A 234,345-nucleotide genomic window follows, 5' to 3' on the forward strand; every position below is an offset into this window, starting at 1 on the left:
TAGAGGGACTATCGGCTGCTGTTGTTGTAGGGTGTCTGGGGATGCGAAGCCCTATGGGATTGTAGTATAGTGGCCAGTACCCTGACTCCTCCTTGCGAGGGAGTTGTGGCCGATGCCACGGTTGGTCAGAGGCCTTATCAACGCGGACTCTGCGGCCTCGAACCTGTTTTGGAGTATGTGTGAGCTTCCGTTCAGTGCTACTGAATCTCCAAGGTGGAAACTTACTCTTGGCCACCCACTGGGGTGGGTTGTGGTGAGGCTTCGTGCGGCGGTGTCCCAGAACTACTGGCTGCTGCTGCTGCTGTGTGCTAGCGACGACCTCCTTGAGAGAGAAAGAAGAAGATATGAAAGCTTGTGGCGGTGGTGCTCACATCTTGGTTGTTGTTTGGAACTGTAAGGGTGACCTTGTTAGGGAGAAGGAAGATGGATGAGAGAAAGGAAAGAGGGGAGGGGAAGGAAAATATTTGTGGGAGAACGCGGTGGGAGTAAATATGAATACAAAACAGTCTGCCCCGCCAGTGGCAGACTGGAAGCACGGACTTTGTATTTTTTGAAATCAGCAGAGACCTACTTTGGTATTGCCCAGTGACCACGTGGGAAGTGTACTTACGAGTCTGGCAGACGCGCACTGAGGGGGGTTCAGCATTGAAATGGGAGTACTTGCCTCTACTTGAGTGTTAGAATCCATGCCGCCGACCGGTGACTCGATGAATGATGTCACTTGAAGACGACGAAAACAAACAGGAAGACAATACCGAGTACACGTACCTGAGCTGGCTTTTTAGGTATGGAAGGCAAGAGTGTCTAGGCCTTCTCCTGTAGTGACCATGCCCATGAACGCCTGTTCCCGAGTATCAACATCGTTAAGGCACTCGACTCCTCATTATCTGAGGCCAAGGCATATCCCTCCGTTATGCCAAATTCCGCACTTGGCGAGATTACTGCATCTGACACAATATCACCATCCGCGCAGGAAAGATACCCGTAATTCTGAAGCCACCCAGCTGGCCTATCGCATCCTAAACTTTGTTGACCCCCCCCCCCCTCTATGCCCTCTGCTTACTTTTCCTTGGGCAGGCGGGTCCTTGAGCTCAACTATACCGCCTTCGTCCAGTAGATGAGGTAGATTGGTTGTCTGGCCAATTCTTCTGACCGACCAGTCCCTCGATCCTTCACCAAATCTCCATCTTGCCGGACGAAAATAACAAGAAATGTGTGCCTTCCTCTCTAGATACCTGTCAAGTAAGCTCGTGAAGATACCTGTACAGACGCAGTAACAGAATGTGAAAAGGAGGTTCAATATGCCAGTCCAAGCGTGGAAAGCTGCAAAAGATGTACATTGGTCCACAGTCAAGTCACTAAGCGTTATGGATAGGAGTACATCTTGGGGAGGAGAGTTTTAAGAAAAGGAGCAAGCCATACCTGTATGATATCTCGGATGAACGTGGTCGTCTCTGTCGATCCAGTTGTGGCATCTCGCAGGATGATTTGGAAGCGCAATTTCAACTTCATCTCAACCGTCCTCTTGCCTTCACCCAGCAGAGCAAGACCAGAACCTCTCTTCTTCCCCGGACAGATGAGACGAAGGTTGTCGTAGATGTTGTTTGTAGCAAGACAAACCTCACGATATCTCAGCTCTCGCTCCTCTGCTCCGATCCTCAGCTACTTGTAGAGCCAGTCAACCACAGGAAAGGCGAGTACCGCAGGACGAGCCTCAAATCGTCTGGACTTTGGTCTTCCAGCCTCGTAACCGTCCGTCCCAAGTGAAGCGAGTAAACTTGCTCAACAGAATTCCAGCCCAGTGTCGTCCGATCTCTCGGTCCAGGTCGGCACCCCCAAAGGACCAGTGACCGTGCTCCACCCATCCAGTTGCCCTCCCGCGCCGTGCTTTCCCCCGTCCCTGCTGAGTCTTGAAATCTTCGAGCCCGCACTTGACCGAACTCTTTCTTCTTCTCAACACCATCAGCAAAAGCTACCACCCGCGTCGAGTAAGTACCTTGTGCCCACTTCACCATCATCAATCCTGCCCTTCCCCAAGAAGACTTCAGTAGTTTTCAAAGGTGTTATCGACCGTTGCGTTCCCTGCTTCCCCTTTGCCCTTTGCACATCTTCAGCTCACCCTTCACTCCTCGTCGCCAAGGCAACTCAGCCAGGTAAACCCATCCTTCACCTTCACCAACATCTTCACTTGAGAGTCCCACAATGCGAGAGAGTCAGGCGACTCGATTGCAAAGGACTTCAAAGGCTTGAGCTCAACATCAGAAGCTTCAAGCGCGAGGTTGTCAATCCTCACTTCGTGAACTTCGATATCCCTTGATTTTTACCCCTCCACATCACAACAAAACTCAACTTGGACACTTGCCCAAATCGTCATGACAAAAGGCGATCTCGCGCTCCAAGAAAGCAGGTCCTATTCTCCTATGCTGGAACTATCCTGATCACTTGGAGATAACTTCGCTGTCGCGCTTCCAAGCACATCCTGACTCCAGATCCTCACTCGAGAATCACGACTCCAACCTGGAACTAAATCAAACCTGAAGCAAGACTACGAGCTAACCATATCATCTTCACATAGTTAACAAAGCCAAAGATATTCTTCTGTTGCCCGTTGCCGCCCGCCCGCTTTCAAGCAACCGTTAACCGTACGTGCTTCTCGTCCCTCAAAGCTTATCTCCATCCACTTCAGTTCATATTCTCGCCCTCTCCGGCCCCGCATCCTGCCTCCTGGACCTCCCCTTCCCTGTCAAGATCTGGGCATGTTGATTTCGTCATACTGCTCCTTCACGGGCAGTTCTGGCATTGCGATCTTCGTCTTCGCTCTTGGTTGGGTGCTGTGCAAGGAATCTGTTCCAACCATGGCTCCAGCTTTGAAGCAGACCCGAACCAAAGACCTTAAGCTAACCGCCACGCTTCTTTTGCAGAGAACATACCAAAGCCCAAGCTTCTTTTTTTTTCGTCGCGTAAGTTGAATCCGACATCACTTGGCGTTTTGATCCTGGAGCCCAAACTTGTTCCAAATCTTCCACTTGGGATTCACTTGAATCTTGAATCAAGCAGACCGGCCCGATCATCATCAGCTTCAGCTTCTCACAGTCTCTGTCTTCTCTCTGCCTCATTTCCAGCGACTAACTCCCCTTCTCTTGTCTAGACCAACCCCCATCACCACTACCAATCTCTCCTCGCTTTTGCGTAAGTTATACCTCTTCTTTTGTCTTTTTTTCTTTTACTTCCGTTCTCTTGCTTTCTATTTAGCGTGGCGTTGGATCACCAGCAGCTGCACCGGCACTGGTACACTCGAACCAATTGAAGCACTCCACTCCAGACATTCTACTTCCCTCCTGGTGTCCTGCCTCTTCCAAGTCCTCGCTAACAGATACCAAACCAGCAGCCACCAACAAAGATGTCTTCCTCCGGGCCCTCCTGCTCTTCTTCTTCCTCCGGCGCCTCTCGTCTCCCCGCCGGCGCCTCCTCCTCTGGTGCCCCCTCCTCCGGCCCCGCCTCTTGCCTCCCCTCTTCTTCCTCTGGCCCCGGCCCCCCCGGCCCCCCCGGCTCCTCCTCTCGCCTCTCCTCCGGCCCCGGCCACCCCTCGCACCTCCCCCTCGCCTTGCGCGCCCGCTCCCCGGCCCCGGCCCCGACCCCGACGCCCGACGACGGCACCCCCGGCCACCTCACCCGCAGCCGCATCCCGGTACCCGTCCACCCTTGCGTCGGTGGTCTTCCTGTCGTCGCCGCCGCCGCTCCCAGTGCCCTTCGCGCAGGCACCACCAGACCTGGACTGGTCTCCTCGTCGTTGTTGGCGTCCGCGCTGCCTTCGGGTGGCGGTCAGGGCAACTTCGGCTTGGAGTCAGTGCCGGAAGAGCCTCTCGATGATGGTGAGAGCATCGTCGAGGGTGCTGGTAGCTCGTCGTATTATGGATTGTAAGTACCTACTTCTCGAGTATGAGTTCGAGTGGATTCTTGTTTGCCCTTCATCTCTTTTTTCCCCTTCGGTCATGTTCCCCTTCTTTGTTCTCGTTGTATCCTTGTCCTTTCTTTTTCGTCATGTCCTTTGTTTCTGGTGTAAGGTTCGCTGCCATCCAGCCCGGTCAGGCCAGGAGCTCTAGCTAGGCTAGGACAGACTTCCATTTAACTGGACCTGGATGAAGAGTGTGGCGAGTTACCTGCTTTACAGAAAGGATACGGACGGAAGGACAGGCCATGCCCTTGATATATCCGCCCTTGACGAGAAGTATGAGTTCGCGTCTCTTGGTAGAGCGGGATGATATCTCTTTGGAATGGGGTGGGTTGTAACTTGGATCGTATCGCGTCTGTGGCCATGTTTTCTGTGGTACCATAGCTCATAGGGGATATGGGGGTTGGGAGTTGGGACTTGGGACGAGACTGTCTTTGTTTGCTTTCAAGCTGGCAAAGCAACAACGTTGCCCTTCAAGCGAGCACCAGATTCTTCGAGCGAAGCACCAAACATCTGCCCTTCAAGCGAAGCACCAAACATTTTCGAGTCATGAGAACAAAACAGCTAACCATTTCCTTTCTTTCCCAAAAACAGACACGAGACAACCAACGAAGAACTCGAGTTCTTCTTGGGGGAGACGACAGGTGATGATGAAGAAGAAGAAGAAGCTTTGTCCCCTTCTTCTCATTCCTCTCTCATCCAGGAGGTCGTCGCTAGCACACAGCAGCAGCAGCAGCCCTCTCCCTGGGGTATGCAGCACATTCTGGGACACCGCCGCACAGCGGCGGTTTCGACTATCCCCCTCGTGGTCGTGGCGGCGGTCCCGGCCCCCCCTCTCCGAGTGGGCGGAGATGAGGGCTTCTTTGTTGAGGCCTTCTTCAATGCCGAGGAGGAGCAGGGTCGTCCGTCGGGGGTGATGTTGATGATGGCCCGGAATGATGATGTTGATGCTGCTGTTCGCGTTCCTGCCGTTGCCGCTGCCGTTGTCGACGAAGAACCCGTGTCTTTTTTAGCCGAGGAAGTTGAGGAGGAAGGAGCGGATGACAACGTTTCTTCTCCCTCTTGTTCCGTAGACAGCCCGCGGGAGACATCGATTATGACAGCAGCAGCTCCTGCTGCGACGGTCGAGGTGTCTTGTGAAAACAGGACGAAGACTCACCCCACCGGTGGATTCGATGTTGCAGTTGCTAGCGAGAGGGAGAAGTCGGCGACTACGATCGCGTCAGACGATGAACCCGAGGAGCAGCAGCAGCAACATCGATCGGTTTCCTCTGTTTCTGCTACCACTACCTTGCCAGTTACCCAGCTGGATGGTGGCGTGCCCGGTCCGGCTGGTATTCGTACTAATACGGCGGGCGGACAGAATTTCCTTGGGGCGGACGCTGCGGTTGGCACCCGCGGCCGAAGCACGACAACAACAGCAGCAACCACAACGCCTGTGGCTCCTGGCGAAATCAGAGCGCGGCCCTCCTCGTCTAGAGAGAGGGGGGAGGTTGAGGGACCTCCCAATTCGTCCAGTCCACAGGTTGTTGATATTGTTTTTGTTTCCCCTCCTGTTCCTCCCAGGAATCCGGCGCGCCTCTTGGATATCTCCTTGAGTGGAAAGCGCAGAATCAAGCAGCAGCAGCAGCAGCAGCGGGAAAGCTGTTCCCAACCCCCTCGTTCGACTCCGGTTTTCCCGCCCCCGCTCAACTTGCCGGCGGTCTCTGGCTTGAGTGGCGGTCCCGGTTTCGAGGACATTCCGCCTGTCCCTCCGCTCCGCATTAACCGCTCCCCTTCGGTGGTCCTAGCTGCCGACCGTCCTGGTTTCCCACCGCCGCCCAACAGGCCGCTTCCGCCCATCCCGGGGCAAAGCGTTGTGCCATTGGGTGGCACCCAGGTACAATTGGGAGAGTGCGTTGGTGTGGAAGACGTGGAGTACGAGGGAGACGTGGAGGAGAGTAACTACGAGGACTCTGACAGCAGGGAGTCGCTAGTGCAAGTGCAACAAGGTCATGGTGGTGGTCGTCCGCGTCTTTACGCTCCGAGCCTTTCCACAATCAGGGATAGCTCGCCGGCACCACCTCTTGTTGCTGCTTCTTCTCCTGTGCTTGTCGCCTCGGCTACGTCCTCTTCTTCACTGGTTGGAACACCTAACCTGCGCAGGTCCTTTACCGCCTCGGACGAGTATGGTGCCGCCGACCAGCGCGCCCACGCAGAGGAGTCACCTACCCGCCATCGGGGTAGTGATGCCACGGCTCTCGGGGTAGCATACGGCGAAACCAGCTTTGTTCAAGGCGACCGACGACGCTGGGGGATGGTTCCCCATATGTTGGGTGGAGAGGCCTGGTCTCGGCTGGCTTCTTCTTCCCCGACGCCATCCTCCTCAGCAAACTCGGAAAGGACCGCTCGGCCGGCCCGCACTACAGGCGAGGAACAGGAGGAGGTTCTCCTTCCTCCTGCCGACACCAACGACGATCTGGTTCAGCACGACGTCGCCATGATGGACCGAAGCAGTATTCCCTTGGCCTAGTTAGCCGAGGAGGCTGGCTTCGCCATCGATAACAGCGCCATCCTCCAAGACTTTGGCGAAGGTGTGCCCTCACGGGAGGAGGGTCCTGCTATGGACCGTCTCGTGGAAGACCCGGTGCACGGGTCGACCACCACACTGGAGCCAATGACTGCGGAAGTTGCGCCGCTACGTCTTCGTCGTGCGCCAGCCATGAGACGAGGCTCGACAGCCGTCACCAGTACCAGTTCACCACGCCCCCAGCCGCAACCGCAACCAGAACGCCAACGCCCTAACCTTTATACCTTCCCTCGTCCGCCGTATGGTTTACGTCCTGATGGTGGTTCAAGCACGCGAAGCCCGAGGCCTGGTGGTACAGCTTCTGCTTCTGCGTCTGGTGATGGTGGCCTCGTTTCGTCCGTTACCGTTGGTGTCACACCCACAACAACAACTCGCCCTCCTTATGCGTCAGGAGCTGGCGTCGAGTTTCCAGTGTCTTCGGGTGCACACGATGCGATCATTCCTCCCATTGATGAGGCAAGCACTTCTGGTCCGATATCCCCTGGCGTTCTTGAATCCGGTTCTGGTTCTGGTTCAGGACTCAGCCGTGGTCTTACACGGTCGGCGACCCATGCCATTGTCCCGCCGCCCATGCCACTTAGTTCGCCTCCGCCGATACCTGGTGGTTTTGCCCGTTCGGCCACTCAGGCCCTTCCTCGACCTGGACTGCCTATGTCGACTACTTTCGGTGGTGCTATCGGCGGCAACAACTCCTCTCGTTTTGGGACTGGCATGCGATCAGTGTCCGCGCCTAGGCCGATGGGTGCCCCGACTGAAGGTGAAGATGAGTTTCACGCCGGCATTCGGACATACATTGGCCGCACTCAAGACAGGTACGAGGAGCAGCGAGCGGCCTTGCGCCCAGGACATGGACTTCGTTCGAGGACGCAGACTCTAGGCACTTTCCCCCCGTCCACTATCACTTCTCCGCCAACGAGCTCTGGGAGGGGTAGCGGCAGCGGCTCCCACCAACTCAGCGGTTCCTCGATGGCAACCTTGTTCCTTGGCTCTCCAACCTCGCCGGGAATGATGGGTTCACCAACCCCACCGACGCCAGGCTTCACCAGTCCTTCCTTTCCTTCTGGCTCAAGTAGTCGTGGTCGTGGCCGTGGCCGTAGTTCGCGCGGTTCGCGTGGATCCCGTGGTTCGGCGTCAAGTGTGCCTCAAGTTCAACCGCAACCGCGACCTGAAATCCGAGTGGAGATGCGCGAGAGAGGTCCTGCCATGGTGACGGTCAGAGACCCCAACCAGCCCGAGAGACCAAGGAGTGAACCAGCAGAAGAGCCCAGGTCATACTGGAGCTCAGACACCGAGGAAGAGCCTTCGGCCATAGAAAGGGTGCGAACCGTTTTCAGCAGGCTGAGAACCAGATCTCGCGGCAACCTTCGGCGGGAAGCCTCGTCTTCCTTTTCCACCACCAATAGCTTGAGCCCAGTCACCACCAGAGACGGTGGTCCCCCTCGTCACCCCGATATTCCCCCCGTTCCGCCGCTCCCCACGTTTACGTCTGGGACATCTCCAATTCCCTCCATTCCGATACCTCCCATCCCTACTAACGAGGACAATGACAACCACGACGATGATGCAGCAGTGAATCAAGCAGGCGGTGGATCTCAAAGACAGAAGCAGCTGAAGAAGAAAAAGTCGCTGGCGAACTTGTTTGGAAAGAAAAGGGAAGAGTAAGGGGACGCAACCAAAGACGTTCCGAGGCATACATAAGACCTCTACATATGCAGGCTATGCATTTCTGGGTTTCAATGAGAGCCCGTGTCCGAGTATCAATGCCTTTTCATTTTCATATTTTACCTTGCTCTTTTGCTGATGGAAAGACAACATGAAGACAACATGAAGACAACATGAAGACAACATGAAGACAACATGAAGACAGCATGACGGGGAAGATGGCGTGCGTGAAAGAATTGATAAGAAAAAAAACGTAAAAACACAAAACACAGAGAAAAAATTCGCTTCGTTTGGTGCACTTGGTGAACTCGGTTACTCAGGCGGGAGCTTGAGGTTGTTGCTTTGCTTGGTAGCCTGGTTGTTTTCTTGGTTGGAGTTGTTGACATTGACATTGTCGTTCAAGTTGGATTGTGGAGTCGTGGCCAGGATGTCGTCGAGTCCGGGTGGACTCAGGGCCTATGGCGTTAGCACTTAGCTCGCTACTTTATTCGCTTAGGTCAGGGGTCTGCCTGCCGGATGGTGTCGGGACTTGCCGACTTGGTGCCAATGCCAATTGTCTGGTGGCTCGTGCACTCTCTCCTCCCCCGCAATCTCCAATTCACTGGACCTTTTTGGAGGTGGGCCTTTTTTCACAAAAGAACGCGGCGCGTTTGAACGGCAACGAAAAACGCACATCACCAATTCTCCGTCACCTACCCTTGACGTGTGCATCAAGTACCACCAATTCCCCATACAACACCGGGAGGTCATCCTCTGTTTCTCGCCGCCACTTTTCTTGCTCGACATCAATCGGCGCATACCAGCATGTCAACATCAATCTGAGCACACATTGTCTCTCCGACTAGCGCATCAATCCTGAAGCAATAAAAAAGATGGGCAGTCAACAAAGTGTGCCGGAAGGCGAAGATGGCGACGTCAGAAGCAGATCAGCCTCGCCCTTGGTCCAGGGTGACAACAACAACAACAACAACAACAACAACCACCACTGGGGCAAATACGAAAATAACGAGAGCTACGATGCCATTCCCGACGTCCCCTACGGCCAGCGGTTCGATAACGACGAGCAACCACAATCACCTGTCGCGCCTCCCTCTGGCGAGCGCAAGAAAAAGAAGAAAAAGAAGAAGAGCAAGGACCGACGCTCGTCCTCCCCTTCTGCTGCTGAGCCCGAGCTGAACGGCGATTCTCACCACCACCGAGACTCGACAATCGCAGACCCCGAACTCGCCACGATCGAGGAACAGGAGCCTCAAACAGAGGAGCCCAAGAAGAAGAAAAAGAAAAAGAGAAAGTCCAAGCCTGAACCTGAACCCCAGCTCGAAGAGGAAGAACAACAACAAGCCGAGCCCGACCACGAGTCACCCCACCTCAAGTTCGAACGCCCTGAAGTCGCCGAACCCGAACCACATGCACAGGGATCTGCCAAGTTCAAGAAGAAGAGCCGCAAGTCCAAGAAGGTCACTGTCGACATCTCAGGTGACCTCATTAGCGATGGCGAGGACAGTGTCGAGCGAACCACAAAGATTCACAGAGGCGAGGCTCCCAGTTCCGAGCACCATGTCAAGAGGCGAAGACTGTCACCCGAACCTGTTGCCGAAGAGGACGACGAGTACGACCATGGGGAGGCTGATGCTTCGTTCGTCAAGAGAGAACCCGGAGCCGACGAGCATGAGCCAAGCATGGTTGGTGGTCATGAACACACATCACCCCTTGTGGCCCGTGAGCGACGAAGGGCTCGCTCTGCTTCGCAACATCCTGTCGAGGTCGCTTCAAGCGCTTCTCTCGTACCACAATTTGCTACCCAGCAGTCATTAAGCTTCTACGATGAAAGCTTCAACAGCACCCGCATTCCTGCTTCGGTCATTCGGCCAATGGACTTGGGCGACGAGATCGATGGCCTTCCCAACACCCAGGGTTTCGCCGATGGTTTGCCCCCAAGCTCTCAAGGGCAGTTCGAGGGCTTTGCTCACAGCTCCCAGCGACCTCGTACCGACGGCCTCCCAGCTGTCAACAGCAGGATGTGGGAAGTCAACATGCGCGATGGTGTCATGGACGATGACGAGCCAGAGTATGGTCATGCCAACGAGGCATACATGCCTGATGCGGACGAGAACGAGGCGGATAAAGCTGACGGGGAGACTGCTTCTTCTGCTGGAGATCCTGAACCTGACAACCACTCTGATCACGAAATGGATATCGACCAACCAGTGGCCAACAACGAAGAACCAAGTATGGAAGTCGATGCCGCTGCCGAGGTCGAAGACGCCCAAGAGTCTGCCCCTGAGGTATCGGTCACCCAGACTCCTGCTCCCAAGGCTCGCAAGTCTCGCACCAAGAAAGCACCAGCTCAACCCCACGCCGAGCCTGAACAAGTCGAGCAAACCGAGGCAGCCACTCCTGCGCCGACATCTACAACCAAGACGCCGCGCTCCAAGGGCTCGAAGCGAAAGGTGAAGGTCCCGTACTTTGAACGTGAGGAGGTTGTCGAAACACGCGATAACGCCGAGAAGTCTGCTGAGCCTTCCGTCAAGGAAGTTGCTGCCACCCAAAAGGAGCAAAAGCGGGAGAAGAAGCGTAAAGCACCGGCTGAGGACGAACAGGGCACTGCCAACGTCGAGCCAGCGCCTAAGAAGGCCAAGGTCAGCACAAAGAAGAAGCAGCCAGCTAAGAAAGCCGATTCCGAAGAAGACAACTCTGAGATGGAGGAAGCTGGCGATAACTCCAAGACGGCCAAGGCACAGGGTCGCATGACGAAGACCGAACATGCTCGCATAAAGTCGGTTATCGACTCTTTCAGAGAGGCCAATGGACTCACCAAGCATGCGGTCAACGAGATGATTCACCAAGATCCACGAAAGGAGGCGAAGAACCGCGAGCTTTGGGGTCTCATTGCTGATGCTTGCCCCGACCGGCCACGAAGAAAGGTGGTTAACTACTGCAGGCAGCAATTCCACAACTTCCCTGCCCGCGGTTCATGGACCAAGGAGCAGGACGAGCAGCTGGAGAGCATGCTCAAGATCCACGGCCAAAAGTGGACGTTGATCGGTGGTCTCATCAATCGCTTCGCGGACGATGTTCGTGATCGGTACAGAAACTATCTGGCTTGCGGGGGCAAGAACAGAAAAGACTACTGGTCCGAAGACGAGGAGGAAAAATTCCTCAAGGTGGTTGCCGAGGCCATTGACAAGATCAAAGCCAGCCAGGCCAAGGACAAGAAAAGGTCCGACGACGAATCGCCAGAGAGCCTCATCAACTGGCAGCAGATCAGCACGGCCATGAACCACACCCGGACTCGTCTTCAGTGTCTCCAAAAGTGGAAGACGCTGCGCAAGAACGAGGCTTTGCCCGATAGCATCATGGTCAAACTTCCCGATGGTGAATCCTCTCGCCTGGACAAGGCTCGCAAGGACTTGCGCAAGATCACACCCGAAGACAAGGCCCTTCTGGCGCGTGCCATCCGCGATTCTGGTGTCGACCGCGAGAATAAGATCAAGTGGAAGGAAATCCAGAAGGACGTTTTCGACAAGCAGTACGCCAAGACTGCGCTGACAGTCACCTGGGGTCGTCTGAGACAAGCCGTGCCGCAATGGGAATCCAGATCCACCCAAGAGTGCGCCAAATATCTCTGCGACATGTACGAGCGCGACGCCGACTGGAAGGGCGACGAGGGAGTCGGCGGTGGTGACGATGATGCGGAAGATGATGCCGATGCCGATGCCAGATCTACCGTCAGCAGACCTGCTTCCGTGGTGGTCTCGTCTACGCAGCAGACCAAGATCTACCGCACGCCCAGAGTCGGCCTGTGGGAAACCCCAAAGGAAACCAAGTCCAATCCCAGCCATGTGTTTGCCGAATCTTCAGACAATGAGATGCGTGGCCGGACTTCTCAGCGGGCGAGACAGCGCGCAAAGCGGTTGAAGGAGTCGGAGAAGGCGTCTTCCAAGTCAAAGAAGTCACACCTTTCGGAGGCTATTGTCCAAGACGAGGATTCCGATGAGGATGAGGTCGAAGAGAGCATCAATGGAGACATCCCCGCCGTCGACGGCAATGGCAACCAAGACTTTGACATGGACGACGCTCCCGATGTTGATGACGAGGAAGATGAGCCAGCACCATCAGCGCCCGTCGTTCGCAGTCGAGCTGCTAGCGTCGACCTCGGTGAATCCTCCTTCATCTCAAGCCCGCAACTTCCCACCTCCGCCCAGAAACGTCAAGACTACTCCGACGACGAAGACGACGAGGATATCATCGCCACCACATCCAAAGCCGCCGCCCTCAAGGCATCCAAAAAGGCCGCAGTCCGCACCTACGGCAAATCTTCCAAGTCCACCAAATCCAAGCGCAAAGAAAAGGATCTCGACCTAGACGTCCCTCTCGTCCTCGGCGCTGCCGTCCCGATTCCCTCCCTCCCGCCGCCGACATCTACTTCTCTCTCCACAGCAAGTCATAACCATCCCCAGCTGAGCCCCAAACGTCCCGCCTCCGCCCGCCATCCATCTGTCACCATCAACGAGAACGACGAATCTGACCACTCCGATGCCCCTACCGCTAGTCAAAGTCAACATAACAGAAAACGTCGCATCCTCACGCGCCAGCCATCTGTGAGAACGACAGAGACGATCATCAAGACTACCGCTTCTGTGGCTAAGGCTAGTAAGCGGCGCAAGCCGACTCCTCTCGGGAATGGAGAAGCAGATTCTTCGGAGTTAGCAGTTGGAGTCGCATCGGCAGTACCAAATCACTTACTCCATGAGCTTGACTCAGAGCTGGTAGAGCTGGACGGTAACCTAGCCGACGACAGTCTGGTTTCCCTCGACAGACCGGGTGATGTCGTTGGAGGCGTAGGTAGGGAGAAGAAGGTGGCTAGTAAGGCGAAGGAGGTGCGCAAGAAGCTGGCTGCGGCTTCTGCTTCTGCTTCTGCGGCTGTTAGTGTTGCGGGAACGCCGAGGCCGCTGGTTAAGACTAGGGCTCCTTTTGTGGATGTGGATGTGAGTCAGGTGGCGGAAAAGGTTGATAAGGCGCAGGACAAGCTGAATAGGGAAAAGGACTGGAAGGTGCAGCAAGACATGGACACTGGTTCGAGAAGTTACAGTGTTATTAGCAGTGATATGGATGATATGGAGGATATCCCGGCTGTGTTGCCTGTTTTGGGAGGTACGCAGACGCAAGGTACGCAGCAGGGCTAGATGCCTTGGACGGGTCATGGGTTATGGATGGAGGAGTGAGTTAAATGGACCAAACGTGTTGTCTTGTTGATTTGGTTGGAGTTGGACTTGAAGATGGACTTGAAGAAGGATGACGAAGAAAGCATGAAGGAAAGCTTGAAGTGGAACTGGTCAAAATGTCACCAGGAGTTATGGTTATATCATTGCATTTCAAGATTCAAGAAGTTATAGGTCTATGGACTGATAGAGGCTTGGTCCTCAGGGACTGGCTTAAAAGATGCTCAAAAGATGCTCAAAAGATGCTTAAAGAAGATGCGTTTGGGTGCGGTTGTTTCATTCATGCGCGGGTATTATTGCATTCATTCACAGGCAGGGCATCATGTTTTTTCATTAGGAGTAAATCGGAAGTGCATGTCGAGAAGTTGAAGTTGAAGTTGAGAAGTTGAAACGCAAGTTGAAGCGCAAAGAGGTGTGACCAGGTCCAGCTAGCTAACAGTACCTGCCTCTATCGATCTATCATGGATTCATAGTCATCCAAGAAGATGATTAAGGACTGGATGGGAAGTAACCGCTAGCCAGGTTATGGACCATGATGAATTATTAATTGCTCTCGCGCAAACTACCGTTTTTTCGTCTTGATGATATCATGAGGATGCTTTGTTTTGTGACGAACCGTTACAAGCACAGGAGTATATCGCTGGGATAGAACAATAGAGTAACGGAGTAGTAGCCGAAAGGTACTGGTAGATTGTGATAGCTATTGCTTGCTGAAGAACCATAATAACAAAGGCCGGGAGGCCTTCTTATATACTTGTGACGGCGCGGCTCAACCGCTGGTCAGCATTGCTCCTATGGCTGCATGGTTCTTGGCAGTGCACAGTATATCCTTTGCGCCGCAGCCATCCTTTGTATTCTAGTTCTTCTTTTTCCTCATCTTTCGATCTTCATTCAATAGTAGGGTCATTGTCGCTTTGCCGCATTCCTTCCCTCTATTCGCCGTGACAATACTGGTCTTCAGCCCCGTCCCGTAGTCCCGTAAACTCGGGACCCCGGGTCCTATCTGATTGGTCAATTCTATCTAGATACATGAGGCTCAACGATTGGATCGTAATTTGTTTCCTCTTTTCTCGTCTTTGTCGCGTCTGCTGTTTCGTGATGCTGTTTCCTGATCTTCCCAAGATCAAAACCGAACCAACATGTCATTAAGATTTATTTACCCTACCTTGTGCTCCCACACAATTACCTAGGTACCTACATAATCGGCTTTCCGAATGTCTGTCTGATTGCGAAAACTCTGAACGCTGTTCAATGACGCTGTTCAAGGTAACTCCACAAATGAAAGGAGATGAAATGAAACGAAATGAAGTGTGTAGATGTACCTATGTAGCATCTCATCGAGAAAGCTCTGTATAGACTGGTGTAAATAAGTCCTTCTTGATTTGCAACTTGACGACTGTGTAGGGTACATAGGAAACATAAATCTTAGGTGGATACCTGAGGTAAGTACTTAATCCTTTTTCTCTACATATATTGTACCAGTTACATGCACGCCAAAGATGTGACCTTGTGGTCCGCAATCTATTATTAATGCTCGAGTCCGAATTTTGTAAGTGTGAACCACTCTATTTTTTTGAATCCCCAATTTTTCGTGTTTCCCACTCGGTACCTCGCTTCGGACTCCCAGCTTTAAGCTGTTTCTACCTTTCTAATCTTTTAAGTCTAACCCACGACGCGTAATCCTACATTTAGGCACCACTCAAACCTCAGCAGCATCTGGTCCAGCCGCGGATTCCTTCTACAGCCGGCTCCTGCGAGACTAATACCGAGACCATTTGCGAAACCATCTGCAAAGATACATCAGATCAGATCCTACCACCACCATCACCACCACCAGCAACCATCTGCGGCCAAACAGGTCTCAACCCACCATCTACACACTCCCAATACTCGCGATTGACCGCGTACTTCACCGCCATCTCGATATTGTTACTATGGCAGAAGGCCGTGATAGCATTGATCTCTCTGGTCTTTTGGGTGCGACTTCTTGAAACCATGTCTACGGCGCTGAGGGAGTAGAACTTGGCTGTTTTTGCTGTTGTTGATGAGGTGTAGCGGGTTTTGCCGGTGTCAGAGAGGGTGTTGGTGTTGGGGGTGGTCATGCTCCGGGGGATACCACCGGTGCTGGTGCCGGTGGGAGGAGGGATGTTGGGGATGTTGGTTGAGTTGATAGTGAGGTTTGTGGTACTCCTGTGTTACGATCCAATCATGGAGATTAGACTAGCCGACCAATCAGATCGGACCCGAAGGGAGGACCCGAAGCCCCGGGTCCAGTATATCGGGTCCATGAAGACCGGTATAAAAGAAGGCCTTCCCCGGCCTCTTGTTACCGGTTCTTCAGCAAGCAATAGCTATCACAACCTACCAGTACCTTTTGGCTACTACTCCGTTACTCTATTGTTCTATCCCAGCGATAATACTCCTGTGCTTGTAACGGTTCGTCACACGTTGCTTGCTCATCAATCTGCACACCAGTATTCTGGGATTTGCTGCTGCACCCGAAGTTTCCTCAAAATTATCAAGTTTCCTCAACCACCTTGACTCATCGTCACCATGTCCGGAAAACAACCTGCTGGAAGTTCCGCCAGAGGACTCGCTGGTGCTGGTCACCCGAGCACCGATTTCAAAGACCTTGAAACTGGCACCGACACCATGACAGGCATTGTTGACGACAATGGCGATCCCGTCAAGGCCGCCGACCTTCTCGCTAGAGAAGAAGCTCGCACTCGCAGGGCTACCCTCGTCCCTGCCATCACCAAAGACACCGGCGACGTCGAACTGCGCAACATCATCAACATGCTCCGCAACAAGATCAACGACCTCGAGGCCATCACTCCGACGGCCACGGTCGTTCCCAAGAGCACCATCAAGCTCAACGCCCCGCCCAAGTTCGACGGCACTAAGAAAGAGGACCTCCAAGGCTTCCTCACCCAGATCCGCGCCCACCTTCGCTTCACCAATACCGTGGACTCTGTCCAGCAGGTCTTGTACGCCTCCTCATTCCTCACCGGCAAAGCCCTCGAGTGGTTCCAACCCACTCAAGCGGACTACCTCAACAACCCCTGGAACGAGATGCACATCGAGACCCAGAAGACATTCACCGACTTCGAGTACTTCGAGAGTTCCATCAACCAGGTCTTTGGACTCGCCGACAAGGTTCGCCAGGCCGAGACCAAACTGAACGAGCTCCGCCAGACCAAGTCAGCCGCATCCTATTCCGCCGAGTTCAGACAGCTCGCCTTCCGCGTTGACTGGAACGACGAAGGCCTCAAGTACCAGTTTTACCGCGGCTTGAAGAGTGACGTCAAGGACGAGCTCATCAAAATCGACCGCAAGACCAAGAGCCTCGACGAATATATGAACGAGGCCATCGTCATCGATAACCGCCTTTTCGAGCGAAAGAGAGAGAAAGGCGCTGGAGACAGTCGCCCTCGCGCACCCGCTAACACAGGGTACAAGTACCAGCGTGGAGGCAACAGCTACAACAACAGATCACGTAGCACCGCGTATGGCACTCACCCTGGTCCCATGGACGTTGACGCAATCGACAACCGCGACAACAATCGCAGAGGAGGTCCCAGCAAGGACAAGAAGTGCTTCAAATGCGACAAGCCAGGACACTTCGCCCGCGATTGCCGCAGCGGAGGCAACAAGCGTCAAGGAGGATGGAAACCAGTTCCCACTCACTCGACCAACTCCATCAGCAAGAGCAAAGGAAAGGGCAGGGAGGTCGACAACATCGAGATCGACCACGACTTCGCTAACGCCCTCGCCGCACTTGTGGACGACGAACCTTCTCGCACTATTTGCATGATCGACTTCGAGAACGAACCAACTGACGACTACATGTCGATCGAAGAATACGATCAGTACGAACAGTATGAGCGCGGCCAATTCGATCCCGATCAAAGCGAAAGTGACCACGAAGACTACATTCATGGCACTGACATCCATCAGCTCGATTTCAACAAAGAGAATAAGCAACACCGCGGCCAAAACCCAGTCCGACGCAGCCAGTCCGTGCCGCCTGCGCCGCGTATGCTCTTGTCAGACGTCGACGAACGCGACGAATGGCCACTCGCCACTATTATCCGCGACGAGCCAGAAGTCCATACGGATCTATCGGATGTTATGAGAGATTCAGACACGGACACCGACGACCAGATGGATCGCAACGAGCAACTCCAGTCCGAGCTGGACCGACTTAACCAACTCGTTGACATCGAACGCGCAAGGGTCACCGAGCTCAAGATCCAGCAGCTTGCCTACAATCACACCCGACGACAGCTCCATCGCGAAGACTGTCAACGATACGAGGATACATTCGTCGGTTCCACCAAGCACCCGGAGGAACTTATCTCCCTCATCCAGTCTTCGTTGCAAGGACTCAAGAAGAAGGTCGCACAAGAAGATCGCAAGAGAAGAACCTTCAACTTGGACGAGAAGTACGATCGACAACTGGACAGCGAATACTACGCTGGACCAATTGATAGCGACGACTCCTTCATTGAGACCTATCCGCCTAGACCCATGCTACAGTCGATCGGAGTGTCGGCCTTCGAGGCGAACGTCCACACTGTATGTGACCATCCTTGGTCTCCTCATGTAGGGGATCACCCTCAAGTCCATCCAGGACACCCGTCTCACAAGAAAATCGCCTGGATCAATTGTCTCTACGACGCTTGCCCCTGGCACCTGTCCTACAAGATGGAAAACGATCATTCCCCACAACGGATCGTGGAAAACGGGGATTTCGCCCCTGTTCGAGCGACCTATCACAAGGAATCCATCAACATGTGGGACGTGGGTCGATCACGCGATCGTGAAGGAGGAGGAAAGCTACTGAAGCTACCCCTCAAGGATGGATACGGAAGAGACTGCATGTCTTCTCCCTACTCTCGCTATCAAGAATGCTGCCGAACCAACTGTGCAGTCCATATGGCCGACAAAGCACGACAATGGCACGCTAGGCAAACATTGCAAGAAGAGAAGAACAAGCAGGGCCTCCGCAAGGAACAAGACAAGGAAACTGCAGCAGCATCGTCTTCAGACACCAGCACGGTCTGTGGACCCCCGACAAGGTCAGGGTCCCAGAGGAAACGCCGTGGTGGCCGCAGAAGACAGGGAAATGGCGTCAGCTCCTCGCGAGAGGACCGCGAGTAGCTGCACCGCCACAGATCCTCGAAGTAAGTCGAGATGAGGACTCGATTTACGAGGTCCAGATGACCTGGACACAGCCATTCCAAGGAAAAGCAATGGCCATGATCGACTCAGGATCGTCGATCAACCTCATTACACCACAGACGGTGAATGATTGGAAGATCCCATGGGTACTCAAGAAGAGACCCTACAGAGTGTACACATTCGAAGGGAAAAGTCCTAGCTATGAAGAAGGACAGGTACTACGAGAAACAGTACCAATGAAGGTTGTCATCAACGGGGATCTACAAGAAATCGTCTTCGACATCACCCCAATTGGGAAACACGACGCCATCTTGGGTAGACCCTGGCTGAGGAAATACAACCCGGATATCGACTGGAGCAATAAAACCATCAAACGACGAACACCCAGCGCTCCAGCGACAGAAGAAGTCTCAGTCACTGACCGAAAGGGTTGGCATCCTTCGTCACACGAGACTACGCCACCACTAGAACCATCAAGAATGGTCATGTTCATCAACAATTACCCCGAGGAGGGACCACCTCCTGAACCACCACCCAAGTCTACCGATGAGCGACTCAAAGACGTCCCAGTCCAATACCGAGGATACAAGATCTTCCGGTCGTCTTCTGAGTGCACATTGCCAGCACACGGTCCATGGGACCACGAGATACCCTTGAAGGAAGGTGCCAAACCCAAATACCAGAAGATCTACCAGCTTAACGCTGCACAGATGAAGGCACTCAAGGAGTACATCGACGAGAGGCTCAAACTGGGACATATCCGAGAATCCCAGTCACCATGGGGCTCCCCTATTCTCTTTGTACCAAAGAAAGACGGAGATCTTCGCCTCGTCATTGACTACAGACATCTCAACAGCGACACGATCAAGAATAGATACCCACTACCGCTGATCCAAGAGACGAGAGATCGACTCGGCAAAGCGACAATATTTTCCAAGTTCGATCTTACCTCGGCTTTCTCACAGATTCGCATGAAGAAGGGCGAAGAAATCAAGACGGCATTCAGAACCCCATTGGGACATTACGAATACCGCATTATGCCACAAGGCCTCACGAACGCACCAGCCTCGTTCCAAGCTCGAATCGATGCTGTGCTCAAACAATTCGCAGGAGAATTCGTGATGGCCTACATTGACGACATCATCGTGTTTTCTGAAAATGAAGAACAACATCAGAAACACGTCCACAAGGTGTTGGCCGCCCTCGAAAAGGCAGGCCTGTCCGTCAACCCCAAGAAGAGCGAGTTCCACAAGGAACAAGTAGACTTCCTGGGCTACCGCATCTCCCCGGGTCAGATTCGCATGGACCCTACCAAGATCAAGGACGTCGCCGAATGGCCAGCACCCACTACGGTAACAGGAGTACGAGGATTTTTGGGGTTCGTCAACTCCTATCGTCGCTTCATCAAAGGATTTGGAGGCATCGCCAAACCATTGAACGATCTCACCAAGAAAGACGTCGGATTCAACTGGACCAAGGAATGCGACGACGCCTTCAACAAACTGAAGCAAATGATATTGGACGATCCGATTCTCATGTTACCAAACCCCGACAAGGAATTTGAAGTCGAGACTGACGCTTCTGACTGGGCTATGGGCGGACAACTAGGTCAACGAGACGACCAGAACCGTCTACACCCAATCGCATTTTTCTCAAAGGCATTCCGTGGACCAGAGCTCAACTACCCGATTCACGACAAAGAGCTCATGTCCATCATATGGGCCTTCAAGGAATGGAGACCATGGCTCAGCGGAACTAGAGAAACCGTCAAAGTATACTCAGACCACAAGAATCTGACGTACTTCACCTCGACAAAGGAACTTAACCAACGACAGACACGATGATCTTAAGGTCTACAACATCTCAAAGGGAGAACCTGACGACTGGATCCAACGAATCACAGACGCACAACACGAAGTAGATGACGAAGAAATCAGGACGCACCTATCATCCACAACCGAACCATGGCTACACAGAGGAAAGCTATGGGTCCCGCCAACACTTCAGAAAGAACTCGTAAAGGACATCCACGAGTCTCCGGAAGAAGGCGGCCATGCTGGCATTGCACGCACAATTGCAAGGGTACAAGAGACATTCGGATTCGCCGGCATGAAAGGCGTCATCACAGAAGTCCTACATGAATGTGAGATTTGTCACAAGACAAAAGCGAACCGACACAAACCCTATGGACTGCTAGAACCCCTGCCAGTATCCGAAGGACCCTGGCAATGCGTTACTATGGACTTCATCACAAAGCTGCCCGTATCAAGAGACCCAGCCACCGGCATTGAATACGACAGCATCTTAGTGGTCGTTGACCGCTTTACCAAGTTCGCCTACTTCCTACCATTCAGAGAAGACACTGGCGCAGAACAACTTGGCCACATCTTCATACGACACATCACCTCCAATCACGGATGGCCAAAGGAACTCGTGACTGACCGAGACAAACTATTCTCATCACGATTCTGGCAAGCCTTCATGAACAAATTAGGTGTCAAACACAAGATGTCAACAGCGTACCACGCAAGGACCGACGGTCAGACGGAAAGAATGAACCAAGTCTTGGAAGCTTACCTACGAGCATACGTCAACTACGAACAAGACAACTGGTCAGAACTTCTTCCGACAGCGCAAATGTCCTACAATAGCTCGAAGACGGAGACAACGAAGGTAACACCCTTCTTTGCCAACTTCGGCTACGAAATGAGCTCCCGTAGGGGATGGGACTCAGAATCACTCGTGCCCAGAGCACACATCCGCGCAGAAAGGCTCATTGAAATGCACGAAACACTGCGCGACGAACTCACATTCGTCCGCGACAGAATGAGCAGATATTACGACCGCACTAGATCGACGGCGCCGATCTTCAAGAGGGGAGACAAAGTTTACCTCCTTCGTCGTAATATCAAAACAAAACGACCTAGTGACAAGCTTGACTACAAGAAACTGGGACCCTTCAAGGTTCTCGAGAAAGTCAGCACTAGCAACTACCGTCTTGAACTACCCAAAGGCATGCGACAATGGCCTACTTTCCACATCTCACTACTGGAACCAGCGCCCAAGAACGCCAGACTCGACAAGAAGGTCGAAACCTGGAACGAGGGTGACGAGTTCATGGCAGAAGACATATTGGACTCCACGATCGAAGACGGTAATATCAAGTACCTTGTCAAATGGGAAGGTTACGGACACGAAAGCAATACATGGGAACCCTCAGAATACCTCCGCAACTTTAAGAAAGAGATTGAGGATTGGCATCGCCAGAATCCTGACCGGCCACAACCGCCGCCCCGAATTCAGGCATCTCCAACCCATTCTCCCGAGCCCACTGGTCAAAATCCAACCCCTCCCCGGTCAAATCGACGGGGACAGGGTCGTCGGAAGAATTAGCAGGCTCCCCCAGAGGATTGCCGACACCCAGAGGATTATTGTCACCAAGCTCCTCCGCCAAATCAGCCATCCCGCGATCAAACATTTCCTTCTGACGTTTCTGAAGATGACGTTTCTGCTCCCGCACACGCAACAACCGAGACTGAATTTCCACCGAGCTACGCAACAACTTATCTTCCTCCTCCTCAAGACGCTTCGCATCCTTCATGGATTGATACACTGAAACGATCAATACAATGAAAGCAAGAGCTGGAAGAGAACACTCACAACGACGAGTAACGTCCTGGCCGTCACAAGAAGTTTTGCGACGAACACACTCGCTACACGAGTTCGACTTCAAAGGATCAACAACACATGTACGCCCATGACGATGACAGCTGCTGCACGGCATTTCGGATGGTTCGCCAGCGCTCTCAATCAAAACTGCCAAAGCTTTAGTGGCAGCCCCCTTTTGAGCGGACCTGCGAGGACGAGAGACACGAGAAGGATTCATAATGAAGGTTGTTAATGGAGAACTTACCAGGAACAAAAGGGACAGGGTGACACAGGATTGTTAAAGAAGAACGATGGTCGGGAAGGGAGAGAACTGGGGCACGGCAGGCAATAAGGTAGCGACTAACAAAAACTCGTTGGCACCCAAGCAACGGAAGCGGATAAGTATTATTATTTAGGGTACATTGTGGCGTTGAGGACAAAGCCACAGAGAGGGGGGCATCGTGTTACGATCCAATCATGGAGATTAGACTAGCCGACCAATCAGATCGGACCCGAAGGGAGGACCCGAAGCCCCGGGTCCTAAGCCCGGGTCCCGGGGACCCGAGACGAAGGTTCGGGTCCACGGGTCCAGTATATCGGGTCCATGAAGACCGGTATAAAAGAAGGCCTTCCCCGGCCTCTTGTTACCGGTTCTTCAGCAAGCAATAGCTATCACAACCTACCAGTACCTTTTGGCTACTACTCCGTTACTCTATTGTTCTATCCCAGCGATAATACTCCTGTGCTTGTAACGGTTCGTCACATCCTGTTGGTATGCTTGTTTTGGTTGTTGTGAGCTGTGTTGGAAGAGGCAAAGGCAGAGGTGGAAGGGCGTTCAGCCTGTGTCTGATCTTGACCACCAACACCAGGATTGCGAGATTTGGATGGGCGTTTTGGGCCTCTCGTAATCAACTGGCGGAACCAAGACGTTCGTCTCTGGTGTGCCTGGGAGATATCTTTGCCACTGCCAGCATCTGCCTCACCGGCTTCACGAGCCTTCGTCGGGTCCTGCTCCTGACAATCCTGTACCTGCTCAGGCTTATCATCGCAGGTTTCGCGCACATCATAACCCAGCTGCTGCACCCTCTTCTCCACCTTATAGACGTCGCTCATCAACAGTCTCCTGCACCGTTTTGCGGGAATGACATCCACGCCAAGAGATGCCAAATACCGTTGAAACGACAAATCAGGGTCAGGGTCTGAGCAAGGGAAATGTTTGCCCTTGCTGCAGATGCCACCGCCACCTCTGGCACCGTTCAAGTCGTGGAACAAACGTGAGGGCTGCTCGGCCGAGTCAACGACGTAGAGTGTCTCCAGACGGAGTGTCTGGCGCAAGTGCACCGGAAGGTTGGCTCTCGCCCAGATGGTTGACTGAGCTCGTTGACGACCGATTTCGAGAACCTGAAGGGCGCAAGTCAAGGGGTCGATGAGGTAGTAAGGGAGTTTGGATCTGTCGGAGAGATTGGGATTGGTGGCTCGCCAATGATTGGTAACATCGCGGATCCAGTCCGATGTGGTACGTGACACAGTCAGTTTGAATTGCCGTTTGGACGGAACAGACTCGGTGGTCGAGGTCGAGGAAGCCTTTGAAAAGATAGTCGAGGTAGTGGTAGCCAGGGTCTCAAGACTGGACTCCGAAGGGGACGTTGAAAATGTCGGGAAAGGGGTAACCGATGAGGTCGACGAGGAAGAGGATGCAAGACTACCACGTCTAAGCTCTCCCGGCTTCTGAACGGTGTAGAGCTTAGGTGCTTCTTCTCCCCGTGATTGACACAGCTTGCTGACGACGCGGACATCTCTGTCCCACGTTTTTGTGGATGGCGGCGAGAAGAAGATGATTGAAGTAATGCGAGTGACTGGAGACTCGAAGTCTTTCTTTGAACTTGTGCTGCTCGTAGGGCTGACAGAAACATATGCCACGGTCCGCTCTCTATGCTTGACCGGGATGTACTGGCCCTGGAACGAATCGGGTGTCGAAGGGTTTGTTAATGTCGGTGACTCCGTATGATCATCTGCGTTCGCTTCATCTTTCTCTTCCTTGACCCCAACCTGCTTCTCTGACACCGTGCCGTCATCATCTGTGCTTTCCTCGTCAATCTTATCCTCCGAGGAAAAGCAAAGACTCTCGACGACCTTCATGTCATCAAACGGGCAGCTCAGCCTGTTCCTCAAGCTCAGAAGCGGCTTCTGCAGATGTCCCTGGGTTTGGTCCTGCTTTGGGCTCGGGTCCTGCTCCTTTTGCTGTGCCTTCTGCGTCTTCTCTTCCTCTTTCTTCACGTCCTTCTCCTTCGCACTATCCCCCTCTTTCTTCTCCTCTTTTTTCTCAGTCACCTCCATCCTCTTCCACATCCTCTCCACCTCCTCCGAGCTCACCACCCTCTCCGGCTGAAACCTCAACATCCTGGCCATCTCCCTGCACCTCTCCTCATTCTCACCAACTACCAACGTCCCCGTCACCTCTTCCATCTTCTCATCCTTCTTACCACCTTCGCCATATTTCCTGTCCTTCCCATCTTTGGCGGATTGCTGTTGACCCTGATCCTGGACAGCAACACTCCTCGACAAAGTCCACCTACCAACAACCTTCATCGGACAAATCGGCACCTTCAACCCAAGTACCCTGGTAATGGTCGCGGCTACCTCTTCTTCAGACGTGAACTCGTTATCGAATCCATCTTCGTCTCCATATCCACTCTCCTCTCCGCATACCCCAGCCCCAGCCCCGCCCACTCCATCCTCACTCCTCAGACCAGAAGCAGATGACGACCCAGAAGGAGAAGGTTCCCAAACAATAACAAACGGTATCCCAACCGCTTGCAACCTCGCAATAGTCTCACCCGCCGATGGCCGTGGTAGGAGAGGATGTAGCAGCTTTACTGAGTGCTGGTGGAAGGGGTTTGGGTGGAAGTTTCCCTGTCCTGATTTCATGTTGGACTTACTAATGGGGTCGAGGTTGATCTTGATGTTTTTGTTTTTGTTACGGTTCGAAGTGGATGATGAATCAGAGGCGGAGCCAAAGCGGGAGTTGGAACCGGAGCCGGAGCTGGCTGAGTTAGAGCTGGTATACCCCCTTTCAGAGATGGAAGCGCTGTCGGAGACGGAGATGGGGAACCAAGTTGCGTCGCTGTTGCTGTTGTAGGTGCTGATGCTAGGTGGGCTTCCTGTGCTCCTTGGACGATAGATGAGGGTAGAGACGTGGAATATGAATGCTATTGTTGTTTGTGGATGTTTCTGTTTCTGGGATTGTGGTTGGGGTTGTGTCTGGGTATAAGCCTGCGTCTGAGGTTGTGCTTGTGTCTGTGTCGGAGGTCCTGCCTGTGTCTCGGGTCGAGGTCGTGTCTGATGTCGTGAAGTAGGCATAGGCAGAGGTTTGTTGGTGGCGTTCATCGTCGTCGGCGAGTTGTGACTGTGATTTTGGACGCCAGAGATCGTGATGATGGGATTTGGACCGGCCATGATCGTGACTTTAGTTGTGATCGCGGACCTGCCGTCTGCGAGCCTGGCCCGTAGCCCCGTGGAGTTGGTAGTGAGGGAGTTGAGGTGGTCGATTCGGGATCTGGGGGACTGACGGGCGAAGACAGACCGACGAGCAATAAGTTGAGGCGGACTGGCTGCGATACTTGGAGGACCCCGTCCTGCTTCCACTGCAGTGCTGCTGAAAGAAAAAAAAGCCGGGACGCGAATGTCTTACTAGAGGTAGGTATAAGTAATCGCTTCTTGATCCAATCAGCGTCGCAATATTATCATCGAACAATTGCAGATTCGAATTGCTCAGGCAGGGCCGCAATATTGTCGAAAAGTTTGGGAGTGTCTCTCCCGGGCCCAGTGTGGGAAACTAAGAGGCTGAAACCTGCAACACAGTCAGGTCAGGTCGGTCCTGACCGCCGCATACAAACTAACTGCGCAGGCACAACCCATCGCAACTTCCTTTCCACGTGGAAACAGTGCGTCATACCATTCACTCGAGCCCAGAAAGCGGTCGGGGACGAGACGAGACGGAACATTTCAGATGAAAAAGACGGGACGAACAACCAAACCACTGAAACTTCACTTGCTGCAGTGCGGTCACGCCGGGGTTAACGAAAAATAAACATGAAACTTGCACAATCCAGTAACAAACATATACCACATACATTGCAGGGTGTATCCGCAAACAACCAAAATGATTACCTACCTAATCATACATGCCACAACCCAATTACCCAAACACTTAATACCCATTAGCCTTCAACCAGCTCTTAACACCCTCGGCATCCCTAAGCTTGTACGACGCCCGTCCCCTAATCTTATCCTTGACCTGCTCCAGCGTCCTGTCGAAGCCCTTGGTGCTGACCTTGGTGAAGAAGTCCTCGATCTCCTTGAGCGTCTCGAGATCCGCAAACTTGGGCAAGCTGACCTGGATCATGCGGTCGACAAGAATGGGGTTGCCGCCGAGCTTGCCGTTGAACTTGTCCCAGTTGTCGCGGATGTAGGCCCAGAGAAGAGGACGAGCGATGCGGTTACCGGCCAAGTTGCCAGAGAGAATGTGCATGTCGGCGCCGGGAACAGAGTCTCTGGGGTGGGCGGGAGGCGCAGCGTCGAAGAGGAAGGGGAGGAGGACGTCCTTGACGAGGGCCTCGTCGGTGACCTGGCCGAGAGCCTGGAGGCAAACCTCCTTGCCGTCGATTGCGGGGGTGGTGAACCACTCGTGCTTGATAGCGGCAACGGCGTTGGCGGCGTCCCTCTTAATGGCAGCACGGTAGACGGGGAGACGGAGATCCGCAGGAATGGGAGCACCGGTAGGGTCGGCGCGCCAGGCGTTCCAGCGCTTGAAAGCCTCATCAATAACCTCCTCGTGCGAGTTGGCGACAGCAGTGAGGAGAAGACGCTTGCGGAGGAGAGGGATGTTGTAGTTCTCGCCGTGCTTGGGTTCCCAGCCAACCTCCTTGAGAGCCTTGTCAACAAGCTCCAGAGTGAACTTCTCGAGGCCCTTCTTGACCTCCTCATCATCGCCGAAGATGGACTTGAGGGTGTTGACCGAGTCCAAAGCTTGGCTAAGAACACGGTAGTGGGTCTCGTTCTTCAGGCCCTGGACGAAAGACAACAGAGCGGCAGTGGTGGAGTTGCCAGCAAATGCAAGATCGGCCGCGGAACCGGTGATGAAGATCTTGTCCTCGGTAGTAAGATGAGCGAGCTGAGTGCCCAGAGTCTTGAGACGAGACTCGGGGTAGTTGACGCGGTAGAAGCCGGTGGCGTTGGCATTGAGCTGGTAAAAGTCTTGGCTGACGCCGTCGATGGTGGTCTCCTTGGTCTGGAAAGACAAAGGCTCAATATCCTGGGAGCCAACCTTGCCCTTGAGGGACAGGGGAATCCACCAGGTGGTCTTGTCATCCTCAGGCTTGACATCGCCGGTAGAGAGGAAGCGGGCCTGCTTAACTGAAAGAGTCTGATCCTGACCCTCGGTAACGCTGACAACAGGGAAACCGAGTTCCTCAATCCAGGGGCGCATAATGGTCTTGACATCGACACCAGAAGCCTCGCTCAAGGCGTTCCAGAGAGCCTCGGTCTTGGCATTGCCGTAAGCGTGGCGCTGGAGGTAGAGGGCAATACCCTTGAGGAAAGTTTTGATACCAAGGTGGGAGGCCAACATGCGAATCATGGAACAACCCTTGAGGTAGCTGATCTTGTCGAAAATCTGGTTCACATCAAGAGCGTCGCGAACCTCGACCTGAATGGGGTGCGAAGCGCGGACAGAGTCGAGGAGGAAAGCCTGGTCCATACCCTCGTTAATGAACTGCGGCCACACCTCCCAGTCAGGGTGGAGGTGATCGGTCGCGAGCCAACCAGCCCAGGTAGCGAAACCCTCGTTAAGCCAAAGCTCATCCCACCAGTCCATGGTCACAAGGTTACCGAACCACTGATGGGCAAGTTCGTGGGCAACGACGTAAGCAATACGGTTGCGGAATCTGGCCTCGGAAAGCTTCTCGTCGAACAGAATAGCGGTCATGCGGTAAGTGACAAGACCCCAGTTCTCCATGGCGCCGTGGGTGAACTCGTGGACAGCCAGGATATCGCTCTTGGGGAGAGGGTAGTCAATCTCAAACTGCTCCGAGAAGTAGTCGATGATCTTGGGGGCGTGCTCAAGAGCCCACATGCCCTGCTCCTTGAGGCCGCGGGTGGTGTAGACACGGACGGGGAGCTTCTTGCCATTGTACTCGCGGTCGGTGAAGGCCTCGACGTACTCAAAGTCGCCAACAGCCCAGGCCAGGAGGTAGGTGCTCATGACAGGGCTGCGCTCGAAAGAGACAATCTTCTTGTTGGGACCGGAGGACTTGGTTTCCTTGACGGGCATGTTGGAGAGGGCGACCTGGTCCTCGGGGATCTCAATGGCGAAATCAAAGGTGGCCTTGAGGTTGGGCTCGTCGAAGCAGGGGAAGGCGCGGCGAGCATCGCACGACTCGAACTGGGTGCTGAGCATGTAGTGGAACTCGTCGTCCCGGGGAACGCTGGCGGCGGCAGGGGCAGCGGGCTTGTACTGGGAGCGGTAGAAACCGGCCATGTCGTGGTTGAGCTCACCGGTGAACTCGAGGGTCAGGGAGACATTGTCGGCGACGGGAAGGTCCTCGGGGAAGGAGATGGTGGAGCGCTGGGCCTTGGTGTCCTCGGCGAAGGTGGTCGACTCCCATGATTTTTGGCCAGCCGTCAACTTGGCATTGAGGAGCTTGATTTCGAGGGTGTTGAGGACAATGTCCTTGGTGGGCTTGACGAGGTTACCGTCGATCCTGGATGTTGTCGCAAGTCAGATTTGCGCCTGAGAGATAAAGAGCCCAGGAAGTTGGAAAGCTAAAGCTTACCTTACGGTGCCCTTGTAGGACCACGAGTTGAAGTCGAGATCGCGGATCTCGAGATCATAGTGGGTGGGCTTGAAGTTGTCGGGGAGGATGTCGCGGTCCGTCATGTTTTCTCGGCGTTTGGCTCTGGCGTGGGCAGAGCAGTAGCGGGATCCAAGGACAAGAAAAGGGGGAGGAGCAGCAGCAGAAGTCTGGAGCTTGGGGCGATGGCGAGTAGTTGTAGTAGATCTTGGAAAAGTCCTGGGCGAAGAAGAAGAAAGAAGAGAAGAGGGGACCGACGACGAGATAGAGTGGAACCGGGAGACAGAAGATGGACGAATGACGAAAGAAGAAGCCGGCGTAGACCGTCTAGATGAGGAGGAGGGCGCTAACAACGGGCGGGAAGCTGCATGGATGTGACGAGTGCGGGGTGACTTGAGGTTTGTTGTTGTCGATGTTGATATAGTCCTCGTCAACCTCAGAGTCTTCCACCTGCCAATGGCAACTGCATTGGTCTTTGTCCTCACCGCTGCCAAATGCATTTTGTCTCTCTTTCACTAATGATCACCGATACCGTCCTTAAGACTGATGCTTCCAATTGCTGTCTGCCAGTCCAACAGGGGCACGGCACGGCACTGTGGTCAGAGTGATCTCGAAGCTCAACCCTGGTATGGAAGGACCAATTCCTGACAAACTAACAGCTTCCACTTCCCTTCCACTTCAGTTATTTTTTCTCTTTATTATCTCATATAACCCCACTGCAAGGGCCAATGTAGAGAGGCAATTGGATAACAGGAGTGACAAGGTGGGATCAGACCGTGTGAAACAGTAAGAAGTGAGTAAAAAGCTGCTGTCAAATGTGCGGTTTGCGTCGGGATGCGCCGAAGGAGGGTACCGAATAATATCTGGTGGATGCTTTGACTTCCACTTTCTCTCGCAACGAACAATGTCGATTTCGTCGGGATCCGGTCCAAAGACTCGTCGGGAAGCAAAAGATGGAGTAATGAAGATAGAAATAAGAAAAAGTCAAAAGGCAACTGCCAATTCAGGAACCTCAGGCTTCGGGCAACACGACAAGAAGGGAAGGCGGGAAAGAATGTCGAGCAGTCGAGCTTCCCCTGCTTCCCCTCCTCGCCGCGCGTGGAAGGTGGGTCCCTTCAAAGTTCTGACTTCTGACTTTTGACGGGGTCCCGCTTTTAGTGCGTTAGGCGGGGTCCGTCAGCTTGAGCCGCGGATCTAGAATGCCGAGAGAAGAGCTTCAATTGAAGTTCGATTTGATGATTCGGACATTGAGTAAGTTTCATTCTCATAATGATCCAAATTTGAGATGTTGAGGTTTCATGAATTGACTGTTTCGAACATCTCTTTGGCGACAAACACAGCCATGTTATGGATGATGTAATACTGTGGACTTTTTCGAGCTAAGCTTCAGTCGCGATAATGATGGTGACCCTAACCCTGGCTGTGTACCTTTACTTAAACCCAATAAGCGATTGGTGATGACCTTCATCGTCGGGACTGGACCATGGGATCTCAGCCCCAGTTCGACATCCCTATAAAAGAACGTCTGTGGTTTGTATAGGTACTTCTTTCCCGTTGAGACCCGTTGACAACAGATTTCTTCCATGTGAAAGCAGATCCGATTTGATAGCATCAAGCTCTTTCAACCAAGCCAAGGAACCAATGATTGGTACCAACCTTACCCACAATCCCTTCTACCGTTCCGTACCGTGTATCCGTTACCGGTGATCCCTAGAGTTTGTACCTCTTTGCTCATACCTAGTAATATCAACCTCGATGGCTACCCACATACCCATAGTTCAAAGAAAGAGAAAGAAAATCAAGCGGAAAGGCAAGACGCATCAATGGCAGAGCTTCAGAAGCAACACTCTCAAACCGAGACACGCTCTCTCAGGAACTTACCTGCCCGCTTCCCATATCCCCCTCACTACCAGCGAGAGAAAGTCTCCTACGCAGTTTTCCGCCTCTCAAACATTCTTCCAATCGTGGCCAGTCACATTATCCTTCAACATTCTTTCCGCTGTCTCCCTCGGATCTGCTTCACCCGTCGGCGGCGTAATCGGTAACGACGCATCCATCGGCCTCAGCTGAAACTCCGAATAAGTCCGGCTGTGCTGCTGCTGCTGCTGTTGCTGATGATGTTGATACTGCTGGAACGGATACGGATTATGCTGCTGCTGATTCGACCTCGGTCTCTCCTCGCGGTTTTGATGACGGCCAGCCGAGGTAGGCGAATAATTCTGCGGAAGCGGCAAGGGGCCGGTAGCCGTGGTATCGACAAAGTCCTCGTCCATCGGCGGAAACTGGCTCCGGAAGCGGGCAAGAGAAGCAGTAGCAGCCGAGTTGTGATCGCCGTCAAAGGCGACGCCATCAACCATTCTGGCATCACGGCGCTCATTAGACACCGTCGCCGACTGGCTGCTGGCGGGCATGGAGTCGTTACCACCACTACCGCCGCTGTATTCGCGGTCCTGGAGCATACCCCCTTCGCGACGGATGATGTCGCGGATCACGTCCCTTCCGCCGCCACTGACTCCTCCTCTGCCAACGCTGCCACTGCTCGTGGGAGGCGGACCGCCGCCGCCGGCAAGCATGTCGGACAATCCGGAACTGCTTCTCTCCAGTCCCCATCCCGAAGGACCACCGGAAATCTGTCCCGGCAACGGACGTCGGTGGTATATCGGTCCACTAACCGTACTGCCCGCACCCTCTCCGAAGCCCACCAAGCTCTCCCGGCCATCATCGTAGTCGCTCATCCTGTCATCAAAGGTGCCCACACTCCTAGTAGCGAGTCTCTCCTCGTCATCATCCATCATGGTGTCGGGGCCCGTGGCGTACCCACTGGCCGGAGGACTAGTCGTCGGCATGCCCATGTCTGTATCGTTATCACGGGGATCGAGGTTCATGGTCATGCTCTGGTCATCGCCGCCATCGAGGTCGGGGGCAGTCTCGGTGTTGGTTCCGGCCTGCGAGGTAGCCGAAAGCGATGCGGTGGTGGTGCCCTCGTATGCCGAGTCGGTGGCCGAGGCGGAGCCGACCGTGGACATTTTGGTGGCAGCTCTGGGCTGGCCTGCGGCGTCAAAGTAGGCTGGTGTTACCGGGACATTGGGGTTGTTCTGTTGGCTCTGTTGTTGTTGCTGGTAATATAAAGACTGGCCATATGAGAGGTTGTTCATGGCTGATTGAGGAGTGCCGGCAGAGCCGGGAGACTGTACACCGCGGAGGGCGGACATCATGCCCGGGAGACGGCTTATGCGATCGTTGCGCTCGGCTTCAGGATTGGAAGGCGGGTTTCGGGTGTAGTCGCCGCTGAAGCGGTTGCTTGTATGTGGTCCGCTACCATGATGGACATGGCCGCGGTGGCCGTCCTTGATGGCGGTTGTGGACAGGGTGGAAAGTGAGGTGGTGGTGCTGGTCGGGGTGCCACTGGAGATGATATGATGGTAAGCCTATCGTGAAACTAGGGTTTGGGAAAGGAAGTACAGAAGCACCGGACACGGGCGCAAACAAAATGACGGTAGGTCTTGATCGAAAAGTCGAGTAAACTCACGGCGTCTCAGACGGAGTGTCCGGATTGGAGGGCGGTTGAGGCAGGTTCGCCAATGTACCCGTAGGATGCGATTGTTGCGACATGATTGTTTAATCTGATCTCGTTTATTGTCGTCAATCACGAGAAAGAGGGGCGATTCGAATGGTCGTCTTGGTCGTCGCGTCTTGCGAGATCCGAATAGTATCCTGGGAATCGTACGGCGAGGTCCGTGAACAATAAACACGACCCGCAAATGTCGCGATGGTGGATAGTCACGTAACTGAGGAATTGGGAATGGCAGAAAAGAAACCCTTTGCTACACAAGCGCTGATCGACGTCGAATGTGTTAGGATGTGCGGTGCCGCGTGCGTGTCAGGTGGTTCTTTGTTGTTGAAAGGAGCATGGAATCCAGTGCGACAACGGCTTCCTTCCTCCAAAAAGAGAAGAAGAAGGTGGAGGGAAATGACGTCGGGGTAAGCACTACGACGCGGCAGTAGCAGTCCCCTGAACTTGTCACGAGCACTACCAATGGCACGATTGCTAAACAGACCATGCAAGCGAGAACCTTGATGCCCGGCACGTGTGGGGCTCAGCCTCCCTAAGCCGCTGCTAGTGCATGTACCTCTACCGCTGTAGCTGCTGACTTAGCAGTTGATATGTATGTGCGGGGCTGAGATGTGCTTTCGGCTTTGCTAAATACACTATGCCATAACGCTGCCAATCAACGTCCCCTCCTCACTCCAAACCAAAACATCCCCGGATTAAGCACCTCGGTCATCGACAGAACTCCTGATGATCACCATCTCTCCTATTCATCTTCATTCAGCCTTATTTCTTCGCCTTGTTGTTGAAGCTTCATACACCAACAACCATCACAAGACATCAAGCCTCAAAACCCTCCCGGCGGTCATCACTCATTCAACCTTCCAATCTTCCGCTCTGCTAGTTCTACACCGTCAAAATCAGAGCCTCATCCAGGACTTCCTCCACCAGTGATCAAACCCAAACGATCAAAACTCTCCCGGACTAAACTCAACAACCTGCCTCCCCTCCACGATTCCCTCAATGCTCTCCACAAACTCCCGAAAGGCCGGGTCCTCCTCCAAGTAAAACTTGCGGTCTTCGGGCGTGTCGAATTCGGAGACGAAGACGTGGGAGATGCGGCCCTATTTGCTTCTTTGTCAGTATCAAAATCCATCATGCCAGATCCATCATGTCGTATTCCGTTACGTTCAGTTATGAAACATCCGTCGTGGTCTGGTCTGTGAAAGGGAAGGGGAAGGAGATGAAGCGGTACATATAAAACGTGAAAGGGTGCAGAGTGTGAAAGATGAAAGGGAACAACGCAGTGAGGTAAGTAAAAAAACCAACATTCATCCTGCCCTCAGGACAAACATTCGTCCTGCCCTCAGGACAAACATTCGCACCCCCTATCGCCGTCTTGAGATACGGCATGTGCGTTTTCGGATGGGTGCAGCGGTCTTTGAGGGACATCATTCTGTCGCAGACCTTTTTTTTTTAAGTGAAAGTCAGCCTTGGTGTTCTTTACTTCCCTTGTTCTTCAGTTAGGAGCACATGGCTCGGTTGTTGATGGTGTGTTTTGCCGCCGTGAGTCGTGAGTCCGGGTCGGAGGAGGGAGAGAGAAAGAAAGAAAGAAAGAAAGAGGGGAGAAATGGGGCAGAACCCACATCTTGAACTTCCTCCTGTGTTGCCAGGGGTTTGAACTCGAATAGTTCGACGTGGACGATACCCATGTTTTCTTCTACAGGAAAGTAAGGTGGGTACAGTAGGTAGGGTGAGTAAGGTAAGTGTATCTCGATTCAGTCCTCTGGCAAGTCAAATTGATGGGCGGTTTGAGGCGAGAGATGTGGTCTTATATATCACGTCGAGATACTTGGGAAGTATGAAGACGATAGGGTGTGCAGTGGCCGTTGATGGAAAGGCCAGTCAAGTGTGCCTCAAAAGTTGGTCCCTTTTGGTCCGTTTGTCTAGAGTTGCTCACTCTGATTACATCACATCAACATCATATCAACAGAAGCTCCGTGCACCATCGGATGTGGTGCTTTGTTGTCTTGATGTGAACAACACGGTTTCCTGGGCAACTATCGTTGATCGCAACCTAAGGTACCCTCAGCCCCTTTCAGTTTTGCAATTATTTTCACTTCAAGCACGAGGGTGAACTCTATTGGTTGATTATAATTTCATTGCCGCTAATCTCATAGCTCATTCATGTTTGACTAACTTAGCCAAGGTACCATAACTGATGATCGCTTAGCTCTTCAAAGGCACTATGGTATCTACAACGACGAAAAAAAGCCCGATGTTCGAATACCACCATACGCCATGCCATGTTTGATCAGTGAGTACTGAAGAATGGATGGGGTTTCCTTCCCAAAGCGAAAATAAAAGCGAAAATCCGGTAATGCTGTGGTCGATGCCTTCGTTTGAAGTCATATCATGCAACGCTAGGGCTGTTGGACTTTTGGGTTCCCCTTTTCCGGTCTTCCATGGCATCCAAATGTGGTTCCCGTCAAATCTAGTCCAGTCCTTGTTGATCGGCTTCCCTAATGAAGCCCAGTTGGCTTTCTTGTGGTCGGATGTACCAACTCTCCCGTGCCAGTATACGGTTGAGTAAGTTGTATGTGTGGGTAGGTAGGTTTACCCTTCATATACTCTTACAATGTTGTCAAGGGGCTCCTGACGGATGCTTTTCAGAGAGAAGATATGCACAGCCAGTAGGTAGCCCTGGTGATCCGCAGTCGTAAGCTGCCGAATGGCACTAAACCACAGATCGGTCGGTGAAGGCAATCTCCAGTGTACTGAGCTGCTCCATCCACCTCTGAGTAGCTCCGCCCAAGTGAGTCTGAAGCCAAGTCAATATCTTAACCCCCTCCTCCTCCTCCTGACAAGCCCAAGCCAGCTACCTTAAGCGGGCATCCCAGCCGCAGCCCTACTCAACCTGCGCAACGTAAGCGGCATAACACCATTGATGAGCGTCTCAATAACCTCATCAATGATCTCGCCGTCGCCCACGTTCTGCGCCCTGGTGCGACGCAGCCAGTACTCGAACGGGCCGCGGTTCTTGGCCAGCGCGTACCCCAGCTCTGAACAGCGCTCGGCCGGACTGTGCTCCGTGTGCATCTCCGTAAAATGCGTAATCATCTTGGAAATGTCTTTGAGCGGCCACTTGCAGGGGGCGGCGGGCGAGCGGCCGGTTCCGGCCAGCAAGTACTTGGGCGCCGAGCACAGGCGACACTTCCAGTAACCTAGGCGCTGGAGAGCCGTGTTTTGCTGGTTCTCCTCATCCACGTATGGCTGCGGGGAGTTGGCGGCGTTGCCGTTTTGGTGATGTTGGTGTGGGTAGGATGGGTGCACGGGAATGTTAAACTCCCAGGTTCCGGGGGTGCCGTAGGGAAGCCGATGGGGTGAATTACCGGACGAGTTGTTGCCGTTGGGACTACCGCCTCCGTCTGCCTCTCTAGAGCCCGTGGCCATCATCTCGTCGCCGTCGGCGTCCAGCAACTGTGGCTCATCGGGCGTCAGCTTCGCTTTCTTGGCTGATCCCCCCGTGGTCTTACCGCCATTGTCGTCCTCATCATCATCTGACGGACCCCTCACGCGCTTCATGCCCGCTACCTGGCCCGATCCGGCAAGCAGGGAAGCTGTGTACGCCCGTCCTCCACTCGATGCGCCGTAGTTGGTGAAAGGAATTCCCTGGCGGCGCAACTGAACCTGGAGGTTCTCGATCCTGTGCTGGCAGTGGCGGATCTGGTGGCCGAGATCGAGCTGGCGGAGCTGGAAAGTGCGGGTTTCCTGGGGGGTGAGGTCGGGAAGGTCAAGAGTGGCGGTGCAGTAGGCTAGGTCGTGCTGGTAGGCGTCGATGTCCTCTTGGAACTGGCGGAGCTGGATCTCCTCGAGATTGTTGATGTTCTCGTATCCAGTGCCGATGACGCGTGACGCCGCTGTGTAGGCATTGCCTCTGGCCAAGGCTGTGTCGTTGTTCTTGCTCTTCCTGCCGTCCATCTCACTGTCGCCGTTGCCGGCGACTACCATGGCAGTCTCGGCGTTCTTCTTTGGCGTGCCATTTCCAGTGGGTTTACTGTCATGGGTATTGGTGATGGTGGTCTTGGAGGTCGTGGTGCCGTTGGTCGTGACGTCCATGGCATTAGATGTGCTGGAGCCGTCGGGCTCTTGTGCAGTGGTATTTGCAGCAGTCTCCGGATGTGTTTGACCCTTGCTCTTCTTAGAGGCACTGGCGGATGTACGAGGCGCGGCCATGCTGGCGGTTTTAGCCGTCTCAGGACTGCGAGGGTCGGCAGAGGCAGCTAGACCACCGACAGACACGGTGATGGAACCGTTGGGGGTGTTCGCCGACTCTTGGGCAGCAGCAGCAGCAGAAGTAGAAGCAGCAGCCTAATGTCGCCGAATTAGTATGAGGTGCTCAGCAGTAGTAACTTGAGATGCACGTATGAGACTGGTGATCATCATGAAGAGAACGAGACAGTGTTGTTGAGTAAATGATATGGGAGAAACCGGCTTGATCCCAATGGTTGATTATATGTCTACTTCTTCTTCACATTCATGTCGTTTTCGTTCATGTCGTATATGCCTGGCGGTATCGGTGCGGGATATGCGCAAAAAGTCAAACTGCAATGCCATGTTGACATCTTTCTTTTTTGTCTCTCACTTTGCGGTCGCAATCACTCAAACAATCAAAGATACAAATCAATGATTCGCAAGTTTGTCTTACCTTTCCCTTTGAGACTGCAGCACTGCGCTCTGCCTCCCTCTGCGCGTTTGACGGACGACCTCTCTTGGGCGGCATTGTTGCCGTTTTCAAGCGGGCGCAACGAGAAGGATGGTGCTGGTGATGTTGTCTGGTGGTGGTGGTGGTGTGTGGCCAAGGTTCCAGCTTGATTGCAGTCGCGAGTTGTTGTCGTCGGGCGAGAGTTGTCTTTTTTGAAAAAGAAGAAAAAGAAACAAGCAATAAAAAGATTGCGTGGAGATGCAACTTATTGAATACTCCTGCCTGCCTGATGTGGAGATGTTGTTGATGAGATGATTGCAAAATGAAAGGTTGTTGCTTGCAAACGTGGGAGTGGCGGTGGTGTGGTTGTGTGAAGTGGAGGGAGATGATGAGAGGAAAGAAAAAAAAGAAAGTGGGCAAACAGAGAAAGAAAGAGAAACGGCAGAAAAAAATAAAAACTGGAGGAGGGAATGCGACAGGATGGAATGGCCAATATGGGGCAGTAAAAAAAAGGCGGGGTGTGTACGGAAAGTGAAGGGACCTTGGATGTAGTTTGTACCTTTTTGACGACTCCAGGTTCTGGTTCCAGTTCTTTTTACTGGTTGGCTCCAAGGTTCATTCACTGACTGGCTCAAGCTTTCGTTGTTGTTGGTGGGTATGGTTTGACAGATGAAAGCGAGACAAACTGGAGAGGGGGAATTATGGAGTGCTTATTTAGGAAAACAAGAGACCCCTTTCTTTCTCTCCTTTTCCCTCCAGCTCTCCCTTTGTTCCTTTCTTTCTTTTTTCTTTCTCGTTTCCCGCTGTTCTTTTTTCCTCTCCCTGCTGGTCTGTTCTCTTCGCGACCCCAAAAAAAAGCCTTGGCGTCTTCCCCTGCCGACACCCCCTTTCTTCCGTCACTTCTCCCCACTATTTTGACGCGTTGCGAATTCGGATTGGCCAGATCGATGGTCTGAACATTGAAATCGGGAATTTGGGAGTTTGGAGACGCACGGGGCAACATCGACATTGACACTGACGGGGAAACGGTAGACGAAGCTTGGCGTGGGTTGGTTGTAGGTAACTTGTACACTGCGTGTTGGTTGCTTGTGAATAGGAAGATGATGACGGCTGTTTTTTGTTTCCTTTGCCATTTTGTCTGCATGTCAGGGATGAAACCGTTTTCGTTATTCTTTTGGCTGACTTTTGCCTACCTGTATCCAGCTTTTTCTCGGCTTTCCTCATCCGTGTCTCTCCCTCTCACAGGCCACAGCTTGGGTGGGTTTCAACTTCTTTCTTTCTAGAAAACGAAAGACGAACAGCAAAAAAAAAAAAGTGGACAGCATCTCAGGCTGACACCGTCTATCCAACTATTATTGTTGTTTTCAATTTCAGTTTTCAACGTACATAACACTTGGGTCCATGCGAACAACATCAACTTCGGATGAAAGGGAATGAGATTGGCAACCTCCAACATCTGCCTAGACCTAACCAAGACGTGAATCAGACAAAAGAAATAGAAGACCCTATTGTTCTTTCATTGTGCCGATCTTGACTAGCATCGTTCCAACAACTCAAATGACAGTTAATGGAATACTAAAAAGATCAATGTCAGTCAAGATCATACCTGAGCACGCAGATGAAAACACTTATGGAATTCTATACAGAAGCATCAGAGGAAGCAATCATGTATCACAATCATGCCCGGAAGGGATAAGCACACCTGACATTGCAGACGTACATATCAGTCCTCAAAGGTATGTTAGTGCGGTTTTTGTCATAAATGGCAGCAAAAGTTCACCAAAAAAACAACGGGATGACCAAAATCAAACCAAAGAATTGGAGAGAGTATGTGAGGCATGGGAAGACACATCGGGCTGATACTTACTTCTCATACAAATTTTGGTGGAATATTGGTTGAGTTGCGAAGAGCACGTTGCGAAGTCCCACGCTAACAGACTTTCCAGGACTGATATGTACAACCATACACTAATCCAGGATCCATTCCTTCCTCCGAGTTTTATGGTCTATGATCCGGTAGGAAACCACGTACCTGGATGAACTCAAGCAACCTAACCACCTGAACTAACACATCAGAAAGTCGTGGGAGACACATCATGACAGTTCACCGCAGAAGAACAAAAAGATACTCACCTAACACACACGTACATACGTACACACACATCTCTTCCAATTATAGCCGAGACCGATCTTAAATACCTAGGTGTCTGCAACTACTTCAACTGCCTGATGAAAAAAAAAAGAAGAAAAAAAAAAGAGGAGAATGCCCCAATATGAAAACATGAAGATAGAAACAACAAGGAAAAAACGACAAAAAGAGAAGATGTTGTTGAACATCGGGAATTGAGCCCGACGTGGGGGTCGAACCCACAACCTTGAGATTAAGAGTCTCACGCTCTACCGATTGAGCTAGCCGGGCAGCTATTGCAAGCAAAGCTGCCATGTCATTGGTTGTTTCTTTTGGTCAGATAAGTCCTTATAGAGTTATTCTCCTTACTGCTCCTACACTTTCGAAAAAAGGAAAACTTTGTAGACAACGTCTTTCTTTCTTCTCACTCATTTTCACTGTTAATCCCACTTCCTTTCCTGTCCTTTTTACAGTCCTTTTTCTTTCCGTATCGAACAGTAATCATTCTGTCCCATGGGAGAGATATAATAACGGATAAGAAAATAAAATACGTGCAATGTCATCGGTTATTCGAAGCATCTCAGAGTTGTTCCTCATAAGTCATTGCCATTGGTATTACAACATTACAGAAAAAAAAAAACCTTGATAACAATACCTTCTCCCTTCCCTTCCACTCCCACTACCACTGCCACTTCCTTTTCGTCCTCGACCATAAAGTAAAATGCCTTCTAAATAACACACCGAGGAATATGAATAAACATAAACGCGTGTTAGCACGAACCGTGAAACAAAAATAAAAAAATCTACCAAGCCTCCCACCTCTGCCCTCCCATAGCCACCAAGCGATTAAACAGCTCATCCCTCAACGGCACCGCAGTAATTTTGAAAGTCTTGCCCTCCGTCGTGATAATCTCCAATCCATCCTTGACCTCCCTCTCCATGCTCCAATCCACAACAATCTTGGCCTTCCATCCATACCCGCCCACCTTCTTCAGCTCAACAATATCCGCCACGGCAACCGTCCACACGGGCTTGATGTCTTCCCTCTCCTTGCCCGCAATGACCGTCGTACCTTCATCATCCTTACCCGTAGCAAAGGCAATAGAAGGGATGGTAGCTGTCGTGCTAACGTAGCAGTGACCCTTCTTGCCGTCAAAGCGGCAATCGAACTTGACGGGACCGGAGACGGGGACTTCGTCCTTGGGGGGTACGATATCCAGTCTCTCCTTGGCGTGGTGCGAGCCGAGCTTGGCACGAACGTGATCGGTTGCTCCCCCGGTGTGGACCAGGCCGGCAGTCACGTTCTTGACCCATCCCAATACCTTGTTGGATTTCTTAGTCTGCTTGTTCTTGGAGTGGGAATCAACGTCAAAGCCGGCCTCGCGTAGGCCGTCTTTGGGGTCTACGTGCGCTGCTTCGTCCAACTCCGAAGGAGAAGCGTTCATGGGGTAAGCGGCGCCCTCGAGGCGCATTTGAGCCTCGGAGTCGAGGGTTGGCGGGTGGTTGGCTGGGTCCTGAACAGGTTGCTCGACGACGCGCGGGGGAGGAGGGAGAGGGGCCTTGTTGGCTTCGCCGATGCGCAGGAGGGTGAGGGTGAGCTGGGCGTTGGTGGGGACGCCCTTGAGCAGAGTGTTGCGCAGCTCGAGGAGCTTCTGCCAGTCGGGGATGACGCGGTTGAGGTAATCCATGCCGTGCTGGATGATGGGGTCGCCGAACATGCCGAAGCCGAAGCCGAAGGTGAGGGACTTGACGAACATATAGGAGGTGACGAAAAGGGAGGCGCCGAAGAGGGGAATAACTAGGGTTGCCAGGCGCAGACGGTGAGTGTCCTTTGGAAAGGGAGGGGTGGGGGAGAGAGCGCTGGAAGATGGTTAGTGATTCAACGGTTATACATAACAGGTGCCGGTGAGGAAACATAAAAGACAGAAAAACGTACTTTGCAAGTCGCTCGCAGTTATCACCGATGTTACCGACTACCTGCATGAAGGGTCGAAGCTTGGCCCACATGGCCAGCTCCATGGGCTTCTTGGTCTTGTCATGGACTGCATTCCCCATGTTAACAGATGCCGGGGAGAAAAGAGGAACAAGGGGTTGCGAGACTCACCATCTCCAGCGGGATGTTTACCGGCCGCACTGCTCACAGCGAGCTCGGCAAGTCCGTTGACCAAGTTATCAGCTTCCTGCTCGACCGCTTCACCCTTGTGATTCTCAGGGGCACCCGTAGCACTATCCTTGCTACCGAGGGTACCCGCCCACGGCTTTTGCACGCCACCAGTGTTGGTGTCAACAAGGGCGATGGGTGCTGGAGGGAACATCAGCTCGCGTGTGGGAGGATGGACAATGAGCGCAATGATCACGCCGGTGATGAGGGGCATGACAAAGTCAAACAACCAGGCAGTAAAGTAGACTCCGGCAAACCAGGCCGTTCGCTCCTTCTCACGCCAGGACCGAAGACGGGCAATGTGCTTAACGGCAGCGAGAATGCCAACAACAACGGACATGTAGAAGCGTTCGATGTTAGCGCGCATCTTGTCGGGGGAGAATTCCTCCTCCTCGGCCGTGTTGAGGTCCAGACCACCGGGCACGGGAGTAACCACTGCCTTGGTGTGGATAATTTGCTGTCACGGTGTTAGAAGGGCGTTCAGCTTCCAGATGATAGAAACTGGTCACTTGCCTTGTTGAAGCGGCGAACGAGCAGCCATAGCTCCTCATTGTCGATGCCGCCAACCAGAGGGGCAGCAATCTCCTGCTTGGGTTCGTTCCAGCCCAGGTTGCGAACCTCCTTTTCGCTCTCAAGCTGGGCGGCGCCCTTCAGCTTATGGTCCTCGGTGGCGAGGGCATGGGAGAGGGTGTGGCCATCTTCGAGACTGCCGGCCGCCTTGTCGAAGGCTTTTTTGGATTGGAAGATGTCTTGGGCATTTTCAGCGGGAAGAGGCAGGAGATCCTTGAGTCCCGTACCGGGACCTGTTTCGCCCGTGATGGGGTTCTCTTCCTTCTCCCCGGTGAGGGGATCTTGTCTCTTTTCAGTCAAGTTTTCGTCGAGCATGTTGGCGGATTTTGTTACCACATCAAGGGTTTGTTGGGGTGTAGTGGTTATGGAAAGGGCTGAGGTTATACCCGCAAGCTTAATATAGTAGGGGTCACGATGTGAACTACGGAACCGGGTCTGATCAATGGAAAGAGGGAGGGGGTTTAGTTGAGAATCCTAAGAGTGGGAGTGAGTGGTTTGATGTCCGGGTTGCATGGAAGCTTAAGTCTTCTTGTGTGGTACTTTGATGGAAAAATCCAGACACATGGGGTCCAAGCCGGATGAGATGCAAGTAGTGGGCGAGGCATCGAGAAAGAGATGAGGTGCCATGACGACGGAAGTCTGGAAGCAGTGCTACAAGAACGACGGGACTCCCGTCCGAACGGGGAAAGGGTCGACTGGGGAGGGACTTATGACATCAATGGCGCCAAGAAAGGGGACTTGCTGGGGCGGGGGGGGGAGCCACTGAACACTGAAACCATCCATTGGGGACCTGCCCTGCCACTGTGACGACGCTGCTGGGCTGGGCTGTGTTGTTAGTGCAAAGCAGGCAGATTCCAGGGTTCCGGATCTGCAAATGCCAACTTCGATCAAGCCTCGTATCGCAACGGCTTCTCCATCGAACCCGATTTCTTGTTTTCTGGCCCTTCTCTCCACGTGGAATTGCCTTTAAAGCCATCTGGACCCTCATAAGGGCTGTCCTTCTGTTTTGTTTGTCGTCTCTCCTTGCCTGCCCCGTGCAGAGTCATTAGGCAAACAGGCGTCGGCTGTACTAACACTTATACGTCATGTCAAGCCCCTGCAACAAGTGCCCGCCAGCTGCAAGGAACCATCCGTCAACAAAGCACCAGACCGCCTTAACCAAAAAAAACAACAATGACAACAGCCTGCAAAGGATGCTTCTCGTTATAAACCAACATGGACGACCTTGATTTGAGAATTGATCTTTGAAAATGAAGTGCATGGAGCGCGGAAGGACTCGTTTTCACACTTATAGATGTGATGAACGCCATGCCGAGCCTACATGGGTACAATTCGTCTGATAATGGCTGGCACATAATTGTTAAGGACTGCCCCACTCACAGTTAGGCCACTGGCAGAAGTGGTGACGACATTGACATTGGTCTTTTGCCCATTAACAACACCACACATCCCCGTCGTCGGAGACTTTCCTTCGATATACCCATTGAAGACAGCAACTATTGCATTCTCACAGCTTGACTTCTCCAATCCAACTCAAACTGCCACTCTCGCCAATACACACACCTCCCAGACCATTACCGACAGACACCATGACCGTCACCACTCCCGAACGCGTTTTCCAGCTCACAGGCTCCTGCAACAACTACCCTTGGGGCAAAAAGGGAAAGGAGTCTCTCGCCGCTCAACTATGCGTAAAGACGGACAAAAGCTTCCAGATCAAAGATGACGAGTTCTACTCGGAAATGTGGTTCGGCGATTATCCCGACTTTCCAGCAAAGAAGTTGGAGACTGGAGAGCCCCTGAAAGACATCCTCGACAAGAACAAGGAGACACTACTGGGGAAGAAGGTTATTGAGAATCTCGACGGCCAGCTCCCGTTCTTGCCAAAGGTATGGGTACAATAAGCTACTCGGATTGTAAACGTACCCACGGCTCAAGTCGCTCGTGCTAACTTCTGCCCTCTCCAGATCCTTTCCATTGCCAAAGCCCTTCCCCTCCAAATTCACCCCAACAAGGAGCTCGCAACAAAGCTCCATAAGAAGGACCCCGAGAACTTTACCGATCCCAACCATAAACCCGAGATCGCCGTAGCTCTGTCCAAGTTCGAAGTCTTTGCTGGATGGAAGCCACTCTCCGACATTGTGCCTCTCTTCCAGCTTCCCTTCCTCAAGCAATTCGTCCCTCCCGGAACCACCGACACCTGGACCGACGCCACCCTCCGTGAGATTACCCGAAGTCTGCTCAAGGCCGAAGAGGGCTCCGTCGAGAGCATTGCCCAGTCCCTCCTCAAGACCCCAAAGGAAGACCTCGGGCCCAAGAACGACTACATCCCCGACCTGATCCCTCGTCTACAGGAGCAGTACGGCCCCAAGGATCCTGGAACTCTCGTCGCCCTTCTCTGCATGAACTTCATGGTCCTGCAACCCGGTGACTCCATCTATATCCCCGCCGACGGTATTCACGCTTACCTGTCGGGTGACATTGTCGAGTGCATGGCCCGCAGCAACAACGTGCTCAACGCTGGGTTCTGTCCTCCTGCCGACCGCAACAGCTACGACTTGTTTGCCGAGACGCTAACGTTCCAAGGTCATACTGCGGCGGACATGCTGCTGCCGAGCAAGAAGAGCGAGAAGAGCAAGGCGGGGCACACAGTGGTGTACAAGCCGCCCATGAGCGAGTTCGATATGCTCAAGGCCGACCTGGGGGCTGGGGAGAGCGACGAGATTGCGCCGAGCGATGGGCCTGGCGTGTTGATTGTTACCAGTGGCGAGGGTACCATGTTGACCGAGGGCAAGACATTCGACTTGAAGGAGGGATCCATCTTCTTCGTGGCGCCGGAGACCGCGGTTGTCTGGAAGTCCGACAAGGGAATGCAGATCCACATGGCGGTTGTATGAGGGGCTTAATGATCTTCCTACGGTAAAATTTTCTTCTTTTTTCCCGGCCTGTTAAGCCCAAATACTTTTATGTTTATACGATTAGCACCCAAGTAAAACCTTTTCTTACTAGATATTCACCTTTGCTCCGAGAAAATGCGATTATTTCATGTCACTGCCTCTGTTCTCCCTTTTCTGCCTGTTCCACAAACAGCAAATACTACTTTCACATCCCCAGGCATAGTACGGTAGCTCACCAGTGTACTACGTGCAAAGCGCACTTTCCCGCGTCCACATTTTGTTTCTATGAATCTTCCGGGCGTGCTCACTACATGGTCGCATTGTTAGAAGTCATGATGTGTTTTTAAACAAAGGAAGGAGCTGCTACATACAAGTCAAGTGTCACCAAGCAACTGGGTGGGTTATGCGATGATATACCTCTCACTCATGCCCCCATCTCTCCCCTCGCCTTCCGTTTGAAGTCACATCATCTAACCAGTATGGCAGTAGACACCGTCCAAGACGACCTGATGCTAATAATGGAAGGGAAGAACTTGCTCAGGACGTGAATCCAAGGGATCTGCTCCTGTCATGCGCGGCATATAAACCGAGGCAATGTTACAGGTTCCGTTCCCAATTGACTTCTCAACATCATTCTTCCCAGACTCTTCATTTTCATTAGCAGGCCATATCACACACCGTAGGTTTACTACAGAGCATTTTCATACCTATCTTTCCCACGCGATATGTCTCAGCATCCAAACCATGGCCTAGCAGGGTCTTAGCCCGGCCAGCAGCAGCAAGCGAATGGAGACGAGCAGAGCGTACCGCCATTGCAGAACGCGCCACCAGTATTCGAAAACCAGAACTACCAAAATCAGTACTTCCAAGATCAGTACTTGCAAGCGTACTTCCAAAATCAGTACTTCCAAAATCAGGACTTCCAAGATCTGGATGTACGCCTTAGCCAATCCTCAGCAACTGCTTTTGATGACTCAACAGATTTATATCCCACAGGACCACAGCAATATTTTGGCCCCCCAGCCAACGCAGCTTCTCAGTATCCGAACCATAACCCGGCGGGGTCTTTTTCTGGCCAGCAGCAAGGGGATATGGATGGGCAGAACGTGCCGCCGTTATTCGCAAACTTCGACTACCAAGATCCGAACTTCGCAGGCCTTTTCCAACAGCCCCTAACGGGCACTTTTGACGGCCTGACCGCTTCGAGTTTTGATCCCTCTGGTTGGCCAAGTCAATCAGGCGACCAGCTGCAACAAACAGGCAATACTCCTGCGACTATTCCGACTCAGTACAATCCCGATATGTTATTCAATGGCATGGCGATGGGCAACCTGGATACTACTTCTCCCAGCAACAACAGATTTGTCAACCACTCCCATCCCGGCCAGTTACCACAACAGGGGCAGCTAGGACCTCAAACCCAGGCACAGCAGCAACAGCAACAGCCGTACCAGATCCAGCAACAAGCTGAAGCAATGCAGCGAATGCAACAACACCAACAGCAACAACACCAACAGCAACAACACCAACAGCAACAACACCAACAGCAACAACACCAACAGCAACAGGCCGCCCGAAGACACGCGCAACAGCAAAGGGGTCAAGTCCAACAAGGCCAGAGACCCGTTCACGACGGCCAAAGAGGTTCTCAAGGCATGCCGCAAGGACAGCCGGGTCAGGGCGGTGCCGGTAGTCGTGGTGGCGGTATGGGCGGAAAGAATGCCAACAGCTTTTTGCCCATGAATGGCACTTCCCAGGTAACTCGCCAGCCGGTAGTTCAACCAGATTTCGGATCCGGCATTCATCCAGTATCTGGAGGAGCAATGGGTGCTGGACAAAGCGCAGGGAACGATCAGGACGCATACTATCATCATCAGCAGTTACCGCCTGGCAGGAATTTTGGATTCGGGAACACCCACCACCCTGTGGCTGGAGAAGGAATGGGCATTAGACAAGTTTCAGGGCGTGACTAGAACACACACTCTCAGTCCTTTCATCTACAGTCACCGCCTGGGAATTACGTCCCCAAGTCACAGCCGCTGTATTCCAGCCAAATCCCACCTCCTGCCACATCCATAGGACAACAGCACACTGGCCTCAAACACAATTCCAGCGCGAGATATAAGCAGTCGTCGGGAGAAACGGGCCCATTACCAGGAAAGCAAAAATTTGATGCCTCTGAAGGCAACGGCAATCTCTATTCTCTGGAACCAGGGCAAAACAACGCCCAAACAAGGCACATGGCAAAGAGTGACGGTCATGACCAGGTACGAAAGGAGAGGGGCCAGGAAGGACCACCCATTGTTCAAAGCAATGTGGTAACTTCTCAAGATAGCCTAATTATCGGCGAGCCATCTGCGGAGGCATTCAACGTGGAAGGCCAACATGACGACGAGACTTTCAGGTCTGTAGAAACAGCCGAAGCAGCGGAGCAGGATGCCCAAGAACACGCAACCGCAGACAGAAATGTCGGCTCTCTCGCTGACACTGCTAAACGCTGGAAATGTGTAACTTGCGAGAAAGAGTTTAAAACATGGCAGGACCTATCGGCACATAGGACATATTTTATGGGGTACTGTCTAAAACCCCCCCATCAATTGTTTGTTTGCTGCTGGTGCGGAAAAGTTTGTGCTAGAAGGCAGGGCCTACAAATCCACAACAGATCTCACTTCGTCTTTGTCCAGAATGACATGCCTTGGTGGGCATGGGCATGTCCGGAAGAGGGTTGTACGATGTGTCTACCAGGAGGTGATCAACCATATGCAACCAGGGATCAAGTCGAAGCGCACATGCTGCGGACGCACGAATCCGTACAACCCTGGGATTGTCAGGCTTTACTCATATTAGGAAAGGACTTTCCGTGCTTATTCAAAGGTTGCCGAGAGCCACAGCACACGCTGGAGAAGCTAAAGAGGCACATGAAGAGCCATGTGAAAAGGATACCTTAACCTCCACTCTACCACCAGCAGGTCCACAACCGGCAGTGGCTTCCGACTGGAGTCACAGCCCAACAAGAAGATAGCCGCCTCTCCCTGGTTCAAGTGCCCAGCCTATGCCGCACTGTTTCCTACAATTGAACGACGATCTTTGCATATAGTACGGGCACGTGAGTGCGCGGTCCTTGCATATCCTTTTGTGGATTGTTTCGAGATTTGCTTAGGAAGACCAGCAATGGAGTTGCACGTTACCCAGACACATACTACGCCGCAATGGGTGATGCATGTATGTGCCTGTTCTTCCTTCAGCGGGTGCTCGTATGTCGCTCCCAGCGCTGACGGTTTGGAGTAACACGTTGTCAATGTTCACAACATAAAGTCCTCAGTAACTCTCTGTGCTTCATGTCGGAGATGCAGCCCCTGCTTTGTTGTGAAGCGGGCGTGAAAAAAAAAAAAAAAAAAAAAAAAAAAAAAAAAAAGACTTTGCCTTACTGATTGATGGTGGGAGTATGCGTAATGGTGGAGGATGATGAGGTACATCTGATCTCTGGTCTCTCGTCTAATATATGACATGACATAAAAGATGGATACGGACGGGAGTGCGTTTACGAGGCTAGGGGCAAAAAGAAAAGAGAGGCAGTGGTTGATAGTACATGTAGTACATGATGTCTACGTACCTCTACTCAACGACGCCAAGATATGGTGTGTTTTTCTTCTTCTTTATACCTAGGTATGGAGCGCCAATGAACCTAGACCTGCCCGTCAAAGTCGTGACACTCTTTACAACTGCCACTGGGGTTGTGAAATGTTTCTGTTTTCTTGGATTCCATGGTGTTTGATGTTTTGGTCTCTGGTCTCATGGTGGGAGGTAAGGAGATAGGACGGCTGTGGGCACTGGGTTATCTCTATCTATCGGTACTCTCTCGCAACCCGTGACATATACCTTACCTAAGGTAGACAGCGTACAGTCCAATACGGATTTTTTCATTTATTCGAGATCTTGGGCCAATCGCCCTGGGAAGTATTATGTCAAACTGGTTCCTTTCGTTCAGGAACCAAGGCATATTTGATTCTTGCCTTGAGCATGCTGTTTGAGAAGTTCCATGTGGCAGATTGCATCTTGTTGATGTCTGTCCAATTTGCATCTGGCTATTACGAGTTTTCATTGTGAGGTCGGGGGCAGTCCGATCGAGAATCAAGACAGGGTTGTCTAATACACGAGACGTACCTATTAAGCTCATAAAGAAAGCGAGCGAACGATTCTGTCCCACGAGTTTCGGCTTTTCGTACATACACTATAGGAGACAGAAAGAGTTGAGTTGGCGACGCCCAGAAGCAAATCTATCAAAGTTAAACACCATAGACACTATGATCTCGGTAGCGCTTAGGCCGGGGCATTTGATCAGGTTGCATGTGTCTGAGATTCTGAGGTGTACAACTTGAAGGAGAAGGGGTCAGGAGGATGAAGTAACCATGATACTTTCCCTTTTAGGTCATTTGGTACAGCTCTCGACCAATCATATGACAGAATACTGACTAGGCTCCACAGCCAGCATTTTGCCTGCCGCTGTTTGCGACCCGACTCTAGCTCCACCTGTGTTCCATCCCGTCTTCTCCAACTGAAGATGCCAACTCCCGTCCTTTTTCCAGTCTCCAACCTCGACATCCACTCGCCTTTGTTGAACTTTTTCATTTTTGTCCACCAAGAATGAAATAAAGAATGGCCTCAAAGTCCCCTCGACCATTTTGTTCCACACTTCCATTGTTCGTACCCGACGACACGTCCAGCCACCAACATGCCAAATCCGGAAGAGGGCCGAGTGCCACCCATTGAACAGCAGCAACCTTCACGAGACACGACCACTGCCATCCCAAGGCTACAAGGCTCAGCGGCACTGTCAAAGACAGTAGATTCGATCTTTGTTTGTCACCGAGTTATTCGAACAACGGAATTCTATTCACCTGAAAGATGGGGTAGTGAACAATGAGAGGGGAGCCGTCGCTTGCTTCAGTCGACTCCCAGTACTCGTACTTATGAACAGCACATCGCGACCAGCCAGCGCGCTCGGTGAACAGTCTGATTGATTTGGGCTTCCTTTCCCAACTTTCTTTTCTTCGAATCGCAGTAATAATACGCACGATCAATCTAACCAAGCGCGATCCGAATCATGCCGCCAAAACAGGCCGCCGAAGAGTCGCAGGCCGGCTCCGGCTCCGGCTCCGGCGCGGGCACGCCCACATCTGCCACCTCCCAGGCCCCCAGTTACACCCAAGAGGAAAAGATAGAGAAATTGTGGTACCAAAAGAGAAATGCAAGACATCGCGAAATAATCACCGACCTCATCTATTACGACGAACTCAAAACGATCAGGCGCAAGGAACCGATCCTCAATCCGGAAGATGCTGCTGCCCCTGTTGTGACGGTCAAAATATGGGAGCGTCCTGAGGCTGTTATGGACCCGAAAATCGGTATCATCGGCGACGACGATGATCAGGAGGGATTTAAAGTCCGGCCGCTTCCATTCAAGAAGACCGCCGTTGTTTCCGGGGTCGACGATAAGACGGAGGCCTCGATCACGCCAGGGTCCAAGAGGAAGGCATCCGTTCTTGATGCTGAACCGGTCAGACTTATATCACACCATAACTTTACAGGTATCAGAAAGGAGCTGGGATACAGACGGTCCATCGATTATCACTTTCGATTGTACAAGCTTGCTGCAACTACGAATTTCGTTGACCGCTACCGCAAGGGGGATCCTCCGGTTCCAATCGCCGACCCAGACCTGGCGACTATGCTCGGAGACTGGGATTGGTCGAGATATTTCAAAAACCACAGGCGAGAGTATAGAAATGCTGAAACCCCTCCCGCCGTGCTTTACAAGGGTTTCCCCATGGTCGAAAAGGTTGTCTTTGTGATGCATCCAAACAAGTGGGAAGATGATTACAACCACGGCAAAACAATGGACGAGGGGCACTGTTACTGGGCTTCTATCGCGCTACTGATCTACGGCAGTGCCAGCTTCTGGTTACTCGTCAAGGCCGAACACCTTTGGTATCTCGAGACCACCCTCAACAACCGTTATCATCCTCGCCACGATTTCTATAAGAGAATGATGAAAACGAAATTCAAGTCCAAGGCATTCGGACCAAAAGAGGGTGGCGTAATGATGCAAGGAGAGTTCAACCTTTGGGAGGCACTGCACATTCCAGGCCTCTGGATGAACCACGACCCGTGCTATTTGACTGCTGATCTCTACCAAGTTTTTCTCGTGCTTTATAAGTACGGTTCGGAAAAAGCAAAGTGGTTTAACAAGGTCTACGACATGAAGACTTTTGGGGCCTACAACAGTCGACACATATTTCTTTGCTATGCGGTACGTCCCCTTAGACCTCCATAGAGTAATGACAGCTGACAATACTGTGATTATAATAGTATGAAAATCATTACCGACCCATGCTTCCGAACAATTATCTTTCCTACGAGTTCCGCCTTCCACGCCTCACGCTGGAGTCCACGAAAATGTACAAGCTCCTTACAGCAGAGCACAACAGGCCAGATGACGGCGTATCCCACCACTGGAGGGCGCCGTTGAACTCCCTCCCATCTTCGCTGTCGCTGCCTAGAAATAGCTACCATGGGGTTACGGAAAGTCATATCTACAGAGTGGTTGGATATGAAGACCCCCTCCGACCAGTTATCAATATCGACGATGACCCCATTGTTATCCATGTCGACGATGACAACCATGTCTCAAATCCGCCAAGTACCAAGCGTGCAAAGGTTGATAAAACAACGAGTAAGACGGAGGTTGCGGAGGCGACGAAGCCTGTGACATCAACTCCAGCTCCAGCACCAGCACCCAAGCCAACTACTCCGACGCCGGCACCCAAGCCCACCACCCCCGTAAACTACACTACTCGGTATGTCTCCCTATCCAGTCCTACCACGAATGCGACTACAACTGATAACACTGTTTTGCCAGGAAGGATCTTAAAAAGACTCCCGAGCCTAAACGTCCCTCGTCCAATTCAGCCCCCGATTCCCAATTGCCCAGTTGTCATTCCCCCAGTCGGCAGGGCCTTTGAGGCGTTGTGTGGCGAGCTGGATGAAGCAGAAAGCCAGACAAACTCGACGGCTCTAATCACTCGAGGACCATTTGGCCTCACAGCCTTCTTCTCCCGACCACCGCCCGACCTTACGAAGCTAGACACATACTTTCCCCACTACAACCGCCAACTGCTCGACAGCTTCTACGTCTGGCTCATCCAGCCCGAGAACATCGTGAAACCCCTGCCCCAACTCCTAGATGCCCTCGAGGTAGGCAACCAGAAACACGAACAAGCCAAGAATCCCGCTCTCGCTATCCGTAGCCTCCTCGGTCTAACAGCCGACATCGCCGCTGTTGTGACCTTACTCACCCGCTACGACTTCCGGCTTCTCCTCGAGTTTTACGCCTACGAGATGAAGATCGAAAACAAGATGGGTAAAAGCTCCGCTCAGCTGCTCGACGAGCTGGAGGATGGCCACAAGAGGTGGACCAATGATATCACTGCACCCAGGCACAGCGGTGTCCATCCGGGAATTATTTACACACTCGAGATGATGCTCGGTCGGTATGACCCTGTCTTGCTAGCGGATATGCAGGAATGGGCGAAGTTGGCCATGTCGGCATCTGCACAAGAAGGTCAGGCCCAGGATCTGGGTCCGGGTAAGGAGATGGAGTGGAGTAACGCCCGGCTGGTGCAGTTGTTGGAGGAGGAATATCAGAGGAGAGAAGAGATGAAGAGGGCTGAGCTGGAAAAGAAGGAAGCTGAACGAAGACTAAAGGACCAGTTGGAGCAGCAGGATAGAGAGTTGGCCTACCATAGGGCGTTGGAAGACAGGTACTTCAGGGAGCAGTTTTGGTCCAAGATGGATACTATGGAGGTGGAGATGACGGGAGAGCCGAGACGTCTCAGTCTGAATGCGATGGATTTGGATGAGCCTGACAACCCGTTTGGTGCTCCCAGATCACCGGTGGAAGGGACTGTTCCGATGGATATGGGGCCTGAAATTGACATGGATGATATGGACATGGGAGCAGATTCGGAGACGGACGAACGACGGGCACGTGAAAAATACATGGACGAAGCGAAGCTGAAGGTGAAGGACGTGACAAAGAAGGAGAACTACGCCGACCTGTTTATCAGTTCAAGGAAGCCCAAAGTGAGCGGCCTTGCAGAGGATGAGAAAAATGACTTTGATCTTGACAAGATGAAGGCGGAAAGAAGGGCGCAGCAGGCGGAGAAGAAGCGGCGCGAACATGAGAGGCTTAGAAGAGAACAGGGCAAGACCGCGGAACAGGCTAAGGCGCCGGTGGGAGAAACCGCCAATCAGAAGGCGGCTAGGCAGCTAGAGGAGATATGGCGAGCCAGAAAGGAGAACGAGGAAAGAGAGAGACGCAAAGCTGCTGAAATAGAGAGACAGGGACGAGGAAGATCCCGTGCAGGTTCTGCGTCATCGGGCTCTCATCAACGCGCTGGCTCTTCTTCTCGTACTCGTGCGCCTTCAACTACCGGACGACCGCGTCGTTCATCTACATCGAGAACCCAAGCTCCTAGTACTCCGAGCCGGAAGGGCGACGAAAAGAAACTAGGTATGGAAAACATTGTCGATGAGAATCCCATGGCTCTGGTACTTGCTAGACCTAAACCCCCTACGCTCAAACTGCGACCTGCTACGCCTCCAAATTCTGCTACCGGTACTACAGCGGGTGGTGATGACCCTTTTGGACCTGCAGCTCCTAAGGACTCGGCTAAGCTCGATCCAAAGCGGACTGGTTCTTCTTCTTTTAGTTTCGCTGGTCGTAATATTCCCACCACGGCAGAAAACCAGCCGGTAAAACCTATGCAGAGATTCGATCCCAACACCGCTACAAGGCACAGCAATTTTAACCCCAACGTCAGTACATCCAACGCCGCCGCCGCCGTGCCCAAGGGTAACACGTTCAACCCAAGCTTTAATCCAAACCCACGCGGTCCTTCTCGTCCTTCTCAGCCTAGCCATAGCCCAGGTTCAGGCGCTAGGTCTGCATCTAGCGGTCGCCCACGCGCCGGTTCTGGTTCTGGTTCAGGAGCTGGTGCCCGCCTCGGCCGTTCCCGAGCTAATTCCGGATCCGGATCCGGATCACCGACAAGAGTAGGAAGGAAGAGAGGAAACTCTAACCCAAGAATGGGCATGGGTATGCCGGTTGTCACCAAAGAGACGATAAAGAAAGGGTTCGAGCATAAGAACGTGAATCTCAACCCCATGACTTTGCCAATAGGACAGGGACAAAGTCAGGGGTGGGGAGGGTTCGGGAACCTTGGGACTAGTCCTGGAGCTGGAACAAACGCCATGGATATCAGTCCCGGAGACAGAACCACATCCATGTCACCGGAAAAACAGCGACAGAAACCTCCTTCGGTTTCTTCAAGGGGTAGGGTTGACAAGAGCGCTATGAGTGGGATGGGGAGACAGAAGGTGGCGAGAGCGCCGTGGTTGTCGGATGTGCAGGAGGTTACGGAGGAGGGGTTATATGACGATATTGAGGGAGAGCAGGGAAAGAAGATAAAGGTGGAGGTGCAAGGGCAGGGAGAAAAGGATGTGATTGATGGGAGCTTAAGGATTGAGGAGTTGGGGGATGATGATGAGGATTTTTATGTTGATGCATAAGTGGTGAGGATTTATGACATGCGGAGAGATCGGGTAGGTAGAGGTGTGTTTTGATAAGATAAGAGAAGAGGCGTTTGGAGTTTGCTACTTTTTATAATTCAGTCGTTATTTTGCAATGTGGTTCTGGCCTACATGTTCCTGCTTGCGGATGGGATGGCTTGATGGCTGGGGACGTTTCCTGGATTAGGGGTGCGTTGTTTTGGGTTACTTGGCGTGAGAAAGGCTCCCCCGTCACTTACCGTACGAAACCCAGGCTATAGCATCCACAAACATAACACCATTTCATCCACAAGATCACTGTCAAAGTCCTTCATCATCAGCGATTGGCACACAACACATGGCATGAACACGTGAAATCTATTTTCATCTCCCGTCTTTTACTTGCGTGTGGTATCTTCAATCCTTCTCTCCCGTCATCTAGCACTTTCCAACCCTTTCCTTCCATCCTTCCCTTCCTAAACCAAAGCTAAACAACCCTATCGGTCATTTACTCAAGCTCAATAGTACCAGGAGGCTTGCTAGTGATATCATAAGTGACTCTGCAAACGCCATTAACCTCGTTAACGATCCTGTTCATGACGCGCTGCAGGAACTCCCAAGGGAAGTTGAAGGCCTCGGCCGTCATGAAATCGGTAGTGGTGACCGCGCGCAGGATGATAATATAGCCATACACGCGCTTGTCGCCCATGACACCGACGGCGCGGCTGGGGTCCACGGCGGCGTACGCCTGCGAAATCTGGTCGTACAGGCCGGCCTTGCGGATCTCGGAAATGAAAATGTGGTCGGCCTGGCGCGCGATGCGCACCTTCTCCTCCGTGACCTCGCCGAGGATGCGCACAGCAATACCCGGGCCGGGGAAGGGGTGGCGCATGACCAGCTCCTCGTGGATGCCGAGGGTGCGGCCCAGCTCGCGGACTTCGTCCTTGTACAGCGAGCGGAGCGGCTCGATCAGCTGTAGACCCTGGCCGTTGGTCATGCGCTCGGGCAGGCCGCCGACGTTGTGGTGGGTCTTGATGGTGGCGGAGGGGCCCTTGAAGGACAGCGACTCGATGACGTCCGGGTAGAGTGTGCCTTGGAGGAAGAAGCCGATCTTGGTGCCCTTGCCGGACTTCTCGGCGGCCTCCTCGATCTTGGCGGCCTCGGCCTCGAACACGTCGATGAACTTGCCGCCGATGAACTTGCGCTTCTGCTCAGGGTCGTGGAGACCCTTGAGACCCTCGAGGAAGTCCTTGGAAGCGTCGATGACGGTCAGGTTGATGCCCAGGTGCTGCTTCAGGTCGCGCTCCACCTGCTCGCACTCGTCAAGGCGCATGACGCCGTTGTTCACGAGGACGGCCCAGAAGCGGTCGCCGATGGCCTCCTTCATCAGCTTGGCGGCCACGGTGGAGTCGACGCCGCCGGAGACGGCACCGAGGACCTGGCCCTCGGGGCCGACGAGGTCGCGGATGCGGGCGATCTCCTGATCCAAAAAGCGCGCCATGGTCCAGTTCTGGGCGCACTCGCAGATGCCGACGGCGAAGTTCTTGAGCAGCTGGGTGCCATTCTGGGAGTGGGTGACCTCGGGGTGGAACTGGAGACCGTAGATGGGCTTGGTCTTGTGAGCGATGGCGGCGTACTCGGAGTTGTCGGAGACGGCAACGGTGTGGAAACCCTCGGGCAGGGCGCCGAGCTTGTCGCCGTGGGACATCCACACGCGCATCGAGTCCTCGAGGCCGTCGAAGAGGCGGTCGACATGGGCATCGTCGCCCTTGAGGGCCTTCAGGTTGGAGTGGCCGTACTCGCGGTGGACGCCAGCGATGACGTTCTCGGGGCTGGCGCGCCAGGCGATCTCCTGCATGCCATCTGTTGGATGTGTCAATATGGGTGAGATCTTGAGATGAGAGTGGTGATGATCATGAGTGATCACGTACAGCAGATGCCAAGAATGGGGACACCTAGACGGAAGAGTTAGCAAGGATACAAGCAGTGTTCCATGGGAAAGGTGATCCATACCAAGCTCAAACACGGCAGGGTCGACGTGGGGAGCACCGTCCTCATAGACAGAGTAGGGGCCGCCGGAGAGAATGACACCCTTGGGCTTGTAGTCAAGATCGGCAATCTTGGTGGTGCATGGCAGCATCTCAGAGAGGATATTGAGCTCTCTCAGACGACGGGTGATCCTATGGGTAAGGGTCAGTATGTCTGTTGTTTACATTGGGGATGCAGGGGGGGTGGTTGAGAGGTGAAGGCAGTCCAGGGGTCATGAGTGCACAAAAAGGCAACCATGAATGGCTGAATTTGTTGTAATTACGGAACCAGGAGCAAATAGTGTGCTGCAACTCATCTTTCATATGAGTGAGTGTGAAAAGAAGTGACTTACAAATGAGTGTACTGCGATCTATTACGAGAGGGAAGAACGACATGTTAGCACAAGATGAACATTCACATGTATCAACACACACAAAGCTGCATATTGTAGTAACAATATCAGTATATTGGAAGGAACGACGCACCCGAAATCCAAAGTCAGGATGGTATCGAAGGCCTTGGTAGGCACCTCTCCGAGGGTAGCGGCAGCCATTGTGTTGGTTGGGTATTTGGGACGGGAGGTTATCGACAACCAAAGATTGCGAATGCGCGACTTCGAATTTTGGATGCCGGATCTCAAAACGAAGACGGAAAAGAGAGAGGGATTCGATTTTTTTTCAGGGCCCTGCAACCACCCAGCTACAGGCGGCTCGGGTGGGGGAGGAGTCAGTGTGAACTTTTTGAAATGTTGGATGACTCAGCTGCCGATAAGCTGATAAGAAAGCTCTGCAGCCAATCATGAACCCCAAAATCACAGTCACCAAACGGCACTCCACCCACCCCGCTGGAGTCCCGCCCCATCTGTCACTGGCTGCTCCACGGACCGGTCCAGGCTGTGCGCTATGAAATGGGACTGACATCACTGGAATTGGCAGGTGTTCAACTTTAATTCCACTTCATTATCATCTGTTTTCCCAGACAAGTGAACATCAAGCATGTTTTCGTCACATTCAACATGTCGCAATTGGCTTCTTACCGGCTCGGATACTCTTCCGCGGGACAATGGCTCTGTTGCTGTTTCTTTCAGCCCTTTCCTCGCTCAAGTCTTTGTTTGACTTTCTCTTCCGTGAACTCGTCTCAACTTCGTCGTCCAGTCCAGAGCTTGTCTACAGAAGAAACATCTTGTTCATGGTTCCAGAAATGAAGCAATTTGGGCATAAATAGACGACGATTTCCATCGTAACCATGTTGTTTCATCCACATCATCAACTCAAACTAGCAGCCTCAACCTTGCTACCACGACCACATCAACATACTGACTCACCAGAAAACGACTCATACCATCGCCATCACTCATCCACATTCATCAACATGGGTAGGTTCAGTACTCGCGCTCCCAATCCTGTACTCGAGAGTTTGCTCACCAAGCCTCTTAGCGAATATACGGACCTCGATTACGTACCGATCCAGGATGTGGAACCTTATGTCAACAGGTCCGTCGAGATCAGAATCAAGGAGTTAGGCATCAACAAGCCGAAGCGACCATGCAACCACTTCGTCCTTTACTCGATGGCCTGTATTCCACGGGCCGAAGAATGGCGCGAGAGACATTGCTCCGACTTACCAAAGGGATCCAGGTCTTTGGCAGCCATCATCTCCATCAGCTGGGCTCTTGAATCTCCCTCGGTCAAAGCCAAGTATAAAGTTTTTTGCCAGATGGAACTTGAGGGCCACGGTAAGGCTTTTCCTACCTACAAGTTCGTACGCCAGCCACCTAGAAATAAGCGTAAAAACACACGGCTTCAAATCGCTGCGCTTGCCGCACTTCCTAACGTCCAGCAGATTGAGAAGAATGCCGCTATTGTGCAACAGCCTCTGCCCACTAACGACACACAGGACCCCTCCCCGTATTCGAGTAACCAACAGCTTCTCACCAAGCAGAGGGAGATCACGGCGGCTGTTGCCCAGTCTCTCCCCTCTCCCAGAATCCAGGACCCCGTCCCCTTCACCCCGTTGACTCTACAGTTTCCCGCAACCGTCCAGTCTCACCCAAAGGAGCTCTCACCACTCGTCTATCAGCGTCTGGCCACACTCAGCGGCCGCTGCCGTGACCTCGAAGATTTCTTGAAGCTCTGCCAGAAATCCGAGCTCATGCGTGGCGCCTTCTATCCCACCGACAAGGGCCTCGACTATCAGCTTGCTGTTCTCGAGTATAACTCGTTCATCGCCTCGGTTCACGACATTCTCAAGCACCACGTCCGCGACCTTAAGCCCTACGTTCCGAGGGTCTTTGACCTCCTTTGGGAGTTCGATGAGACATTCGGTATGTTCAAGGTGTCTCGATCCACCTGGCCCAACATGGATTTCTCTATGGACTTCTCCATGCCGGTAAGTGTCAGTAACCCTACGCCCATGCCTATGAATATCGACGACTTCCAGTTGCCCTTGGGTGGTTGTGAGGACGCCCTCAGTGCTGACGTTGGCGCAGCTCCCTCCATGGATCTCGACCAAGAGTTGTTTGGTTTTGAGGACAACCTTGCTGCTAATCCTGTCTTAGACCTCGACCTCCTCGACCTCCCTGTCGAATTCTCTGATGAAGATCTCGAAAAGGCCCTCCAAGAGTGTACTTCTGCTAGTGCGAAAACCGCTGACAGCGAGCCTGCCGTTACGAAGCCTGCTGTCGTTAACGAACCCGCCCAGGAAGAGCCAGTGCCTCTACCTGACTTTACCACTATTGGGGCTCTCAACGAGAATGACCTGCTCTTGGACCAAGCGCTCTCAGAGGCGGTCGATCAAGAGGTGGACATAATGGACTTTCTCAACTTCGACGAGAGCAAGTTGCCTCTTTGAATGATGGCTTGATTTTGGGTAGTGCCGGACATTGGCTTTGTATTGTTTCTTGTTCCCCTTCTTTGTTCTCTCATTGTTTGTCTTTGTCCAACTTCAAGTGTCTTTTGGACATCTCCCAGTTTAGTTTTGCTTTGTCCTGTAGATATTGCTACAGGGTTAACAATAGAATATTGCATCTTTGTTTAACATCAAGATTCCTTGTGCTCCTCGTGAAGTGACCTTTGCACGTGAAATGACTTTAATCCTGCCTTTCCACTCACCCTGTCCCCTCGCGAATTAGTGTGCCTCTGCTACCATATACAAACGATGTTCTTTTCCCTAACCCCAGCCTAACGAGACGCTGTCAAGCCACATCTAATCCACATCCTACCTGTCTCAGCCATCGTTTCGAATTCCACCTTCACATTCCCCCCTCCCGATGAAGCATCCGACAACCACCATCATGAACCACACCCCATATCCCGTCGAACGTTACCGCCAGCCCGTTAGCAGAGTTGCTAAATGATGGTAGAGTGGCCGACATCATGCTACCAAACAAGCGGCTATATAAACAGCGGTTCGCATCGTAAAGATGAAGTCCAAACCCGGACCCAGTGCAGTCGGTCCACGGAGTCATCGCGGCCGCATCATGCATCCATCGGTTTAACTTAGTGAGTGGACTGGACAGAAGAAGGATGCTGGAAGCCGAATACGCAGTTGCTAGGTTAGGTATGGAGTCTGCATGTGCGTGACTGACTGACTGACTGACTGACTGACCGTATGTAAGTGGGCTGAAGATGATATTCGGCAGTTTGGAAGTCTTCTTTATTCACCGAGTTCTAGGTAAGGATCTCTTATGATACTAGAGTATCCCCGTATCCATAATAGGTAGGTACTAAAGTATTCTCCATCTTCATGAAGACAAAGAGATACCACACCACCACAAAGCGACCATCGAACCAGCCCGGGTAACATCCTTTGTAGTTTCACGGCGCGAGTAAATAGTGTACCTTGGGTGCCATAGCCAAGTCATTTTGATCTCTCCCGTCAAGTCTTCACACTCGACTGGAGTCTACCATTCAATGTCCTCATGTAAAACACTACATAGTAGGTAGGTAGGGTAGTCTGCTACCTCCTACCTAGTTTATGCACATTACCTTAAGTTTTGCAAGTGTTTCAAACACCAACTGGCGATTGCCAAGGGGTTTGATCTCGAACAGATGAACGAAAGGAAATAATACCTTAACAACTTGAGTACAATCAGGCAAACATAAATATGCTTCAAACCAAGTAACACGAATATATAGGTAGGGGTAGGATACCTCACTGTAGGTAAAGTAAACTACCTGTACGGTACTGCGGCTCCAGTCTTCCAATCACTATGAGTTCGTATAATGAACCGGAAGAGCGAGGAGGGGGACACACAAATAATGATAAAAAAAAGGGGGGTATGACTAAGGTAAGGTAAGATATGGGGGGGTATGATGAGTCGCGTCTATCGATCGCTCCATGCACGCACAACGCACGCACAACGCACGCACTTTGACTTTCCACTTTCCATCCTCCATCCGCTCGCTGCCTGGTTTAGCTCTCCCATGTACAGAATTTCAACGACCAAAAAACCAAAAAGATAGGTATCCAAACAAAAAACTCTCACGTCCCCTACGTGTATCTCAAGCACTGCTGCTGCTGCTGCTATCTTTTCTCCCCTTCTCCTGCTCCTGCTTCACCTGAACCGGCACCGTCACCGGCACCGTGACCTCCTTGCTTACAATGGTGATTGGCGATTTTTCTTTCCTCTTCCCCTTGTCGTTCTCCTTCTCCTCGTCGTTCACATCCGCCGACGACCTCTTCCTCTTCGTCGCCGTCGTCGAGGCCCGCCTAGTGCCCATATAGAAATCATAGCGATCAGGAAACAAGATGATATTCGCCATCCTCGCGACTTCCGCCTCAGCCCTGCTAACGGGCGTGTTTGACACACCACCAATCATTTCCGTTGAGCTTGGGCTGCCGGGCTTATCGGATGTAGTGGCCTTGGTAGTGGTACCCTCCATTTCAACATCCTCGTCTGCATCTGCTTCGCCATCATTGCTCGAGTTGCTCGTCGGCGTGGGCGCAATATCAAACGGCGCCAGACCCATGGCCTGCAAGCCCGCGGGCCCGCCGACCTCGGCAATCTCCGTCTCGCCCGGCCTGCCAGAGTGCGACGCCTCGCTGCCTAGACCGCTTCCCGTAGAATCAAAGTCAGGACCGGGGTGTCCGCGCTGGAAGGTCTTGCGCTGGCGAGCCAGGTACAGCGCGTTAGTCTGGGTGAGCGGGGCGGCGGGGACGTAGACGAGGATCGACACGGGTTTTGATACTGGTGACTCTGAGTCGTCATCGTCGCCATTTGCCCCAGGAGGTGGTGGTGTGGGTGCGCGGCTCGCCATGGTGTTGGGGTTGGAGGTGATGTGGTAGGCCAGATCCGGGTGCCAGACGATGTAATCGCCTGTTTGCAGGGTGGGCAGGGTGGTGAGGGTGCGGCGGAGGTGCAGGTGCGGATGCCAGAGCTCGGTGAGACGCTGGGCGTGGCCGGGGACGGCGCCGTGGATAATGGTGCTTTGCTCGGCGTCGAGAGACCAGTTGGATGCGTCAAGGAAGGCGTCCCACTCGGGACCTTCGCGGCGCTCGGGAGGCGGGTTCTTGGGCGAGAAGAAGGGGCGGAGGAGGAAGTAGGCGGTGGCGAGCTTGGGGCTGGGGAGAAGCCGTACCATGCCCGGGTCGATGGTGCTGAGAGCCACGATGCCCTGGTACATGCGGAAGATGCTGCAGGCACCGTAGCCGTTGTAGAGATCCGGGGTTGCGGTCACGCGGTAGGTGGGATCCCACGGGTCGTACTTCTCCCACTCGCCCTTGAAGACGGCGTCGTAGGTGCCTCCGCGACCGTACCCGTCTGACTCCCACCGCTCGAGACTGCCGTTGTCGACCTGGGCGATGACGGTAGAGGATGCGAAGTCGCCGAGGAGCTCCATTGCAGCCTTTTGGGCCTCTGCGGCGGCAGGGTCCTCGCTTGCCTTCTTCTCGGCAGCATCGGGGCCCACTCCGCCGATGTTGGCGCCGTGAATGCGCAGACGATCGGCATATGCAATGGGGAAGCGGGTTGCCATGCGGTCGTCGGCATCATTGTCCCAGAGCGACATGGCGAAGCGCTGTGCTTGCAGCACCTTGGGGTGGGCGCGGGTGCGCACTTGGGCAGGGCTCCAGAAGAAGTCGAAGCATGTCGGATCTTGGGGGGTGGGATCCTTGAAGTCGTGCTTGGTCTCGAGGTACTTGACGGTCTCATCTATGGCCTTTTGCGCATCGGCATGGGGCACGACGCCGCGGATGACGCCAAGACCATAGCGCTTGAGGTCGCGGGCGAAGTCTGACTTTTTGGACGGGTTGGAGATGTTGGTGAAGTCGATGCTGGGAGTGATTGACGACCCGCGCGAGGCAATGTTGTCGACCTCATCGCGTAGTGCAGCTATCAGACGGGCCCACGAAGCCTCAAGCTCCTTTTCGTGGCCGGCGACGAGACTGCGCTTGATCTGGGCAAAGCGGCTGGGAAGGGGGACGGGCTCGGTGCCGTAAAAGGAGAGCACGGGCGGTTCCATGTCGTCGCCGGCAGGGGAAGTTTGTTCTTGCTGGGTGGTGGCTTGGGTGACAGGAGAACCGCTGCTTCGGGGGCGGCCAATGTTATTGTTGCTGAGGGAGCCGGCATTCTTAAGGTCCGCCAGTGTGGCAGTCAGGGAGCGGTGCTTGAGCTTCGAGATCCTGCGGGGTCGTTGGAGATGGTTGTGTGCCGCTGAGGAGGTCCCTGTTAATGGTCCTTGTAGCGCGGCGGCGCTGTGGCTTCCGTTTCCGCTTCCGCTTCTGCTTCCACTTCCACTTGCACTTGCAACTGACGAGGACAGGATAAACTCGGGCTCGCGCTGCTGCTGAGAGGAATGTGACTGGCTGTTGTACCCCAGGTTATGGTGGGTGCATAGCGTGTGCCGCTGGCCCCCAGGGCATTGGTCGCACCGCCGGCGTGGCTCTTGGTATCCATTCAGAGAGAGTCCAGACACCACCCCTGTCCCCTTGTCCATACTACCACCACCCGGACTAAGGAAATTCGACTCTCGTGATGATCTCGTTATCCTCGTGGTAGCCGGCGTCTGAGGTGTTGTTGACACCAGCACGGCACCACCAGTTGTTGGAGTTGCCATTGTGTTGTTTCCGTGGTACTACCTGACCATCGAGGTTCCTCTCTGTTGGGTTGCGTGTAACACTTGGTGAAGATGCTGATGTCGTCTGCTGGGTATATGCTGTGTTTGTTGTCGTTGTTGTATTGTATGCTTGTATAGCATCGAGTATGGTGTGCGTGTGAGTATGAGTGTGAATATGTATGAGTACGAGTAATGAGTACTTGAAGGTGAAGAGAGAGTGGTGTGCGGGAGAGACGGGCTTCTTGTCTTGTTTCCCTTGTCGGAGACTTCTCACACAACGTTGCGTGGTCCCAGTGGTGTGGATAACAGTCTTCGGGCTCCAGTCGTTCCCCAGAAAGAGTCTCCAGTTTCTCCAGGTCTCCAAATAGGTTGACGGGCTTACCCCAGGAGGGTTGAGTGGCCAGCTAAAGAGCCAGGTTAGACCAGATGGGAGAACCTCGGCCGAATGGGGTATCGTAATCCACAATCCACCTCAGTTGCTGACAGGGACCTCGACCGACTCTTTTCAACAGTTATCATCCACCAATTTTTTTTTGAGCTGATTTTGTTCCGAGTGCCGAAGGAGATGTGTTGACCAAAGGGTAAATAAAAAAGGCGATCCAGGTGACTCTTGTGACTTTTGAAAGGGAGGGCACACGCCGTATTGGGGTGCTTGGTACTGTTTTATATGGGATCGGATATGATGGGGATCGGTATGCGTGTGGGATATGGTATGGTATGGTGGCATGCCTATGGATAAGGGAACGTGGTGGTGGCAGTAGGGAGCGTGGGCCGGGATGGCGCTGGGTTCTGGATGGATCCAATCCGGGAGCTGGGGACCATGATCCCGTTAACACACTCGTGCAGTGTATGGTAGGGAGTTGCCGGACAGGCGAGCGGTAGCAATATAAGGAAGGGGGCAGATGGTAGTGTAGATGTCGCTTTTTAGGCAAATATTGTTTCCCGAAGTCTCGCCAAACAAACGGGCCAAACAGCAAACAATGTCTCTCACTCTATCTCTCACACCAAGGTAGAAGCTATTCTCAAGCGACAACAGAACCCAAAAAGCCTAGACGCCAGTGAAGCACTCGGCGCATGTCTCTCCGTATTAGTGTAGTCCCGTTGCAAAGGTTAAGTTACCATTTCGCATGTCTTGGTGCACATTATGATCCGGTTGGCCGGGGCCCACGCCTTGCCTTGCCTTATCTCGGGAGTTAATAATGTTTCTCTTTTCTAAATTCCGACACCTCGTCGAGTGGTGATGCACTGTCTGTTGCTACAGGCACAACAGCACGATTGTGTAAGTGGATGCCATCAGACTGTCAAACCTAGAACGGTTATTTTCAGACTCTAGAGCCAAGGGGTCATTTCCAGTTTGGCCGAGATCAGAGCTCCATTTCTCGTTTCTCGTTTCTTTCCCCTTGCCAAACTCGGGACGAGACCCCGTCTCAGCAAGCATCGTGAGGTTCATGGAAAGAATGCCTGGGAGAAGAACCGACTTTTCCTATCGGCCAGATTCGGGAGGCGAGAAATGTCGGTATTGCGGTTGGACGGGGCCGCCTCTAGTAATACACGTACACCTGTACCAGTGGTGGTGGTATGTAAGACAACAAGGTAAGGTTTGTTCGATTCAATTTGCCCTGATCCAGGTCAACGGGACTGGCCCGGACACAAGATCCATCCATTCATCTTTTCAGCCACACCCACACCCACTGGCCACTGCACTCACTCACCGCACGGTTGGTTGTATTGTACTTGGTGACGGGAAGGAGGCACTTGCCCGTACTACTGTAGCAGAGATTTTCATCAGTTGGGAGCCTCGCCCGTATGGCAGTTGCAGTTGGATGTGGTCGTCGCCAATCCGCCAATGGGAAGCGACGCGGGACAGAGTTTGACAAGTCCAGCTCTTTCCTTTCGGGCCAGCCAAGCGCGAGGGCTAGCAGGAAGGAAGGGCTGCTGCTGCGCGCGAGGGGTTGTGACTTTGCGCTTTTCGATTGGCAAAGACGGATTGGAGATTGGGGGGCTGCTGGGGTTGAGGGACAACCGGGAGAGAGTGTGGGGTTCAGCTTTCCTTCCCGGGGTAATTCGTGCTCGGCGGGCTTCGCGGGCCACCTGAGTTCCGAAGTTTTGCCCATTGGCTGCGCAGAGTGGATTTTGTCGGAATCACGGCTCCGCATCGCCTGAAGAAAGTGGCACCGCCGCACGCCGGGCCGCTGTTCCAAGTCTCGGACGGATCCGAGTGAGAGATCGAGTGGCAACTCCACCAAAACTCCCAGTCCACAACACGCCATTGGTCACTGGCCGGCCCTGCAAGCCACGCCCAAGATTTCCATTTGCACCAAAAGATTCGGGTACGTACCTGCGCCAGGCACCCTTCTTTCCCCTTTTCCGCCAGGATTCGATTTGGCTTCGAACTGAATGCGCAACGTCCTTCCATTCAACCCTCCAAGGGAACCGTCACCCACCAATTTCACTGTACCACGTTCTGGCCACTGGCATTTGGGAAATCACATCCGCCGAAGAGAGAGTCTCGAGTCAATTTCTATGCTGATCAGCATTGTCTTTTTGTTCTCTTCTCGGAATCAGCTCCGCCATTGCGGGCTATGAACCTCCTTTCCAACCATCATGAGCCTCATTTCCGTACCATGGCCAGTCCCCGGCAGGCCAGTATTCTGTCGGCTGTTTTCAACTTTGTTCCCGCTTCACCTCAGCCGTTAACTTGTCAAAAGAAGCATTCTACACCCACGGAGCATCCCCCCTCCATTCCCACTTGTCCCTGCCTGTCATTGGCCAGTTAATGCTCCTTCGGCAGAGAAACCGCTTCACATCTCAGCCTCGCACCTGACACTCGACATTATCCCCGTCTCACTTTCCTCTCCTCCTCCTACTTTGGCTTGGGTCCTTCTGAGGGTCCTACATATCTGCCAGCCGAAGAGCTGGTTAAGCTGCCATAACCCCCCATCTTTACGTTATCACCACCCACCACGGCCATCTCTTCGGTTTCCAGATATGCACTTACTACACAGTCTTGTCCGCGATTTCCGCCAGTTGGATCATCTTCACTGCCGTTACATGCCGTGTCCTATCACTTACCGGCACCCGTCATTGCGCATTAATCCGTCATAAAAACCTGGTCGTGATCACAAACACCCCAGGGTTGCGGAGTTATGTGACGAGACAGGACACTCACTCCGCCAGTCTCACTCATCATCATCATCTTCATCATCAATTCGGATATGAACAGGTCATATCCAAGTGGACATATGCATCTTGCTACTACGAGGCAATCTTCGCTTGTTTCAACATATCATTTTATAAAGCTCTTTCAACGAGACCTGGACGTTGTTAAAAAGGTCCTCCGGGCCTCACAAAACCTCCGTTCTGAAAGCGTCACGGCATTCGGAAACACTCACGCGACGGGACAGCTTCCCGTAGCCATAATCTTGGTACCGAAGGTATTTTCCGCTGAAACAAGACATCGTGAGCCTCGGGATGAAACACTTGGAGACCTTGGTTCTCTCTTCTTCGACACGTGCTAGGTGCGTGCGTTGGATACGAAAACGATGGAGTTTGTTGGTTGAAGCATCACGCATACGGTGGTCCTGCATAACCGCTTCAGCCTTCGACTCGCACCATGAGACATGCCACACACTGGCTAGATGGTTTGGTTCACTAGCTTTTTATTTACCTTGCCTCGCCTCACCTTTCCATTAGTAGCTATCAAGCGTGACGAAACCACTCGTGGGAAAAGAGTAGCGTGCGAGTGTCTTCAAACTTCCCGATCCCATCTGGGCCCCATCAGGTCATCACCACCTTCACTTGATATCCGAAAAGGGTAACATTGACAAGGCATGGGACGCTCCGAGCTCCCGGATATCTACAAGTGCGGTGGACCGGGATACGTAGGTCATGAGCTCCTGGTAATTCGTCCATCGGTTTGCAGTAAGGTAGGTAACAATACCCCAATCTCCAAGCCGATCGCACAGTAGCGTCACTGGCAAGACTCGATAGAATCCACGCTTCCACGAGGGAAACGACTCAATGTCAAAGCTTTTTGACCCAAAGACCCAGCCAACAGACCATCCTCCCACTCTCCGACTGGTGGAACCACTGGCCAACCTTGGCTACATAACAACTCCCCCGTCCCTACTTCACCTTCACACTCCCAGCAGCGGCCTGGCCTTTTTTCTCCACGGTCCACTCTTGACCCCCGTCCCTCCGCATTATCCTCTCGTGGAATCCTTTCTTGCTAGCCTGTCACAAGAACCTGGTGAGGTGAATCCCGATACTACCCTTCATGAAACTGTTTGACATTCATATTCCAATCCCCCCACGAGTAGTCAGTGGCGGTCACATACCTACCCTACCCAAAGACGTGGATATCAGCTACGTATTTGCTACCTATCTACCTACCTACATACCTTCACAATATCAAAGACAAAATCCTTGGTGTAACCAAACCCGGAAACCTTATCATCGCCTTACTTCCCCAAACATTGCATCATCGACTTTATAAATTGTCGCATATCTGCCCTAGCTGTATCTGCTACCTAAAAGACAACGTGGGTGGTGCTAGACTAGTGGATCGACTCATCGACTAACGAGATATGAACCACCGCTCGGGACCATGCATCATTCCAGGTTCCCGGTTAGCCCAGGTGACACACTCCTAGGACTGGGCAGGACAACGTTTCGGCGGAATGTGGGAGGAGATATGTAGGAGCTAGGGCGGCGATGGACAGATGGCAGGGACTGAACCAGGGACATGAAGGTTCGGCGACCTGAACCTAAACCTGAACCTGAACCTGAACCTGAACCTGAGCCTGAACCTGGGCCCAGACCTGGACCTGGTCGATGCGGAGGTACAAAGTGGATTTTCAAGTATGAGGGGACTCGCTTCAGCCTGCCTGTCTGCCCCCAAAAATAGTACGTAAGGATAAGGTGACTTGCATTTGGCGGAGACGGATCTCTTTACCTTCCCTTTTCGGGCCGGGGAAGCTTGACTGGCCAAGGTCCCAAAGAAGATGATGCCGAGGATGTTCATATGTAAGTGGGTATGTGCTGAAGTATGAGGTTTTGATCGATAAACAGAGGTACGTAAGTACGGGTATGTAGGTATATGCGGACGATGAATGTTGATAAGCAGTGATAGGGAGGTAGACGTTTGGGTTGGGGTTTATGTTATTCCTTGCCGGGACGGGCAGTAGGGCTCGTTGTCTGCCTCTCCCCTAGTAGGTAGGTATGGTATTGTCCTTGCTAGGGAAGACACCAATGGTGTTGGTATAGACCACTCACCCCAAGCCATTGCTATTTCTCTAAAACCATGATTCTGAGACGCAAGATCATCTTGATAATAAGTCGCAGAACTTACCAACTTCCATAGTACCAGTTGTGGAATATCTGAGGTCTGGCATCTAATGCCCTTCACTTTGGAAGTTCACAGGCTGATTGAAATTGAACAAGAACTTATGGCCGATACTTTGTATCGTTGAAGACGCTAGAGGTGCTCTGATTATCCAACGGTCATAGGAAGTTCCTTTGCGTGCTCCGGAATGCCTTAACAGCTTGGAAGACCGCGTCAAAGGTCCGTTACATAGTGGGGCCAGATGTCAGAGTACAAGTAGAAGCTCATGTGCAGAACCGATTGAGACCTTACGGTGGCAAGCGTGGTGGACTTGAAGTGTCCCAAAACGAGTCTCAACTGCGTCTACTGGATACCAGTGCTGTACCTAGGTAGTTAGTTTTCGATTAATAGGCTCGAAAATAGTTATCGTAAGCCAACTTGGGTCAACACTCCTATAATATGGAAGGGAAAGTGGAACGGATTGAAGCGTTGAATGAAGGATAAGTGGAAGGAGTTTAAGTAAGCAACTTCCACGTGATGTGAACAAAAAGAACATGCAGCACTGACACAATCAGCGTACATCGGCCGTACTTATTAAGTTGAAAGTTGAAATTTGGATGATGGACGGTGGGTGATGGGTTTACAGGGCAGGGAGCATCCTTCCTTCCGTTCTTCCTTTTTTTTTTTTGCTTTCTTCCTTACTGCCTTCCTTCTTTCCACCTCATCCTCAACAAATCTCAATCTGCTACTGCAGTCCCATACCCTTCATTTATTTACGCAGGGGCACTCGTCCTTTTGTGTGAGAATGAAATTGTTGAGGGGCAGATTGGCTGTCAGCCTCTTGGTCCTCTTTTAGATTTTCCAATGGCAGTCTGACAATTCCTCTCTGGCCATGATGGTTCCCGGACATCATCTCAGGGCGACAGAATGGTGAGTGAGGTCAACCTCTCCCATCCATGGCTTCGGTATCTGGTCATCTGGTGATCTGGCTCCGCTGGCAAGGATGCAAAATAAGCCAGTCCAAGTTGGCCCAGTCCTTCCTCTAGATAGATCCCGGAGACGCTCGCTGCACATGCATAGTTTACTCGCCCGTGGAGCGGCACTGGGAGCTGCTTGTTCAATGGAAGATGTTGTTGGGTACCGTACCTACCTACCTCTAGGCAGCTCGAGACCAGTTCAGTCTCTCTGGGCATTTGAACTACATATATCACCTGCCACTCGTCCGAATTACCTTGTACCTCATCAAAGACCAAGATATCAAGTTACCTAGGTTTCCCGGAATTCATCAGCTTTTACTCCTCTCCTTGAGGCTTAGAAGCACAAACGAGCCGGCCAGCTGGCCAGCGCACCAAAGAGTTGGCGTCAAGAGTTGACAGCCAGGGCGCTGCTTAACCACGACCCAGATACCAGAGACAAAGAACCAGAGACCAGAACGTTGGAGCGGTACTATATCGACCCTTTCCGCCCCCTGGATACCTTAGGTATTTCTTCTCTCCCCCTTGGGTGAATAACCCAGCAACAGCCGCATAGCAACTAGGGGCAACCAGGGAAGCAGAACTGGCCCTCAACATCCTACGAGACGGTACGATGAAGCCATCTGGAGCTATATTTGGCCCCAGCCTGTGCTGAACACAAACATAAATAAACTCATGGCGCAAGATCCCCACTTCCCAAAGGACGGGATGCCACTGGACTGTAGTCTATGGGCAGATGAGAAACTATAAGTGATGAGGGGAGTTCGGTGGGTGGCGATCCAAAGTCTTAGTAACGAGGCCACTCAAAAGCAATTAGATGGAAGATATGGCCATTGCCGACGAGCAACAGCGTATAAAGTGCGGCAAGGAGTGCGCATCACCAGTGCCAGTATAGATTGGCAAGAGCAACGGCAGCACTCGTTAATGTGCCCGATATCGATGTGCCCAATATCGATGGACTAGTGGTGACTGGTGAGCAGGGCGTCCATATACCTTATGCTTACCTAAATTTGAATCCAGTTCGGAATCCCTTCCGCAGTCCACAGACAGCACAGAGGCATCACAGACACTCAACAACAACACCTCCATCCTCTCACCGCCATCAAGATCAAAACCAAATAGGCAATGAACACATCCATTAGAAGAACTACTTCCATCTCCTCCTTCAACTCCTCCGTATCTAGTACCAGGGTATCATTCCATGTCCTCCTATAACACCAACGCCGAAATGCCAATCCTTCCGCAAAGCAAAAAATCACTGGACTGTTTAAACCGTCGAGAAGCTCATCTTCTCCTTCCCCTTCTCCTTCTCCTTCTCCTTCTCCTTCTCCGAACAGATGCTGACCCGCTGGAGTACCCGTGCCGAAATGCACATTCTGACCCAAGGTTGCACGCACAGCAGAGCCTCCTGTCCCCATTTCACCCTCCAGAATTACTCGTCGAATTCGATTCCAAAGTCGAACTCCATTTCGAACGCGTCGCGAAGCCTCTTCACGGCGTCGAGAAGCATTTCCAGGGCATCGACAAGCTTTTTCAGGGCGTCGACAAGCCTTTCCAGGGCGCCGATAAGTGCCTGCTCGTAGTGCAGCGGGAGGGGCAGGAGGAAGGGAAGCGCGAGGGTGATGGAGAGGTTATGCTAGAGTAAAAGAAGGTTTGGTTAGTAACAGTTTCTCTCAGGTTCAGATAAAGATCACTTTCAGTCGAGTATTCAATATCCAATGTCCGGTCTTCAATCTGTGGTGTCCAGCATAAAATAGAAGCTCTGCGCAAACAGGGTCGAGATGAAAATGGAGAACCTTTGAGGGCGCGTCGCATGGGTAAGGTAGGATAGATGAAAGTTGAAATCAAACTCACATAAAGACGAACAATATGTTCGCCAGCGTAGCGGTACCTGCTGGCCGCGCGCAGGGTGCTCTCGCGAGCGAGCAAGAAACAGCGAACAAGCCCAAAGGCATACGAAGACAGAGCGCCAGGACGAGGAAGACGAAGGAGCGGTTGCCAGGTTGAGGCCAGGCCAACGAGGTAGCGAATCTGGAGGTACCATCTCCACAAGCTCGCGTTTGCGAGGACGGCGCGGGCAAAACGAGCCGGAAAGCCAGCACCAGCGACCGAGCACGACTGGTAAAGAGCCCCGATGATGGGCGCGCGGGAGGGGAGAGGGGCCTGTCGAAGGAGGTAGGGCAGGAGGAGAACGAGGAGGCGCAAGCTTCTGGTCATGGTGTTCATTTTTCTGTTGCTGTTGCTTGGTTGAAGATTCGTAAATAGTGAGGAGAAATATGTGTGATGAAGTATGTCGTTCTCAAAAGTGAGATGTGGATGAGAGTATGAGAAGAGGGGGAGAAAAAAAAAGGAAGGAAGGAAATAGAAGCTACGGGAAGAGCAAGACGCGTTCGAGTAAACAAGAGGGTCACAATACCATGCGGTGAGGGGCACGAAGGATTAAGAATAGGAAAGTAAAAGAACGAAAAGTGCAAAAAAAACAACAACTACCCTCGGGAACGACCCGACACTTGTCTGAGTCGAACGCGGAACCCTAAACCAACACTTGTGGTCCTACACTTGTAGTTTGTAGGGCCTCTGCACCGCTGGTTGAGCCAACGGCGAGGGGATCTGTTGTTGGAAGTAGGGACTAAACCGTTAGCTTAAAAGGGGACTCGTTCTGCGGGCTGCCTGGTTGGCCGGGGAGAAAGGGCGGCTCAGATTTCCAAGGCTCGTTCGTCCGATGTTCGAGGTGACTGGTATGTGGTCTGGGCCCCGAACTTTTAGGACGGTCGACGGCGTCCAAATGGAAAGTACGTGAGCCAGGTGGTTTGGACGAAAGTGTCGCAACCTAGGCCCTTGCAGACCTTCCAGTCTCGGTCTTCTCCTACGAGGAAGTGAATAATCGCCGTGATTGTCTTCTGGTGGCAGTACTTTTTCATCCTGGCCCTCTTGGGGAGGCAATTTCCATGACTGTGGGAGCTCCCGAAGGAGAGGTAGCTTTGTAAGCTCCTTGATGCATGGGTCGTCGGGGATAGTAATGGGCTCTGGCGTGAGACTGTTGAGCTCCGTTCAGATGTCAGAGCTATGCTGGCCTTGAAGCTGACGTTGTAAATGTAGTTGTCCGGGAAATTGTTTCTCGTTGTCCTTGTTTTTCTGTTGAGCAATATCCTCTTTCTTGATGTCCTCGCTCTTGCTAAAGTTGCCGTTATATTCCTGTCTGTCGGCGGTGCTGTGAGAGCTGTCTTCGTCGGAATCGTCGTCTTCCACTTATTCGCCATTCTCCTGGCCATTTGGTTCATCTGACTGATCAGCGCAAACGGTGTTAGACGTGGACATACGAAGCGGCTGTGGTGTGGAAGGCTCAACGAGCTACATGAATCCGACCATGTTTGTCTAGAAGGTAGGGCGTTGCCTGTCGGAGCAAAAGACAAGCGATATTGCATTCTGAGGGCTGGACCATCGAGACAGGGGTTAAACAATGTCAAAACAACTGTTAAAATTTCAGAGCTTAACTTGGACGCTGGCCCGTCTTGGAAAAAGTGGTGCTGCTGCCGTGCTGGGCACTCTAGTCACTGACTGCGTTGTAGCGCAAACCTCGACTCCCAAATATTTTTTCCTTTTTTCTTCGGGATACTTCAAGAGAAGAGAGAGACCACTTTACACAGACTTGTCAACCTTAGCGGCACTGCCACTGTTGAAGATACGGAACCGGTATTGTTCATTTTCAAGACGGAGGGTACAGCAAGATCAAAGTCCTATGTGGTGCCAGGGTGCAAAGTGTTAGACAATGGAACTTTGGACGATGAGGACGATCAGGAAGACAAGGAGGAGGATTAAGATCAAGATTAAGACGCGAAGAGGCACATGGGATACTTGGAGTGATGGTCGAGAAGTTGGGAAGACAGTGATGTGTAAACGCACTAGTATAAGTGGCTGGGCGATGAGTAATGGCAAAGGCACGAATTGCCGTGGCATGTGAGGTTGGAAAGAAACCCTGACGAGATATCGAAGGGAACTGACTGCAGAGGTCTTGTCAGGAAGAGCTGGAAGTTTCTGGGAAAGACTCAAGTAAGATATATGTAGGCGAACGTGTGGGTCTGTCAAGAATCAGCAACGCTTGCTCTTTTGCCAAAACAAGCAATGCAATCATCAGGGGCATAAAAGGTGTTTGGTGATTGGAAACTCTGCGCAATAAGCAACGATAGATGAGTCCCTCAGTGGGAGATAACTGAGACAGATGATAACAGTCTTTCGAAGACGAGCTCGCGCTCGTCGGACGAGCCACGGTTTCTAGTACGTCGATAAGCCCTGCTATCTCCTGTAGAGTAAATGAGATAGCGGGTTGGGAGAGGGGAGGACAGACATAGGATGGTGTTGCGATGGAAAGCGCGTAAGATGAGACTTGCCGTCTACCAGGCGGTAGTAACTGAAGCCTGCCACCACGGCGATGGATGTGCAACATAATGTCACGAAGGCAGTGACTGATGTCCAGTCTTTCTTCATTTCCAGGAGATAACAGCGGGCTTCTCTGCTCCGCACCTGGCAGAGGTTTTCGTGTTCTGCAATTGGCATGGTCGTACCGAATTGGTTTACGTTACCCCCCCTCCTCCACCACTCCCCCCTGCAGTACTGCAGCGCGAGGAAGGGTATGGGGACGTGGAGGAGGGAGTAGCCGAATCAATTCCTTCTATAATGAAGAAGTATTAGAAATGTAATGGATATAAGGCTTATGTTTATATATGTACCTGCCTTTACATCTCGCACGATGTGGGCACTGCACACGAGCCCTGGGCAGACACTCGCGCATTCCCCCGGCAAGCAAGTTGTATCTGATTCCCTACAGGAGGAAGGCGCCAGTGTCTGACACCCGTCCTACCATCACAAACTCTCGATAATCAGGAAAGTTTGGAATTGCTTGATGTGATGTGATGTGAACTGATGCTTCATTAAAATTCCAAATGTACCATGGGTAACTGAACTTCATCAAGCCGCCAGTACCGGTTGACATCAACAGTCCGGCGACATCCATGATCCCTTCTTCCCCATCTCATTACCATCCATACTAATACAAGTTGTACACTCCTCCTTTATATCCCATTGCAGTCCAGTCCAGTCCGGTTCCTCACCATCTCCTGTATGACCATTGCGAAATCACCCCGTCCAAAAACTCCTCATCCAATCCTCATTCCTCCTAGCCCATCCCCTCAATTCCTCAACAGAGTCAAGTCAGACCTTATTCCCGCCATAATCCTTGCTATCCTTTCTCCCCGCGCCCGTCGTGTGTCCCTCGGGCGCCGTGCCCGTCTTCTCGGGGTTACGCTTCGAGTGCGCCGCGGGCGAATGGCCGACGACGCGCGTGTCCTTGGGATCCTCCTCGAGCGGGCCCTTGCGCGCGTAGGTGCCGCCTGTGCCGCCAATGTTCTGCAGGTGCTCGCTGATGGTGGCGTTGCCCGTGTCGTTGGCCGCGTACTTCTCCGACACGCCGCGGGGCTGGTTCTTGCCGCCGCGCGTCTGCCACCAGAAGATGCCGCCGAGGCCGCCGGCGATGCCGAGCGGGACGGCGCGGGAGCGGAGGAGGTTGGCTGTGGTTGCCATTTTTGTGTTATGTGTGATGTTGTGGTGTGTGGTGGTTAAGTTTTGGTGTGGATGTGAGTGTTGTTGGTGTTGGTTTGTTGTGACCAAGCTAGGTGCGAGAGATTGCTTGTGCTTGATGTGGGAGGATTCTTGATTCTATTCGCTTTTGTGTTCGAAGACGATGACACGAATTCGAGCAGTAATTGGTAGATAGATGTGATGTTTGATTTGTGATGTTGTAGGATTGATAACGGACGTTCTATCCGGGAGGTCGTTTGGTTAAATAATGAGAGGGGGTTTGGAAGTGGGATGACGTGTTGTAATGATGATCTCACCCGCCGGTACGGTACAACTACTGATGGAATGCAGTGGGGCTAGACCTTTGCAAGTATCCTTTGCAGTGAAGGGCAGTGACTCCCTTCGTAACAATGTTCACAAAGAGAGCCTCGAACATGGGAATCGAATTCCGATGGGTCCGGGTTGCACACTCGATAGAGATCCTCAACTTCCAAGATGTTTGGGATCTGGACCAGGAACAGCACCGAAATGTAAGTGGAGCTTTCCAACTGAGCATAAGTTGAGGCTTAACTACCCCAGAGATCAACCCATTGAAGCCGATAATGGATGTCTCTGGTGGTGTTGTTCACTGACAGTTGACGTCAAACGCTTGCGTGACATCATGACTTTGTCCAGCACGGTCCCACTGTTAGGGGGTGACCCCTTTAGTCTTAACCCATTGCGCCGCAAGTCCACTGATAGACGGCAATAATCATGTGAGCATTGCCGGCTTGAACGGATGATACAATTCGGTTGGTTTCAAGTGTATGACCGTCAAGATTTAGGCTTTCGAACAGACAAAATTGACGTCGGTGCCAATGCTGTGCAGTCGCCCTCTTGGTGCTGTCCAGGTCCAGCACTAGCAACAACAGACCCCTTATCTTATCGGGGGCGAGACCTCTCGTCTCCTTTCGGCCGACTCCTTCAAGACACCATGGACCCATCCCGAATGCCCAATTTACACATCTTGCTACTGCTTGAAAATATTCATTATGATGATGATGAGCTGAGTGAGTTTGTGGAAGTCACGAAAATATGGTCGTCTAATCCTTTTTCTCACCCCCTTCAACACTAACCGGTTCCATCACCGGCGTCGGAGCCTTCAACGACCCAGAACACCTCGGCGGCGAGCGCCCATGCAGAACGCAGTCATTCGTGTATAATCCCTCCTCATCCACGTCCTCCAAATACTTGAGATCCAGTCCCCTAATCTCCGAATCCTCGCTCGCGCGCAAGTGCAAGCCAGGGATCCTGTTGATGATGAAGAGCAAGATGCACGAAACCACAAAAGACCAGGCTGCGGCTGTGGTGGCGCCGGCGAACTGAAGTCCAAGCTGGCGGAAGTTGCGGTTCCACCAGCCTCCGGCATATGAGCTGCCGGATACGCCGTCAAGAGCAGGGATAAAGTTATCGGCGAAGATGCCTGTCAAGAGATCACCGACGTAGCCGCCAACACCGTGGAGAGCAAAGATGTCGAGGCCGTCGTCGACCGAGAGAAGATGCTTGTATTTGACGGCATAGTAACAGCATGTGGCGGTAAGAAAGCCGATGAGGGAGGCGACGTAGACGGGGACTGCCAAAGGCTGGAGTCAGTCAAACCATCATTGTAGGTAGCCCGAGGAACAAGAAAGGGAGAACGCACCATAACCCGCTGCAGGGGTGATTCCCACCAAGCCCGCAATAATACCCGAGCAGAAGCCAACCAAACTAAACTTTCTCTTGTAGAGATAGTCGATCAAGACCCAACCGACACCACCTCCGCACCCTGCAAGGTTGGTGTTGACGACGACATAGATGGACCGCAGGCTGAGGTTGGCTGTACTAGCGCCATTGAAGGCGAACCAGCCGAACCAAATGAAGGCGGTACCGAGACACATCAACAACGGGCTATGCGGCTTGTGGTGAGCGAACTTCTTACGGCCATCGGCATCGGCATCGATGACACGAGGACCAAGCATCATGGACCACGCAAGGGCCCCAAAGCCGCTGGCGATGTGAACGGGACCAGAACCGGCAAAATCGTAAACCCCGAGTTTGTATAACCATCCGCTGGGATTCCACTCCCAATATGCGAGGCTGGAGAAAGAGAAAAGTCAGTGGATGTCTGTTAGGTTGGGTTGTTGGCGATGGAACTCACAAGTAGTAGACAAAAGTTGTCCAGCAGAGAAGGAAAAGCATGCTAGGCAACAGTCTGCCGCGCTCCAGCATGGCTCCGGCCAAGATCATGGCAGTGCAGGAAACGAATGTGAAGCCAAAGGCAGCGTCTGAGATAATGGTTAGTCCAAGAGGTCCTCCATGAAGTAGGACACAGAGAAGGGGCCATACAGAGAATGTCGGGAATATCTGGGTTCGCCAGTGATGGCTGGGCAAGGACATTGCGGAACACGGCCAGCGACAAGTCTCCGAGGATGGGGTTTGTTGTTCGTGCCTGATACAGCGAGTAACCGTATAGCCAGAACTGGATTCCGCAAGCGCAAGCACAGAAGAGACTTTGCAGGACCATAGTTAGAGCTGCCTTCCTTCGGTGCATTCCAGCATAGAGGAAGCCGATGGCCGGGGTGATTTGCCAGCACAGGGCAGTGCATACGAGAATCCAACACAGATCGCCCTAGATGGTGTGATACTCCCGGTTAGTTGCTTGTTTCTTTCCTCCATTTGATCTTGCCAGTACTCAAGATCGTCAGCTAACCTTGTCATAGGGCGCATTTAGGTCTTGGGTGAAGGGATCGCCTCCATTGGGATTGGCATGCCAGTCCGGCCACTCGGTGACGGGCGTAATTTCTGGCTCGGCCATCTTGTACCACCCGTATGTATGGTGTAGGGGGAGGTGTGGTTATCGTCCTTTTGTGGTTTGTATGTTGTGTTCTTATCCGAGACTTCGAGGACTGTCTTCAAGGTGTCTGGTTGACCAACCTCAAAAAGTGCAGATGCCAGTTGCAAGGAGGCGCACAGGCTGCCATGGCCTATAAGTATTCCTTTGCTCCATCATCTTCACATGGGCGCCGTTGCGCTGGATCGTGTATCATGCAGCAAAAGAGATACGCAAAGCAGAGTGCGTGGCACTCGGGCGAGACCATTCTTGGAAAGGTGGACGGTTCGATCGTCGTCGACAGCAGATAAGGACTCGAAAGACACACACCCTTTGGGATGCCAAGCTGTAGCTGAACGGCGAGGAGGATAAGGAGGCTCGCAATCCCCCAATCCCATAGCCAGATGGTCGGCGTTATCAATGGCTACCTATCAACACAGACTCGTCAGCAGAGAACGTCGAGCGAGGTCGCATTATCAGCCCCCACGAGGACGGCCAGGCATTGCCAAGGGAAGACAAGAGTCGACAAGCCGAGACAAGCACCAACTAACCTTCTGGGGGATCTCCCGCTTGGCGAAAACCGGCAAGACCTCCCGCAACGGGGAGCCTGGGAATGGAACGTCGACACGCACTCCAACGCCTTGAATGGTCGGCCACAGGGACAGACCCTGAATGTGTGTTGGGATGGTTTGGGTGGTGAGAAACAGTTGCCGGTCTCTTGCACCAAATTCGGTTTAGGCCAATGGCTTCCGCTCCAATGTGGAAGTGGTTGCAGATATGCAGGAGCTGGACTGGACCACTGCCCGTGGTGGCTGCCGAGCGATAAGACAAGACGACATGCTGATAAGCACCTTGTAACGGGCTGGAAGTGCCGCCATGAGGCTTTCCAACCTACCAATGACACTCCAATCTTACTCACAAGGAACCAGACACTCTCCAATCTGCTTTTGACGTCACTCTGGTTCCCAACTCGTCCAAAATGTCCTTGAGGTTTCCTTGACGACAACTGAACCGACAAACAACAGGCAGCGGCGTCGCAACTCGCAACACCCAACCCACATGCCATGTTCTCCCTCGCTCAGTGCCTGTTTCTTACAAGTATCTGCGGCTGAGTAGTCGACCAATAAGTTTTCTTTCAACCATAGAGGTACTCGACCCCCCGAGACCGTCAGGCACAGCGATCCATCCACCAAAGAAAGAGCATAAAAGAGAGTGCTGACCTCGTTGGAGATCCAATGATTCCCGCAATCAGGAACACCTAGTTTGATATCGCATCCTGTGGCTCAGGCTGATGATGGATGGTGCTCATCGGAAGACTGTCCGCACCGAGACAGTCGGGCTACACCATCTCGCCCAAACCTCCAATAAACGTCCAATGATACTGACCCCTCCAGCTTCCTTCACATCTTCGGGAGCCATCTTCACACCCTTCCAGGTCCTTGTGGCGCAATCCCGAAGCAATGTGGCTGTTTCGGTAACCAATTATCGCTGATGGCGTTTTGTCCAAGATCCCACCATGCCGCCTCTTGCAAGTCCGATCCCTCCTTTTCTTCTTCTTCCATCCACGGTAGTATATGTAGGACAGACAATATTTCAAGCCACTCAGCCGCTGCTCACAGTGCCCCGCGCTTGCGTTGCCTTCATCCGAATGGTCGTTGAAAAAGTCCCTGCTTATAGGTAACAATGATCCCAGCTTTGGGCCCTCCAATCTCCATGTATGGCGCAGATGCTGACCGTGGTAATATAACGCGGGAGTTTGGTTTCATGCCAATCTTTTTGAGTTGAGCGGGAGCCTTCCACCAACTCGAGATCAGTCCACTAAGACTGTGCAATAAAGGCTTCCCTGTCCGCTTATTGCATGCTTGACAAACTCAGGCCAACCATTCCATCAACAAGACCATGATTCTCGTTCCACGGAAGCTCCGATGCCCTCTGTGGTCCCACAAAGGGAGGCCTGTAACCAACACAGAACTCGATGGTCCGGATACTTCCTGCGGCAAATCAGCTACCCTTTCCCAGAAAATATGCGAGTCCAACACGGGCAAGAATTGCAAAACCCAGTCAGAGTGGCACACTTACATATTGTTTGCACAACGGTGAGCAGCATCTGTCGAAGGCCTCAAAACTATCGGCTTCCGGGTTCTCAAAAGGTTATCGAGTGGATACCCTCGGGCAAATAGCATGGACTCCAGTAGAATGCCATTTTTGTCCTGTGCCCGGCCTCTCAGGATACAAAGTGGACGATGTTCCAGCTTCCGTCTTCCATAAGTCAGAGTTTTTGACTGTGACTTTTCACAATCTCTGAACCGTTTCAACCCGTTTGCAGGGCGTCGCGGCACTCCCATTTTGCTGACCGAGTGGCAACATGTGATAGCCAGCTCCTTGCCAACCTCCCAACTTTCCGATGATGATGGACAACTTTACGAAGCCGGAGAATAGACATGGGGAGAGCGTAGACGGATCTCATGCTTGCGAACATGGCTGTGAAAGATATAAGAATAAAAGACTCCGAGGGTACGAAGACAAGAAATGGTGCGTTGCTAGTGCAGCCAACTGCCCGTGTCGGAACCGTTGTCAGAATTGGCTTTCAGGGGGTGTTGCGGAACACTTTCCCAGTGTGCTGTAAAGCCCCGAGCGGGGTTAACCGCATCGCAGGGGTAGTCGGCGTTCTTCCTTGCAGTATGCACCGCGGCCCCGTGCTGGGTTCCGGCTACCGCAACCAATCTGGTCACTGTCAGCAAGCGATGAAAAACTGGCCATCAAAAGCATGCATTTCGCGAAGTTCATGATGGGCAGACAATTGGGTTCAAACGGTTTTGCTTCTCACTGGTCAGATAGCGCCGGGTCTCAGCATAGTGCTGCAACCCTGCTGGCATCTTATGCACGCTGAGTGGATTTTGGTGTAGGTGGCCGGCCTTTAGTGAGTCGAGATAACTCCGAAAGGGCACAGGACCCTTGCACATAGCGAGAAGGATAATAACAAATGGCCCAGGGATAAATGGGCTGTCCCTAAGGCAAGAAGGGGGATGGTACAGTCGCTCTTCTGTCAACTATAGGGGGGACAAAGCTGGCATCTGTTTTGTCACCTTGATGAAGCTTCAATGTTTGGGCGTTTAGCAGCTTGGCTCAGTGGTCAGAATGTATCTGACAACTCCCTTAAACTGCGCGGCTCTCGCACCTGATGTGCCACTCAGTTGCATCATCTTCTCACTCAGACACTTTCCGAAGAGGACACTGCGTATCCGACCATGAGTTCTCCAACGGGAGAAGGAAACTCACCTACTCCTGGCCCTGCGTCCTCGACCCCTCAGACGGAGGGTCTTCTGCCTGGAGCTCACTGGGGTCATCGAGTTTGTTCTGCTTCATAACTTATCTTGTGACTTTTGGTCAATTCAATGAGCTGGTTGCTAACACACGTACTCTCCCTGTGTTAGCAACTTCCCGATAACAACACAGATTCAACCCTAGGGAGTGATGTTGAAAGCTCGACTGCCTCGATTAGTTCGAGTATTCTCAAATACCGCACCATTGAGGGTCGGACCTACCACAGCGATAGCGTGACAGATGGAGAATACTGGGCACCTAACGACGACAAGGCTAATGAAATGTTGGACATCTTGTAAGTTGACTATATATTCTTCCATTTGTATAAAACGTCCGCTTACTCTTCCTCTCAACAGTCACCATTTGGCGAACCTTCTCTTCGATGGCGAGCTTTATACGGCTCCCATTACAGATGAGCCCAAGAATGCCATTGACATTGGCACGGGAACGGGGTTATGGGCGATCGACTTTGCCGATAAGTTCCCCGAGTGCAACGTGATCAGCACCGATATTTCGCCCATCCAGCCTAGTTGGGTTCCCCCTAACGTCCGCTTTGAGATCGACGATTTCAACAAAGAATGGACCTTCAGGGAAGACAACCACTTCGACTATATCCATCTTCGGTAGCTCAGCGGTGCTGCGAAGGACTGGCCAGAGATCTATAGGCAGGCTTACCGATACTGCAAGCCGGGTGGCTGGATTGAGCATATCGACACTTCAACTGTTTGCTATTCGGACGACGGCAGTGTGAACGAGAAACATGCTATGGCTCAGTGGAGTAAGGTCTGGCAGGAAGCTGCAAGACTGACTGGTTACCCGGTTGACCTCATTGAGAAAAATCGGATGGAGGAAGGCATGAAGGCAGCGGGATTTACAAATATCGTGTCGAAGGACTATCCCGTAAGTCATCCCAACTTTCATTCTGCTGTGACTATGAGCCTTCTACACAAGCGAAAATGTGTATTCCACCCAGCACAGTGAACATGCAGATCTTCGTAACAAACACTATGTCCCAACATCAAGCTGACTACCTACCTACGGGATATTCACAGATCCCTTTGTCACCATGGCCCAAGGACCCAAAGCAGAAGGAACGCGGCCTCTTCTTCCACGCTCTTTGGGCGCCAGATCTCGAGGGCTATGTTCAGCACACGTTTGGAAACGTCATGGGTTGGACGAAGGAGGAGATGAAGATTTACATTCAACACTTGCGAGCCGAGCTCAGGAACCCCGACCTCCACGGGCAAATAATCTTCCGCTCGGTGTACGCTCAGAAGCCGCTGGATGCTTGAGGTGCTGCGGCTAGGCCGATGGAAGCGCCAAAAGTATAGGGGGGTTACCTCTAACGTTCTGGACTCTTGTATGCCAAAGGAAGGCCACGTGTAAAGTTTGAAGGCGAACATTTCATGCCCTGTTGGTGGCCAGTGTTTGATTCAAGCGGCGTTTCTAGCCCAGACGAGTACTTCAAGAAGCGCTTTTCCACTGAGCCAGGGCACTTGGCTGTTTTTCGAGAGTCTGGAGGGGGTGGAGTGGCTGGTTCTTTCTGTGGACAAAAAGGGAAGTGCGATGTCTAGGAAAGAAAGGAAGGTAGGTAGAGGAGGGTAGGGCTTTCCACTTGAGACTCGGGTTGACAAGTTTCAAATTTCAGAGCCAACCCAGCTGCAAGACCCAGGCCAGTAACTAGGCAAGATATTTGATCCTGGTCTGGCCCGCCGTTCTTCCTTGTCAACCAAGCCGCCAATCAACCGTTTCTCAATCATCGCTCCTGTGGTTTTTGGGAGCTTGTGACGTGGAAAGAGCACTCCGAGTCCAACTTGAATCTCCATGTCTAGTGGACCTGGATTGGCAACATGTGCCTTTGTTTTCTTCCAGCCACCAATCATGCATTTTCCCCATTATTGCTTCCTATCGTCTCAGATGAACGGATTGGCAGTACCAACGTCCGCCCTAGAGACTATCGAAGCGGTTGACTGCTCCATGAGGGGTAGCATGCACCCGCTGTCACATTGACACGGCAGCATTCCGTGCAGAAGTTCTAGTTTTTTTTGTGGAATACGAGCAACGGTCCGAGCCGGGTATTGTTCGTCACCCTGATGGTTTCCGGTGGTTTGGGCCAGTGAGAGTTCCGGAATCCTGTGTTTCTCCGCTGTCGAAAGAGGTCGTAGTGTAGGATCCACGCTAACAAACAAACCAGGGTTGAACCAGGAGCCGAGTGATCTGGCACTGGTAGAGGTAGCCTTCCATAAAAGCTAATGGCTCTGGCATCCGAGTTGCATATTGACCGTTCCATCTTCACCCATTCTCAGTTTCCAGATTGAAGACATCGCGAATTTGATCATGAGTTCCCCGGCGCAAAAGGCTCAGTCGCCGACACCTGATCCTGCATCTCCGGTCACGGCAAAATCCTCTACACCTGGTCCCGCATCTCCAGGTACTGCAGTGCCTGGCCTTCTGTCTGGAGCCCATTGGGCTGATGTGGTACGTATCTTGACCGGTCCAGCGGTCAATAGTCAAGTTGTTTCAACGTTTTCCTAACGCAATTGTCCTACGTCTTACAGGGACTTCCGGAGGAGGATCCAGAAAATGACTGGGACTCAACTCTGGGGAGCGATGTCGAGAGTTCTACTGCATCGATCAGTTCGAGCATCCTGAAGTATCGGATGATTAATGGCCGTACCTATCACAGTGACCGTGTGACAGACGGAGAGTATTGGTGAGTCTTGCTGAGAACATGTTGATGAAAACCAAGCTCCCGCCACATTGAAATTTCATGGAGTTAATGCGCCTCTTGTCATGCAGGGTTCCCAATGATGAGAAGGCAAATGAGACATTGGATATCTTGTGAGTTCACCATAATTCCCGCCATTATTAAACACCGCACATTGTATAGATGTACTCATGCTTCTGCTTTATCGTCAGCCATCACATGATCACTCTTCTCTTGGACGGCGAGCTTTACTCGGCTCCTATTACGGAAGACCCAAAGAACATCCTCGATATTGGCACAGGCACCGGTAAGTTCCCTTGATGTAGGCCGTGTTCGTTCCGGCAGTAATGCAGAGCGAAGCTCCCCTATCCCCGACCTAAAGCTTTCATTTTCTGCCACCCCAAAGAGGCTTCTGTTACTGCACAGGCACCAAAGACAGAACAGATACGCTCATAGTTGCTATAATCTTCCAGCAATATTTTCTAGTGGGTGTATGATGCTAATTCAAGTATAGGATTGTGGGCCATTGACATGGCCGACAAGTTTCCCAACTGCAGTGTAACTGGTACAGACATTTCGCCTATTCAACCCAGCTGGGTGCCCCCTAACCTCCGCTTCGAAATCGATGACGCTTCTAAGGAATGGACCTATAAGGACAACCATTTCGATTTCGTCCATATTCGCTGGCTTACTGGTTCTGTTAAAGACTGGACTGCGGTGTATAAGGAGGCTTATCGGTGCCTGAAACCAGGTGGCTGGATTGAACACGTTGACTCTTCTGGCGACATCTTTTCCGAAGACAATTCCGTTACCGAGGACAGTGCCATGAGCCAGTGGGGTAAAATTTGGCAAGAAGCTGGAAGGCGTGGTGGAAACCCGGTCGACCTTATTCCAGCTAATTTGCAGGAAAACGGGATGAAGGAGGCTGGTTTCGTAAATATTACGAAGAAGGAGTTGCCCGTAAGTTATCCCAATCCCTATTACAAGACTCTTCCAACCTGGGTCCGGAAACATGAAAGCTGACCAGTTATTCTTCCAGATCCCGGTCTCATCTTGGTCCAGTGACAAGAAGATGAAGGAAGTTGGTCTTTATTTCCACGCAACCTGGACGACAGACCTTGAGGGCTTGAGCCAGTTCATGTTCAGTAATGTAATGGGCTGGGCGAAGGAGGAGATTTCCACCTACATTGCTCATTTGAAGTCCGAACTGAAGGATCCGAGCAATCACGGGTATATGGCCTTCCGCTCGGTGTACTCGCAGAAGCCGTTGGATAGTTAAGATTAAGGTGCGGTTGGATTCATGTCGGAGCAAGCTTCATCCCTTTTCCCTGTCATAGGTTTATATACGTGGTCTTGTTGAAACCCCTTTTTTTCTTTTCATCACTGAGACCCTCCTCCCCTCCTAACTCACAATGAAACTCGGGATGTTGATGTTACACCAATTAGACCCCCAGGTGTGCCACATGTGATGGAAGCGACTCCAGTCGGGTACTGCGTGGCTAAAAGCCCTCTTACCGGGAGGGAAGTGGAAATGAACGCTGACGAATCAGTAGTAACGTCTTTCGGAAGCGGTTGACATAAAGTAGCCGGCTCTGCCACCCGAATCATACATGCGCGTTCCATCAGTTTCACAAATACCTGCCTTAGCTCCCGTGAGGAGACTTCGCAAACGGTATTCAACCATGATTTCTCCGCCGGAATCCGAGGCAGCTTCTTCGCTAACGGGAACAGGGACATCACCTACGCCTGGTCTTGCTTCCCCTGCTACAGCGAGAGGCTCAACGGTGGCACCCAAATCACCCACACCTGGCCCTGGTCCTTCTTCCCCAGCCGCTGCTGTGAGGGAATCATTGGCTGCACCAAGATCACCCACGCCTGCCCCTGACGCGACTGGCCTCCTCCCTGGCGCCCACTGGACTGGTCAGGTAAGTCTTTCCTTCAGAGCATTTGTTTGAGATTGGGACGCCTTCGGGTAGGCAGGTATGCGGGGTGCTAAAAAGCACGTCAGGTATCTATTTAGGTAGGCAGGCACGACGCAGATGTGCCAAAAGCACGTATCTGCCAGACGGTGGACATTTGATTGGCACAGCAAATGATCAACACCTTGAGCCCTTTCGTGCGTCATGCCTGCCTTGGTATCTGAATCGTTGGTCAACTTGATGTTCCAAGAGACTTTGCTGCACCTCCCAGTCAAGTGTCGCGCCAGAGTTGCTAATGCACAAGATTTTATCTGCTCTACAGAATCTACTAGAAGAGGATGACGCGGACAACGACTGGGATTCGACATTGGGAAATGATACCGCGAGCTCGACTGCTTCGATTAGCTCGAGTATCCTCGAGTATCGCACCATCAACGGCCGAACTTACCACAGTGATTCCGTGACCGATACATCGTACTGGTGAGTGATACCTTGGAAATTTGAAGAAGACATTGAAAACCAACGACCGCTGTGATCCAGGGGCCCCAATGATCAGAAGCAGAACGAGTTGCTGGATATCTTATGAGTGAGACAAGGCTTGAAAAGTGCTAGTGATCGACCCTTGGCTTACTTTTTCTCTTTTCTAGTCATCATACGATGATCATTGCCTTGGATGGCGATCTCTTCAAGGCGTCCATTACGGAGGATCCCAAGAATGCTCTTAAATTTGGCACAGGCACAGGTAAGCCAGCTTGCTCCATTACCTTGGAGGAAATCAATTCAAAAAATTGGAAACGTCGGAACTGGTGCGGCGTGAAGGGTTATGGGCAATCGATTTTGCCGATAAATATCCGGATTGCAGTGTGGTTGGCACCGACATATCCCTGATTCAACCCACCTGGGTGCCTCCCAACTTACGGTCCGAAGTCAACGATTATAACAAGGAATGGACATACAAAGCTAATTTTTTCGACTTCGTCCATATTCGCTAGCTCACCGGTACGGTTAAGGACTGACATACTCTATACAAGGAGGCCTACCGCTGTTGCAAACCGGGCGGTTGGATTGAGCATATAGATGCATCTGGTACTGTTTTATCAGACGACGGTACAGTAGAGAAGGATATGGCTATGGGCCAATGGGGTAAGATCTGGCAGGAAGCTGGAAGACGGCTGGGGACTCCGCTCGATGTTTTCGACCAGAATATTCAGGAAGAGGGTTTGAAGGAGGTCGGCTTCGTGAATATTTCGAAAAAGACCTACCCGGTGAGTGTTGCGTTCCATGACAGATTCAGCAAAACAGGCACCTATGGTCACCCGCCCGAACATGCATTTAAAGATGTGGCATGAGACTGATCAAACAAAACAAAATACCCAGGTTCCTCTGTCGCCATGGCCTAAAGACAAGAAGTTGAGAGATGTCGGTCTCTACTTTTACGGTGTCTTGAATCAAGATCTCGAGGACGCCACCCAGTTCATCTTCGGCAATGTTTTGGGTTGGACTAAGGAGGAGATTTCCACCTACTGTTCTCACCTCAAGGCCGAGATCAAGAACCTGAATATACATGGGTACTTCCCGTACCGCATGGTGTACGCGCAGAAGCCGTACGATGCTTGAGCTTTGAGCTCCGACTGAGCAAGATGACCAACCGGAGCTGGTTGTTCTTCAAAAATGGGCGGTTGGAATGGAACATGATTCATCATGCGCTTCGGATGAAATGGATGACATATTTCTATTCAGAAACTTATGGGATAGATGGCTGGACGTGGATGAGATCTGTCTGGCACCGCCATGTCAACATGCGTGATAGTTGAATCCTCGGGGGACCCTCGCAGTTGTGTAGCAGGGCAGATCCCAGACTATGGGGATGCCTTCAGCCTTACCCGGCCCTGCCAAGATTCCATTGAACGTGATTAAGCTCAAGGATGTCTGAAAGTGTCTCTCCGGCCAAAACAGAGGGCAGGAGATGAGAGCGGTTTCTGGAGGATTTTGCACAATGTTCGTTACGGCAAAGTTTGGCAGTCGCGGACACGATTGTTTCTATCATTGGTCAACTTCAGTTCACACAGTCAATTTAGCCGGCAAAGTCACACATCGGCCCCATTATCCTCTTTTTGGTTAGCCGCCGCCGTTATATCATACACTGTGCAGAAGACGTCCTTCCTTTTTCTAGTACTACACTATTGCAGTTGCGCGGTGAGGGGTAGGTTGGTGGTTTCGTCTGTCACATTTGACAGCACGGGTACCTCATCCTATAAATCGGACGACGCTGGCACATCCACATCACTTCATGTTCTCGGCCATTTCCTCTTTTTCACCCAAACCCAAAATTCAGGAAAGAAAATACCTTAAGGTATCCACGATTCCACCATGAATTCTCCGGCGAAGAAGGCCCAGACGCCGGCACCGAAGTCACCTACGCCTGCACCAACTTCACCCACTTCTGGTCCTGCATCTCCTGGTGCTGGAGTGGCTGATCCTCTTTCTGGAGTTCACTGGGCTGAACAGGTACGGCCCTATCACATTTCCAGTCACTTGGTCAGAATCATATTTGGAAGTGACTGCTGACATAGATGCGCATTACTTCCTTTGCAACACAGGGGCCTCTGCAAGATGACGGAGATGACGTGGACTCAAACATCGGAAGTGATGCCGCGAGCTCAACTGCCTCGATTAGTTCGAGTATCCTCCATTACCGGAGATTGAATGGCCGAACATATCATAGCGATAGCGTAACCGATGGAGAGTATTGGTAAGATTTCTCTTTCTTCCCCCATCGTTATGCTGGATCCTGCTCCTCAAGCGACCCAAGCCCAACCTATGCGTCGATTTCGGCACCCTTGGCGGTTGCTTCATCATGGTCGAGAGTCTTCTTTCCAGACCGGCGCCGAGGACCCCGCCGCTGAGGAGATAGTCCGCTATGACAAGCTCTTCGTAGACCCAACGCCGCCATTAAGAGCAAACACGAGGAAGCACTGCACATGTGAGAGGAAACAGCCAACGCTAACGAGCTTGCGTGCAGGGGCCCTAACGACGATAAGCAGAATGAAATGCTGGATATCTTGTGAGTGAAATTTCCTTTGCACAATGAACGATTTCACAGCTGACCAAGTGTAATCCGCCTAGCCATCATGCAATGACTATTTGTCTGGATGGCACACTTTATAATGCCCCTCTTCCAGAAAAGATTGAGAATGCCATTGATCTTGGCACAGGTACAGGTACGCCAACTCTCTGCACTGTCTTGGTGACTGTTCCCTCAAATACTAATTCCCATCGACATTCAGGACTGTGGGCCATCGATTTTGCCGATAAATTCCCTAACTGTACCGTTATGGGTACCGATATCTCGCCTATCCAACCCGGTTGGGTTCCTCCCAATATCCGTTTCGAAATTGACGATTACAACAAGGAATGGACCTACAAGTCCGGTTTTTTTGACTACGTCCACCTCCGTTGGCTAACCTGTACCGTCAAGGATTGGCCTGCCTTTTATAGGGAGGCTTACCGCGTTTGTAAGCCGGGCGGTTACATTGAACATATGGATCTCAACGGAGTGACCGAATGCGACGATAATTCCCTAGATGGCGCTGTTCGTGCTATGCACCAATGGGGGCCTATGTGGCACGCGGCTGGAAGGAAGGTTGGGTATGAAGTTGATATGCTTAGCAACAACTTCATAGAGAACGGGATGAAGGAGGCCGGTTTCGTGAACACAGTAGTGAAGGATTATAAGGTAAGTCTTCCGCTTCCCACAACGTCTGTTTACGCCAGACACTCTAACAATGGGGCACGTGCAGGTCCCTCTTTCCCCCTGGTCCACGGACCCCAAGTTGAAGGAGCTTGGTCTCTTCTTCCGTGCTGCCATTTTTCAGGATCTTGAAGGATCTCTCCAGTTTATGTGGGGTAAGATGATGGGGTGGACTCCAGAGATGATCAGAAGCTATGCCCAGCATTTTACGAGTGAGTTGAGGAACATGGACCTTCATCCGTACTTCGTCTTCCGCGTGGTGTACGGCCAGAAGCCATTGGATGCTTAGTGCACGGCTGGGCAATAACACCGACTGGGGCTAGTCGATCTCTCACATTTAAAGGCCAGATATATGATAACGAGTCTCTCTTTCTTTTTCTGTAAATAGTCCACAATGTATGGAGCTGACACTTCGGATGACGGTCGCAATGTTTGACAGGGTTGACCTCAGACCGGGCGTGTGCATTCAGCCCTACCCGGCCTCCACCCCGTTGCTCCGCGATACGAAAATGCTCGTAGCGTCTCGGACCATCCTTGTACATAACTGCGTTCACGTACGTGCTTAGTTGTCGACAAAGCAAGCGTGGGAATGATGTGACACCGGCAGGAGGATGCCTTTAGAGTACGTCTACAGAGAATCAATTACTGAAGGGACCTTGCCGAAAGCATGCCGATTAACCCGAACCCGGTACCGGGTCCGGGGACCCGGGGACACAAAGCACCTAGGTACAACGTGGCACGGATAAGGCGGAAGCAACAGCGATGAGCCCTGTTCGTTAAACGGGGTCGAGGAGATAGAATACAAGGGGATCCATAGTTCAAGGACAGTTCCCAATGACGACATAGGAATTATAATAAGAACAAGTGATATTCGGTTCATTATTTGCATGAGAGACCTGAGACTGGCCACAATGATAACCAAAACATGGGCATCCAAATCTGCAACGTCAAACTGGCCTTTAATGTTGCGTCGGTTGTCCACCCTTAAGCGTCCAGCGGCTTTTGTCCCCTCACCACGCGCCACTTGGAGTTAGAATGGATCTTGCATTCTCTGAACTCCTTGCGCATAATGGAGGCGTAGTTATGGATCTCCTGCGGGGTCCAGTTCTCGTAGTTGTGCAAGAGGTAGGTAAGGAAGCCATCGATGTCGTGTGTTACCGTTGCAGACAGGTAGAGGCCTACCTGCTTCATCTTCGGGTCATCAGACCAGGGCGAGAGGGGAACCTAGATCCTCGGGGGTTAGCTTAAGCTCATCCAGTCTCAGGCCAGGCGCTTGCGGACGGCGGAAAGTCTTACATAGATTACCTCAGTGGTAATGTTGGTAAACCCAGCTTCCTTTAATCCTTCCACCATGACGTCCGAAGAAGCGATATCGAACTCAGTCCCGATGTGCTTTCCAAGCTTCTTCCAAATCGGACCCCATTGGCCCATGGCAGAATCTTCAGGCATCGTTCCATCAAGGCAGTACCATGTACCGTCGGCATCGAGATGTTCGATCCAGCCACCGGGCGCCGTACATTTATACGCCTCTTTATAGAGGGCAGGCCAATCCGCAATGGTGCCAGTGAGCCAGCGAATGTGAATGTAGTCAAAGTAGTTCGGTTGAAAGGTCCATGTCTTCCTTGCGTCTTCGATGTCAAAGCGGGCGTTGGGAGGTACCCAGCTAGGTTGAATCGGGGAGATATCGGTGCCAGTTACAGTGCAATTAGGATGTTCGTCCGCAAAATCACTGTGATGAAGGGAAAGGATGTTAGCAATCGAATATCGACCCAGAAATCATGTCTGAAAAGTTCGGCTTACATGGCCCAGACTCCTGCATGTAAAAATGGTCAGTAAAGTGCAGTAATGGGGAAAGAGCAAGGGCCGTCAAAGTTCATCAGCTTACCAGTGCCGGTACCGATGTCAAGAGCTGTCCGAATTTTATCCTTGTCGAGCGGGGCCGTGTACAGCTTCCCATCGAACAACCTAGTCATGGTCTCGTGGAAGATGTCCAACAATTCATTTGCCTTCTCATCATTAGGTCCCCTGAGTGGCGCACATGGATCAGTAGTTGGTTCATGTCTGGAATATCAACGAGTACGGCACTCGTCCTGCTAAAAGCATTCGAATATAGACGTACCAATACTCCCCATCAGTCACAGAATCGCTGTGATAGGTTCGTCCTAGTGTAGTTCGGTACTGCATGATGCTGGAAGAGATCGATGCGGTCGAACTTTCAGCGTCACTTCCCAGGGTCGAGTCATTGTCATCATCCACCTCCTATACGTGTATAAGACATCTTGTTAGCATCCGCCCATTATCAGAATGATAGATGGAAACGCGGTGGTTATGTTGAGAGCGTCTCATTCGATGGTGATCCGTCTCAATCACTAGCTAAGGAAAGAGGAAAGAGAGTTGTCGGACGCAGATGCCGCCACTGCCTGCCGCATAGATAGAACATGCGCAGCTGCAAGACTTTGAGGCTCTCCTGCATCACAAATGCCTCCATGTTGCGAAAACCAAAAAGACGGGATGAAGATGAAACGAACCTGTTGGCCCCAATGGGCACCGGACAAAAGGCCTGTAGGCTCCGAAGACTCATCGCCCACTGGGGACGCCGGGCCAGTTGTGGGCGACTTCTCCTTCATGGGAGGGGAACTCATTGTCAAGGATGGATATCAAAAATAATGAAATAGGTTCTGTGAACTGGATAAGCTGGCGGAGTCGATGCTTCTTTGGTATTTTGTGTGCCAGCGGTCCGGTATATATGTTTTTCAGGCCAGCTACCCTTCCTCGAAAACGAGTCTTTCAAGGGTGCACTTGTATGGAGCGGTCGAGAGAGAGAATGCAACCTCCTTCCTTTCGAACTGCGTGCTTTGGTCACCTCTTTCCTTGTGACTATGTTCTTTGGTGAGACATTCTGGTACCTCCTGCACTAACAGAAAACAAACTAATAGGCGGCTAGAGCTGGGATGCTCTGTTAGTCATAGACTATATTCAAGTACCCTGACGATCGGTGGCCGCGAAATAGGACGGCCATTGGTGGCATACCACCTCAGGTGCCGAGGTGGTGGAGAAACACAGTGAACAGGCTAGTTGCCAGACGTTGCAATCTGCACGCTCCCACAGGAGGTTGGAATCCTGGAGAACAATAGTTTTTGTGCTAGACTTGGCTTGGTATTCCGACTCAGGGCCAGCTACCCGGATTGACAAGATGATGCATGAATAAGAAAAGATGCTCCCAGTAAGACAGGCGCGGCCATGTCTGGGATCCAAAAGAAGAAAAGCATCACCTTATCTTATCTGCTATCTTGGGGGGGGGGGCATTCTTCGTGTTGTTTGCCAGTGTCGAGCTTGTTGTTGCTTCGCGGGAGGAGAGATAGGCTGGGCGATGCGTTGGCTCCAAGGGCAGTTGAGAGGGCCAGGGTCAAGACTGGGAAGCTTTTCGGACAGGACCGAAGGGACCTTGACTCCTCGGCCGAAATTGTTACCACGCTAAAAGTCAACGAGGAGGATTAGCGGTACTCAAGATAAGCGTGCATCTTATTCATGAAACAATCATCTCGAATCCGATAGAGCCATCTAACCTTTTCTTACCCAACTCCATCCAGGACGAATTGACGTAGAATCTAGAGCACGATGCCAATGGGAATCGAATTTCGCGGGATGTAAACGGCCCACACGAGCATTGGGCACTATGAATGACCATGGGGCCGAATGAAAGGAGTAGGAAAGTAAAAAGAGAAATAAAAGAAGTAGAGGTAATGAGAGGAATGAAACCCGTTTTGGCGTTGTTGAAGTTAGGACTAGGGGAAACGTTAGTTAATCCAAGTACCATCTGCAGTTAGGGGCAGCCTCTCGCCGATTAGAAAAAAAGGTCTTGTTAGGAAAAGGGCAGCATATGCTGTTGCTTCCACATACCTTCGGTGAAACTTGCTTATACTAGTTTGATAGTTCGCGGCTTACACCTGGCAATTAGTTCCAGTGACCGCCTATGATGGAGCATTCCAATCCCTACTCGAGTATAGCCATCTTCGGGGCCCGTTCCCTCTCTGAGCAGAAGACCGTAAACATGGAAACAGGTTACGAGCCGTAGAAAATAGTGTCTACGCTTGCTCAGCAACTGGAAGACATCCGGTGCATCGAGGTAGATACTCCCAACTACAACGCCGTCCCTTTTCAGGCCAACAACCAGGTCACCAAATGGGCCTGCTTGTATAGTCTGATCGTCAACGTCAACCTTAACCAGCAGAGCACCGCTAAGAACAAGGGCCCCATATTCAAGCGCACCATATAGGTCCTGGTACTTGGGGGATTCCTACCATCTTCTCGACCTTGAGATGTTGAGCAATCGTCCCTCCAGAGGAGAAAGTGAGATCCACCGCTAATTTGACTGATGCCCGGACCAAACTGAAGTCCACCGGTGATCTGACTGATGCCCACGACCAGCTCGGGGCTATATAGGCAGACTCAGTAGCAGTTTCAGACGCGGGCTTAGCGTCTGACCGTTGCGGTACAGTCTTCCAAAGGAGGACTTTGGGAATAAGCGAGCTCCATAAACCGCCAACATAGGTGGCGCCTTGATAGAACTCCTGGGTAGCTTGTGCTATTCCAGATAGCGCAATCAACTTGTCGGTTTGCTTTGTCAATGATCGAGCACAATAATCCTCCACGATATCGTCCCAGGATGTGTTGCTCTTAAACAGTCCCTTTGTGAACGCCGTCTCTGCAGACAACAGTGTGATATATCTGTCGATATTTTCCCATGGCCGTTGGGAAGGTGTGCGGAGCTCGCCACACTCCCAAAATAGCCCTTGGCTGGAAAATGAGATAACTCTTCTCGAAAGCTCTCTCTCCTGTAAGGTCCACGCGCGGCTGTTAAGGTGCTCGGCTTCGATGGATCCGTCGTCAAAGAAGGGGAATTCAAAGAACCGAAGTCGTTGATGATGGAAACTCGATTCGTCTTTTCCCAGTCCGTAGAAGTCTGAATATCCGCAACCATATTACAACCTGCAGAGCTGTCTTTGGAGTCAAGAGCTGCAAGGGTAAAGTACGAATGGCTATAAACAGAAGCCATCAAGGCGGCTTCCTTGGCCCAGTCTCCTTCATCATCCTGGATGATACAAAGGGAATCGATCCACAGAAATCTCTGCCTCAGGGAGCGACTTGTTCTTACAGAGTCTTGAAACGTCCGTGGGAGCGTTTCGAGAGGCCTCGGTAGTTGACATGGATGTAGCCAATGGCATGCCTTCTGCAGTGGAACCCCACAGTTGTGGTAACACGACATTACTAGCTCCGATACTCCGCTACTGCAGCATGGCTGGAAATTTGCTGTTAGTCAAAACGTACCGAAAAGGGGCAATCACGAGTGTAACCCAAGAACACAGTTCGACAGGAAAGAGGGTGGCCTTCAACCTTGACCGCTCGAGAGGCGGGGTAGCGGACCCGAAATACTTATAGACCGCTGGCACGCGAAAGGACCAATTCCTGTCTGCAGACTCGTCTTTCAAACCTTCAAGATATCCACCCATCAACAATGAGTTCTCCGGCAAAACAAGCTCAGTCGCCAACACCCGAGGCACAGTCGCCAAAGGGAAAGGGAAAGGGCAAGTCACCCACTCCTGGACCCGCGTCCCCAGTGGGAAAGAAGTCGCCCACGCCTGCTCCCGTGTCTCCAGCGGCCGATGACTCTTCAGAGCCCGTTGGCCTTTTGTCCGGTTCCCATTGGGGCGAGCAGGTTCGTTTCAGCTCAATTTTATTTTCCGTTTCAACGTTTTCATGCGGGAGATCAATATCCGACATGTTAGGCAGTGGTAGCACGTGCGTCTGACAAACGCAAGTCCACTGTCCTACATGCACGGTTATCTCGGACTTCATCGGACGACACATCTCTCCCAGCCCGTCAGCTATCGCGCAATGAAATATCCATCGCCACGCCTTTCCCCCTCCATCGGTTTGGAAATTACGGATGCTAACATGAAACATTCTACACCTACAGGATGTGGATGATGACAATGATTCCACCCTGGGCAGCGATGTTGAAAGCTCGACCGCCTCGATCTCTTCCAGCATTTTGCAGTACCGCACACTTCATGGACGAACGTTCCACAGCGATTCAGTGACCGATGGAGAGTACTGGTATGTCTGCATCGGAAAGCATCAGCAAGACAGCCTTGTGCTGTGCCCTTTGTCACTTCAGAGCTGAACTAACCACTTGTATTGATACACCACTCAGGGGTCCTAACGATGCGAAGGCAAACGAGTTGTTGGACATCTTCCACCATACCATGACTATGGCCCTTGATGGGAAGCTATACACGGCCCCGCTCAAGGAGGATATCAAGACAGCTCTCGATGTCGGTACTGGCAGCGGTAAGCTAATCTACTTGGACCGTGGCCCTCCTTTTACTCAACTGTACTGACCATATCTCTACCTCCAGGAGTCTGGGCCATGTAAGATATCAACGTCGAACTCCGAGTGGATCTTCCCATTGCTAACAGCCTCTCCTTTCTCTTACAGTGACTTCGGGGATGAATTTCCCAGATGCAACGTAATTGGCACTGATATTTCTCCTTCTCAACCTAGTTGGGTGCCTCCCAACGTCCGCTTCGAAGTCGACGACGCATCTAAGGAATGGACCTTCCAAGAGAACTTTTTCGACTACGTTCACATTCGCTGGCTTACCGGCACTATCCGGGATTGGCCTGCCTTGTATAAGGAGGCCTTCAAGTGTACGAAGCCCGGTGGCTGGATTGAACACGTCGACGCTGATGCTAGGATCCATTGCCATGATGGAACTATGCCTGACGATTCCGCTTTTGGCCAGTGGGGTCCAATCTGGAAGGCAGTTGGGGGGCATATCGGGACCGAATTTGACCTGCCTTCCTCGGGCATCATGGAAAGGGGATTGGAGGAGGCTGGGTTCACCAATATCGAGTGCGAGGATCTTGTCGTAAGTCTTTCCCAGCCCGCGCGATTCTCAGATACCTAGAGACTGACCCCGAGATCTAGATTCCCCTCTCGCCCTGGGCCGAAGACCCTAAGATGAAGCAGCTGGGTCTTTACAACCTCGCGGCGATGACCCATGACATCGAGGGCTTCCTGTCGTACTTGATGCCTACTTATTTGGGGTGGGAGGCCAAGGACATTGCGAACTACGCCGCCACTGCCCGTCGCGAGTACAAAGAAGGCATGATCCACGCTAACATTAGATGGCGTATTGTCAAGGCGCAGAAGCCGCTGGATGCTTGAGGTGGATCACCAATGGAAAGCAATGCCAACACCGCTGGGTGTTGCGAACGTGAATTCTCATGGGGAAGGGTAAATTGATGAGACAAACCATGGGGAAGGTACATATATGGCTAGTTTCTTACGTAAATTGTGATTTGGATATGAGCTCTTATCATCATCTAGGTACCTACCTTATTGACTTTTGGACAACTGTGCTTGAGCATCATGGATCCCCTTGCAATCCGTCATCTTCCCCGCTCCCCGCTCCATCCGACGAACAAGGCTCACCGCTGTTCCATCAGCCTTACCCGTGCCACGTTCCTGTCTGGGTTTGTCTCCCCGAGTCCCCGGACCCGGTACCGAATTGATCGACATGCTTTCGGCAAGCCTAAAGTCCAAAGTTCCCTACTCGTCGTGTCGGCACACAGTTGACGTGATACATGCCACGGTCCCCTAAAGATGACTTTCCTTTTCTATCAGACAGTACATATGATCCCCATTGATACAACGTAGAAAAAGGAAAGAAAAAGGAAAGAAAAAGGAAAGAAAAAGGAAAGCAAAAGAAACAATTCACACTTGTCAGACTGAACGAAGTTATCAGATGATACGACACTCCAAATGCTACCTCTACGTATTTGTTGAGGCTCACACTCTTGCGTTCTAAGACACCCGTAGGATAGGAGTTGTCTGGATTCCGGTTGACGAACTGTTGGATCTGTTACTACGTAGGAAAATCGTTAGTTCATTTCGCAGGCCAACCGGGATTGTGAAGGTGGGCTGGACATCTAATGGGTAGTATGTATGCTGTTATTCTCACGTACCTTTGATGAGGTCTGCCTATATCAGTTTAATGGTGCGTGGCTTGGAGTCAGACAGTATGTCCGTGAACCGCTTGTATATCATTCCAACCCCACTCGAGTATACTCATCGTCGGGGTTCGTTCCCTCTCTGAGAACAAGACCGTGAGAATCGACGACGGTATCAGTCCATAGAAAAGAGACTTTGGTGGGGTTAAGGATATGAGAAACATCGGGTGAATCGAGGGTGACTTCCCCGATTGAAACACCATCCTTCATCATCATTTGTTTATCTGTGGGGCCATGTGAGCCTGTAATCTGATCGCCGATATCAGCTTCAAACAGTTGAGCCCCGCTAAGAACAAGGGCTCCATATTGAAGCGCACCATATGGGTCCTGATATTTGGGGATTCCCACCATCTCCTCAATTTTGAGTTGAGTACGAACAACCCCTGGAGTACAGGCACCGAATATGACCGGTGGCCTGACTGATACCCAGGACCAGCTGGGGGCTATATAGACAGATTCGGTCGCAGTTCGATACGGGGGCTCAGGTTTTGACCGTCGTTTCCGAGCAATCATCCAACGGAGGGCTCTAAGGAGAGCCGGAGATGCGCTCCACATCCCGCCAACATATGTGGCACCTGGAAAGGAATCCTGCGCAGCGCGCGCCAAACCGGACAGCGCAATCAACTTGTCGCTTTGTTTTGTCAGTGACCGCGCGGAATAATCTTCCACGATATCCTCCCAGGATTGGTTCTTATTAAACAGTCCGTTGCTGGCACCTCCCCATTTTTTCGACGTGTGCCCATGGCCGTTGGGAAGTTGCGCGGAGTTCGGCACACTCCCAAAGAAGCCCTCTCTTGGAGAATGAAATCACTCTTCTCGACAGCTCCCTCTCCTGTAAGGTCCAGGCGCGGTCGTTGAGGGGCCCGTCATCGACAGAATTGTGAATCTCATCAATCTCAACAGGAGCTAGCTTCAAATATCCGAGCTCGCTGACGAGGGGACCACGTTGTGTCGTTGGCTGGCCCATGATCGTAGAAGTCAATATCAACAAAGCGGTTAGAGTAAGAACTTTGAACATCGGTGACCATCTTGCAGCCTTCAGTATCATCCCTTGAGCTGAGAGCCGCGAGTGTAAAGTAGCTGTGGCTGTAAACCAAAGCCATCAGGGCGGCTTCACTTGCCCAATCATCCTCATCGTCCTGAATGATACAAAGGGAATCGATCCACAGAAATCTCTGCTTCAGGGAGCGAGATATCTTGACAGAGTCTTGGAACGTCTGAGAAAGCGCTGTGAAAGGAATTCGCATCATACGTTCGCGTAAGGTTGCCTTTGTCGTAGTAATCGAGTGCTTTGAAGGTGGACCCCAGCAGTGACTCAATGTGACATATTTTGGTGGTGGCCCATCAAAATCGAGTTCTTCTGCATTCACCAGGCGGATGTCGTCGCAATCGGAGAATGCTTGAAGGTCTAGAAGTCTGGTAGGAAAAAAGCCCCCGGTGCTACTAGAGCATCGAGCATGGTTGTCTCGACAATTTTCCAACCAAACTTCTATGAGTGGAAGATTTTCCACATGTTCCTCCATTTGGATGGGCTTTAACCTGGCTAGAGAAGGAAATCCGCCAGTAGGGTACGAAACCTTCCACTTCCTATTATAAATGGGATAGATGGTGATGTAATCACGGCCAAATTGACGAAGGTAGACACGCGACTTACACCATGGGTATGGGACTAGAGAGAAACCGAAATGCATCGGATAGAATTCGGCTCTGAAAGGAACAGTATCGTGGGTATCCCTAAGAAATGTAAGTACGGAAGGGAACCTTTTCACCCCAAACGGGTCATAACGAGGAGGGCGCCTCATCTTGAGGACTTCGTGATCCCCTAGTTGACCATCTGCTTCTCGACCGGGTCCCAGCTGCAGAATATTGCATAGCTGGCATCCTCTTTCCGCTTCAAGCCGCATCGAGCCCAATGGCTAAAGTTTAAGGTGTACGTTACTGGATTTACCGGACCAGAACGACGCCGGGATTGACGAACAGATCTTGCAAAGTTGGTTGCATAGGCGTTCTACACTCCCCTGAGAAGACGGAAAGTCAGGGATGTCCATTTTAGTGTCTCGATGCTGGAAGAAGAACTTCGATCAGACGAAGTAGCCCCCGTGAGTGGTTTCCTGTACCATGTCAGAGACTGAACTAATTACTGTGGAATGATGAGAGTGATGATGATATTGATAGATCAGCTATCTGAAGTTGGGAGATATCGTCAACTTATATAAAGCTAGCGATACAAAGAGAGAGAGAGAAGGTTTGCGAAGGAGGGGATTCTAGAAGCTAGACCGCTAAGGAAGGTTGTAGCGTGCAGGGCAAAGCACCTACACGTGTACAGCACAAAGGACTGGCGGTCTGTGCTGCAAACGCCCAGAATCGTCTCACAATTACTTGTATGGAGCTCAGCAGATTCAACCAGCCATGAGGAAAAGGCGCAACTTACGGCGTGGACCGAGTTTTCCGACAAGATGATACAGCAAAGCAAAGGCCGGCAGCTTCCTGACGGGAGCGATATTGAAAGTAAAAGGCAACAGCAATTAGCATGAAAAGAAGGAAATTGTTTCCTGGCCCATGAATACCTATTGTCTGCCTTGAAACCCCACTTCTCGCCTACCAGCCAGTCTATATTAAGCACGCCCCTCAAGCATCGCACCCACGGTGATACTATCCCCTGTTCGGTCAGTGGCCGGCGGCACCAAGGCCCAATGTGAAACCCGCGTCAACATGAATACTACCGCATCTATTCGTTGGGGATTGGAAGCCAGTTCCTCTCAGTTTCCCCAACTCTGCTATGTAACAATTCATTGGGAAGACCTGCCACAGACCCCGATTGGACTGTTCAAGATGTCACGTCTAACCTTTCACGAGCGTTGTTAATATGGTCCGAAACTCGTCATGAAATGCAAGAACCCAAGGAGGGAGTTTCGAGTGACGTGGAGACGTATAACGCAAAATGAAATCATATCTGCCTTGAGTGAATTACAGAAAGGATCTTGTAAGGTGTTTATGAATGAAGAGGATGAAGGTTGGTGAGTTCAACGACAGCATGCCGATCCTGAAAACCGGTCGTAGTATGAAGGCCACAGGGAATATGTTACCAAACGCCTCAAGAAAAAGAACTCATTCGCATATATCATTGTTGGCAAAGGAGGAATAGAGCGAGTGAAGGAGGGAGCCGCAGGATTCTTCAATGGGGTGTTGGCAATCGTGATGGATGCCGTGAATCGTAACTGCATGATGGTCTGGCTTGAGTCTTGCTTTCACCAAACCCACCCAATGGCCAACAACGCGTCGGAAATGGCGTCATTTGGAAGAGACAAGAAAATGAAGGAATGAAGGCGGGAAGGAGGAAGGAAGGAAGGAAGGAGGAAGGAAAGACGGAAAGGAAGGAAGCCACATTTGAAACGATGCGGCTCACGGCGTGCATCCGCATGGCGGTGTTTGTGACGGTAATCGGGCAGGAATATGCGCTGCGCACATACCACCCGGCTGTTGAGACGCCCACTGGGCGATTCGATTTTAAGTGTTGGGCCGCGTTTACGCTATGGGCAACACATGATTTATACTGGCAATAGGCCTCGGTTTGCCCTCGGATTAATGGTTTTGGTGGACAGTTGGGGCATTGCTCTTAATTTTGTATGCTAGACTCACCGGTGCGGCACGTCTCATGCCCTACGGGAGGCGGAAGTAGACGTTAAAAATAACAACAACAACAACAACAACACCCGGCTGTTGAGGGCTGTGAGGGTACCGAAAAACGTGCACTGGCTGTTCATCACCTATATTTCTAGGGATTCTGCTAGTGACTGTTAGCGCAATCCGTCGAAAGGGCTGGATGCCATTTTCTCGACCTTCACCCACACCGTCCGCAGTGTTTCCATTCGCAACATCCCTTCCTGCAACAACATAACTCACGGCATTAGGTTCGAGCGCGATCCGAATGGCCAACCAACCGCGCCTAAGAATGTTCTCAATCAGACCGCGCTTTGCGGATGAAGAAAAATAATGCAAAATTAGGCCTTTGCACGATGCCGACGCTCAGAACTAATTCACGTCTAGCCCCAACCAAACCTCGACGGTCTCGTCACTTCCGAATCAGGTCGTGTAATTTCATTGTTGGTCCGGATCTGGTAGGCCGGGCCGGGCCCGTCCTCTCGGCTTGGAGAATCGCGTCTAAATCAGACCCCGAAATATTAACTTGACAACGGTGAGTCTCGAGATACGAAACCGAGTTGAAGGCCATGTGCCTGTCTACCCCCTCCGAGTCCTGGATCGAGGGCACCGGCTCGGGCGGCAGCGCCCCGCGGGGCTCCTGCGCCGCCGTGCGCGACTACTTCGATATCACACCAGAACAATTTTCCGAATGGAACCCGTCGCTCTCTCTCGACTGCGAGCCCTGGCTCGAGCCCGTGTCATATTGCATCGTCACGATCTCGCGGTTGAACGCGGCCAGCCCGCTGATCCTTATCCCGGGGTTCATTTCGTGTTTCGAGGAAGGCAGTCTCGAGATGAAGGTGACGACAACGACGGACCTGACGATCGAGAAATGCATCAAGACGTGCAAGAGCGAACAGTGGCGGTTTGCAGGCATGCACAACGGGGATGAGTGCTGGTGTGGGGATTACGCGGGGAAGCAGAGCGAGGGAGGATACAGTGGTATTCCTAATATGAACCCAGAGAGCTGGAAGAGGAACAAGACCGAGTGCAACGTCCCTTGCTCGGGTGACAAGAGCAAGTTCTGCGGTGGGAAGGACTTGCTTGCTATTTTTGACACGAAAGATCATGAGCCTTATGCCTTTTTGTCCACTATGGCGGTTAACACCGTGGTCAGTACCAAGACTGCTGTTGGCACCACGACCACGACCAGCACCGGCACCGGCACCGGCATTGTCACTAGCACCGCAGCTGTTGAAGAAGCTCCCGGTGCTAGCGAGACTCGTGCGAGTTCCGGGGCCATGAGGAACATGGCCGTGGCGTGGAGCTCTCTTTTGGTGTTCTCTATGGCGTTGTTTTCATAGACAAGAGATAGTAGGTAAAGCAGGGCGCATGCTTGTAAGGCCGCATTACGTAGATACCTGGTCAGCGGGTTGTATAATCCCAACAATAATGATAATGATATTCAAAAATGCATCAAGGCGCTAGGAAGACACCCTACTGGTGAACTGCAGAAAACAAAGGGGGGGGGAATCTTGAACCAGTTGCGCCGTAGAGGTACCGCTTCATGAACAGTCCCAGGAAAACATCATTTGGTAGTGGTGGGAAAAGCCAACAACCGAAGTTCACCGGCGAGAAGCAATATCAATACCGTCAGCTGTCAGCTGTCACATCATGTAAGATTGAGGGTAAAGTACACTGGAAGACCTGATGAAAGTAACAAGCAATGCCATACAAAGAAGAAGGAGCGGATGAAGAGGAAGCTACCTCAACTCTAACCCAGCTACATTTGATTGATGGGCAAGAGTAGCTAGACTTAACACCGGACGCAAATCATTATTCGGAATGAAGGAATTCTTATATTGGATGACATATATATACTAGCGATGGAAAAGTCGGACAAAGACTACATGGCGACACAACGGCACCGGAAGGTATTGAAAAGTGCCTTCGTGTCAGCTTGGAATCAGCGATGTTGTCAACAGGTCGAAGACTTGTAGAACCTCAATGATTAAAATTGTGAAAACACCAGGCGTTCTGGGAACATCAAGACTGAAGAGAGAAACATGCGGCGACATGCGAAGATACATTGTCGCCGTTATCAAGATCAGAAACAAGTACCTAGGTCCTTGCCAAAGTCTTTCACTCACACTCTATCCAACTATAACACCGCTAAATGCACCGAGTTAAAAATTACAGCCACCTCACTTCTCCTCGCTCTTGTCATCTTTGCTCTTGTCGTCCTCGCTCTTGTCGTCCTCGCTCTTGTCATCCTCGCTCTTGTCATCCGGGGACTTCTTGCTGTCAGGGTTGACGTTCTTGTCACCATCCTTCTTGCTGTCCACGTCATTGTTGTTTTCCGACTTTTCCTTAATGTCGGAGCTGCCCTTGGCCTTGTGCTTGTTGACCTTTTCCTCCTGATTCTTCTTGGCCTCCTCTTCCTTCTTCTTCCTCTCCGCCTCCTGCTTCTCCTTCTTGATTCTCTTCCTCTCCTCGGCCTCCTCCTTTTCCCAATCGTGGTAAGGCTTGTCAGCTCCAGTCTTGTAGCTCACGAGATCGGTCAACTCTTCGGTACTAAGGCGAGCGTGGGTTTCGCCGATCTTGAGACGACCAAGGATGCTGATAAAGAGAGCGATACCAACGATACCGGTCAGGACGAAACGGTAGGTGGCATACCAGGCGGGCGCCCAACCCTTGACGGTCGCGCGGGAATCGGCATAGTAGAGACCGGTAAAGGCCAGGAATTGCGAGGTCAACGCCCACTGGATAGGCATCAATGCGCTGGGCCAAGCAACGATAGGTGCCAACAGACCCAGGCCGTAGCGGAAGCGGGTGCGGGCAGGCGAAGGAGTCTTCTCGGCAAATTCCATACCCCAATGAATGGCACCAAGGAAGGAGATGAGAACCGCACCATAGCCCACTTGGATGGGTTCAATGATGTCTAGCAGGTCTCGGACCGTCTCATGCCTGAACAGAATGGTATTGAGGAGGTCGGACTCGGAAGGGTACCGCTGGTTGAGGTTCCAGGAGAGGTAGACGGTCGAGAGAGAAGTAGCTAGGTAAGGAATAGTGCCGGCAAAACCGAGGGCGTATGCCTCTCGAGGTACAGTCTTGAGCGCCAGAGTGTCCTTGACAAGACCCTAGAGGAAGAAAAAGTCAGACTGGTCGAGCTGTTAAGATATCTGTCCTGTGGACTTACCAAGTCATCTTTGAGACTTTTGCTGGTATCCTTTGCCTGGACTCCTGAAGGTGGAGCTTGGTCCTGCTCAAAGAAAGGACGGACGGAGGAGTCTTCGGAGACGTGCTCAGGGTCTGCCTTGAGCTTTTGCTGGGCCAATTCCTTTTCAAACTGCGTATCGATTTGGTTGGGCTGAAGCGGTGGCTTGGATGAGAAGGCTGATCGCAAAACCAACGGGGAGCCGGTAGACTTTTGTAGTTCCGCTTTGCGGGATACGAATGTCGCAACAGGGGTGTTGAAGGACTTGGTATGGGTAGAGCGCATCAAGAGGGGCAGCCTTTGCGCAGTGCCCATGAGAGCGCGCGATGTTCGGAGCATCATGGCTTCGTATGCTTGGTGTTTTGGGGGTTTCCAGAAAAGTGTTCAGACCACCGAGTCGAGGGGTAAAAAACAGTGATCAAGACCTTCAAAAGCTGTGTGGTAGGACGCACCAATTTGTATTATTGAAATCAAATTATTCGATAATAGACGTCGAAGCTGGGCCGAAAGAAAGGTGTAGAGACACTGAACGGAGGAGATGAGATGGAAGGAACCGTAGGATTGAAATTATCTACAGAAAATAAAAAGAACGAAGGGATTGAAGAGGGAAGGGGTCATAATCAGCTGAACGCCACAAGGAAAACAAACCGGTTACAATGATTCGGTCCCATCCATTGTGTCAGACTGGATCTTGGTGCTCTTGTCAGTCGGCATCAAACACCGGGAAATGCCCGGTCTTGGCTGGGGATTGCGCCTTCATTCTTGAATCTTAATGCTGTGTACAGGGCATTGTGTTGCCGATGAAGGAGCTGGCAAGAAGGATGGGCAGGGACGATGGCAGGAAGTGCAACTGTCTATCCTTCGGTTTGGTGTTTGGAGACAGGAGCAATGACGTAATTGCCCGAGATAAAGCCTCCAACAAAAAACATGGGGAGGAGCTTGGACCACTTGCCGTGTTGCCGTCCAAACAGTGAGTCCTTCCCGTCCCGTCCCCCACGCGGCCAACACCGCGAGCGGTTCGCGACTTGGTATGCTCTCATCTCGAACAGTACTCTAACTCGAAGAGAATAAAACCCCGGAGTACAGATACTGGTGTCGATGGAAAACAACTTGATGGAAGTGACATGAATCTCGATTGCAGTGAGTGAGGAACGTGACTTCCACTTCAATTCAGTTCCATTTTGGCCAAAAAGCTGGGACCCCGCTCGAGACTGTTACTGACAGACCCGCTTATCTGGCCGAATGTCCAATCAAAATGAACAACTGGTAGGCACCAAGTGTTCCCCACAGCTTCCAAGCGGGCCTGAAGCCGTGGAATGAACGCACCTCACGGCACGGGCAAGAAGGGAAAGCACGTCTGCAGTGCTGGCGCCCAACATCAATCCAACAGTTTGCAGAACGCAAGTGCGGGAGGTGCTTCAAGTCGGGTTCTTTCTTTTCTGCTGACGAACTCTTTCAACCTTACCGCGTGTGCTCCCATCCAGTTCATTGAGTTGAGTGCGCTTTTCCAAGTTGGCGCCGGAGTCAGGTTTTGTTCTGGCCGGTTGATCATCGTCATCAGCACTAGCAGTAGTAGCATTTTCTCGGTATTCTTTCTCCAGCAGTACCATACCTATTCCCCTTCTTTACCTTGACATCAACAGAGTGCGTCAGGTCCATTGTACCCCCTACGTTCTCGACATATGTGAGTTCCGGTTTATACGCATCTTCATCATTTTCATCTGATGGTCGGCTACAATCCTTGAATTGGAGGCAGTCAAAGTCAGCAATGTTCTAGAGCTGACAACTTGCTCCACCAAACAGACCAGACCCAAGAAACCCAACCCCGCTTTGCACGACCGAGAAGTTGCAAGACGTGGGTTCCCTTTGCTGCCAGCCTCCCTCAGCTCGATACACAAAACACCAAAAATAACAACAGTCCGTCACTACCTACAGACACCACCATCAGTACCTATATCAATACAATACGCACACTCAAGTACCGACACGGACACACAACGCGACCTGCTGCTGCATGACGTCCGTGTAAAGCACCCTTCTGGCATGATTTGCGCCAACCGTTCCCGACGACATTAGATACAACACATCCAAGTTGCGAACGAACGAACGAGACGGCCGACGGCCCCAGATGAAGCCTCGACACTGTCCCCGATAGACACCTCCGATCCCATTTTCGATCGATATCCCCGGCCCGGGTAACGGTACCCCACACGCGCCATGCTTGAAGGTCTCGTTGCCGGGTTGCTTAACCGCTTCCTGGGCATGTACGTCAAGAACTTCGATCCTACACAGCTCAAGGTTGGCATCTGGTCCGGCGACGTCAAGCTGCGCAACCTCGAATTACGCCGCGAAGCCCTCGATCAGCTCAAGCTGCCCATCAACGTTGTCGAAGGTCACCTCGGCGAGCTTACTCTGACAATTCCCTGGTCCAATTTGCGCGGCGCCCCCGTCAAGGTCTACATCCAGGATGTCTACCTGCTTGCTTCGCCCAAGGAGGAGGCTGAGTATAACGAGGAGGAAGAGGAACGCCGCAAGCAGCGCATCAAGATGGAAAAGCTGGACTCTGCCGAACTGCTCAAGGAGAGGAATCAGGAAGGTCTCAGCCCCGAAGAACAAAAGCGCAGCCAGAGCTTTGCCTCGAGCCTCGTCACCAAGATTGTCGACAACCTGCAGGTGACCGTCAAGAACATTCACGTCCGCTACGAGGATGCCATCTCGGCCCCGGGCCACCCCTTCGCCCTCGGTCTCACTCTCGAGGAGTTCAGCGCCGTCAGCACCGATGGAGAGTGGCAGCCTACCTTCATCCAGGACTCCACCAAGACCACCCACAAGCTAGCTACCTTGGGCGCCTTGGCTGTCTACTGGGATACGGACGCAACACTTCTGGGTCCGGGACGCGAAGCTGTTACGCCGGGTTATCAACCAAAACCCCATGACGAAATCCTCGCCGGCTTCAGGTCTATGATCGCCAAGACAGATGGCGACCTCCCCGAGAACCATCAGTTCATACTGAAACCCGTCTCCGGCCAGGCCAAGCTCGAGCTCGATAAAACAGGCGACTCCACCGTTCCAAAATTCAAGGCAAACCTCCTCTTTGACGAAATCGGTGTCGTGCTGGACGATTATCAGTACCGAGATGCTCTCATGATGGTCGACTTATTCCACTACTTCATTCGACACCAAGAATACAAAAAATACCAACCAAAGGGCGTTCGGCCGAAAGAAGATCCCCGTGCTTGGCTCCAGTTTGCCGGTAATGCTGTCCTGAGCAAGATCCACGACCGAAACCGGAGGTGGTCCTGGGACTATTTCCGCGAGCGACGAGACGACCGCAAACGATACATTGAGCTCTTCAAGAAACGCAAGCAAGGCCAGCAACTGTCTCCTGAGGAGAACGATGATTTGACGAAACTCGAGTGGAAACTCGACTATGAAGACCTGCGGTTCTGGAGATCCTTGGCACGCAATCAGCTCAAGAGAGAAAACGCAGAAGCCCTCAGGAACCGCCCTCCCCCACCGGCTCAACCTCAACAGCAGGGCTGGATTGCTTGGGCCCTTGGCTCCAAGCCTAAGCAACAGCAACAACAGGAAAAGCAGCAGGAGGACGAGAATACCCAAATCACAGAAGAACAGCGCAAGGAGCTGTACGAAGTCATCGACTGGGACGAAAAGACGGCTCTTGCCGCTGAGGTCGATGTGCCAAGAGACACTGTTCAGATGCAGCTCGAAGCATCTCTCAGCACTGGCAGTTTTACTCTCAAGCAGAACCCACATGGTGATTCAAGAGATCTCATCAGTCTTCATTTCGATGTCTTCAAAGCCAAGGGCCTCAAACGCCCTGACTCTTTCCTTGCTGACGTTAGCCTGGGTGGTCTGCGTGTCAATGATGGCACCACACCCAATAGTCTGTTCAAGGAAATTGTCCGCGTCAAGGATGCTCCTGATAACCAGATAGCGCATCGCATGTCCATTGCCGAGCTTGAACAGAACAGCGACGAAGCTTTCTTCCAGTTCCAGGTTGAACAAAATCCTCTGGATGGCCAGGGAGATATTGCAGTTACAGCTAAGCTGAAGCCGCTCGAGATTGTCTGGAACCCCAATGTTGTCGTTGGCGTTGTTGACTTTTTCCGTCCTCCCGAGAGACACATGGATTCCATCAACGCGCTCATGGAGACTGCTGGCGCCACGGTCGAGGGTTTGCGCGCGCAGACCAGAGCTGGCCTTGAGTTTGCTCTCGAGGAGCACAAGACGCTGAACGCAAAGCTCGATCTTCAGGCTCCTCTCATTATTATCCCCGAGAGCATCACCAGCAAGATGTCCACCTGCCTCATCCTGGATGCAGGTCACATTAGCGTCAACAGTGAACTGGTGGACAAGGATACGATGAAGGAGGTGCAATCGAAACAAAAACAGACATTCACAGACGAGGACTTGAAGACGCTCGAGTCGCTCATGTATGACCGCTTCCTCGTCAAACTTTCCTCCACGCAGGTTTTGATCGGACCGTCCATTGAGGAGACCAAGAAGCAATTGGTCGACAAGGATGACAAGATGCTGCATATTGTCGACAAGATCACCGTGGATTTTGTGGTGGAGACATCAATCCTTCCCAAGGCGCCGAACTTGACAAAGCTCAAAGTGTCTGGTCACTTGCCCGTCTTGCATGCCAGTGTATCTGATGCCAAGTACAAGAGTTTGATGCGTATCATTGACGTTGCGATACCGAAACTCGCTGGAGCTGACGCCCCGTCGCAACCAACAGGTCAGCCTGGTCCGCGTCCCCGTTTGGCGAGCAACGCTTCAACGGCATCACATAGGTTGTTGGAGCATAGACCGTCGACCCAACTGCTACCCTTCAGTACCAGTCATCAGCAAGCCATCATTCTGGATGACGATGACCTCGACGAGGACGAAGATGCTTTTGAAGACGCCAAGGATGGTTCAGCAACTGATCAGCTAAAGCTTCAACAACGCAATTTCGAGTTCAAGTTCGCAGTAGATGAGTTGAAGGGATCGCTCTACCGTAGTGATCCAGATGGAAAGGCACCTGACCAGCTGCTTGTCGATTTGGTGGCTCAGCGCTTTGACCTCCAGTTCTACATTCGCCCCTTCGACATGTCTGCTGAGGTTTCTCTCGGATCGGTCACCGTGGATGACTTCGTTGATAACCCGCCAGCCGAGTTCAAGGCTATCGTATCGTCTGGCGATGTTGAAGAAAGTGGAGAGATACAGGACTTGGTCCGCGTCAAATTCGTCAAAGTCAGGAAGGATTCGCCCGAGTTCATGCCTGTGTATGATGGCGTTGAGACAAACCTGGATGTGGCAATTTCCACCATCAATCTTGTCGTAACACGCAAGACGCTGCTCACACTTCTTGACTTCGTTCTCGTCACTTTCACCAACACTGCCAATCCGAATCCTCCTCCTCAAAACGCGATTACTGATGATGGCTCGGAGACCAGCATCGAGGTTGAGCCTCCAGCCTCACCGCAACAGACTACCGACGGTGCAATTCGGGTCAAGGTTGATCTTAAGAGTATCAGGTTGATTCTGAATAATGATGGCATCCGTCTAGCTACTCTGTCGTTCAACCATGCCGACGTTGGTGTGTTTATTCTCGGAAAGACCATGCGTGTTGCTGCAAGACTGGGCGATTTGAACCTTGTTGACGATGTCAATCTTGGTGTCTCCGAGGATTCAAGCATACGCCAGTTGGTAGCCATCCAGGGAGAAGAGCTTGCCGATTTCCGTTACGAGACGTTCGACGCTGGTCGCCCCGAATCGTATCCTGGATATGACTCCTCGATTTTCCTGCGGGCTGGGTCTGTCAAGATCAACTTCTTGGAGGAGCCTTTTCGCAAGATTGTCGAATTCCTTGTCAAGTTCGGCAAGATGCAGGCTATCTACAACGCCGCTCGTCAAGCTGCTGCTAATCAAGCCAACCAGTTCCAGCAAAGCCCGAGCAAGGTCAAGTTCGATGTTGTCGTCAAAACTCCCATTGTCGTGTTCCCCAGAGATGTCCGCCCCGACCGGCCCAAGCGTGATCTCATCACGGCTTATCTTGGTGAGATCTACGCACAGAACAAGTTTGTACCACTCGACGACTCGGAGAATGCCGATATCGCCATGAAGTTAACTGCAGGAATTCGCAACATCAGACTCACTTCCAACTTCCATTACACTGATGGCCAGGAGGAAGAACTCGAACTCATCGACAAGGTTGACCTTGGCTTCCAGATCACCTATGCTGAACACAAGGAGGGTATCAAGCGGCCCGATTTGGAGATCGAGGGCAACATGTCAGATTTCAATTTGCGGTTGACCCAGTACCAACTAAACTCACTGCTTGAGATTTCGCGTTCTGTCCCTGCTGCCTTTTCCGGTGACTCCGAACAGAACAGGCTCGATGCCGAACGCGAAGTCGATGACAGGACCCTTAGTAAGGCCAGGACCATGTCGGGCTTTGACGATAACGGCGGCAACGAACAGCTCATTGACCTGGGCCCGGAGCTTGGCCCGCAAGCTGAGACCTGGACGAAGTTGGATCTCATTTTCACCGTCAACACTATTGGTTTGGAGTTGATCAATGCTCCGGAAGACCAGCCCGTCGGTGATCTCGATACCGCGAGTCTGTCCAAATTCAGTCTCGATTCCAGCAGACTGAAGACTCGTATGGACTCCAACGGAAGTCTCGAGGCCGAGTTTGTCATTCAGTCTTTCACAATCTACGATACACGCCAACGTGAGACGAACAAGTTCCGTCGCATCATGACAAGCGGCAACAAGGACGTTCAGCAGTTGATGGCCAGCGTCACCATGTCTGGAGGAAAGGAGAGGAACATCATTGCCATGGTCGCCATTGATAGCCCTCGCGTCATCTTTGCACTTGATTACCTTTTCGCTATCGGGCAATTCGTCACTGTGGGCCTGAAAGTACCGGAGCCTGAGGTCCCAGAGAAAAGCCCGCTCGACACACCTGATGATATGAGCGATGCAGAGTCCATGGCAGTTTCATACACCGGCAGACGGTCTGATAGCATCGATCAGCGCCGTGAGCCCCCTGACCCCCCGACGGAGCCGCCGAAGGAAGAGTCTAAGATGCGCATTGCCTATCGGGTTAACGTGGTCGACGCTCAGGTTATCCTGATTGCCAATCCGCTCAGCTCCAGTTCCGAGGCCATTGTCTTGGGTACCAAGCAAGTTCTTCTGTCACAACAGCATGCATTGACATTCCAGATTTCCGAGTGTGGAATGTTCCTGTGCCGCATGGATCGTTTCGATGATTCACGCCTGAGGATCATCGACGACTTCTCAGTTCAAATGTCCATGGATACGTCAAAGCCCTTCACCACCAACATTCATGTGGATATTGAGCCGCTTATCCTCAGAGTGTCGCTTCGGGATATTTTGCTTGTCATGCAAATTGTGAGCAAGGCATCGGAGCTGTCAGGCAACGAATCCACTGAGCCGAAGGGTACTGCGTCGGATCAGAAAGCGAAGCAGCTCAAATCTTCCGGCATGAAGCAACGAACCGCCAGTGGCAAGGGAACATCTACTGTCGCGAACAAGTCTAAGCGCACGGGCACCAAAACTGTGGCAACCGATCCGCGGTCCCAGAAAGGAGGCCAACAACCGCATGATATCACCAAGACACCGCCAAGATATGAACAACTCACGGCAGCAATTGAAGGAATTCGGGTTGTCCTCATTGGAGATGTGCATGAACTTCCTATTCTTGACTTGAGCATCAAGTCCTTCTCGACTAGCGCAGAGAATTGGTCTTCGAACCTTAAGGCGGAGGCAGCAATCGAGATGTACACCAACATTTACAATTTCGCCAAGTCGGCCTGGGAGCCGCTCATTGAACCCTGGCAAGTGGGCTTTGGGGTTGCCCGTGATCAAAGTACCGGCTTGATGTCAGTCGACGTCTCATCCAAGAAGACTTTCGATGTGACTCTTTCAACTGCTAGCATTGCACTGCTCTCCAAATCAATGGCTTTCCTCACCAAAGATGAGGACGTGCTAGGCAAGCCTCGTGGCGTTGAAGCGCCATACCGTATCCGCAACTACACCGGCTTCAACATCATCATGCAAGCCAAGAGAGAGAGCACCGAAGAAACCGCACCCCTTCGTCTTGATGATGGCCAGGAGACTCCATGGAGCTTTGAGAATTGGGAAAAGGTGCGAGAGAGCCTTTCTGGCGAAAGCAACAGCACTAGCAATGTGGCCATCCAGTTGGAGGGTAGTGGCTTCGATGCAGTCAAGAACATCCGAATCAATCGCGAGGGAGAATTCCTTTATGCCCTCAAGCCCAAGACCGATGAGGTATTGCACAAGCTCATGGTCGATGTAAAACTTGGCACAGACAACGTCAAGTATGTCACTCTGCGCAGTCCGCTGTTGGTTGAGAACGACACAGACATACCAATTGAACTTGGAGTGTATGACGCCCAGGAAGGACACCTGCTCAAGATCGAAAAGATCGCCCCTGGCGAGAGCAGGCCTGCCCCCGTCGGCGCTGTCTACATGAAGAGCTTGCTCATCCGCCCTGATCCCGGTTTTGGCTATGGCTGGAGCACTGATACACTCTGGTGGAGAGACCTGTTGAAGCGTCCGACCAAGACGTTGATGTGCAAGGGTGAACATGGCGACCCCTTTTACTTCCAGCTGTCAGCTCGGTATGACAAAGCCAACCCAACAACAAGGTAAACTATTCTTTGTTTTTACATATCTGTGGCTGCTGTCGGTACTAACAAACGCCAGAAACTATCCGTATATGCGCTTGAAACTCTCCGCCCCCGTCACCATCGAAAACCTACTGCCCTATGACTTCAAGTATAGGATCTATGACAAGAACACCAAGAAGGACTGGTCCAACTTCCTTCGCAAGGGCGGGGTTAGCCCCGTGCACGTCGTCGAGCTGTCCCATCTGCTCCTCCTTAGTATCGATATGCAGGAGACCGTCTTCAAGCCAAGCGAGTTCGCGATCATAAACTCTGGCACCTCTGAAGACTTCCGCAAGGAGACAAACCTTGTATGCAAGGATGATTCGGGCCTGGCGCTCCATCTGAAGTTGCATTACTTCCGCATTCCCAACAGCGGTGGCGCCTTCAAGGTCACTGTCTACTGCCCCTACATAATCCTCAACAAGACGGGGCTTGATGTAGGCATTCGGTCCAAGGGCTTCATGCAGCATGCCAAGGCGGCGGCTGGCCAGCTTCTGGTTGATGTCGATGAAAGCCCTCGCAAAGCCCAGCCGCTCATGTTCTCCTTTGGTAGCGACGACCACAGGAACCGCGCTTTGCTCAAGATTGCCGATTCCGATTGGAGTAGGCCGCAAAGTTTCGACGCTATCGGTAGTACCACCGAGGTGGTGCTCAACTCGCCCTCCCGCAATACCGAGATCCATCTGGGTGTCACAGTCGACTCAGGCCATGGCAAGTACAAGATGGTGAAGACAGTCACTCTTGCACCAAGATATGTCATTCAGAACAGGCTCGGCGAAGACATCAATATCCGAGAGCCAAGTTCGTCGTCACTACTTGAGCTTCAGACCGGCGCTCTTCGCCCGCTGCACTTCCTTCAAAGAGGTGCTGTCAAACAGCTCTGTCTCTGCTATCCGGGCGTCGATAACCAGTGGACCGCTCCCTTCAACATCTCAGATCTAGGCACCACGCATATCAAGATTGCTCGAGCCGGTCAACGGCAGAGACTCATTAGGGTTGAGACACTCATGGAGGAGTCGACCATTTTCTTGAACTTGACCATGGAGAAGAAGAACTGGCCCTTCTCGATGCGAAACGAGAGTGACACTGAGTTCACTTTCTACCAGGCCAACCCGAATATCGACGAGGACGGCATCGAAGACCGCTCCGGCTGGCGTCCCGTGCGTTACCGCCTTCCGCCCCGAAGCATCATGCCCTACGCGTGGGACTTCCCGGCTGCCAAGAACAAGGAGGTTTGCATCAGTGCCAATGGCAAGGACCGACATGTGAAGCTGGCAGAAATTGGTAACCTGATTCCGATGAAGTTCGTTGGCGCTAATGGCCAGACCAAGGTCATCGACATCAATGTCACTGCCGATGGACCGACGCAGACCCTGATCCTGTCCAACTTCAAGCAGTCAAAGAGTTTGTACAAGCAGAAGTCTAATGCTGGCTCGACAGACCGTGGTATGTTTGAAGCGAAGGAGTTGGATACAGGTGTCACCTTCCGCGCGCAGTTAAGGCTTTCGGGCATTGGCATTTCGTTGATCAACTCCCAACTGAAGGAACTGGCCTACATCACCTTCAGAGATGTGCAACTTCGGTACAGCGATTCACATTTGTACCAGACTATCAGTCTGGCAGTCAAATGGATCCAAATCGACAACCAGCTGTACGGAGGCATCTTCCCCATGATCTTATATCCCAGTGTCGTGCCGAAGCGCGCGCAGGAGATCGAGGCCCACCCATCGTTGCATGCCATGGTAACTCGCGTCAAGGACGACTCGTATGGTGTTGAGTACATCAAGTATGCAACAGTTCTCTTGCAAGAGATGACTGTCGAGCTTGACGAAGACTTCATCTATGCCGTGCTCGATTTCTCCAAGGTACCGGGTGCATCGTGGTCTTCATCCGATGAAGAGGACAAGCTTTGCGATGACAACATTGACGTGCCGCAGCCGAAGCAACTGGCGGCTGGCCGTGACATCTACTTCGAAGTGTTGAACATCCAACCGATGCAGCTCGACTTGTCGTTTGTGAGGACGGAGCGTGTGAACGTGGAAGACAAGACATCCTCAAAGAACCCAGTCATGTTCTTCTTCAACGTCATGACCATGGCCATTGGCAACATCAACGATGCCCCCGTCCGCTTCAACGCCCTCATGCTCGAGAACATGCGCGTCTCTGTTCCGGTTCTGATCCAGAATATCTCGAATCACTACAGTCAAGAGGCTCTCTACCAGGTACACAACATTCTGGGAAGTGCCGATTTCCTGGGCAACCCAGTCGGTCTGTTCAACAACATCAGCTCTGGATTCGCCGATATCTTTTACGAGCCATACCAGGGTCTCATCATGTCCGACAGGCCTGAAGATTTCGGCATCGGTCTAGCCCGCGGCGCCGGTTCCTTCGTCAAGAAGTCTGTTTTCGGCTTCAGTGACTCCTTCTCCAAGGTCACTGGTAGTTTCGCCAAGGGCCTCGCGGCTGCCACGATGGATAAGCAATTCCAGGACCGTCGCCGCATTACACGTGCTCGCAACCATCCCAAGCATGCCCTTTTCGGCGTCACCTCAGGCGCCAACAGTCTGTTTACCTCTGTTGCTTCGGGTGTTGGAGGCCTTGCCCGCAAACCGCTCGAGGGCGCGGAGCAGGAAGGTGCTCTCGGCTTCTTCAAGGGTATCGGCAAAGGCGTGGTTGGTCTCGCTACCAAGCCAGCCATTGGTGTCCTAGACTTTGCTTCCAACGTCAGCGAAGGCGTGCGCAACACCACCACCGTCTTTGACGGATCCGAACTCGACCGCGTCAGACTACCAAGATACATCCCCGCGGACGGTATTGTCAGGCCTTACAGCCAGCGCGAGGCGCTTGGCCAGAGCTGGCTCAAGCAAATTGACAACGGCAAGTACTTCGATGAGCAGTACATTGCCCATCTTGAGCTGCCAACGGAGGACATGGTTGTCATGGTCACGTTTGCACGGATCTTGCTCATTAGAAGCAGGAAGTTGCAGACGGAGTGGGACGTGCCGCTGAAGGATGTACAGACTATTGCAAAGGAGAGGACGGGCTTGAGCCTAACTCTGAGAGGAGGAACCAATGGCCCCTTCATTCCAATCGGAATGGAAAGTGGCAGGACCTTTATCTATCGCCAGGTGGCGATTGCCGTGGAGGAGTTCAATCGCCGGTTCCGTGGATTGGAATAAAGGAGGGGAAAGAATGGTTTGATGAATGATGTGATGCGATCAAGGTATGAGATGGGGACAGTCGGTTTTGAACGGGGAACTTGTTTTGTTGTTTTTTTGGTTTGTTACGATGCTATGAGGACGAGAAAATGTTGACATGAGCTGTCGTGGTGGTTTATTTTTTGGCATTGCTTTTTGATGAATTGGTTAAGCCGGAACGAAATCAGAAGAGGGTCAGGGTGTCGTTGATGATACAACGATGCACGATTCCCCTAGAACCGAAAATATATTTACGTTCTTGATTCTTCTTTCCACCGCTTCATATCGTTGCACAACTCTCCCCCAAATAATATTTTCTTGGCACCCGCTGTTAGTCGGTTGTTAGCGGCCAAGCCAAGAACTACCCTTTTTCGATGCCTTTGGGTGCCTTAAGGCTATCAATGGCTTAACCCACCATTTCGACCTTCGGCGGAGGGATTCTGGAGAGTTGACCTCCGTCTACGACAACGCCGGTAGCTCTCGAAGCCGAGCTCTTCGACAATATCTACTACTCGGGGAAGATAAAGGGGCGCCGAGGATAGTACCGTTCACCGGGCACAAGCCGCATCGAATGACAACCACCTCGAAAACTCTGCCTTAGGACGCCGCTTGCCGGACCCAAAACGGCTGGGCCGCATTCTAATCGCTATATCTTCTTCGATCCTCAATGATATCGACAACCACATCTACTATCTCCTTTCCGTGCACGGGCGCGGACAGGAGGGCTCAGCCCGAGCAGCAGATGCTGATTGGGGCCCCTAACTAAGGTATCTCTTTTCGGGGGCAACGAATTTATCTGGCTTTAAGCCGTGGTTTGCGCTCTACTTTTTGGGGTTATAGAGGGAGGACTTGGGTTCTTTCTTGTATCTATTCCGGTAGCTGTCGCACGTCTCATGCCCTTCGGGAGGCGGAAGTAGACGTTAAAAATAACAACAACAACAACAAAAAGCTTCATATCGCTGCACGGCGTTGTCGGCACGTTCTTCGCATCCTAGCTCCGAAGGCCTGTTGGTCACATAGTACCTTTTACAGGTTTCTGTTAGTGCAGTAGCCCCATCGCATGCTCCTGTCACCCAGCATACAGTGGTGCACTAACAAATGTACATTCACCATTCAAAATTCTAGCCAGACACAAGTACAAACACCAATTCCTTGCTCACCTCGAAATGATGCTCCAAATAATTCGATTCAACATTTTACCTCTTGTGGGCTTTCTAACGCACAGCATCCTCGAAACCTACTGTGAAACGATTCGTACTCTCAGCGCTTTCCTCCTTTGGATTCCAAGCCAGGCACCACATCATCGGCAGTCCCATTCATCCCTTTACGGCCCTCTTGTTACAAAAATATCTTTTCCATGATCTCACACCATCCGTGAGATCATCTCCATCCATCCATTCATCATTTCACTTCCACCCGCCTCCCCTCCCCTTCCCTTCCCTCCCGTCTTCTCCTCTTCCCTCCTTCCCTCCCAAAACCTAAACCTCCCCCACCTAAACCTTCACAACCTGCCCCTGACCAAGTCCATAAACCCCCACCCCTACTCCCCTTCTTTGCACCTCCTTCTCCGTAAACCACAAATAAACCAACACTAAAGGCCACGCACTCCCACACAAGAAAGCACCCACCACACTAACCAAGTTAGCCCCCCTTTCGCCATGCTCCCCCGCCCAGCGCTCCAGAAGCTTGACGGCGGCGAAAATCACGCCGATGCCGTAGGCCGAACACGCCCAGGTTATGCCGAGGATGATGTCGGCGGTGCGATCGGCGGGGGAGAGGACGACGCCGGAGGTGTCGGCGAAGGGTTCGGATAGGGAGAGGTTTTGACCCATTTTTGGGGTGGTTTGTCTTTTTTTTTTTTTTTTTTGGGAGGGGGGAAGAAGGGGCAAGAGGTGAGGTTGGGTGGGTTGTGAGGTTTGGAGGTTGGAGGTTGGAGGTTGGATATGTCCGCGTGGTGATGAGACAATAGGTAGGTAGGTAGGTAGGTACCTAGAGGTAGGTAGGCCGAGGGTTGGATGGATACTGTAGTTGATTTGTAGGTTTATGAGTTGTGTTTACAACAAACAAGGTGATTGAGATGCTCAAAAACCAAACATGAAATGTACCGGGAGTCGATTAAAGTGTCGGAGAAGATGAAATGTAGAATTAAGTCCTTGTTGACTTCCGGGTTGGTTCAGATGATCGTGAATACGACGTGGCGAGAGCGGACGTGGAAGATGGTGCACACTATGGTAGGCGGAAAGCGGGTGTTGAGAAGTTGAAGTGATGATATGAATGAATGTTTGGTCGGCCGGGACTCGGATCGCGAACTCAAACGCGACTAGATGCTGAAGAATGTCGGCGAAAAAAAAAAAGAAAAAAAAAAGAGGTAGACAAAGTCGACAGTTTGCGTGTATTCGAACCAGCGAGTAACGATAGATAGATAGACGACGACGACGACGACGACGACGACGACGACGACGAATGGATGAATGAATAAATAAATAAATGAATGAATGTAATTGCCCAGCAATAATGAAAATTGAAAGGAACTGAAAACACGGAACTGAAAAGACGAAGCTAAGTTGAAGTCGTGAAGAACAGCCCAAGGAAGAAAAAAAGAGAAGAGTTGAAGCGAAGAGAAAAAGGTTCACCTTCACGTCTGAAATTGAAGTCCTTGAGGAATGGAGAAGAAGTCACAGAAAGAACTAAACTAAACAAGGGCAGGCAAGGATGTTTCGGATCGCGGATCGACCGTGAACCTCCCCTTCGCTTCGCTTCTCTTTTTCTCTCCATCTCCAATCCCGACATGGCATGGGCTTCCTCGGTTGAAGAAGACCTGCTTCTCTCTGTGGTGTACACAGGAAGAAGGAAGTTTGTCTCATGACATGACGACCCGAAACAGCCCCCTTGGAAGTTCGTCGCGAAATCCCTGCGTTTAATTGGTTGACTTATAGCCCTATCCAAGTCATTCCGAAGCAACAGGTGTTGCAGACCGCCCAGGAAGGCCATGTTAGGGCGTTTTAGCCGCCTGTAGCGCTGCAACATGGACTGTGTAGGTGTAGACTGTTTGGCACGACTCCGGGTTGAGGTTCGCGAAATGGAATTATTCGGTCGAAAAAGGGAAAACCTGAGCTGCCAACGTCACGTCAGGTATCGCAGTTGGTGATGTAAATAAATGGGTTTGAATTGAACCTTCGTCATATCATAAGTTTACTGTAGGTTCGTTTGTGTGGCACTCTTGTAAACCTTTTGTTAGCTTTCAATGCTGCCACTGCCTAAAAACCCGTGATACAGCGCAAGTCCAAGATAAACATGTTTGCATACATGCTTTTCTTTCTTTCTAAATATCAACCATGTTCAAGGTATCCAAGAAACTATTTCCGTACCGGCTATTCCTTCCATACAATTGTCCGGTTTCTCCTGCTCTATGATAAACATGTCTATTTTCGTTACTCCCCTCGACATATGCTTTCCTTATGGCTTCGGTCGGAGGAACGGATGTGCTTCGGTATTGAACACGTATTCGTCGAGGTTAATGATATTGGGAGGGGAGAAGATCAAGTAAAAGTACTTGAGAGTCTCGGCCAGCCAGAAGCTCTGTAGCAGGAGGTATGTTAGTTAATGCCACCACAAATATTTCCCCGGGGAAAGGGACACTTACCTCCATCGAGTCAGTCTTCGTAGTCGGACCCTTGACCGTGACATCGGCAATCGCCGAGTACGCTAGCTCCGTCTCCGTGGCGTTCACAATGCTTTCAAACATCTGCCAGGCCAGATCGCGCAAGTCTTCCTTGCCCGTCATGCGGTACAAGAGGAAGATACTTTCGATGGCCTCCGGCCGCAGGATATACCTGCTGTCGCGAGCGCTAGCAAACCCCTTCTTGAGATTCTTGCTGCCCTCTTTCTTCCACTTGCCCTCGTCCCATGGGCAGGGGGCATCCCAGGAGCCACCGCAAGGAACCATGTTGAAGATCTCGGGCATGACGCCAGTAGGGAAGGCATCATACGCCCATCCACAGCCGCGGGCCAGGCGCTCGCCGATGTCAACATGCTCGTTGATGTCGAACAGCTTGCCGCCGAGACCAAACATGCCGCCGGTAAAGCAGGTTAAGTGCTGACCCTCGGCTACACGGTCAACCCCGTCAGGTTTGGCAAAGGCATCGCCGACGAACAAGATGTCGTGTTTCTTGGCTTCCTCGGCGGGCAGCATGGGCCGGAAGAGCATGTGTTTCGTGACGACGTCCATGGCGGCGCGGTGCATCTTTTCGTATTGCGGCGATAGACCGCCTAGGAGGGCATGCATCTTGGGTAGATACTCGTACAGAGAGTCGGCGAGCGCGCCAAGGGTAAAGCCACTCTCCCCGTCCACGCGCTCTTCACGGAAGTTGATCAGCTTGGGCCACATGCCGGGCAGCTTGGACTCGTTCTGGGTGCGCTCGAGAAACTCGGTGATGCGAGTGATGGCGTCGAAGTATCGTTGGTCGCCCGTCAGCTGGGTGAGACGGGTGAACTCGAGCGACAAGGAGCAGGGAGAGGCCGAGGGGTCGTTGGTGCCGGCCACCTGGACGCCGCGCTTCGCATCCTCAAAGTTGAGCCAGAAGCCGGGCATGCGGTTCGGGGTGTCAAAGCCCATGTAAAGCATGTTTCCCAGCTCTGTGGCCTTGTCGAGTAACGCCTGCTCTCCGCTGAGATCGTAGGCGCTGAGGAGGCCGCCGAGGTGGCGGATGGTGGTCTCGAACATGTTGGCCGAGGTTTCGGTGGTGTTTTGCCAGTCCAGCTGGGCAGCGGCGTCCGCGGCGAGGTAAAAGTCATCCCACAGCTCCATAATCCATAGTGTATCGAGGGCGTCAACGAGCGTGGCTCCCCAACCGCCAAAGGTGGTCTTGCCCTTGCCGCTCACGGGGGCGAGCTCGTCGCGAAGCCATGCGTGCTCCTTGTAGCTATTCCAGCTGCGTTCGAAGACGGCGCGAACTGCCTTTTGTCGGTTTCTTGTAACGGGATCGTGGACGTATCGGGAGAAGTCGTGCTGAACGGTTCTCTGCGGTCTGGGGGTGCCGGTCGGTAGCTTGTGCTTGAGCTCGACGGGGAAGTGTTGCTCGACCTTGGTCCAGTCAAAGCTGCTCGGCTTGAAGGTGACCTTGCGCCTGCTGTCTGGTGGCGGTTTCAGTACCGGCTGGGCTATCGGACGGCTTCCATCTGGTCGCGGCGCTGTGAGAGAGGCTTTGGCGGAATCGAATGGGTGGACGAGGAAGAGGACGAGGAGAAAACAGGCGACGCCGGCGACGAGGCGCAAATGTCGTGAACTGGCCATTTTCCGGCGAAAGAGGCGGAGTCTGGAAAGGAAGGAGAAGGAGTCGGCCGAGGAATTCATGTCCCCTCGATGCGTATAAGTGATGGGAGGGGCAGTTGGACCATGCTAGCAACGCCAACGATAATAGAGGTAGTTACACAAGATGGAAGAGTGTTCAGTGATGATCGGGCAATCAATAATGATGCCACGGTTCGCGACACGACTCCAGGCTTGGTTCGCTTCCATCTTGTTTGCGCCTCAATCCATCCATCGTTTAAGCGGGCCAGATCGTCATTGGCGGGTCGCTACAGTGGAAAGATGGGCGAAAGATGTGTGTCAGTCCCTTCCCTTTCAGGGGCATGAGACGCTGTGCCTCTTGGAAACGGAGGTCACTGGCCGGGGAAGGTTTCAACATCTCCAAGGTTCTTGCCGGCACAGCGACCTCCGCTCCGTTGGCGTGCATTCAGGGGAAAGCGGGAAGTGGAGAGTGAAGCAACCAATCGCACAATTGACTAATCATATCCTCAGGTCTACCGCGCGTTAATCTGCGCATGTGCACAAGTTTTATACACACTGTGAAGGATGCATAAGTGCGCCGGGTGCGCCAGCTCAGCATCAACATTTTCCACTCTTCAACATCGTCTTCATCCTGCGGACATCACTCTGACATGTGCCTCATTCCCGGGTGTCAACATGCGCCTTTGCAGGTCAACCTTTCCCTGGGTTCAGTACAACGCGGAAAGCAAATTCGAAATGATGACAACTGGAACGAGACAGCTGTCCAAAGCACCTACGGGCTCCAACATGAGACGATGAGCTCCGGTCCTCATGATGCCACCCTTCGTTCGCCTCTATCTATCTCCTACACTTTATAGTAGACAACGGTGAGTTCCCGTCGGCTTTGCATTGACCATGATGGCTCGCTGCCTAGCAGGCACTTAAATTCTCTAGCGTCCAAACTACCAGCCACCACATCTTCATGATTGGGACAGGACAGGGGACGGCGACTAAAACGGCCAATTTCCCCGGTTTGCTTGGGAATCATAGTCTCCTGCGTGTATGGTAAGCGCTAAGCGAAGGGTTCAATGGATGATATGACTGGGTAGCATGATCGTCGCCAATGCCATGAGCAAACTTTGATACCGCCTTATGAGGCGGCCGCGTCCTCCCTGTCTGTGCCACAGCTTCTCGTCTTTTCGCTCTTCCTTTTTTCCCTTGTTTTGGGTATTGCTCCCCTTTTCATGTTCCCTAGACCTCATGTTGTTGACAGAGCAATGCCGTTCATGACCTCAAGCCTCGTGCTTGCCCTCGGGGCTGCAAGTGTCCTGGCAGCCGATTGTCCTTCGCCTCTATCTTTCCCCATCACTACCAAGCAGATTGATCCAAAAGTTCCTGATTCGTTTATGAGAGGTATTTCCGTAAAAATCGGTACTCCTGAACAGACAATTTTGGTGAATGCATGGCCGTAAGTCTTGTCAGATCGAATAAGACGGGCTGCAGGCTGACATGGTGACATCTAGGGATCTCAATAACACATACATCTACGACCAGCAGATGCTCTGCGACCCGAGCATCATATGGAACGATGAGATCTGCTTTGTCCGAAGGGGAGGTATTTATCACTACGAGGATTCAAAAACCTTCTCAAAGTACAATGACTTCGCCTCGGCTGGTGGAGCCACCAACGAAATAACCACCACGGGCACCGAGCTCGGCGTCAAGAAGCTCCTCACATCCTCGCTTGCCGGTGTCGAGACACTTTCAGTTGGCGGATCCGATGCCTCTTCCGTTACCATGCCGATCGGCATCCCACGCCTGCGATGGGACGGAGGCTACACCATCCTTCACGCACTAGGACTAGGAGCCAACTCGACCTACCTCAACGCCCTTAGCCAGAGCAAGAAAATTCCGTCACGAGTATGGTCATATTTCTGGGGTCGCCAATGGGGCAGTGGCGCGCCGTTGGATGGTTCCATTGTCTTTGGCGGCTACGACCAGGAGAAAACCATTGGCAAGAATTACACACAGCCACTGGACTACAGCGAGTCAACTGGATGTTGGACGGGCATGAAGGTCACGGTGTCCGATCTTGTACTCAACTATCGGAACGGAGATGACGAGAGCATAATGCCGCGAAACTCGGCTATTCCGGTCTGCATTGTCCCGCAAAGACACTTGCTTCTGGAGGCTCCCGGGTTTGTCATTGACAACTTTGAAAAGGCCACCGGGATGGTCAGCAAAGGCGATTCATTCGGGTTCTACTGGGGCGGCCAGGTTTATAACAATACGGCCAATCCATCGTGAGTGTCATCTTTATCCCCATTTCGAACGATTTTCCTCTAACGCGAAAACACAGATACTACGACGGCGACATGACCATCGCCCTTTCAAACGGCCTCAGCATCCGGATTCCCAACAGCCAACTCCTCGTCCCATCCGAGGAAATTGCTCGGAACGGCTCGTTCATCACCGAACCCAGCCGCATGGAACTGCCCATCAACCGCCTAGGCACTCAACCCGCCACCCTCGGCCGATTCTTCTTTACCTCCGCTTATCTTATGGTCGATCACGAGGCCGAGACCTTTACCCTGTGGCAGGCCAACCCTACGGCCAAGAGCAACCTGGTCGCCATCAGCCACGCCAAGGACTCTTGTGCAAGCGAGGCTACAGATGGTGGTGCTGGTGATGATACATCCGGCGCTGATGGTGCGAAGGGTGAATCTGGATCTGGTTCCGGTGATAACAACACTCCAGGCTCCGACGCGGGTGAACCGACTACCAAGACCCCCGTCGCCGCTATTGCCGGAGGAGTAGCTGGCGGCATTGGCGCTCTGGCCATCATCGGAGCCGTGGCTTTCTTCCTCGTGCGACGACGCAGAGCGGCAAATAACGCCCAGTCTGGCAAGAGCTCATCTGGGGACGGAAACATGACAGACGGATCGGCACGTGGCTTCCCACCAGGAGTCCGAGAACTGGAAAGTCAGTACCAACAGGCTGTTGGGGAGTTACCCGTACCTGGTGGAAACTACAAGTATGCTGCAGCGGTTGGGGCGCAACAATACAACCCCAACGGAACACATGGACAGCAACAACCTCAGTATTATGGGGAGTATTACAACAATAAACCTGCTGAGGTGCCAGGGCCAAGTTGGGTTTATGAGCTCGATAATAGCAGTCGGCCTGTGGCGCCCGTGGAGCTTTCGGGTGGTACTCCGAGGTTTTCTTAGGAGCCGGGTCAGCGGCCGGGTTGGGGAAGGGTCGTAGACGCGTTCAAGGGCCTGACCTGGACGAAAGCGACGAGGAACAGAAGTAATGCATAATATTCTTGTACATGTACATATTCATTTTTTGGCGGAGATACCCCTATAAAGTATGCGGTTTTGGTTTATGAAAATTCATGACTGGCATCTGTCTATCTACACGACATTACCCTTTCACTCGACCTTTGATCACCTTGGTTGACATTCAAGGAAGATACATGGACGGAACGCCGTTTTTCCTCCCCCCCCCCTCCCCCCTCAAACTCCATTCAAACGACCAGACAAACCAATTCTATGTCCCGTTCTATTCTCAGCGCTGACCTGCAATGCTTCAAACACAAAGTCCAGCGGCTAAAGCAAACCAATGACAATCCCATGTGGGTGGCAGTACCAATCGGTACCATTCTTTCAAACACATATACCAACCATCCACAGCCAATCGACTCCCCCTTCCCGGCACTCTCCGGGGCTTCGGATGTCAGCCGAACTACGACATCAGCTGTGGCCCCGCAATCGTGCATTCGAGCATCTGGGTTTTCTTGGACGTTGAGATCTTAGTATGGGTTTCTCGAAGACTTGGGCCCGTAGAGAGCTCTAACTGAAACAGTGAAAGATAATCAGCGAGGGGAAATGGGAAGGGATGGGAGGTTTTATTTGCAGGTATTCATAGTAGGATAACTGCTGTGCCATGTGGTATCATGGAGAACCTGAAGACACATGTCGGCTCTCACTCAGATGACGTTGGACCAAACAGTCTGGCACGACCTTGCCAGACGACTTTCCACCCCGCTCAAGTTTTCCACTGCCTACTTTGTACCTCCAGTATATGGGCAGCTATATCACCAGAACTATAGCCTGTCTCTTTCTCATATATTCTTCCCCCTCTTGGCCACGGCCACTACACCGTTCTTTCGAAGTCTTACAATGTCCAGTATCTCCCCTCATGCACCCATCCATCATCACAAATCCCTTCCCTATTCCTGAATCGGCACCAATCCCTCCCCTATTCCAGAGTCAATACCAAGGACAAAGACAAAGACCAAGGCAACAACAGCAAAAATGTCACGAACATCCCAAACCCTGACAAACACAGACCTAGCCTTTCTCCTCTGCACCTTAGCCGCAACCTCTCAGTCTCCAAAAGCCAGCATTTCGTTCGTAACGGACTACGGCCTTGTTCTTTCTCTTGAGCCTGATAGTTCTATCAGCATCAGCCTCCGAAAACCAACAGAATCCGAAAGCTCAAAGCAGTCCAGCAATCCCTTTGACAGTACTACGCCCATCAAATCACAGCAACTATTTGCTTTCTCGCCATCCATTCCTGGGGCTGAATTCCACAATGGCAGTATCGATGGGGTGCTGTTCAGTCCTGTGTCGTTGTTAGGCGTTGGGATGGGAGGAGCGAGTATCACGCCTGCGAGGAGTATATCATCTCCGATGTTAACGAGAACATCAAGTCAAAGTCAAAGTCAAAGTCAGCGAAACATGCCAACCAACTCCAACACCAACACCAACTCTAACTCACCGAAGATGAAGATGAAGATCAAATACTACATCCGCCCCGGCCTAGAGGTCAATAGTTCTTCGCACATGTATTACACCGCTTCCCCTTCTACAGCAACACAAGATCAACCACATCCACATTCACAACCACAACCACAACCACAACCCGCCGCCAACATGAACATCAAACAACAGAAACTCCGCCTCCACCGCGTCAAACTCTCCCACCTGCAATCTCTCTATCACCACGCCCCTTCCACTTTCAGTTCAAATTCAAGGTCAAGCTCACGTCCAAATTCCAATTCCTGGTTCGACTCCTACCTCGATTGGATCGACCGATTGGAAGATGCCCTTACCCATCAAGCTTCCCAGGCCCTCTCCCGCTCCCAGCAGCAGCAGCAGCAGCAACAGCCACAAACACCCACCACAGCCCTACCTTTATCACCAATACCTCTAGGTGGAGTTCAGGGGCAGAGGAACGATGGAAGTAGAAACGAAGAGGGGCCATTCACTGACTCAGGCGAAAAATCCCTCTGGCTCGTCGAGGGACTGTTACTAGCCAGCTGGTTATCGCTGCAAGAAGGGGTGGAGGGGGTTGAGTATTTACCGCTTTGTTCGATTTCTTCAGGGTCAGAAGGAGATATGGGGGTTTATCGGTTGGAACAATTCCTGCACGAGGGGATGGAAGATGAGAGAGTAGCTATGGAGGATTTGGATGTGGAGAGGAAGGGGAATGGAAAGCCTGGCAACAACGCGGGGGAAATGATGGGGCGGTTGTTGGAGATTATTCGAGGAGCTGCCGGAGATGGAGATGGAGCTGAGGAGTGATTCCATGTGGGAGATGCTGGTGCTGATGCTGGTGCAGGTGCAGGTGCAGGTGCAGATGCAGGTGCTGACAGGGAAAGACGGCCCTGGACGGAACAACGAACATTGATCTGATCTGGTCTGATTTGGATATGAAGTAGGAAGATGCGCATGTGATGTACAGCCTGCGATAAGATGAAAAAGGTGTATCGTAGAGGACGGCAGGGGAGACGCCAGACATGTGAGCGGGGATGAAACAAAATTCCACTTCATCCTGAATTGAGGGTCGTACCTTCAATTCCTTCCAGTTCCTCGGCCGCTGATCGCTACTGCGGATGTCACCAACATAACCACCCACACACCTCGACCTCCTCCTCAAACCATTTAGGTTGCTACCCATCCCAATTGGTACTTCTCCCCTGGCCCTCCATTGCTACCTCTCCCTCTCCCTCTCCCTCTACCTCTACCTCTTGCTACCCCCACGGCACCCAGCATACTTAATCCTCAGAATCCAACGGTTTCTGCGCATAAACCACCCTCCACGTCATATTCGGATGGAACTGCTTGGTATCCTTCAACTCCCTTCTCAAATGCGCCGCATAGCTAGCCGTCTCCTCGGGTGTCCATCCCATGATGTTGTTGAACATGAACTGCATGACGCCTTCGAGGTCCATGGTGAAGACGGCGTAGATGAAGAGGCCGAGTTCCTTTTGTTTTTCGTCTTTTGGCCAGGGGGAACAGGGGGTCTAGTGGATGTTGGAAAATATCGGGGTTAGCTTCCATTCATTTCGGTTTCTTCCTGCGAGATGTCGGATGTATAGGCAGTGGTGATGCGGTGCGGTGTGCGGCGTGATCGATTGGTCTGCGGTGTGGCAGCAAATCTTCACTTGAATGGTTCGCTCCCTCCAGTCGTGTTCTTGGTCCTGGTCTTGGTCCTGAAGTGACAAACATGCCAGGGGTATGTACCAGGCCGCCAAAAACGAGACCAAAAAGATTGGGGAAGGGTCGATCGGTCAACCGTGAAAGGAGAGGAGGGGTCCAAAGATCACATACCTTATAATCAGTAACCTTGATATTTGTAAACCCCGCCTCCCTCATCCCATCAGCCTGCAAATCCTTCTCCAGGATCTCAACTGGGTTTCCGCTCTTCCGTCCGCCCTCCTTCCAGATGGCGCTCCATTGGCTCAGGGCCGCCTTGTCGTGGATGGTTCCGTCCTCCGAATCAACATGGCCTTCGGTCTCGAGGTGCTCAATCCAGCCGCCTGGCTTTAAGCAGCGGTAAGCTTCCTTGTACAGCGCCGTCCAGTCCTTGATGGCACCGGTGAGCCAGCGGATATGGATGAAATCCAAGGAGGCGGGCTTGTAGGTCCATTCGCGGGTGGCGTCGTCAATGTCGAAACGCAGGTTGGGAGGCACCCACGTGGGTTGGATGGGCGAGAGATCGGTGCCGATAACGGTGGCTTTGGGGTATTTGTCGGCGAAGTCGCTGTTGGGTGGGAGATTGTTGTGTTAGTATCGAATTAAAAGGGGGGTGGCTACCGTAGGTGTGTAAGGGGGAAGACTAGATCTCACTCACATGGCCCATAGTCCTGCAACCACGAGTTAGCAAATCGACCTTAAACCGCGTCAGGTCGGGTGGGTAAGCACAACTTACCAGTACCGGTACCGATGTCAAGGACATTCTCAACCTTGTTCCCATCAATGGGCGCAGTATACAGCTCGCCATCAAGCATCAGGGTCATCGCATGGTGGAAGACATCCAGAAGCGAGTTGGCCTTTTCGTCATTTGGTCCCCTGAATTGCGCTCAAGTTAACCCTGGCTCTTCAGCAGCTTAAGGATAGACATACCAGTACTCTCCGTCCGTTACGGTATCGCTGTGGTAAGTCCTTCCGTTGATGGTCCGATAACGCAAAATGCTTGATGAGAGCGAGGCAGTCGAGCTCTGAGCGTCAAAACCCAAGGTCGAGTCCCCATCAGTGTCATCTTCTGCATCCAGGTCCTGAAGTTGAGTATTAGTGAGCGCTCGCCGAATTGGAAAGTGCTGGAATGAAGGCGATATAAAAAATAGGGTTTGTGGAGATGACGCACTGCCTGAATCCAATGCGCGCCATCCAGAACTTGAGTAGGCTGTGATTCATCATTGGCCTTGGGAGATTCAGGGCCATTAGTGGGCGATTGCTCCTTGCCCTTCCCCTCGGGCGACTGTGGCGTTTCGGAAGGTGAACTCATGATAAATGGATGTATGTGGTTTTGAGCTCCGTTTGTTTACTGAGAAAGGGAATTTGGGTTTCGCGATATGAGCGGCAACGCTCTTGTATATTGTATTTTCTCTTTGTCCCCCTCCACAAATGCCTGAAGGAGCGGTCAGGCTTAAACCCGGCACTTGTAAGGGTGCCCTGACGGAGAATGAAGTCGTTATGCGTGGGAGTGGACCACGCCCATGGAGATGGTCCAGGGCCAACTCACTCAAGTCATCCACTCATTTGGCCCACAGCTAATTTTTCGGCTTAGAAAGGGTTGGTATATCGCCGAATGAGTTCTGATAAGTTTCTTGAGCCAAGGTTGTTCAATTAGCCAGGCTCACCAGGGTAACACATCCTCCGCTAGGAGTCGGCATTGAGTGGGCAAAAAACTGGTCACCCCGTACCCATCCACGCCATTTCCACTCCGCGTGGATATGTAAAAAGTTCCCAGGGTCGCAACAGAGGACCTCAAGGGGTACCACAACAGGAGCTCCAGAGAGCAGAGCGCTGAGTACCACCAGTTCCAACGACGTTTGGTTCATGCGCACACGGTATGTTCAGGGCGCGCGGGGGCCTCTGATGCCGTGCGTTCGACCGTTAGTACCGTTCGTAGAGCGCCTGGGGTTCTTGCCAGGCTTTGATTTTCCCCGGTTGATGCTCCATCCAACTGACAATGTAGATAGAGACCACAACTAAATATTGGTATGTACCAACTGCATTCCTAAGGTCCAGTTCTGCCTCATTGGGTAGGGGAACTATATGATTAAACAGGTGTTGAATAGGCGGGGTGGTGAAATGGTGCTTCGGTCCACGCTCACAGGGTGAAACCGAGACTCGGTCCAAGCATCAGAATCACAGTAGAGGTGCCTTGACGGGCACCATCAAGGCCTGAGTTGTAAGAATGAGTAGATAAACCACCCATCTCTATATCCTTGATGCTAAAAGTGCACCGCGGACCATGAAGGTGGTGTTTCAGCAGAGACGCATGTGGTCGATTTTGACGATGGGCGTATGCAACTGAAGACTCCACTACAAGGCACAAGCTACGCCAGTTTGGGTACCGCTAAGAAAAATAAGCAAAGTGGCCGTTTTGGGCAAGGAACGGCCCGCAGCGCGACAGATTACATACTGGCGCGGGGAGGACGGCCGGCCAGGGGGGTAGCCCCGCACCTTGAAGCCGAGAAAAAGCGGTACAAATTTCGTCCAAAAGGGGGGTATGTACGTGATATTGGATGATGTCGCCAGGTGAGGGTATGGTAGCTGTTGTTCCCAACAAGCCCGTCCCGCAAATACGCCTGTCAGTTATACATGAAAGACACCAAGCTCTCTGTCCTCTCTACCCCCCAGCGCTCCTCCTGCCGTTCTCTGCCTTCTGTTCCACGACGCAAAGGCCCAATTGGAGGACGTGATGGACAATGAGGAGAGGCTTGGCCCTACACTTGTCCCTCCACTCATTCCCCGACTTCTTCTTCCGCCTCTCAAGTTCCCGTCGACTTGGGTGCCGGTATCCCCTCCTCCGCTTGCCTCCTCTTGTCCATGGCCACCTTTACAACTGCCGTCACCAGACTTTCCTCGGGCTTTCTGTCTGCGACTGTAGAGCGGCAAACCGGTGGTGCGCTCTAGAGTCGTTCGCCCATCCCTCGACATATTGCGATTGTCCTCATAAGCGAATTCTCCGTGTTCATGCCCAGGGGCCGTTGAGCTCCTTTTCCTGTTCCAAGAACCTCTATGGTCTTCGGCCAACCTCTTCTCATAGCCAGCAGTATCAGACGGCGCCTGGCCCGACAATGGGATAGCATGTGGATCCCCAAGCCATCTCGTCAAGAAGGTGAGTCCCATACGGTCCCACCATGGGCAACGACTACCCCGTCCCGGCCCTAAGTCAAGGTCAAAGTCGAGGTCGAGATCGAGGTTGAAGTCCGGGTCATCATCAAGGCCATGCGCACGTCGATAATGCCGATGTCGAGTTCGACGGCGGGTGTGAGAGAGCGTCATATGCTGGTAGAACTTGAAGACGGACCATAGAAGGACGCACAGAGCCCCTGTGGCTAAAGTTGAGAGACCTGTTGGGATGGTCAGACTAAATTCAGATTTGATTCGGGTTTGAGGCACATAATTTAACTCGAAACTCAAAAGGGAAAGGAGCTAAAAGTGAGACGTGTGCAGAACGTACCAAAAACTTCCGCGAGGGGAGACCGCTGCCATGTTTCTGGGATTCCGTCGATACTCAAGGCAAGTAGTCCGACGATAAAGGATAAAGGCGCCTTTCATTGGTGAGTTTACAATCAACGTCAAATCTGGCATGGACCGTAGCTCAACCTACAAACAAGACTGTGACTGCAGTAAAGACGAACAACATCGTGGACTGTTCACCCATAGAAAGAGCATCTTCAAGCGTTGCTTCTCGTTGGCGCAGATCTAACAGGGTGGTGACCTGTGCAATTCTCTAAATTAGCGACCAGCTCGGTTTATCCAGTACCTAGCTAGATATCAAGACGTACCATCGATCGAACGCGTTCCGCTTCTGTTTCGAGGACCTCGAACCGTTCCAAGGTCTCTCCCTTGTATGGTTTTGCTACATTGGCAGTGTTTCCATGAACCTCGCTTTGGAACCGCTCGTAGACCTGTGCTTGGTTCCACAAGACCCGTTTGATCATCCCAATCTCACCGATAGTGTCGTCAATGTTGATCAGGATGGCGGTTTCCCTTTGCGTGTCTCGGTAAAACTTGTTGGGGTCCTTGCTGATGGATCCCATTCCCGTCTTCAGTTTGTTGAAGCGTTGCGTGACTTGGAAGTACTGTGTTGTGATTCCACAAGAAGTCAGCAAACTGCTTCCGGAGCACTCAAACTATTTGATAGGCGGTGTGGGTACAGACTTGAATAAAAAGAATGCAAAACTTACCAGTCGAGCAATTGAGGCTGAAAAGGCCTTTGTATATGGGATAGGAACTTTTCTGACTTGTCCGGGTGGTGAGGCATCTGGGTTGACGAATGGGATAAGGGCCTTGGCCTCAAAAGACATGCATGCCTTCAAAATAGCCTTGCACACAAGATCCATTTCCAAGTTTTGATCACCTCTAAGGCCGTGGAAGGATTCGTGTATGTTCCTCTCCTCGCTGACGCTGTCGAGAATATGACGATGAAGTTGCTGCTCGTTCCCCTTGTCCCACCTTTCAGGATACAGGGTGACAATTGTATCTGTCATGTTCAATTGTTAGAAGGACACGAACCAAAGAACATGACGTGCTCGGGTAGATCTTACCTGTGTCCAATTTGAAGAGCCAGAAATGTGGGACTGTCAAAAAATCATCTGGCTCATCTAAGGTGATGAGCTCAGGCACAGCTCTGGGACTAGTGTTGTCCGGCCGGGTGGCATTTACGACAGGGTGTGGCGTCGTTGGCCCGGCTTGGTGCTCAGTCTGATCAGCATGTGTAGGAGGCACAGTCCTGGCGCCGACTCCACCCGAATTGAACGCGTATCCAGGCTGCGCTGAATTGCTTGACTTCTGGCCCATTGCCTCTTTTTGCAAGAGGGCAAAAAGCTTCATGCTCTCAGCATCATCGACATCAGAAGCCGTGCTTGTGGTGGTACCTGTGCGTTTGAATTGCGCCCGAGATTGTGAGCTCACTGATGCACCGGTGAATGTTCTTTGTGGGCTCTGGGGGGGTCGTGTCGTTTCGAACGATCTTTGTTCTACTGCTTGCCCCCCTCCTACACCGGGAATGTGGCTCATGTTTTTGTCACCCGGCTGGATCCTGTTGTTGTCTGGCGACTTGACTGGGCTGCGTCCCAGTGATTGACGCTGGCTCAATTCACGATTTTGTTCTGGGACTTCTGGTTGCAGATCGGCTGTCTTTTCCTCAGAATCCGAGACACCAACAGGCCTTTGATAGGAGTTCGTTGGATCGGCTCTTGTGAGGCTTTCATGTTCCATGTCTTCAAGAAACCAGGAGCTTTTGGCCTTCAAATACTGAATGTACCGCACTATAACCTGGTCATTGTTGAGGAAGTCCAACTTCTCGTTGTCTAAATCCTCATGATACGACTGGTCCAAGCAGCGCGGTAGTGGTTGGCCTAGAAAATCTGCTTTGAGCATGTTTCGAAAGTGAAGGGCCGCCCGCTCATTGACATGCAACTTGGTTTCTTGCCTTGGCGTGGAATGATTTGCCGCTTGTTCGCGAGCCATTCTCGCCAAAGACACATAGTCCTTCTTATCCACATCAATAATCGGGAACTGTGGTTGATGTTAGCTATTGCACGAAGGTGCGGGGTGATGCTAAGATTCAACTCACCACCGCGGCATATATGCTGTCCTGCGAGCGTTCTTGGTTGTCGAAACCAGATTTATGCCCGTGCTTCAGGTTCGTCAACTTCTCAGCGTTAGTCGTGTAGCCATTCGATTGAAAGGGTAAGTGGTTCTTCGCGGGACCATACATACCTTGAAGTGTACCTTTCCCTCCGCTCCTGTAATATCAACTTGCTTGAACATGTCGTTGATGAGCTTCTCGATGGCCTTGTACATGTGGAGGTCATGTCCTGAAGCTGCGTAGATGGTCTTGGTGAGATCCAGGAGCAGTTCCTTGCTAGCAACTGGTATATGTATCCATTTTTTCTTGGGCACGTCTTGTCTCCTGGCCATATCAAATCGCAAAAACATATCATCCTTGGGCTCGTAGGCCAGATCCCAGATCGGAAGTAGCCGCCACTTTGTAGAGATGTTGGGTTCCCAAAAGCTGCCCTGGAAGTATTCACAGACAGATCGTCTGGGGCCCTCAACCTTATCGGGCGGTTGCGTCAAGTATGCGTCGTTGATCGTCAAATGATTCACGGCGGCATGCTGATGGCCTGCATGGACGATTGGAGGGTTCTTGAACTGCCGTTCTGTTTCAGGCGAGGACGCGTAGAAGTTTGGCAAGTGGCCACTTCCGTCGACAAGCTCGGTGTTAGCTCCCCTCTCCAGAAGCCAAAACACACAGTCGGAGTGGTCATTGATGGCCGCTAGATGTAGCGCCGTGTATCCGTGAACGTCCGCAGCATCCAAGTCTAGCCCTTTCTGTTCCAGGAGAAAGCGCAATATATCGTTTTGGCCCAACTCGGCAGCTGCGTGGAGGGGAGTTCGCTCTCTGTGATCTCGTGGGTGAAGAGAGGCATGGTTTTGATAGAGCTCAATAACTTTGTCCAGGTCATTCTCTGTCACGGCTTGGTAAAGATCCTTCCCTGCCTGAAGACGCCGGTCCTTTTCCTCGTTCGCTCCATCCAAATAGCTTGAAAAAGTCAAGGTCCTCGAGGGTGTCAGCGGATTCATGCCGTCTTCTGAAGGCCCGGGAGTTTGAGGCTGCTGGCGTCTCCCACTGGGTCGGAAGAGCTCTTTGAGCCGCTTCAGCTTCTGTGAAGCATCTTGTCTCCGATGAGGTCTCATCTTGCGTGCCGGGCGGATGCGAAATCCGGTATGTCGCAATGTTGAGAGCGCAAGGTGCCGCACACCAAACTGGGTACGTTCTGAGGGACCTGACGGATGAGAATGTGGGTGTTTTGTGTCCCGAGGGCTCAAGCAGTACCGAGGACCTGTCGCATTCATACAACTTGGACTTCGTTGGGCAAGCGATGAAGAACTGGGGCAGATGGAATGCTTGTGTCCAATGAGTGGTCGCTCTCTTCGCCATGCATTAGCCCCTCAGGCTGGGTCGAAATCTCCATGGCTTTGTCGATGGAGATAGGTGGAGCACCCAACAGCAGACGCGTATCTCGCCGATAAGTAAGGTGGCACAATCGTGTACCAGTGAGCTTTGCGCCCTCATGAGCGCAGAAGTTCCTGACATGGCTGAGCTGGATGGAAATTGGGCCTAGAAGGACTCGGCTGTCGTATGTCGGTTTGCTTGGCTGCCAGCTCATTCATAGGACTGCAGAATATGACAGATCTGCTTCAGCCCAACCTGAGGAAGTGGCCGAATTCTCTTGGCGAGGAGGATGGCGATGATGGACAACATGTTCGTGGGTGTTGTTGGCTACGGTAGGGTCCTGGGTAAGGTGTGCTGAATGAAGGGAACAGCCGTGTCGTGAGCCTCTCTTGCAACAGCTCCACCTGGCGACTCGCTCGGTTGCGGTGGAGGGCCTGGACTTTGCTTCCCGGAGATTATTGTATTTGTGTGGTGGCCAAGTTTGCGTAAACATTCGGAGGTGTGTACGCATCATGATTTGATGCTTGTCTTGTCGTCGGCGTTGTCGAGGGAGAGGGGAGTTGCCGGACAGAGACTCCGCGGGCGGGGCGTCCCACTCCGAGTTGCGGTAGGCCAGGGGGTCGTGCGGGGACAGGGAGGTCTGTTACTTGTCTAACATCGCAAGCAGTGATTAGCAACAAGTTCAGATAAGCGCATAGCTCAAGCTGTCCTTGCCTCGACGCGACCACGTACCGGTATCCGACAATTGTTTGACGCTTGGCGGCGTGTTGCCTTCTGCCTCTTTCAATCTCAAAGTTTGTGAACCCCAAAGGTATCGATTGGAATCGCGCCAATATGTACCAGTCACGTCCAAAGTTGGAAAGGCAGTATGGTCCGGTCTTTGTTCACGAATATGCTCTGCAAACGCAAAGCATGAACAATGTCGAGATCTGACAGTGGTGGATTGTCTGACGCGCAGGTGACGTCGAGGTGACAAGAGTCAAAATGTGGCATCGCAAACGGCGCCATGATGTGTTTTGATGCTGTTCCTCTTCCACCTTTCCGACTTGTGCTTTGGTGGTAATGTAACCCTTTCGAGAACTCTCAGAAGCGCATTTCAAATACTGCACGGAATTTGAACACTATGGCGACCGAAAGCGAGAAGCCGACCATGTCCCATTCCACCCCATGGGAGGTGAGAGTGCAAGACCATCCTGGTTCCAGCGCGGACGAGGTGAATCAAGAGCCTGATTGGGAGGCCAACCACTCACATCGAATTGGATTCGTCAATCAAGATGACCGGCGTCCGGGACTCACGCACCCACGCGAGGAGTATGCTGAGGAGATCGAGGATGCCCGGAAGCAGCTGGAGGAAATGAGGAGCAAGGTCGACATGGGCGAGTTGGTCAACTTTCGCGACATCATCCAGTCCCAGCGAGACTTCCACATCAAGTACCCCGAGGAGAGGCCGCTGGGCTGGCGATATGTGTTGAACACGACCGAGGACTGGGTCAAGAACAAAGAACCGTGGCCTGCCAATTTGCAGCAACACCAGAGGCAGGAGCCGGAGGAGGCCAAGACCAAGAAGGACAAGAACCAGGAGACAGGTGGAGGAAGGGGTGCTCAACCAGGTCAGGCGGTGTTGCGGGAAAGCATGCCCGAGTTTGAGTGGAGAGCCGATAACAAGGAGAAACATCAAGAAGCACGCCATGTCGATTCTGAGTCCGGGGAGAAGGAGCGCAGGCATGAGGGTGCCACCGGGAACGAGCAAACGGGCAGCGCCAACGTCCATTTTACACCGCAGGAACTCTCCCTCCTCCACAGTCTCGAACACGACAAGGACGTCGTCTCCCAATTCAAACAGCACGATGGCAAGGGCAAATCTCCCCAGACCCACAATCGCACCTCCATCGCCATCGACGAGCAAGACCAATACACCCCCGACAATTGGCTCCCACGATGTCCCGACCTCATCCGCATCGGCGGCAAGCACCCCATGAACGCCGAGCCTCCACTCTCCCGTCTGTTTGATGGCGGATTGATCACTCCCAACGAGCTGCACTATGTGCGCAACCACGGCCCCGTCCCGCGTCTGATGTGGGAATTCCACAAGCTCGACATCGAATATGGCGGCAGAAAGCTCTCGTTGAGCATGAACGAGCTCAAGAGCCGCTACCGCGAGTCCGTCATCAACATCCCCATCACCATGGCCTGCACTGGCAACAGACGCAAGGAGCTGAACCTGATCCGCAAGAGCAAGGGCCTGAATAACGGCGCTGCCACTGTCGGTACGGCGTACTGGAAGGGACCCCTCCTCCGCGACGTCTTGATCTCTGCCGGGGTGCCCAAGGAATTCGGCAAGAGAAAGAACCCCAAGACAAAAGGCATGCGGCACTGGGTCAACTTTGCCGGCGCAGACATGCCGAGCGAGGGCCCGTACGAGACCTCCATTCCCTTCGACTACATCATGGATCCCGCCAACGACGTGATCCTCGCCATGGAGATGAACGATCTTCCTCTTCCCGCCGACTACGGTTACCCCGTCCGTGTCATGATCCCGGGCTACATCGGTGGCCGATGCGTCAAGTGGCTTCGTCGAGTATGGATCACCTCCGAGGAAAACAAGAGCTACTACCACACTTGGGACAACAGGCTGATGCCCTCCTTTGTCACCGAGAAGGATGGCAGGTTTGCAGAGGCCCTGTTCCACAACCCAAGCACCGCCTGTTACGAAAACAACCTCAACTCGGTCATCGCCAAGCCTGCCCAGGGCGAGACCATAGCTCTGAGCGACGTTGAGTGTGGCAAGAACTATCGTCTCGCCGGCTTTGCCTACGATGGCGGTGGTCGAGAGGTGCAGAGAGTTGAGGTCTCCCTCGACGGTGGAGAGAGCTGGCTCTACGCCACTCGTGAGTTTCCCGATTCACCCCTTCGACACGGAAACAAGTTCTGGGCTTGGATCCACTGGCACCTTGATGTCAACATCTCACATCTCGTCCAGGCCAAGAGCATCGCGGTTCGAGCCTTCAATGCATCCAAGATGACGCAGCCAGAGAAGCCAACCTGGAATCTCCTGGGCATGATGAATAATTCCTGGTACATTGTCAAGCCCGAGATCTTGACATCCAGAGGTCAAGGGCCTGCCATTGCCTTTCATCATCCCACCGAGGCTGGCGCTGCCGCTGGTGGCTGGATGAAGCCATCGATGGAAGTGCTAATGCAAGAAGCCAAGCAGCAGGGAAGCGCACCGGAAAAGCAGTTTACTCGTGAGGAGATTGAGAAACACAACAAACTGGAAGACTGCTGGTTGGTCATCGACAACAAGGTGTATGATGCTACGACTGTTCTGAACTGGCATCCTGGTGGCAGAGCCGCCATCTTAGCGCACGCAGGCAAGTGCCACCAAGAGACCACGAACGAGTTCGTCAGCATTCACGATGACTTTGCTTGGAAGAAGCTACATGGTAAGTGCTTTGGTCATCTTCACGATCCAACTGATATTTCGTTACCAACATGAGCTGACCATCATCGTGCTTCGCAGAATGCATACTCGGCCGCGTTACCAATAAGACCGCCAACTTCATCAGAGAGAGCGCAGAAGCAGCAGCAAAGGAGGAAGCAGAGCAATCCCAGGACCAGAAAGATCTTGCCCTTCAACGACGACGCTGGATTCCCGTCAAGCTCGTCAACAGGCGGCAAGTCTCCCCCGATACAAACACGTATACGTTCCAGCTTCCCGAAGGAAAGACTGTTCTCGGCCTAGGTACCTGCCAGCATCTCCAGATCGGCTTCCACCTCCGAGACAAAATGCTTATCCGCCAATACACTCCCACCCGACCAATCCTGCCAGCCCAAGACAGCCAGGGCAGTCAGGGTCGTGGTGACGAATCCTTGGGAAAACATGATCACAAGCTACCGAAGCAGCATGTACACACCAGTGCCCATCTCCATCAAGACAAGCAGCACACTTCTCAACAATCCAAGACCGCAGAAGAAGTGGCCAACTGTTCCCTAATGGACGGCCAGTCTGGAACCTTTGACTTGACAGTGAAGACCTACTTCCCATCCCCGTATCAACCAGGCGGCGCACTATCCAATATCCTCGACTGCCTTCCCCTCGGCTCTGAAGTTGAGATCCGTGGGCCGACAGGTGACATCATTTACCACGGAAACGGCCACTTCTCCATTGAGGGTCGCGACCGACACTTTTCTCGCGTGTCGCTCGTGCTAGGTGGGAGCGGTATCACGCCTGGCTACGCATTGATGGCCAGGATTCTTATGACACCGGGTGACCGGACTGAGATCAGGGTGGTCGACGCCAACAGGACAGAGCACGACATCCTCCTAAAACAGGAACTGGACATCCTCGAGGAAAAGAGCGACGGACAGATGAAGATTTGCCATGTTTTGAGCCAGGCTGGGGAAGGCTGGGAGGGTGAGAGGGGAAAAGTTGATGCGGGGATTCTTAAGCGATGCCTATTCAAACCAGCGCATAACAATGTAGCACTGCTGTGCGGGCCGCCGGGGTTGATTCAGGGGGTTGTGCTGCCGGCGCTGATAGGTATGTCTCCGCAACCATTCACATTGTTTGAAAACCCCGTTATAGCTCGGTGCTCCGTCATTTTCTCCTTTGCAGCACTGGCACGTTCCGCCTATGCGACCCCGTCTAACTTTCCATCAACTACTTATAGATTGGGGATATATCGAAGACCAAAACCTTTTCGGGTTCTAATGCGACAGATACTGGCGAACAGTCATCTTTGTGTCACTTTCTTTTTGTCAGACCGGCTTCGCTCAATACGGTTTAAAATCTGGTCTCGACTGAGAACAGGTCGCAGGAACTATTGTTGCCTAGCCTTTCTGTGTGTGAATAAGCGCAGATATCAACGTTTACCAACTGAATGTTTTACTGTGTCCGCTTGTATCTCAGCCAATGGTGATTCACACACGATCAAAACCCACTGTCTTTTTGACCTTAAGCTACTTCGAGCGACTAACATCAAACCGTGCTGTAACTGCATGAATTGAAACAATCACGTTAGCCTGAAAGGTACCGACGCGACACATCACGGGTAAGCTCAATGGCCGACACCAAAAAGAGACAAAATCTGTTCGATGTTACCTTCAGCGTTCAAGCGTGACCGCTTCTTAAAAAGAAATGAAGGAGGGCAGGAGGGGTAATAACTGGCGTCAAAATATCATATATACTGGACCGCCGCCACCTGAAAGCAGAAAGTAGTGGATATGGCCTACTTCACCTCTTTTCTATGCCCCCTGAGTTCGAAAGCCCACGTATTTTCCTGTCATGAGTTCCCCCGCCAAGAAGGCACAATCACATTTACCTGAGGCGACGTCGCCGACGGCACAGTCTCCCAAAGGGAATGCAAAGTCGCCCACTCCTGGCCCCGCGTCGCCCACGCCTGGTCCTGCATCGCCGGCGGCCGTCCACGCCGGGGAGCCTACCGACCTGCTCTCTGGCGCGCATTGGGGTGAGCTGGTTAGTCCCCCGCATGTGCATACTTCCTCGACGTACTGTTGCTAACATCAATCTCCACGGTACAGGAGATTCCTGACGACAACGACTCGACTCTAGTTAGTGATGCTGAGAGTTCGACGGCCTCGATCACGTCTACTATCTTGGATTACCGTACGATTAGTGGCAGGACATATCACAGTGATGCTGTGACTGATTCCGAGTATTGGTATGTCGGTCTTGACAACAGTTCTGTTGGATTTTATTAGTTCTTATTTTTTTTTCGTCTATGGAAATGTGAAGCTAACCGCAATCATCCGATGTAGGGGTCCAAATGATGAGAAGGCGAATGAGGTGTTGGATATTTTTCACCACGCCATGACCCTGTTGTTTGACGACAGACTATACACAGCCCCACTCTCCAAGGACATCGAGAATGCTCTTGATGTTGGCACTGGTACAGGTCTATGGGCGATGTAAGATAATCTTCTGGACTCTTTTCTTTAGATGGCTAACAGTTCCTTCATATAGCGATTTTGCTGATGAATTCCCCAACTGCCGGGTGGTCGGTACCGATATTTCGCCCATTCAGCCAAGCTGGGTCCCTCCTAACCTCTCCTTCAATATTGACGATGCAACGAAGGAATGGGCATTCCAGCCCGATCTGTTTGACTATATCCATATCCGGTGGCTCTGTGGTACAATTAAGGACTGGCCGTCCTTATATAAGGAAGCGTACAGGTGTACTAAGCCGGGTGGCTGGATTGAGCATGTTGACGGTGATGTCAATGTCGTATGCCTCGACGGCACTATGCCCGATGATTCGGCTATGAATCAATGGGGAAAGATTTGGACCAGTGTTGAAAGAAAGACCGGAAATGTGTTCAACATCGTTAGGACTGGTATTATGGAGGATGGATTGAAGGAAGCGGGCTTTACCAATGTGCAAATCGAAGACTACTTGGTAAGTTTCATCCCAATCCGTCGAAGCTGTAAGGTTGAGACTGCCGGAAGGAAAAGGAGATGGTCAGTCAGAACGACTGGCCAGACTTCGAGAACCATCTACCGAAACAAGAAAAAGGTGGAAGTCTTGCAATCAAGAATCCAAGCCTGCCGGGCAAACAGCAGTGTCAACACCGTCTGAGATTGAGGTCCACCGTGACTGACTTTCAGTTTTGGGCTCCGACGGGTCCTTGGCCTACAACCGAAAAAGAGAAGCAGATCGGATTCTTCCATTACATTTTCTCAACGCAGGACATTGAGGGCTTCCTCAATTACTTCCTGGGCCAGGTGATGGGGTGGACTGACAAGGAGATGGCAAACTATGCCGCGGCTATTCGACGGGAGTACAAGGAGGGCAAGATCCATGGGTACATCAAGTGGCGCGTAGTTCGTGCCCAGAAGCCGTTGGATGCCTAAAATCACGAGCGTGTGAAGGTCAACAAGGGCAGCAGGGCGGGCGCGCATCGGTGGAAGTGGTAGGAAACATGGCGGATATGTACCGCATCTTTTGATGAAGCCCTCAATATCCATGTTTTTTCAACGATTGCCGTCAAGCGTCATCGGTCGCTTTCGGTCTCCTTGACAAACAGGGTTCACCGTTGTTGCTTCAGCCTTACCCGTACCACGCCCATCCATACACACACACACACACAACCCCTGTTTGACACCTGCCGGCTCATCCACGGGATGGAGGGGATATCTAGAACGGGTTGTCTGTCGACTGCCTGACACTTTCCATGATCGTGACACACCCGGCTAGGCAGTGAAAATTTGGCAGAACCCTGGCCCCAAGCGGAATTAGCCATGCGAAGCTTTGTTCGCATCAAGATAAGTTTTCAAGTGCTGTTCGATAACACATGGAAGTTTTCCAAGCGGAAATCCAACATTTCCAGGACACGGAGATAATTAACTGTACTCCACAGAACAAGCTTCCGGACCTCTATATCTTTGAAAATCCGACCTGGAATCATATCGCTTCCAAATTATTTCCGAATTGCATGTGCACAGCTTTCTGAAATCCCATTTCCGAGCCAGCATTTCCAGGCCGCATTTTCAGAGCAAAACACACCCTAAAAAGAAGCGTGAAGCTCACTTGATCTTGCGCGTATGTGCATTTCTCTGAGACGACCCACTTCAGTCACTGCCCGCGCGCGGTTCCGCATGGCCGGTTACACCGGCTTCTCGGACACTGTACAGAATAACGCGTGGAAAGAGCTTCCCGCCTCAATTTTCCGTCGTTGCTTCTCAATGTCTCAAACCACACGGCATGCACGCTGGGTCAGTTCCACTTGTTGTTGTAACTGCACTGCACAAGCGGTACACAAAGGAGTTTACAATCCTGTGCCCCTCTTGTGGTGGTATATAAGGTAAACCACTTCACACCCCACAAAGCCCGGTGGATTTGCTGGACTTCTCCTCGTTCTCTTTACTGTGCACACATCGGGGCCTTCAGCGCCATCCACATTCTCCACATTCCTAACCATTGGCTGTGTTGCAGCCCACTTACCGCCCTGGCACAACAAGTCTGCTGAATCAGCCAAAGCAACATACTCTAGTTCGTTCTCCCCTGCGGCACTATCACGTTCAAGTTCGTTGTCCGGGAAACTAATGGCTTTTAGTTCGTCTGGATGATGTTGAGCACGCAAGGCACGGAAACATCTCTTGGTTCTAAGCAGACTGGATTGCACGGCCGACCGCACTCATTCTTTCCGCGCTACACTCCTCGTGTCTTCGGGCTCAGCGCAACAATTGCAGCAGGGCCAACCTGCAGGCACTATGATTGTCCAAGTAATGTGTTTGGTTGATTGACGCAAGCTCCCACGATTGTCACACTGTCAATTTACTCGCTAGCGTGTTTGCGGCCAATTGTAACTCGGCATTCAGTGTCAACCAACTGCTGTGGCTCATTAAGTAAGGTACTTCCATCACCTTATAAAACAATTCTTTCTCTACAACAGCATAACCGGAAGCGTTACTCGTTAGCCCACCAAAAATTGGCAGGTCGCGCTGGGGAATTTTAGACAGTGGTCGAGGCTGTGGCCAAAGGATCGTGCGATGTTACCTTCACGTTTGACCGCTCCTCCCCAAGGACATGTGCATCCTACTGCAAGGGCTCGATGAGGGGCAACCATTCTTCTATCTACTGGATTGCTGTCACTTTTCATAACGAGCAGCCTTTCACACTCGAGTTTTTCCGTTGCACCAAGTCCGAACTCGAACCAAACGCATCCTTTAGCCATGAGTTCTCCGAACAGGACAAAATCGCCTACTCCAGGTCCTGCCCAGTCGCCCACGCCTGCTCCCTTGTCTCCAGTGGCCGATGAACCTTCAGAGCCCATTGGTCTCTTAGCCGGCTCGCATTGGGCTGAGCAGGTTCGTCGGGTTTTCATAAATTTTCCTCTGACATCTTCCAGAGCATAAGGCTGCTGGTTTGTGATAGGGGAGTACTGACAGACAGTTGCCACACACGCATAGGAGCTTCCGCTTGCTGATGATGCCGACCCGACGCTAGGCAGCGACGCCGAGAGTTCAACCGCTTCGATCAGCTCTAGTATTATGAGGTATCGTACGATCAGAGGCCGCACGTACCATAGTGATGCCGCTACAGATCAGGAATATTGGTATGTTGGTTCATAACAGAGAATCCACAACGAAATAGTTGAGGCTAATGATTGTTTCGAAATTCAGGGGTCCAAATGACGCCAAAGCCAATGAGATGCTGGATATCTTCCACCATTTCCAGACCCTGATGTTCGACGGAAAGCTGCATACGGCCCCTCTCAAGGATGATATCGAGAATGCACTTGATGTTGCCACCGGTACCGGTAAGTAGATACGGTATCTTGGAGGAATGAGGCATCCTGAGCCACCCAAGCCGTAAATTAAATTGAGATGGACATTTCACTAACCATCACCCCTTTCAGGACTTTGGGCGGTCGACTGATCCAAAGAAAAAAGAACTTGGTCTCTTTGCACATTTGTTCTTCACGCAGGATATCGAAGGTTTCCTCAACTACTTTCTCGGCCAGATTATGGGATGGTCCGAACAAGAGATGAAGAACTACGCTGCTTGCATTCGCCAGGAGCTCAAGGGGCAGAAGATCTACGCACAATTCAAGTGGCGCGTGGTCCTTGCGCAGAAGCCACAGGATGATTAGATGGCGAATGACAGTTGCAGGGAACCGATCTCATGTGAGCGTTGTACAGGTTGTGTTTCAGAGCGTTATAGGTATCTTGGTATTCTACTTGCAGTCATTGATGGTCCCCCCTTTCCTCTCTTGGACGAACAAGGTACACCGTTGTTCCAATCTCCAGCCTTACCCGTGCCGCGTTTGTACATGGGCGTACCGTTCCGCTCCTCCACTTGGCACTAACCGACTACCGTGCGGCTCCGCCCATACCCGTGCCACGCCGCCCACTTCATGTCTCCTAAGGTATGCCAACTCTCCCCCGAAAATATTTTCTTGGCACCCTCTGTTAGTCGGCTGTTAGAGGCCAAGCCAAAATTACCTATTTTTAGTGCAATGGTTGCCTTAAGGTTATCAGTGGCCTAATCCACCACTTTTTTATCGTTTTGAATTCGGGAAGATACAATTCGAACGACAACAACAACAACTACGACGGCGGCCTTTGGAGAATTCACCGCCGTCTCTTCCCTCATAGCCGATAGCTTTTGAATCTCTTCAAAAGTATTTCGAAAAGAAAGAGCACCGGAGAGATGATAGCTCATCGGGGGGCGAGCGACAACCACTCTTCGAAACCTCCCCCTTAGAACGCCGCTTGCTGGACCCAAAACGGCTGGGCTGCATTCTAATCGGAATTTTCTTCTCAATCCATTTTAATTTCAACATCGGAAAGGACGGCGATAACCTCGCAATGCCGGGGATAGGAAAATGAAGGCTTTTGGGAGCCTAGAATAAGGGTTTATCGAAACCATACAGAAGTTGGGATTTTCCAGCGCACGGCCACGCTAAGGTCCGACCTAGCTGACCTATGAGGCTTTTTCCCGTTTTATGTACCTATGCCACGCCGCCGTCGCAGGCACAACTTATTATCTAGTATTGGTAAAACGCAGTCGAAAAATTCATCATTCATTCATTCATTCATTCCTAAGGTATGCTCTTGGCAAAGGTCCTTTCGGCTCATCCACAATAAATCTTGTCCGGGCCACTTCGTTTCTTCCACCTATGTGAGAGGTTCAGTATCACAGGTGGTATATTACAAACGTTTAACAAATGTTATCCCACCTCTTGCTCTATCCGTATTCCCTCTAGGACATGGAGTCGGACTGTATTCCTTGACTTGAAGTTCATCATAATCCGTCTGAATCTCACATACTACCTTCCCAACAACCTACGTTGTTTCTGTAAGGGTTCCATCGTTCCTTCTGTCGCTCCGTTCGTTCCCAACGGTCTTGTGCTCCTTCTCTGCAACATGGTCGCTCGCACCTTACCCAGCTCTTCTACCTTATCCTGGATCAGCTGCTCTCTCTCGATCCCGCTCCCGCTGTCCTTCTTTTGGCCCCAGATGGCGATTTCCTCTAGCCTCCATGACTCTGCTGCGATCTGAGGTCCGATGCCATACGAGTTAAAGATCTCGTTGGTTGTTGACTTCAGTCCTTCGGCTTTGCCTCGCCGTGTAGGCACGGGTTTCTTGTCGACGAGGAGGACCTTGATGCTGGAGTTTCTGAACCAATTGGCGAGGGCCAGCCCTGCAAGGAGAGTGAGCTTATGTCCTGTTCTGGTGCTTAATTTCTGTATCGCATTTGCCAACCCAATTCCACCTGAGCGAAGCAAGATCATCCGAGATATGATTCTGGTTGGTAACCTGCTCCCGCTTCGTTCTTCCCCGAAGGCTTGGCAGAGATAGCCACATCATGCAAACCCCTCATGGTACTATGCCTGTCTCTGGAAGGAACAACTGGACGGACGAGCGGCGCACCCCAGGAGTGCACCCAACCGGAGGGCAGGCCTGGCTTACATAGGGTTTAAGCCAGGCAGACACCCCTGGGCGCCAGCCCCATGACAGTTTCGTACATAAGACATGGAGCAGGTGAGACAATTTGCCTAGCAGGTAGCTTCTAACACATACCGCAACCTCATGTCATTCCGTTCTACTTCCTCGTTCCATGGCTCATCATGTGAAGGAGTGCGACCCAGACTTAATTTCATAGCCCCCCTTTTCCCCCTTCCCCCTTCCACCACCACCAGCAGCTGTCTACGATTTGGTTCTTTCCTCGTTGTACAAGCCTCACGTTCGGTTTTTTATTCTTTTGTTATTAGGGTTCTTCATGTATCCGTACGCTACCTTAGTTACTTAACTACATCTCACGTCCCTCCCTGTCATTTCCATACCTCAAGAGGTACCTTTCTTCATCACGATAAGGGATATAGATAGAGTTGAAGCCCAAAAATTACAGAGTTCGTAGACTAGGTAGGAAGAGGTGAGTCAACTTGGGCTGAAAATCAAAACTCAAAACGTCAGTTACGACGAGCTCAGGCTACATGTAGGGGATAGCACGATACCTTACTGAAGCAGCATTAAGAGGTTGATATGTGTCCTTGGCTTCGGTTCTTTCTTTTATACCCTTTCTTCAACAGCAGATGGTCAGAAGCAATTATACCCGACGTCATTCTTTTTTCCTTTTTTCCTCCAGTAAAATCAAACCGAGTGAGTCGCAGAGGTAGTACAGGTTCACTGCTAGAAGGGTGTATTTTCCTCTTGAGGACTTGAGGTTGAATGGGCCGAGAACGGTCACATGGATGCGAGATGGTTCGTTGAATGGGATGTTTGCTTATCTGATCTGCAGCAGATACTGCCAAGTGGCTGATAGAGCAGTAAACGGCATCGCCATCCGTTGAAACTGTCCGTCGATATTTTTCCCACTCTTTCTGCCGGTTAGCCAACTTGATCGTCAATATTGATGGGCACCTCTACGATTCAATCATGGCAGGATCATTGCACAGTTTTCATCCATCAGCCTCCCAGTTCACCGGCTTGGCAGAGCCTTTTGTTTGCAGGAACCACCTGTCGAAAGATGATCGCACATCCTATCGTTCTTGCTGTCTGTGTTTGGAAATGTCGGCGGATGGAAGCGGGAGCCATCATGTTGATCTTTATCAGTGCGGCTGAGTTTCCTTGACATGGTTAGGGACAAGCGGGACCACCCACGTTTCAAGCATGGTTTCTTTTCCTCTAGTCCTCTCTCAACGCTCAACTCAGCTGTGATTACGTTTTCACGCTATCACCTTTTGGCCTACCAAGAACGACGCCATTGATTTCTTGCATCGACGTGTGGGGGCGGGGACCCTTTGGGTACAGATGCATTCAGCTACCAGCAGAGACCCTGTGCTGCAAATTCCGAGATGCACAGCCACGCTTCACTACTGTACATGCCTTGCGCAAAAACCTAACCCAGCGCAAGTCGGCATCGACGTGTTCATCACCAGACACACCCTTTTTGCGCTAAGAACTCTAGCTGACAGCGCATTCAAGCAACAAGTCGATGATCAACCGTCCTATTCGTGGCCTTGTCAAGCTTCCCGTGTGTTGGGCTCGAACGACCGTCTCAAACGAGCTTAGAGCCAGCACCGGCAAAGGGGAAAGAAAAAAAAACTTGAACGCTTCAGCAGGGGACAGCAATGGAGAATGTCGCTCTTCACGATAGCGTGTTTGATGAGGCTCAAAAAGCTTGGTATGGGGTGCTCCATTGAGCCCTCAACACCATGAGCTGTGTATATGATGGAGAGTTCCCATGACTGCTTCCCACAAAGACAAAGGCCAACGACAAGATGAGTACGGTCTCAGCCATGGCTTCCGCTCCCGCACTGTTCCAGCCGAGTGGCAGTATCTTGGGGTCGCATACAGACCGGGATATTGTTGCTCAAGCCTTTGCGTTCCATCGAATGCTGGCTCCATCCAAACTAGATCGCTACCACGACGAGTTCGATGAGGAAGATGATCTCATCAGCAACGCAGATGATTTAGAGAGGTAAGAGATCACAATAACCATACAAAGTCCCGGTTTCATTAGGCTAACATTTTCCCCCATTCCAGTCCGTCTAGCTCGCCCGTCAAGGCCCAGGACCGAGACCAGGCCTTGAATGCCAATACCAAATATGTCACCAATAACACTGAAGATGTACAAAGGTAAGCAATTCTGATGGATACACCCAGCCATGGTTTCATCAGGCTAATATTTGCCACTATTCCAGCCTGTCCAACCACCCGGTAAAGGCCGAGAGCCAAGATACGGATTTCAATGCCTTAATGAGCGAGGCGTTGTTGGCAAAGAAGTAAGGGATCCTAGCGAGTACATAAAGCCCGGTTTCATTAAACTAACATTTTATCGCTATTCCAGTCTGTCTGATTCGCCCGTGACAGTCGAAAGCCGAGATCAGGCCTCAAATGCCATCACTGCACCGGTGTTTGCCATTATGTTTCACCATCGCCTGATCAAGGCCAGTCCCCGCAGCGACGACGAAGATGAGACGTGTACCAATTCGGCTTTCCGTTCCGATCTTTGGGTGACTGAACCCAAGCTCGGCCTTTCTGCCCTCGACATGGGTCTTCTTTCTCAGCTCGCCCAGATATGTGTTCATGCCAACATCAAGGATTGCCGCCGTCAGAAGTGCCTTGATGAGAAGGCTGCCATGGATAGATCCGCGCCGCGATGCAACTGGACTGCTTTCAGAGAATGGGCTCTGGTTACCATGTCTTGCCAAGCTGCCATGAGCGACGAGAAGAAAGTGTCTCGGGCCCATTCTCATATCGCCACTGTTATATCCTGCCTGTGCAAGATCTTCAAAGAGTGCCGTCTACTTAGACCTGCGCTCGGTTCTACACGCTTCCGTCCCTATTTGGATGGCGATTCGCCAGGAAGCTCTCCGATTGACCTCGCCGAGGTCTCCGATCTTACCTACTGGATGATCAAAATCCAATCTCAGATTGGTGTTGGTCCTGCCGAAGTCGGTCGATGGAATCACCATTTTCTCCCCAGCGAGGTTACACTGCCGGATATTGAGCGCGCAGTACAGTACATGGAGCGCTTGCCCCTTTGCAAGAACCGCCTTTGGAACTTTGTCGGCGTGAGCGATAGAAAACAAAGTGATCTCCCCGCCATCGTCTCTGCCATCAAAAGTAGTGGCCTTGATCACCGAGAGCATGAATCTTGCACCCCCAGCAGATGCCAATCGGCCCACATGGACAGCACCAAGATTACGCAGCTACACAAGTGTGGCAACAATGCTTTGAAATGCACACAGAAGAAGTTTCCCGTCGACCTGCTAGAAACAGCACTGGAAATGGGCAATAGCACAGCCTGGCTATGCAAAACCCCTAAGCTGAGCGGCTCCCAGGACCCTTACATTGCCATTTCCCACGTCTGGTCGGATGGCACCGGCGTCGGATTGAAGGACGCAGGCACCGTCAACACCTGTCTCTTCGACTTCTTTGCCAAAATCGCTGGGCAACTAGAATGCACAGCGGTGTGGTGGGATGCTTTATCAATCCCGAACGAGCCCAAAGCTCGCAGCAAGGCATTAAATATGATGCATAGCAACTACGCCAACGCGAGACACACAGTCGTACATGACAACGCCCTTATCAACTTCCCTTGGGACACTGATGGGAGCCCCTGCGTGGCATTGGTTCTCTCCACTTGGTTCACTCGCGGTTGGACCGCTTTGGAGTTGTCCATGTCAAAATCTGTCAAGATCCTGTTCAAGAATCCAAACGGAGGGGAGCCTATCTACAAAGACTTGGACACAGAGGTTCTTGCCCAGAGCCCAGGGAATACGACTCGCGCCCATTGGCTGGCTACAACGCTTGTGAACAAACTCCGCCAGCCTGTTCGCGATGTCGGCGACCTACTGGCAATACTGTCTGCCCGCAGCACTTCATGGGTCCGTGACCGGACCGTTATCGCTGCACTACTCGCCGGCGTTCCTGACTGCGACTTCACCAAGGGAGAGAGTGAAATAACAATTAAAGTTCTCCAGTACTTAGGCAAGATTCCCTACTTCTGCCTGCTCCACGGAAAACCCACAATGCGCAACAAAGGTGCCTTTTCCTGGTGTGCAGCAACACTCGACGACATGCCGGTAGACACTTCCGTTGATATAGGCGGCGACAAATCAGGAGACCTTCTCGCGATCGACGAAAGCGGCGCCGTCGATGGGCATTGGTACTGTCACACCCTTGACAGCTCCTCTGTTAAAAGGCTGAAACCTTACGGCAACGATCTTGCAGCCGTTATCAAGATAAACGTCGCGCTATCTCACTGGGAACGGTGTTTACTTTTACACCCTTCCGCTGACCGTCTTGATCCCTTATCACTTTTGGTTACACCCCTTGCGGTAAATCAGGAAGATGGCGTTGTAGAATGCCGATACATAGGGACCGTGGTTGAAGATCAAGACCAAGAACATTCCGAGCCTAAGCGCTCTCCTCTGCTGAAGATCAGAATGGGCGTAGAGGAGCGAAAGGACACTAAAGGGATGAATGCCACAATCGCTATCAGCAAAATGACCGGAAAGGACATGCCCGCGGCCAACGATGCTAACAGGAAGAGCCAATCTGCTGACGGCCAACGACCTGCGACTTTTGACGATCGGCCCAAATGGCTTGACACGGTAAGATTACTGGGACATGACGAGACCTTGGGATATCCCACTGAAGAAGAAGAGTCCACCCTGAACACCGAGACGCTTTTTGAGGCCATTCGAACAAGAAGAAAAAAGGCGGCCCTATACCTCGTCAACCGCGGCGTGACCATTGACACAATGGACTCACCCGAGATGTTCCAGAAGTTTGGTTCCAATGGTCACGCTTGCGCAAGTATGAAGATTCTTGGGGATGTGTATGCAGAGGCTGGCAAGTTTGAACACGCCCGTATGTTGTACCAGTTTGTTCTGGAGAAGTACCAAGGTACCGAGAACGCCAATCTGCTACAACAACTCAGCTGCAAGTACGAACTCGCCACCATTTATGCAAGAGCCGCTCAAAAGCTAAGCGATGACGAACTTCAATACACGGACGGTGGCAATCCTGTTCATGGCGCAAAAGTGATCCTCAATAAGATCTTGGAGGAGTGCGATAGAAGAGCAAGATTACGCGGTGAAGCAGACCCTTCAGCAGAGGAAAGCCCAAGGACTACACTGGAAAGGAGAAAGACGTGGGATGATTCCAACAGCCATGGGCACTTGCGGAAAGGAGTACTAGTAGGAGACTCGACAAAGCCAGGTGGTCACAGGGCCAGGAGCCAGTCAGCGTCGAGTCCCGGAGCCTCCAACTCAACTTCGGCTCGTCCAATTCCAGCGATGGATCAGTCGGAGGAGCCTCAAACGATTCAAAAAGCAGAGAGGCTCCGCGACGCCCAAAAATGGTACCGTCTTGAGCTTAATGCCATTGCCGACTTGACGCTCCTGCTGATCGGGATGGAGAAATTTGACGAAGCTGCCAGGACGTTCCAGAAAGCCTTTCGAAGATTCGGCTCTCTCCCAGACCTGGACGTTGAAGGCTTCAGTTTCCATTCGGCAGAGCGAGACTGGCTTGACTTTGAAGGCAAGACAAAACATGATGAGCAGGCTGCGCAAGTCTATCAGCGAGCGCTTAAACGATTCGATAACATGTTTCAGGGGGATCATTTATTGATCTTTTTCACATCCCTGCACCTTGGCGTCAATTACCTGTTGAGATCCAGGTTCTCGCTCGCTGAGAAGAACTTGATGCGCGCATTCAACGGCTTCGCTAGTCGGCTCTCCCGGTTATCACCTGATGATAAAATCGCCGCTCTGTCGGGAAGGAATCGTACAAATGAACACATTATCATTCGTCTCACTCGGTATCACCTCGGGGTTCTGTTCAAGAGTCAAAACAAGTGGGTGGAGGCAGAGAAACATCTGCAAGAAGTCCGGAAGATTGCTGTGGGGTTGCACGAACAGGAAGGAAGAATTCTGGAACTGTCAGCCATCCATGAGCTCGGAATGATCTTTGCCCAGAGGCTGAGGCGTGAACAGAAGGCCGAATTTTTCATTAGTGCCGGAAACTGTTTCAAAAACGTCTCAGAACGTGCAGAAAAATGGATGATAGATGCTGAAGTCTGCGTTAATCAGCCGCGGTCTCCAGAGAACAGACGCTATCTACAGGCAATGCGGCACCTGTATTTCCGATCATTCGACAATCTGGTCTTGTTGGGTCTGCATCATGTAAAACCCCATGACAAAGCGCTGCAACAAGCGATCCAACAGCTCAACAAAAACTTGGATCAGTACGGAGGAGATAAACATCAAGGCGCCGCAAACACTAAAAACGGCAGGAAGATCAGTGAAGCCGATGAATTTGAAGCGCGTCGAATACTCGGTCAGGCCTATACGCAGCAGGAGAACTTGCATTCTGCCGAAGCCGAGCTCAGAATTGCCCAGGATGGTTATATGCGTCTACATGGGAAGTGTCATCTGGGAACCTTGGATGTTTGCGACATCTATGCGGATATTCTCGTCAAGCTTCTTGAGCGACGAGATACTCCAAGGGAGGACCCCGAGAAGTTGCTTGAAGAATCTGTGGAAACTTATGGCCGCACCGTTGGCTTATATCACCCAAGGACGCTTGATGCGTGCTTGAAGTTGGGACAGGCCTATCTGTACCGCCTCAAACTCGAAAAAGCCGAGAAGATATTCGAGCGCGCCTATCATGGTTGCGACAAGATTAGTGGTTCCGCTCATCTCATGACAGCGAGGGCTGCCAGGTTGCTTGGCGACGTGTATTTCGAGAAAGGCACGCTTGGTAAGGCCAAAGACATGTATAGCAAGGCGTACGCGGTCTTCTCAACTTTGTATACCTGTGAGCCAGTTTCGGCCGATTCTCAAAGCACGAATTCGTGGGTCGTGGCGTCGGCAACAAAGATTGAGACGTTACAAGCTACCATGGACTATGCCAAGGTCTGTGCGCGTATACCAACCACCATCGTCCGCAAACAAGCCATCGATCTCTACAACCGGGTTATCAAAGACTTTTCAGCTTTGGAAGACGAGCCCCTGGTCGTCATAGGCAAGTCAATCGCACTCATAAGACTTGGGGCCTTGTACGGAGAGATGCGCGAGTTCGGAAAAGGAAGGGACCTCATCGAGGATGCTCTCAAAATACTCGAAGAGCGAGTGATTGAAAGCGGCGACACTTCCCCAGACAATCAATTCAGGACTGTGCAGGGCTCAATCAAGGAAAGTTTGCTTGAAGGAAAACTGAAGCTAGTTCATCTCAAGCTGAGTGAACATCAGAGAGAGGAGAATCACACTGGCAACATTGAGGCAGACAGGTTGGCGGTTCAGAACACCCACGAAGAGCTCGTCACAACACTGGGCGAGATCTGTCAGATTGACACCAATACGCTAAACCAGCAAGATCGGCGCTTCGACATGGTCACAGTATTGGATCAACTGGCCGACGTTGGCTCTCACAGGATTTACATGCTTACTCTCGAAGCATACACTGCTCTTGGGGAGTTATACATGGCAGACCACGCCGATAGCAAGCTGGAACACAGTCCTGCACAAGGGGCACTGATTTTGACCAAGGTCCTGAAGAATTATGGGCTTCATGGAAGAGCAAAACTTGCCACAGGTCACCCAAAGAAGGTACACATCATTGCCCGCCTCATCGCGTATTACGAGCGGAAAGGGCTGGATCGCATGGCCAGTGAACTGAACTTGGAGTTGTGGGACGAGTTGGAGAAAGCGTACGGGCTCGATCAGGCTGTCTTGATGATCGACGCAACCCGCGCCGCGAAACATGCAGCTCGATGCGCCAAGTATGATGAGCAGCTCAGGGAGGATCGGAGGAAGTCGGCGGCATGCTCGGAAACGTCATCTTTTGAAACGACGTCCCCCAATTACCATAGGAACGGCTTAGTCAAGGAGGAATGTGAGACAAACGACAATGTGTATGGGGCATCGCCGCGGTCCTCTTCGCACACAGTTGCTGGTACCACTGACCGCGGCAACAGCTCTCAGAGACGTCCGGCATCCATGGGGTACTCAAGCAGGCCAGATTCGTTTCTGGGAGACCTGAAAAGGTCAGAAATGTTCCCGGGGCCCGCAACGTCCGCCCCGAATCTACCTCTATCCAACAGTGCTCATGACCCCAGCAACAACTTCCAGAGACATCCGGTGGCAGGCCCGAGGAAGTCAGAGCTGTTTCAGGGGCCTTCGATGTCTGCCCCGAATGTACCCGAAACTCGCAACTTTGTTCCCCCTGAGAGGCCGCTAAAGCGAGCAACGCCAGATTCCGAGACGGGACCGGAGGTTCCAGTGTATGCACCACCGGGCTCATCCGCAAAGGCACATGACCCTCACTACGACGGGTCTCAGAAAAAGATGAAGTTCTCGGCCAAATTGAAAGAGGCCAAATTGAAATTGAAGGATGCTGGAAAGGAAATCAAAGCGGCCGGCAAGATCTTCCGACGCTAGGGGGTTTTGAGCGTCTTGAACCCATTTTTTTCTTCTTCGTTCTGTTTTATCGTTGCCTCTTTCTCGTATCAGACGTTCTTGATGCCATAGCTACCTTAACCATTCATTGCTTTGCTCCCAAGTGCACAACTGGCCCCATCGTTGACTCGGATGTTTGCCCAGAAATTCTTCTCCATTCCGTACATTCCGCTCTTTATTTGTCGTGGCCTTGCCTTTTGCTGAGAACATGGAGGCAGAACGACTGCTTCCCGAAATCGTCAGCCAACATCGAATTCTTTGACCGGAAGTTTTCTCGTCAAGTTTCGATCTAGTATCTTTGCAAGCAGGGTATCGACAGGCTCTGGGCTTCGGAAGCACAATGAATGGCTTGGAAGAAAAATTGGTTGATGGCATGTGAGACCGGAACATTGACCCTGCATGCTCCAACATCCCGGGGTCATCGTTTTCCCATCGATCTCTGGTGTTGATCGAATCTCTTCACTCAGCTAATGCCATGGTGGCCATCACACACTTCACTGTAGGTACATTGAGGATCTTCATAGGTGATTGAGTCTATCAGCGTGTCATAGGACAGAACCAGATTGTGCGGCGAAACACCTCCGCCTAGGCAACTACGACATCTAGTATCAAACCACGGTCCAATCACACGCCGTCACGTCCTGTTGCATCTAATAGCGCAGTCTGAGAATTCAACTCCCAGCAGCGGTTTATCCACTTTCATTCAACAAGGCTTCAACCATACACTAGTGTACTAGGGGTCTATCTCATCATGCCTTTGATCCACCAGCTCACTAGTACTTCCTTATATATAGGGGTCTTTGCGCCCATTATGACGGTTCTTTCTGCCCGGCTAATTGTCTACCTGCAACTGCATTCCACGGCGGCAGCGACCATGTTCGAGCAGGTCATCCAACGTCTCGCCGACCTTATCAGCAGCCAGCCCTGGGTCTCCGAAGTTGCCGCCATCCTCCCCCTCTCGGCCCTCATCGACTTCGTCGATGTCCCCCAGAAACTTCACATCCACCAGCTGGTCGCCGCCGTCCCGCACTGGAGCTGGCCCGTGACTCCCGCCGGCAGTCGTCTGCTCTTGGAAGATGCACCGACGCAGCAAGAATGTGCCCTGGACCGCTTCGGCCGCTCCACCGTCCTCGAGGGAATGGATGGCTGCTTTGGCGCCAGATATTATGTCATGAACCCCGAGACCGTCCGCTTGATCATTGAGTCCCTGCCCCCTTCCGCCGTCGAAAACAGGCACGACAACATGAAGATGGAGAAATCGGCCCTGAGAATCCAAAACCTCCAGGTCCTGTTTGTTTCCCGGAACCCACCTCCACCGTCCAGCAGTCACCGTGCAGATGGATTTCGCTCCCGCCTCCGCTGGTTGCGCTTCTTTTCCTCATGGCAATCGACACACTCCTCCCTATCCTACCAGCTCACCTCGCTGCTGGGTTGGGCCGCCCTCCTCGGCTGTCTCGCCGCCGCCATCATGCTCAAGCTACACATCGCCACGGCCTTCCTCGTCCTCATGCCGGCAACGGGCCTCTGCATCACCGCTCTCTACCCCGGTAGTCCTCGAAAGCTCCTCAAAGCGCCCTGGCCCGGCGAGCCGATGCGCATGGTGGTAGTAGCCGAGCACGTCAACTCAGCCGACTGGATCGCCTTTTACGGCCCCGGCACCGCCATCAACTCGCTGCTGAACACACCACTGGAACCATCGGCCTCCACCGTCACCACAACCAGTCCCTTCCTCCTCCGCGCCCTCCTCCGCTTTTTGGTCATAAGCCAATGGGCCCTCGCCGTCGCGGCTGCCGCTACCAAGGACTGGAACTCGTTCTTTCTCAGCTTCTGGGTCCTGTTCTGCAACGTCACGCACGGCTACGTGATTCCGCCTAGCAAACAGGCTGGCGCGTGGGCGAAAGCTCCCGGGTGCGCGAATTTGAATATCAGAAAGGTTGAGGTGAAGGTTAGCACGCGCAGAGCGCTTTTGAGTACGTTGGTGGCGCTTAATCCTGATTCTTTTAGGGAGAAGAAGGAGAAGGAGAAGGGGAAGGAGAAGAGCAAGGTCACACGGCGACGGCGACGGAGGTGGTACCCGGGTCTGGATCAACTTCTGGATTGACATTGTTGGATTCCTGGGAATCAGGATCGGGGTCTGGATCAGTATCAGGACCAGAGTCGTCGGGCAATAAGTCTGCTCAGACAGGGGATGTGCAAGTCCAGGAAGTTCAGCAGGAGCAGGACGACGACGTCGACAAACCCGTAGAATTCCCATCAGGAAGCACCCGCTGGATCGACCCCATCCTACCCACGGGCCACAGCAGAACAGAGTGGGAAAAGGCGATGCGCAAGGCACTCTTGGAGCTAGCGCCCAATGGCTGGGATGGTAACACGAAAGATGTTGCTAATAAGAACTTCGAGGCAGTTGACCGGGTCCTGGAACTAGAGATGGAGAAAAACTTGCGCAAGGTCGAGACGGAGGTTATCAAGGTCAAGCGGGATGGATCACCGGTGGTGGTTGTTACCAAGCTGCCGGCTTTGAGCGACAGGTGGAACGCGAAGTATGTGGGTGTGGGTAAGGAGCAGAATTATTGGAATCGGTTCGTTTCTGAAGGGATATATTTGGCGGCGAAGATAAGGGAGATGGGGAGGGTACCGGAGGAGGAGAAGAAGGCTGGGGTCGGTGGTAAGGGAGTGGAGGTTTAGGTACCTCTAGGAACAGTGTTGGGTGAGATATATCTCCCTGTATATACGGTGGTAAATGAGTTAGTGTTATCGCATGAGGGGCAGAAGATGGTTTGACGGGCTTACCTTCCTTGTAGAAGTCGTGACTTGACAAGCCGATACCTAAGGGGTTGTGGTGTTCATGTTGTGTCAACTGAAGCGAGAGCGCAAAGTCATGATTGTGGTGATGTATGTCTTGTACGCTGCTGAGGAGCGATGGGGTCGAAGAATTGATGTGCGACTGGAGGAGGTAGAGGACATAAACTTCAATATCTCAAATTTTTTTTTTTTTGGGAAATTATGAGAGCGTCGTCGAGTTGATCACACAATATCATTAACTAGTACATAACATAACAATAATACATGTATAGATACAGGTAGGTAAGATAGGTAACAACATGAACATTAACGTTGATGTAGACATAGACATAGAGATAAAAGATGCCACTTATGCATGTGACGATTGCCGTTATTTAGTCTGGAAAACCTAGAGGTAGGTAATTCAAGGAAGCCAGGAAATATTGCAGTCTTAGGTACAGCTGCGGCCTTCAGAGTCCAGATCAAGACTTGTGAGGCCACGCCGTCAAACAAGGTAACTTGATTGAAAGGGATTGAAGCGCTCGTGTTTCTTGGTTGTACCGTTCCGCACCGCAAATATCCAGCTCGATCCCATTACACATGCCTCTGGTCATTTAGACATTAAGTTACTTCAGGTTCCTTCTCGTTTTTATTGGGCTTGTTGAGGCAAGTCGACACTCAGAAACTCAGAACCCCCACGAATCAGGTCTACTATCCCGCCAATTCGACGGTCCCGCCTGGCCCTCCCTCGGGCTCGCTTGTTTCGACAAAGACATCCTCTTCAACCCCAGCACCAGTGACTCCCTCTTCAGACTATGCCTCTGGCTCCCGGGCACAGGCATAGGCGGCGTAGGCTGCAACGGCTGGAAGTGCATTGCCTGACTATGGCTTGTACTCGGCGGCGAGGCCCTGGAGGAAACGGTAGCGCTATCGGCCGTAGAAGGTGGGATGGTCCAGGACATCATGCTCGGCGAAAAGATGCCGCTGCTGGCGATACTAACTCCGCCGAGCGAGTCCACACTGTTGCGCGCGTCGCGCGAGTGGTTGGAGTGTGTGGGAGAGGGCGGTTGAGGGAAGTAATCGGACATTCCGGTGGGCGAGCGCTCGAACATGCTGTGGCCGCATCCATCGGGTGTTGGAGACCTGGGTGACCTTGGGGACCTGACACCACCGGCACCGACGCTGGCACCAGCACTGTGGGTGCTAGTGTCGATGAGCGGTGGTGGTGTTTGGTTGGTTCTGGTGGGGGAGCGGCAGGCCGTAGGGTTGGGCTGGGTGACGGGGGCGGGGAGGATGGTGCCGTAGTTCATGTTTTTACCCTTTTCTTGCATGGTGGGTGAGGTGGGTGAGGATGGCTCATCTTCGTAGAGTAGGCCTTTGCCCATGGAGGAACGTTTCTTGTCACGCTTGGTGTAGGCGGCTACTTTCAGGGGGGTGTACTTGATGAGGAAGTTTTGGACGCGGGGGTGGCGGCGGTATTTGAAGAGGAGGACGAATAAGACCAGGAAGAGGATCACGATGGCTAAAGGGAGATGTTAGTGAGATGGCTTTGGGGGGGTGGAAAGGTGATGGATGGGGTGACTTACTGATGACGCCACCGGCAATACCAGATACGAGACCCGTGGAACTGGTCTTGGGCGCGTCCACGGCGGGAGTCTCGCTTGCGGTTGCGCCTCCGCCAGTTTGGGTGTGGGTTGAGCCGGGAGTAGGGTTGAGCTCCGGGTTCCAGGGGTCATCAGATCCAGCTACTTGTCCAGGGACGGTGCTCTCTCCCGATGACCCTGACGGAATGCTTGTGGGGGTGCCAGCGGCGATCCATGCAGTGGAGAGCGTAGTAGGAATGCTTTGGTCGTTATGCTGGATTGCCGAATGGTAGGAAGTAGGCGAAGGCTGAGAACCTTCTACCAATTTATCCGCATCCTTGCTATCCCCATCCTTGCTATCCCCATCCTTGCTATCCCCATCCTTGTTATCTCCATTCTTAGCATCACCACTCTCATCCCCAGCGGTGTTGTCGCCCGACTCGGATGAGTGACTCGCAACCGGCGCTGGAGCGGCGAGCAGGACCTTTCCAGGGAGAAATCCGTTCCCAGCATGGCTGCCTGAAGTAGCCGTGGGCTGTACTTCAGCTTTATCCGAAGTCACGCTCAGTGGTGGGACGGCGGCGTTGTTATCGTTATCAGATCCGACAGGTTCCGCGCTTCCGTGACCAGAGTCGGAGCCTCCATTTCCAGCATTCCCGGAGTTGCTATCCGCGCCACCTGAACCAGAACCGCTTGCTGATCCGTTGCCCTGCCCAGATCCCCCACTTGACCCCGACCCAGGATTTGATACCGGCGCTTGTTCGGGTTCCTTCGTTGGTTGTGGCGTAATGCTAGTTGTTGATGAAGACTTCACGACTGCGGGAGCAGTAGTGGCTGGTGGTGCTACCACTACCGGTGGTTGAGTGACCACGGGAGGACTCGTGGGCTTTGTTTCGGCCGGCGGTGGTGCTACAACTGCAGGAGGCTGGGTTGCAACAGGTGCCGGTGCCGGTGTTGGTGTTGGCGTCGTGGCCGGCGGTGTCTCCTCCATTGGCTCTTCTGGCTTAGGACATCCCAGTGACTTTGGGAAAGCCTTGCACCACGGGCTGAAGAGCTTATCGAAGAATTCCTTGATAGTCCGCTTTTCTAACGAATGGTCGAACCCATCGTCGAACCCTTCTTGGTTGTCCATCCTTCGACTGGTCTCGGTGCCGTAGGTGGATCACAAAGAGTGTGATATATGGGCGTGCTTGTTTCGTTGAAGTCGTCCAGTGGTCATTGGTTATGGTTATTGCGGACGCTTTACTGGTATAAAACGAGTGGCAAGTATCCAAGTCCCAAAAGAGTGAAGGGATCTATAGGATCTTGAGGTACAATTAGGAGACGGAGAGGAGAGGAAGAGAACAGACGAGACGCATCCGGCAGCATGAAGCGGAGATGATAGAAGACTAAAAAGAAATCTAGCCTGGAGGCAATGAAAATGGGTCCTGTATAGAATCCGGATCCTTCACAAGTAGTCCCATCCTGTCACCTCTGGCCAAGCACTTTCGGGCACAGCACGGACGAATCACGGATGTTGAGGGCCGGGGCTGGACCGTAAAGGAAAGTGCTAAAAAGCAACGGCAGTCAATCTTCAATGCATGGGCCGCACATTGGCCTCTGTTGCCGAACGAGTTGAACCGTGCAATTGGAATATTAAACCTCCCGCGGCTGCCCCGGTTGGAGTAGGTAGAAAGGGGACCAGGAGGTGAAAAGGAATTGACTGCAGTTGGGTTGAGGCCGTTGTTAAACCATAGATTCGGTAAAGATCGACGGGACGGCCCTTGTCGAATGGTGGTCTGTACCTGAAGCTATTCCCAGGGCGGCATAGCGCACTCTGCCCCCAATTTCGACTTCCCCGTAGCTCCCGCTTGGCACCCATCATTAGTTCCCCTCAGGGGACACACTGACCGTGAAACACCCCGAGCTCGACGACGAGGATGTTACACTCGACCCTAGGACCACAAAAATTCCAAGTTTTTGATCATGACCGTTGGCGGGCAACGGCACCAGCGTGGCTTTTCCGCGGCTTGGGATGACGATAGTTGGCAGAAGACGCCAGTTTTGGTCGGCGAGTCTGTGCAGAAGACAAATGCCGGCGTTGCAGCGGCTGACTTGGCTGATGAAGAATACGATTGCTGTTTCGAGACAATTTAGTTGTCGATCAGCAAAATTGCCAGTACCTCACGTCTGTGCCCCGAGCTCCGCGCGCTAAACGAAAGGGACAAAGACGCTGTGTCCGGCCTTTTCGGTTCCTGTCTGCAAATTGCAGCGCAATTCAAGAGTGTTTCGGCTTGAGTGGCATTACAACTTGGTGTCTTTTGGGTTCGGGCTGCAGGATTGAGTCGGGATACCTGCGCGTCCTGGTCGAATTCTGAGGGGTTATGGAACTTGTGTATGAAGATCTTGAGGAAGCCGAAGACCCCACAAACGATAGGGCGAGCAAATGGTGAGCGACGGACGGGAAGCGCACAGGTCATGGCAGATCCGAGGTTGATCCCATCACTGATCCGAAGCCGATCACGATACGTGACGATGGGGAGCCGTGGACAGAAACTCAACGGGGAAAGAGTCGGCGGTGAGAACCTCGTCACCCACGCTCACCTGAACGGCTGCTAGAGACCAGGTACACGTGATGGGGTTCAAAGGGGCACATGTTCGTCCATCGAATTTCCGAACCATTTTTCATCGTCCAGGCAAACGCTGATCTTTGACCGAGAAAGGATAAGGCAGCGGCCGAAAAGAGTTGAGCTCATGAAGAAGGAAAGTGGGAAAAAACCAAGTAGAACAGGTTGGCCGGACCAGACCGTGCCTTTTGTCCAGTTTGCACGCTGCAAATCGCTTCGAGTAATTAACCACGGCGCAATCTTCAAGCTCGGTTCGACTGTGTTGATGCATGGGCCAACAGGATTGAGCTTCGCTGGCGAACTCCATCTCGTCTTCGTGTCTTTTCCGCCTCGGAGCCCGAGCAGGTGGACAAGGTTTCTCGCTTCCATGGCCCTGGATAGCGTTGTTCTCACGTGCAGCCCATCGTGTCCAACAAGGTTGGTCCCAGACCGTGGAATTGACCACCTTCGCGTATCTTGTAGACCATAGCAGGCGAAGGATCCATGGCTTCCGTCATAAATGATGCTGTTGGCCTGCCATTCATACTATGAATAATCTCGGGTACCAGCCCCTTTCTCTCTCCACCCTCGGATCGAATTCGTCTGAAGCTCGTCATCACAAGGCGTACAGCCTTGGGGGTACCGGTACCGCGTTTGATGAAGCCGACGAAGTGGAGGTGGTCGTGGTTATCCCAGACGAACTTTCTTCTTCTTCGGGGGGTTGCCGACGAGCCATACCGACGATCTCCCTATCACTCGTCACCATAACACCCAGCAGATCTGATAACCACACGACTTGGTATTCAGGGCTGGGGATAGTAACGTTGAGTCAGTGGTTGAAAAGTTACAATGAGAATTGTGTCTTTCTCTGACATACCCGTCTTCGCCCAGTTGCGATGAGGTCCATTGAGGAGATTCGACCTGGTCAAAACCTCGATTCGCTCGTACGTAGCAGTGCTCCACGAGAAAGTAGACGGCAATAATGATGAAGACGCAAGGAAAAAGAGCGCCCATAATATTCCATGATGACTGAAGCTTGGGAGGTTTTGACCTCGCGCTCAAGATGTCTGTTTGAGGGGAAGATGTCGGAAGGATCAATGCCGAGGACAGACTCGACCATAGAGAGCTAAAAAGAAGGCTCCGAGTGATAATGGAAGAGGCCATGATGTCGGTAAGAGTGCAATCGATAGAATTCGCTTGGAAAACATAGGAGGGATTGCTTGGGGGGAATAAGGGCTGTGAGAGCCTCCATCGCTCCTCTTCCTTTAGAGTCCAGATATCTGTGACCAGGCGTACTCGCCCATCCAACTGTACCACGGTATAGCAAATGCCTGTGGACGGGCTTCACAAACTGCGGATACCCAGCCATCTGTTCTTGGACTTGAGGCGTGTGTCCAGCAAAGGGAAGTGCTATGGGATCTTGAAGAGGGAAAGATAGGACCACGATGTTTTCATGCTGGTAGGACGAGCGGCTCCGACGACCATTGTTGTGAAGGCTGGGAAAAGTTTTTAAGAAAAGTGTACCACAAAGGTACACAAGGTGCGCTTCCTGCAACAAAGCACCTACGTTTTGAACCAGTTGGTGAGACAAGTGTGCCGTGTCGGCGGCACCTGTGGTGACCGATTGCTTGGAACCAGAGAGTGAGATGCCGACTTCTATCGACTAATGTCAATCCAGGCAAGCCGGAAGGTGAAGTAGTTGAGAAAGGTCCAAATAGGGCCAGCCGTCGCAAGGGTATTGGGAATCTGCTGCTGAGTTGTCTGCGCTGGAGTTTGATCACAGACCGGGATTGGTTCGATCATCAGCTGGGAGATGAGCTATGAGAGAGTGGTGAATGATCGACCACATCTTCTTGGCGGAAAGAGATGTAGACCAGGCATATCGTTCGTGGCAGCTTCATCATCATCATTGTCGTCGTCGTCCTCGTCGTCGTCCTCGTCGTAGTCACATAGTCACTTCCGCAAAGTAAAAACAGTTCGGCTGCGCCGCGATGTGGCGTGGCTGGTGGACGCGTTCCATGACGACAACGTTGACAACGTTGCTGAGTCAGAGTCGTAAGCGCTGATTTCTTCTCTGATGGGCGTCGTACTGGATCTCGGACTGCCGTGGGTTGATGTGTCGAGAATTCGTGGATGTGACAAATTGGTATCCCATGTCAAGTTGAAGTTATCGCGACTGGAAATCCGAGTCCAAACAGGAGCCATGTACAAAAGTTGTCCATCTAGAGGGCCTATCTTACACTAACACAGCGCTAGCGCTGCTGCTATTCAAACTGTTAAACTTGCGATAACCGCTGCATGGTCATTATCAATGCCGAGACCCGGGCACCTTCCGAATTGAGTCCCTAGGGTCCTGTAGGCAGTCGGCGATTGGATGACGAACTGACTGAAGATGGGATGGCGGGTACCTGGACTGAGAATTGACCAATCGTGTTGTGCCAAATGCGTGAACTCCCCCGCTTTACTCCTCACAGTCACAGCTCCTTCTGAGTTGTTTGCACCTCCGAGAGCTGTCCGCGTGTCGCATCACGACATCTCCAGGCAGTGCAGTTGTAGCGCCCCTCAAGTGCTACAAGTTTGGCCATTTCCCGCGGGGCCGTACTCCAGTTTCATTCCCGACCTCCTCCGTCCCTCATTCCACTTCCGCCACTTACTTTTGTCCAACAGTCCAATCTTGGTTGTGGGGACAACGGCAAAACATCACCACATCAACAATGGACGAAAAGGGCGGCGGACTGCCCCCATACAGCGCCATAGCGCCTCCCCCTCCGGCATGGAAGAGGAAGAAGATGCGCCGGTCCAGAGGCCTCAAGTTCCTCGCGGTCGCCTGCATGGGCTTCATCGCCTATGCCCAGTGGAAACAGCTTCCCTCACGCTCTGAGCCCGTCAACGGCAACGTCACGGTCCACGGCTTGTCGGTGCAACGCTTGCACGACGACCTCGCCACCTGCTCCAAGCTGCGCCAGAAGCCCCAGGACCCCATCGGCGAGGGTCGCGAGAAGAATGCCCGCTACATCGACGGCCATGCCCCTACCCTCATCAAGAACGCCACGGTCTGGGTTGGAGAGCCGGCCAAGGGCACCTCTGCTGCCGATGCGCGCAAGGGTAAAGGCTACAGCTGGATCAAGGCCGACGTCTACCTCGAGTATGGCCTCATCAAGAAGGTCCAGTCCGACATTTCCGCCTCCAGCCTGCCCAAGGGCACTCATGTCTTTGACGCCAAGGGCCGTCCCCTTACCGCCGGCATCATCGACATGCACAGCCATGCCGGCGTAGACTCGTTGCCTAGCCTTGACGGAAACGAAGATACCAATGAACTCTCGGCGGATATCACCCCCTTTGTCCGCTCCATCGACGGCATCCAGCCCGATGACCACCAGATCCAGGTTATCAAGTCCGGCGGTGTTACCACCAGCTTGATTCTGCCCGGTTCGGGCAACAACATGGGCGGTGAAGCTTATGCTATCAAGCTGGCTGTCGGCAAGCCCGATGGTCGCAACGAGACCAGTGCCGCCGACATGCTGGCTGATCCCGAACGCAACTGGAGGTTCATGAAGATGGCCTGCGGTGAGAATGCTAAGCGCGTTTACGGCAGAGTCGGAACCCAGGGCCCTACCAGCCGTATGGGCGAGAGCTGGGAGTTTCGTCACGCCTTTGAGCAGGCAAGCAAGTTGGTGCGCGACCAGGATGACTGGTGTGATGCCGCCGCTGCAGTCGGCGTGGAGAACGTGAAGGGATATCTTCCCCAGGAACTGAAGTGGGAGTCGCTCGGCGCCTTGTTGCGCGGTCAGATTCACCTCAACACTCACTGCTACACCATTCCCGATCTCGAGGCTTTCGTCGATCACACCAACGAGTTCAAGTTCAAGGTCCGGGCCTTCCATCATGCCCATCAGACCTATTTGGTACCAGAGGTGAGTCAAAATCGACACGGGTTTCAAGGCTGTCCTGTTGCTAACAAACCAAACAGATTCTCAAGCGCGCCTATGGTGGTGACCCTCCTGCCTCTGCCATCTTTGCCGACAACATGTACTACAAGGCCGAGTCCTACGTCGGTTCCGAGTTTGCTGGAATGTACCTTTGGGATAACGGCTTGACGCCCATCTATGTTAGCGACAACCCGGTTCTCAACGCTCAGCACGTTCTGTTTGAGGCCGCCAAGGGCCACAAGTATGGCTTGCCCTACCACGCTGCCCTCGCATCCGTGACTACCGCTCCGGCTGAGCGTCTTGGCTTTGGTGACAGACTGGGCAAGATCAAGCCTGGATTTGATGCCGATGTCGTTGTCTGGGACAGTGATCCTCTCGAGGTCGGCGCCACTCCTGTGCAGGTGTGGATTGACGGTACTGCCCAGTACGAGGACCCCATCGAGCTGAACAAGCCGGTTCCCAAGTTGATCTTCCCCGACGAGAGCGCCGCTACCGTTGTTGAGGAACCTGTCGAGATGAACTCGGTTGTCTTCACTGGTATCACCAAGGTTCTTGCCGACGTTGAGGTCAAGGGTGGAAGCAATGACAAGTCCTACAGCGCCGTCATCCGCAACGGCAAGGTTACCTGCATCGGTGTCTGTACTGATGAGGTGCGCATGGCTACTACCTCCAAGGTCCCCGTCATTGCGCTCAAGGACGGTCACTTCACCGGTTCCTTCACGGCCCTTGGCTCCCAGATCGGCCTAAACGCCATCGACGCTGAAGACTCCACCGACAACGGCGACAACGTCAACGTCTTCACCCGCGCCGAGGACGCTCTCACTCTCGACACCAAGAAGCTGCACGCCGCCTACAAGTACGGTGTCACCAAGGCCATCACCGCGCCCAAGTTCACCGGCGGCAAGACCCACCACGGCACGAGCGTCGGCTTCCTCACCGGTGCCACCAACTCTCTCGCCAAAGGCACCATCTTCGCCAGCGACGTCGCCGTCCACTACAGTCTAGACCCCGACGCCAAAGAAGCCGAGGGCATCCCCTCCCTGTCCGCTGCCGTCGGCGCCCTCCGCCGCAAACTTCTTCAGGCGGCCACCAAGCTCAAGAAGAAGGAAGACATCGAGCCCGCCGACATCTACGCCGAGTCCACCTTCCTCCAAAAGGTCGTCAACGGCTCCCTCCCCCTCGTCCTCACCATCCACAACGCCGACATCATCGCCGCCGCCCTCCGGGTCAAGAAGGACGTCGAGGCCGTCACCGGCACTAAGATCCACCTCGCCATCTTCGGCGGCGCCGAATCCCACCTCGTAGCCGACGACCTCGCTGCCGCGAACGTCGGCGTCGTCCTCGCTCCTCTCCAAAGCTACGCCACATCATGGGACCAGCGCCGCGCTCTCTCCGGTGCGCCGCTCACCAACGGCACGGCTATCGACGTGCTTCTCGACGCTGGCGTCACCACGGCTATTGGTCTCGAGGAGGACTGGCTGGTTAGAGACCTCGGATTGCTGGCCGGCATTGCGTATGCGAATGGAGGCGGCAAGTTGAGCGAGAAGAGCGCGTTGGGACTGGTTAGTGGGAATGTGTATAAGATTTTGGGAGCGAAGGAGCCGAAGGTGGAGGAAGGACACTTTTTGGTGTATGAGGGTAGTCCGTTGAGGATTAATGGACGGGTTAAGGCGGTGGCGGGGGGGTTGGGGTTTGTTAGTGTTTTTTGAGGAGTGACTGCAGTGGACGTTGGAAAGTGGGGAGGGGAGATTCAATGAATGATTGATGGATGGGATGGAACACTTTTGGATATGATTTTTTGGGGGGGAAATTATGGGCTGGGTTTGGACATGTGGGCTGGATGCTTGGGATATGAATTTGGATATGAATGTTGATGACGACGTATATACGAAGAAATGAAGATATTGCTGCTTTTACAATAGTCTTTTGCACATATGGAAACTGTCGTGGATGTCTCGTCTCCCCATGCTCTGCGAAGTGCGAAGTCTATGGTAGACCAAGATGTTGGTGACACTATGGTGAAGTAGCCGGGATACCGTAGCTCGCCGTGCTCACGAGTCATGCGCTGCCATGCCTTCATAAGCAAAATTTTCTTTTCGGATTTTCAACAACAACAGGTCCGATGGTGTAGTTGGTTATCACGTCAGTCTAACACACTGAAGGTCCCCAGATCGAGCCTGGGTCGGATCAAATTTGTTAAGCAATCTTTTTGTGATTTTTTGGGGGATTTCTTGTTCCTCTCAAAGCCACCTCCATTTTTCGCCCTTTCCTTTCTGATAGGTTATGGTGACGATGACTGGAGGATTTACGAACATAGTGTGAAGAGACATTTCTCATCTTCGTCTTATAAACAAAGGCCTGCGATGTCTTTCGAAAGTGTTTTTTTTCTTCTTTTTTTTTTCTTTTTATATCTTAGTTTTCTCCTTCTGGGGGTTTTTCCTCCTTTCGCTACATATATTCTTCCATTCCTTTTTTTTTTCTCTGTTTTTCTTCTGTTTTTCTTTCCTTTTCCCGATCCCCATTCTTTAGCCTTCATCCTGCCGCTTGTTCGATGATGGTTCATGATGACCATGATTGCCCCTTCCCCCGCAGCCCCCCCCTTTTTAATAAGTTCCTCGCCCGCGCGGACATTTGGGACAAAATCAATGGAAGTCCTGCACACAGTCCGTCCAGTCGTTCGTGGTTTCACTTTTTTTTTTTTTTTTTCATTTCCCAGCCATTAGTAGATTCCTTCCTCCTGATCATCGCCAGTCATGATCGCTCCTGCCCTTTTTTTCTGCCTTTCTCGCTTGCTACGCACGCAGGCCTCAGTGAAATGTCTTGGAAAAAATTTTGCCGTCAAGTCTTTGCACTGCAAGTTCCGTTCTCATGTCCATTCCCATTTCCATATGCATCGAATGAACTTACGTTTTTCTCTGTTTGAGTGTTGGGCTCCCAATGTAAGGTAGTATTGTGTAGCAGATGTCTGGGAAAAGGTACTATATGGGAATGTCACGGTGGACATATCCATGTGATTGGGAATTGGGAATTGGTTGCCGATACCTATTCTAGATGGTGGGAGATTCGTGAAATTTCCATCCACGGACGACGAGTGCACGGAAGTAAAAGTTGCTGTTTGATAGTGAAGTCGGATATCGATCTCCCTTGGGGTTCAACAGCGAAGGCATGCATGGTCTTATACCGTGATCGACATCGGATGCCTACTAGACACCTAGGTAGTGAGTCGGAGTCGGTGGTGCTTCGTCACAGCGGGGGACCATCACAATGAACAGTCAGTCAATCCGACTGGCTCCTTCGTTCTTCAATGCGTTTGATTACTATTACATCTATGTACTTGCATCTCCTTTTTCGATGATATCCAAACATCGAGTTCCTGTTTAATCCAATTCCCTCACATGAGCGGACTCTGCTCCACAAGCGCACCTCCAAATGCATCTTGCAGTTATCCTCCAGTCCCTTGGGGCATCCTCCTCTCCCCCCTGCCCTGCTCTGCCCTTCCTTATTTTGACAAATGAGACATCAGCACATAAACCGATAAACCCTCTTCCACCTAGGCCACCCCATCCTCTCCTCCTTCTCCTGCGCCTTAATGATGCCCAACCGTCCAAAATCTCTCCGTCCTGTATCAACATCCATGTCCTCGAGCCTCACCATCCTCGTCTTATAATACAGCTTATGACCAATGGTAAACGTCAACACCACCGGAATTGCCAAGCAGCTCAAAAAGAAACTGCTCACCCTCTCCTTGACCGTCATCTTCGTTTCGCCTTCGTCGATGGGGTCGATGGCTACCCAGACTTGCAGCACCAGGACCAGGACGTTCAGCAAAAAGCCGATCCAGGAACCAATAACCCCGCCTTGGGCGCGGAAGGCAATATCTTGCACCGAACGATGGTTGTACGCCCATGCTTTGCGCAGACGGATGTGAGCGAGGCAGGTGGATGCCCAGGTGAAGATTGACGATAGCCCGGAGATGGCGAGGAGCCAGTCAAAGATGTTGCTTTGCGAAGGGACATCCGCCAAGTAAGCGAGCAGGCCGACGGCCATGGTGACGATGATGGCCACGACTGGACGGCCGCGGCGGTCGACGTAGCCGAGGATGGAAGGGGCTTGGCCTAGTTCAGCCAGGGCAGCCAAGGTGCGCGAGGAACCGTAGACGGCCGAGTTACCGACTGAGATGACGGAGATGAGAATGACGCCGTTCATAATGGACGGAAGAACGGTGGCGCCGGCGGCTTCGATGGCGATGACGAAGGGTGAAGCGGATGCATCGGCGACGTTTTGGGCGGAGAGGAGACGAGGTTCGTTGTAAGGAACCAGAAGACCGACGAGTGTCATGCTGACGATATAGAAGAGTGAAATACGCCAGAAGACTTGTTTAATAGCGGTAGGTAAGGATTTACGTGGGTTGGCGGTCTCGGCGGCTGCCAGGCCGACGAGCTCGGTACCGGCAAAGGCGAAGGCGGCGGTGACGAAGACGGAGCAGAGACCTTTGAATCCATTGTGGAAAGCGCCGGGATCGGTCCAGTATTTGCCGCCGATGTAGCCTTCGGTGGGTGTGCCACCAATATTGATGACGATACCTAGAAGGCTTGGGGGATGTTAGATTGGTCGTGTCCTGGGTTAAGGGCATTGAGGGGCTTCATGGGTCGGGTAAATAGGAAGATGGATGAAAACTTACATGAATCCTACTACAGCGGTGACCTTGACGATGGCAAAGATGAACTCTGCCTCGCCGTATCCTTTTGCGCCAAAGAGGTTGATGATGAAAATGACGACCAAGAACATAGTCACAAAGATGGCCTTGTTAAGCTCCTTATTCCAGTACCCTATCGTCATGGCGCCTGCTAATACCTCGAGTGGTAACACCACGATCCACTGCAGAGCGTAGCTAGAAGGAGAATGTCAGCCAGTCTTCCTTTTTCCCTTATCACAGACTCGAAAGGTGCAAGACTTACTTCCATCCCATAGCGAATCCCCAACTTGGATCCAGAAACCTCGTCGAGAAGGCCGAGAAAGATCCGGCCACGGGAAAGATAACCGCCAACTCGCCCAACGCCTGTATCGTGCAAAACAGCATGACCCCAATCACGAGATACGCAATCAACACACTCGCCGGGCCGCCTTCACTCAACGCCTTGCCGGAAGCAACGAACAATCCAGTGCCGATAGAACCTCCAATGGCAATCATTTGCAGATGTCGGCCCTTGAGCTCTCTAGCCAGCAGCGAGCTGGGCGTGTTGACTTTGCTGTTGCCCTGGCGCAGGTCATAGTATCGCGTGCCGCCGTGGTCGCGCGAGACACTGTGGGAAGAATACCCATGTGAGCTGGTATTGTTGTCGTCGTCAAGGTCGGCATTGTCGTTGATGGTGCCGTCGCCGCGGCGGAACGAGTCCACGAAGCGGCTCATCCTGCCTTGAAAGCCACCTCCCCCACCGCCACCACTCATAGATTTTGAGCGGGCATGGCTGCCGCCAGGTGAGGCATCAGCAAAGGACTTGGCCCGGGAAGATGGGGAGATGCCGCCGACGGTGAAGCTGCTTCCTTCAGCTATGCTGTGTTGTCGACCACCGCCGCCATTGCCACTGATTCCGAGCCCGTGAGAGTGTGAGTAAGCGTTGAGCTCGATGTCCTGATCGAATCCTGTCATGTTTGGAAGAAGATGGGTGTGGATTTGCTGGTTACATTGACACTGATGGCGTGAGGGTTTCCTTCATAAGGAGTGTGTATGAGTGTGGTATCTGTTGTGAGAGAGGGTGTCAAGTCTGAAGTTGCTGGCGATGAAGAAAAGACCAGTCGATATCAAAGGAGTGAGATATCTCTTGGTATGATACGCTACGTGAACCACACTTGTTCACCGCAGGCTGGAACCTGATGAACGAGCAGGGTTACTAGTAGTATAGGAAGGGGTCGAAGGTGCCTATGCAAGCTCTAGCTATGAATGCAGGCTTGACCGAAGAAGCACAATCGACTGATCGAAAGGAAGACGGAACAACGGAGGGAGAGCGAAGGGTCCCTGTTGTCCTAGTGTAGTACTACCTCTACCGTGTAGGGTGGTGGGACGGCGGGACGGATTGCAAAGTAATTTTCGTGCTTCGTTCCGGTCTGGGCCGCCCAAAAGGGTCTGGTTCCTGTCTCCAGGGGTGGACCGAACTGACGGGATCGGATGGATGACTTTTTCTCGTGAAATGTACCTCTTAAGGTATTGTAGGAGGGTGTCGGATGCTGTTTGAAATGTAGTATATGCAGAGTGGTTATATAAGCAGGTAGGTAGTGCTGATGGCAATGGGACGATGAACTCGGATGTGGCCCCCGTCGGTGGTTTACCTTGTCCGACCCTTTGAGAAGAAAAGAATCTTCTCTCGTTTTGGTGTTTGCCTCGCAATCAACAGAGACAGACAAGTGAAAACAAAGAGAGGACGAGTTGTTGTGATAGGAACTTTGTATGTTCCGTTGCGTATATCCGGTTGTAACTGAAAGAGACACCGAGCTGACCCTGGTCTGGTCTTGAACTCGGAGTGTCTTGAGAGTCTTGGGGGATTCTAGGTTCCCCTCCTTCTCGAGTCTGACCTGGTCCCCCTGCTGTGCGTCACTGGAGACAGGACTGGGAGGGGGCAGTCTAGTTTAGCTTGGATGACTGGGATGATTTCTGCATGTGTTATTTATTAGCCTGGGCTGTTTTATCGCTGCCACGCGGTTGGCTGAACCTCTTGACACTCTTCCACGGGAGCTTCCACAATGCTAGCAATTGCCCAGAAGGCCGGTCTGATGAAGCGAGCTGCAAGTCCTCCTCTCACTGGCACACCTCCTCCTCGCCAATGTTCCGTCAGACGTCTATTGCCCCTGAATATAGGGCTTGGGTGTGTGTGTGCGTGTATCCAGTCTTTGATGAATAAACTTCTGCGGCGCGGCACGGCAGGATCACGGGCCGCTAAATGTTGTCCAATCTTTGGTTCTCGCTCCTTGGACAAGAGGAAGCCGACACAGCCGATGGACGGAACCAGTGAAGGAAGTGACCTGATGTAAAAGACGGACGGCCGGGCGAATGGCAAAACTGAAGTGCAATTTGGGAAAAAAGGAAATCACTGGAAATCCCCAAAAAATTCCACACTGAAATGGAATCCCCCACAAACCCGCGTTCTCAATTGCCAAAGTTGCACTGCTGGCTGCGGTAGAAAACTGAAGGTGAAGGAGCAATTCCGCCCCCTTGTTCGAAATCGAATTTGATCTCTCCCCAACACCACATCCCCGACCTCGGCCAAAGCTCGCAAAAATGGATCCACACTCAACGCCCTGGCCCCACGTGATTGGCGCCAGGAGCAGATGACGGTCTCCACTCTCACCTTTAACAAAAGGTACAACCACAATGTCACATGTCGTATTGTCACACAATGGCCCTTGATTTGAGGCTTTGAAAGACTCCTGTCACAGAAGGGACCTTCCCGCTTTGAGTTTCATTCTTCTTTCACATCGACCGACAGGAACGATGATGAAGGGCCTCGAGATGTTTCCACTATGCATCATGTCTGACCTGCGTGCCTGTGATGTTTGGCAGGTCTCTTTCATCACACTACAACGGAAACTTACCCAGTGCATATCTTATGGCTAGGCATCAGCTTGCCCCTCGTTGATTCATTTTCTTCACGATCAGATGGGCGGGTGGAAGGTTGGCAATGAAATTGGACATACCTTAAACGACGCCATTCCAAAAGACGCAGGCAAGAACATTCTGCACGGGATGGCGCATTTGGCGATTTACATCATCGCATGTGTTCATTGCACCTGCCGTGTTTGATGAACGCCGCCAAGCCACTCGAGTGTTCTTCTCTCAATGGCAGAAATGGATCCTAAAAGATTCCAGTTGTTCGAAACCATCGTCCCATCACCACCCTTAATGCCCATCATTCAACAAGAAAAGAGCCAATGACTTCTCCTCGAGCTTATATCTCTCACTTTGAATTGTCTCAGTTGGGGGGCAATGGCAATCTGTAGATGGTGAGTGGATTCCATCATGAATGCAAGTGCGAGTGCAAATCGCTGTGGTTGCACTGTGGGAAAATCAGTGGGGGATGATAAACCCCCGAACCCTGTGGCACTCCGAGCTTGTCGGCGTCCAGAGTCCCCCGGGGGCTCTTTATCAACGCCCATTCGACAAAACTACAAGCGCTACCCCGACTATCGTGAGCACGTCAGCTTCGTCACCTTTTTGGCGTCGTTTTCTTTCTCACTCTTTGTTCCTATCTTACTATCTGAAATCCGGCAGATTGAGCTTTGAAAGGTCCGACCGAAGAACGGGGCCGAAGGACACGGACTCGGACCCATTGCCACGAGGGGTGCCTTACTAGTGATGCCGATAACGGGAAGCAACCTCTGGGCTACCTAGTACACTACGAGGTTCGTTCGCCATGACGATGCCCTTGGGCCGAGAGGAGCGCACAATCACCAACCAAGACCTTGGCATCAACACAACCACGTCTCTTCGTCTCGTCTGTTTCTCCCTAGAAAGCCTCCAAGACAATGGATGGCCTGGTCCTTGTAACCACCAACGCCCAAGAAGCCAACACCAAGACTCACGATACCTGATCTTTAAACATTACCGGCGAAGCGAAGAAGCCACGCCACAAAAATGTCCGAGCAACAATCTCACCATGGGGAGATTTCGATGGAACTGGATTCGGTAAGTAGTCGGCCTCGGTCTCTCTACGCTCTACAACCCACCCAGCTTCTACAGCTGAGGACATACAGTAAGCAGTTATTCCCCTTCTTTCCCTTCCATGGGCATTCATCCGGTATTACATGACTGCAAGCCAAGCATACGCCGTAACGCTACGCCGGAACCGTACCATGGTTAACCACGAGCGCGGGCGGTTTGGTACCACAACGGTTTGCGGGTTTGGTACTACGACGACAGGGACGGTTGCCTCTCCCTCCATTTCATGTTGCCTTTCACTTATGTTATGTTGCCTTTGTTCCGCCGTCACTTCCGTTTGCATTGAAATTGGCACCTGGCTGTCGGCAATGCCTTCCCTCCTGAAGTCAAAGCGTTGTCGTACCGAGTGGTTAAAGCAAGTTTGGCAGTTTGAGTGCGAGGGGATGTCGAGTGACAGGTGGATTGGGGGCAGGTTTAGACGAGGGCGATGGGAGAGTATCAGTGCTCGTCGAATGTCGGCTTGCATTACCCAAGTATGGCACTGCTGACTGCACTTGAAGTAATCATCTCACACACAATCATGTCATCGTGAAAAGCAAGGGAAGAGCATGAAAAAAACAGATGCAATGAAGCCGCTTGTTTACACACTGTTGATAACCAAAACTAGATGGCAGAAGAAAAAATAAAAAGAAGGTAGGTAGGTATTCAATTAAATCCGCCATCATCCTTCATCCTTCATCATATACATGCCTCGTCATCACCATCACCGTCGTCAATCAAACATCCTCCTCCTTCCCCGGCAAACTTCTCAACAACTTGGTCGTCCCCCTCTGTACTCCCCTGTCTCCAGCCGCCACGACCCTCGGCGCCTCTCTAATTTGATTATGATGATGGCTAGAGATACCGTACGGACTCTGCGGTACCCGTCCACCATCAAGCTGCGCCCTCAAGTCCTCCTCATTGGCGTCCGTGACCGTGACGCTGATCTCCGTCGTCTTCATGACCGTCCCAAAGTACATGGCCTCCCCGATACCTCCGTGTCCAGGCTTGGGAATAAGTGACTCTTGAGAGTCCCTTTCCCTGGGCTTGTGTTCTGCCCCCGGTAAATGGCCGTTGCTAGAAGCCACACTATCGCGCGCCAGTTCTTCCTGGTGGTTTCCGCCGTGAGTAGGCGTTGTACTAGCAATCGTCCCGTTACTGCCCACAGTATCCGTCCTGATGATAATTCCCGCCTTGTTATCGCTTCCCTGAGCGGCACTTACACCCATCATCATCATACTTCCACGCTTATCATTGACCGTCCTCTCGGCAATCGAGTTTAGTGTTGTGGTACCGCCAGGTTTGAATGAACCACCACCACCGCCACCAGTGCCCTTCTTATCCCGCGCATAAGCGTCCGCGGGAGAAATATACTGCCTGAACTTCTTCTTCTTCGGCCCCGTATCGCGCACAAACGTGCCCAGCGCAATGGCATTATTGACAAACGTAGCCACCAAAATCTCCACGCTCGCCCACATCGTTCGCGTGCCTTGGTACCCTTTTTCTTCCAAAATATTGGGAACCCGATAAAGCGTGATGGCGATTGTGCACAAGCCTAGGCAAAAGAGGGAGACAAGCAGGACTTTGCGCCTGAGCTTGATGCGCGATTGGATCAGGATCGGGATCGGGAAGACGACGAGTAATAAATCAGTGAGGATACTGCAGGCTGCTACCACCAACAGGTGCGCATAGGATTGCCGGCATTGTCCGCCTGGGTCGGGCGTGACTTGCCAGTAGTGCGTGACGGGAAAGCATTCGGAGAGGTTGCTGATGAAGCAGGCGAGGAAGGTGCAGCCGATGGTGATTTGCAGGAAGCGTAAGGTTAGGTTGTATTTGGATTTGCCGGCGGTGCCGACGAGGCGGTTGAAGAAGAGGAGGGTGATGGTTTTGAGGGTCCATAGTCTATTTGTCGTTAACACTGTTAGCTTCCAGCTCCAGTCTTTCGAATGGAAGTTAGGAATACTGAGGAAAAAAGGAAAAAGAGAGACTAACGTAGTAAAGTAAAAAAACCTCGTAGCCAAAACAAGCCTACTCCCCACCACCCTTCTATCCAACGATTGCTGAGAGAGATGCAGTCCCTCTTCGTTCACGAGCTGGACGTTGTTGGTGCCGTACACAAGAACCACATGCACACAGGCGATGCGGAGGTACATGGGAATCAGGGCGAGGGCCGCGATTTTGTCCTCGAGAAAAAGCTTCTCCATGCGCACGTAGCGCCCGATCACTCGCAGGATGATGACGGCGGTGCAGAAGAGGGTGAGCCACCAGCTCACGAGCAGGATGGGTTTGTCGTCGCTGAACGGCTTTAAGGCCGGTGGATCCGTGTAGAGAGACATTGTTTGTTTGTCTCTGTGGTTGTTTTTGATGTGTGTAAGTTGGTTATGGCATAGTCACTGGGACTAGCCCTCGTTGATGAGCGAGTGAGTAAATGTGTGATTGTATTGATCCTGTCGGATGATGGTAGTGGTAGTTTGGTGATAGTGAAGGAGTGTCTGTCTGGCCAAGCTTGGGTAAGGTACTCTAGTATGTAGGTAGGTAAAGAAAGAAAAAGACAAAAGTTTGTCAACCAGCTGGTATGGAATGTGATGGTGTGTATCACGCCGTGTAAGTTAAGTTGTCGATGCTCACAAAGAGTGAGCCAGAAGACGAGGCCCAGTAAACCGAAGATGAAAGACCATGGTTGTCTGACTGGACTGGCTGGAAGTGTTGATGAGGATCAGGATCGGGAGGAGAAGGGAACACTTTCGCCTCCAAAGAGAGAGTTGCATTTCATCGTCGATGGTGGTTCGAGAATAAAGCCGGGGTATAGATTTCCATAAGACCTCAGAAGTCAAACTGATTGGCCCCTTAACCAGCGCCGGTACCATTCAAAGACACATTCTGCGGGCAATGCTCATCATTCATCCAGAAAGGGCTGTCCAACCCGAGTTACCGAAAGACGGCTTGGGAGCTTGGGTCGAACGAGTCTTGTCACTTGTGTCTTTCCTGGTCTTCTCTTGCAGTGTTCGCTGCTGCTGGCCTGCTGCGGCCTGTGACTGGCTAGACACCGTCTAACCCGATATTCCCTAGCCATTTCCCTACTGGTCTATCCTGCAGTCGAGAGTAGCATCGTAGCATCGGACCGGCGCCAAGCCCCCGTCATGGTATGGAGTCCAGTCCACCCATGCTGACATCTGAATGGTTGCAACAAAGCTCCTTCCTTCGTGATGTACCTCGGGGTGTTCCATGAGCAGCGTGACAAGCCCCTCCTATCCACTTGGATCTTCCTCTTGGGGGAAAGGAATAAAAAAACATGATACGGTCGTATTTTTTGTTCCATTTGGTGCTTCTGGATTTTGGTTCCTGACATGAACCAAACTTTGAAGTCCCTGTCCTGGATCACGACAGGCATATGTAGTCCGTCATGCACTCCGGCAACAACTCCCCATATTGCGGACCACAATGCAGTGTGGTTCCAGAGTTCCAGGTCGGTCTCACATGGAAATATAAACAATGCTACCTGCCCCTGCGTTTTAGATGACCTTTACCACACACAGAAAGTGTCTGGATTTTGGATGGTTCGTGGTTCGGGTCCAGTCGGAACGCCTTTGCCGTTGTTGCTTTTGCTGCGCTGTGGCTGCGGCCTGGCCGTTGTTCGGTTCCAGAGGTTCAAGTACACAGGTAATGTCGTACCGTACCTGATATGAGGGTATGGGCAGATGAGATTGAAGCTCGTACCGTCCGTTCGGACGCGAATAAAACGGCCGACGTTACGCCTTGACGTGGTCCTTTTTATTATTTCGAAGAGCAGTGTGTGGTTGCGGAAGTTCAATTGTAGCGCTCAGACCTTCAAGAGGTTCAGAGGACCGGCTCTTGGCAGGCAACACAGCACACGTTTTGCCGAGTGCCGGATCGTCGCCGGCTGGCAAAGGAAGTATCTCAATTCCCACATCCGTCGCGACTTCCTCACAATGTGCACAAGTCCGTTGTGTGCAGGCGTTATCCACCCAATACTTTTTCCTGTGTTCCCTTCTGATTCCAGACTTTGGCGGTTTCTGGAATCTCCCACTTCTTCCCTCGAACCTCCAGTTCACCACAATTTCACCAAATCTTCAAGGTCTTCAAGACGCACGGCTTTGGTGCCAAAAGAAGGCCCGAGGACGACAACCACGACCGAAGATAAGAATCTTTCCAGAGAAATTTCCCAACCGAAGCAGCAAGGAACAACCTGAGAACAGGAAGATAGAGAGGGTCCCTCTCTCAATCGCCATCGGCTGCTCGTCATCGGGCTGAAACTCCAAACATGGAAAAGAAGCAAAGACGCCATCACGGCAACCCCACGAAATCCCTTCCAGGCATTCCACGCGAGCGAGGCACCAGGCTCGACAGGGGCACCAACACAGCGCTGACAGCACTAACAACGCTTACAAAGGCCGTCCTAACAGGAGCCAGGGGCAGCACCGCACCCCCGCGTTCAGCACTCGGCGCCGAGCCCCGTAATCAGCATGGGCTCCGTATCAGACAGGGGTTCCAGCGTTAGCACTAACAGACCATGCTAACACTATGTCTTACAGGCGACTCTTATCTCTCGAAGGAGTCGAAGTTAGGTTAGGGAGGTAATCCCGCAATCTCGGCCATCTTGACTTCGTGTGGGCGCCGGGCGGGCAGTGCAATCACATGCAAAGTTGCAAAGCAAGGGGGATTCATGAAGTTGTTGTGGAGGGTCAGACGCTCGGGAGGTGAAGTCGAAATAAACCCGATCGTCAGGGTCTGGTCCAGTGGTCCATGATGATGATGGTCGCAGGCATTCCCCAGAATTTCAGAGAAAAACGAAAGTTTGCCAAGACAGAAGACAACGTTCGACGAGTGTCAAGTTTGGTGCGAGTGTTTGTTTATTTTCTTTCGAATCTTGTTTTATCTTCCTGTTTCGTTGTCTCTGGCAAAGAATATCTTCTCGTCTCGCCGTTTCCCATCGCTCGTCGCTACGCCACGGGATAGTGTCCTGCTTGGAAATCGACGACCATCAGATGTCGAAGGGTATTTGCTATTGACTTGGAAGAAGTTCTGGATGATCTATTGTTCACATCCCTTACCATTCTGGAGAGGAAACAAAGCACAGGTGGTCGAGGAAGAACTGGAACAGTACGTGCCGTAAGCATAGACATGTTTGACACAAACAAGTGCATTTCTACGTTCCCGCGTCGGAACAAGGCCATGGACCTCGAGGCCGTCCTGTCTTTGAGTGAATGAGCCGTTTCACTGCTCGACAAGTATTATGATCATCAGATTCGAACATCACAGCCATTGTATTTCATGTCTGTCCCAGTCAATGGCAAAGTTCGACAGTTCACGTTAACGTTTCATCTCTACTTATTCCACTTGCTCAACACATCTAATTCTACACTGGCAACTGCCCCTGGATTTGTCTTGGGTCGTTGGGGGTGTCCGAATTGCGGTGAGCCACAGTCGTCAGAGGGTGTCCAATCTCGGGAGTCCTTCCTCGAAGTCAACGAGCTCTGTCCAAACTATGGAATGCAGTTTCAATATTGGTCTCTGAGCTCGGTCTGGCCTAGTTGCCTCTTGATCCAGGAAAAGTGGCAGATGGAACTAGGTCGTCGTATCACTTGGCTTGAGCACATATTCTTGACCAGGCTCTTTGTTGTATGGTTGGTGGTGCAAATGGCGGTGGTTGTGCCCATTGAATGGTTCGCGACGAGCCAATTGAACAGTCGAAGTAAGCGGGTTATTAAATACCATCGTAGTATGGTTGGAAACGCTTCTACTTCTAATGACTTGGAGCGTCAAGAATGTCGCCTGGTACCTCTGTCTGTCTACCCAAATTGTTAGAATCATGCCTGCCAGTGGAGCATATACTCTAATACAGCACCTCCAGGCATGCCTCGTTGACAGTTATCGACAATGGATGTTACCTCCCCTCTCTCGACTATTCTAAGCGCCCATTTGGCTGTATATGCCTCAGACTGCCCTTCTCCTGTATTGGTTCTTCCAAACTACAGCTTCACATATTGCCGTCTCACCAGAAAACCTCATTCGGCGCGGGAATCCCATGCACCACGGACGGGCCTGGCTGATTGAGTTCGCACGCCTGCTCGTGGGTGTGGTCGTTAATTCCGTCCCATGACGGCTCAATAGGCCCCATGTGCCCGCCCGCCAACATTAAAGCGAGCAGCGTATGGAGCGGCCGATATGCACGGAACACGCGCCTCGGTCTCCTGCTGATCTCCTCAACCCCAAGACCTACAAAGGTACTGTGCAAGCACATCCCGCTGGGTATTACACTGCTCTGATCGTGGGGACCGGCAGGTCCCATTACCGGCCTTGTACGGGGCAGATCACAACCCGTGACGAGAGGGAAGTATCCGGCGTCACTTTTGGGGAAGACGACCAGCTGAACGGCGTATATGTGGTTGCGCCAGGGACACCGGTGTATGACGTAGTTCTCGGAGAGATCCTCGCCTTCTTCAAGGTGCATGGGGTGAAACTGGACCTCTTGGATGGGCGTGGTTCCCCCGATGACGACGGCGGCGGCGGCCAGTTCTTCTTCTTCCGTGGCTGCTTCTTGTCCATGCACACGGGGACGTGGGAGGCAGCGGCTGTTGGGGTTGGCTCCTCTGGCCAGGAGAAGCACAGTTGTGCGCGGAAAGGCGGCCTTGGCTGCGAAATACAAAGCTTCATCTTTGACACATTGCCGCGCGTCGGGGTTGGACAGGGCTTTGGCTATGGTCGAGATGCAATGGCCCCACTGATAGGAGTGGCCTTTCGGCAAGTGATGGGATTGGAGTATCTTAATGTCCGTGCCCGGGAGTTTGTACAGGTGAACAAGAATTCTGGGTGCGTCGGCCTGGACGGCGAGGCCGATGTATGTGAATCGCTTGGCCAGCCAAAACTGCAAGTGATTACATGGTTGCTCGTCGAGAGGTGCTGGTTCGCGGAGGAATGGCAGAGTCTCGCGGTATGGTGTGTGATTGAACGCCCTGAAGTGATGAGACTTCCCGATTATCCTGTTGGGACGGGGTCGTCTGGTTAGTTACTGCACCGACCGACAACAGTACGTTGAACCTGGGATGGAATCGTCGGGCAAGTTGCAACGGAAACTAACTTACCTCGTAGGCTTGAAAAGCAGCGGGCGTCCGTTGGCCTCGTCGCGGTAGACGATGGTGAGAAACTGCTTCAGTAGGTCGACGGAGTCATATCGGAGGGCGTTGAAGTACATCTGAAGCAGGGCCCAGTCCCGTGCTGCGCCGGCTTCGTCTGGTATGTTCTGTCGCACAAATTCCTCGTGGAAGACGCGGTAGTGCTCCTTGTTGACGAGGACTAGTGACAGGAATTCCTGGGTGGATAGGAAGCTGGCGATGTTACAGACGAGTTCCCAAGGGAGTCGAGAGGAGATCATGTCAAGTACAAGCGGCATTATGGCGATATCTGATGCGAGTTAGTCAGTATCGACAGGTTGGGCAAGACGTTGAGGGAAATTTTGCGAGTAAATCAGGACTGAAGTAGTCGATGGAATGATCAAGGTGAAAAGAGCTGAACGACTTTTGTTTTGAAAAAGGGGGGATGGGGTATGTCATACTTGGATGCTTGGACTGTTTGCGATTGGATTTGACGCAAATATTGGTGAGTAATTGTTGTTAGACGAGAAAAATAACATGAATAATATAGAGGTGTAATGATTGTGAGTGCAAAAAGAATTTCGAGGAAGAAGAGACAGATGATGTTGGCGGACATGAGGAAACTTTATTTATACAATAGGTATGCATGCACCAGGTGAATGTTCAAAGTGTAGTAATCTGCGCGGCAGCATCGACCTGGATGCAGTGCATAGGTGGTGTTCAATATTCCTTCCACGGGCATTCACTTCATGTTCCCGCTCACACATACCCTTCACAGCTTTTTTTCGAGCAGCCCCTTTCGTTCATTTCAAATGCAGCCAAGGTAGCTGCAGCTCGACCTTGCCGTAGAATAGTGAATGGCGATGCCCGCAAGAGCGGATGGCAGGGATAAATTACCTAGAGGTATGAACCTTGACCAGCCCGGACCTGGGCATACCATCTGTCACTCAGCATCTCTACTAAGGTTTCTCATACTAGAGATCGCATGAACCTAAACATGAAAGCTGACGGATAACTCTGGTGAATGATGAACATCGGTCGGGAGGATGAACCTGAAGCTCCCGTGACCGAATCATAACTCTCCGCTGTTGATTCTATTTTGTATATGGTGTTCTTGAAACGAAATACCTCCTTTCGCTCATAGCACAAGGTGATGCCTCTGCTTCTATAAAGGTTTTATCCTGAGCAGCGATTCTTCGTTGTAGGGACAAAAGGCGTGAAGGTGATGATCATTGAATGCAGTACTGTGACAAGGGCAGGTTTCTGAGCTTGGAACAAATAGTTCAATTCCGCTGATAAACTACTTTGGTCTCGAAGATCTTGTTGGTCCTTTCAACCTCTAGAGGAAGGCTGGGCTTCAAGGCCTTCTTATGCCAAAGGGAAACGGTACCTATCTAGTACGTACAGGTCTTTGTCACCTGAGGCTCCAAGGCATCTAGCGATCTGCATACATGTAGGTCTTTCTCGTATGACACCAGGAGTGTGGCATATGCCCGTTTGACAGTGTGGCATATGCCCGTATGCCACCAGGAGTGTAGCATATGTCCGTGTGACAAGTACCTAGGTATGAGTTTGGTGTTAGCAATCGTGGAGTCATAAACACCCAGGTATGAGATTCGGGGTTGGATATACATGCCTCCGTGGTTTCCATCCTTAATTTTTCGTCTGTGATTCATCCCTTCCTTTGTAGGTAATCACAAGCATCGTACTTGACTCCTTCCAATACTTCGCAACCATTTGAGCAGGGAAGACACATCTCCTGATAACCTTCAGACCTTACATCACCACACAACCACCACCCTTCTTTTTCTTCTTCTTATCACATTCCTTCGTCTTCTTCTTCCAAGTAGTACTAGTCTCCTCAATCCTAACCACCACAATCGGCTCCCTCGGTCTACCATTAGGCCAAGGCAGACATATACAATTCACCACGGGCAGCGGCACTGGCGCTGGCTCGCTCCAGGTTGTCCACCTTGGTCCATGTCCATGTGCACCACAACCACACTGACAACTCCCTCCATAACCGACGTAGTAATCATGTCCGTTGAAAATGTTTCTTATAGCTTGCAACATCTTCCATCGCGTGTGGTATCGGCTATTGCTGCTGCTGCACTGCAAATTGGCAAAGACACTCTCTAGAGAGTTCAGCCCGTCTGAGCGGCAGAGGAAGTACTCGACTACGTCGCTGTAGGGAGGGCCGGTTTTGGTGGGCGGGTGGAAGGCGAAGGGGAAGGGTTCTGTTGGGACTGTTGTTTTCCATATTGTCAGTTAGTTCAAAAGTGTACGCAATCATGTGTTTTTTTGGGGGGGCTGATTGTAAAGAGTTTGTTGATATTGTATAGAAGAAGGAGGAAGAAACAAGGGGAAAACAAACCATAAACCCTCCACAACAACCAATCAATCAAGAAATAAAAGTAATCCACGCTCATGTACACCAAATGCGAGTCGTAGACGAGGTTCGTCCAAATAGCCCAGAGCACCACGCTAGTGGCGTCGCTGATGAGCTTGCTGTAGCCGTGACGATCAAGAAGCCACGGGTCAAACTGTTCGCAACGGGATAAGACAAAACGGTACCGTTGGAAGGCTTGAGGGCTGGGCGTGACGTAGTAGTAGGAGCGAATACAGCAGGCGCAATTTTGTTCTTGCTGGTATTGATTGAGACATGTTGGGGTTGTGGTTGGTGTTGATGTTCCTTCTGGCTGCCAGTCTGCTGGCCAGATGTAGCTGGCGTACTGGATGCACTCCGGTGAGTAACGGCGGTTTCCTGGCATGGCTGTTGAGCGTTGAAGGACTCAGTGAGATTTGTAGGGCCAGAATCAACCGTGAGTTGTGAGATTTCTCGTCTTGAGCATCTGTTACCTTTCTCGTGACGGGTTTTGGTTGAGATTGATCAGTTTGCGAGCTGGGTACACAAAGCTCAAAATTCGAGGTGACATCTTGGACTAAAATTAGTTTGGAACCGTAATAGGCCTGGGTTCATCAAGCAACTCTTATACTTTCACTAATGCCTCAATGATTCACCCGCCATTCCCGAGTTGACTACCACCACGACATATCAAACACCGTGATGCCATAGCCACAGGTATGAGTTGGGGGAAAGTAACCCATGTGCGACCAAGAGTCACAACGGGGACGGAGATGCTTGGCTATAAGTAGAACTGTTGAAACCATGCGGCTCAACCTTAAATAGGCATAAAGCGAGGCATAACTCACACAGAGAGGCCACAGAGTCCACGGAAATCCAAAGAAGTCCTATCTTGACACCAACCATGTCTTCACATGTTCGGTCGACAAGTTGCTGCGGTGGGCTCACTTTTGAAGCAGTGTCCACTGGCTTGACTACAAAAAGGCTAGGAGTTTTGTGTCTGCCTATCCCTCTAGCCGAATAGCTCGTACATGTATCACTCTTCTTGCTGTCGCCCTCCGGTGTGGTGGGTTCTATGTGGTATCTGTGAGTGGCACTGTCAGCGGTGCGTCATGCCCGTGTTGTTGGTTTGGAATCGTTCCAACAGAGCTTACTGCCATTGCTGAGTGCAGTCTGGTCCTTCTAGTGACACATCGGGTCGAAGTGTTTGCTGGCACTTCTGTTCCCCTATCAGTCAATATTCCAGAGAAAGCCGGTAGCAAAGCCATGCGGTTCGTTACAGGCCGGATGTTGTACGGCGATGACATGATACCACAAGCTCAACAGCCGTTGTAATGGTAGCAAACAAGACCGAACGCCTGATTTTCTGAGATTATCACCGCGCCACGTCACTGGGCGGTTCACCAGCAGCGGTCGTAGTTGATCCTCTGATACGTATATCGTGCGTTCGCTAGTCAGGAAGCCGGTCTGGGGGTTAGGTAGCTCTTTTTGATGCATGGATGACTGACGACATGATTTTGGCTCTTCGAGGCTGGCTGCATGAGGTCAAGAGGCTCGGGCTGTGGGATCCCGTTCTCAGACATACATTGACTTTGCGGACATTGGCTTCTTACCTTACCCATATTGAAGGCCAATCTTGATAAAACAACATTGGCTAAACAACATTGGCTCTGCGAACCAGGGATCTGGTTGGAAGGACGTGGGACTTCTTCATGGCAATCGATGGTGAATTGAAAAGTCTGGTACTCGCCGAGGGCAGCGCACCTTCGAAGAAGAAAGAAGAAGATAAAATCGCGAGCAACATGCTCTTGCAGAACCGAACGAGAATCTGCCTCCGTGCTGCGTCCACTCTTTTCCCAGCTGTTTGTGACAGTGACGGCCCACGATGGTTCCAGCCATTTTTGTCACAATAAATGTCAACCACGATACAGTCCCAACGACCTAATGAGGTCATGGCCGCCGCGCCTCCCTCTCTCTCTCAGAAAGATCATGGGGTAAGGTGACCGGCAAAGCGGTGTCGACTTCTTCGGAAACAACGATGTTGTGAATGAGGTCGCACACGCCGTAACTGCGTGGAAGTTGTTGGATGAACGGTGGTTGAGCCGGGGAAGGAGGCATAAAGGTACCTACCATACAACTTGTAAAATACATTCAGCCGTAAAATACACCCGCATACCTTATGCAGTCAAGGCCTAAACGCTTCAAGTAGTCTAATCGCCGACCAGCTGTTAGCTGCCAAACATGTCTGCGGACTCATTCATATTGTGCAGTTACGTTACATACGCCAACTTACTGTTACCCCGCTTTCTTCTCATTGACACTACTTCATGATCCCAATTTCTTCTCGAAAGCAACTTCCAAGCCACAAAATTCGAACATCGTCATTGATCCTCTATGACTGGAGCACCGTCTCGGAACCAGGATGCCTCCAACTTATACGACGCCGTTGGGCGAGTTGCACCTTTCGAAAGAGGCATTCAACCGTCTTTGTGAAAGATGTGACAACATGTTCAAGAGCATCAGCGAGGGATTTGACCGTGCTAAACAAGACCGGACCACATTCTACCGCGATGAGGTGCCTTTTGGCAGCTGGAACGAATTGCTCAACTCGGCATCCAAAGGCGACTGCCACTTTTGTTGTTCTTATGCTACTCAAGTTTTGATGTCCGAAAGAAATGGCCTCGTTACCCCCAAAGCCACGGATTTCGCTGTGCACTGTTATTCATCTCTGCAACCTGTTGCGTCGGAACGGGGATTGTTAGAGATGGAGATAAAACCCGCCATTGCCACATTGCCTGCTGGAGCGAATAAGGCCCTGATACTTTGTCGGGAGTTTTGTTCCATGGGATATGAGAACTCCACGGGATATATGCATTTTCATCTCGATCTGGTTGGTGAAGATGGTAAACGCATCCGGCTTACCAACCCAGTTGGACTGACTAGGTATAAAGAACTACCTAGTAAGCCATTTTCCCTTCCCATTTCTTTCCTTGAGGAAGCTAACCTTTTTGTGTTTTTGCAGCGTACCTGGCCCGGGATTTTCCAAGCAGTTTAAACACGGAGAGTGAAGCAAGCTTGAACCAAGTGCTCCAGTGGATTGAGAATTGTGTTTCCAACCATCCTTCATGCAATTATATGGTGCATGAGCAGCTGCAAGGGCAATACCCCTCCCGCTTCATCGAAGTAGGAAGTGTGGGAAGTCCTACGGCCAAGGTCTGCGAGAGTGCAGGAATAGATTTTCGGAAGCAAAGATATACGACCTTAAGCCATTGTTGGGGGAGTTCAGTGCCCACTCGCCTTCTGCTGGAAAACCATGACTCTCTATTGCAAGGCTTTGCGCTGGCCGAGTTACCAAAGACTTTTCAGGAGGCAATAGTGGTAACTCGAAGGCTAAACGTACAGTTCCTATGGATCGATTCTCTGTGTATCATCCAGAATTCAGCCGATGACTGGGCAGCAGAATCCGCCAAGATGTGTTTTGTGTACCAGAACACCTACCTCAATCTCGCCGCCGGGGCGTCCTTGAATTCCAAGGGAGGCTTGTTTTTGGCACGGCATCCTCTGTCATTCACGCCCTGGGTTGTGACGCTTTCAGATGGCAGAATCCTGGCAGGAAGTTACAATGCCGAGAGAGACAGGCTCGCTCTTAACACAAGAGGCTGGGTCCTTCAAGAACAAGTCCTGTCGCGACGCACCCTAATTTTTGGAAAACAAGAACTTCACTGGGAATGTTCCATGGGTGAAGCAAGCGAATGTTTTCCAGATCCAGTTGATCCTTCAGAGAAATACTCACGCATACCGAGAGCAAGGACGAGAGATACGCCCCTGCCTGAACTGATGGAGTTGTCAAAAGGCGAGCTGCTTCATGACTCCGAACGACACAAGGTCTGGGCACTGCTGGTCTACGAATACACCGGTCGGAGGAGCCTTACCAAGCAATCTGATAAGCTTGTAGCCATCTCTGGTCTTGCAGAAAACCTCAGCAAAGGGTGGAATGGAATTACTTACCTTGCCGGCCTGTGGTCCTACTGCTTTCGACAAAACCTTTTATGGAAATGCTCAGGGGGGGAACAAAGCAAAGCACGCAACACTGACATAGCTCCTTCATGGTCATGGGCTTCATTAAACACCGAATGCTCTTTACCGACGCCGTCTCCCCTAGACGCAGGCATGGACAGCCTAGCTACAATCTTGGAGGCTACAGTAACTAAGTCAAGACCGATGCATTTATTCGGCCAAGTAACTGGCGGAGCCGTCCGTATCAAAGGTCCTGTGATACGGGCTACTGTGAGATCTCAGCCTAACAGTCCCCAAGATAGTACACATGGGTGGTGGGAATGCGATCTGGTTGAACAGTGTGCAACTGTGGTGCATACCCTAGATATGGATTGGGATGAAGAGGAACCCCGCAACTTAGCACTTTCTCAGTCAGCTATTGTTTACCTTGCGCCGCTCGAAGTACACCTGCAATTTCCAATTCCAAGTCTTTGGCACCTGGGACTCAAGGGACTATTCTTAAGACCCGCATCTGGATCCTGCCGGGAGGGGAAATTCGAAAGACTGGGGGTGTTTGAAATCTCCGACTCTATCAAGCGTCCAAGACCGCGTGCCCGGTTTAATCCCTACAAGTCTAAAGATCCGAGTACCATCAGAAAAGGCAGCTCTGACAGACCTAAGCAACCACGGAAGGCGTTTTCAATGGTTTATAGCACGGATGAAGTTTTCCCTGAACTAACTAGCGGATCCGAGGAAAAAAGGGCGGCCTTACTGAGATCTGATCCGTATCTGAACGGACCATTGAACATCCAGTTGAAAAACCGCTACTCCCCCGAGCTTGAGCCAGAGCATTACCCCAAGCTCGGCAGATTCTTTAAAGCGTTGGAACTAGCTGCGCAGCATAACAGAGAGAAGGACAACCCGGACGAGAACTTGGGACATGATGAAGGCGACGGATTCTATATATACGAGCTGGTGTAAAGAACATACCCAAGGGCAGGCGGGATTGCGGGAAGAGACAGGATGGAAGCTTTTTTTTTTTTGTTGTTGTTGTTATTTTTAAAGACAGGATGGAAGCTGTTACGGGGCAACGAGACCAGCCCGCGCAGAAGCGAGAGGGAACGTCACTCTGCCTTCTCCCTATTTCCGTACCTTCCAACTTCATCAATTTCTGTCGTCCTGGTACCAGTATTGCTGCCTTGGAAATCCTGCCACGGTCCGTGCCCCCCACAATCGTTCGTCGGTTCATAAATCGTTTCCCGGATTTCCTCTCGTCCTTCTCTCAGAACTTCTTCCATCTCAAGCAACCACACTCTCTCCTCCTCCTCCTCCTCTTTCTCGAAAACATCAACAACAGCAACAACAATAACAACAGCAGCACTTGTCTCGTAAATATTTCTCCAGAGTCTCAGAGGAATGCAGCAGTTAACAGTCTCAACAGTATCCACAAAATGAACGCCAGCAACAACGGCAACCACCACAACCGCCGCCGCCGCCACCCCGAGGCCGAGCGCGAGCGCCGGCGCAGGCGCAACCTGCGTCGCCGTGAGAACCGTGAGAACCGCGCGCCTTTCCCTGCCCATGGTATGCACTGAACGATCTATCCTCCTCACTCACTTGAAACGTCAACAAGAACTAACTGATCTTTGCGTTCATAGATGCCGGTCGTCGCGAAGAGGGTTTGAGTCCTATGGGCCTCGACAACCGCGCTCCTGTCGCCCCTCCTATCGCCCCTCCTATCGCCCCTCCTATCGCCCCTCCTCTCGCGCCTCCTCACGGCCCTGGTAAGCGATAAAAGATCTACTGTCCTCCTCTTCCATCACGAATAAGAACTAACTCAGCTTGTTTCTATAGCAACCATGCGCCAGGATGAGGGCTGGGGCCATGGCGGCTTTGGAAATCCCGCTGCTGTCGCTCGTAAGTGATGAGAGATTCCTCCTCCTCGCCTCATCGAAAATGAGAACTAATTCAGCTTGTCTTTACAGCAGACCTGCATCACGGTCAGGGCTGGGGTCAAGGCGGTTTCGAGAACCGCGCACTTGGTGAGCAATAGGCGATCCATCCTCCTGCCATAAGAACTGAGAACTGACAGAACATGTCTCCAAAGCTGAGGCTCCCCCTGCTCCGCATGACGATCAGGGTAAGCAACCTACCACACACAATTCCCAACCTCACTCCCGCAGTGTAGGGACTAACTCATTCTTCCTCGCCTCTAGTCGTAGCCTACTACGACCACTACATCCGGGCCGAGGGCCAAGCGGACACCATCCGCCCTCTCATCGCCTTGGCGGTGCGGCAGATGGGCCGCTCGACCTTGTTCACCATCAGCGTCTGCCCGATGCAGGCGGCCAACGGCCCGGCGTGGGGTGACGACCACGTCGTCAACTCGTCCGGCGACCACACCCTGGCGTCGATGACGGTCGCCCTGGCCGTCCTCAAGTGGGGCATTCGTGCCCAAATCAAGATGACGGCTCGCCGCCACCTGCCTTTTGTCCCGGAGCCGCCTCCTCGTCAACCGATGGCCTACCCGGCATATGCTCCACCCGAGGGTCCTGGCGCGGCTCCTCCTCCTCCTCCTCCTCCTTATGGAGAGGCGGGCCCGCCCCCCTACGGCGGCTACCCGGCACCTCATCCTCCTCCGGCCGGCCCCTACCAGCAGTAAGCGGTGGACCTGGATTGGACAGCCCTTTGCGACGCTTGTGGCTTGTTCTTGGAAGCTACATGTGTGTCGTGAGACCACTTAGTTTGAAGAGAGCAAGTCACAAGCAAGCGTTGCAAAGGGGTTGTTAGCCTTAATCGATCAAGCAGCATGGGTGGCGTCTTTGAGAATAAGCGTGGTGTCTGTTTACATGGGCATTTTCATGGGCATGTTTGGTGTTTTGGGAACGGCAGCAGGCCTGCGTTGGGATATGGCGTTGGCGTTTGGAGGACTCATACCATGAACTTTGCCATGGTGGGTTGGCGGGCGGAATATTTGGGGATAAGACATTGTCTGTCCGGCAGCGTTTGGAGTTTATGTTCGGTTTTTATTGTTGTGTGCGGATTATAGAAGACTGGAGCAGCCGGGTGCTGCGTTGTCATGTAAATCTTCGGATCGGACCGGACTGCGAAAGGATAAAGTACGATATCAATGCGGCAACAATAAGGGGAGGATACTCGAACTACTCATAGGAGAGGGGGAGTGCACTGGTCTTGAGTTCCGTCACAGATCACGGTTTTCGGCAGGGAGTTTCGGGAGTTCAGGTTCAGCTTTCCGAGATAGAGATTGCTCGAAGTTCACATCACTCAGTTCGCTCGCTAATAACACTTGACTATCATGCTGATGCCATCCTCGCTGGTGAGATTTTGATCCTGACACTCGATAATGAAGTCCTAATACCACTGCCTGCCTTTCCCTGTGACTCCAAATTCCAAATTCTCATCCTTCCTGCCTCCCTTCTGCTATTTTGACTCGTTCCTGTTGCACTGGTCCAGTGTTTTAAAGAAGGTGCGATAGCTTCGTAGGACTTGCGCCATTGATTCCGGGAAAGAGCTGTCGTGAATTTGCTTCTTGGGAAATTAGGTTTTGTGAACTTTTATTTCTGGAAGTAGAAGGAGCCACTCCGTTGACCAGCCCGGCGTGAGTGCCACTCCAACCTCTCAAGTTTAGTTTTGAGTTTACAGGCACAATTGTGAAGCTTTCCATCCATTGAGTACTTGATCTCTTTGCCTGAGAACTTTTCCGCTGTGGTATTCCAGATTTTTGCAGTCGTCAGGTGTACTGCCTTGGCTCCTATCTCACCGATCCGTTCCATTCTTTTTGCGAATACCTCATACCTATTCTCTTCGAGTGAGCCCTTGGATGCCTCACACACGCCATTCAGTCCCTTGAAGCTTGCTCCTTTCTCGATTGTGATTCGAACACTCAATTGTAGGTACCCAAAAAAAATTAGGACTTACCCATAGTCTCCAGCAGATTCTGGCTCAACCAGGCCAGATGGAGACTCTTCATCTACAAAAACTGATTACCTGCAAGTATGCTAATGCGGGGAGAAGGTTATGACCCTGAGGGGGAAAGAAGACACATTCCAGTGCCGGCACTAGACCGAGAAAGGAGTATGGAATATGCGGGGTGAGCCTCATGATAGGTTCTAGACTTCGTGGCTTGATTGCTAGAAGTACTCGGCCGAACGTTGTTTCCTATTTCCTTCTTTATCGAGAATAGAATGGGGTTACGAGACCGGGCGGATAGCTATCGGATTTGCGGTGTGAGATCTGAAAGCAAATGACCCTGTTCAGATGAATCTCAATAAGTTTGCGTCTCCCACTCCTTTTGTTAAGATCTTCGCGTCTGTCAATTTTGTCGCGTTCACTTAATTCTTTACAAATCGTGGTTACATCCTCGATATAATGGAAGCTTCTCAGATACTCGTACTGCCCCAGGATTCGCGAGTGTCAAAGAGGCATACATCTTCGGTTTTGCCTTTTTTCCTCTAAGTAAAGAGGTCAGTGCTCACTCTTTCCAATAACGAATTTCCGTATTCCGCATCCAATCAATACTATTTCCTCTCTTATTCTCAAAATTCAACTGGCTAACTTGACAGACATGGAGGTAGACTCGCACAAACAACCAACGACGCTACCAACACACTTTGGCTCTTGTCCCGATTCAACCCCAAACCTCTGGTCACTGCTTAGGTAAGACTGAGAAACACATTGTTAATAGTCAACAGCCTATAAAGCAACTCTATAATACTACCCGTTTGACTTCTGGTTGGCCCCCACTAAGTCCGGCTTACACACCAAGTTTCCTTATTTCCGCACGTCCTTTTATCCGGTTTGACGTGTTACCCGTCAAGATTCGCTTATCGACACGTTGAAAGCGCAAGCAGATCAAAGAGCTGACGGGTTTGCGCGCAAACAGACTCGTGGCGCTATCAGAGTGCCGACTCGGAAAGATTGCCCCTCGGCTGAGACTTGAGAAGATCAACCCACTTCGGTAACAAGAAACCGAGATACTCGCCGGGCATGCAGACTTTCGAGATTTCATCAACCGAGTCTGCGGCGGTCTATATCTCTGCACCCTTCAACCAGTTTCTTTGCCCCCACTTCTCCTCAGGTATTACCTCCGTCTTCTGCAATCCGTCAGCCGCAAACTCTTTCTCCTAACTGCAAGAAACAGTTTCAACGTCCCACGGAAGTAAACCTCACCTCTTCCTCAGTTATTTTCTCCGTCTTCTGTAACCTGTCAGCCACAACTCTTTTATGTTCTTTTAACTCCAAAAAGCAGTTCCAACGTTCCGCGGGAGTACACATCAGTACTGGTAAGTTAGTTAGCGCAATACTTCACAACGTCCTTTCTGTAACTTAACCAACACTCCACCAAATTTCATGCGAAAAGCTGATATCAACCCAGTGCGTTTTCCTCGCGTCATCCACTCCTTTCAATTTTCCGTTTTTACTGTGCTTATCCCGTTGTTTTATTATGAATTTTTGCACACCCTTGTTACAAGAACCGCACTAACAAACTTTTAAGAGTACCTACTGATGTGTCAACCTCAACTTTTTCTCAGGTATTATGTTTGTGTTCTTCAATCTGTCAGCCGCAAACTCTTTCTTCTAACTCCATAAAAGCAGCTTCTACGTCCCGCGGAAGTAAGCTATACCTCAACTCTACATCACACCCCAAACAAAGCACAAAAATCTCGCGAGAGATCTATACTCCCAGCCAGTCCTTCAAAGATGGCTACGTCAGCTGGCAATACCAGCGACAAAGACGACGCCATTACCATGGCCTCACCTTCTCTCAACGCCGCCACCCCAACCCCGGCGGCACCCACCCTCAACACCTCCAAACCCCTTCCTCCTCGTCCCGGGACGACAAAGACTGCGGCGACCAAATTCGCCGCCAGCACCACTCCCAAGACCAGCACCCCCCTCCCCTCCGTCTCGGCTGCCCCCAAGATCAAGATCAAAACCAAACCGGGCGCCAGCATCTACAGCAAGCCCCTCATGCTGACCACCTACGACAAATACGTCCTGGGCTTCAGCATGACCCACCTCTGGCGGTGCCCCTCCTCCGCCGTTCTCGTGCCTTTCTTCCGCCAGAACTTTCGGGCCGGGAAGCACCTGGACATCGGGGTGGGGACGGGTTTCTTCGTGGCGGATTCTTTGACCGAGAGACTTGCTAAGGACGAGGATCTCATGCCACTGGAGAGGGACCCGGATAGGAAACTGGTCCAGCCCAGGGTTGACATCACGCTGATGGATTTGAATGGCAAGGCGCTTGAGATGGCTAGAAAGAGGGTTATGGGGGTTGTTGACAAGTGGAAAGCGAGGGTTAACGTGAGGGACGAAAACGGTAACGGCAAAACCGGAAAGGGCAAGAGCGGAAAGGGTAAAAACGGTAACGGCAAAAGTGCCCCTGCCGACAACATGAACAACATGCCCATCCTCGGCAAGCCAGCCCGACCGAAAGCCAACGTGTCCATCAGCGTCACCACCATCCAAGCCGACGTGCTGGACGAGTCACTCACACTTACCGGACCCGGCGGCAGCAAGCTTTTTTCCGACGGTCCTGACATGGACACGGATTTCGACTCTGCCTCAAACTCGGATGGAACCTCCAGATCCAAATCCACCATCTCGAGACACTCTTTCCAATCCGTCAGCATGTTCAACCTCCTTCACTGTCTTCCCTCTGCTCCTTCTTCCGACCCCGAAGATCCGCATGGTAGCCACGGCCAAGAAATTAAAAACCGCACCTTCAAACTCGCAGCCGAGTGTCTAGCCGATGACGGAGTCCTAGCTGGTTGCACGATCCTAGGTCGGAAGTACATTTCAGGTGGCTCTTCATCCATGTCTCGCCCGAGTTCGTCCGGCACGGGATCGGGATCGGGATCGGGAGTAAAGAAAAACGGAAAGATCAAGGGTGCTCAAGCTGTACATGGACGTACAACAACTGGAAAGAAACCGTCGGCTTGGAGCAGAGGCATGACGTGGTCAGTCATGAAGTGTTACAATGCGACTGGAGTATTTGGAAACTGGGCAGATGAGCGGGAGATGTTTGAGAGGGGATTGAGAGAGAATTTCGAGTTTGTGGAGACGCGTTTGGTGGGTTGTATGTTGCTTTTTAATGCGAAGGGGCCGAAGAGGGGTGTGGATGTGGATGTTGACGTGGAGTGAAGTGAAGTGACCTGTCAGATGCATGCATGGCTCTAAGGGACCTTGAGATTTGGGAACTGCCGAAAGAGAATGTGATGGGGTGCATGTGAGACATACCCCCGACGTAATGGCTGGGAGGACTGGAACTGTACACCACGATAGTAACTGGCACGGGAACACATGAGATGCTCTGATGTGTGAAAGTTTACGGGCACTATTGAGCGTGACTCTATGAGCAGCTGGTCAGTTCACAGTTGGCCAGAGTCAGGTCTTTTACCTCTATGGGTGCATTTACAGGTTTAGGAAAAGTTGGTGGATTTTTGTTTTTTGTTGCTTCATTCAAGCGCTTGGCTTCATGGGATTGAGGATTGTACCACTCGGTAGCACAAAGCCGAAACGACAAAGACTCGAGTTGTATTTAGAAGCGGGCGTTAAGGAGCATGTACTGCAGGACTGGAGCTCGAGATACATTGACTGATGTGGAGCATGGGTTTACTGCCGACAGTCTACCTATAGAGCTTGACGATACGTGTAGCGTCGTCAAGCATAGGTGTCTACAGACACTCACTCACTAATTGGCAACTTGTTATTGTAATATTATAATGTTCAAGACCTCTTGCCCGTCCATCACAGAGCTCTCTGTTATTCCGAAGCTCAAGGATTGCCTCCAAGACAAACGTGATTGTTTAACACCTTCCCCTCCGCAACTTGCCCTCAGAGATCCCGAATACCTTTATAGAGTAATCATCACCTCCCACGCCATCATATACATACCTACTCACATCGCTTGGCTTTAGCCCCCAACCCCTTCAACTGCCCCATCCAATCCCCATCCAACCCAAGTAACTCATGAATCCACCTCAAAATAACCACAAAGCTCTCGGGCTCACCCATATGCCATTTCTCACTCACAATCCTCGCCTCCTTTGGCTTCGATTTTATCCCTCCAAACTTCAACGCAAGCGTCAAATCCTCTACTGGAAAAATCCGATCCCACTCGCCATTCACCAGCAACACATTCTTACAACACCCCTCTGTGTCCGCCTTTGCAAGCGTCCCATCCACCAACAACGAGAATTTCGCTTGTCCTTCCTTCTTGAACTGTTCAAGCCCTTCCTTGGTGGGGGCATACCCAAACTTGTACGCCAACGTATCCGCTAGGTCAAAGGGATACTCGAGATTGTTGACTTTGTCGAGCCATTCGCGATCAAACATGTGATGACATCCGCCTCCTAGACTGACGCTTCCTAGTAGACGAGAGGCGTGCGTGTGTGCGATGCGAAAAGCGTAGTATCCGCCGGTGGAAAATCCCCAGACTATGATCTTTTGCTTGTCTATGCGGGGTTGGTGCTGGGAGATGAAGTCGAGGACGGAAGACCATTGTCTATCGGGACTTTGAGGGTCTTGGGGTAAGGCGGGACTGTCGCCTGTGCCGGGGATTTCGACGACCAAAGTGGCGACGCCTTTATCGAGCCAGCCGCGCTGCCAGACGGCTAGCTCGGTGCGGTAGCCGTCTAAGCCGGTCATGATCAGGACTAAGGGGCAGGGGGAGGTGGGGGTGGCGGTGGGTGGGATGAGGAGGTTGACGGGGATGACGGAGCCTTCTTCGCTGGAGGAGGGTAAGGCGTGGATGTGTGGGATGAGGACTTCGTGAATTGGGTACTCCATGAGCGAGGCACCTAGGTAGAACATCTCTTTACCCTTTTGCCAGGCGAGTTTCTGGAGAGGGGAGCGGGGGATGGGGAAGCGAGCTATGCGGTAGACTGCTGAGGCGCGGCTGTTGTACTGTGTCAGTTTATGTTTATCCAATGATGAGGGGTTGGAGTTTGTCTGGATCCTGGGTTGATAGGTAAAGGAAGAGCTACTAACAGGTAACAATCCCTCGCCTTGTCTGTATCCCCCTCCTGCTGAGCAACAGCTGCCATCTGGCCGAGCTGCTCGGCGGTCCCGAAGAAGCAACTGGCGTATTCATCCCAGTTGTAAGGCTCTTTCAGCCCTTTGGCGATGATGTCCTCGACGATGGGCTGGAAGTCTTGGATGAAGCCGAACATGAAAGGGTAGATGCCCTTGGAGCACTGTATTTCTGTCAGTCAGCAACTATCTGCTACGCGGTAAACATCTAGGATAGAACATTGGATGCAATACCGGATCCTTCCACTTGGTCTCCCACAGCTGCTGGAAGGAGTCATGATGAGGCATCCGGTCATCCATGTGCCACCCGTTAGGATAACGGGAGTCGTTGGGACTTTTGCCCATGTTAGAGGAGGATGCGTGCGGCATGGTTTCGAACGAATTCTTGAAGACCCGAAATTTGAGTTCCGTGCAAAGGTAGAAAGTGGTTTGGCCGTTCTGTTGGAGTTTAAGTAACTCGGGAACGGCGTTGGGGAAAGTCCGGAAGTCTCAGAGGCAGGACCAACTGATCCAAGTTCTTTGCGTCAAATTCCTCCCTTTGGCAACAACAGAGTGCGGGCTCCAATAGAATCTGTCTCCCTCGCCTTTTACATATCTCCGGTTGCTGACGAGCCGGTAGATATGGTGATGGCCGCATGGGAGTGGTGAATGACCACCTGCGGGCCCAGTGATACATATGTGCAGGGCGGCTTAGTCTATGGAGTGCATCTCGCGTGAAGGAGATATCGTGTCGCGAGCCAGAGCAGGAAGTCATTAAGCGTGAAGAAAGGCCGGGGAATGTCAGAGGGATAATGGCTGATACAGACAGGGAGGGTAACGAGGAATGTGTATTGTCATGTCATGGCTTTTCATTCTCTGGTCGGTTTCCCTTTCCCCTCCAGAATCCAGCACTATTCTATATCTTGGGTTGCGTCCAATGATTTCACAAGGAAAATTCACCAGATTTTCAGCATCCCCCAATTATCTGGCACGAAGGTTTGACCAGAAAGTCAAAGCTTCTGACATCCACGAGACGAACAAAGGGCCTGACCTGAGTTTTGTGATGTCAAAAGTAAACGAGATTGGAGATATGGGGGAGATTAAGTACCTCGACATGAGCGTTGGTGGATTCCATACCAGGGTGCTTTCGAGATACGAGCATCGTCCAGCTTGATCTCACATGAAAGCATCCTCAGGCCTCGGTCGGTTCAAGCAAAAGGGAGACCGGTATGATGGCAGATCTGCATCGATTTCGTGTCCTTTCTGGAAAACAGGATGAGTATTGTAGATATAGAAGCGAGTGACGAAAAACAATCAAGTCTTACGCTAACATCTCGGACGTGGCCAGGGGGGGGCGCAGCGAAGCCCCTATTCATAAACACTAACAGCCCCCAGGGCCGGCCGGGTGCCTGTAGAGATTGAGGCCATAGAAAAGGAGTTCAGAACTCGACTTGGCTTCAACCCCGAGAGACGAGCAGCTGTGTAGAAAAGATAGGTAATATAAAAGAAATCTCTCAGTGTGATGGCACTTGCATGTCGCCAGCCTCGAACGTCTCTTTCTCCAGATAAATGGACTCACATAGGGTTTGGCGCTGGCGATCACGATGATCTCTGAACGGTTCGAGTTGGGATTATTCTTAGCAGTCCTTCCGTGAGATCCGCTAATCCGCCTAACTTTGCGGATGGGACTCCACTGAACTGTAGCGCCGTTACTACCGAGCATAGCGCTTGCAAGGAGACATGGTAGAAGTCCGAGAGCATTTTGGTCCCCGCGTAATCTGACGACAGCAACCTGCATTGCAGTGGTGAAACCTGCTAGTGATTAAATGAGCGGCAGAGACCAGAGGGACGGGAACAGAAGTGGGGAGGACAGCGGCCCGGGCCACGCAACTCAACGGTCGAGGTATGTAGACTGAACAGCAGATGTTGCGGAGATGTATTTTGGATGGTGTAAATTGATGGAAGATACCGAGGAGAAATGAAAAGCTAAAAAAAAAAAAAGGACAGATTGATATCGGAAGAGAATCTTGTTAGGTTGGGGACGCCGCGGGATGAGGGGAAGACCAGCCGGACGAACACCTCATCCACTCGCAGGGCTTTGAAACGAAATAAAGAACAGTTGGGGTTACACTAATACAGTGGGCAGCCTGTGCCCCATGCACGCTGTGTAGAGGTATCCCGACTGGGCAAAGAGCGACAGGCACAACATCAAGCCACCAAGGCCCGGGGGTCACTGCACGCATTATTCACACAACCCGGGCCTCTGGGGTCTTTCCCCGTTCCCCTCCCCCTACAGTTTGCAGGTGCCAGCCTGTGGTCCCGTACCTTGCGGCACTAAACGGCAGCTGCCAGCCTAACAGACCCCCGGCTTCAACTGTAGGCCAAGCATATTACTGTCACCACACCTTTCCTATTTCCGTTGCCTTGTGAAATCCTTCTCTTCACAAGGGCAGATCTTGTCCATTTCCACCACCCGAAGACAAACATGCGCCAAACCTGACGATGGCTTTTCCCGGGATGAGGGATGAGGGGACATGAGGGAGAGTAATATTCCCCGGCCCCGGCCCTGGTCCGCTGTCATGTCTTTGCTTCTTCATCTTCTTCTTCGTCCTTCCTTTCTTCTGCTCGGCGAATCCCATACATACCATTGTACTACCCTGGCCACAAGACTTGTTTGCTTCCCTGGCTTTCCCTGCTTCTAGCATGCTTCCATTTCTCCCGTTCTTTACCTGTCCTCCTGTCTCTTTCTCTTCTCCATATTACTTGGCCAGACGACAGAAAGACGCTTTGTAGACTTGGATATTCGACTCGTTTGGAATTAATTGGGAAGACGACGTCACGAGTATTCTAAGCCATCTCGACTCAGCCTTCGTCTTGACAACGGACAGGAAGGACTCTGTACGACGACAATTCTCAGATCTAACAGAATACAACTACAACGGCAAAGACAACCCAAGACGGATGGACTGGGAATAAGGCATGCCTCACCAACATCTACACACCAAATCAATGCCGGGAAAAAGGCAAATGGGAGAAAAGCAACATGAAGGAAGGAACTGGTCATTTGGTTATGGAGGCCATGGAGGTTATGGGAATCAGAATCCGAGGTTAAATCCACGAGGCGGGGCATCCCCAGCAGATGGAGATTCGCAGGGAGACAATGGAGGACAAGGCGGTGGCAACAATGGGGGAGACACTGGAACGACGGCCAACCCAGCACCGACTGCTGCCAATAGTCCCGGCACGACACAACGACAGACGAACAATCCGACACAAACAGCAGCGCAGGGACAGCCAACGAATACCCAAGGGGGCAACGGGGGAGCAATGACATTGCCGACTCTACTACCTAATGAAGGGCCACCAGTTCACACAGGCCTTCATACGAGTATATTGGATTCACCTGCTTCCGTTACAATTGTCTTCGAGGACCCTAATAGAACCGGACAGACCACGTTTGCAACCCAGTACAATGGTGGCGGTGACACATTGGTAATCGACACGCAAGCCCTCACTTTCTCATCTGGACCTCAGGCAACATCAGGGGTTGCAGGTTCCAGCAATTTGGGCTCAGGCTCAAATAACCAGAGTGGAGGCTCAAACGGAGCGGCAAATACTCAAGCTTCAAATGGTGGGCTTGGAGGCGGTGCTATAGCCGGTATCATCGGTATGTTCTCTTACCTACCTACCATGCCTCGGTACCATTCCAAACTAACTCAAAGTCTCCAGTCGGCGTCGTCCTCCTCCTTGTTATCTCCATCGTCATCCTCTTCTTTCGAAAACGCAGGAGCTCCCGCCGCGACAACTCTCCATACGGAAAACACAATCAAGAAGACACCAGGAGCTCTCTTTTGGATACCAGACTAGCTGCCAGTGCCGCCGCCGGTGCCGCCGCTGTAGGAGCCAGATCTGGACATGGATCTACAGACTCTACTTCCACGCGCAACACTCCTCCTCAATTCCAACAAGGCCAACAACCGCTGATGCACCAAAGACACAATTCCGAGCGCCTTCTCCCGACAGGATCATCTCACACTGCTCCTCGCCCTGCCCCTCCTCCTCCACCTCCCCCGCAGTCTAGGGGCACAACCCATTCCGCCAACCCCAGCCGCAGCCGCCTATCAGTATCAATAATCTCCGGCCCTCCTCCGCCCACGCACATCAGCTCAGCATTCACCCCTCCCACCGCCGTCTCGCCCGTCTCACCAGCGGTATTAGGACCTCCAACTCCTCCATCACCGGATGACGGAGGCAGAGACGGTGGTCTTGGTGGTCGTCGTTCCAGCATCGGAAGTGTCAGCACCCTCAGCATCCACAGCGCCATGATGACGGCCTCAAAGCTGAACTGGCCGATGCCGCCTAGCGTGGCGAGCACGAGTAGTCCTAGTGTGCCGCTGACTGCGACGCCGAGTGCTGGTAGTAGGGCGCCACCGGTGCCGAGTCCGCATTATGTGGATTTTGAGGAGCAAGGGAGGACGGTGGTGAGGATTAATAGGGAGAGTTTGGGTGGGGGTGGGATTCGGAGTGCAAGGTAAATCCAGCGGCCTGAAACGGGGTGTGTGAGTGTGCGTTGGTCTTTTACGTTTACTTCCGCACTCTCCTAGGGGAATGAGACGTGCCTATAACAAGGTGTTGAAGCTTGGTAGGTAGGGTGGTCGAGTACTCGTCAGGTCGACAAAAAATGACCGTGACTAGAAGTAGTGGGTGGTGTGCCTGACGAGTAATGATCATGTACATGACCAAAAGCCTTCCAGCTATGCGCTCTCACGATCAGAGAAAACTGTACATCAACTCTTGCTTACGATACCCGGGCGTCGAACCTGCGTGGTTGTCGTTGGAATCAGATCTTACTATTTCGTTTGCTTTTGATCTTTTAGGATCAAAAAAATAGGGGCAAAGAGAAATAAATATGGGCGTTGTTAGATAGAAGGATTGCAATACAGGCTTTGGATATCAGTAGCTCGACTATTACTTCCACTTATCAACACCGTGTACCTCCCCTTCCATACCGTACCCCTTACCATACTCCCTTGGATCATATCCCAGGGACCTAACTACTGATAACTCCTCCCCAGCAACTCCGGCTTCCTCCTCCCCAAATCCCAAATCATCTGCCCGAACAACCCATTAGCCCAAGAAAACCACTCCCTAGTCCACCTCTTCCCATCCCAACTATTCACGCTCTCATGAATCAACCCCAATCCATCCGTACTACCCACCAACTCCTTCAGTGTCCCAAAAATCTCTTCGTCGTCATCACTAGTCAAGATCCGCACAATACTACCCATAGGCCACGCCATCCCCGGCCCCGCATGCGGTCCTCCCACGGCATTGATGACTGGTCCGTGCATCATGTAGGGGTTGGTGTTATTCCCTAGGATCCGGGCGCGGGTGGTAAGGTAGATGGGGTCGGACGGGGATAAAAAGCCGAAGAGAGGGGAGGAGAGCAAAGAAGGGATGTTTGCGTCGTCCATCAGATTGAAAGAGCCGTAGCCATCGATTTCGTAGGCGTAGATTACTTCTGTCTTTGAGTCTGTTTCTGTGGTGTTGGGGGAGGGGGAAAGAGAGGGGAGGGTGATGATGGCGTGTTTTTCTATGGCCGCACGGAGGGAGGTTGATAGAGCAGCTAACTCCTCCCCCAAACCTGGCGGGGGGGCTTTAAGTCCAGATCCAGATCCGGTTTCAGGCTGGGCATCCGCAAGCGAAGAAAGGGCCTCGACAATATCAGCAACATCCCCCGCGTATCTGGCAAACATCATATTACTCGGCACCAAAAACTGGAACAAAGTCGAATCATCACTCGGCCTGAACGCGCTCCTTATCAATCCCGTGTCTCTCGCCACTGGACTTCCTAAACCATCGTTGGCTAGCGTCTCTGTCGTCCGCGTCGTCATCCTCGTGAAAGTGTACGGACTATCGAGCACCTGGCCGTCGGGGCCATAAGTGGGCGTCATCATTTTCTTGGCGGTGTCCAGGACTATCTGGACAGCGTCGAGCCATTGGAATTTGCCGAAGAAGGCGGTGTCGTTTGTTGCGGCGTGGTATTGTGCCGAGATCTGGAAGAAGCTGGCCAAAGAGTCGAGCTCGTATTTACACTCAAAGACTTTGGAGGCGTCGTAGGGGGGGAAGACGGTATCTGACGAAGCGGCTGAGTTGCTGGCGGGTGGGATACCGGATTCGGAGGGCGGTTGGAAGGAGTTACAGAAGGGAGAAGTTAGGAGGTAGCGGGATTGGAGGTTTGTGATGCCCCGGTAGAGCGAAGCTAGGGAGTCCCTGGATGAAGAAGGGGTGAGGAAAGGGAGGTAAGAAGCCAACTGATTAGCGGAGTCGCGGAGCCACATCGCATTGATGTCCCCGGTGATGATAAAGGTGAGTTCTTCGGCGGAGTTGTTGGCGGCCACGCCGTGCCATTTTATTGCGGTGTCAAGGGTGTTGGGGTAGGTATTTTGGAAGAGGCGGTAGTGGTCGGGGTCGGAGATGACGGTGGACATGTTGGTTATGAAGGATTCGATGATGGAGGAGTTGAAGGTTCGGCATTGGGGAGAAGGGCGTTGGTAAGAGAGGGAGTGGCGGCCGCTGGAATAGGGAGGGTGACGGGTTTTGGCGTAGGAGGAGTAGTCCGGGCATGATGAGGGTGGTTGGACTTGAGATTGGGATTGGGGTTGCGGTTCTGGTGAGAGTTGGCGAACTGGGATGAGTCCCAGGATTGGGGTGAGTATGCTTGTTAGGGCCTTCATCTTGATGGTGGTGGTGGGTGACTGGCGAGACTGGAGTGAAGCTATTCGCGGCCTGAGTCCGTCTTGCTCTCGTATGCCCTCTTCGGCTTGACAAGTTGGAAGGGAGGAGCGAGGGATGTCGAATTCTGTTAAAGACGGGTCTGGGTGTTTTTATTGTCCTGCCTTCCATCTCACCGGATGGTGCAATCTCTCTTGCGTCCCCATGCGAGCAATCTAACGACGGTAGGCTTGCAGCTGGTCGATGACGGTCGTGTGTCTGGCGGAGCAATAAGAATCTTCGTATCCGAGCACATGCCGATCGAGGCTGGTCATGTTATGCGGGGAAACTACCACGTTCCATGTTGCACGACCATTTTCCAGGCCCAGTGTTACCGTACACACGCTGCGGAGAGACAAATGAGGGTGTTTTTTTTTGGTGTTTCTGGCATTGTCAGTGGGGAAAATGATGGATGGGAGTGTCGTGAGGTGAAAAGGTCAATGTCAGATTGGAAGTCATGGTGGGGTTGGCGATTTAGATGGGATGGAATAGCAGGTACGTGCTTTGGTATCATTTCCATTAGTGTAAAGCCGATATTGTGGCCGGTCTACTAACAGATATATTTGTCGGCCAACTGCGGGCTAACACATTGGAACTGAAGAATGCCGAGATGTGTGGGAGATCAATCTATTTGCTCATCTAATCCGAATTCCATGATGATATCCAAATTCCAATTCCTAAGCCCAGAAAGGGCAAACCATATCAAAAATTGTCCAAGCCCCAATTTGCAAGAGAACGCCAAAAGGGGGTATCAAAACATGCTCCCAGCTCCATCAACAGAAGCATCAAAAGAAGAAGTCAAGAAACGAAGCGTCAATCATTCCCAACAGCACTCATCCCTCAGCAACCACAACCTCTTGTATCCTCCCCTCCCCTCCCCTATCTTCAACCCGTCTTCATCCAACGGCAACAACCCTCCTCCCGCGGCCGTTCTCTTCCTCGCACCCATCTTCTCCATCTCGACATGATGGGCTGAGCGGGGTAGTCTCAAGTCGTGTATGGATGCGTGGTAGGGAGGAAAAGGAAAGGAGTGGAACGGATGTGTTGCATGAAGATGTCTTCAAGGCGTTTGTAGGTGGTTGAACAAAACGAGTAATGCCTTCCGCTGGGGATACCATCAAGTATTGAAACTAGTGTGTAGACGTAAAGAGGGATGATGATGAGAAGAGATGAATTGATCTAACTAAATCAGATTTGGCAGGTCCATGTCACTGGTCGCGTGGACCATCCCTTTATATCCATCTCGTGGAATCTATATCAGCTGCCGTTAGCAGTCAACCAGATGTCTTCCAAAGGGTCCCAAGGAAGAAAGGTAAGAGGTCAAAAGCGGAGTACAGTATATGCAAGCCATTGTCGAATTAGCTCTCAATAACCCATGTTTTTGGTGGATACACACTAGATCTGGGGAAAATGGAGAAGAATTTCATAAGGCGAGGGTAGGACTCATGGATTCGAACATATGAAAGCAAAGATTGAGGCTACCTGCCCCGTTGTTTCTGGGTCCATCTGTGCTCGAGAACTTCGCCTAGTAGGTATGCATTGCTGTTATCTGTTCAGCAGATTTCCCGCTATGGAGAAATGCAGAGAATCTCCCTTGATTTGATCCATACCTCTAAACATGCGGTTGTAGTACTGTTAGCCGACCGTAGGCTGTACCGTGTAAGACTCGAATATCAACCCAAACAGCTTTGTTCAAGAAACACGGGTAGGGTATATCAGTCTAGGCAACTAGTATCAAACTGGCAATGCTCCTTCGACTTGGAAGTTTGTTCTCTTGGAAACCTCAAGACTGCTATGACTTGAGATCAGAGGGGATTTCCCTTTCAAGCATACAGGTATGTTAGGGACGATATGGGTGCCAGGAAAGACGAAGCAAAGGAGAAACATATTGCTGATCAACACGTTGGTGGCATGATGGCTTTAGGGGTCCAGGGAACATCATGAAGTGCATCTCGGGCAGTCTGTTACACTCGCATCCGCATAACATATTCGCCATTGACCTTGTGGCACCCGTTCCTCGTGGTCCCTATATTCCTCTTCGCAATATCTGAATGTCTCTTCGAGGCGGCCGAGGGCGCGAAGCGGTTTGTCCAACTAAGGGTTGCCACCAAGAACAAACCTCCTCCTCGGCCGCAGGTCCGTCACACTTCGGTCTCAGCGCCGGGTGCACGAGCACACTTGGAACCGGTCCCGTCCTGTTTGCCCCACCCACTCCGGAGTCTTGTGTCTCTGATCTTGCCGTCTTGCCGTCTTGCCGTCTTGCCTGTTTGCCTGCCGCGCGCGGATGTGCCATCCGACGCCAGGTTTCTGCGTAAACCGGCCAAGAACCAACGGGAGGCTATCACAGACAACACGGCCTTGATATTGGAGGATCTCCTATCCTTCCAATGCAGTCATCGACGCCACAGGGCCCTCCGGTGTATAGATCGGATTCGCAAACAACATGTAAAATGCATCTTTCTGACAAGCAACATCACGGCAGCGGATGTTCACTCCATAGCCACCCATTGGTTCGAACACCTCACTCGACCACGGTCAAAGAACCTGGTAGGGATGCCTTCCGAATATCACCCGTTTCATAAGCCGTCGATCAACCATTGCAATCGCACTGAAAAAGTTGATGATTGAGACAAGGGATCTGGATCAAACTTGGCCGGTAGAGCCGAGAATGTTGTTGCCTTGGCTGGGGTTGCTTGGAGGCAGCATACATGCGTGATAAACACGTCCCAGGTAGACAAAGATGTTGCAAGGACTTGTCGGATAATAGAGCCCCGTGGTAAAGTTCGGCATACTTTGGTGGGGCGGTATGGCTCTCTTGATCTTGAAAGAAAGAATGATAGGAGTTTTGATGAACCAACTTCTGCCATTGCCTGAATGGCGGTCTCAGTTCCTGTTGCGTCGTCTTCTTCAACCTGCACTTGCAGTCGTTTCAATCTGAGCAGGTGGCAGCTCGCCTCCTCCGATTCGGCCCGTCTTGTCTCCAATGCTGTCAATATCGTTTATACAGAGCCAAGCGACATAGGGCTAGGGACAACGAGATTTCGTAGCAAGGCGTGCAAACGACCAGCATGTCTGTCCCGAAATCTGGAAGCAAAAGCCCCACTCCGCGCCGCCAATCGACTTGACACGACAGACCAAACCGTAGACAACCAAAACCCCCGACTTGAAGGCCACGAAGTCCATGGCCTTGATGATAAGGATGTCGATATCCAGCTCCCTCAAGCTCACCGCGCCCAAAATGCAAAACTGCATGATCGACCCTCAAGGTTAAGGATCACGGTGCCACGAGTGCCCTTCAAAGCCAAGTGAGCCAAGCAGTAACTGTCCTTCCGCACCCTCAACAGATCTGCCATCAATCATCCAGTATCACCACATGTTGCCCCTTCAAGCCCGCCCACTCCCAGCCCCCGAACCAAAAACAAAAGTCCCCCAAGCAGAACTAGCAACCCACCCACCTTCTTCCACCGCTACCTGCCTCTCGTGTCTCTCGCTCCTCGCCTCTTCCGCACTCTTATTCCAGAAAGTCCAAGCACCAGCCCCTGTTACTGTCGACACCTCAGCCCTATCCACGCGCAACCAGCCTTGCCAGCCAGCCATTACCGCTACCTGGGCCTGAGCATGTGTCGGACCCGCAGGGTTGTTGCCAGCGGTGGTGCTGGTGGAGGAGGAAGAGGTGGTGGTGTTGCTTCCGATAACAATAGTCCCCCACCACTCTCGTTTCCGACTTTTATGCGGTGCATAGAGCATATACTCCTCTAGTACCGATAGGTAGGTATTTAGAGCCCCAGGGGTATTAGAGCGGCGAGGCGGGCGGAGGATGTGCACGTGGTCGAGGTCGGACGGTTCGAGGGGACGGACATCGGTGCTTTCGCTAGTAGAGGAGCAGAACAGCCGCGTCACAAGCAACCTCAACACATCAAACCTCCCCTCAAAATCCATAATAGCAACCGTCTTGTAGTTTGGAGGCGCAATCAATGTCGCGACTAGCAGGTAGACTAGTTCATGATAACGGCCGGTGATGGAGAGGGTGGCGGATCCGGTGGCGCGGAAATGGCGCTGTACTAGCTCGTTGAGGAAAGGTATTGGGAAGTGTCGGGGTTCTGGTTTTATAGAGGTTTTGGTAGTTGTGGTTGTCTTCATGGGCGCGATCACCGGCTTTTGGGTTTGGGAGGATGTGGTGGTGGTGACGTCGTGGTCGTGGTCGTGGTCGGTCGTGTCATAATTGTGGATGGTGGCATCGTTGAAGTCGGCGTTGGCGAGAGTGGTAAAGTTTGTGCGAAGCGTTGCTAGAAGCTGGTGATACGATGATAATGGTTAGTCATGATGTTTGATCTCGTCAAGAAAAAAGAGAGAAGATGGGAAGAAAACCGTCCCATCCGGACAGCTGCGCGGCGGGGGGCTATGTATCGCGATAAGAATTACGTGATGACATCTTCCCTCTCCATCAAGTTCAATGCGTCCGAGTCGTCCTCTCCAACAACAACAACAACAACAACAACAACCAAACACCGAAAACTGTAGAATCGCGAAACTCTCCCAACACGACTGGCGATCATCAATCAACAAGGGAAGACCGTGCGCAGCATCATACTTAAAGACTTACCTCTTCAAGACTCCCCTCCTCAATCTCGCTCAACAACCGCGCCCCAACCGCGGAAGCGACAGCGGCCCTTTGCATCGCGGGTCCAATTCGTTACCTCACAGCTTCTCTTTCAGTTGCCAATCTCGAGTCGCATCCTCGAAAACCCGTTTTCCCCTCTCAACCCGCCGTGCCGAACCCTACGCAAGCTACCCCTCCCTCCGAACCACAACAATGACGCCCCCCTGCCAATCCTTCAAAGCCAAAGCCCTCCCGACACACATCCAAGTCGGCCCCGACCACCGCGTCCGCAAGACTTCTTCCGGTGAGCGGATCGATCTGCTCCGGGACTGCAGCGAGCTCTTCGGGTTGATGCAGTATGATTGCCAGGTGCGCGATCCGGAGCTGAGGGAGAGCCAGATTGAGTGTTGGCCTGTTCAGCGGTTATTTCGGAGGTATGTTCTTTTTTTGGTCCTTTAGGGTATCATTTTGGGAGAGAAGAACAAGAAGAGACGAAGATAAAGGAGGGAAGGGGGAAAAAAAAGATGTTGACAATGGCTGACGGCTTGGTGGAATGGGATAGGTGCAAGGACAAAAATGGGCCGTTCACGGTTGAGACCACGGCTTGGGAAGGGACAGCCGCGGCACAAGCAGCAGCAGCGTCATCGGTAGCTAACGGCAAAGCCAAAGCGACATCGGCTAGCAACAAACGGTCACTAGTTGAACAGGAGCAGCAGCAGATCGATCATCGCACATGGGGCAGAGAGGATGATAAGGAGGATAGATGGTGGAATAGAAAGAAGCAGTGATTCTCTTTTATAATACCCGTCTCGTATTTCTACTCTAGGTCCAAGTTCAACCAGAAGCCCCCCTTCTCGAAGTGATGATTCCGGTCGTCTACCGGGCATCTCCGATTGCATTGCATCATTCCCGTCATGTCCTCCCTCTCGTCTATAAACTAGCCAATCACAATCTTCTTGGCTTCCCCCTTTCAACCCGTACAGGTATCACAAGCCAGGAAAAGGGTAATGAAATGTTTGTTCGGCCTGACTCGATATTGCTGGTGTTTGTCTATCCGTCTTCATATGTAGGGTAGATATACAAGCCTCCTTCCTCCTCAGGTATCATCACTCCGCGATCGGTTGAAGGTCGTCATCGGTCGTCCATCATCGTTCGATCGATTTAGGCGCCGATGCGGGCAGCGCGCTCCTCCTCGAGCTTCTTGTAGTAGACGTCACGGGCGTTGGTGCGAGGAACGTGGTAGCCGTACCTGTGGGTGCGAGGGGTTAGATATCGACCGGTCAAAATATAATATGGGAGATTTGTTCGAGTTCATTCGTTTGTCGGTTCGAATCGAGTGCAAAGGTGCAAGGGCATATATGGAAAGTGAGGTGTTCATCGAGGTATGTCGTACCAGTAGGCGTTGGCCATGACGAAGCCGAGACCTGGGAAGGAAGGAGTCAGCTAACCAAGTTCGAGCTATGGAAATACAGATAGGAGGTAGAGAAGTAGACAAGGAGGTAGCTTCTTCCGAAGAGTCGAGACGGTAGGTCGGTATGGCAGGGCGGGGTGAGCAGAGCTTCGAGCTTCTAGCCTCGTGAGCCATGGGCAATCCTAGCCTGGCTTGCGCCGTCATAATCGTGATTCACGGCCCACAACCAGCCGGTCGGCTGAAGCTCGAGCTCTGCTCTGTTCTTCCCATTGCCCGCCGTGTGGTCCCACCGCCTCCCGTTTGTCGCCCTTCGAAGAACCACCTCCCCGTCCGTCCGTCCATCCGTTCGCTCATAGGAATTCCAGTTGGGTTACTCACCGAGGGAGAGACCAAGGTCGAGCATGAGGCCCCGGCGGAGCATCTGTTAACCCAGAAGAATCATAATGTCAGCCCCTTCAATCCTCCCAAAACGCTTCCAAGTTGTGTCCAATCGCTATGTGCGTGCGTGCGTCATCATTGCGCCGCCTAAATTCCGTCATTCCCTCCTCTTTTGCTGTCCTTCAATTGAATTCGTCCTCCTCTATTGCGCAGCGGGCTTTCGGAAATCACGTACACCGGTGATGGGGCGGACAGCAGTAGTGGCGGCCATTTTGTTTGGTTTTCGTTGGGGGATCGAAAGGGGTTCGGGTTTGCGAAAGGACGAGGGTGCGCGGTTTGACGGCTTTGGACTTCAAAATGGAGCTTCAAGATTCGTTTACGAATGGATGACCTGAGGTTCGCTGCACGGGAGCTTCCAAGCTTTGAGTCACGTGATGCTCGCAAGCTTGGGTGAGAAGCTCAAGAGTTAGCCGGAGCCGGCAACTGCGGGTTCTCGGCAAATCTTGGAGCGCGAACCACCCTACTGTTTGGTGGTGACGGGAGGTGGGCTTACGTAAGGCTGTCTGGAAGCTCAAGCTTATCGATAAGATGAATGGTGGCTTTCGAGACGATGACGTCTTTGTCCACTTTGGCGATTTCATGTTGACATTGATCATTGTGACGGCAAGATGCGCGATGTTGAGGACTAGCATGCCTTTCTGATGTTGTTGAGAGCTTTCTTGTTGGATTTGTTGTCATTCAAGTTTGAACTTTGACTTACGCTCTCTCCAACTCTCGGCATCCTGTGTTACGAAGCTTCACTTACGAGGTACCCTTCAGAGTTAATACTTCTGCGGCGAATAGCCATTGCCTTTTGAATCTCGCATGGTCTTTTTCGACCGAGTTTCCTGAGCATTGGGAGCTACTCCTACGCACAATCATCAAAGGTATTCCGGTGTACCTTTTTTTCCGAGCCGGTTCCCGTCCAGGTCGGCCAATATCTTCCACCCAACCATACCACAAATCTTGTATGACCTATCAGTTATCTGAGGTTGAGGCTGAATTGTGAAACGCCGTCTGAGCCAGCAGTAAAGACCAAAAAAGCGGTGTTACCGAGAAACAGCTGAGACCAAGGCCAAAAGCTGGGATTGAAGTTCGAGACAGTGAGATGGAGGCGGCAAACCGCAGCGGGCATTTGCATGTACACTCCGGTAGTTGTCAGATCGATGAATCGAGACTTACGGATTGCGGAAGAGGGGCTCTGAGCAGTATCGTTGTTACCGATCGACATTCGACACGACTTCGGACTTTGTTTCTCTGGAGTTTGTTAGCTGAACACTTATTGTTGTTGTCAGTCAGGTGGACAAATTCTCTTTGGCGACGTTGTCTCGGGCAGCTGCTTTGAGAGTCAAACACAACAGGGAGAGTAGTGAAAGTGATGAGGGGAAATATTCTCTCGTAAACTCCAATGTTTACCTCCAAGTGTCTGGTTATTTTGTGCCTCATTGTTGTCTTCAACCTGAACAGTTTATGGTTCTGTTTTGTTTTGACGACTTGACGTTGATGTGGGTGTTTAGAAGACTCGCAAAGATGACTGCAGGCGGGAATAATTGGTCAGTGCATCACCCCGCAACCGTTTCAGGGCATTTGATTGCTGCATCAATCCAACACCTCCAAGAGCATCATCTCGACTTCTTTTTCTTGTCCTTTTCTTCAACCACCTTTCCTACTCCAATGTCAGGAATACTCGCCGTTTCTCTGAAAGCTCACCGCCACCCAGAGGCCAAAGTCGACTACCGATTTGATCTGCAAGGGCATTGATCAAGACGGGGCAAACTACTTCCTCCTGTTTCTTTCTGTAACAGAAAATGTCTTGCCAGGTGCAAGCAGCCCGTCAGTCGGGCGCCGAAACGAGCAAACATTCAATGCATTCGATCGGAGAGACTTTGTGGTGTCGGTGTAAAAAAAAAAAACACGACGCTTTCCCTGTATGTTTTGTATGGACTTGACGGCCGGATTTGACATTGAGGATAATATTATCGTCGGTTGCGCCGGAGGATGAGAGTATGTGCCATCTTTTATTTCCCCTCCGGGATACACGGGGCACACGGGGCCTACGGCCCGGAAGGGAAAGGGTTCCGCCAACGGGCGGCCGGGCCCCCAGAGCACACGAACCCTGGGCGTTACAGGGCGTGTGATGACGCTTCAATGAGAACGGTGGGGACGGCGATGAGGCTATCCCCGCAACGGTCAAGCGCTGTTAAATCATGAAACATGGCTCAAGAATGAGCCCGGCCCCGCCGTTACATGAAGCGCTCTCCCGCCCGCTCTCGCGCTGTCTGAAGTCTGAAGCGCTGGGCTTGTTGGTAAGCTCTTTTTTTGTGAGCACCGAGCAGCGTCGAACGGTAAACGACGGGACGGGAAGGCTTCTCGGCGATCTTTAGGTTCAGGGAAGCAATTCGTCGCTTGGAGCGGCCAGTAAAATCTCGGAACGAATGTCTTTTGTTAGCTCACTGCAGCATGCATCGTCACATTCGACCACTGTTGGTGAAGAACAGTCGCGAATCCACAGACGGAAAAACCAGGGATGGTGATTCTGAGAATCAGATGAGGTTGCAAAATCCAACCTTGCGTAGATCGTCTGATGCGCATGTGGCGAAGGGGGGACTTTATTGGCATGAGTCGCACGTTATTGAGATGAGGAAGGGCTTAAAGATCGGCTTGAAGAAACTTTCAGTCTGAGCTCTGTTGACGAGCAGAAGAATAAGAAGCGCATCCTGCACGCCATCATTGATTGTTTCCATCGTGGAGGATGCGGAGCGAGATCTGGTTAGAGTAACACTTTCCGATTCCTCCCATCCTTCGGTTTCTCACCCTTGCAAAGTGATAAAGTGGTGGTCTGATACCATTTCCACGTACCCATCCCATGTAATACTGTACACTACGGAACAGCCCTTTCAGCCCAAACCTCCAAATATGGCAACCGTGTCACCCAAGCCTAAACGTTGAGTACCGAACAAAAAACCAAACACTATATCCAAAACCCGGTCTATAACACGCGTCTAAAAACTGGTACAGGTCAGCCTTAGGTGAGCCCCATCATTGCAAAAGATAGATCTCTGCTACCACGCTGCGATGCAATGGCGCGATTCCCACCATAACCATTTCAAACTTTCAAAGTGTATCGTCACTTTCAGGGACTTAAGATGAACTCCGTCCTCGAAGCGATCAATCCATCGGGCCATGGTTCAAAGCGTCTCCAACGTCCGAGTCCCCACTTCCAAAAGTCTTGGCAGGGGTTTGCTGCAGAACTGCAGGGATGTGTAAGTGGGACCCGCTCACTTTTGTGTGGAGGGGGGGCTGCCCTGAGAAAGATGGGAAGGCACGACAGTTCTCTTCTTCTCATCAATATCACCTCCTCGCTCCATTCCAGGTACCAAACGTTAAGTTTTCTGTGTGGCGCACCTCCCGTCACCCTCGTCACTGCCACCATGACTGCTGCTGCTGCCTTCCTCGTAATCTGCAAGGCACCTTCCAATCCCAGATGGACGGGAACATTCCAAAAGCCCAGATGTGACATTCATGTGCGCCTTCCTCGAGCATGCTCCTCACTCAGCACTCAGTCTAAGCCGCGGCATGCCATTACTCTTGCCAGACTGACACTTGAAAATCGCGGTATTTTGCGCATCACCGGGATCACGGGGAACTAAAGTGTTTGGATCGGACCCGAGCATTGGACTTTGGCGTTATCCCAGAAATGGCAGGAGTGGCCAGGGTGGATATGGACCAGGCGTGTACAAGTCAGGAAGCCCTGTCAGTCGACGGCGGAGAATAGAGGAAAGTGAACTCGAACTCGAGACGGAAGCCACGAGGAGCAAGGCCCCATCCTGTTCATCGTCCTCCCTTGTCGTAAGGTAGGTATCGTTGAGCTTGGCTCTTTCTTATTATTTGCGCCTTCCCCTCCCTCTCCATGTCGAACTGCGATTCCTCTCTTTTTTTTTCGTGATGGCAATCTGACCGAGTGATTGCATCTCTGGTGACTTTTCCATCCCGTCGGCACCGAGGACGTCGACCACTACAAAGTACACTCGACGATATTGCAAGCAACAACAGCTTCCTCTCATTCAACTTTCACTTCATAGTCGTTCTCTACAATACCTGATCTTCGATACTGCCGGTGGTGTTCGGACGGGTTCCTCCCTCTTCAATAGGTCACAATACCTTGAACAATTTACTTCGCCAAAGATTGTACATTCTTTCACGACTCACGTTATTTCATCTCTTCTTTCTGTCGCGTTTCTCATTAAGCCCCGCCCTGGTTTACGTTTCAGCTTTCCTTCCCATCCCAAACGAAACTCACCTACCTTCTACCCACCAACAAACTTGGCCATCACTTTCGACAAGAGCCGGTCTTTTCTCTTGCGCGTTTCGGTCTTCCCGTCTCAAAAATCCTCGACAGCAGCTGGGAGAGTCGCCCTTGACCTGGCTGTGCCACCATACGAGATTGGTCCTACCTACCCACACTCACCACGGAGTTCACCTTGGAAAGTATCAACAAGGAATCGCGAGAGTCTGGCTCAGACAGGCTTCGTCATCGTTTTCACCTCAGATCGTCTTAGGAGAGACACGTTGCGGTTGACGCCATTGCGTGTCGCTTCCGTTTTTACCAGGCCCTCATAACGTCTGGCGGCAAACCACCATCAACTTACAACATTTTCACTTTTTCTTCGACTTCAGCTGTATCTGATAGGTAGCCATGCTACTTCTCAAGACTCTGGCGCTGCTCGCCGCAGCTGTGACGGTTACTGGACAGTCCATCGACAGTCTGCCCGAGTGTTCTGTAAGTGCTCTCACTTTTAGCTCACCCTGCCACTTAACACCCAAGGGACGCGGTATCCATGTTCTAAACGTGACTGCGCGGCTGTCATCATTCTCTGCTGTCTTGTGTCTGAAGCCTGACTGACAGTGTTATAGCAAAACTGCTACTACTCTTCCCGCGATGGATCTTCGCTGTGCACCGGCGCCGCTCAGGCTGACATGAAGTGCCTTTGCCCCAGTGCCGACTTTTTCAACGCCATCCATGACTGTGTGACTAATGCTTGCGAGTCTGTGTATGGTGAGGCGGCCGTTGGGGAGAACGCTGGTATTGCTGTAGCCGCAGCTCACGCTTTGTGTGCCAGTAAGTTGAAACAGAACCTGGAATCGCAAAGAACAAGTTGGATAGACGAACTGACATGGCTTCAAAGCCGCGACTGCTGAGGCACCCGCCGCGACTGCTGAGGCACCGGCCGCAACTTCAGCGGCTCCCGGCAATCCAGATGCTGCCGCACCCCCTGCGAGCACTCCTGCGCCTGAGACTCCCGCTGGAGAGACCCAGCCTGTTGCCTCTGCGGTACCCTCTGCTACCGAGGCGTCCAATTCTGTCCCGACAGATGCCGCTGCCACCAGTGCCTCGGCCCCATCAACCGTAAGCTAATCAGGTGCCTTTTGAAATCGAAAAGAAACTAATCCTTGAACCAGGCCGCCACTTCCGCTACTGAGAACTCCGAGTCGGCAACATCCACTGGAGCCGGCGCGATTATTCCCGTGGCCACTGAAGGCTCCAGCACCTCCTCCGCCTCTGCCCCGGCATCCACCTCGAAGGACAAAGACGAGGATGATAGTGAGGACGAGGACGAGGATGATGACAAACCTGGACTTTCTACGGGCGCCAAAGCCGGCATTGGCGCTGCCATTGGAGTAGCATCCCTCGTGTTGCTTGTAACCGCCGCCCTTTGGATTTTCCGCAAGCGCAGCACTCCGAAGGATCATATCAAGATCTCGGACCCTGTGGCAGGCGGACGTCACTATGCCAGCGATCCGTACAACCACAACAACTTTTCGAAGGCCACAAGCCACGGCGGTGTCAGCGGCATCACCATCATGAGCGAGAACGAGTTGGAAATGAAGAGTCGCCGGTATGAGGACATGGTGCCTAGACAGCAGCCGAGGAACATGGTTTAAGCTTTTCATTGGCAGCGGAAAAAGTGATGTATGGGAAGAGATATGATCAACAACAAAAGGAAAGATTAAAAGCAAACCCCCAAAAAAGGACAAACCAACACAGCGAGTGTTTTTCATCAGCGAAGGATAGCGAAGGACGGACAGCGAGCATGTACGCTTACAGGCGACTAAAGAATATGGGCATACATATGTAGCCGGACTCTGTATCACCAAAGTCTTGGGCGGTTTGTAGTCGGATATTAGCACGCGGACATGTTGCTTGGTTTCTAGCTTGGAATTTCCTGTACATATTTGACAGACTCGCTACAATGAACATGATTCATTATGAGAACTTGAGGGCTTCTTCAGTTGTGAGCAGGTTATCTGATAGTTGACGTGGCTCATGCAATTGTAGCCGAAGCTGTCGTCGGATTATATAAACAAGAATTCATTGATGACTTCAGAGCATCTTTCAGTTGTGAGCAAGCTGCTTGAAATTTGTCAGTAATCAAACCATCAGCAAGAATCAAGGCATATCAACGCCACTGGCGTTCACAGTCGGAACACCACATACTCTCCAGCGAAGGCTTCTCGTAGGGCGCCAGAGTGGCTTGCGTGGTCTACCTAGCCATCGGGTAAGCACCAGCGGGTTCCCTCGAGACGCATGGTATGGGTGCAGTCCGGGTGGGTGGGTGGCTTTCTTGGTATATTGCGAATCTATTTTACAAAGTGACAGGGTACTGTAGACGCAAACGAAGACCTGGATGGAGGCCTCTGTAACTTCCACTTCGTTCCAGTATTGCTCGCCTGCCTGTCCGTCTTTCTTTTTACTCGTACATACATACAATTTCTTCCCAAGTGCCCCTTCCCACCATCATGTGACCATGTCCCATGCCATCCACTCCTTTCTTTTTTCCTTGTCATTGGACATGAACATGGGGACATAAGCGAGAGTGGAAGGGAGCCCCAAGTTAGGTAATCTACTACCTCAAATCAACTGCAGGCAGCCGCCACATACCGTGACACACATTTAGTGTGTGTAGATATGGACAGAGACGAGAGGCAGTTTACCAAGAGTAAAACTGGCGCTGGGAAGTAACGGGACGGTCGGGCAAGTGAACCCAGGGACCTTGGCGGAGCTTCTTGGCGACGCGCTCTTGGTGCTCGCGGATGCGCGTCTTTTCTTCCTTGAGGACGACAGTCATGGCTAGAAAGGGGGAAGGTGTTAGTTTAGGGAGGGTTTGGTTTTGGAGTCGAAGTTGCAGTTGGGGTTTAGGGGGTAAGGAGGATAAAGGAGAGGTTAGGGAGGGGGGAAAAGCAGAAATAATGGGCACTCACAAGTAGTAGGCTTGTCCATCTTGAACACCCTGCCTCTGGCACGATAATCGATCTCAGCACCTCTGATGGGGCCCTTGTTGACGAAAGTCTCGGCAACATAGATGCGGGTCGGGTCGCGGATCTCCATGTGCTTGCCGTCCTTGGTCTGGATCTTGACGGGCTCCTGAGCTTCGGCGGCGTCCTTCTTCTTGGTAGCAGCGGCAGCCTTGCCCAAGCCCATACCGCGCATGACAATGGCCTGCGCCTCGGCGCGGAGCAGCTCCGTCTTGACTTCCTTGGCCATCTTCTTCTTGCTGAACTGCATCTGCACCAGGGCCTCGGACACGGTCTTGCCGCGGATCTGGCGCGATAGGTGCACCAGCTTCTTGACCGAGGTCGGCAGCAGGTTGGTCTTGAACACCAGCTTGCGCTCGGTGCGCGCGATGCGCTCCGTCTTGGGCTCGACGCTCCACGGGTCCGTGCCGCGCTGCAGCTTGCGGATCACCATCTTGCGCTCCCAGCGCACGCGCGAGCGCGGGTCCGGGTCGACCGCGCGCACCATGTGGTCCTTGATCAGCGAGATGCCCGTCGCCGTGGTCTCCTCGACCTTGCCCTTGCCGCCGTGCGCCGCGGCAAGCTTCTTCTCCGCCTTGGCGAGGGCCCAGTCCTTGTGCTTCCCTTGCTCGGCGGCGAGGTGGTCGGCTGCTTCTGACGAAGGCGTGGTGTCGGCGAAGATGGAGTCGCCTTCGAGACGGCCGCGCACGCGCGCGACGATCTCCTCCTGCGTAGGACGTTTGGAGGTGCGGGCGGCCTCGGTCTGCTTGAGCTCCTCCTTGGCCTTGTTACGCTCCTCCATCTTCTGCTTGCCCCAGCCGAAGAGACTCCATTGTTGGGATGGCGTGGTGTGGATAGATCTAGTTGTAGTGTTGGCGATCGAGAGGGACTGGAGAGCCGGGACGAGGGCGTTGGCGGAGGAGGGGGAGGCTGCTGTGTAGGTTGAGTCCTGGGGTTAGTCTGTGAATTTATTTGGGATTATTGGGACATATGGGACGACGACGACGACGACGACGATGACGATGATGATGAACATCATGAAAGGAAACATAATGGTGGGGGAGGAGGGGTGAAGGTTGCCAACTAACCGCTCTTCAGGAGCCGCCTGGACGGCACATTGAAACTCATGATGGTGCCGGTGTGGATGGCATTGGCAATCGGGCCTCTCTCTCTGTCTCTCTCTAAACAGAAAGACGGAGCTCGGATCGGAGTGGACGCGACGAACGACGGACGGGCTGGACGGTAGTGGTCGGCCGGACTGGACTCGCTGCAGTGAGGAAAAGTGGAACAAAATTCTCGACGGTAAGTTCCGCTTTCCGCGTTCCTATGCGGCAACAACGGTCTTTTGCCCGAATGAACGGGCAGCAGCAGTGCTTGCAGCAGTGCTTGTAAAGCCCCACATTTAAGGCCCAGAAGGTCCAACACCAGGTCTTGGCAATTGTGAGGATCGAACTTCAACTCAACATCCAACTTCTCAACTTCAACTTTATGCTTGCCTGTGGAGCGTGGACCTCCCATTAACCTTCCTTGTTACAATACGGACCATGATCTCCTATTATCATGGCTTTCTCAGTACCTTCTCAGACTTCCTTCCCTTTCCCTCGAGAGATGTCAAAATGCCATTGTCTGGCGCAAGCTTGTCTTACTCGAGATGCATTGCCATGATCACAGCTACCATTCTGGGACACTCGACGGGAAATGGCATTACTTGCTATTATAATGTCCTCTCATCAATTTTCTCCTCTTCACAAGTCATAAAGATATCCCGTCGTTTCTCTTTCCATTGAGCTCAAGCAGTTCCTCCATCTTCACGGCCTTGTTGTCTCAATGCTCATCTCGAGGAAGGATCGAGATACATACGACACCATCAACGTGGAATTACTACCGGAAAGTGGTGTCTGGTCTACACAGCTCCAATTGTCAGAGTCAATGTAGTGCGTTGCTCTTTACAGCCTCAAAGTGATAGCATCTTCCACTGATACCAGTGTCATCTCAAAAACAGCATCCGGCAGTCGCTCCTTAAGTGAGGTGTTGCCCAGGCCAATGCCTCCTCACACTTCTTCGAGTTCATTTATTTACCATCTTCTCTTTTCCACGTGTTACTCTGTTCCCACGCCATCTCGCGGTCATTCTTTGGATCCCCCGTGGGCTTTGAAAGTGTTACATCTACATTCTTTTCTCGCCCATCATCATTCGCTACTTGTCTTCAACCTCAGGTCTTGTTTGGATACCCATTCGTACTTGATCGATTTGCCATCTTCATCAGTCTCATGTGCTACTACTGCATGATATCGAACATGGCGTCATCAAAAGCAGACATCAAGGAACCGGTAAGGATTTCCTCCATTTATGTGTTGTCGACGCAGTTGCTAATAAACATTGTGGTCAGGCAACCCCCTCTGGGCCGCCATACCTCCCCCCGTATGCCCCGGTCGGCGGAATACCCGCCTTCAATCACGACCTCGCTCCCTGCATTCTATTCTTGGTACTTTTCGTCTTCGCTGCCGCTGCACACGCGGGCGTTTTCGGACGCAACAAAAGCCGGGGCCGCAAATTCGTCTTTTCCATGGCACTCTTTGGCTTCTGCATGGCCCGGATTACGGCAATCTCAATGCGTTTAATCTGGGCATCAAACCCGGATAACCCTCGCATTGCAATTGCTGCCAATGTTTTCATCCTTCTTGGCGGCGTGATCGTCATCATTGTGAACCTCTTCTTTTCCCAACGCCTCCTCCGTGCGGTTCAACCACAGCTTGGTTGGAGACCACTCATGAACAAGATCTTTCTGGGCCTCCTCATAAGCATCGCCTCTGTCCTGGTTATCATCATCGCAACAACAGTCCATTTCTTCTTCACCCTCGACGCCAAAACTCGCCACATCGAGCGTGTCTTGCTGCTCGCCTGCAGCACTTGGCTAACCACCTTGGCTTTCCTTCCTTCTGTTGCCGTTGGATACATCCTATGGTTGCTTTACACACCCAGCTTCGATGTCAATGGGATGGACAACTTCGGAGAGGGATCAATACCACGCAAGATTATGGTGTTGGCGTTCGGTTCGTGCCTGACTACCCTTGGTGCAGGCTTCAGACTTGGTGCAAACTTTGATGCACGTGAGATCGGCCACGCGACTTGGTACCACAGCCGCGCCGCCTTCTACTGCTTCAACTTTACCATTGAACTCCTCATCGTCGTTGGCTACGCGGCTTTCCGAATTGACAAGCTCTTCATCGTACCGGACGGGGCTGAGAAAGGACGCCGCTATGGTGGGATAAACGTAGAAGTGCCAGCAAACGAAGGAAGACAAGTGGATGAAGAGAGAGCAGAACTCCGAGCCGGGGATAGGCCTGAACCCCCCGCCGAGGAGGGTAGGGAAATGGATAACATGGATCCCAAACTTGTTGGCCGGCGTCTTGCAACGGTCCCGGTGGTGGAACACTCAGACGAGACAGCTGTACCATCATCCAGTACTTCTGGTGGTACTAAGCCACCCGGGCAATCTTTTTCTCCTGCGAGTTCACGACCTCTCTTCCCGCCACCCTACACTACGGCACCTGAGACGTCCACGTCTGAGGGCGGGGCGGTTGACAATACGGGCAGCACTGCGCAACCAGCCAATGGGCAAGGTGGGTCGGAAGAGTGTCGCGTGCGCTTCGAAGGGCGGGTAAGTTCAGCACATACGGCCTGGTAGTGAGGCAAGCTAACGGAGGTGCTGACAAGACAGAAGGAAAAACCCGGCGGCCTAATAGAAGGGGATGAAGAGGGTGCAGGTGGCTCTTCGGGCGAGCCGAGTATCAGGCCAGGTAAGTTGAGCTTCCATTGTTTTTTTCTCACATAATCCATTTCATTTGTTATGGCACGACGTTGTCATGGCCATATCTCTTTCCCGGTTTCATGCATCGCACACACCTGCTCAGCGTGGACTCTCCGCTTCAGCGCGTGCATTTCCCTTTGTGTCTACACGTGGCTTATCCGTCGTCTTCTCTTTCCAGGAACCGTCTTCAGTCGAAATACTGATATTGAGGACGATTTTAAACGGCAGCCAGTAGCGTTTACTCCACAGATGGGAACGGAAACCCAACCACCGGCGGAAGAAGAGTAACCTCTTGGGAGCCATCATGGTTCAGAGGCTTTCTGAGGAATTCACTTGCACGCTTGGAGGAATCGGACGACAGAGAACCGTGGGAGAGAGACGTACGAGTGCTGACAACGGGGACCACCGTGACACACCGACTTTAGTCACGAAGATTGAGGAGGAGGTGGTGGTGGATATTCCGCTTAGGATAACCTTTGATGGTTTGATGGAGGATGGGGCATTTTTGGGGGGTGGCTCGGCGCAGACACAGGGACCGCCACTGGAACCCTCACAGGAACCGCCACAGGAGGAATAATGTTTGGGAAAACAGGACTGCACTGAGGCAGAAGCGGGATGTGAAGATGGGAGTTATTGAGGTGGATATTGTTTTCTTATGGTTACATCAGCGATTTTGGGTTTGCTTTCTTATGGAGTATGATGATAGGAAATAGTAACAAGAACAGCGCTTGAGTTCACTCATCACATTAGAAGCTACATGTTCTCACTTGAGTTGCAAATTTGTTGCACCGGACACCTTCCACGCATGAGTGACAAACGTCCACTGTATCCCGTGAGGAAGATTGCACTTGGAGTTATGAGTCTCCTCAAAAATCATCTTCCTCTTATTAACAAGCAATCACTACCACATATTGGACTTGCCGGATATACTTGGTTGACGGGTACTACGAACTTTGATGCAGCCAACACGGACACATCAGATGTCGCCCTACGCCAAAAGCCGCCAGTAGTGGTACATATGAGAGCAAACATAGGAGTGGACTTGTACACGAAGGGTACACACCTTTGGAATGTGTGACGGTATCACTTTATCCTGTGAGGACCTACTGCAAGGAACAGAGATGGCCATGGAGAATACGGTCAGGGAAAGATGATCGGAAAAGTTGCTTAAGGAATTTAGGGACCAAAACTCAGATTTGTACAACAACAATCATATCTTGGTTGTCTACTACTTTAAGTACCTTGGTGACCTATTATCTTGGTTACTTATTATCTTGGTTACCTATTAACTTGGTAGACTGAAGTTGTTGGATAAGGTAGGCTGATAGGTACCTCTAAGTTTTCCGGAGAGAGGAGGTGACGCTATCCTTTGAGAGTGATAGCAACTCTGTTTTTTTTTAATCTTTTTTCTCGTTTCCTGGCTTTTTTTTGGCTTTTTTCTTTTTTTTGCCCTTTCTCTCTCTCTCTCCGTTGTCTTCCCATTCGATATCCTCAGCGCAGATAGTCTCGTTTCTTGAATTGTCCATCGGTGGGTCTGTCTATTCTCTTGTCTGAGCTTTATTACTTGCCTCAACTCGACTCGACTCAACCCGACCCGACTCAACTTGATCCAACTCGGACCTCTTTGGGCCATTGCTAGGGGGGTACCTTACTCGGACTTGGACTTGTATCAATATCTACCACAGGTATCTATGTGTACTTAGTTGATCCTTTGTTATTTGACTCTCCTCGGTCTTTATGAGTTGAGTGCTTACCACCCAGCACAGCATTTTTCACGATTCACGATTGCAGTGGACATTCAGCATAGTAGGTCAGCCAGGTCAGCAACTGAACCGAGAGGTGTCGAGACTGAGATTCGCCGTTTTAAAACAGTCAGTCAGCACTCGGACGGCTGGAAGACGGGGAGATCAGACTTACCTACCTACCTGACGAGGATATCGCAAAAAAGAATAAAAGAAAGGAAAGGAAAGGAAATTAGGAAAGGAAAAGCAAACAGTTGAGGTACCATGGTACAGGTTAGTTAGTCCCTCTGCCCTCCAGATCTACCTACCCAATCCAATCCAATTCAAACCCCAAGCCAAACCAAACCAAACCAAACCAACACAACAATTCCCCTATCCCCAACTCAACTATGATGATACATCACCGCATTGACCGGGAAACGCTAACAAATCATCTACCCCTTTCACCAGCTACGCCAACCCAACACCACCATCTTCTTCACCCCTGCCGTGCCCGACTCACAGCAGCCAGCCACTCAAGACAATGAAGACGATCCAGACGCATCCTCCCTCTTCCCCCCCACCCAAGGCCCAACCCTAACAGCCATCGTCGACACCGCCCTAGCCCTGGTCTTAATAACCTTCATAACCGTTTGTTTCTTACAATGGCGAAGCGGAAGACGGCGACAGAGACGACAACAAAGACGGGAGGATCTTGAAAGAGAATGTCGGGATCATCAGTACTCTTATGCTGGTCCTGGTCCTGGTTCTTATGCGGGCCCTCCTGGGTATGTTGAGGTTCCGCTTGAGGAGTTGCGTGGTATGAGGGTTGAGGGGGGTGGTTATGGTTATGGTGAGGTTAATGGGCGTGGGCGTGGGTATGGGGAAAGGGGTGGAGGAAGGGGTGATGGGAATGATACGGCTGAGACTGGGTCTAGTTTGGGAGGGGGGATTGAGAGGTGTGAACGCGAGAGTGGAGGGTGTGCGACTGGGACTGGGACTGGATATGGGAATGGGAATGGAAATGGAAATGGGCATGGGGAGGGAGATGCCAAGGGGCCGTATCGGTTTGAGGAGGTGGCTGTTCGACGGTAAGGAGGACGGGTCGATGTGTTGAGCGGGAGTAGGAGGGAAAGGTCTGTTTGCATGTATGGTCGTGGAGACTTTCAGGGTGGTGTGGAAAGGCCGGGCTAAGGAAGAGGACGCGAGCATGAACTTTACTATGAAGATGGACATCAGACAGCTTACAAGTCAAGACACTGGATACCAATAGTCTGGTTCACATCATACACACACGATCCATATCACATCACACATCAACAACGAACAAACAAATGGTTCATCTTGGCCTTTCATTATCATTCATTGCCATAGGTGGACCAAAAATACGCTGCGCACGTGGAGGCTTCCTTCTTTCGGCCATGACATTAGGTTCGGTTCAATGCAACTTTTTTCCCATAGCTCCCAGTTGTCCTTTCATTTTGGTATGTTTTAAAATGAAAGAAAGCAAAGACGTGATACACAAAGCAGTTTCCGAGATACGCCTTTTACCATGGAAGAAGAATCCCTGAACGAAATTGCCCTGATGCAGCCTGAGCACGACACACGCAAGCGAGGCGTCCGTCGTCCTTCACGGACTAACTGCCAACACGTTATGCCGCCGCACATGAAGCCTCCCGTCCACAACGTCCCCTAGCCAACCAGTTCCGGCTCCGACGACTACGTCTCAAACGCTTAAGCGCGGGACATGACACCCCAGGCACGGATGATGTTGTCGGTGTAACCGGCGAAGAGGGTCTGGCCATCGGCGGACCAGGCGAGGGAGACGCACTCGGGCTCGCGGGACTTCTTGCCGATGTTCTGGAACTCGGGCTTGAGCTCGTCGACCTTGCTCTTCTTCTCGAGATCGAAGATGATGATGCTGCTGGAGGTGGCAGCGCAGAGCCAGTAGCGGTTGGGGGAGAAGACGAGGGCGTGGATCTCGTCGTTGGCGTTGAGAGAGTAGAGGTGCTTGCTCTCGTTGAGGTCCCAGAGCATGGTGGTACCGTCCTTGCCACCGGAGGCGCAGAGGGAGCCATCGGGGGAGATGGTGACGGCGTTGATGTAGCCGGTGTGACCGATGTGGTCAGTCTGGAGCTTGCAGGACGAGAGCTCCCAAACCTGTTTGTGACTTGGTTAGTCGCAAGATCCACGGAAATTCCATGTGTGATGAATAACAGGGAGTTATGATTTCCGAGAAAATCAGTGCGTGTGAAGTTGGTCTCATGGCCCGAGGGCTCTGAAGTAGCAAATACTATTTTTTGAAAAAAATATGCAAACATCATGGTGTCGGATTTGGGGAGTGTGATAGATTACAACATACCTTGACGAGCTTGTCCCAGCCGGAGGAGACAATGACGGGGTTCTGGGGGTTGGGGCTGAAGCGGACGCAAGAAACCCACTCGGTGTGGCCCTTCTCGGTGATGGTGAACTTGCAGTCACCGAGGGTGTTCCAGAGCTTGATGGAGCGATCGCGGGAACCGGAGACGATCTGACGGTTGTCGGCGGAGAAGCTGACGGAGAGAACGTCGTTGGTGTGGCCGACGAAACGGCGGGTGGTGGTGCCGGTGGAAAGCTCCCAGAGACGGAGGGTCTTGTCCCACGAGGCAGAGAGGGCGTAGGCACCGTCGGAAGAGATCACCTGTGCCGCGCCAATCAGTCAAACTGCCCCCGATATGTTCCCAGATATCAACAAATCCTCCGCCCAATTCGTGTCCATCGAGAATTAACGTACACAGTCGGAGACGATGTGAGAGTGGCCGTGGAGACGGCGCTTGGGGTAGCCGTACGAGGTCTCATCGCGGGTGAGGTTCCAGATGATGAGGGACTTGTCTCTGCTACCAGAAAGGAGCATGTTGGGGCTAATTGCGAGAGCATTTGTAAGTTCATGATCTTTCGCGCGAGTATTCGGTGATTTCGTACTTCTCCAAAGAGGTGGCCAAGCTGGTGACCCAGCCATTCTGTAGAAGATATCATGGTCAGTTTTCTGTATAATTCATTTATACTTTTCCCACCACATATCTCGAATGTGTGGTGGTTCACGAATCGCCTTGTTGCTGTCTGCTTTTCCTGCTGCCATGTAGATGTCGCCATTGTCGTCGCCTGCCCAAGTTGTCGTTGTCGCCGTCGTCGCAGTAATACCCTCTTTTCAATTGCGCCCATTGCAGTGCTCCCTCCTCAATTGTCAAGTCCACCCACCAGCGCAACATCGACAACATGGCAGCAACAGCAGCAAGCAGCAAACAGCAACGTCAGCGAGTCGGGGGGAGGGAAATTCGCAAGAAATTGTAAAAACTTACGTGGCCCTCCAGGGTGCCCTTGAGGATGAGTTGCTCAGCCATCTTTGCAGTTCCTTTCTGGTTGATCAGGGGAGGATCAATGGGGGAAATGGGGTGGTGAGCTTTTTCACGGTGCCTCTCTGCGCGGGAAGTCAGAAAATCGTCAAAAGGCACAATGCGGAGACTGGGGCGTCGGGACCAGGTAGGAATTCCGGAAATTTTTGTGCGGCGGAAAATAGGGTCGGCCGACGCGGGCAGCCCGCCTGCCACAGCTGCCACAGCCAGGCACTGCGGCGGCGGTCGCTGGGTGCGTGGTGCGTGGTGGGGCTCTTTGGGCTGTTGCCGCCTTGGCGCTTTCCTCCTGTGGCCTCAAACGGCTGGTCGCAAATTGCACACTGTCTGCCACACTTCACCAAATTGGAGGGCCAGGCCTGCCCGGAACTGCAGTGTCGTCACTCCAAGTGCACTGTGCCGTTGCCGGCCCGGCAAAAGCTGGCAGCTTTAGTTGTGTACTTTGGAGCTTCACTTCCTCGGCGATGACAAACAGATTCGTCCAAGGTTCGACGATGACTTCACTCATACACAGTAGGTACCTGTGCACAAAAGTATGCAGACCTTCACATGACAGTTCTGTTTGGTTTGTTTATGCAATTGGTGCCAATAGGTGGTATTAAACTCGAACTGACAAGACTTCAAATTGCCCTTTTACTAGGACATTTACTGGCAGATTCGAGTTATTGAAGAGCTCTGTTTGCAAAACGCATCTCAGTCGTTCATAATAATCAATATTGACTTCAACACACGCATGGACGTCCATAGACTCTTTGCTCCCTCTGTAGCTTCTTGGAAATTCAGTCCCGTGTTTTCTCCTTAATGTGAACCCCTTAAGGACGATACCCAAAATGTACCAAGTCATTGCATAACACCGAAACCAAGCAACATCCGCTATATAGACCACTGCTCGTCTATTTGTATGTTTCATATGGGTATCTTGTAAACTTGAGAAAGACGACAAATGCTAATGCTATCAATGATACGCCTTCCCTAACTCCTCATGCCTTTTGAACCAAGCAATGACAGCTCGGTGCCATCTTTCAAGGCTGACACCACACTCCTCTCTTCGTATGCCAATCTCTCCAGCCTCCATGTGCAATTTCCTCGCAAGACCACGGCCATGATCATAGCCATTTTTGATCTTTACCATTTCCACATGGTGAACTCGTCATCCTTCAGCCACCGAAAGAGATAATTCCTCAACATGACCTCTTCCCTCGTAGCCACCTTCATCATTACCGCCCTCGTACCATCTCCCTCGTACCCTCCCGCCAATGTCTACTTCCCCGCCAACTCCCCCGCCAACTTCATTACCCCCGGCCTCGCCACCTCCTTCCGATAGTACCCCTTCTCCGCATTAACAATCATGCTGTGATCCGCAATCTCGACCCGGCCCTGCTGACTGTGCATAGCCACAGCCGTCACCTCTCTACCCTTGGCCTTGCTATCGTCCTCGACCAGCTCGCGCATGGCCGCTTCCCAGAGCGCGTACCGCTCGCGTTTGGCCGGCGCCCGCTGCGCCGTGGCCGACACGTCCTTCTGTTTGGCAATCTTGCTGGCGCGCATGAGGCGACGTAGAGCTTGCTCGCCGGCCTTGGCTTCCTTGGCGGCGGCTTCGCGGATCTTCTTAGGATCGCCGCGGGGGATCTCGTCGGGCGCCAGTGGTCGTTGGGGGATCTTGGTGGGGAGTTGTGATTGTTGTTGCTGGGATGCTAACGCTGCTACTGCTGCTTCGGTCTGGGATTCTGCGATCATCGTTTGGGTCTGCGTGGCGGTTGTGGCTTGTGTGTCGGTTATGATGCTGCTGTCGTCTACGGCCGTGGCGGCCTCGACGCTTTCGGGCGTGTATTTGTAGGTGTGCACGCTGGGGAAGGAGGGGAAGGAGCTCGGGATGTAGTTCTTCGCTGCCTTGTCTGCGGCGCCGTCGAGTTCGGGAGCGAGGACGGGGAGGTCGGTGGGGATGGCTTCGCCGAGGGGGAGATCTTCCCACACTGGCTGTCGCTTCTTCTTCGGTACCGGGGGTTTCCTGTGATAATAGAGGGCTGTTGGTGTGAGGTTGAAGCGCTTCAGTGTGTTGTCGAAGTCATTGAGTATCGGGTAGGAGCGGCGCGCGGCGTTGGCAAAGATCTTGACTTCTTCGGTTAATGAATGGAGGTCTGCCCACAAAGGTGAGGTTAGCATGAAGCCAAGGTGACGCGGGGCAGCCTCGGCACAACAGGCGGCGTACACGTCTCCGTCATTAGGGTGAAGCTCTCTAATGCTTCAGGCGTGGCTCCGTCGAAGCCGACCGTTTCCAGCGCCAACGCAATCGTCCGCCTCAGTCCATTCTTAGCCAGTTCGTCGGGTGTGGGTGTTGTCGATGCATTTGGTGACTTTCCGATGGCTTCGACTGCGAGAATAGTTCGTGATGATGTGTTGGTTTTTGGTCGTTTGGCTGGTGACGGTTGCGCTCCCTCTGCGTCCGCCAGTCTCTTGCGCGTGTCGGTCGCCATGGCTGGGCTGCTGGGATGTTGTTCGCGAGAGCTGGGGACAAAGCCAGGCAGAACACGTTTGGTCGATGGTATTTATATCGGTCGCTAATCCGTACTGACAAAGGTTCGTTCAGCGGCCGTATGGGATATCGTAGTTGTGGGAGGTTGATCTGGCTGCTGCGATGATGTTGGAAAGTCGCGGACTGAGAGCTTCTTGACGAATCGATAAGGCCTGGGCGCGCGGTCGCACCTTGCACTGCAGTCAATGAATGAAAGCTGAATTGGGAAATGGATTCAACGGTCGGGGATCACCCACGCACAGGCCAAGCTGATGTCAAAAGCACACTCACCAGCCTTGCAGCTTGGGCCAGGCGCTACTACTATTTGAGTATTGCCTGCCGGTATGTAACATCTTGTTTACTTCGGTAAAATAAACGAACATGGACAGTCCAATACGCCTCGCTTTGGCGATAAAAGGCCTTCGCGGACTGTACGGATTACCAAACATGGAAATATGTTGGAGAGGGTCCATAAGGCACTCTAGCATCTGGAAAGGATTGTTGTAACGACTCTGGGTTGTCTCAACTGACTGTACAGCACCATATTGGCCGTAACAAACATGCTCGGTGTATTTTACGACAACACGTCAAGCAACGAGAACAAACGTCGCTATCAAGTGTCAACAACACACCAATAAACGAGAAGGTCAGAGAACCATCAGAACCATATACAGTCAACATTACCTAGTAGTTTCGATTTTGTTTATATTCTATCAAGATGGAACTCAAAATACATCTCGAATTAGCATCCATGCCGTCCCATGTGGACATCCGCTTATCGTTATCGCACCCATTTCTGGGGCACGAAGATGGGCCCGCCAAGAAAGTGTAAAACATGTTCCACCAACAAGCGGACACCACCATTCATGCATCAAACTCACTAACAATTTAACATTGTGAATGCCTTCACTCTTTTACAAGCCACAACACTCTTTCATAACTGGTCACCACAACAAACCACCAATCACTTACCCGAGTCAATCCTTTCTTCCCACCACGGCCACCACCACCACCACACCTCAGCAAAAATAGCCAAGATGCACGACCTCGAAACCCTCAACTCGGGCGGCTACGCCTCAACAACCCACCTAAAACTCACCTGCCCTCTCCCCTCCGGCCTTTTCCCCTCCGCAATCCTCTCCCTCGGCACAACCCTAACCCACCTCGATCTTTCCGGCACCGGCCTCTCCTCGCTCCCCTCCAACTTCGGCACCTCCCTACCCAACCTCCGCATCCTGTTTTTGTCCAACAACAACTTTTCCACCTTCCCTTCAGTCCTATCCCAATGTCCCTCCCTGGAAATGGTCGCGTTTAGGTCAAACGGCATGGTTTCCATCCCTGAGGGCTCTCTCCCGACGAAGACGCTGCGCTGGTTAATTCTGACGGATAACAAGATCGAAAAGCTGCCGGAGGATTTAGGAAGGTGTGAGAATTTGGAGAAGTGTATGCTTGCTGGAAACAGTTTGAGTAGTCTACCGGCTTCCGTGGGAGAGGGTTGGAAAAATCTGGCGCTGCTGAGGTTGAGTGCCAACCGGTTTGAGAGTATCCCTCAGTGGCTTTTCACCAATCTGCCGAAGCTGGCGTTTTTGTCATTTGCTGGGAACCCCTGTGTCGAGAAACAGACGGGCGAGGCGACGGCGAAGGCGGGGAAGAGGTTCGATTTGGAAGCGATTGAGTGGGAGAAGCTGGAACTGCAGGAGACGCTTGGGGAGGGCGCGTCGGGGGTGATTGGTAAAGGGTTGTGGAAGCAGAGTGAGGAATATGCGGAGGAGGTGGCGATTAAGGTCTTCAAGGGCGGGGTGACGAGTGATGGGACGCCTAGGGATGAGATGGCTGCGGTGTTGGCGGCGGGGTTTCATGAGGGGTTGATTACGGTTTTGGGGAGGGTGGTTGGACATCCTGATGAGGTTGTTGAGGGTGCCGCTGCTGCTGCTGAAGGGGAAGAAGAGAAAAAGAAGAAGTTCCAGGGAGGGATCGTGATGCAGTTGATCCCAGAGTACTACTCGGCTCTTGGGCTGCCGCCTTCTTTCGATACCTGCAGCCGCGACTGCTTCCCCGAGGACGCCTCGCTGAGCGCGGCCGAGGCGTTGGGTATGTTGACGGGCATCGCTGGAGCGGCTGCTCATCTCCACCAGAGAGGAATCGCTCATGGCGATTTGTATGCGCACAACATCCTGGCCAGCAAGGCGGACAGACATGCCTTGCTGGGGGATTTTGGTGCTGCTACCATCTACGGCACGGACAACGAGGAGGTCTACGCTGGCATGGAGAAGTTGGAGGTATTGGCTTTTGCGCATCTGTTGGAGGATGTGCTTGGTTTGATCAGGAGGGAGAAGGAGAAGAAGTCGATGGAGACTTCGGAGGCGGAGTCGGCGGTTGTTGTTGCTGCCGATGCGGCTCCTCCTGCCTTCAGAGACAGTGCCGAACTCACGGAAGAGGAAGAGGAGGCCATTGTTCAAGGGTTGGAGAAGCTGCAGAAGCAGTGCGCTGATCCTCAAGTTGACTCGCGACCGTCCTTTGAGGATGTTGCGGTGGAATTGGAGGACTTGGTTGGCTTCAGGGGGATGATGCGCATTCCGATTCCCAACCTCAACTAGACGCGGTGTTTGTTGGACTTGCAAACATCTCATTTCTCCCCCGTCTCCTTGTGCTGTCCGCCGGTTGCGCTTTGGTGAGTTCTTTACTGTCAACATCCACACCGCTCCTGTCCTGCAAGTGGCAGCGTCACATTCATCCTTGCTTCGAGCTCATCGAGTAGCTACGGGACTCTTTCTTCCGAGCCAGATTCGGCTTCTGTGACCGATGTTCTTAGCGCAGGGTGTGTAGCCGGGTACGGGTAGTTCTCTTATCTTTGTAACCGGGGAGAAAGCAATGGAAACCCGCATCAAGCTGTTGGCTTCATTGCATGAAGCTATTGGAAAATATCGAGTCCTTATTATTGTCACGTCAGCGTGATCGACCATCACTGCTCAAGTGCGAGTGCATGTCACGCAACAGGGAGACATCCATGAGAGCGTGAAAACATTGGTTCCATGCTTTCCAAGTGGTTACAATGGTCGTGCATAGCCAAGGGAGTTTCCGAACTGGCTCAGCAAGGACGACTCAACCGCTGCATGCAGAGCAAAGATCACTGTCACGAAAGGATGTGTGACCGAAGCGACCAAGTAGTTGATGATCAAGGGCCAAGGTTGACCGCCAGGATTGAGCAGGAACAGTTGGACAGAGCCATGTGGACTATGAGAGGAAGTTGAGACACCAACGAAGGGAAATTGTTCAATATGCGCTTCTGGATACGCCACCTTTGTACTTCTGTGTCTCGCCTTCTAGAACCATTTGGCGCTTGATGCTGAGAAGAGCGGCGGGAAAGGGTGTTGTCAGCTAGACAGGGGCGAGATGGATGGAAGGCCACCGGGAACAGGGGCGGGTCGTCCGTAGGTGATATGGCCGGCAACTGATGTTGGCTTGGGGGATAGTTGACGCCCATGTTATGATACTGGTGTGAGAGGCTAGACCAGCTTTGTGGTAACAAGCCTCTTGAAGTTACGACTTGGCCCAATTCGAGCCATGTGTCTCCTGCTGCGTTCTGTTCATTCCCAGAGTATTTGTCCTGCTCGATATGCCATCTGGATGGCTTACTTCCTCCGCGGTACCCTTGCTGAAGCGATTGGAGGATATAGCCGCGGTTCCCAAGCGTGTCTCAAGTTTGGGCAGGGTTCCTGAAGGATCACTGGCGTGGTCACGAGAGTTCGTCACTCACAGATAGCCCAACAATCACAGCTAGCCATCTCAGATAACTTTTCCCCTTGTTGCATTGTGCGCCGAAGATTCGTGACGAGATGTCGTAGGACTTTGGTATGCATATGGTTGTAGTCAAACGGAACTTGCCGATGGCGGTGTCGGTTGATTGCTCAGTTGGTTCGCCTCTGCATAGGATATTGGTCACAGGGCGCCAGAGGAAATCCAGAGGAAAGAGGGGAGGGTTTAAGAGAGACACGCAGAAGATGAAGCTATTTGCTTTGAGTGCGGAGGTGGAGATGGGATTGATGAGTATCTTGAAGTCATGAACTCGAAAACTGAACTGAGGAGGCGTGAATTGTGATAGTGAGTGCAGTGCATGCAAGACGGACTTCAAACACCTTGGATGTTTCACCATCACATTCCAACTCACCTCCCGTCCTCGAGGTCACTTCTCTCGGATGATGCCCGAGCAATGGAAGGAGTGGATTGGTCGACGGACGTTGTTCCTTCAAAATAGCATTCTTCCACGATGGTTCTTCCCCACCACCGAGTCCTCGAAGCCTTCAAAGCTCTCCACAACCCACACAGGGCAGCTCCGCGCCGCCCAATCGCCCTGGCGCCAGCCCTGCAGACTGCTTCGAAACTGCAACCAAAATGGCCCATCCCGGTCCGGCAAGTGCTCCCCGACCCCTGGTGCAAGGCACCTGCTCGTCAGCGGTCATGGTACGTACCTGACAGGACCCCGCATCAACACCTCATCCTTTTTTTCTCTCTTCTTTCCCATCCGTCTTGTCTTCGGAGCTGAGTTTCAAAGCCAAAGTGCAAAGAAGTCACACACC

The 234,345-nt window shown here is 52.1% G+C and overlaps 61 protein-coding genes and 2 non-coding genes across 63 annotated transcripts; 32 read left to right on the forward strand and 31 right to left on the reverse strand.

The window, feature by feature from the left end:
* Nucleotides 1-4,928: 4,928 nt before the first annotated feature.
* SMAC4_09357 (uncharacterized protein) lies at nt 4,929-6,464 on the forward strand (the record flags this gene model as incomplete). The annotated part of the gene is made up of 1 exon (XM_003344057.2): nt 4,929-6,464. The coding sequence occupies exon 1, from the start codon at nt 5,049-5,051 to the stop codon at nt 6,462-6,464; it is 1,416 nt and encodes a 471-aa protein (XP_003344105.2). The 5' UTR covers nt 4,929-5,048.
* Nucleotides 6,465-9,055: 2,591 nt separating this feature from the next.
* SMAC4_09358 (uncharacterized protein) lies at nt 9,056-13,369 on the forward strand (the record flags this gene model as incomplete). The annotated part of the gene is made up of 3 exons (XM_003344058.2): nt 9,056-12,784; nt 12,838-13,108; nt 13,150-13,369. The coding sequence occupies 2 exons, from the start codon at nt 9,056-9,058 to the stop codon at nt 12,838-12,840; spliced, it is 3,732 nt and encodes a 1,243-aa protein (XP_003344106.2). The 3' UTR covers nt 12,841-13,108; nt 13,150-13,369.
* Nucleotides 13,370-17,443: 4,074 nt separating this feature from the next.
* On the forward strand, nt 17,444-18,568 carry SMAC4_14017 (uncharacterized protein; the record flags this gene model as incomplete). Its single annotated transcript, XM_066091732.1, has 1 exon — nt 17,444-18,568. One exon carries the CDS (start codon nt 17,444-17,446, stop codon nt 18,566-18,568), a length of 1,125 nt encoding a protein of 374 aa, XP_065947565.1.
* A 74-nt stretch (nt 18,569-18,642) lies between these two features.
* On the forward strand, nt 18,643-20,456 carry SMAC4_14018 (uncharacterized protein). Its single transcript, XM_066091733.1, has one exon. The coding sequence runs from the start codon at nt 18,661-18,663 to the stop codon at nt 20,431-20,433; it is 1,773 nt and encodes a 590-aa protein (XP_065947566.1). The 5' UTR covers nt 18,643-18,660; the 3' UTR covers nt 20,434-20,456.
* Nucleotides 20,457-20,827: 371 nt separating this feature from the next.
* Nucleotides 20,828-21,982, forward strand: SMAC4_09824 (uncharacterized protein; the record flags this gene model as incomplete). Its single annotated transcript, XM_066091017.1, has 1 exon — nt 20,828-21,982. The coding sequence occupies one exon, from the start codon at nt 20,828-20,830 to the stop codon at nt 21,980-21,982; it is 1,155 nt and encodes a 384-aa protein (XP_065947567.1).
* Nucleotides 21,983-22,996: 1,014 nt separating this feature from the next.
* SMAC4_09170 (uncharacterized protein) lies at nt 22,997-25,693 on the reverse strand (the record flags this gene model as incomplete). The annotated part of the gene is made up of 3 exons (XM_066090908.1): nt 22,997-24,550; nt 24,611-25,155; nt 25,219-25,693. 3 exons carry the CDS (start codon nt 25,691-25,693, stop codon nt 22,997-22,999), a joined length of 2,574 nt encoding a protein of 857 aa, XP_065947568.1.
* Nucleotides 25,694-26,054: 361 nt separating this feature from the next.
* SMAC4_09169 (uncharacterized protein) lies at nt 26,055-29,560 on the reverse strand. Its single transcript, XM_066090907.1, has 2 exons — nt 29,071-29,560; nt 26,055-28,998 (listed from the first exon to the last, which is right to left on the reverse strand). Exons 1-2 carry the CDS (start codon nt 29,172-29,174, stop codon nt 26,448-26,450), a joined length of 2,655 nt encoding a protein of 884 aa, XP_065947569.1. The 5' UTR covers nt 29,175-29,560; the 3' UTR covers nt 26,055-26,447.
* Nucleotides 29,561-30,385: 825 nt separating this feature from the next.
* SMAC4_09168 (uncharacterized protein) lies at nt 30,386-33,041 on the reverse strand. Its single transcript, XM_003347415.2, has 2 exons — nt 32,618-33,041; nt 30,386-32,493 (listed from the first exon to the last, which is right to left on the reverse strand). The coding sequence occupies exons 1-2, from the start codon at nt 32,698-32,700 to the stop codon at nt 31,035-31,037; spliced, it is 1,542 nt and encodes a 513-aa protein (XP_003347463.1). The 5' UTR covers nt 32,701-33,041; the 3' UTR covers nt 30,386-31,034.
* Nucleotides 33,042-33,315: 274 nt separating this feature from the next.
* Nucleotides 33,316-34,516, reverse strand: SMAC4_12903 (uncharacterized protein). Its single transcript, XM_066091146.1, has 3 exons — nt 34,285-34,516; nt 33,968-34,105; nt 33,316-33,762 (listed from the first exon to the last, which is right to left on the reverse strand). Exons 1-3 carry the CDS (start codon nt 34,348-34,350, stop codon nt 33,607-33,609), a joined length of 360 nt encoding a protein of 119 aa, XP_065947570.1. The 5' UTR covers nt 34,351-34,516; the 3' UTR covers nt 33,316-33,606.
* A 204-nt stretch (nt 34,517-34,720) lies between these two features.
* On the reverse strand, nt 34,721-37,421 carry SMAC4_09167 (uncharacterized protein; the record flags this gene model as incomplete). The annotated part of the gene is made up of 2 exons (XM_003347414.2): nt 34,721-37,009; nt 37,347-37,421. The coding sequence occupies 2 exons, from the start codon at nt 37,419-37,421 to the stop codon at nt 35,522-35,524; spliced, it is 1,563 nt and encodes a 520-aa protein (XP_003347462.1). The 3' UTR covers nt 34,721-35,521.
* A 2,268-nt stretch (nt 37,422-39,689) lies between these two features.
* On the reverse strand, nt 39,690-39,762 carry SMAC4_14019. Its single transcript has one exon. It is a non-coding gene; the product is annotated as a tRNA-Lys (tRNA).
* Nucleotides 39,763-40,274: 512 nt separating this feature from the next.
* SMAC4_09166 (uncharacterized protein) lies at nt 40,275-42,517 on the reverse strand (the record flags this gene model as incomplete). The annotated part of the gene is made up of 4 exons (XM_066090906.1): nt 40,275-41,331; nt 41,408-41,513; nt 41,576-42,089; nt 42,146-42,517. 4 exons carry the CDS (start codon nt 42,515-42,517, stop codon nt 40,275-40,277), a joined length of 2,049 nt encoding a protein of 682 aa, XP_065947571.1.
* A 557-nt stretch (nt 42,518-43,074) lies between these two features.
* Nucleotides 43,075-45,586, forward strand: SMAC4_09165 (uncharacterized protein). Its single transcript, XM_066090905.1, has 2 exons — nt 43,075-44,091; nt 44,170-45,586. The coding sequence occupies exons 1-2, from the start codon at nt 43,792-43,794 to the stop codon at nt 45,097-45,099; spliced, it is 1,230 nt and encodes a 409-aa protein (XP_065947572.1). The 5' UTR covers nt 43,075-43,791; the 3' UTR covers nt 45,100-45,586.
* Nucleotides 45,587-50,203: 4,617 nt separating this feature from the next.
* On the forward strand, nt 50,204-54,729 carry SMAC4_09164 (uncharacterized protein; the record flags this gene model as incomplete). The annotated part of the gene is made up of 2 exons (XM_003347411.1): nt 50,204-51,409; nt 51,469-54,729. The coding sequence occupies 2 exons, from the start codon at nt 50,204-50,206 to the stop codon at nt 54,727-54,729; spliced, it is 4,467 nt and encodes a 1,488-aa protein (XP_003347459.1).
* Nucleotides 54,730-55,084: 355 nt separating this feature from the next.
* Nucleotides 55,085-57,386, reverse strand: SMAC4_09163 (uncharacterized protein). Its single transcript, XM_066090904.1, has 5 exons — nt 57,222-57,386; nt 57,089-57,106; nt 56,722-56,888; nt 56,640-56,663; nt 55,085-56,571 (listed from the first exon to the last, which is right to left on the reverse strand). Exons 1-5 carry the CDS (start codon nt 57,287-57,289, stop codon nt 55,217-55,219), a joined length of 1,632 nt encoding a protein of 543 aa, XP_065947573.1. The 5' UTR covers nt 57,290-57,386; the 3' UTR covers nt 55,085-55,216.
* A 448-nt stretch (nt 57,387-57,834) lies between these two features.
* SMAC4_09162 (uncharacterized protein) lies at nt 57,835-59,586 on the forward strand (the record flags this gene model as incomplete). Its single annotated transcript, XM_066090903.1, has 2 exons — nt 57,835-58,111; nt 58,173-59,586. The coding sequence occupies exon 2, from the start codon at nt 58,306-58,308 to the stop codon at nt 59,584-59,586; it is 1,281 nt and encodes a 426-aa protein (XP_065947574.1). The 5' UTR covers nt 57,835-58,111; nt 58,173-58,305.
* A 1,330-nt stretch (nt 59,587-60,916) lies between these two features.
* SMAC4_09161 (uncharacterized protein) lies at nt 60,917-64,405 on the reverse strand. Its single transcript, XM_003347408.2, has one exon. It carries the CDS (start codon nt 63,789-63,791, stop codon nt 61,239-61,241), a length of 2,553 nt encoding a protein of 850 aa, XP_003347456.1. The 5' UTR covers nt 63,792-64,405; the 3' UTR covers nt 60,917-61,238.
* A 7,115-nt stretch (nt 64,406-71,520) lies between these two features.
* Nucleotides 71,521-72,305, reverse strand: SMAC4_09160 (uncharacterized protein; the record flags this gene model as incomplete). Its single annotated transcript, XM_024655994.2, has 1 exon — nt 71,521-72,305. The coding sequence occupies one exon, from the start codon at nt 72,303-72,305 to the stop codon at nt 71,622-71,624; it is 684 nt and encodes a 227-aa protein (XP_024511801.1). The 3' UTR covers nt 71,521-71,621.
* Nucleotides 72,306-75,296: 2,991 nt separating this feature from the next.
* Nucleotides 75,297-75,665, reverse strand: SMAC4_09159 (uncharacterized protein; the record flags this gene model as incomplete). Its single annotated transcript, XM_003347406.1, has 1 exon — nt 75,297-75,665. The coding sequence occupies one exon, from the start codon at nt 75,663-75,665 to the stop codon at nt 75,297-75,299; it is 369 nt and encodes a 122-aa protein (XP_003347454.1).
* Nucleotides 75,666-76,326: 661 nt separating this feature from the next.
* Nucleotides 76,327-79,021, reverse strand: SMAC4_09158 (uncharacterized protein). The gene is made up of 5 exons (XM_003347405.2): nt 78,391-79,021; nt 78,027-78,309; nt 77,839-77,965; nt 77,344-77,777; nt 76,327-77,274 (listed from the first exon to the last, which is right to left on the reverse strand). Exons 1-5 carry the CDS (start codon nt 78,493-78,495, stop codon nt 76,745-76,747), a joined length of 1,479 nt encoding a protein of 492 aa, XP_003347453.1. The 5' UTR covers nt 78,496-79,021; the 3' UTR covers nt 76,327-76,744.
* A 1,102-nt stretch (nt 79,022-80,123) lies between these two features.
* Nucleotides 80,124-83,369, forward strand: SMAC4_09804 (uncharacterized protein). Its single transcript, XM_003342786.2, has 5 exons — nt 80,124-81,860; nt 81,945-82,129; nt 82,191-82,368; nt 82,462-82,734; nt 82,887-83,369. Exons 1-5 carry the CDS (start codon nt 81,759-81,761, stop codon nt 83,124-83,126), a joined length of 978 nt encoding a protein of 325 aa, XP_003342834.1. The 5' UTR covers nt 80,124-81,758; the 3' UTR covers nt 83,127-83,369.
* Nucleotides 83,370-84,125: 756 nt separating this feature from the next.
* Nucleotides 84,126-85,877, forward strand: SMAC4_14020 (uncharacterized protein). Its single transcript, XM_066091734.1, has 6 exons — nt 84,126-84,312; nt 84,393-84,547; nt 84,634-84,675; nt 84,754-84,848; nt 85,056-85,501; nt 85,581-85,877. The coding sequence occupies exons 1-6, from the start codon at nt 84,172-84,174 to the stop codon at nt 85,818-85,820; spliced, it is 1,119 nt and encodes a 372-aa protein (XP_065947575.1). The 5' UTR covers nt 84,126-84,171; the 3' UTR covers nt 85,821-85,877.
* A 274-nt stretch (nt 85,878-86,151) lies between these two features.
* Nucleotides 86,152-88,357, forward strand: SMAC4_14021 (uncharacterized protein; the record flags this gene model as incomplete). Its single annotated transcript, XM_066091735.1, has 7 exons — nt 86,152-86,213; nt 86,273-86,466; nt 86,783-86,940; nt 87,001-87,046; nt 87,108-87,202; nt 87,280-87,725; nt 87,838-88,357. 2 exons carry the CDS (start codon nt 86,152-86,154, stop codon nt 86,424-86,426), a joined length of 216 nt encoding a protein of 71 aa, XP_065947576.1. The 3' UTR covers nt 86,427-86,466; nt 86,783-86,940; nt 87,001-87,046; nt 87,108-87,202; nt 87,280-87,725; nt 87,838-88,357.
* Nucleotides 88,358-88,758: 401 nt separating this feature from the next.
* On the forward strand, nt 88,759-90,867 carry SMAC4_12901 (uncharacterized protein). Its single transcript, XM_066091145.1, has 6 exons — nt 88,759-88,968; nt 89,061-89,212; nt 89,483-89,524; nt 89,587-89,681; nt 89,748-90,196; nt 90,261-90,867. Exons 1-6 carry the CDS (start codon nt 88,831-88,833, stop codon nt 90,498-90,500), a joined length of 1,116 nt encoding a protein of 371 aa, XP_065947577.1. The 5' UTR covers nt 88,759-88,830; the 3' UTR covers nt 90,501-90,867.
* A 2-nt stretch (nt 90,868-90,869) lies between these two features.
* SMAC4_12900 (uncharacterized protein) lies at nt 90,870-93,059 on the reverse strand. The gene is made up of 6 exons (XM_066091144.1): nt 92,740-93,059; nt 92,331-92,470; nt 92,097-92,236; nt 92,012-92,024; nt 91,508-91,940; nt 90,870-91,435 (listed from the first exon to the last, which is right to left on the reverse strand). The coding sequence occupies exons 1-6, from the start codon at nt 92,851-92,853 to the stop codon at nt 91,196-91,198; spliced, it is 1,080 nt and encodes a 359-aa protein (XP_065947578.1). The 5' UTR covers nt 92,854-93,059; the 3' UTR covers nt 90,870-91,195.
* A 2,634-nt stretch (nt 93,060-95,693) lies between these two features.
* On the forward strand, nt 95,694-97,872 carry SMAC4_09545 (uncharacterized protein). The gene is made up of 6 exons (XM_003343600.2): nt 95,694-95,927; nt 96,189-96,328; nt 96,426-96,562; nt 96,631-96,643; nt 96,711-97,143; nt 97,203-97,872. Exons 1-6 carry the CDS (start codon nt 95,727-95,729, stop codon nt 97,440-97,442), a joined length of 1,164 nt encoding a protein of 387 aa, XP_003343648.1. The 5' UTR covers nt 95,694-95,726; the 3' UTR covers nt 97,443-97,872.
* Nucleotides 97,873-99,183: 1,311 nt separating this feature from the next.
* On the reverse strand, nt 99,184-100,191 carry SMAC4_14022 (uncharacterized protein; the record flags this gene model as incomplete). The annotated part of the gene is made up of 2 exons (XM_066091736.1): nt 99,184-99,830; nt 99,942-100,191. 2 exons carry the CDS (start codon nt 100,189-100,191, stop codon nt 99,184-99,186), a joined length of 897 nt encoding a protein of 298 aa, XP_065947579.1.
* A 2,325-nt stretch (nt 100,192-102,516) lies between these two features.
* On the forward strand, nt 102,517-103,293 carry SMAC4_09546 (uncharacterized protein; the record flags this gene model as incomplete). The annotated part of the gene is made up of 1 exon (XM_003343601.1): nt 102,517-103,293. The coding sequence occupies one exon, from the start codon at nt 102,517-102,519 to the stop codon at nt 103,291-103,293; it is 777 nt and encodes a 258-aa protein (XP_003343649.1).
* A 410-nt stretch (nt 103,294-103,703) lies between these two features.
* On the reverse strand, nt 103,704-106,143 carry SMAC4_09547 (uncharacterized protein). The gene is made up of 2 exons (XM_003343602.2): nt 105,129-106,143; nt 103,704-105,069 (listed from the first exon to the last, which is right to left on the reverse strand). Exons 1-2 carry the CDS (start codon nt 105,486-105,488, stop codon nt 104,134-104,136), a joined length of 1,296 nt encoding a protein of 431 aa, XP_003343650.1. The 5' UTR covers nt 105,489-106,143; the 3' UTR covers nt 103,704-104,133.
* Nucleotides 106,144-107,060: 917 nt separating this feature from the next.
* Nucleotides 107,061-117,681, forward strand: SMAC4_09548 (uncharacterized protein). Its single transcript, XM_066090970.1, has 3 exons — nt 107,061-107,531; nt 107,601-113,824; nt 113,910-117,681. The coding sequence occupies exons 1-3, from the start codon at nt 107,364-107,366 to the stop codon at nt 117,049-117,051; spliced, it is 9,534 nt and encodes a 3,177-aa protein (XP_065947580.1). The 5' UTR covers nt 107,061-107,363; the 3' UTR covers nt 117,052-117,681.
* Nucleotides 117,682-118,243: 562 nt separating this feature from the next.
* SMAC4_07613 (uncharacterized protein) lies at nt 118,244-118,901 on the reverse strand (the record flags this gene model as incomplete). The annotated part of the gene is made up of 1 exon (XM_003351366.2): nt 118,244-118,901. One exon carries the CDS (start codon nt 118,899-118,901, stop codon nt 118,563-118,565), a length of 339 nt encoding a protein of 112 aa, XP_003351414.1. The 3' UTR covers nt 118,244-118,562.
* A 1,305-nt stretch (nt 118,902-120,206) lies between these two features.
* SMAC4_07614 (uncharacterized protein) lies at nt 120,207-122,559 on the reverse strand. The gene is made up of 2 exons (XM_003351367.2): nt 120,713-122,559; nt 120,207-120,648 (listed from the first exon to the last, which is right to left on the reverse strand). Exons 1-2 carry the CDS (start codon nt 122,420-122,422, stop codon nt 120,526-120,528), a joined length of 1,833 nt encoding a protein of 610 aa, XP_003351415.2. The 5' UTR covers nt 122,423-122,559; the 3' UTR covers nt 120,207-120,525.
* A 368-nt stretch (nt 122,560-122,927) lies between these two features.
* On the forward strand, nt 122,928-125,725 carry SMAC4_07615 (uncharacterized protein). The gene is made up of 4 exons (XM_066090662.1): nt 122,928-123,225; nt 123,293-123,806; nt 123,862-124,641; nt 124,698-125,725. Exons 2-4 carry the CDS (start codon nt 123,583-123,585, stop codon nt 125,566-125,568), a joined length of 1,875 nt encoding a protein of 624 aa, XP_065947581.1. The 5' UTR covers nt 122,928-123,225; nt 123,293-123,582; the 3' UTR covers nt 125,569-125,725.
* Nucleotides 125,726-126,660: 935 nt separating this feature from the next.
* SMAC4_07616 (uncharacterized protein) lies at nt 126,661-128,265 on the forward strand (the record flags this gene model as incomplete). The annotated part of the gene is made up of 1 exon (XM_003351369.3): nt 126,661-128,265. One exon carries the CDS (start codon nt 126,661-126,663, stop codon nt 127,930-127,932), a length of 1,272 nt encoding a protein of 423 aa, XP_003351417.2. The 3' UTR covers nt 127,933-128,265.
* Nucleotides 128,266-128,405: 140 nt separating this feature from the next.
* Nucleotides 128,406-130,179, reverse strand: SMAC4_07617 (uncharacterized protein; the record flags this gene model as incomplete). Its single annotated transcript, XM_003351370.2, has 6 exons — nt 129,998-130,179; nt 129,757-129,908; nt 129,563-129,702; nt 129,485-129,497; nt 128,962-129,394; nt 128,406-128,654 (listed from the first exon to the last, which is right to left on the reverse strand). Exons 3-6 carry the CDS (start codon nt 129,648-129,650, stop codon nt 128,406-128,408), a joined length of 783 nt encoding a protein of 260 aa, XP_003351418.2. The 5' UTR covers nt 129,651-129,702; nt 129,757-129,908; nt 129,998-130,179.
* A 1,064-nt stretch (nt 130,180-131,243) lies between these two features.
* SMAC4_07618 (uncharacterized protein) lies at nt 131,244-136,386 on the reverse strand. Its single transcript, XM_066090663.1, has 8 exons — nt 134,593-136,386; nt 134,447-134,524; nt 133,416-134,388; nt 133,056-133,351; nt 132,654-132,950; nt 132,476-132,586; nt 132,326-132,416; nt 131,244-132,215 (listed from the first exon to the last, which is right to left on the reverse strand). The coding sequence occupies exons 1-8, from the start codon at nt 135,730-135,732 to the stop codon at nt 131,455-131,457; spliced, it is 3,747 nt and encodes a 1,248-aa protein (XP_065947582.1). The 5' UTR covers nt 135,733-136,386; the 3' UTR covers nt 131,244-131,454.
* A 108-nt stretch (nt 136,387-136,494) lies between these two features.
* Nucleotides 136,495-140,839, forward strand: SMAC4_07620 (uncharacterized protein; the record flags this gene model as incomplete). The annotated part of the gene is made up of 2 exons (XM_003351373.2): nt 136,495-139,275; nt 139,353-140,839. Exons 1-2 carry the CDS (start codon nt 136,956-136,958, stop codon nt 140,837-140,839), a joined length of 3,807 nt encoding a protein of 1,268 aa, XP_003351421.2. The 5' UTR covers nt 136,495-136,955.
* Nucleotides 140,840-141,052: 213 nt separating this feature from the next.
* On the forward strand, nt 141,053-143,247 carry SMAC4_07621 (uncharacterized protein). The gene is made up of 4 exons (XM_066090664.1): nt 141,053-141,308; nt 141,374-141,513; nt 141,611-141,760; nt 141,816-143,247. The coding sequence occupies exons 1-4, from the start codon at nt 141,117-141,119 to the stop codon at nt 142,426-142,428; spliced, it is 1,095 nt and encodes a 364-aa protein (XP_065947583.1). The 5' UTR covers nt 141,053-141,116; the 3' UTR covers nt 142,429-143,247.
* Nucleotides 143,248-144,524: 1,277 nt separating this feature from the next.
* Nucleotides 144,525-144,923, forward strand: SMAC4_09544 (uncharacterized protein; the record flags this gene model as incomplete). Its single annotated transcript, XM_066090969.1, has 2 exons — nt 144,525-144,668; nt 144,762-144,923. The coding sequence occupies 2 exons, from the start codon at nt 144,525-144,527 to the stop codon at nt 144,921-144,923; spliced, it is 306 nt and encodes a 101-aa protein (XP_065947584.1).
* Nucleotides 144,924-148,973: 4,050 nt separating this feature from the next.
* SMAC4_09543 (uncharacterized protein) lies at nt 148,974-155,749 on the forward strand (the record flags this gene model as incomplete). Its single annotated transcript, XM_003343609.2, has 4 exons — nt 148,974-149,277; nt 149,343-149,435; nt 149,501-149,581; nt 149,647-155,749. The coding sequence occupies exons 1-4, from the start codon at nt 149,078-149,080 to the stop codon at nt 155,747-155,749; spliced, it is 6,477 nt and encodes a 2,158-aa protein (XP_003343657.1). The 5' UTR covers nt 148,974-149,077.
* Nucleotides 155,750-156,578: 829 nt separating this feature from the next.
* SMAC4_09542 (uncharacterized protein) lies at nt 156,579-158,452 on the forward strand (the record flags this gene model as incomplete). Its single annotated transcript, XM_003343608.1, has 2 exons — nt 156,579-157,845; nt 157,893-158,452. 2 exons carry the CDS (start codon nt 156,579-156,581, stop codon nt 158,450-158,452), a joined length of 1,827 nt encoding a protein of 608 aa, XP_003343656.1.
* Nucleotides 158,453-158,786: 334 nt separating this feature from the next.
* On the reverse strand, nt 158,787-161,263 carry SMAC4_09541 (uncharacterized protein; the record flags this gene model as incomplete). The annotated part of the gene is made up of 2 exons (XM_003343607.2): nt 158,787-160,070; nt 160,135-161,263. 2 exons carry the CDS (start codon nt 161,261-161,263, stop codon nt 159,235-159,237), a joined length of 1,965 nt encoding a protein of 654 aa, XP_003343655.1. The 3' UTR covers nt 158,787-159,234.
* Nucleotides 161,264-163,211: 1,948 nt separating this feature from the next.
* Nucleotides 163,212-164,216, reverse strand: SMAC4_09540 (uncharacterized protein). The gene is made up of 2 exons (XM_003343606.2): nt 163,594-164,216; nt 163,212-163,525 (listed from the first exon to the last, which is right to left on the reverse strand). The coding sequence occupies exons 1-2, from the start codon at nt 163,878-163,880 to the stop codon at nt 163,333-163,335; spliced, it is 480 nt and encodes a 159-aa protein (XP_003343654.1). The 5' UTR covers nt 163,881-164,216; the 3' UTR covers nt 163,212-163,332.
* Nucleotides 164,217-165,045: 829 nt separating this feature from the next.
* Nucleotides 165,046-168,554, forward strand: SMAC4_09539 (uncharacterized protein). Its single transcript, XM_003343605.2, has 2 exons — nt 165,046-166,630; nt 166,687-168,554. Exons 1-2 carry the CDS (start codon nt 165,431-165,433, stop codon nt 168,352-168,354), a joined length of 2,868 nt encoding a protein of 955 aa, XP_003343653.2. The 5' UTR covers nt 165,046-165,430; the 3' UTR covers nt 168,355-168,554.
* A 207-nt stretch (nt 168,555-168,761) lies between these two features.
* On the forward strand, nt 168,762-168,835 carry SMAC4_14023. Its single transcript has one exon. It is a non-coding gene; the product is annotated as a tRNA-Val (tRNA).
* A 1,063-nt stretch (nt 168,836-169,898) lies between these two features.
* On the reverse strand, nt 169,899-172,884 carry SMAC4_07624 (uncharacterized protein). Its single transcript, XM_003351377.2, has 3 exons — nt 171,604-172,884; nt 171,327-171,536; nt 169,899-171,236 (listed from the first exon to the last, which is right to left on the reverse strand). Exons 1-3 carry the CDS (start codon nt 172,293-172,295, stop codon nt 170,165-170,167), a joined length of 1,974 nt encoding a protein of 657 aa, XP_003351425.1. The 5' UTR covers nt 172,296-172,884; the 3' UTR covers nt 169,899-170,164.
* Nucleotides 172,885-174,026: 1,142 nt separating this feature from the next.
* Nucleotides 174,027-178,269, reverse strand: SMAC4_07625 (uncharacterized protein). Its single transcript, XM_066090667.1, has 2 exons — nt 177,327-178,269; nt 174,027-177,236 (listed from the first exon to the last, which is right to left on the reverse strand). Exons 1-2 carry the CDS (start codon nt 177,668-177,670, stop codon nt 176,072-176,074), a joined length of 1,509 nt encoding a protein of 502 aa, XP_065947585.1. The 5' UTR covers nt 177,671-178,269; the 3' UTR covers nt 174,027-176,071.
* A 5,815-nt stretch (nt 178,270-184,084) lies between these two features.
* Nucleotides 184,085-185,382, reverse strand: SMAC4_07626 (uncharacterized protein). The gene is made up of 3 exons (XM_003351379.2): nt 185,306-185,382; nt 184,821-185,219; nt 184,085-184,692 (listed from the first exon to the last, which is right to left on the reverse strand). The coding sequence occupies exons 2-3, from the start codon at nt 185,215-185,217 to the stop codon at nt 184,223-184,225; spliced, it is 867 nt and encodes a 288-aa protein (XP_003351427.2). The 5' UTR covers nt 185,218-185,219; nt 185,306-185,382; the 3' UTR covers nt 184,085-184,222.
* A 1,851-nt stretch (nt 185,383-187,233) lies between these two features.
* Nucleotides 187,234-189,788, forward strand: SMAC4_14024 (uncharacterized protein; the record flags this gene model as incomplete). The annotated part of the gene is made up of 2 exons (XM_066091737.1): nt 187,234-187,771; nt 187,834-189,788. 2 exons carry the CDS (start codon nt 187,234-187,236, stop codon nt 189,786-189,788), a joined length of 2,493 nt encoding a protein of 830 aa, XP_065947586.1.
* A 470-nt stretch (nt 189,789-190,258) lies between these two features.
* Nucleotides 190,259-192,118, forward strand: SMAC4_07627 (uncharacterized protein; the record flags this gene model as incomplete). The annotated part of the gene is made up of 6 exons (XM_003351380.2): nt 190,259-190,391; nt 190,466-190,591; nt 190,662-190,724; nt 190,793-190,849; nt 190,915-190,947; nt 191,024-192,118. 6 exons carry the CDS (start codon nt 190,259-190,261, stop codon nt 191,467-191,469), a joined length of 858 nt encoding a protein of 285 aa, XP_003351428.2. The 3' UTR covers nt 191,470-192,118.
* A 2,301-nt stretch (nt 192,119-194,419) lies between these two features.
* Nucleotides 194,420-196,092, forward strand: SMAC4_07628 (uncharacterized protein). Its single transcript, XM_003351381.2, has 2 exons — nt 194,420-194,945; nt 194,969-196,092. Exon 2 carries the CDS (start codon nt 194,991-194,993, stop codon nt 195,969-195,971), a length of 981 nt encoding a protein of 326 aa, XP_003351429.2. The 5' UTR covers nt 194,420-194,945; nt 194,969-194,990; the 3' UTR covers nt 195,972-196,092.
* A 544-nt stretch (nt 196,093-196,636) lies between these two features.
* Nucleotides 196,637-199,836, reverse strand: SMAC4_07629 (uncharacterized protein). Its single transcript, XM_003351382.2, has 5 exons — nt 199,166-199,836; nt 198,949-199,103; nt 198,096-198,891; nt 197,820-198,025; nt 196,637-197,727 (listed from the first exon to the last, which is right to left on the reverse strand). Exons 3-5 carry the CDS (start codon nt 198,228-198,230, stop codon nt 196,725-196,727), a joined length of 1,344 nt encoding a protein of 447 aa, XP_003351430.2. The 5' UTR covers nt 198,231-198,891; nt 198,949-199,103; nt 199,166-199,836; the 3' UTR covers nt 196,637-196,724.
* Nucleotides 199,837-200,867: 1,031 nt separating this feature from the next.
* Nucleotides 200,868-202,772, forward strand: SMAC4_07630 (uncharacterized protein; the record flags this gene model as incomplete). The annotated part of the gene is made up of 2 exons (XM_003351383.3): nt 200,868-201,507; nt 201,570-202,772. The coding sequence occupies 2 exons, from the start codon at nt 200,868-200,870 to the stop codon at nt 202,373-202,375; spliced, it is 1,446 nt and encodes a 481-aa protein (XP_003351431.3). The 3' UTR covers nt 202,376-202,772.
* Nucleotides 202,773-202,894: 122 nt separating this feature from the next.
* Nucleotides 202,895-204,577, reverse strand: SMAC4_07631 (uncharacterized protein; the record flags this gene model as incomplete). Its single annotated transcript, XM_003351384.1, has 1 exon — nt 202,895-204,577. One exon carries the CDS (start codon nt 204,575-204,577, stop codon nt 202,895-202,897), a length of 1,683 nt encoding a protein of 560 aa, XP_003351432.1.
* A 795-nt stretch (nt 204,578-205,372) lies between these two features.
* Nucleotides 205,373-205,582, forward strand: SMAC4_07632 (uncharacterized protein; the record flags this gene model as incomplete). The annotated part of the gene is made up of 1 exon (XM_003351385.1): nt 205,373-205,582. The coding sequence occupies one exon, from the start codon at nt 205,373-205,375 to the stop codon at nt 205,580-205,582; it is 210 nt and encodes a 69-aa protein (XP_003351433.1).
* A 2,056-nt stretch (nt 205,583-207,638) lies between these two features.
* Nucleotides 207,639-207,866, reverse strand: SMAC4_07633 (uncharacterized protein; the record flags this gene model as incomplete). Its single annotated transcript, XM_003351386.1, has 1 exon — nt 207,639-207,866. One exon carries the CDS (start codon nt 207,864-207,866, stop codon nt 207,639-207,641), a length of 228 nt encoding a protein of 75 aa, XP_003351434.1.
* Nucleotides 207,867-207,998: 132 nt separating this feature from the next.
* SMAC4_07634 (uncharacterized protein) lies at nt 207,999-208,906 on the reverse strand (the record flags this gene model as incomplete). The annotated part of the gene is made up of 1 exon (XM_003351387.2): nt 207,999-208,906. Exon 1 carries the CDS (start codon nt 208,752-208,754, stop codon nt 207,999-208,001), a length of 756 nt encoding a protein of 251 aa, XP_003351435.2. The 5' UTR covers nt 208,755-208,906.
* Nucleotides 208,907-209,067: 161 nt separating this feature from the next.
* Nucleotides 209,068-210,061, forward strand: SMAC4_07635 (uncharacterized protein; the record flags this gene model as incomplete). The annotated part of the gene is made up of 2 exons (XM_003351388.2): nt 209,068-209,648; nt 209,777-210,061. The coding sequence occupies 2 exons, from the start codon at nt 209,068-209,070 to the stop codon at nt 210,000-210,002; spliced, it is 807 nt and encodes a 268-aa protein (XP_003351436.2). The 3' UTR covers nt 210,003-210,061.
* Nucleotides 210,062-210,078: 17 nt separating this feature from the next.
* On the reverse strand, nt 210,079-211,362 carry SMAC4_12766 (uncharacterized protein). The gene is made up of 4 exons (XM_024655773.2): nt 211,239-211,362; nt 211,004-211,046; nt 210,608-210,638; nt 210,079-210,463 (listed from the first exon to the last, which is right to left on the reverse strand). The coding sequence occupies exons 1-4, from the start codon at nt 211,272-211,274 to the stop codon at nt 210,376-210,378; spliced, it is 198 nt and encodes a 65-aa protein (XP_024511604.1). The 5' UTR covers nt 211,275-211,362; the 3' UTR covers nt 210,079-210,375.
* Nucleotides 211,363-214,991: 3,629 nt separating this feature from the next.
* SMAC4_07636 (uncharacterized protein) lies at nt 214,992-217,409 on the forward strand. The gene is made up of 4 exons (XM_003351389.2): nt 214,992-215,822; nt 215,957-216,161; nt 216,229-216,449; nt 216,503-217,409. The coding sequence occupies exons 1-4, from the start codon at nt 215,739-215,741 to the stop codon at nt 216,983-216,985; spliced, it is 993 nt and encodes a 330-aa protein (XP_003351437.1). The 5' UTR covers nt 214,992-215,738; the 3' UTR covers nt 216,986-217,409.
* Nucleotides 217,410-217,651: 242 nt separating this feature from the next.
* SMAC4_07637 (mitochondrial 54S ribosomal protein uL22m) lies at nt 217,652-219,853 on the reverse strand (the record flags this gene model as incomplete). The annotated part of the gene is made up of 3 exons (XM_003351390.2): nt 217,652-218,171; nt 218,303-219,268; nt 219,424-219,853. 3 exons carry the CDS (start codon nt 219,851-219,853, stop codon nt 218,032-218,034), a joined length of 1,536 nt encoding a protein of 511 aa, XP_003351438.2. The 3' UTR covers nt 217,652-218,031.
* An 8,663-nt stretch (nt 219,854-228,516) lies between these two features.
* SMAC4_07640 (uncharacterized protein) lies at nt 228,517-230,024 on the reverse strand (the record flags this gene model as incomplete). The annotated part of the gene is made up of 2 exons (XM_003351393.2): nt 229,466-230,024; nt 228,517-229,394 (listed from the first exon to the last, which is right to left on the reverse strand). Exons 1-2 carry the CDS (start codon nt 229,728-229,730, stop codon nt 228,517-228,519), a joined length of 1,143 nt encoding a protein of 380 aa, XP_003351441.1. The 5' UTR covers nt 229,731-230,024.
* A 742-nt stretch (nt 230,025-230,766) lies between these two features.
* Nucleotides 230,767-232,686, forward strand: SMAC4_07641 (uncharacterized protein). The gene is made up of 2 exons (XM_003351394.2): nt 230,767-231,005; nt 231,084-232,686. The coding sequence occupies exons 1-2, from the start codon at nt 230,806-230,808 to the stop codon at nt 232,363-232,365; spliced, it is 1,482 nt and encodes a 493-aa protein (XP_003351442.1). The 5' UTR covers nt 230,767-230,805; the 3' UTR covers nt 232,366-232,686.
* Nucleotides 232,687-234,345: the final 1,659 nt, after the last annotated feature.

Source organism: Sordaria macrospora, chromosome 6 (assembly GCF_033870435.1).
Source record: "Sordaria macrospora chromosome 6, complete sequence".
Lineage (NCBI taxonomy): Eukaryota > Fungi > Ascomycota > Sordariomycetes > Sordariales > Sordariaceae > Sordaria > Sordaria macrospora.

Bases quoted from the DNA above. Each gene is read 5' to 3' on its own strand.
- SMAC4_09163 (XM_066090904.1), bottom strand. From the start codon at position 57,289: ATGGCTGCCGCTACCCTCGGAGAGGTGCCTACCAAGGCCTTCGATACC. The intron at 56,664-56,721 runs GTATGGATCACC...TCTTCCGTCTAG, and splicing joins CCCTGCCGTGTTTGAGCTTG to GTGTCCCCATTCTTGGCATC. The intron at 56,572-56,639 runs GTACGTGATCAC...CACATCCAACAG, and splicing joins CCCCATTCTTGGCATCTGCT to ATGGCATGCAGGAGATCGCC.
- SMAC4_07624 (XM_003351377.2), bottom strand. From the start codon at position 172,295: ATGACAGGATTCGATCAGGACATCGAGCTCAACGCTTACTCACACTCT. The intron at 171,537-171,603 runs GTAAGTCTTGCA...TTCTCCTTCTAG, and splicing joins GGATTCGCTATGGGATGGAA to CTACGCTCTGCAGTGGATCG. The intron at 171,237-171,326 runs GTAAGTTTTCAT...ACATCCCCCAAG, and splicing joins ACCGCTGTAGTAGGATTCAT to CCTTCTAGGTATCGTCATCA.
- SMAC4_07641 (XM_003351394.2), top strand. From the start codon at position 230,806: ATGCACGACCTCGAAACCCTCAACTCGGGCGGCTACGCCTCAACAACC. The intron at 231,006-231,083 runs GTTTTTGTCCAA...GGTCGCGTTTAG, and splicing joins CTACCCAACCTCCGCATCCT to GTCAAACGGCATGGTTTCCA.
- SMAC4_07614 (XM_003351367.2), bottom strand. From the start codon at position 122,422: ATGAATTCCTCGGCCGACTCCTTCTCCTTCCTTTCCAGACTCCGCCTC. The intron at 120,649-120,712 runs GTAAGTGTCCCT...CTCCTGCTACAG, and splicing joins CGAAGACTGACTCGATGGAG to AGCTTCTGGCTGGCCGAGAC.
- SMAC4_09540 (XM_003343606.2), bottom strand. From the start codon at position 163,880: ATGGCCTCTTCCATTATCACTCGGAGCCTTCTTTTTAGCTCTCTATGG. The intron at 163,526-163,593 runs GTATGTCAGAGA...TACTATCCCCAG, and splicing joins TCGCAACTGGGCGAAGACGG to CCCTGAATACCAAGTCGTGT.
- SMAC4_12901 (XM_066091145.1), top strand. From the start codon at position 88,831: ATGAATTCTCCGGCGAAGAAGGCCCAGACGCCGGCACCGAAGTCACCT. The intron at 89,525-89,586 runs GTGAGTGAAATT...TAATCCGCCTAG, and splicing joins AATGAAATGCTGGATATCTT to CCATCATGCAATGACTATTT. The intron at 90,197-90,260 runs GTAAGTCTTCCG...GGGCACGTGCAG, and splicing joins CAGTAGTGAAGGATTATAAG to GTCCCTCTTTCCCCCTGGTC.
- SMAC4_09161 (XM_003347408.2), bottom strand. From the start codon at position 63,791: ATGGCAACTCCAACAACTGGTGGTGCCGTGCTGGTGTCAACAACACCT.
- SMAC4_12900 (XM_066091144.1), bottom strand. From the start codon at position 92,853: ATGAGTTCCCCTCCCATGAAGGAGAAGTCGCCCACAACTGGCCCGGCG. The intron at 92,471-92,739 runs GTTCGTTTCATC...ATACACGTATAG, and splicing joins GTGCCCATTGGGGCCAACAG to GAGGTGGATGATGACAATGA. The intron at 92,237-92,330 runs GTACGTCTATAT...TGCGCCACTCAG, and splicing joins GTGACTGATGGGGAGTATTG to GGGACCTAATGATGAGAAGG.
- SMAC4_07636 (XM_003351389.2), top strand. From the start codon at position 215,739: ATGCTACTTCTCAAGACTCTGGCGCTGCTCGCCGCAGCTGTGACGGTT. The intron at 215,823-215,956 runs GTAAGTGCTCTC...ACAGTGTTATAG, and splicing joins ACAGTCTGCCCGAGTGTTCT to CAAAACTGCTACTACTCTTC. The intron at 216,162-216,228 runs GTAAGTTGAAAC...ATGGCTTCAAAG, and splicing joins AGCTCACGCTTTGTGTGCCA to CCGCGACTGCTGAGGCACCC.
- SMAC4_12903 (XM_066091146.1), bottom strand. From the start codon at position 34,350: ATGGGTATCGTCCACGTCGAACTATTCGAGTTCAAACCCCTGGCAACA. The intron at 34,106-34,284 runs GTGGGTTCTGCC...TAAAAAAAAAAG, and splicing joins CACAGGAGGAAGTTCAAGAT to GTCTGCGACAGAATGATGTC. The intron at 33,763-33,967 runs GTTGGTTTTTTT...AGAAGCAAATAG, and splicing joins GTCCTGAGGGCAGGATGAAT to GGCCGCATCTCCCACGTCTT.
- SMAC4_09158 (XM_003347405.2), bottom strand. From the start codon at position 78,495: ATGGCCGAGCCAGAAATTACGCCCGTCACCGAGTGGCCGGACTGGCAT. The intron at 77,778-77,838 runs GTGAGTTCCATC...CTCTTTCTCCAG, and splicing joins ACAACTTTTGTCTACTACTT to CCTCGCATATTGGGAGTGGA. The intron at 77,275-77,343 runs GTGCGTTCTCCC...AGCCTTTGGCAG, and splicing joins CACCCCTGCAGCGGGTTATG to TCCCCGTCTACGTCGCCTCC.
- SMAC4_09165 (XM_066090905.1), top strand. From the start codon at position 43,792: ATGACCGTCACCACTCCCGAACGCGTTTTCCAGCTCACAGGCTCCTGC. The intron at 44,092-44,169 runs GTATGGGTACAA...TGCCCTCTCCAG, and splicing joins AGCTCCCGTTCTTGCCAAAG to ATCCTTTCCATTGCCAAAGC.
- SMAC4_09804 (XM_003342786.2), top strand. From the start codon at position 81,759: ATGAGTTCTCCAACGGGAGAAGGAAACTCACCTACTCCTGGCCCTGCG. The intron at 82,130-82,190 runs GTAAGTTGACTA...TCCTCTCAACAG, and splicing joins AATGAAATGTTGGACATCTT to TCACCATTTGGCGAACCTTC. The intron at 82,735-82,886 runs GTAAGTCATCCC...GGATATTCACAG, and splicing joins TCGTGTCGAAGGACTATCCC to ATCCCTTTGTCACCATGGCC.
- SMAC4_07626 (XM_003351379.2), bottom strand. From the start codon at position 185,217: ATGCCAGGAAACCGCCGTTACTCACCGGAGTGCATCCAGTACGCCAGC. The intron at 184,693-184,820 runs GTTTGTTTTCCC...GGAAAACAACAG, and splicing joins GTTGTTGTGGAGGGTTTATG to TCCCAACAGAACCCTTCCCC.
- SMAC4_07615 (XM_066090662.1), top strand. From the start codon at position 123,583: ATGTTCCCTAGACCTCATGTTGTTGACAGAGCAATGCCGTTCATGACC. The intron at 123,807-123,861 runs GTAAGTCTTGTC...GGTGACATCTAG, and splicing joins ATTTTGGTGAATGCATGGCC to GGATCTCAATAACACATACA. The intron at 124,642-124,697 runs GTGAGTGTCATC...GCGAAAACACAG, and splicing joins AACAATACGGCCAATCCATC to ATACTACGACGGCGACATGA.
- SMAC4_07628 (XM_003351381.2), top strand. From the start codon at position 194,991: ATGCCACTGGAGAGGGACCCGGATAGGAAACTGGTCCAGCCCAGGGTT.
- SMAC4_07625 (XM_066090667.1), bottom strand. From the start codon at position 177,670: ATGTCTCTCTACACGGATCCACCGGCCTTAAAGCCGTTCAGCGACGAC. The intron at 177,237-177,326 runs GTTAGTCTCTCT...AACGACAAATAG, and splicing joins AGGTTTTTTTACTTTACTAC to ACTATGGACCCTCAAAACCA.
- SMAC4_09545 (XM_003343600.2), top strand. From the start codon at position 95,727: ATGAGTTCTCCGGCAAAACAAGCTCAGTCGCCAACACCCGAGGCACAG. The intron at 96,329-96,425 runs GTATGTCTGCAT...TACACCACTCAG, and splicing joins GTGACCGATGGAGAGTACTG to GGGTCCTAACGATGCGAAGG. The intron at 97,144-97,202 runs GTAAGTCTTTCC...CCCGAGATCTAG, and splicing joins TCGAGTGCGAGGATCTTGTC to ATTCCCCTCTCGCCCTGGGC.
- SMAC4_14020 (XM_066091734.1), top strand. From the start codon at position 84,172: ATGAGTTCCCCGGCGCAAAAGGCTCAGTCGCCGACACCTGATCCTGCA. The intron at 84,313-84,392 runs GTACGTATCTTG...TACGTCTTACAG, and splicing joins GAGCCCATTGGGCTGATGTG to GGACTTCCGGAGGAGGATCC. The intron at 84,849-85,055 runs GTAAGTTCCCTT...ATTCAAGTATAG, and splicing joins CGATATTGGCACAGGCACCG to GATTGTGGGCCATTGACATG.
- SMAC4_14018 (XM_066091733.1), top strand. From the start codon at position 18,661: ATGGCCATGATCGACTCAGGATCGTCGATCAACCTCATTACACCACAG.
- SMAC4_09539 (XM_003343605.2), top strand. From the start codon at position 165,431: ATGGACGAAAAGGGCGGCGGACTGCCCCCATACAGCGCCATAGCGCCT. The intron at 166,631-166,686 runs GTGAGTCAAAAT...CAAACCAAACAG, and splicing joins AGACCTATTTGGTACCAGAG to ATTCTCAAGCGCGCCTATGG.
- SMAC4_09548 (XM_066090970.1), top strand. From the start codon at position 107,364: ATGCTTGAAGGTCTCGTTGCCGGGTTGCTTAACCGCTTCCTGGGCATG. The intron at 107,532-107,600 runs GTCGAAGGTCAC...GCCCCCGTCAAG, and splicing joins TCAAGCTGCCCATCAACGTT to GTCTACATCCAGGATGTCTA. The intron at 113,825-113,909 runs GTATGACAAAGC...AACAAACGCCAG, and splicing joins TACTTCCAGCTGTCAGCTCG to AAACTATCCGTATATGCGCT.
- SMAC4_09168 (XM_003347415.2), bottom strand. From the start codon at position 32,700: ATGTCGCAACAATCGCATCCTACGGGTACATTGGCGAACCTGCCTCAA. The intron at 32,494-32,617 runs GTGAGTTTACTC...TATCATCTCCAG, and splicing joins GACACTCCGTCTGAGACGCC to TGGCACCCCGACCAGCACCA.
- SMAC4_12766 (XM_024655773.2), bottom strand. From the start codon at position 211,274: ATGGCCGCCACTACTGCTGTCCGCCCCATCACCGGT. The intron at 211,047-211,238 runs GTACGTGATTTC...CTGGGTTAACAG, and splicing joins CTGTCCGCCCCATCACCGGT to ATGCTCCGCCGGGGCCTCAT. The intron at 210,639-211,003 runs GTGAGTAACCCA...CTTCCTTCCCAG, and splicing joins CGACCTTGGTCTCTCCCTCG to GTCTCGGCTTCGTCATGGCC.
- SMAC4_07629 (XM_003351382.2), bottom strand. From the start codon at position 198,230: ATGCCGCACGCATCCTCCTCTAACATGGGCAAAAGTCCCAACGACTCC. The intron at 198,026-198,095 runs GTATTGCATCCA...ACAGAAATACAG, and splicing joins AGACCAAGTGGAAGGATCCG to TGCTCCAAGGGCATCTACCC. The intron at 197,728-197,819 runs GTTAGTAGCTCT...ACAGTACAACAG, and splicing joins AAGGCGAGGGATTGTTACCT to CCGCGCCTCAGCAGTCTACC.
- SMAC4_09169 (XM_066090907.1), bottom strand. From the start codon at position 29,174: ATGACGGACCGCGACATCCTCCCCGACAACTTCAAGCCCACCCACTAT. The intron at 28,999-29,070 runs GTAAGCTTTAGC...GACAACATCCAG, and splicing joins TCCTACAAGGGCACCGTAAG to GATCGACGGTAACCTCGTCA.
- SMAC4_07621 (XM_066090664.1), top strand. From the start codon at position 141,117: ATGAGTTCCCCCGCCAAGAAGGCACAATCACATTTACCTGAGGCGACG. The intron at 141,514-141,610 runs GTATGTCGGTCT...CATCCGATGTAG, and splicing joins GTGACTGATTCCGAGTATTG to GGGTCCAAATGATGAGAAGG. The intron at 141,761-141,815 runs GTAAGATAATCT...TCCTTCATATAG, and splicing joins GGTACAGGTCTATGGGCGAT to CGATTTTGCTGATGAATTCC.
- SMAC4_07618 (XM_066090663.1), bottom strand. From the start codon at position 135,732: ATGAATGCGACAGGTCCTCGGTACTGCTTGAGCCCTCGGGACACAAAA. The intron at 134,389-134,446 runs GTGAGTTGAATC...CATCAACCACAG, and splicing joins ACAGCATATATGCCGCGGTG to TTCCCGATTATTGATGTGGA. The intron at 133,352-133,415 runs GTAAGATCTACC...TGAACATGACAG, and splicing joins GCTCTTCAAATTGGACACAG to ATACAATTGTCACCCTGTAT.
- SMAC4_09547 (XM_003343602.2), bottom strand. From the start codon at position 105,488: ATGATGCTCCGAACATCGCGCGCTCTCATGGGCACTGCGCAAAGGCTG. The intron at 105,070-105,128 runs GTAAGTCCACAG...TTCTTCCTCTAG, and splicing joins AAAGTCTCAAAGATGACTTG to GGTCTTGTCAAGGACACTCT.